The sequence below is a fragment of the Ruditapes philippinarum genome, unplaced genomic scaffold (genome assembly GCF_026571515.1).
Source record: "Ruditapes philippinarum isolate M1 unplaced genomic scaffold, ASM2657151v2 ctg1735_1_1_1_1, whole genome shotgun sequence".
Taxonomy (NCBI): domain Eukaryota; kingdom Metazoa; phylum Mollusca; class Bivalvia; order Venerida; family Veneridae; genus Ruditapes; species Ruditapes philippinarum.
The window spans coordinates 83,815-324,677 of record NW_026857406.1 but is presented as its reverse complement, the minus strand read 5'-3'; the positions used below and the strand labels follow the sequence as shown (position 1 = coordinate 324,677).

Below are 240,863 nucleotides of genomic sequence, written 5' to 3'. Positions count from 1 at the left end.
GTGTACATAACCCTTAAAATTTCCAAACCGTTATCATCGTGTAATTTTAAACAAAATATCCCCTAGCTACATACCAGGGTGGCGGTTGTTTGAAAAACCTTCTTTTGAATATGTGACGCAACAAAGGTGTCACGACAAGAACCTGATAATCTTGCAATATCATTATACTATTTTTGCACTTACTTCTTTCTTATCAGGTGTATTTAGTGCTTGAGTAATCTAATCTTATCTATTAATTAAAGAAAAGACCAATTAATTATATAACATGACATTATAGAGCCAACACCTTGCTTTTATACATATTTTTTTGTCATTTCGTTTTCTTACAAGTGCAAAATGTATTTCAAGAAGTCATGCTTGTTGTAATCTGATAGCATGAGATAATGAAATATCATTATATCTATGATATATATTATTAGTGAAATGATTAATGTAGTGATCATAGCACACTTACCTAGGTTAATTTGATATCAACTATCAGCGTTCATTTTTTGGCGTACATTTATAAAGAATAATAATTATATCGAAACATGTTATTTACTGCTGCTCTTAAGGCATTTCAACTATTTCATTGTAAGGATCGTTTTTTAAGAGAAAAAAATGAAGAAAAAGAACCAACCATGATTATATGGACTTTAAAGATATATTATGCCCAGATTTAAAATTTGAAAATACTTATAATTTCTTTACAATTTCTTTATAAATGTCAAATAAACAGCCTTTGAACACGCACACAGAAGATATGTTATATTTTGAATACCGGGTACTACACAATATAGGAAAACCCAGTATAAATACATTGTGTCATTACAAAAACTGGCAGTTGTTATTAAAAAAGACCCAATTAAATTGACCAGTTATAGGTAATGCAGCTTTCCAAAACATAGTTTGTGCATTCACTTATTTAAATTAGTCATATAGTAAGATTTTCCTACACTTAAATAAATTTCTATAATGAAAGTATTTTACATGCAAATGTGCATAGAATAGTTTAGAGAAAGTTATAGACAAAGACAAAGCCTGGTTGAGAAAAGGGCACGTGTATATATGCCTTCTCACTGACAGGACTCAAATCGGCATGGCCTACTACTGGCAAACATCTGTTTTAAAGAAGTGTCCAATGGTTTCTTCATTTCTGACGTAGGAAAAGAAAGGAAAGAAAATATAAACCAGTGAACAGAACTTTTCACTATTGAAGAGAATCATTAGATTTAATTCAATTGGAACATTTTAAAGAAAGCCACAATCATACTTCCCTCAAAAAAATTTTTTGCTTGCTAAAGGCCATTTATATGAGCCGATACCTTAAGCCTGTGGCACGCAACACTTAATTTAAATTCAAATTTGTGTTTACTATTTTTTATTGGCATGATATATTTGCTCATGTTATATGCAACAAATTTTATTCTATAATTGTTAATGCGAAATGATAGACATTTTCTTCCAGTTAAACCAATGATCCTGTTATTGCTGTCAATTTACTCATGGGCGCATAGCAATCTTTTTCTTTTCATATTTTTTTTTCCTTTATGATTCTCTTTAATCATGCAAAGTTGTAAAAAAAAGTATGTTCGCTAGTTTAAATTTCTCCTTCTGTATCTTACTTGGTGGTTTGATTGTGTCAGTGATAAAAAGTACTGGATGGTTCCAGGAACGGATTCGAGAGTGTTTCAATTACCTTATTGCTTCCAACACAATCGAACTAAAATAATTTCGTACTTAGATAAACCCAATCTTACGAGAAACGTCCCATTTCCAGCATTTGGATTATGACATTAATTCATACTTATTCTTTATAAATCAATAAAAAAAGTAATGTATCGAATGTAGTTTCACAACATAAGATTAGAATAAAATATTGAAGTCCTGAGTTCGTACTTTTCAGCAAGTTAAACACGAACACAGATAATTTAAAAATCATTTTGTGTCTACTAATTTTGCATAATTCCGATGACAACAAACATAAACTTGATCAAACATTGTAGGTTCAACACCCCCGTGCATTTGAACAGATGGACTGAAGTTGAGAAGTCCATAATGGATAAAGGTACATATGAGCTGACCACGCCCGAGCTTACGTATGGTGCCAAAACTGCCTGGAGAAATGCAGCAAGATGTATTGGCCGAATTCAGTGGTCAAAATTACAGGTATTATAGTATAAAACAAATAAAAAGAATGTCCGCATTCAATTTATATAATCATTTAGAAAATCTAATATTATTGATGAAAGTAATATTGTCCTGTGTTAGAGACGCCCTTTCTTTCTTGATCTTGTTAATAATATTTTGTGAAGGAAGCATATAAAAAATCAACGCAAAATAGTGATTTTTGGCAATTTTGAGATGTCCCCTCGTTGCCATGGTAACAGGAAATTTAAGTTTGAGCATGTTGTTGCCAAGGCAATGGTCCAGTCAACATTTGTGCCAAGTTTTATAAGTATTGAAGCAGTTTTTATAGCTTTATAGCAAGGGAGACTTTTCAATGAAAACAGTCATTTTTCACAAAATGCTCATAAGGGAAAGGGTTAATGAGATCGATGTAAAATGACATATTGTTATAATATTTATTTTGAATTATTTAGGTGTTCGATGCGAGACATATTACAACGGCAAGAGGGATGTTTGAGGCAATATGTAATCATATCAAATACGGAACAAACAAAGGCAATATCAGGTATGTAAATTAAATCACAATATGAATGATTGGTTACAACAAACATATCCATTTGCTGAAGGCGTATCGTTGTGAAAAATTGATGCATAGATACACTTTACATCTTTTAGGTCAATTCCATTTGTATCAATGAATAATGATTTTCATCATTGTTTAATATTTTTTCATCATTATGGCATGTGTTTTATCATTATTAGTTTTATTCATAATTGTATTTAATTACTTGTACAGAATGTTCGAAATAAAATATGTTTAAACAAAACAACCTCCTGAACTTGTGTAATGGATTTGCCATTTGAATTGAGAAGAGTGAATTACATTTTTAAGGTATTCAATATAAAATTACAATAATGGCTATTTACCGTATGAACCCTGAAAGCTAGTCGGATATGTATCATAAACTGGCTCTTTACTGTTAGCACAGGCGAATCCCTTGCGGTCACGTATGGTCAAGACTTTAAAAAGTATCTAAATTGCCATACTATAATATACTTTTGATGGCCATTGTTTTATATTTTCTGTTTTGATTATAAAATATTATATGATAAAACATGTTTTATGTCGTTAATTTAAAAGCATTTTGTCAAGATATTATAAATAATTTTGTTTGTAAAGATCGGCAATTACGGTGTTTCCTGCACGTACTGACGGGAAACATGATTTCCGAGTGTGGAACCAGCAGTTTATCAGATATGCCGGGTACAAGCAAGAAGATGGTTCCATCGTCGGAGATCCATCAAATGTAGAGCTCACCGAGGTAAGCAACAACAAAATTAACATGGTTAATCATTATACATGTATTATTATTTAAATTGATCGATGCTATAATTGTAATAGTTCAGATGTCATTAAAATAGAAATGAGAAACTTAGATTAATAATAAAAACCGTGTTCGATCGATTAAGTTATTTTACCAATTGAAAATTAAATTAATAATATAAGCATGAAAGATCTAACAACTTTGATTATTGCTTAATCGGATAACGAAAGAATACAACGTTTCTTAATACTTATTTGTCTTTTTTCCCTTTTTATTACAATGGATGACGACAACGCTTGTACATTAGATGATAAAACAGAATATAAAACGGTGATTTTAACTTCTCTTATTGTTTCTTTTATCATATGATTAATCATCACTTTTCGCTCGAGCAGGTATGTCAGAAACTGGGCTGGAAAGGTAAAGGTACAAGGTTCGATGTATTGCCCCTGATACTACAGGCAAACGGCCATGACCCAGAAATGTTTGAGATACCAGCTGACCTTATCCTAGAGGTCAATATTAAACATCCAAAGTAGGTGAATTCTTTTTAGTTTTGCGTTGATTCTAAATACATTTATAAGTCATCAAAGTCATGTTGATATTGTTGTATGGCCCAATAATTGTACTATTACATGCCTCAAAATATATAATGTATGTTACAAATCATCTATAGCAACGTCAGAATCCGCCTGCTGTCGTCGGAATCGCTTCTATATCATTGTTGGCAATAAAGAAGTAAGTATGGTCCGCTCAGCATTGGCACTTTAAACCATACACAATACATCAGCAAATAATTATACACAGTGTTTGTTAATATACATATAATTATTCTAATTTGTATTTTAACTACTACATAGGTTTCCGTGGTTTGTTGAAATGGGTTTGAAATGGTATGCCCTCCCAGCTGTCTCTAACATGGTGTTTGACTGTGGTGGGCTTCAATTCGTGGCCGCACCCTTTAATGGATGGTTTATGGGGACAGAGATAGGTGCCAGGGATTTGTGCGATCCCTTCAGATACAACTTGTTAGAGGTAACAAATACCAATATTATGTGTAAATCACAAGCACAATTTTTCTTTGGATGTTAGGCTCGGCAGAGCCTCGTTTCCAACTTAAGGGGGCAGGGGACCTAAAAATGAACAATTTTGTATTTCAGTGTGTCCAGAAACACAATTCCAAATATTTCAAAATCTGTTTCACAGGCAGATAACCAGTTGCACATCATTATTCAATGATATATGACATACATTGAAGAAAATAATAGTTTGCATGCATTGCTCCTTCAAAAAATGACTGACAGCAATTTATATTTACCCCCACCCAGCCAAAATCACACCTAAATATACCAATATGGGCAATCTTCATGAAGGTGCAGGATACTCCAGAATCCGCCCGATTCCTTTAAAAATATCAGTAACACGCAGTGCAAGCTATGGCATTTTAAATAACCAATTAAGTGTCTGTCATACGTTTAGATTTTTCACAAAATTTATCTGAAATTTCTTACTTGTTTGGCGCCAACTGTCAAAGCTTGATTTTTAACTTTTTCACCTCCATTCGGAGAGTCAGAAATACATACAAAGCTACCAAAATGCTTAGTTTCGGGTAAAACCCAAAAATACTTCTCATTTCCTACACACAAACAAGAAAGAATTACAATGACAGAGAAATATCAGAAGTTATCAGTACCTTCAAAACACCATGTCTGAGTTATTAAAAAATTTGACGGGGCCATCTTTCGAATATGTCCCCTGCCTAATTAAACATTTACTCTCGAACTTATCGCCTCTTAGCGGAAGTATACGGGAAGAGCCGATGTTTTGATAAGGTATTCCGCATGTACCGGAAGCTAGTGTAATGTTTACAAACAATCGCAACTTTTCGGCCCTTTCCGACAGTCTGCGGATGAATGCTAGCCGAGGACGTTCTGATTTGTAAATGACTAAATAAACAATTGTAAAGTAAATCAAAGAAATAAAAAAGTAGTACAATATGTTATACTACAAATTCATTTTAATAGCTTTTGACATTACTTTTAAATATCAAAATTGAAGAAATTAACTAGATGAGTTGGTTTGACATTTTGTTCTTTTGATTCCGCCTCAAATGTGCACTCTCCCATGTGAATATGTATTTTCCACGTTAAGATAATTATGCAAATTTCATGTTTTATAGCATATTTAATGTGAATTAAGCTGATAATGTCTTCTTTTAAATTTAAATTAAATTATGTTTTGCTAGTTCATTGTACGATTCTGACATCTACTAAATTTCTATTACTCATACTTGTTCGAATTTTAAGAGTCAATTATAAACTACCTGAATCCTTTTCGATGTTCATTATTCACAAAACAAAAAAACTGATTTTATTTACAGGACATTGCAAAAAGAATGGGTTTTGATACTCGCAAGAGCTCCTCCTTGTGGAAAGACCGCACTCTGGTGGAAATTAATATAGCAGTTTTATACAGCTATCAGGTCTAAATCAACTTTTTATTTCTCACTGTCCTTCTCTCAATGTACAAGTATTATATTTAAAGTAATTATTATAGTTCGGTAATGATCAAAACTGGAAGCTATTTTGAGCCACCCACTCCTGAGGCCAGTCAGCTTTCTGATTCTAACCAGTTCTGGTATCAAATACGGAGAAATACTCCATTATGAAACACTGATTTTGAACGTGTATTATAATATGCGTATTATTAAACAGATACAACGTCTCTTATAACTCTGTAAAGAGTGACAATGTGCATTTTAATATGTTTAAATATGCTTGTTTTTATCTTCACATTGATGAGACTATAATAAAGAATAAAATAATATACATGTACGTGGAAACGTGGTCGGTTTACCAGTAAGGACGCCGCACCACTACCACTATATTCTACTTACATTATTTCAAAAGTATTAGATATAATTTATTTTTGCATCATAATTACGAACGTTTTATTGCATTTATCTTGATTTCAAGGCAGTTTGGTTAAGAGCACAAAATCGAAATGTAAAGATATTGTAAATATTAATATATTTTGATAATTTCGACTCATGTTTTATATCACAAAAAGTATTATAATTTAATAAGATACACTCTTCTTTCTGTATCAGAAAGCGCTCATTAAATTTGATTTAATGATTCACAATAAAACATAGTGAATTAAAGTGTCACAAGTATTGTAAATGTAAGTGACACTTAAAACCGCAGATAAATACAAATATTTACATTATCATTGACGTTTATGATAATTCATATAAAGAGTTGGACGACATTTTAATTTAAGTAACAACTTTATATGTTATATTATATAATCCACGCGTAGACTAAAAAAACAGTATGAAATGATATTTATGATACAACTGTATATCATTTATAAAACACACATAGAGTAGTAGTATTTCTGCTCGTAAGAATATCATTTCTTCGCTTTATTTATACTAAAATCCATTTTAAGTTCTAAAATTTCGAACTTCAAGTATTGAGTATTATAACTGATATGCATTACTATGGTAGCTGATTTCTGCCATTTCGTGTCTTCGTGTCTTTGCCTCTCCAAAGTCGAAGGCGAAGACACGAAGACGATAATATGTTCATTTATCGTATTTTCACTAAGCCACGATAGATTTTAGATGAAATATAAATGGTTTAATGGCAAAGACACGAGATCTTCTTCTGTAGAATTATCGTGTTAGCGGGCAGAAATCTTCGTATCGGCGCCTTATATTTGCCGTGTCGTAGTGTGATCGCCTTAAAACGTGAAAGTCGAAGATTATTGGCTAATTTTGAGGGGCGAAGATGCGAAAAAACACGAAATGGCAGAAATCAGCCACCATACATTACCATTTTGCGTTTCTTAGATATTACTTGTAGATGATATATAACTTGTATTTATTAACTTGATTTCAAACCATATTGTTCGGTTATACAGTCGCAAGGTGTCACAATCACCGATCACCACGCAGCTTCGGAATCGTTTATGAAGCATCTTGACAATGAACAGAAGTTGAGAGGTGGTTGTCCAGCAGATTGGGTATGGGTCGTGCCGCCAATGAGTGCCAGCATACTGCCTGTGTTCCACCAGGAAATGTTATGTTACAAGTTGAAACCCTCACTGGAATATCAGGTTTGATATTTATGTGTTGACTGTTGTTACAAACTAGAATATCAGGTTTCGTTTCGGGCACATGCATTCTTTTTTCTTGGGCTAACACGTTATCATGGAATGGCACTTAAGTATCACATTGAACTACACTAACATTTCACACTTAATTTTCAATGCTTACTGCCGTATGAACACATCCGCAGATGTTTCTAAATTTAAAATGTCACCAAATATCTGTTTAATTCTTAAATTTTGGTTAAGCCGGTGCTAGGGGGACGTAGACGGCAAATTGCGCTTACCGCTATCGTCCATAAACAGGCACAATAAAACCGAGCCTTTTTCGGCGTCATATGACCTAAATTGTGTAAGTGCACCGTGAAACAAACAAAAAAAAAACAAAAAAAACAACAACAACAAAAAAAAGAGAAAAAAAGGAAAACGAAAAAACAGGGGAAAAAATCCTCTTTTTATATAAGATGGTGTTGAAACTGAGATCAAGGTTTTATCTCAGGCTATCGTGACCACTGTCCATCCATCTAGCGTCATTCTCTTGTCTGTCATTGAACAGATCACGTGGTTCGCTGCATTTGTCTTTGGTATTTCCTTCTGAAAAGACAACTTTTAAAACACAATAAAGACACTACTTTTAATGAATACTAATGTGAATTTTGTTTGTTCCCGTAGTCTTGTTAGTATACGTAAATTATTGTCGGAAATTTTATCGTTACCGTTCAGTTGTAAAACAAATGCCAACTTGATAATAAAGCATGCGTGCGATGATTTCAAACTGTTACGTCAAGCATAAAGTATTTATTTTGACGTGGAATATGTACCACATACAGTTTCAAACATTTAGAAATGTGATTTGCGTTCTAAATAATTAGTCTGCGAGTACTAAGAAGGCGTAATTAGTACTAATTGTAATAATTAACGCTCGGAAAGAAATTACGTATATCATAAATATTCCATTGTTCTTGTTCTATAGACGGATGCGTGGAAGACCCATGTCTGGAAGAAAGACAAAGAAAGGACAAGGTCAACGTCTGACAGACCGAGAAGAAAGATTGGGTTTAGGGAACTTGCAAGGTAAGCAGTTCAACCATAAAGAGCTTTAGGTTCTAAGTCATTTATTTTCCTCGTCTTTAGATTGATGTAGGTCGGGGAAGACTTCCTAATAATACCATAAAGAACGTGCAATAATGATAGTGGCTAATTTAAGCCTTGTATTTTTCGATCCGCTGGGCGACAGACGATAACAAGAATCAACGACAAAGTAACCACTTATTCGTATTTTCGTGTTTTCGTCCGGTGCCACGCGGAGCGACAGTAAGGCATGGCACAAACCAGCCACCATAAAAAGTTCAAATACAGTGTTTGGAATGATTAAGATAAGTCATTTGCTAAATATTTCATTAGATTCATGTGCGTCAAAATATTGTGTTAACATGGTATTTCTCCAGACACTATCCCAGTGATTGATGTGGAATGTCTATTACAGAATATTTAACTTATTGTTGCTATTTTTGGAAACAATTTTGTCCGTCCTATATCATAGAAAAATCGGATCTATGTCTGCCTATAAAAGAGTAAAAAATTAATCGAAGTTTACCTAAATATGAATCTATGATAATGTCTGACTCTAATATACTGTAGTAGAAAAAGTAAGTTTAGAATAAAATATAAGAAAAACAGTTGAAGACTTTTTTATAATCTATTTTTATTATTATACTTATAAACGTAGTTTTGCTCATGGCTACATTATTGTATTGAATTGTTTTATCTTCAGGGCCGTAAAGTTTTCTGCTAAATTGATGGGAAAAGCTTTGGCAAGAAGGGTGAAGTGTGTGATTTTGTACGCGACAGAAACAGGCAAATCAGAGGGATTTGCAAAAACATTGTGTCAGCTGTTCAGACATGCCTTTGATGCAAAGGTACTTTTTAAAACTATACATTTTACACAAAAAGTCATGACACCTCATTGTCTTCTAGTTATATAGTATGAAATACATGGTAGAATTAAGGATAAAGAAAAATAGAAATCATGAATATTTTGAAAAGATAAGAAATATGTATGATATGACAGTAAAGAAATGATTTAAAAGACTCCACTCAGATTTTCTGAAATGAAAGAAATTGGAATTTATGTCCAAAACTTGTGTGCCATTTGTAGTAGGTCTAGACTTATAACTTGTGTGCACATTTTCAGATCTTTCCCTGACTCCATTTTCACAGAATAACTATTTTCATTGTGCGAAATGGCCAAACATATAAAGCCTTACAACGCTTTGCATTCAAAAAAGTGGCTAAAAATCGTGCAAAAAAAACCTAAAAAAAGGATTTTCGCATGTTTTTGCAGATATTTCCATTTTACATGCATCACTTAATCTATGCACATATTTGAAACTTTATGTGATTAGGCTTTTTGACGGATGCTCTCAAATACTTAACATTTGGAGCTTTAAAACACTTATGTACTGGTACATAATTTTGCATCATAAGATTGATTTACAAAGAGAAATGTACAAATTTTATTCTCTTTTCTACTGAATTTCAGGTAATGTGCATGACAGAATATGATGTTAGTGAACTTGAACATGAAGCTCTAGTCCTCATTGTAACAAGTACATTTGGAAACGGTGATCCACCTGAAAATGGCGAGGTAAAATGAACAATAAAAATTAAACTAAGATGATATCATTACTGGCCCAACAAAATGTCCGAAATTGCATGCTTAATATCTTTCAATTTAGAGTCAATTATTCAAAAAACTATAACCAACACCACCGTCACCAAATTACGAACTCAATTTTCATATGAAAAATGTGAAATTGATGAATAAATTCAATTTAGAGTCAGAACCACTGCCAATAACTATTTGAGCAACTGCGACATATACAATTATGAAATTTCTTTTGTTAACGAACTTTGTACTAGTATAGCAAAAACTCATTTTAGTAAAGAGTCTTACAAACATTTATATAATCCCTACAAGTGTATACTAAACCAAAAACAAAAAACAAAAAACAAAAAAACAACAAAGCAGTCAACTATACAATACGTAAACAAATTTGATTATAATTATGCATTTATGTTAACATGTCCGATTTTTATACAAATTTTATGACTTACAGACCTTTGCTAAACACCTGTTTGAAGCCAAACATCCTGACGTAAAAGACAAGTAAGTAACATTTAATGATGATGAGGACGATGATGATGATGAGATCTTTAATGGTTTCATTTAATTAGAAATCTAAGAAACATGTATATGTATAAATATTCTCAATGAGAATACAATGTCTTCATTGCTGTAATCTGTAAAATGATCTTTGCCAAGATTAAACATATATGAGCCGCGTCACGACAAAACCAACATAATGGGTTTGCGGCCAGCATGGATCCAGACCAGCCTGCGCCTCCGCGCAGTCTGACCAGGATCCATGCTGTTCGCTTACAAACCCTATTACAAGTAGAGAAACTGATAGCGAACAGCATGGATCCTGATCACACTGCGCGGCTACGCAGGCTGGTCTGGATCCATGCTGGTCGCAAACCCACTATGTTGGTTTTGTCATGGCGCGGCTCATATATGTTTATACATTTCAACACCCTATAAGGGTATTTTCGAATAGGGTACCAAAGCCTGAATAACATAACAATCAGAGTGAAATATATACGCATGACCAAAAAAATAAGAAGTATATGCCTATCAAATACGAAGATTTTTAAAGATTAATCAATGTGTTTAAGCAAACTGACATTATGTTATGATACAGGTTAAACAAGCAGACGTCTTACCTACGTATGAGCGGTGTTTCCTATGACGAAGATGACAGCATGTCCAGTGATAAAGATAATTCAACATCTGACACTTCAGTATCAGAAGACAATCTTACAATGGAAACTGGGCCCCTTAGTAACGTGAGGTATGTAACTGTCGGAAGCAATAACATATGCGTATATACATTAAAAAAATCTGAATTTTTTTTTATCAGAACCGAACAAAATCGGTATTTTACAATGGTTTAATTGAAACGTTTCTTAGACATTGCCCATTTATGCCCGCAAGACTCAATCGGGGTATAGCATTAGATAAGTTATTCAGTGGTCACTGGTTCCATCCTCTGGTAAGCCGTAATTTCTCTTCGGGCATTTAGTCAAATGGTCATTTGTCTCTCACTACAGATTAAAAAAAATATGTTGGATTAGTAGTAAGACACTTGCTAAGGAAGAAGTAAAAGTAAAATAATGGTCGGTTATCCAATAAAGTCGATAAGGTAGGTCGACGTCGAGACCGGTTCGAGCGCGAGACTTGTAATTTCGACATTTTGGGTTCGATTCCCGGGCTGACCAACTAAAATAACAAATCAGTCTCTCGGATGAGACTTTAAATCAAGGCCCTTGAATTGGGGCATCTCTCTGTATCTGTATCTTGCACTATCCTCCAAAATGTAAAAAAAAATGTGTAAAAATTTGGCGTATAAGAAACAAACAAACCATTGAAAAAGAACAGTGATAGAAAGGGGTTATATTTTTTGCAGATATTCCGTGTTTGGCCTTGGTTCAAGTGCTTATCCGAACTTTTGTGCCTTTGCACATTACGTGGACAATATTTTAAATGATCTTGGTGCAGAAAAGATTTACAAGACAATGGAAGGAGATGAATTGTGCGGACAAGAGGAATCGTTCAAAAACTGGGCTAAAGACGTGTTTCAGGTATACAAACAAATATAACAATACAAATAAAAAATACTGTTATATAGAAGTGCGTTTTGATTAAACGCGTTTAAATTAGTTTTAACATTTTCTTGCCCTCTTTAAGGAATTGAGACAAAAATAAAATAAATTCAGTTTTAACTGTTTTAAAACTTACATAAGTTCTAAACATATCAATAAGCCACTTTTCTTTAGTTTCAAAAAGCTTTGCAAAAGATCTATTAAACAGTAATGCCTTTCCTACCAAATTTATATGTAAGCAATCATATTCCTGAGTAACAAAATGTATAGTTATTTCATTCATGTTTTCTTAATCATCTAGGCGGCTTGTGAGACATTTTGCACAGGAGATGACCGCGCGATGCAGGACGCTGCCGGAACGTTGACCACAACTGACCATTCATGGAAACCTGACACGTTCCGCGTGACACCAGCTGCTGCCGAGAAGAAATTCAATGTCATTTCAGGTAATGATTATCTCAGAAGTGAATTAAGTTTACTGCCCATATTATACTTAATGATGACGTCTGTATCATTTATATATCATTAAGTGATCAAATGACTTGATGATAAATAATGATAAATGATCAAAACAAATGAAAAAGCAACATGATAATATGTAAATAGTTATAATAATAATAAAAAAGATTTTATACATAGTTTCTGATATTAAAAGGGTTTTAGCTGAATAAATAATTGTATTTGACAAACTTTGGCGATGCCCGGTAGCATTAAACGTATATTACATGTTAAGTCGTTATATACTTATAGACACACATTTATACATTGGACCATTGCCTATTACTTTAAATTAATATATACAGGACAAAATTATTGTTAGATTAAAGATATACTATGCTCATCTTTGAGAAAAATACTTAAATTTCAGAAATTTACTGAACAAAGACTAGAAATTTCTAAATAATTATATGAATAAGAGAATGCACAAACAATGTTTCGTTATAATGGTCATTTAAATTTGGTACTTTCTTTAACAGACTAATATAGTGTGCAGTTTAAAACGTAACATATCTTTGCCAAAAATATTCATTTTAAATTTAAAGAGAGTCTGTATAGCAATTGCATGTATATTCAAATATCAAGTTTGAGCATAATATATCCTTAAAGACATGGGTTTATGATTTCTTATAAAGCCTACATGTACTTTAAATATACATATTACATTACAGCATTGTCAGCAGTACATAACAAGAATGTAATCCCATGTAAATTTCTGGAACGGACACAATTACAATCAACAGAATCGGAGTAAGTTAAATTGACCAATTTACAAAAACATTAACACTTATACCGATAATTATAGTATAATTGTAAGTATAATTGCAAGAATCAATCATTTTGCGAAAACGCTGTTTTAAAAGTGCTTTCTCACAAAGGCACCTGTTATTTACCGTAAGGTAGCTGTAATATTTAGAGCTTTTTCCCTTCTAAAGCAAGAGCGGAATACCTTTAGATTAAGTATATTTTCAGCCGGTATTATTGATTCAAGTACGTCCTTGACCAAGGGGTTATGGTCGAGGATTTCGAACAACTAGCTCCTCCCCTCGCGTATGTTGGTTCGAATCTGAAGATAGACTTTGGATTCTTTCGTGTGAGGATGTTGTAAAAAGCTCTTAAGCTAGCTTACGGAACGTCGATGTTTCTTCTACCCGGGTATCCGTTCGTGCTTGAAATTATGTACGAAGGGGCACCGGAGGTGTTCCTCCACCAGGAAATCTTTTGAAGTCGACATTCGACATTTACAGCGTTGGAGCGACGCAGAACCAACTCAACCAGTGCTTTTAAATTGACGATGAAAAAATGTTTTCTTGGATATCCATGGCTCCTTTTCCCCACATTTTTTGTTAAAAAATGAAACATTCTTTAATTGTTTTCAACGGCATCCGAGAATAAAAACTTTATGTTTTTGTCTTACAGTCGGCAAACCATGCTTATCAAAATTGACACAACCAATGGCTCTGGAGAAATGCTCTACCAGCCAGGTGACCATGCTGCGATATACCCACAAAACTCCGAGAAGTTGGTAGATGCTATTCTAATCCGGCTTCATAACGCCCCACCTCCTGACCAATTTATAAAGATTGAAGTATTAACTGAACGATCTACACCATTAGGTAATACTTTTATATAAGGTTTTCAATTACATGTATTTATGTACAGCTATTAAATAAAATGAGTTGAGTTATCAAATAATGTTTAGACGATCTAGACCTGAAAGATGCCCATGAGAAATAGAAGTTGAAAAAGCCACGAGAGGTAAAAATACAAAGTGATTTTTAAATAAAGGTACATGTATATCGTATATAGATCTAAATAAAATATTTGAAAATATTTGTAGTAATAACTTAAAGCAGCATAAATCTAGATCCATGCTAAATTACATGAAAAATTTGAAAATGTATTTAAAAGTAAAATATTGTGAAGTGAACAAAGAAAGAAATTTACATATTGCAAACGGCACTTACAATCTTCTAAAATCACCAAGATGTATAGTATGCAAAAATAACCCTTACTGCGTTAGTCACGCAGTAGAAATATGCAAATAAATACTGTAAAATCAGTAATCAATCGCACCTAACATGTAAATTATTACTTAAATCAAAGGTCTGTTTACTTTTCTTAAAATCTTAGTGTATTTTTCTCATGTTTGATTTTCTTGAAATATTTTGACTTATCTTGAGGCATGCGGCTTTAAGTTTACTGTCTAGATAATAAAAATAACACATCTGGTGCGTAATGTATTCAGTGTCATTTACTTTATTTAGGTTCGATGAAATCTTGGGATCCTTTTACAAAGCTTCCATCATGTACACTTAGGACTGCTTTTTCAAGATTCCTTGACATCACGACGCCTCCAACACAGACGCTGTTAAAGATATTCGCCACACAGGCAACCAAAGAGTGTGATCGAGAAAGTCTAGAAAATTTAGCAAATGTAAGGAACACAGTCTAGTTACTTTGTTTTCATCTTTTACTTTATAGCTTTAAAAAAACTAGTGTCAAGTATATAATCTGTTAAAGATGTATATGTATGCCGTTTTTGAACCTGTCAAATGCAACAAAATCTGCACTTTTTTCATGTTTTTACTCATTGCTTTTACAGTTTTGATAATTACAATAACTTTTAGATTTTTAAGAGTTTCTTTATTCTAAATTGATTGAAAATACATTAAAAGCGCTTGGAAACGTTTTACAGCGCCTTTGACTATTTCCCGCCACATTTGTAAAATCTCGGCCGATTTCGGAAAACGACCGTAAAACTTACTCGCATTGATTTATTTCATTTTTAAAATCAAGTTAATTTAATACAAAAATATCGCCGACATTTTTTATTAAACCAAATGATATACCTATAGAGTGGAATATATACGAGTGGGAGAGTATAACCGCTCACACATTCCTAGTGTATGGAATGTCACGTGATTTCCTCCTAATATGACATCGCCAGTGATTTATTGCACGCCATACAGTATCACAAATAGAAAACATATAACCAATATATCTCTTTTTTCAGGATTCCCACATGTATGAGGAATGGAAATATGAATCTTACCCGAACATTGTACAAGTGTTGGACCAGTTTCCTTCCCTCAGAATTCCACCATCACTTTTGTTGACACAACTCCCCTTGTTGACTGCAAGGTTCTACAGTATCAGTTCATCATTGAAGCTATATCCAGGAGAAATACATGCAACTGTTGCTGTCGTCAAGTACAGAACCCAAGGTATAAATTTAGCAGTACTCGCAATACTATAGATGCTTGGCAGAAATCATGATCTCAAGTAGAAAAATATCGCTTTTTTTCGGCGATTCTTACATTTCCATTCATCATCGTATATAAATCGGTGTGAGAACATGAATTAGCCTAGCCGTCTTAAAGTGCTTTTCGGCGGGTGAAAAGGCGAGGTTTTAGCAATTAATCATTCAAGCGCCATGTCCGGTACATACTGGAATACGGTGATGCACCAACACATTTTTTAGTCTCGCTCATATAATTATACCAATTGGTAGCCAACATTGTAGATACGGCAACACTTTGAAACCTTTTCTTGAAACTAAACATGTTATTTCGCGAAACTTTTCATGAACAATCAAAAACAAATATCTTGCAAATTTGATTTGTACTTTAAACTGGCTTATCAAACCATCTAAGTTTTATGAAAGTAGGCACTTTTTGTACGCGACAATTTTCATTTACGTATTAAGTTAACTACTAGTAGTTTCTTAAAAAATTCTTAACTGGCATCAAAGAAATATATAATTTTCATAAAACTTTTTATTCAAAACTAACCATAAAAATCTGACAGGGGTTGTAATGAAGGCGAGTATATGCTTCCATATTTTTTAATTACTATTATTTTATTTCGTTTGTTCATCTATTGTTCGCAATTAAGTATTTTTATTAAGTTCTTTTAAGATTTTTGTATAACATGTTGACCAAATGCAATCATAAGTTTTGTAAGATTTATTGCATTAATTTCTTCAATGTTAATGGAATGCAAACATCATAGCATATATCATGTTTTCCTTTGGCGCAATAGAGATACAAAATCACCAGCGTCTGGATAAATTGTTACTCATAAAACTTTTAGATGCACCAAAAAGTATGTTATACAGCATCACAAAAGAACTGTATTATATTTTTATATTAATTGTTAGACCTTCATAATGGTTAGGCGAAATTAATAATAATTCCCTAGTAAATGCGCCAAAGACTCGTCAAGTTCTATATTTTGTGTCGTAGCAAAATCGCATTAATTTCAGATAAATATGTAGTTATTAAATAACAAATTTTTCATTTATGTACAGGTAACAATGGTCCATTACACGAAGGTGTATGTTCAAATTGGCTAAATAGACTGGAAGTTGGGGATACAATTCCATGCATTGTTCGACAGTAAGTGATTTTACTAATTCGTTTGCAATATTTAATCTAATCTAATAGTCTAATCAGTAAACTACCAAAGTTTATTACCAAATACTCGTCTATTATCATTTAATTTTAGTTTGATACTTTAAACTATAATTTCCATTGTGGTTGGTATCTATTCATAGTGATATATTATCATATATGTAACAAATCTCCAGAAACATAAGAATTGATTGAAATGTTACAGTAATATATGTTCACATTTAACTTCACTACATCGAGTTTAAATTTGGTTTACTCAACTCAACTCAAATACATGTTATTTTATTGGCATAACACGTTTAAACAAAAAATTGCGCATTGCTCTTATAACGCTGATCTTCAAAAAATTCTTTGTAATATAAAAAAGGTCCTTATTTCTATTGGCTTAATATTAACCTTTTGTTACCATTAAAGCGCTCCAGCGTTCCACATGCCGGATGATCCGACAGTACCGATTATTCTGGTCGGACCTGGAACAGGCATAGCTCCTTTTAGGAGTTTTTGGCAACAAAGGAAAATCGACATGGAAATGCTTCCTGTCCCCATACGTAAGCAATGTTTTCTTAGCAAATATATATTCATACGTTTCATGTTTATTTATGATGTATTTATGATGTATTTCAAATTTATGTTTACGTTGATAACAACAAAGAGATTCTAATATACATGGACACATTGTATTGCATATTATTTATTTTACAATTATTATTTATTGTTACATATTATTTTCTTACATATTATTTTGCTTATTCTCATTATGATAATTCTGCGAGTAATTAAAATATCAACAACAAACAATAAAAAAAACAACAAACGCGGAACTGATAGTAAAAATGTATGCTTAATAATGAACACGTAGAATAATAAGATGTTGCTACTTTTACAGGAGGTACAAGAAAGGGTTGGGGTAAGATATACCTTTATTTTGGATGTCGTAATTCTGATATGGACGATATCTACAAGAACGAGTTGAAGCAGATGAAGAATGAAGGTGTTTTAACAGAGGTTAACACTGCTTTATCAAGAGAGCCAGATACACCAAAGGTAAAATATTCACTAGACGTCTTTCTTAATCTGACTATGCCATTATGTTTAGTGTTGAGGATTGAATAATGCTTAAACCGGTGCCAGGGAGCATGTTAGATGATGCACTTTTCATTATCTCTCAAGAACAGATTCGATTAAAACGATTCTGTAATTTTATCATTTTGTCTTTGTTTTCAGTGCTCCCCAGGGATCATCACTTTTCCAAATTTTTACATGGCATCTAACATTAAATATCTAGCGTACATAAATATATATAAATCAATTTAAAGATCATAATTTTTGAAAGAATTATACACAAAACTTAATTAAAGTAATCATATGTATTTTGTCTAAAACTAAATTATTGAGGCATATGTAAAAATGTAATGATTAGGCCTTAAGACGTTTTATCCATTGACAATATATTAGTGAAGACATTGTCACTTCAATTTTAAGTATTGGTAGTAGATAACAGCTCAAAATCTGTAAACGCCTATTTTTGTTAAATTGACTTTTTATGTAATACAAAAAATACAATACAATACAATACAATATATTACAATATAATGAAATGCAATGCAATGTTATAGGCATGTAATTCTTTCATCTGAACCATTAAATAAAACTCATCCGGACAATGGAGATATTGACTGTGCTGGGTTTACCATCACAACATTTGTTTGCACCCACTCTGAACGACTTTACAATTTTCCCTTTTATGCTTCTATTTACTTCATTTGATTTGTCTTAAGTAATTCTATACTTAATCTTTTATATGTCTGTTGGCAAAAAAAATGTTATGTTCACTTTAACTGAATCGCCATATTTCGTAATATGTGCATCAAAACCAGTGTTTTCTGCTTATCCTGTGTTAAACTTCTACAAAAACAAATATTTCATTACAGACATACGTGCAGACGATCCTTAAACAAAACACTGTTGAAGTGTTTAACTGTATAGTGAAGGAAGGAGGACATTTTTATGTGTGCGGAGATGTTAAAATGGCATCAGATGTGACAGCTACTCTAGAGAAGATACTGTCAACACAAGGGGATATGACCATGCAAGATGCCAAAAATTTCATTATGAAATTAAGGGTATGCCTTTATTTTTAACCTTCATATTTTCTGCTTTACGAAATACAATACATATTGCATTTTCTCGGAGATATTTTGACTATTTTTAATATCAATACAAATTTTCATTCAGCCCTATTCATTATAGTTTAAGGCCCAATTATGTCCCAGAAATGCATTACTTTCTTATTTTTCTTAAGCTTTTTATTTTTGATGTCCTGCTTTAGTTTCTAAAAGGAACCATCTTTTGCCTGTGTTGCCTTTTTTCAGATAGTACAAGTACAGTGATTAAGTATTTTGTATGAAAGTCAAAATACTACTTTGTTTATGTTTTGCTACTTTCATGACAAATAATTTTACAGTCAGGGCGTTTTCTTTCAGTTGATAACCATCTAACATGCTCATAATTAATTATTTAAACGCTATAAAACTAATGTGTGCCCTTTCTAAAGATGGTAGTAAGGTATTCATTTCCGAGGTATAAAGTGTCTCTAATCATTTTTTAAAAAAAGATACCATCTATACTTTGTAGGATAGCAACCGATTCCACGAGGACATATTTGGAGTAACACTGAGAAGTTCTGAAGTGACCGACAGGGCACGTGACCAAGCTAAAAAAGCGTGGAATTACATCAACTCGGCTGGTAAAACACGGATGAGCATTGAAAAGGAAACAGTAGCACCTATTCCGTCTGGCGTAAGTTGTTCATTTTTATCCATAATCTGCTGGAACCGAAAGTGATTAGCTTTTTGTCACCAGTGCAGTCAGGCTAGGCTGCACGTGCACGCAGTGGCCATTATTAACTCGATGTTTGTATTTTATACTAAAATTCCTTAAACTTTTAACAAACTGTTCCGAATTCAAAGCTAAGGAAAGATCATTTATACCAGTTTAGGAGGTTAATAGTTCCCAAAAATAAAACAAACAAAAACTGAATTCTAGCGACGGCGATTATTGCAATAACAACGAATATTTAACATATTTGCATAATTCAAAGAATTTCTCAGAAACTTACCTTACACAATGTTTGAGACATATATACTATATAAGTCCTTGTATGTTATTCTGTTCTCGTACTAGTCAAGGTATACAAAGATAATAAGCATTTTGTACTTTAACTAAGGTATATATATTTAGTTTCATTTATTTTTCAGGAAACAAAAGCACCAAAGGGAAAGCCCAAGGCCCCTAGAAAAACTATGTATAATCAAGATTCGTAGACAAAAGGCACTATTACCTTTATGCCTTAATTTCTAATACATATAAAACAAAGCTTTAAAAATAATTTTAACACCCTTTAAGATAGAGAAAGTATGTAAGAAGATGTTGATAATACCATATTAGACAATCATGATATTTACTTATAAAAAGTATGAACTAATATATGTAAAAGCTTACTTACAGAAACGCTTTATTCGTTTGAAAAAATACATGTCATGCTTACTTGATTATGTTGTGAAGGGGAAGCTTTTAAATAAGTAATCAAATAAAATATGTGCACTGTTTATATGTAATAGCATATTTTGCTTTTATTAAACGTTTATAAATTGATATACATTAAACATTTATTGTACTGTCTTTCACCAGTGAAGGACAATTATTTTGTATACTATTCTAGATGTACTTATACAATTGTTTAATTTCCTTTTGCAATATTTTAAATACAATTTCTGTGTCGGTTTTTACAATGAAAGCATCATTGTACGGGCACGTTCCATTAGCTTACCCTTTTACGTTTATCTGCACCAAAAGGACAATTAAAATGTGTTGTTTGAATGTAATTGTAATTTTAGATAATGTAGCATTTTCCTCTCACGTAATTGTAATTGTTTCCTCTTATGTAAGGTATAATACCTTACACTTGTCAAAGGTCAAAGACAAACACCTTCTATCACTGTACATAACGTAGTGACCACATGTTTTATTTTATAATATCTATATATTGACTGCAACTGTAACGTTTTGTCCGAAAATACGGCACGCACAATCGATCTAAATCAATCAATTGTTTAACCTTGACCTTGATTAATGGACTTTACCTTGCTTGGAGTTTGGCACAGTCTATCATTAAGGCGGGGAATGCAGATATAAGTGATATTTAAGATTAATAACCAATGGTTTAAGGGTCTGATCACACTTTGTTCTAATTCCAATTAATGTCATATCTACTGTAGAGACAGAGATTAAATAAATAGCATTACAACCGTTATACGTGTATGTGGTAATAAAATATTAACTTTAAATTTGCATTACGAATAACGAGAACGAGTTTTTTTATGGCAGATTCAAATGCATTTTGAATTATTATTTATTTATTCATGCTTTATAAATATCATTTAGTATTTTTCAATGGTAAACAAATTTTTAGTATTATAAATCATTATTCATAGAGCATTGACGTTTGATTTTTTATTCTATAAAAGCAATAACCCTAAAGCAATATAGACATTTTTTACAACCGTATCAACATTTTCATTTCTATTCTACAGTCCTTTTGGATAAATTATTTTTCATATTTGTCATATAATACATCTAAGGTTCGTTTTTTGACTAACATATTTCAAATAATGTTAATGCACTTTGAAATGTGTTTTACATGTACTCTATTCAAATAGTGTTAATATACCGTATAAAACTTTGCAAAGCAACACCCTTTTTAGGGTCAATTAAGGAGTTTGGTTGTTTTTGAGAGGTGTTGTTTTTGAGAGGTGTTGTTTTTGAGAGGTTGAATTCAGTTACACATATTGTTGCTTGTGATTTGTGATTAATCTTTCCGATATTTTTTTTTCAATCGCCCACAACACATGTATAGAATTTTGTTGAGGATCCTCAGGTGTCCTTATAACATTATTTCAGAAATGAAAGGGAAACCTGAGTAGAACGAACCGACGTTCGTAAGCGATGCTGGATAGCTTCCTCACATGTAAGAATCTAAAAAAAGTCCCTGTCGGTATTCGAGCCTACAGCGTTGAGGGGAATGAAAGAAATTCAATCATGTTCTTTCTATGTTATGCCTCTCAAATACGATACAATTTTGAAATTGTGAATCTGTTTGGATTTTATTAAAAGTAGTTCGTTAACACATTTTTTTAATACATGAGTACTTTTTCTTTTGTTTACCTGTTCCATACGTTCTGTAAGAATGAATAGTTATACTTTGATTATATACATGTGTAAGTGTTTACAAAATTTTGTTATTTATTTCATAGCATTTAATAAATTTGAATGAACTTTGTCGATTATCAGCGTTTATGTATTTTGTGCATATCAATTAATATTGAACAATGTTTTGTTTTTCCTTAAACATTTACATCTGAGATCTAAAAAGTATTTGCATTCTCATCTGTGTATATGTATATTTTGTACTTTATTCTCATACAGTCGTGGAACATATCTGTTTACATATTCCTGACACTTTGCATACTGGGATCAGCCGCAATACTAGCCAAGACGAGACATGGGGGGGGGGGTACATAAGTGTCTTGTCCGCTAGATCAAGCTGTTTGACAGCCATTCTTTACTGTTTCTTTCAATTCGGATAAATTGGAAATCAAAAAATTAAGCAGACGGCATTTAAAGCAGACGACAATTTTCCCAGCATGCAAAGCAGACGACAATTTTCCCAACATGCAAATGGCTATTTTTGCACTCTTGAATTTCATATCTAGATGTGTTAAGAATAACTTCGACGTACTTTGTCTGAAAAGATCAGATCTGAATAGATTTTATATATCATATCAAATATAATCTCATTATAATCATAATATTATTGTCTATAAATAGATCTGTCATTTATTTGATGTACTCTCCCATCATAAAGTGTTATTAAATCTGTCTCGTGTGCTGTTAAAGTTTTTTTTGAAGAATGTTTATTTAGATTAATTATATTTTACGGTTTGTTTATTTTGTATTTTACAAATATTTTAAATAATTGTCAAACGTGATAAGATCTTACATCCTATTTAAAAGAATTTTAGATTGATAATATTAAGTACCCTGTTAACAATCGCATCTCCTCGGCCCTTTCCGTCAAACTTCGGATAAGTTATTATTGATATTAGCCGAGATGTTCAGGTTGACCAACTAATACACACAAAAATCTGTATCTTACTGCACAATTGTCAATTAATCATGTTTGAATTGTTCCAGTCCTTGTGATCATTGATTCCAACTGTCTTAGTATTGAGTATTGAATATCGTTGAGACGGTGCTAGGGGGCGTAAGAGATGTTGCATTTTTACATAATCCCTCATGAACAGACTCATTCAAACCAAGTCAGCGATTTTCTTTGCATTTGTTTTTGATTGTTTTTGCCAATCATCATTCCAGAATTTTACACCATAGTAAGTTTAGCTATAAGACTTTATTAATTATATGCATTATTAAGAAAATTTCATCAACATTAATTGTAAATGATCGGGAAAAGATTGCCTAGTATGATTATTGGTAACATATTATCATTTAATTCACAAAATGACCTTTCATACAGCAATAAATCAGGCAAGTGTATGCATTTACACGAAGATCCAAGTCATTGTGAGTTGGAAATAAAGTTAAATGCACATTAAGCCTTAGAAATAAATACATGTACATTTTCTTTCTGTAGAATGGGCAGACTTGTGTTTTATAATGTTGTAAGACTCACTTAAAACATTTAAGATGTTTATCACCTTCAGGAAATATCTCAGAATGTGAAATAATTTGCAATAAAGGTAGCAAAATGTAAATAAATTGGAATTTTAACTTTTATACAAAATAATAAGTCACTATAAATACATTTTTGTATACTAATTGCCAAAACGCAAATGAAGCAAAAGATTGCTCAATTGCTACCTATTTTGCTAATGAGTAACTTTGAAGAAGCTGTAACAGGACACAAAATTAAGCTTTTTTTAAAAAAAAATGAAATTTTAACATTTTTAAGGCTTAATGGACCTTAAAAATTTCACTTGTTTTTTTGTAATACATGTATAATTATTATATGGTTATATTTATAAATGTTGTAGTGTTGTTAAGTTTGTACAAAGTCTACGTATTTCATTAAGTTTATATCTAACTGTGTAAGTATATATTCATCTTGTATCATTTTTGGTTACGAAAGAACCATATTTTTCACACTGTCAGTCAATACATTGCTTCTTTTATACATTGTTTCATTTATTATTTCATTACTTTTATAATTATTTATCAAGATACTAGTCTTATTTTATATAGTTTCCAAGTTCCAAGTTTATTAGCATCTTTAACAAATCAATTGCCTTTGGCCATTTACAAAGAAAACACATGAAATATGGCAAAGACATACAATACAAAATAGTAATTGCAAAAAACTTGACATTAAAAAACAACACGTTTTTTTTCAAAAACGTTACTTTTTAGGTGAAGTATATCTTCAGTAACAATACTTTTCTTATATTTTTTCTGCTTAAAGCATCATGAGTCACGTGGTTGAATTGGACCCACCCGGTCGTTTTAGTCTTTTAAAATACCTTACCTTTACAATCAAAATCAAAATAAAAGATTATATGTAATATTATAGGATCAAAAATACATAGAATGATAAGCCGTCATCATTGCAAACATTGCTATAAAGTTTTTGAAATGTTTCACCTATATATTTTGTTATATGTTCTTTGCATGTGTTCACAGCGCTTACTGCCTGTCCAAATTCATTGATAAATTGGATTTTGATTAATTTTTTTTATTGCAATCGTTTCATTTCTCCTTATACCTGAATCTTACTGTGGGCATCTTTCAATTAGGTAATGTACGTTCAGTTTATATTGACTCGACCATTTTATATTGTGTAATATTTTACATTCTGGTTTCATTGTTTTGTATTTACAATGGTAGATCTATCATGTTTTAGCTGTCAAATGACTCCTGTTTGCTTTGTCTCTAATATTATATGTATTACTGCAATAAACAGACGCTTCTATTCTTGGTTTTACATCTTGTTTGTTAGTACATAATATCATCTTAAGTAGATCTGTGAATGCAGGTCTTAGCATCCAATCCCCCCCCCCCGCCAAAAGTGTTTTTCAGAGAGCTCGTCCCTGGCCCCGATATTTTGATATATATACGTAAATGTATCAAATAGTCAATTGACACTAAACATTTACAATATTGCTGGCAGAACTGTAAATTGTCACGCGTACATTCTTTGTGTACGAGCATATCTGTGGATGTTCTAAAGTCAAAATTTCACCATTTTTTAGCTTCAGTATTAAATTCCGATTAAGCCGGTGCTAGGGGGCATGGACAGTAGCTTGTACTTACCACTGCCATGAAGAGGCTCAACCCAAGTCTGCAACATTTTCCATTTTCCTTTTTGTGATTTCTTAAGGGATTCCACATTTTTCATTGACCAACAAACAAAAGGTATTGCATAAAAGTTTTCTTTTATGGCTTCTCACCACCAACCAACCCATTGCAATGGTCAGCTTCTGCCGAGACCATTGCACCACAAGTCCGTCAGGCTTTACGTCACGAATTGACAATGTAAGTCACATTGTGACTTTCCAGGTTTAGTAGTGGATGGAGACCTTAGACGCCCCTCGTTAATCATGTCCGAAACGAGCCAGGGCCACCTGGAAAAACTTAATACCACCGTTCAAGCGGTGACGGACAAATGATTCGAAGTCCGTTTCAGCCAAAGGCTCCAAAAGAACAGGACTGCTTTTATCCTAATGTCTTTATATAATAAAAAATTATACTCGACTACATTATGTTCTTTGACACATGGCATACTAGTAGGTTAAATTTTAAGAAATAAAAGCACTTAATTACTTTTGAAAATTGCCCTTTAGTGCATTACACAATGAAAGTACATGTAGCATTTTTGTGTCATATAGGGATCACTTCTCCGTCGTCTGTCTGTCCGTCACAAAACTTGTCCGGACTACTCCTCATAAACAACTGGTGCAATTTCATCCAAACTTTACAGGAATGATCAGTACCAAGTCTAGTTGTGCATATTGTCAGCATTTTCCGGTTCAATGATTTTGTCAGAGTTATGGCCCTTTAATAATTTTTATTTTTAAAGTTTGTCCGGACTACTTCAATTTCAATGAAACTTTACAGGATTGATTTGTAGCTCAAGTCCTTGCGCATATTGCACGGGTTTTTCGGTTGAATGATTTTTGGCCGAGTTATGGCCCTTTGTTTAAAAAGTGGGTTTTTTCTGTGTGTTGCCAGATACACAAAAGCTTGTCCGGACTACTCCTCATAAACTACTTGTGCAATTTTATCAAAACTTTACAGGAATGATCAGTACCAAGTCTAGTTGTGCACTGTCCATCTGTCTGTCCGTCTGTCACAAAACTTGTCTCAACATGAAATTGGCCATCATGATCACTGATCGCTCTTGTTTAAATTTGATAATCATTAGATGTTTTATCAACCTCAAGAAAGCAAGTACTATGAAAGAACTAATAAACAATCATCAATTTGACATTTTAAATGTTCGTAAGATGCAATGGAGGGAATGACAAGTCTAGGACAATGTATTTTGCACTCTTCTTGAAAAAACAACAACAAATGTTTATCTAAAAGTTTTGCACTAAACTCTGGAATTAATTGTTAAAGACACAACGATCATTCTTGGTAAAAGAAAAGAATAAATAAACATAATGTATTTTATCTTTTTTATTGTAATATAATAAAATTGTCATGTGATATTAAAAGGGAAGAGCAAAAGCAATTTTGTTATAATGTGCATATCTAAACATGGTAGTTGTAATTGGTTCGTTTTATAGTTACCAAATTACAAATTTGGACAGATTTCAATCTTGAATGACATGACTGAAAAAATATGAGAAAGAAAATAAGTGTCAAGCTAAGAGAAAAAAAGTGAAAGGAATATATAAGGACCAAAACATTTGACTTTATCTATAAGTTATATTTACATTTGGTTTCATCTAATAAAGTTATAACGAAGTCAGTCAAATACACTGTGTTTTGACAGTTTGAATATCTTCTGTAGCTCTTTTAGACTAAGAGAAAAAAAGGTTGTGTGATGAATAAAAATTAACTTGATAAAATCTTGACGAAAATGGTTTTTGCAATAACAAAACCATCATATCTATGTATATCATGATACATGTGTTTCAAAATCATGAATATTTTAGGTTGTTGCAGAGGGAATAACTGTACTTCCAATTTCTTGTTAAGTACATATATTGTTTGGAAAATTAAGATTGAATTCACTCACAGTTTAAACCTTTGCAGCAAAAACAACTTTTAGTTACTGGATCATAAAATGCATATTTGGCACATTTTTGTAGTTTATCTTAACAATATAACAAGATTTCAAGCTAGCAACCTGTTTTTTTTGTAGAAAGAATACATGTAATTAATATATTAGAGAATAACAAGAAACATGTGTAAGAAAACAAACAAATTACACAAGTATTATACCCGATACACAAACAACATTTGTAAGAAATATATAAAATATTTATAAAAGTTATATAACACAAACAAAACAAGAGCTGTCCGTAAGACAGCGCGCTCGACTTTTTTATTGCTTGCCAATAAAAAAAGTTTTTGCAGTAAAAGGCAATACAAGAATCTCTGTATTTTTAAAGTGAACAATGGCCATGAGCATTAAGATATTTAGTGAAGAATTATTTTACTGAATTGTGTGATACCCTTGAACACTGCAGCAAAGTTTGAAATGTTTAAGTCAAAAGAGGGCTGGTAAAAGGCCTTAATTTTTAAAACAAATCCTTGACAGAGTTACCTTCTCTTGCGTACAGATGGGGGTAATGATGTGAAATAGCATTAAAAGTTTCAAAGCAATATCTCAAAGGGTTAAGGCAATAAGTGGATTTTACCCATATTCAATGTATTTTCTAAGTCAAAAAGGGGCATAATTCTGTCAAAAACCTTGACAGAGTTATGTCCTCTTGTCTGTTGATGAAGGTCGTGATGGTAAACAAGTATGGTCAGTTTCAAAGCAATACCTCCAATGGTTTTGAAATAAAGTGAGGTGGTACAAAAAACTTAACCAAGCTCAATACACTTTCTAAGTCAAAAAAGGGCCATAATTCTGTCAAAAACCTTGACAGAGTTATGTACTCTTGTCTGTAGATGGAGGTTATGATGGTGAACAAGTATGGTAAGTTTCAAAGCCATACTTGTAATACTTCTGAAATAAAGTGGGGTGGTACGAAAAACTTAACCAAGGTGTGACGCCAACGCCGACGCCGGGGCGAGTAGGATAGCTCCCCTTTTCATAGAAAAGTCGAGCTAAAAACGAAACATTTTAAAAGAAAGTCTGACATAATTTGACTATCACAGATGCCAATTATAATAACATAACATTTATATGATAACATAACATTTTAATTTAGGGACAAAAAGAAATATAACTGACAACTATAAGAACAGATTTTAACCTTGATTTGAATTCATACAGATTATCATTTTCTAACAAATAAAAATCTTTGTATAAAAAAAGTTTTCAACAAATGCAAGGTAACCATATTGTTTGAAAAAATGAAAAGGTATAAAAAATTTGAATTTGATCTCTTTACAAGCTTCAAGCATAAAACATGTGTGTGTATAATATAAAAATACAAGATATTTTTACTGTACATTTGTTAGATATATAACAAAGAATGTTTTGCTCATTTATGTCCATGATAATTCTACTTTTAAATCATATGCAAAATTGTTTAAATTCTTTTCAGTAAGGCCGAAACTTGAATCTGAAAACTGTGTCTTTTACTTTAAAAAAATGATACCACTTTTAGTAACACACACACTCTCTGTAAGATAAAATGGAATAATAAAACTGTGATATGTGACATTAATAGGGCAAAAATGTCTACTCAACAATTCATATTATATTATAACTCACTTTACAATATACCTTTGCTCCATGCATTAATTTTGTAGAAAAAATAACAACAATAAAAATTCATATGGAAGTGTTTTCTAAATGTATCTATAATAAATACTATGTCAACAATATTTTCTTTTATTCATAACAAGTGATTTACGCAGCAGACGGCAACAGAATTACATTGTTTATATGGAGTTATCCAGTGCGCTGTTTATTCCATGATTCAAGCTGTTCCAGGAATGCTGTATTTGGCTGTACACTGTTACAACATTTCTTAACATGTTCAAATGCTTCCTGAAATATGCAAATCAAATGAAAAATATCAAAACATACTAAGAAACAAGCAAATCAAACTTGTACAAATAAACTTCAACACAGTTGTCCCCTTTGCTTTGCTACACAATCAAATCACTGTGAGGTGTTTGGTAATAAAATGTTTGAGCATTTCTGGCACTAGAAAGCCCTTATTTCTTAAACAAAATAAGATTGTTTCAAAAAGATTTCTGAGGACGAACCATTATCCCTATATTAAAGCCAAATGTTATACATGTATAGAGAATGAAACTTGTTTTCTAATATTGTGGATTTTGCTACTGGCAACAATTGAACATCCATGGAACTGCTTGGCCTCTTGAAGCTTCCAATCTCCACAACAGCTGATAACGAACCCAAGATCAAGGTACCAATACTCTTAAAATGGCTTCCAATATATATATATACCTCAATGTATATAGCATAAAAGAAGACCAGGCAAATGGTCATACCTTTTTAGACTTATAAGAAACACATTATATTTTTTTGCTATTGTCCAGTCATTCATCCTTAATTCAATTGTTAATACAAACAATATATGTTGCAAGGTATACGCACAGCAATATAATAAAAGAACACATCTTTTTATTTCTACCAATATTTCAAATTTGTAACAGAAACTGATGTAAAGGCATGAGAAAAAAATCCTGCTCCATGCCAGGGAGTCAAACTCATAACTATCAATTTTTAATCGAAATAGCACAACATTTTGGACCACTAGCTAAGCCAAAGAATCAAATTATTGATGCATAGTAACAAAGGTAGGTATTCTCTTATATGTACCATATATTTGATTATTTGCACAATTAGGGTTCGATATACATGTAGATGTAAATGTACAGTGAGGATTTGGAAATTGTTTTCACAATTATTGATATAAATGTACAGTGTGTGATGCAGATTATATCCCACTGATACAAGTGTACAATATAAAATAAAGGTCATACTTTATCTGAGCAATTTTTGTAGTACATCATGTAGGCTATTACAATAGCTGCACTTCTGCTAATTCCTAGGTTGGAGAACACTAAAACTGGCTCTTTTTTCTCTCTTTTATTTTCTGAAAAATGAAATAAACAGTCCATTTCATTTACCCTGTTAGAACCAAAAGTGATTAGACTTTGCCACCATTATAGAGCCTCTGAAAAGTCAGTCTTCACTTCCCTGAAGTCTTTCTAAGCACTTTGCTGATGTTAGGTCAATTTTTTGTTTAATGTTGAAATCCCTTAACTTTTCAATGGACTGCTCCAAAATTCAATGTTGGGCAAATCCATTTTGACAAAATTAGCAGGTTAGTTGTTAAATTAAATGAAAATAGATAACCATTTAGCTAGAATAATTTATATGTGAAACATGAACAAGAAATATTGTTTTTCAACTTAAAGAGTTTGTGTAACTAGAAAAAGGAATAATGTTTTAGGCCTAAATGATTAGTTTTAAGGGCACATAGATATAAGTTTTGGCCTGCCAATCTTCATCTTCAAACAAGGAATAGAAATGCCATTTTTAGCTGGTATTTTTAGTTTTAAAGTAAAAAAATAACAGAAATATGTTTGGTTTTTTTTTTGGTTTTGTTTTTTTCATGAATAATTAAATTTGTTTTAAAGCAGAAAATTAGTTACTGATAATTTTGGCCTTGATAATTTGGTTAGCAAATAAAGGTCAAGAAAAACAGTGATACATTTCAGACCAGCATATTTCTACTTACCTATAAATTTACAAGCCAGTTCAAACTTCCCCAGTACTTCTGCCTCATTTGAGTCTTCCACCTGAATATGTAACAACTGAGGCCCTGCCTCTGGAAAACTAAAATAAGTATATATTGCATATTATTAATTTTGAGATTGGTGATTGGCAATTCATAGATATAACAATATTTTTTCAAATTGTGCCATTATAATATATGTTAAGCGTTACCATGATGACGGGCAAAATTTTAAAACTCCACTGTTGGCATACATGTACATCATGTAAAAAGATATATTTTTGGACAAACAAAATGTACACATAAAATGTCTTCATTTGATATTTAAAAAAAATACATATATATCAAAAAAAAATTCCAAAGCTTGCCAAAATGGAATTCAACTTTATACAGCATGATTCAAGGAAATTATTTAACAGCACTTAGCTGCAACAGAGATTCCAAGTCTAAAAAATAAGTCTGAAAACTAAGGTTTATAATAGGAATAAAATATGAAAAGGCATATAATGTTGTATAACTTACAATGTTTCAGCCTCCACGCAACAATTGATATGTGCTTTAATCTTCACGTCTTTCTGTATGTATGGTGCGTTGCCTTGACGCCAGTTGCCTAGATACAGAAATCCTGGAATAATCTCTGCGGGATATGGCTTAATTTCATCTAACTCCTGAAAATCACAAAACCATCTACATTTAAATTAAATCACAAAACCATCCACATTGAATTTAAATCACAAAACCATCTGCATTTAAGTTACTAAAAAAAATATATAAAGAAAATACAAATTCATTTTTTGGTTTTACAGGTAGATATACAATGTTGTACATCATTAATTATTGAATAGTTAAAACCTTAGGTATGCATAAAATGAAATAAAAATCTATGATCCTGTATCAATATACATGTACATGTATGTTGGAAAAATTTGCAAAATGCATTATAGGAGCCATTTAAATCAGGAGTAATAAGTGAAGAATTAAAAAAAAAAAAAAAACGATATTCATTAATGAGATTGTTAAATAAATAGGAAATACATGTATTTTTTTTTTACAAGTATTTTTACTTTTATGAACATTTGACCCTGAAATAAAATTGTGTAATATTAATACAGCATGTCAGTTTTTTTTTTCTTTACAGAAATAATTTTAGAAATGTCTGTTGCTGCATTAAACAGTCTTTTTAAAGTTCCTTAAACATACCTTTGGCATAAAAATAATTTTCTGTGTTCTAAGGAATGGATACAGTGCCGAGAACTCTTCATAGCCACCTGTCAAAATAATATGTATAAATAATTAGTGTAACATGTATACAAACTACTAGTTATTTACATGTATATACATGTATATACATGCATTACATTATATAGAAATAACAACCTTTAAAGGGTATAAAGCTATATCTTATGAAATATTTAAAAAAAATTTATCAACAGTAAAATTATATTGGTTCCATTATGATATGGTTGATTTCTAAAAAAGTTGTAACATAGAATGTCTCTGTTATTTAAAACACATAAATAATGTAGTCGTTAACAGTATAAAATGTTCCGGAACAAAATATTATTTTGCTATTTTAAGTAGGGTTTTATCCGTTAAGCAATGACTTTGTGCATGCGCCACTCAATTTACTGTAAGGCAATTTATTGCCATTTTTATTTCATATTAGCATTTTGGAAGTATTCTTTTGAAAATCCAAACAATAATTTTTGCATCAGATATACTAGTATAGCTTTATACGCTTTAACCACTAATATCCAGTTTTAAATCTTTCTTTAAAGATTATATGCCATAACTGTTAAATACATATACAGTAAAACCTGTGAACAAAGGCCACCTAAAGGAGAGACAAAATGTGACCTTAATAGACAAGTGGTCACTATTTGGAGGTTCCTATGTTCTATTCAACAAATAAATTGGTTTTGAATAGTGGTCTTTATTAACAGGTCAATTTTTATTCAGAGATGGTCTTTAAACACAGGTTTAACTATATATGTTATCCAGCTGACTGGTATTCTCACATGTAACATATAAAATGACTGTTTTTGCAGTAAAAAAGAGACATCATGCTCATCTTTTTGCAGCTAAGATGATGCTGAACAAGCTATACTGTAACATGCATTTCAAAAGATTGACTATTATAATGGCAATAGACCAATATTTGGTGCCATATACAATGTTTTGAATAAAATGTAAAAAAGACTGCCTCAATCTATTGATCAATTGAACATTACCAATACATTCTGTAAGATATTTATAGAACTCCCTGTGAGTCATGTATGTAAAATATAAATGATACATGTGATTAGTATAATATAAATAGAATTCAAGGTCAAATATGACATAAAAGTCCATTGAAAGTCAAGGTCATGAAACTTGGACATAACATAAAAAAAGTCTAATTGGAATCCTAAAATATATGCCCTTATTAAGTTATATCTTAACTATATCATACCTTTTAAAATATTAACTTTATGTCTACTACCCATTTCCCACAGCAGTGACCCACAGTCAGTTGCATCAGCTGAAAAATCACAAAATATAATAATTATAGAGAATATTGAATAAATGTAGACTTATATAAATTTATTGAACGAGATTTCAAGAGAATCATATCATGCCTAAGCCTCCTGTGAACATAATATATTGTTTTATTCATTGAGTTCAATAAACTAAGTATTAAATCTACACATCTAATATAATATTCTATTTATCACATATATAAATACAGTTAAAGAGTCATTTTCCTTTGTCATGCATCTACAGTGGAATGCTCACAATTAATTAAGTGTGCTTTTAAATACTATGTTTGTACACTCAAATGATTGTCACATCAAAGTGTTATTCCATTAGTGTAAAATAGCTTTTATTACATGGCTTTATTACACTCCTGTGCTGTGGATTATGTGATAAATATGATAACGCAATTTTGGCAATCTGTTTTTTTTTAATTGACATTAGCAATATATGATCTTGGGAAAATGGCCTGAAATATGATGATAATACTTCATTCACTGTACTGACTGTTAAAGTAAATGCTTCAGTGTTAAACGTCACAGAAAAATGTCTGGAGTACTTACTGACTTCATTAAGGTTACTAGAATTACTGTCATAGACTACAACATTCTGTTTGCATTCCAATTCTGCATCAAAAGGTACAAAGAATTGACCATCCTTATTCTGAAATACAACAAATTAGAGCACCATTATGGGTAAATATCTGAATAATCCTGCAAAACAGATCTCAATTAGGTTTAAAAGTTGCCTTAGTATAATACAATTAATAATCTGGCAGAATGTGACAATGACATCAGAAATTTGTTATAACTTTATGTCCAAGGTCATTCATAAGCAAAACAGAATTTATTATTTTTATCTTAACAAGAGTGAACAATAAACTGAAGATTTCAGCACATTTCATGCCAAGAATATTTGTGAATATCTTTGTTTTAATCAACCCAACACAGTTAATAAGGCATATGGTGACTTTCCAGCATTACTTTTGATGGAAGACGTATTAGATGCCCTTCTGTGCATTAATTTCAGGCACAAAAAGTGCACTTGAACAAAACCTGTAACCAACTGGTTTAATTCACATAAGATTAACTTTTGTTAATATTCACAAATATCATTTTAGCCCAAATTTTGTGTATCTTATGTTATATCCAGCAACACATTTACACAAATATAGAAAAAATACAAAAGACAAAAAACCTGCAAATATTAAAAACACAAATTTAAATCATTTAGCAGTATAAATCAATCTGTATCATACATTTTGTTCAAAGATGTATAATATATCTATTTATGTACAACTATTACACTTACTACTGTAGCTTTTTAATTTGCTCCAACAGTTTGATGTAGAACAATTATATTTAAATCTAAAATAATAAATATGAGTATTTTCATTTTTATTTACACTACAAATTAGCAAAAAAAATTTATTTACACTACAAATTAGCAAAAAAAATTTATTTACACTACAAATTAGCACAGACAGATATAAGAATATATATCAACAATTGTCAAATATAAGGACATCAAACAATGTACGTGATGACCTCTGATATTATCTTACCTTTGGTGCTTTTTTTGCAGTGACAACATGGCTTTCATTGTATTCATTCTTGTTTCTTGCATCTGAAATAAGAAATTTAGCTTCACAATTATAAAAATAAATTTTACTTTACAACATTATATCTATTATCTTTACTACATTAAACATTTCTAAGTTATAAAAAAAAAGTATGTATTGTTTTGTATTAATAGTCTTCTCACCATTCAGTACTCAGTACACTTATTAAGAAGTGGCAGGAAAGCTATAAATGGATAGAGCCCCTGAACAATATTCTGTAGAACATGGGTTTGAGTACTGGTCAAGCTTTACATTTTGCTCACCCTGGGATATTTTGCACCTAACTGGGGACCATGATTACATATAGAGTTTAATTCACATTGCTCTGTAAATCAGAGAAATCTGACGCAGGGTTTTTTATTATTAACAGATTGTGATCCATATCATCGGCTATTATTAATGCTGTTAAAATCAGTTGTGCTGCCTTAAATGAAAACCATGCAAGGACAAATTCTAAGAAATCCGAGGGTGAATTAAGCAAGGAAGAATGTCCTGGTATTTAGAGATGTTATCTATTTCGGGCAGAATATATGCAAATGTAGTGATAGCTCAGTCATACATGATACATGTAGTATTAGATCTAGTCCTGGAATGATATTCCAAAACTAAAAGCCTTTTATTTTAGAATTAAACAAATGTTTAAATAAATCACACAAATTATATGACACAATAATGATGCAACAATTACATTAAGTGCTTATAAGTATCAGTATCATGCACCAAGTTGAGTCATAAAAAAATATACCAGGATATTAAAAATATCCACAAATTTTATTTTTCATACTCACCTATCAATAAAAGGTAATTATTGTCACTTAAATTAGAATAAACGGCTGCTTGTTGGAGCATATTATAAAGTTCATTTGGCTCTATTAATGCTAAGCCCTCCATATTGTCTGCAATTTACAAAATAAACCTAATTTAGTATTTGTTATCAACTTTACATTTCTTTCATGTCTTTATTGCCTCAGAACACCTGTTGTAAACAAACTATTGAGCCAAAAAAAGAGTTCCGTTAATAAGATAAGAAAAGAAACGAAAACGGATGAATAAATTACAATTCAAACAATAATTTTTATATTTGTCAAATATCCTAAAATATCAACTAAAATTTAGTAATTTACACAAAACACTTTTGAAAAATTCACCTTGAAATTAGTGCAAGTGTTGTTAAGTGCGGACTAATATTCCTGCATGCGCACAAAGTATTAACGCACTTCCGTTTCCGGTGTTCCTGGTTTTCATACTGTCTACAAACGCCGGTCAAATTAACATTTAATCATGCTTTCACGCATTGCCAGACCAACTTCTTGCTTACTAAGCCGGTCCTTTTCGACAACACAACAGGTAATAATTTTACAATCGTTGTGACAATGATCTTTTCACTAGTTGTTCCATCAATGTGCATGTTCTGCTTCAATCACGTTCGACTGCAAACTTGTCTGATGGGGTGATGCTGAACTTTAGATTATGGAAGAGTTCAGCTTGTTTAAAATCGAAAAGCTTCCTTTATTACATCATTCATAATCATTTCTAGCTTTGCAGCACAAATAACATTGTGAGAAGTATCTAGATGTCAAACATTCAAGTGCATAGATTTGAAGGACATTGCAAAGGGAGACAACTTTATTTTGTAATGTCATGATCAATCATTTCTCATCAAATTTTGTTTAGATTTCACTGAGAAATGAACTTTTACACTTATATCATCAGTAATGTTACTAAATATTTAATCTGGTGTCAAATGAAATGTTTTCAAAGGAAAATAGGTTGTTTATGAAGATGATTCAATGCATCTTGGGATCTTTTGTTCTCTTCATCTATCTTCTATGACATTCTGATTAAAAAAAGAATTGAATGTAAATTTAAGGCTTTCTAATAAGATATTTCATTGAATTATGGTCTGCAAATTGTCCTGTATGGCATTGGGATAAATGACTTGTTGCATCATACTTTTCTTACCAAGGACTGAGGTTATGACCGTTATGTAAATAGTCAGGGCTCTCGTTAGCATTTTGAGACTGGGGCCAGGGTCCATGCAAGGGGGGAATTTTGCATGATTTTCAAATATTTTTCATCCAAAAAACAGAAAACAGTGAATGTAAGATTCAGTTAACAAATAAACCTCGTTAAGCTGCTTTCATGAAATATTTCTGTTATTTTTTGCGGTACTACTTGAAATTGTGCGACATGTTGGAATGCTAAAACCTGTCCTGAACGTTTTATTTATATATACATACTAATTTTCGATTGCCGTTTGCGGAATACTTACTAATTTCCGGTTGCAGTACGCGGAATATCCATTCGCCGATCGGCGTTTTCTATGCCCGTTAAAAATTAATTTCAAGGGATTTCAAGGGGGATTTTTTTCGGTTTACAAAAAACACACTTTTTTGGTGGGGGAATGGGGCCGATATTCGGCCCCAAATTTTACCAAACGAGAGCCCTGAAAGTTAATTGCAATTTCGAACTTCCCACTTGGGAATTTCTTAAAAGTCAAGTGTATCCTTCTAGATTTGTAAAGGGGATATTTAATCTAATTGACAATTTTAAGGCTCAATGGATTTAAGATTTTGAATAAACTATAAAAAATAAAAGTGGGAACACTGATACTACCCCGAATTCAACTTCTGGATTTATTGTACTATAGTATATTTAACTAAATTTTCTTAAAATTTTCACTGCAGTGTAAGAAATTCGGATTTGAATCCACTAGGCCGGTCGGACTACCAGATTGGAATATACACTAGCCCAAAAGACATTTTACTAGCACGATTCATTTGTTCAAAACAGTTGTTTATAGTGCCTCTGAAAATACAGTAGTCTGTTTGGGCTTGTTACTGTGAAAAGTTGGTAGCCCGAGGAGAAATTTAGTAGTCAGGGGCTATCGGACTATTGCTAATTTCGAACACTGTCACTGGCTTGAACAAATTTTCACTGGCCTTGGGCAACCATGCCAGTGCTGAATTCGATGTCATTATATTTATTGTCAATGATGATCTTATCTTACTACTTTTTTCAATGAAAATGCGAAACTGGTGCTAAACATTTTTTTTTTAGATTTTAGTTATATATTATCTGTAAACTTACTTAATGAAAAAAAATAATTGTTTTATCTATATCTGAAGAATTCATTTGCAAGGAGTTATTACCCCACCTGAAAAATATGGTCATAATGTAGCCCAGCATTTGACATTTTTCAAAATAAAACTTGGAACACTTGGTTGTCATAACAAAGTGCAGCTGTTAGACAAGGGGTATAATCCTGAAAGTAATATTTTTGGAGTTGTTGAAGTTTTGGAATTTTTAATTCAGAATTTATGTCAAAATTGGTTATAGTTGTTGCTCTGAGCAGACAAGTGTTGCCATCACATGCAGTGCTCTTGTTTACCTTTGACTTGTAAAAAAAGTATTTCCTCATTTATTGTTGTTTGTATCATCTGCTTTGGAATGTATGATGTACAGACAGATGTTGTCAATATCCAGTGTACCAATTATGTCAGTTCAAAATGACAGGTTATCACTATCAAACATCAGACTCAGAGCAACTCAGTTTAAAAAAGATTTGCTACTGACTCTACTTGGTGATATAGTAAATGCATGCAGCTGTTGAATGTCCTTATACAAGAGAACAGTGTCTGAAAAGAGAAAAAAACCTACCCAATCTTGGAGAGTATGTCACCGTAGTAAGTTAGTAACACAATTTGTTTTCTTAATATTCATAACTTGTTAGTATCTAAAACATTTCTCTTTTTTGTTTATACATGCTGCAAGACAAGCTGGCCAACATTTAAATTTTCAGCCCGTTTAAAGTAGCTGTTTTATGTTTAAACACTTGTTACATATGTTATGTGTTTTCAGAATAACTCAAATGTAGCAGTGCTTGGTGCAAGTGGTGGTATTGGACAACCTTTGTCACTTCTTCTAAAACTCTCACCATTTGTGACCAGATTAAATTTGTATGATATCAACCACACACCAGGTGTTGCAGCGGATCTCAGTCACATATCAACAAAAGCTAAAGTAAAGGGATTCCTAGGACCAGAACAGCTTGATGACTGTCTTCAAGGTGCTGAAGTTGTTCTTATACCTGCTGGTGTGCCAAGAAAACCAGGTAAATCTAATGTTTTCATGATGTATACTTACATTAGATTCTCTCTGACAAAGCATGTCTTAATCATAGAGACAATCCTTATACAATAGTTCTTTGAAAAACCATTGCTAGAGTTTCCGTGTCAGTAATTTTAATCATTTTATCTAACTATGTTTTATTCAGCTCATTGTTTTACTGAAAAATTGTGCTGCATGAGAATTTAAGAATATATGATTGAATGTTTATAGACAAAGAAAATGTATTTGAAATGAAAATTAAATTTCTGAAACTGGAGTATTATGTTTTTTTCTTAGTTTACACGACAGTTGTAAATATTGAAACTTTCTTGGGAAAATCACACTTTTTTATTTCATGCTGTCATATTTTGAATGATTTTTATGCTTACAGGAATGACAAGAGATGACTTGTTCAACACAAATGCATCCATTGTTAGAGATTTAGTACGAGCTGTAGCTAAAAATTGTCCCAAAGCAATGATCTGTGTAATAACAAATCCAGTATGTATATCTTGTAAAATTTATATACAAGCTTTGAACTTTCAGATGTTTATAGCAAATTTATGATAAAATTTAATATTTATTCGAAGAGAAAACAATTTCAATGAAAATTTAAATAGAATATAGATACTAATGCAGTTTTTATATTTTACATGATTAGGTTTCATTTGTTAAAAGCTATGCATAGTTGTGACTAGAATATTATTACATTGTATGTAAGTATCTCACTATAAATTTTAATTTGAAAGGTAAACTCAACTGTTCCTATTGCCTCTGAAGTAATGAAACAAGAAGGTGTCTATGATCCAAAGAGAATATTTGGTGTAACAACTTTGGATGCTGTCAGAGCCAGTACATTTATTGCTGAAGCTAAGGTAATGTAAATATACCATAGTTTATTTTGAGAGAGTAAGAAATTGCAAAGATCAATGAATTAAAGTCAAATGAAGTAGATTGTTTGGAAGGAATGTGGCCTGTATTGGGGTTAAATTAGGAAGACGTTTATCAAGCTTTTATATGGTGGTGTGCATCTAAATTTATCCATCTGTTAAGACCTTTTAAGATATTTTTGTATGGTCTTTAAACATATTTTTGTAAAATGATATCTTTGAACAGTTTATAGCAATGTTTTTACGTATGCTTCACAGGACTTACCGGTGAAATCTGTCAGTTTGCCAATCATTGGAGGTCATAGCGGTGTAACTATAGTTCCATTAATATCCCAGTGTACACCCACTGTCTCTTTTCCACAGGTAAGGACTTTTTCTTTTTTTCAATAATTAAAACTTTTTCAAATCAACACAATATATGTAGTAGATGTAACTGGAGAGAAAATTTACTAATTATTCAAATACAGTCTTGTTACTTGCTATATAGTTACTTGTTTATATGTGTTATTTACATATAAAATAAAGTAAAAGCTAAGGTATATAGGTTTATGGACTGGTAAGGCTTTTACATGGATTCAAGTTTTCAGGCATGTGCCTGAAGTTAAGGTTTTTTATATTTCATTAAAAATTCCTTTTGTTTTATAAAGAAATTAAAAAACGTGTTTTATTAAAAATTAAAGTACATGTTATGCTTAATTCAGCATTTTCAGGTTTTTGAACTTTTGCACCTTTGCTTACAAAATATGAAGACTTTCGCATTATAGTTATCCTATTCCTATTTCATTTGAAGTCTAGTTGCTAGTCAAGATGATTGTCCAGTGTTAAGAATTAAGAAAGTTATTTGCAGAGTGCAAATCAGAACATTGCAGCCATTGAATATGCTAGGATGATGGTCTATAATTGAAAATCTGTCCATTAATGAATGTTTTCTTCTTTAATTATCCAAGTGCACATATTTTTTATGCAAGAATGAAAGTGAAAATCGAGAATAGAAATATTAATTATTCATCTGTTTAGTAAGTTACATAGAGGATATTTGTTTGTTTTGCTTGTTAGATTGAAATGTATTTCACTGAGTGAACACCAGTTGCAATATTTTCACGAGTGGCATAGCCACAAGTGAAAATAGAATAGCTGGTGTTCAACGACTGAAAGATTTTTCAATCTTATATGTAAAACAAATAAATGTACTTTTTATTTCATGCTTTTTAAGTGATTTTAAGTATTTTTTTTACGGATTTTGCCGTGTTACGCTTTGCATTCTCCTTTATGATGTCATCACATATTGATGTCACATCATTAATTTTCAACTATAGTTCTGTTAAGTTTCTCTAATTTTGTAAAAATTTTAACATGATGTATGATGACATCAAATTTCTTTTCCTAAAGAAGCTAATTTACATATGACAGCATTTATTTCTGCCTGTTATTCCATTTAGTTATGATATTCTTTTCATCAGCATTCAGAACTAGTCCGGCTACAGTGAAAATTATATTTTATAAATTTCACTAGTGGTTTATCAGAATATAATCATCTGATATATTACAGTAAAACACTGGAAAGCATGAAATAAAAAAAATATTTTCATAAATCATGCCACTAAAACATGCTACTTGGTTACCCTTGCAGAAACAACGTGAAGAATTATCATACAGAATACAGAATGCTGGAACTGAAGTCGTAGAGGCCAAAGCTGGTGCTGTGAGTACTTGATATCTTTGCCAAATTTATGTTCATAATATTTTTCTTTCTTTTAAGCTCACCTGTCACAAAGTGACATGGTGAGCTTATGCGATCGCTTTTCATCCAGCGTCCATCCGTAAACCTTTACTTTAAATGACATCTCCTCATTAACTGCTAAGCCAATTTCATCCAAACTTCACAGGAATGTTCATTTGGTGGTCACCTTTAAAAATTGTTCAAAGAATTTAGTTCTTTGCAAAACTGGTTGCCATGGCAACCAAAAGAAAAACTTAAAATATCTTCTTTTAAGAAATTCAAAGAGCTAGAGCTTAGATATTTGGCATGAAACATCTGCTTAACCAAGTTTGTGCAAATAAAAGCCCTGGGGTCAAATCAGCCCGTCCCTGGGGTCATTGATTTTCTTTATATGTATATAGTAAAAACTTTAAAAAAATCTTCTTTTAGAAAACCCAAAGAGCTAGAGCTTAGATATTAAGCATGAAACATCTTCTACTGGGTGTCTACCAAGTTTGTTCAAATAAAAGCCCTGGGTTAAAAAAAAATGGCTCGGGGTGGGGGGTCATTGATTTTCCTTATATGCATATAGTAAAAACAAAAAAATCTTCTATTAACAAGTATTTTGACTCAGGTGAGCGATTAAGGGCCATCATGTTATTTTTTTTAATCAGTTGAATTGAGAGCTCTTAAATAAATTTAAGCTTGGGAACTATTGCTAAATTTCATTTTGTATACATTTGAATGTTTCTAAACTTCTAAATCTTGCAAAAATTTAGATTCAGTATAAATAAAATATCTGTGAAACCTTTTTTTGACAGGGTTCAGCTACATTGTCGATGGCCTATGCTGCAGCCAAGTTTGCTGAAAACCTAATGGAGGCAATGGGTGGAGCTATAGGAAAGATTGAATGTGCATATGTTCGTTCAGATGAAACCGATGCTACTTACTTTGCCACACCTGTTGAACTTAATGTAAGTTAATATTCGATACCGTAATCTCTGAAATTATATTTCATATTCTTTCATATGCATCTTGTTTCTTGGCACTTCACCTATAGCAATGGGTTCAAATCTCACTTTGGATTTGTCCATCTTGTGGCTGAGGGGTTGCTTGTAAGAAGTTTAGGCATTATAATTGCAGGCAGCATTTAACCCTTCATGATAATAAAAGGTGACTAAATGGGTTTGAATTACTGGAATCTGTGCATCTCTTAGCGCCTGCAGATAAGGTTGTTTTGATTGCTGATGTTGCTTTAAGTTGTAACACCTGGAGAAACCGAAATCATTTTTCTTGTTATGGCACCATATGACCTGGATTGATGTGCCGTAAACCAATCAAAACAAGCCTTGGATTTGTATGGTCTCTTTTTAATTAATTTGCTGAAGGTGAATGGTCCTTGGTGCCAGCTCATGCTCGAAACAAATCTAAAGAGGGGCATTTTCACATTAAGGACTATGGTGCTAATTATATAAATTCCAGTAAAAAATTGAATGTTTTAAATATATGATACACAATGGTGTTAAAAAATACTCTCAATACCATAAGTTTCGTACATCAAATGTCAAATGAAGAGAGCAATCAAAATTGCTTTTAAGTATCTTTTTCATGACAAATTTTTTGTTCAAGCATAACTCTTTCATAGTTCATAAGGAACATATTGTTAGAAGATGAAAATATTTACCAAACTTTGATTAAAGAAATAATATAAAAATCGTATGTTATGAAAATCTCATGTTTTCACCTGTTATTGCTACACTATTACAGGAAAATGGAATCAAAGCTAACCTAGGAATAGGCACTCTGATTGAATATGAAAAGAAATTATTATCTGATGCCATGGAAGAGCTTAAGGGTAACATCAAGAAAGGTGAAGATTTTGTAAACGCAAACAAGTAAAAGTGCGACACTAAAACTGTTAATCGAGACCATGTAGATTCTACTCAATAGTGAAAGAAAACCTGGACTTACAATTTTTTACAGATGATGAATTTCAACATTAGTGTAAACATTTAAGAACATTTTCTTTTTCTTTATTTCTTGCACGTTATTTATATATATGTCCATATAAGTCCTATGTAAGTGAACAGTTTATAGATAGATATAGTTTGCACCTATTTTGAATGTGTTCACATTCTTAATTGACATTTGTTTCTTTATCGTTACGTGTGTAGGAAACATTAACGCAAGTCGGTCTTGTGTTTGACTGTGTAATCATTTATATTAGGTTTAAATTGCAGTGTTAATTTCTATTTTTCTTTGACATTTGATGTGAATGAGAAAATACTACGGCATTTACGAGGGTTTTTTTTTTTTAAGGAATTTGTGAAGGTACAAAGAAATAAGTAACAATACTAATGAAGGATCTATAATATATACATCCTAGAATGTTAACGTACTTGCAACTGTACTAATAATAGCTTATCATGCTGGAAGTGCCGATGTGCTAAAACTGATTTTACTTTCAACTTTTGGGCTCTTTGTTTTTCTATATGTATATATTAAAAAAAAAAAATAACATCTTGTCTTTAGTTCAAGTCCAGCAGATCTTGATATTAATTGCTGAAAACTAATTTGCTTTCATCAACATTTTTATTAAATGTTTTATCATGTAGAAACTGAATAATTTGGTTAGAGTAAATATTTGATCAAATGCACTAGATTTTTATGGGATTATTTTAACTGATAGAATAGTGGTATTCTTCCAGTTTAAGTGAAATTATATTTACTCATGTCCTATATAAATGTACTGTTGTTAATGATTTCTTATGGTGAAATAAAAAAAAAAAGTAATCTGTTAAATAAATTCTTGTTTTTGTGTGTTTTTGAGTGTGTGTGTGTGTGGGGGGGGGGGGCACATTCCGTTGCTATGGGGATAATTGAGGCACTTACGCAGATGCTGAGGAATTGCACGAGGACATTTATTTCAGGTATTTCTTGTCTTGTTGCAACACATTCAGTAAGACACAGCCTATATTAAAAACTTACATGCTGCACACCTCTTAAAATGGCTTATACAAGCCAAAGTCTCATATTTAATCGAAAAAATTCATAGAGCATTAAAATGGAGAAGATTGAGCAAGTAACATTTATTTCATGAAACATTAATAACATGTTTGTCAACATAAAAATTTCTGAATGACCTTGGGAATTGTGTCTAGTGGTCATTTGTTTCTCACCGCTGATTTAGAAATCAAGTTGTATTAGTAGTTTGTCACTTGGGAAGAAATTGGTAGTAATAGTTTGTAATCCATGAAAGCTGGTTAGGTGAGGTGGACTAACCATCCAGATATGACCAATAATGTGATACAATCTCCATAAAAAACATGAACAAATTAAGTCTAGAAATACGAGTTTTCGTTATTTCAAACAAAAGTCATAAAATTAGGTGATACATAGTCTCACTATCAATCTTTTAAGTTACAGTCATTACTTAGCTGCAATTTTAATTGGTCTTGACCCTATCAGTTTTGTGTTTTTGTTAGTTTTACCCATGCTGAAAATTTCCATGGGTCTTTACAAGGTTTGCTGGGTACTGAACTGCAACACAAAACACTTAATAAACACAGAAATCTACTCAAATCATAACATTACATCATAATTTTGTATTCATGTATATCTTGTTTATTTTTTTTTTTCCATATTCTTAATTTTTTCTTATATTAAACAATACTGTCCAGAAATGGCATTATTTCAAATTGATCACAGATGACTGTTTTCAAGCAGTGATATTTCTATAATAATTTAATGATTCCGTATCCTCTGCTAGTGTTGCATCATCCAGGATAACCTGTGAATACAAGATGAAATTTATTTATACATCTTTAGAAGAAATGTATAATGAGGTAATGACAATCATCGTTGCATTGTTTTAAACTATTATCAGGTGTAATATATTTAATTGACTTGTCCATTTTTCTAACTTGAAAATTTAAATATTATTTTAATAGTAAGATACAAACAATATTATTTTAATAGTTAGGTACAAACATAAATTGTCCATCAACAAAATTCATTGATTCCGTAACCCCAAGTCAGCTTCATCAGAACAGAAATGTATAACCACTGCTTATATAGAAACAGATCTACTTCCAGTTATCTCAAAAATTGATACAAGTTGAATTGTACGAGTTTGCACAGTTAAGGTGATTTGAAACAAAAAACACTACTTGCAATAACATGTACACACTTAATTGTATAAACTAGCAGTAAAAAGTGATTTGGTTTCTATACCATTATTACCCACATGATGTCAAATAAATAGTGTAACGCCATTTGGCGGCATAGGAAAGTGCAACATCAATAATAAGCATATTTATATTTAGTTAAAGTTAAAATGTATAAAAACATGTCATGCTCATTGATATAAAAGTTTCCTATAGATATCAACAAATATTCTACATCTTACAAACAGTCTAATATAGCTTTATACTTATAAAAAGCCATATTCCACAAGAGTGTTACAAATCATGTTTTTTTTTTGTTTTTGTTTTTTTTCAATTATGGAATATATGGAATTGATTTGACAAAAAGAAGGGAACATGCTTATCTACACAAAAAGTATTTTGAATTAACCAGAAAATGATAAAGTACAATACTAGTTTACTAATTTAACTAATATAAAAGGACAAGTATTCACCTTCGTGCAATAATGGGTTAACTCCTATTAAATTATATAAAGAGTTAACCCATTACTGTACTAAGGTGACAAAGTATTTGTGTAATTTCACAAACCTGAATCAGTTCTGAGTCTTTCTTCGAGTTAACAAGTATGTGTAGAAGAGCTTGTCTTGCTATAGAGAGGTCATGACCTTGACTTCCTGTCACATGACAATCTAATATCTTCTGCAGCTGATGTTTTGCTAATCTATAAATCAATACCAGACAACATATCAATAATGATCAAATGAACAATAGGGCAGATATTTTATTAATTTTTTTTAAGTATTTTGAACTACTGTTTTATGCTAAAATAACATGATTTTGAACTCCCTACTGAACAGTCCCAAATCCAAACAGGGACAGTCCCAAATCCAAACAGGGACAGCCCCAAATCCGAACAGGGACAGTCCCAAATCCAAACAGGGACAGTCCCAAATCCAAACGGGCAGATCCATTTTGCAAATTCAGATTTTGGTCCTATCTCGGCAGTCGATCCACCTAACTGGCTTTCATGGATAACTTACCAGGAATTTTCAATTTCTCCGCAAGTGACTGACTACTAATTCCACATAATTTCTGAATCAGCAGTGAGAGAAAAATGACTGTTAAACTCGCTCTCCGAGGTTAATTGTCACAGCAAAAGTATACCTCATCTGTGGATTGAACCAGCACCTCTGGATTACAAATCCAATGCTCTCCCTATTAAGCTCAGGGGGCACTAAAACATAATGAATAGTGGGAAATAATATTTAAATAAAATAACCTTGAGTTAGTGTGTAGATTTAGAACTCCCTGCATTAAGTTAACAGCAATGCATTCTGGATGATCTGCCAATATCTGATCTACTGTTTCCTTGAATACTTCCTTGTAGTGGTCTAAATTTTCTGAACTTGTCTGAAAATATTATAATTAAAATGTCTGAAACATTATCACACTATGATTAATTGTGCTACAAATGAATGTTTATTTCATGGTTCAAATTATCAGCATCTTTATTTAAAGCAAAAAAACAACAATAACAAAACAACTTACATTTGCAAATATAGTCAAGGTACCCAAAGTGAATATAGTCAAGGTACCCAAAGTGAGGGTACGAATGAATAGTCAATGTACCCAAAGTGAGGGTATGATTGAATAGTCAAGGTAGCCAAAGTGAGGGTATGATTGAATAGTTGAAGTAGCCAAAGTGAGGGTGTGATTGAATAGTCAAGGTAGTCAAAGTGAGGATATGACTGAATATTTGAGGTGCCCAAAGTGAGGGTATGATCTAATAGTTGATGTACCCAAAGTGAGAGTATTATTGAATAGTTGAGGTACCCAAAGTGAGGGTATGATTGAATAGTTGAGGTACCCAAAGTGAGGGTATGATTGAATAGTTGAGGTACCCAAAGTGAGGGTATGATTGAATAGTTGAGGTACCCAAAGTGAGGGTATGATTGAATAGTTGAGGTACCCAAAGTGAGGGTATGACTGAATAGTTGAGGTACCCAAAGTGAGGGTATGACTGAATAGTTGAGGTACCCAAAGTGAGAGTATGATTGAATAGTTGATGTAACCTAATTTTATTAAGCTATTCTTGAACTTTATATGTTGGTGATATATCTTATGGTCAAACTACCACAATAATTTGTATTAAAATAATTACCAGAATCTGCTGAAACGCCAAATGTGCCATCTTGAGCAAAAACACTTGATTTGCACTGAAGTAGTAAAAAACAGATGCATTTTTCATTTCACCATTCTATGTGCTATTTTATTAATATAAGAGAAACTACCACTTTAATCATTCAATGTCAACCAACTATACAACATATCAAAAGTGAAAAAAGAAAAACCCATTACATATTTTATATACTTCTCACACTTTATTGACAAGTTTTGCTCGTCTACTATAACAAAACAAAATCACATTATTTATGTCATAATTATAATCTCTATATTCTATATAATATAAAGCTCTACAATAAAACAAGAGCTGTCAGTAGGGCAGCATGCTCTACTATTCTAAGTGCTTGGAAACCAAAACTGTGACCTTCATTAAGAGTGTTAACTTCATTAAGAGTGTTAACAATCTGAATTAGGGGAACTGAAGACCAATTACGGACTGACCACTTTTGAGCATTATTGCTCTCAATTTAGTTGAAAAAAAAGGTTATCAAAATAAGCTGTACCTATTAGCCACTTTGTAATGACACTGTTTCAATGTAGTCTCTACCTCCGTCATCAATCCAGCTTTAATGTACATCTCTACCATAATCTACCAGAAAAATACATCATTAGGTCATTACAAAAACAAACACTCTTTATGACTATTATGTAGTACAGTAGGTAGCATTTTTGTACACAAATGATTATTTGAAATGCAAAAGACTGTATAATTAAGACAATACACTCATACTCTATATGAACAATATTATAAATAATTAAACAGATTTGATAATCAGATAATTGCAAGATTATACTTAAGAGGCCTTTTTGTTGAACAAGGTTTCAGAAAATTCATACATGCTGTTATTTAAAGCTTGGAATTATTGATACAAAAATTAATTTTTCCGATTTGGTGAGAAATTTTAAATAAATTACAATACACCCCTGAAGCAAAAAGGCATTTTGTTCAGATACAAGAAGGAAGTCATTAAATGGTGCATATTTCCAGATGACCAAGTAGAATATAAAGTAATCAAACTTTCAAAGTATGAAATATATCAATAATTACGAAACTATGTAACGCTTTTAAATTTGTCTACATTTGATAAGTTTATCACAATATTTCAAGTCAGCACATAACAGAATAAGGGAAAATTTTAGTAACTTGAAACATTATAGGTAAATTAAATGGATTGCAAGTGTCCCCTGCCATATGCAGGCTTATTTCACTCAACAATATCTTAAATATTCCAAACTTTTATGAAATTTTCATAAGAAATTAGTATGAACCTGGCAGCATGCTGCTTTGACAATATACACACATAAAAATATCACTATTTAATGTTCAATTAACATGAATACCAACCTGCCAAAAATACACGGAGGAGTGTTCATCAAGAGATTTAGCCACGCCCCCTGTATTGTCTTGTAGGACATTACTAAACACATTAAACAGTTGCTTCACTTCTACTTCTCCACCAAAATCTGTCATTAACTAAAATAATTCAAGTAAAGTAGCTGTAAGATTTTTTTTCCTATCATAACATGATCATAATGTATAACACTACTTAAACACAAAGTACATAAAGTGCTTCATTAATACCATCCAGGTCACTCAATAGGTAGAGCATTGGACTGGAAATCAGGAGACCTTAGTTCGATTCCAGGATGGTGCAGGTCATTTTCATTATGATTGATCATGAAATCCTTTCTATGGTCATTCACACTGTACCTCTGCTCTGGCATGTACAGAAATTATCAGTTCTTTGCGAAAGTGAAAGTAACTAGTACTGGTTAACTGCTATGACAGCAAACCAGGAACAGTGTAGTGGTTCAACAGTGCTCTGGTTGAATTCAAAGTGGCTTACTGCCGTGATGCAGTCTAAACTACCAATACAAACCTCCCATGTTGCCTCATAAAAGTTAAAACTTGGCCTTTCTACATTAAAAAAAGTTACATAATACCCAGTACTCACCTCATCTAGACATTCCATCAACTCATTATGCATATTAGCATTCACTGTACACACTATCTGCTGCTTTTCACACCAAAACTTTAATGGTAGTGAGACATCTAAAATATATAGTGGAGAAATAAATATGTGTATTCTAAAAACGAAACAAAAAATTCTGTGCTTCAAGAGCAGATAATGTGATGGTTAAAGAGCAGATATTTTAAAATACATGTATTGTGGTTCAAGAGCAAACAATGTGGTGGTTAAAAGACAGAAAAAATGTCAATTTAAGGGCATACAAAAAAGTGACAATTCATGAACAAATAAATGAGCCGTGTCATGACAAAACCAACATAGTGGGTTTGCGACCAGCATGGATCCAGACCAGCCTGCGCATCCGCGCAGTCTTGCGCATCCACGCAGTCTGATCAGGAACCATACTGTTCCCTATCAGGGTCTCTACTTGTTATAGGGTTTGTAAGCGAACAGCATGGATCCTGATCAGACTGCGCGGATGCGCAGGCTGGTCTGGATCCATGCTGGTCGCAAACCCATTATGTTGGTTTTGTCATGACGCGGCTCAAATGTGATGATTCAAGAGCAAGTAATGGTTATGTTATATACATGTATGTTTCAATAACACATGACAAACATGAACTTAAAACTACGATTTTTTGGTAAATTTACAAGTATTTTCTAAAAATCTTAGTCATGTTTAAATTTTGATTCATGGTATAAATGCTACATTGTATCATGGTATTTTCAGAAGAAAATTCAAAGAAGTACACTTTATTTGATTATAAGTTCGCTAACCTCAGCAAATTTTTTTTTTTTTTTAAAAAGCGAAGTCCTGGGTCAAAGGTTTTGAACAAGTTTCTTAGCTCAAATTCAGATCTCCAGTATTTGATTGGTAAGAAACAAGCTCAGAATGCAGAATGACCTATGAAAATTTTGAGGTTTGAGACTGAACACAAAAAGAAAAGTTTGATAACGAGGTCAGTACAAATATAATACAATGTACTGTATACTTTACCTTCTTTTTTGATATAGCACAGAATTGTGTATTCATGTTTGAACAGGGCAAGTCTTTTCTCCCAACATGATGTTAGTATAGCTTGAGAATGAACAGCAGACGCCAGTGCTGCCCAGTTGTCTACATTCTCTGATAAATAGAAACAATATTGAAGGCTGAGAATTCACTTAATTTTGTGGGCATGAAATATTGAGGCTTTGTAACAAAAGACATTTTTGCGGGTTCTTAAAATTTGTGGATAGTCTATTTGTGTAAAAAGAAAAATGCAAATAATGTAATGCATAATAATCTTACAGCAGACAAAATAAAATTTTGTTGGATCTTAAATTTGTGGATTGACCTCACATGTCCACTCAAAACTATAAAAAAAATTGTGCCCAATGAATAATAATTATTTTACAGAATTTCTGTAACATATTCATAGTGTGTCTCTAATAATATTTGACAACGAAATAAAAGTATATTGTTATCACACAGTCTTTTTTATTACATGTATTAATGGTGGGGAGGTGTCAGTTGGGGAATAGGATTAAAGTCTCACTGAGGTCACATGGCAATTTTCTGGATAGAACCATGAACAGTAAGTCAGCTGGACAGCTTCCTCAAATGAAAGTATTAAGAATTCATAGTCCCTGGCAGGATAGGAAACCATGACAATGATCGGCAAGTTATTTTCTTCAAATAAGGCAAAAATCTATTTCTAAAATTTCTAAAAATTTCTAAAATAACCATCATCATCTAGTTTGAACTTAAATGAAACATAACTGAATTTTAGATACAACATGTCATTTTGACCATTAAAACAAGAAGACAGAACTTAAACAAACCTGGATTATAACGAACAGCTCTCTGTGCTGTAAGGAAAGCATCCGCAGAATTCTGTCCGTTACCATGGCAACCTGCACTCAACTCACTAATTGTTAATAATATAAAGTCAGTCTGAAAAGAAAAAGGAAGGAAAAACAAGGCATTTAGTTTCTTATTCCACAAAGAGCAATTATTTTGTGAAAATCAATGCATAGATTTTCTTATTACATAACAGGTAATGATTTTGTGAAAATCCATGCTAGAGTATGGACAAACTCTACATGATTGTGGAGACAGATCTTGAATGAAAAATCTAAATCAGAAGTTTTCTAAGTTTACTTAACATAGGGTAAATGATTCAGTTAAAATTATTGACAGACATCTTAAATGTCTTGGTTAGCAACACAAAATTACAATCATGTAAATGCTCCCTTTTAAAACACACTAAACTACAGTAGAACTTCAATGCGTCAAACTTCAATGAGTCATTTTTTCTCGATGAGTCAAAGTAAAATAAAAGTCCCAAATTTTCTAAGTTAACTTTCAATATAACACTATTGTGATTGTCCACTGAAAACTACAAACCTGTTTTCCTGGGCTTTCTACAAGCAGAGAGTTTCTAGCGGCTTGTGCTGCACTTTTTCCTAACTTTGGGAAAAACTTCAGAAGTATTCCTGATAATAAACGCCATAGTTTTGGCTGGCAAGGATCTTTGTGTAGTAAATGTTGCAGCTTTCTTTTTACATCAATAAGATTTCCCTGAAATTACACAGTAAGACTTTTATCACATGACTTATGATATAGAACCATTAATGATTTCATTCACCTTATTTAATGTAACAAATTACCTTCTAGCATTTGCACCTGGCAATGTTCAAAAATAACTTATATCTTGCCTTGCTATCATAATTCAATAGTTCCATATCAAATCCATATTGTACTTGAAGTTACTGTTTCTTTAATATCTTACAAAAACACAGTTGACGTTGAGTGTTTTCTTTAATTCTATGTATTCTCCTACAGAATTAGTAAGGTGTGTTATTCATTGAAATTTTAACATTACACTGTGCAGTATTATAATAAGAAAACACATTTCAACAAATTGTTACCTTGATCATGTCTACACCAATTGCAAGCAATGCTACATCATACAGATGACCAGGATTATCTCCCAGACTGGAGAGTTCATGAAGTGCAGCCTCGGCTAGGGTCAGGTCAGACTGTATCAGTCCCAGGGCACACAGGGCCTTTAAACCAGGAATACATGGTTCAGACAACTGTGAGCTAAAAATAGAATCATTTCAGATAAGTTCAGATTATGTGTAAGAGACAGTGATCACAGACGTTCTTAAAACTGTATGTATAGGGTTTTAATCAGCTGGTTCTTTTATTGGCTGGCACTAATGATAATTGTTGATACCGGATTTACTTTTGTGCTGTATGACTAGTATTGTTACAATGTGCTGTTAAACCTAAATTAACAATTAAACACTTTTTCTAAGCGCAATAGCAGTGTCAGTTTGTAATTGATGTATGCAAAACATGTACGTAAGTTATAAGGTATCAAACATCAGGTTGACACAATAGCACATTTGTACATGTACATGATCAAAATGTGACTGGTGAGCTACAAAAAATTAACCTAACAAATTTTCAATTCTCAACATGACTAGCAATATTAATTTTAAATCTCTTGCTGTTATCAGTGGCAAGGTCATCAATTTCTTGGTAATACTAGACACAAAATTGTTGACTTGCCACAATGACAGCGGAGCCATATATGGTGGTCACAAAAACTTCACAATGAATTAACAAGAGCACCGCTAGGCGGAGCATTATATGCCCGAAAGTGATTTTTTTTTTTAGTAAAGATGAAGCATTTGTAAGACATGGGAATTAAATAAAGTATTACCTCCTTCACAAAACAATCCCCCTTTAAAGTTTCAATATTGTGGTCCAAATGGAACTTCAGTTATGCCCCGGAAACTGTTTTCAGTTCTAAGGTAACAGTGACCTTTGACCTTGTGACCCCAAAATCAATAGGGGTCTTCAACCCAATATGGACAATCATACTATAAGTTTAAACACTGTGGGCCAAATGAAACTTAAGTTATGTTCCGACAACTGTTTTCAGTTTTAAGGTAATAGTGACCTTGACCTTTGACCTTGTGACCCCAAAATCAATAGGAGTCTTCTACCTAATATGAACAATCATCCTATGAAGTTTGAATATTGTGGGCCAAATTGAACTTAAGTTATGCTAAAGAAACTGTTTTCAATTTCTAAGTAATAGTGACCTTGACCTTTCACCTTGTGACCCCAAATCAATAGGGGTCTTCAACCCAATATTGACAATCATCCCATGAAGTTTGAACACTGTGGGCCAAATGGAACTAAAGTTATGTCCTGTATACTGTTTCCAGTTTTAAGGTCATAGTGACCTTGACCTTTGACCTTGTGACCCCAAATTCAATAGGGGTCTTCTACCCAATATGGACAATCATCCTATGAAGTTTAAACACTGTGGGCCAAATGGAACTAAAGTTATCCTCCGGAAACTGTTTTCAGTTTTAAGGTCATAGTGACCTTGACCTTTGACCTTGTAACCCCAAATTTAATAGGGGTCTTCTACCCAATATGGACGATCATATTATGAAGTTTGAACACTGTGGGCCAAATGGAACTTAAGTTATGTCCTGTATACTGTTTCCAGTTTTAAGGTCATAGTGACCTTGACCTTTGACCTTGTGACCCCAAATTCAATAGGGGTCTTCTACCCAATATGGACAATCATCCTATGAAGTTTGAACACTGTGGGCCAAATGGAACTTAAGTTATGCTCCGGAAACTGTTTTCAGTTTTAAGGTCATAGTGACCTTGACCTTTGACCTTGTGACCCCAAAATCAATAGGGGTCTTCTACCCAATATGGACAATCATCCTATGAAGTTTGAATACTGTGGGCCAAATGGAACTTAAGTTATGCTCCGGAAACCAAATTGCTAACGGACGGACGGACAGACGGACGGACGGACGGACGGACGGACAGACGGACGGACACCAGGGGGTATAACATAATATGCCCGAAATTCTTTCGGGCATATAAAATGGTCAAGTGATCTAAAGTTAATCTCTTATACATGAATAAGAATTTTAAAGCATTACCTTTGAAACAGATTTGTTTTAGCGTTACCAAGGTCACCAAATTTATATAGCACCATGGCAAGTGCTGTAAGCACAGCTGACTTATCTCCATCTGTCTGTGCCATCTCAGCTGCTTTAGTATACACTAGGGGGAAAAAACAGCACTAATCATTATAATTGAGCCGCGTCATGACAAAACAAACATAATGGGTTTGCGACCAGCATGGATCCAGACCAGCCTGCGCATGGGGATGCGCAGGCTGGTCTGGATCCATGCTGGTCGAAAACCCATTACGTTGGTTTTGTCGTGACGCGGCTCATTATTACTATTGACACTAACTGTATTAAAATACATAAACCTATTTCATTGCATGATTAGTTTACTATAAAGATGTGTATGAAGCTTAATCACAGACATATGTTTGGAAAAAATAAATGTTTTAAATAGTGAAATCTGCATGGAAATCTTCAGTTATATACATGTACATGTATACAGAAAGGTGATACTTTTTTACTCTTATTCCCATGTATGGATTGGAAATCATGAATTCATTTTGAAAAAGTTATCTATTTTATTCTAAGTATGAGACAACAACTTAATCATGGAATTTAAAAAAGAAGCATGTTTCAATCCTTCAGAAGTTGGTATAAATATATCGATATAGTAGATACCTTGAAAGCTCTCTAGTTCTAGATGACCAGTTTTATACAATGCTAGTCCCATATGACACAAGTCTACCAATGTACATACACCTGCTATCTTCTCATATACAGAACAGGCTTGCGAATAGTCTCCTGCTTTACTAAAATAAATCATATTTATAAATACTAGTGTGTGTTGCATGGCCAAGTGGTTAAAAGCCATGTGATAAATGACCACATGGTTGAAAATGGCTGAGTGGATAACAGCCAAGTGGTAAATGGCCAAGTGGTTAACAGCTCAGTGGTAAATGACCAAGTAATTAATGGCCTAGTGGTAAATGGCCAAGTAATTAATGGCCTAGTGGTAAATGGCCAAGTAATTAATGGCCTAGTGGTAAATGACCAAGTAATTAATGGCCTAGTGGTAAATGGCCAAGTAATTAATGACCTAGTGGTAAATGGCCAAGTAATTAATGGCCTAGTGGTAAATGGGTAAGTAATTAATGGCCTAGTGGTAAATGACCAAGTAATTAATGACCAAGTGGTAAATGGCCAAGTAATTAATGACCTAGTGGAAAATGACCAAGTAATTAATGACCAAGTGCTAAATGGCCAAGTAATTAATAGCCTAGTGGTAAATGACCAAGTAATTAATGACCAAGTGGAAAATGACCAAGTAATTTATGACCAAGTGCTAAATGGCCAAGTAATTAATGGCCTAGTGGTAAATGACCAAGTAATTAATGACCTAGTGGTAAATGGCCAAGTTATTAATGCCTAGTGGTAAATGACCAAGTAATTAATGACCAAGTGGAAAATGACCAAGTAATTAATGACCAAGTGCTAAATGGCCAAGTAATTAATGGCCTAGTGGTAAATGACCAAGTAATTAATGACCAAGTGAAAAATGACCAAGTTATTAATGACCAAGTGCTAAATGGCCAAGTAATTAATGGCCTAGTGATAAATGACCAAGTAATTAATGACCTAGTGGTAAATGGCCAAGTAATTAATGGCCTAGTGGTAAATGGGTAAGTCATTAATGGCCTAGTGGTAAATGACCAAGTAATTAATGGCCTAGTGGTAAATGACCAAGTAATTAATGGCCTAGTGGTAAATGACCAAGTAATTAATGACCTAGTGGTAAATGGCCAGTAATTAATGGCCTAGTGGTAAATGGCTGAGTCATTAATGGCCTAGTGGTAAATGACCAACTAGTTAACAGCCTAGTGGTTAATGACCAAGTGGTTAACAGCCTAGTGGTAAATGGTCAAGTGGTTAATGGCAGTGGTTAACACATCAGACAAGTAATGTAAAGATCATAATCCACATGGGTTCAAACTTCCTCAAGGGCAAGCCATTGTTTCCTTGAGCAAGAAACTTTACACTCATTGCTCAGTACTGGTTTGTTAAAAAAATTGACGCAAGAGTGTGTCTATAAGATTATAGTTTTCTTCACAATCAAACTAAAATAAATTGCCATCAGAAAGGAGATAGGCCATTAGTTTAGCTTTTTCATTTAACATTATCTTATGGCATTGTACATTACATTGTACATGTACCTCTCACTGCTCTAGAAATGACTTTTATGTAATTACTTGCACAAGTAGGCACCAGAGTAGAACCAACTACATTTTGTAAGCTAGCTTGATAGCTTACTCACATGAAAGAATCCAAATTCCCTGACAGGATTCAAACCCACAGCAATGAGGGGCAAATGGTTTAAAGCCAGCAACTTAGACCACCCAGCCAGAAGGGCCCCCACAAATCAGCTAGGTTAAATAAATAGCAACACCTATGTAATATTTACTTATATCTGTAACCAATATGACTAATATGTGTTTGATAAAACCTTTTTCTAAACCTTTGAGGTATTAAAGCAATTATAAGTATGTTGAAGTTTTCTTATATTAGTAGTCTCATTCAAATAAATTGTTAATCAGTATCGTTAAACCTATTTCAGAAGCTGCATGATTTAAAAGATGTATGTACTTACTATAAAAGTCTTGCAAAGTTACACATAACCTCTGTCAGATAGGTTTTATCATCTTGTTGTTCAATAAGTAAAACAGCTCTGAAATATTCAGCCATTTGTTACATTAACATAATTCAAAAACTAATTTTATATGATAATAGCATTAGAGAAAAAGACCTTTAATTTGTAAATTTGTTTGTTTTGTTTTTGAGGTTTTTCTTTTATTTGGTTGAAAGTTGAATCACACTAAACTTGTTATGGTGACATAGTGACTTTAATCGTAAAATGTGGTAGATGTCCTCAGGAGAATATCTGTATAATTTTTGGTTGTAGCTGAAACACTGGTAGAACCAGCAGCTATTTATATGCAGGAGCCCAATATCAACTTCCTGACATGGAAGAATCCAAAATCCCTGTTAGGAACCATACATAAGTGGTGATAGGGCTTAAAGGAAGACTAAGATTATAAAGCAATTTTCTGGGCTCCGTCTCAAATCTCAAGACTTTCATTGGTCAAAATATATTCTGTGTCAGCTACTGACCAATCAAATACTTGATTAGGTAAAAAGTGTTAAAGTGTTATACAAAGACTTCAAAAGGCCAAATTAGGCCATGTAGGCCAAGGCCTACAAGTTGGTCAAGAAATTGACATTTTCAAAAGCCCAAAAAGACAATAAAACAGGCGTGGTGCGGTTGGGGATGCAAGCCGTATAGTCGAATCAAATGTGTTTAAGGATTTTGCATGATTTACCGTCATCAGTAAAGTTTGCATTTAATTTAAATTATTGTTTTGATCATTTTCCATGAAAATACTTTGAAACGCGCATTTTGCTCTTTTTAATCTGAACTTGTTATGGGCTTCTAGCAGCTAAGCCCCCAGACCTCCTTCTATGGGCCTATAAGTTTAAAAAAGCTGGCTATGCAGCCTATGCCCCTGATATGTGCCTGTGTATGTGTGCATAAGTATGTGTATGTTATATGTGTAATACAGATTAAAATGATAAATGGGTAAAAAACAATTATTCTAAAATCTTACACTTAACTTTGTAGAAGGAATCAGTGGTATGAAACTGGATTAGTGTAAAATGACGCTTTTTTATTGTATGACTTACTAGGCATGTCATCATTAATCAAATCTTTTTAATGTTTTACACTACGTTTTTAAAGGCCCCTTTCTTACAGTATCACTTTATTGGGCATATCATCACATATTAAAACAATTTAATGCTTTAGGCTGGTTACGTTTTAAAGGCCCATTACTTACTGCTTAAACTGTTGTGCAGCGGTCCTGTATAACTTCTGTCTCTCCAGCAGTAGACCATACATGTTATATGCTACAGCATTTGTCTTTACACGATCTGATATACAAATATAATACTTCACTAAACACTTTAATATTCTAGCTTTACTAAAAGATAAATATCTTAGAATTCTAACTATACTTATTGATATAGATGTTATGTGCCCTGTAATGAATTATATTTTAGACATACGCCTGTATGTGAATAGAAACTTAACTTTTGATAATGTTTCACTTGTAAATGAATCAAATCTTGGGCGAGTGGTTAACATGTGGTTAACATGTGGTTAACAGACTAGTATTCTAAATTTTGGAAACCGCATGGGTTCAAACCCTATAAGGGGCAAGCTGTTGTTTCCTAGTGCAAGAAACTTTACACTCATTGCTTAGTACTTGTTGGTTCCCGGAACAGATTCAAGAGTGCTTCAGTAAGCTTATAGCTACCAACAAAATTGAACTCAAACAAATTTGTATAAACTAAGCAAGTCACTGTTCTTTGTCAGATTTAAACTCAGAACAGTTGGATGTATATGTATCATGAAAAATGAAGTTTCACTTTGAAAACAAGCAATTATCATAGTATTGCAAGCAATCCATAAGTCCCCTACCGGTAAGAGCCCAAGCAACATTCTGAAGGGCCATTGGCCATTCACTTATGTTCCTATTTTAAGTAAATTTGTTGAAAAAGTTCTTTAAAAGTGATCACAGGAAACAGTTTTTATGTACAGACAGACGGACTGAAGGACACTCTAAAGTTATTTTTTAAACATCCCTGTTATCAAAATATAACATTTTTAAAATCCTATCATGATTGAAGAAGTTGGAGTAAAAATTACCAATTTCTCAACAACAAAAAAGTCTAAGTTCAAAAGGGGCATAATTCTGGAAATAGTCTTGCTAGAGTATTGAACACTCACAAAATTTAATGTTGAGTGATAATAAGAAACATTTATATGAAGTTTGAAGTAGATACATTCAGAAAAAGAAGTTATTAAAAAAAACAATGTTTTTTTCATGAAAATTTTAAGTTCAAGGGAGGTAATTCTGATAAATTTTGTGCTAGAGTTGTAAACCTTGTCACATATGAAGTGGTTGATGACAAGCAACTTATATTTAAAGTTTGAAGAAAATACCTTAAGAAATAAAGAACTTATAGTAAAAAAACTTAAAAACTAGAATCAGAAATCTTGAAATTCAGTCTATTTGTTGCCATAGCAACCAGAATTTTCAACAAAGGAAGATAAGAAAAGGATGTGCATAATTTCCATACTGCCATCTACCCATATGTCAAGTTTCATAAACATATTTTCAGTACTTTTTGTGTTATCACTGGATCCAGGTTATGTTAAAATTTGCCATATTTTCAGTCTATTTGTTGCCATAGCAACCAGAATTTTCAACATAGGAAGAAAAGAAAAAGACGTGCATAATCTCCATACTGCCATCTATCCATATATCAAGTTTCATAAAAATATTTTCAGTACTTTTTTCGTTATCGCGGGATCCAGGTTATGTGTAAAATTTGCCATATTTTCAGTCTATTTGTTGCCATAGCAACCAGAATTTTCAACATAGGAAGAAAAGAAAAAGACGTGCATAATCTCCATACTGCCATCTATCCATATATCAAGTTTCATTAAAATATTTTCAGTACTTTTTGCGTTATCGCGGGATCCAGTTTTGTGGACGGACGGACTGACGGACGGACAGACGGACTGACGGACGGACGGACGGACAGACGGACGGACGGACGGAGGGTAAACCTAAAGTCCCCTCCGGTAAACCGGTAGGGGACTAATTATACATTAAATTGATATACAACACAGCAATTTTGCAATCAAAGGATAATAGGTAAAAACATGGACTAAAAGATAGTACCGGTAACTTTTATTTCAAATTTGTTGACACATTAACTGTATTTATCCCTACCTGTATATCTGGCTAAAGCGTCTGAAGCAGACGGCACAGCTCCCATCTGTTCTATAGCATATGTATACATGTACGTGTCACGTTTATCTACATTCTGTAACATTATCGTGCACACCCAGTGACCATATCCTAAAGCACCTTCCACCTGCAAGGTATTTACCATGATATGAGTAGTTGTTGCAGTGATTAATATTTTTTTTCAAGAGTATTTCAGTTATCTTTTAAGTGACAATATTAACCTTGATCAAAGTGATCAAGTTCTTAAATATATAGCCTCATGTAAGCACTCAATTCTTTTGAAAGCTCAATTTCAATACTTTGATCTTGTAATTCCTAAAATTTTCTATACATTTTTCAAAAGCCATACAAGACCATTGCATAAATTCAGGTATGCCCCCTTAGCTCAATATGGAGAGCATGGTATTAGTAATCAAATGGTCCCTGGTTTAATTCTCAGGCTAGGCCGAATTTCTTTGTGACAATTCACCTCTGATATTGAGCCTTATAGTCATTTGTGTATCATTGTTGAATCAGAAATTATCTGCTTTTAATTGTCCGTCATTTGCAAATATATTGGTAATTACTGTCTAAAGTTATCTAGGAAAGCCAGTTGGGTGTATCAACTGCCAAGATATGACCAAAGATGTGTAAAAATCTTGTAAAACCCCGAAAAACAAACAAATGTAAATTCATGCAGATTAGAACTTCAATAACTTTTGTATGATGTCATAAGCTTACATGATTTCCTAGTTCAGTTGTATGTCTGTATAAGTCCATGGCGTCTTCGTGACCTACGACCTCTGCTATGATAGCCTGACCTATCCAACATGAGACATAGGATGGTTCCAAGCTCTGTGCTATCTTAAATGCCTCATGGGCTAGCTGGAATAAATTTTAAATTCAACTTTAATCAACAACTGTAATTACCATGTTTATATGTATATGTATTAAACATAGGTTGCTTTAGTATATATTCAAATGAGGATTTATTATGAATAAATTTATGACCACATTTAAATGCATAACTTTAGTTTAGGAGATACAAACTTGCATGCAAAAACCTATGTGTGACGCCAAAGCCTGGGTGAATACAATAGCTATCCATTTTCCTTGAAAAGTTATACATGTAATAATATAGATGTTAAGATTATCCAAGAAAATTACATTATAAATGTACAGTATTATAAAGATTAAATAATGTCATGACACTGTGTTATAATTGGTGAGAAATAAAAACAACCAACACATACCTTGACATTATCTTTGCTCAGGTATAAAGCTGCCAAATTAGTCCAAGCTATCACATTCTGTAATAAAAAAAAACAACCTAATAAACAATTTTGATTACGATTAAATCATATTATATTTTGCATAAACATATCCCGTCTTTACCTATGTATTTGGAGGACCTTGAAAATACATAATTTCTAAGATAGAGGTAGAAGTCTGACAACGAAAGTACAGTGACCTTTAGAGCACACACTTTATTTTCATTGGTCTGCTAAAATCTAGACATGTGCAACCACTTTGTATATTTAACAAAGCCTATATTTTATGAGTTCCATGGCTTCCAAACAAATTGCATAATAATGAAAGGTTTTTTTTTTCAATTTCCAATAGTTTTTCTTGAAATTGTGTAATAATGAAAATATATTTTCTTCCCCTGATAGAAAAGAATCCCATTCATGTTAAATGACAGCATATTCCATAGACTTTACCATGTAACTTTAGTCTGTTTAATGTTTGTTGGACTGACTGGCTAGTTAGTCCCTACTATGTTAATAGGTAGTCTCCTACAGTGAAACCTTAGCAGACACGCCCTCTCTAGATTACCTCTTTACAACAATAGTATTAAATTTTCCAAAGTAACACTTCATAATAAAGTCAATCTCTCCATAGCAACACCTCATAACAAAATATGTGTTTCCAAAAGGATGTTGCTCTGGTGAGGTTGTACTATATTTGTAACTTAGTGCTTTACTTTTTTAAATTGCCAGCTTTATTGAATTATCTGTAATTGGTAGAATTTCTTTTTTAATTTGGTTTTATGTCACCCCTACACAATATAGGTCATATGGCAACTTTTCAGCTTTACTGGTGGAGGAAGACCTTAGATGCACAGCCCCTCTGTGTGTTATTTCAGGCACAAATGTGCATCTGAGTAGAACCACCGACATTCTGTAAGATAGTTGGATATCTTCCTAACATGAAAGAATCCAAAGACGCTTCATGGCTACAAAAACGCTTCCATGGCTCCAAACTTAAGCAGTAAGAGGGTAGAATATTTAACACAACCAAACTTCAACATTCAGTAAACAGGTTAGAGAAAAACTTACATTGTGTTCAACTTGAATTGACTTGATAAAACAATGCTGTGCTAACTCTGGCTTGTTGTAAACTAAAAGAAACACAAGAATACAAGTCAAAGCTTAATAACATAATTCTGTTTATAATTCAAATTTTAGTTACCAGTGTATTAAAGTTTTAGATATCCTAACTTGTAGGGATAGATAATAAAGGTGCAAAGACTTGTAGTTCAACAGCCTGGTTACAAATCCAGAAAAAACCCTCACCCATTAATTTCTAGGACTTTAAACCAAGGTATTGTATCTATGTTTTTAACCTTGTAAACTTTAAGGCAATGTTCTTCATCAGAAATTGAAGTTGTTGGGTTTGGGTTTTTTCCAAATTTTCCTTCAATGACTTAAGCACAATTATGACAGGGAAGCACATATGACCATTGGTGTTGATATACATGTATATCAAATTGCATTACAGTTAATCTCCAGACAAAACATGAAAAGTATGAAAAATAATAAACTTATGCAAAACTGGTTATCCTGGGTAGCTAACTAGTAATTACCAATTTCACAAGTTAATGACTACTAATATCACGTGATTTTTAATCAGTGGGTGACAGACAAATAATGATTAGGCTCACTTTCTGAGATTAATTTCATGGGAACAAATTTTGCCCTGCCAAAGGATGAAACCAGCAACCACTGGATTAGTACTCCAATGCTCTCCCTATTGAGATAACCAGGCAAAGTTTTGGGAAAAAATTATACCTTTCAAGCAAGCTACATATCGCCCCATTAAAGCAAAAAGGTACCAAGCGACATTTTGGCCAAAAATGACTTTTTTACATTTTTCATTATGTTTTAATGTTATCTTTAATCTGTAGAAATATCTCTATAGTATCATGTTTATTTACAGACATATAAGGTTATGTAAAAAGGTACTATGTCAATATTTTCCCATTTAGTAATGCAAAAAGGTACCATATGCATATCAGTTTGAGCAAAAAGGTACCAAGTGTCACATAGTACCTTTTTGCATTGTATGACTATATATGTTTTGAGCATTTATTTTAATGCAAAAAGGAACCATGTGTCACATGGTCCCTTTCTGCACACAAGAATTTACGACCCTTAAGATTATTTTTTATATTAAATTGTTTGCTTGGTACCTTTTAGCTTTTTAATGAAACTACAATCTAGATGTTGCTAAGGACATCAAAATAATATAACAATTAATCCCAGAGTATTGTTTATGTTTTAAATTGAGGAATGATAACAGTGCGAAGATAATGATAGTGTATAAATGACTTCTTCACAAAAATGTGGACGTAAAAAGAAAAGTAATTGACTGTACTCTTGCCAACAAGATACATGGGTTATATGGAAGGAGAAGCATGACAGGGAAGCCAACATCTGCAAATAAACTAGATTATGATATAGTTAAATTGGTGAAACAGCATAAAGAGTAATTTCCTAAAATCAAATCTCATTATACAAGAAAAAACTGATAGAAACAATACCTATCTCATGACTATGACTTAAACATTAAAAAGACGTGGAAACTGTAAACTATTGAAAGTGAAAAGAAGGAAATAAAACCTGTTAAGCAACATACCTATAGGAAGGCAGTAGACACAATAGATGGCATGATCAAGGAACAATATATTGAACATCAAAAAACAGAAAGAAAATTCACAAAAAGAAAAGATTTTAAATAAAGTTGGAGCAAAATGTGACACATGGGTTTATGTTGCATGTTTTGATCTCAAAGCCGTTGTAACAACCCCTTGCTCATTAGTGAGTGAGCTTTACTATTTAAGAAAAATCTGTTGCTACACAACTTGACAGTATATTCCTTATGAGACAATAATGTTGCAGTCATGTATGGGATAAAACCAACTGCAAAGAGAGGCATGTGAAATAACTTCCTGCTTATTAAAAAACCCTTTTTCTACTTGCCAAACTGGTTATGTCAAATAAGTCAGATTCATACGGGGGACAAAACAGAAATTGATTCATAGCTGCGTCTCTTCTTTTATATTATCATAAGTTCCAAGTTTAAGATTGATCACAAATTTCTTGTATCGGGTCACTCACAGATGGAGTGACAACTTGACTCTTGAAGGGGCAAAGAAAATAATTCCTGTATAATTATGTATCATTCAGTTGTATTCTCTTATATCACTGGCCAGAAAATCACAGCCATACATTGCTGTGCCAATGAAATATAACCATGTTTTTTGATTTCAAATACTTCATTAAAAAACAGTGTCCGAGACTCAAAACATCCATTGACGGACAAAGAGTAAACTGGCTACAGGTGGAATGGATACAGGTACCAAAGGGAAGCCCAAAGTCAGTATTTGTAAATTAGAGCTTTAATGCTGAAGATTTTATGGAAATAGAAGTTCAGAATACAGAATCTAAAATATTAGTGGACAAATGGTGAACAATATATGAAGTTATGATACCAAACCTCCAGTTTCTATTCAAAAGAAAAATGACTTGGTTACTTTGTGTGCAAAGAAAATTATCCAAAAAGAGTTCCATAATTATAATGCCACTTAACCAACATAAAGGAAAGAAAAGGATTATGTCACAATGGAATCGGATGAGAATGATTCTGATTTTTACTAACAATGTAAGAGATTTTGACATAGGCATTGAGATTGGTCACAGAGGATTAAGACTTTCAAAACATGTAGTGTGATAGTTGTATAAGACATTAAGTAAAAAGACAAGAATTTCATATTTATATTTGTATCATTGTAGAATAAAATTGTAGCGAAATGGTGCTTTTTTGTTAATATTGTTGGGACAAAAAGGTGCCAACTGCCATATGGTACCTTTTTTTGATATATTCGACAGCAAATGTTAAAAATCATACGATGCAAAAAGGGGCCAAGCGTTCATATGGTACCTTCTTACATTTGTCAGTCAAAATATTTATTAGTGCAAAAAGGAACCATTTCCTTTAATTGATTAATTATCACTAATTAGTAATATATAAGCTTTCCAACTTTTTGAGCATGTACATTCAAATATTATCTAAATATATGTGAAGTTTCTTTGCCATGTTGTAGAAACCTGATTTGATATGGAACTTCAAATCTTTAAACGCGATTTTCTCGAAAACATGAAAATGTCACTTGGTACCTTTTTGCTTTAATGGGGCGATATCCTAAGGCATTCCAGTGTTTATGATTGGTAGGTTCCAGTTGAATAGCTTTCTTTAAAGCTTGCACAGACTTCTCAGCCAATGATCTGGCAGATTCCCCAGAGCTACATTGTGATTGGTGGATGAAGTTGACCCCAAGGTCATGCCAGAGAGATGAGCATTCTGGGAGACATTTGAGAGCTCTAATATAACACCTGGATAATGAAAGAAATCAAAATACAATGTACCATTATAACTACATGTATTCTACATTAAAACTAATATTCAAATCATAGCAATATAAAGTAATACTTTCTAACGAATATCTTAATATACCCACACAATGATCAGCTTTTTTAACACTTAATGAGCTGAATTTGAGAAATTCAAGAAGTTTTGATGTTGGAACAGAACAAAGTTTAGATGTTTCTATATCAAACTACAACATGTGTGTTGCCAACAGTATAGTGCCTGGTAACACTGCAGAAAATTGCAGTCTGACTTGGCCTTATACAGTTGGTAAAGGCTATTGCATGGCTTTTTACGTTCCAGCAGGTAAATGGTTAAAAATATAAAGGAGGTTTCCATAACTCTGAGGCTCCTCAAAAAATGATTGGCAGCACTTGTCTTCATAATAAAACTATTAATTTAACAATATTTCACCAGCAATTGCATTAATGAGAAGTCACAGAAATCAGAATGTTTAGAATATGAGATATTACTTATTTAGAACCTCCAATATTTCATTGATTATTCTAGAGGAAAAAGATGAGAACAAGATAAGCAAATTTTATTTATACAACAAAAACCTTGATTTCATACCTAGAACCCAGTTCAAGTGTTTCAAGCTTAGTAAGTACTCCTTTATCTGGTTTCTCAAACCTGAAAATCAAGAAACATAATTTTATCAACATTTTTTTCACAACAGTTTTTTTTATTAAAATATCAAAATGATATATTTATATTGTTTTTATTAATATTTTGAAAAGTAATAGAAAATGGGCCTGATGAAGACCAATCCACTTTAACGTAATTACTCTTTTAAAACTTGCATGATTATGGTACATTGGTGATTCTATTCATTGTGCTAACATGTACCTATAATAAATATCCATGGGGCACCTGAGGTCTTCCCCCCACCCAATAAACCTGGAAAATAGCCTTATAATCTTGACAGATCTTGACAGATCTTGGTCAGTGTGACATATAAATGTAAACTAACCAAATATAAAAAGGACATGTTTTCCATAGTAATAGCTTTAATTCACAACAAATAAGCATAGAAGTAAAATTTCAACCAACAGCGCATCTTCATATGTATTATGTGAAATTTTTACCTGAAGTTTTGTGCAGGTAAAACATGAAGAATGGTACAGGCATCACCTATAAGCTTCCATAAACATGACATATCAGGACGTATTGTAGCTGCCCTGAAATATTTTTAAATAGTGAAGCATTATAAATATTCAAATTGTATAACGTGTATGTGGTATGGCTATTATAGCATCTAATATTGATATTTCTGTGCATCAAATAGATTTCCTTTTTTCTTTACCTTTTCTGAGTTATTTCACTTAGTTTAAACATTACTTAATGTAGAAATAAAACATTGTAGCTAATTTGAACCTTCCTAGGATCTGCTTGCCTCCCTGGAACTAACCATAACTGATATCATATAAAGGCACATTGTCGTGACCACAGTGGGGCTTGAACCCATGATTCCTGGGTTTATATGCAAACACTTTAACCACTAAGCTGCTAATCCCCTTTGAACATTATTTTTCTTGATGGAATTACAAATATTTTTTAATGACAATTCATCATTTCATCTCATGGAATTCAATATTTTGATCGATTCTGGGTCATTCAAGAAAATCACAGGTAAAAAGTAGATCAAACATGTCAATTTTCTTACCAAAGTGCAATTTATGAAAAAACGCCAAATATGCCTAGGGTAATATACCTAACACTGATTCCCTAGGCCCTAGTGTGTGTTTTGTAGTCATATGACACAATAGAGTATCATAAATAACATCAACTTTTAAGAAAAGTTGATAAGCCAACCTGTAATTATTACCTGCTGAGATGTAACACAGCTAGCTGGGCAGTATCTCTGGCACGACCATGGAAATACTTCCATAATAAAGACTTGGCAACTAACACATAGCTTTCTCCAACACCTAAAATTTTAAACAATTTTTTTTTAATCCTTAACCAGCTGAATGTAAGTAATGGATTTGCCTTGCTATGAATTTGGAACAGTCCATTCAAAGTTTGAGGTATTTCAATGTCAGAATACAAATATGAAGCTACCACCAGTTTAAAGTTTGGTCAGACTGCACTGATGTAAACATCAAATACCTAATACTGACCATATCCCATCATATCAGATTTGCCATATATATGCATCATTTGTTAAATTGAAATATCACCCTTAACAACATTCCATCTTTACCCTTGCATGTGTCTTACTTAAATAGACTTTTGGAAAATCATAAGTTTGTTCTGACAAACCGATATTTGACTTTGTTTGAAAATCAATCACTTGCAAAATTACTTTAAAGTCATTGGAATTTGTTTTCATACTTTTATTATTATACAAATTGTTACAAAATTAAATTAAACTACAATATAATCCAGTATTCTTTCCTGGAAAGTTACACCAGTACTAGACTTCCTTCCTCCGCGCTTACCTACCAAAGCATCTCCCGGGGATCGAACCAACGCCAGAGAGGTAACTTGATTAGAAGTCATCGACTCTAACCCCTCGACCACGGAGGCGGTTAATGATGAATAAAGAGATCTCTTTGAGTATAATTGTCATGAAAACAGCTACTGAGGCTTAAGCTGAGGTAAACAATAAGTTTCTTTGATTAACAAAATGAACAATAACAATCAGCTAAAGCTTATATTTAAAACATTTTAAACGACATCTTTTAATTTTTTTTTTGAAAAACATAAAAACAAGAGATTGTGGAGCTTGGTGATTATATCAAACCTTTCAAAGCAGGAACATAGTTAGGTGACTTCTCTAATATAATCTTGTATTCCTCGATGGCTTCTGTATATGTGCCCAATGTCTGCTTAATAGAGGCCATTCTACAAATTCAACAAACTCTCAATTTATAATAGCTAACATGTCATGGTTACTATATAGAAAGCCAGTTATATATTTACAATAGATCTTAAATCTATTTCAGAATCTATAAAGTGGAAAAAATATTGAAATAATGTATTAATAACACCCAGCTATTACAATTGAAAGTACAAGGAAGGAATAAATGACAAACAAACATTTTATTCTTTTTGTAGTTTAAATGTTTTTGATATTGCTTACATAGTCTTTATAAAAGTATGCAAACATAAAGTTACTAAAGTAACTGAAAAATTAATGGTTTAAGTAATGCGATGTTGTTACTATAAATACTTTTACATCACATTCAATTGATTGTGCATTAAATAACAGCTCTCCCTGATGTTCAAATTTAATGTAAAACATTACTTACTGAAATAAACAGTACATGGAATCTGGACATAACTCTGATGCTCTGGTGAACGCTTTCAATGATGCTGTAAAACTTCCTCTAGCTAGGTAAGCTTCCCCGAGACATTCCCATACATGACTGCCAATCAAAATGTTTGCAGAAATAATAAAATCAAATCTAGTTTAAACATAATTCAGTAGTAAGAAATAAAGTATTGTGAAAGTTTTTATCAAAACATGGGTTAAATAAATTCTATATAAAAAAAAACAACAGAATTGCATGTACTCCAAAGTCTAAAATGTAAATATCACAATTAAGTGTTGCAGCTTCAAATAGATCTAAACAGTATTTCATTCTCTTATGTTTTAATAACACAAGATAAAAGTATCAGTAATAAGATAAAAATATTAGCATGGAAAAATCTTCATATCAAGAAAGCTTATAAAGCACATGATCTCAAATGAAAATGCAGGATTTGTTAAGCCGATTCATTTCTTCTTTTAGAATTCTGTGTAAAAGAGGTACTTACTTGTCTTTTGGATCAGCTCTCAATGCAGACTGGAAAGATGCAATAGCTATAGAAGGATCCTCATGTTTCACCTGGTACAAACCTAGACGTAACCACGCCCATTTAGCACTGAAAACATTAAAACCTAGAAGTAACTACACCTATCTAGCACTGAAAAACATTTAAACCTTGACATATCCATGCCCATTTAGCACTGAAAAATATTTAAACCTAGATGTAACCACGCCAATTTAGCACTGCAAAACATTAAAACCTTGACATAACCACGCCCATTTAGCACTGAAAAACATTTAAACCTAGACATAACTATGCCCATTTAGCACTGAAAAACATTTCAACAAATATATAGATAGGAGTCTAATATACTGTATATTGATGTAATTGATTTGATAAGTATTTAATTCATATTCTTTAAAGGACTATTAAGCCTCAAAACTGCAAATATCTTATCATAAAAACCTTTTTAATTTTGATGTCCGGTTACAGTTTCCACAAAGTTACTCATGGGTTATAAAGCTGAATTACCTTTTGATTCTTTTTCGTTTTTGCAGATAGTACAGTTAAAATGAATAATATTTTCTATGGAAGGCAAAATATCACTTTGTTTACATTTTGCCATTTTTAATCACAGATTATTTCAAATTCAGTGTCATGTCCTTCAAGTGATAACAATCCGGTATGTTGTTAATCCATTATTACAACATTATAAATCACATGTTTGCCCTTTCTATCAGCGCTTATAAAAATTCACATTCAATGTAGTCAAAAGTAATACTATAATCTCTAGCTATGAAGTGTGGGGCATTTGGGTTCTTAACTTACCAGCCAGCACTAGCTCTTGTTGTTACATTGGTTAGAATTGTATGAGCTTGCTCCTACAATATAGAACAGAAACATAAGATTTACATGTACAGTTCCTGTCACAGTAAATATTGTCACCATATACAAATTGATTACATATTTTTTTGTAATAATTTAGATGTAAGGTCATTGTGAAAGTTAAATGTTTGCTTTTAGGTTTTGTTTGGTTTTATGGTGCACCAACACAATTTAGGTCATATGGCACTGAAACAGAAAAGATAGTTTTGGCTAGCCTCTGGTGTTACCGACCAGAGGTCAAAACCACCTCACTTGCTGGAGCTTAGAGATGCACAGGCACCAGTAATTTGAACCCATTTAGTCACTAGTTACAATCATGCAGGGATAAACAGTGTTTTGCTTTTAGAAATGTTTATCATTGTATGTAAAAATACATATTTATCTAATTTCTGCTTATCATTTATTTACATGTATTTGGTTGGACTTTCACTGACACTGTTAAAGTCATATGGTGACTGTCCCACTTTACCGGCGGAAGACATCAGATTTGCCTTTATGCATTTTTTCAATTACAAAGGGGCAGATGAGAAGAACATTCCCACAAGCTGGCTGGATACCTTCCTTATACAAAAGTAGATTTAGTTCCAAGCATGATTCATACACACAGTCATGAGGGACAAGAGGTTTGAAGCCACCAAAATTAACCACTTGGCAACCGGAGAACGAGGTCTATGCTCATAACCTTTTTATGTGGTTTTTAATCAGAGGTAGTCTTTAAATGCAAGTTTGTCTGTATTTTGTAATGATCTGATACAAGTCAGAATACCTCTTCTCCCTGTTGGTTCAGAATATCACATAGAGCCTCCCCCGCCTCGTCATTGTTAGGGTCAAGGTCAAATGCTTTCTGGTAACATTTACGTGACCTTGAACTGTCGTCTGCTTCCTGACTGTAGTAATGACCTAGATACAGGAATGTCTCACAGTTGTAAGGATCTTGTTTAGCTGCCTAGAAAAATAAACAAACAAACAAAATTTGTCACAAAATTTTTCTTTGAAAAAATTTATGAACTCTAGAGGTTTTTGCATTCTGAGGATCACTTTTCGACAGGAAGAAAATAATTTGTACATATATGTATATTGAGGTTGTTATCAACTCACATTATACTGTAGGACAGATTATTTAATTCAATTCTGAATCTTAAGTAATCAATACAGTTGACATATAAATAGAAAAGGTCATGACCCATTAACCTTGAACTGGGAGGCAACTGTCATTAATACTAGGCTACGGCTTTTATTATAACAGTCTATTTAAAACTAAGAAAGACACTGGTTTCATTACATCAAGTTATTCAAAAGTCTGACAAGTTGTACATAAAGAAATACACCTAACCTTTAATAATATAGTGAAACATTCTTGTTTTCTGTCTTCAGTTTTCCACAAACATTTAGCAAGATTCACCTGGTGACTGACAGTTTCTGGTTCAATTTTTACAGCTTTCTCAAACCTGAACATCATGAAATATATAAACTGTTAAATTTACTTAGTCTTCTTAAATGAATCGAAGCAAATAATACATAGAAGGTGAAATCAACTTTACTGATATTAGACATTAAATGTAGCTGAAATAATATTTCAAATTTATTTAATGTAATAAAAATTTTCAAAACCAAAGAACTATTCCTTTGCACAAACAATCTGATCTGAAAAATACTGTATTACTGGACTTTATTGTGATGTAGTAACAAACACTGGCCTTTATGGCTGAGTGGAAAAGGTGAGTGTTTGCCCACTAACTCTTTAGGCTATAATCCTGAGATGTGGTCTTTCTGACTGTCGGACTGTCTACCATGACTGGTAAAAATTAGAAGGTCAGATAATTATATCTGTATTGGTTGCCGGACGATTGCTAAAAATTCCATGTGTTCCGTGGTTTATGGAATCCCTCATGTCAAACATGTGTGACATAGATATATCATTAATCTCTATGCATAAAATTTCCAAATCTGTGTCAATACAATGTAATGAATTATTCATATCAGCATGTGTAAGACAGGCATTGTGTCATAAGTCAATTTTTGTTGTTTGACTTTAAGTTAATATCTAATATCAAATAAATATCTACATAAAAGGGGACCGATGGCCTAGTGGTTAAGGTGGTTGCCTCTTAACCCAGAGATCATGGGTTTGAGCCCTAATTGGGTCACGACCATGTTTCTTCATATGACACCAGTACTGGTTAGTTCCAGTACAATCTAGGTTAAATTAATATGTTTGAATCTACATATTGCATACTGATTGACCTCAGGTATATCATTACACAAGATAGAAAGTATCAATATATGACATTAACAATGAAAATACTGTTATAGTATACCTGTCTGCGGCCTCAGTGAATCTATGTTCCTGCAGGGCGATCAGACCTTCCAGGACAACTCTCTGAACACTCTCCCCAACTATACATGTCTGTAAGTTTATTTTACTTATATAAATTATATTATTCAAGAAAAACAATAAAAGTGGAACAAACAATCAAAACAGGATAAGTTTTAAGGTTTATTTAATGATGATAACCTTAATAATTATATTATTCTATACTTTATGTCCATATCAACATATACATGTACCAGTACTTATACTTTGTATTTGTAGAAAAAATTAATTTACATTAAAGTGACATTATGCACATTTTTTTATGTCAAGTTGAGTTGAATAAATAATATATTTCAAAAAATTGACTCTTAAAATGGTGAAAGGCCAATTAATTGATAATGAAAATTTATAAAACCATGTATAAACAGCCTTAATTATAAAACGACTACCCCACTTTTTTTAAAAAATTGAACATTTCTAAGAAATATTCATAGGAATTTTCATTGGTCAAGTGGATTATTGATCACTTTTTCATAGTAAAATATACTATACACCAAGAGAAATGAGTTTCTGGTAAAATAAGGGCAAAGTCCCATACTTGCAAACCAGCACAAAATAACTTGCATAACTACATCAGTAGACATGTGTAAACTTTTCATCCTAATCTAGTTGGACCCACATGCATCTTAGATCTACTTACAGCCAGGAAAGCTATGAAGTTAAAATCAAACAAAAAATCAGACAAAAAAAACAACATCAACATACCTTTGCTATGTCTATCTCTCCTTGCTTTAAATGTATATGTCCCTTCAAAAGAGATACAGTTTCTGCACTTATATCAAGTTCCTGTTATAAATTCAAAAATAAAGAAATTTGCTTTAGGAATGTTTTCATTTTCATTAATTGGATAAAAATTGACTCCCAACATAGTAATTTTGTATTAATCTATTATTTACATTTTGGCCACAGTCTTCTTCAGAATAATAATCCTGTTTTATCTTATCAGTAAGAGATCACAAGAAAACAGATGAATTTTCAAATCAAAACTCACAAAACATTAAAGATTGAAATTTACAACAGTTCAAAATCAACATTACTCTTGAAGGCCTGTTTATGCTTATTTATCCATTCTTTTACATAATACATTCATTTTTTAATCATCAACATACACTTTATTTTATACATTAGAAAAATATGCATGGCTTTACATAAAATGTAGTTATTTTTTGATGAGTGTTTTATGGAAGACTTACTGGTAAATGTGGATGTCAATAAGAAAATGTGAAATGTTATACAATAGGGCTTTTTGTTGTTTGTTTTATTAGAAAAGAATGGTTAAAAAATGGTTTTCTGATCTAATCATTGATATTTGATAAGACAAAATCACTTCAAGTCTATGAAAATTTCTGTATTACAAATATCTTACATTCTCTATTGTATCCAAGGCAACAGAAAGTGACAGTTTGTCCCCGACAGCAACAAGGGAAGTCACTCTCAACAGATGAAAGCTTCTAGATATTTCCGTACTAGGCCTGGTCAAAATGCGATTCTTTCTTTGTAGTAATTTAAGCCCTATAAATCCAAGGAGCACAATTTAAACAAGAGCTGTCGGTAGGACAGCAACGCTCGACTATTCTAGTGCTTGATAGTAAAAAATAATGCTTGATACAGTTACCTACTCCTGTTTACAGGTTGGGGTCATGATGGTGAACAAGTGTGCAAAGTTTCAAAGCCATATGTCAATGGACTTTGAAAATATTTGAACTATTACAAAAACTTTAACGTAAATTCTAAGTCGAAAAAGGGGCAAAATTCTGTCAAAATGCTTGATAGAGTTACCTCCTCCTGTCTACAGGTTGGTGTCATGATGGTGAACAAGTGTGCAAAGTTTCAAAGCCATATGTCAATGGACTTTGAAAATATTTGAACTATTACAAAAACTTTAACGTAAATTCTAAGTCGAAAAAGGGGCATAATTCTGTCAAAATGCTTGATACAGTTACCTCCTCCTGTCTACAGGTTGGGGTCATGATGGTGAACAAGTGTGCAAAGTTTCAAAGCCATATGTCAATGGACTTTGAAAATATTTGAACTATTACAAAAACTTTAACATAAATTCTAAGTTGAAAAAGGGGCATAATTCTGTCAAAATGCTTGATAGAGTTACCTCCTCCTGTCTACAGGTTGGGGTCATGATGGTGAACAAGTGTGCAAAGGTTCAAAGCCATATGTCAATGGACTTTGGAAATATTTGAGGTATTACAAAAATTTTAACGTAAATTCTAAGTTGAAAAAAGGCATAATTCTATCAAAATGCTTAATAGAGTTACCTCCTACTGTCTACAGGTTGGGGTCATGATGGTGAACAAGTGTGCAAAGTTTCAAAGCCATATGTCAATGGACTTTGAAAATATTTGAACTATTACAAAAACTTAAACATAAATTTTAAGTTGAAAAAGGGGCATAATTCTGTCAAAATGCTTGATAGAGTTACCTCCTCCTGTCTACAAGTTGGGGTCATGATGGTGAATAAGAGTGCAAAGTTTCAAAGCCCTATGTAAATGGACTTTGAAAATATTTGAACTTTTACAAAAACTTTAACATAAGTGGTTACGCCGACGCCGACGCTCGGGTGACTACAATAGCTCTACTTATTCTTATCGAATAGTCGAGCTAAAAATTTGCAAAAACTGTTAACTAATAAATCTGTACAGGTATATTATAACAATGTCATTTATGAATTTCCATCTCTTTTTTTTAAATATTTTTTTTTACAGTATTTCCTTTTTTGATTCTTGTTTTTAATTAGTGAAAAAATAACTTACCATGTTCACAATGGATCAAAACTTCATCATATCTATGTAAATGCTGGCAGGTCACTGCTTGGAAATATGGTAAACAAACCATCATACAGCTGTCTGGCACTGAAATAAAACAGCATAATTATAAACCCATATACTGCTGAATTCATAGTGGACTTGTCCTGCTTTGAATTTAGAATTGCCCATTTCTTGTTTCTGGGTCTGGGATGTTAATATCAAAACAATTAAGCAGCCAACAGCGTATGTCTTTCTTTTTTTAATTTTTTTATTTATTTGTGTTTCTTGTCGCCACAACACATCTAGGTCAGATGACGACTTTCCAGCTTTACTGGTGGAGGCAAAGCTCAGGTGCCTCTTTGTGCATTATATCATTTACTCTTTATTGTGAACTGTTTCACGCATGGAGTCACACTTGAGTAAAACCAATGACCTTCCATAAGCTCACTGGATAGCCTTAACGCAACTTAAACAAAAGTCCCTACTATAGTAGTATTTAAACCCAAAGTGGTAAGGGCAAAAAGTAAAACAACAACCTTAAGTTAACAAGTTGGTCAAAAAGACCCTAGTGAAATTGTCTAAATATGTGCTCATTGGTGACTAATAATGCATGTAGTCTAAAGAGCTTTTTTAGTCACAACTAAGTTTACACAACTATGTTTACACCACACTGAAGTACATTGTTTATAAAAAATAAATCTGAAACCATTATCAATTTCTTTCTTATTTGAAATAAAATTTGGCCTAAATAATTACCTGTAAAAATTCAAAATTTGGACACATTTACCTTGTTTAAATATATTTCTAGCATTATTGTTTTCCTTCCTACAAAGAGCTACAAAACCTTGTGCAATCAGAGATATGTCTGTGTCACTGTCTCCTGTCTTACTCTGGTATAACTTTAATTTCTCCTCAACTTCCTCACATGTACACAACTTCTCCTCACCTACACAAGTTATAATAAAACAATATCAAGATATATAAAGGTGGAAATGGCTTACCCCTGAAATCTGAAGGGTAAACTACAAACACTCAACCCCTAAGGCAGATGAGTGCTATGTCACAAAAAGAATTTATCTCCATTTGAAAAAACATCAGTTGCTTTAAATTCTAAACAAATTACAATAATGCAAAACAATTCAAATCTTTAAATCTTGTAAATAACTTACGCAAACATAACAAAATTTCTTCAGTATTTCTTTTTGTCTATAACCAGGATTGCATTGATAGTGATTAATGGCTTTATAATTTCAGCAGGACATTTGCATTATTTCATTTTATTACCAAAGAAGGATAAAAATAGTTTATCTAGCACAACAAACTGCTATTTAAGGAATAGATAATCAGTTAACCCACAAAGCACAAGCTAATATTACATAAGTTATATTTGAAAAATTCCAAATTGAAAATTCTTACTTTCTTAGAAAATTGAAAACAAAACCTACCTATAAGTGAATCCAGCAAGATAATGACAGAATACCCTAAAACAGATGATGAGTCTGGGAACTTCTTGTACAGCACTGAGCATATTTTGTTTATTTCTGTAGGGTTTTTCTGGAATGACAAAACAAGAAAATTGAAAAAGTAGATTTAATTCATGTAAATTAAAATAGATTATAATAATCACCTCCTCTGACAAGACAGAGGTAATCAATTTTCTGTATTAAGGTCCTAACCCACACACAGTTGTTTATGATTTTCAAAAAAACAAAACAAAAAAAACTTTCAATAGTAACCTCTATTTTTTTCTTTGGTTGACTTAACTGATGGAAGGAAGACTCCAGGTTCTGTGCATGTTCTTAGGCACATAGAGGCACCTGAGTAGAACCACTGATATTCCATAAGACAGCTGGATAGCTTCCTGACATGAAAGACTCTGAAGTCCAAGATGTGATACGAACCCACAACAGTGAAGGGCATTTGGTTTCAAGTAAACAACCTTGACAACTTGTTTCTAGATAAAAATAAATTATTATAATACACTATATAAAATCGTGATCAAAAGGGGGTAAAGATAAACTGGTTTATCACATAATCTGTTGCGCAGGAGTGTGATAAAGCCATTTAATAAAAAGGATATCACACTAGTGTGATAACACTTTGACGTGACGTCATTTGCGCTATATAGAAACATAGCGTTAAAGCGCGCCAATGTAAGCATTACACCATAAGCGCATTATGAAAAATTACTCATTTTAACAGTTTACTGTTCTTATTTTATATATGTGATAAATAGAATATTATATTCGTGTAGATGCAATACTAAATTTATTGAACTTGTTGAATAAAACAATATTATGCTTGCCAGAGGCTCACATAATATGATTTTATTCAACTCGTTCAATAAATTTAGTATAAACTACACTCATTCAATATCCTCTTTATATATGGGAGTAATTAAAAAATCTCAAAATCACGCTCAGACAATGTTACATTTGCGTCTATAGTCTGTCCCATTAAAAATGGAAATGAACTTTTGCCTGGTATGAATTAATAAAAACACGTTGAATAAAAATTAAAACTTTTTTGTAAACTAAAAAAAAGTCACCCTCGAGATTTTTCAGGATTTTTCTCTAAAGTGTCTAATTTTTTTGTAAAAGCAAAGTTTCATTTCTCTACGGCAAATCTCTGTTGTTTATTTTCCGTAGCCATTGCCGAAGTACTCTTCATTTGAAGATGAACGGGAGAAAGCACGTGTCATGTTTCTAAAATGTACATGATGTTCTCGGGGTTGTTTCATGATTATTTTACAAAGCTGTATCTACAAGATGTAACAGTTTCGTTGCAATGCATGATAGAAAACTTTAAAAAATGAATAACAAGCAACAACTTGAACAAGATCATCGAGTCTGTGGAGTAGATCTAGAAATAGCACTTACTTTTAAGCTGAATAGAATCCCTATGAGTTTCGAAATAGATCTTTATAAACGTCACGACAAATTCGCATTCTGAAGATCACTTCATTGCCAGTTTATATCCAGTTCCGTAGACTTTGAAACTCCTGAATGGCATGACATTTACACTTATGATGATCCAGATTTTTTCATAATCCGTCTCATTATTAAAACATTGTTCCATTTGTGCAGATATCTGGGTTAGCAAATGAAATATGTAAATGAAACACATCATAATCCAGTATGTTCCAAATCCATAATTCAAGAACGGCCCATAAATTTAGTTCGACAGCACAATGTTTATAACTATTAAAAATGGATTCCTGACGAAAAAACATTATTACGTCACCAATAATTTACGAAATATATGACGTAACAAAAATGCCTCGCGCTTTTTATGGATGATTCCAGTTGCGGCATTGGCAGAGGGCGGTTAGGCATATGTAACCTCATAAAGATAATTTTAAGCGAGATAAATTTGTCTTGATGGCATTTAAAATAATTTTTGTATACAGTACCCAGATTTTGCAGTAATTGTTAAAAGTACACCTTCAATTCATATATTAACAATAAAACTTTTGATAACATTTAAATAATTTTAAACACACTTAATGGCATGAATCTATATGACAGAATACAGGTCTTCCATTAATTCACATATAACCTTCGTTTTGACTTTATGTTTTTAAACTATTTTATATTTTTCTCAGAAATAATTTCCCTACAAATTATCACGTTATTCAAGAGTTCTGTAAATCCTACTCTTTTAGCTACAAAATATACCCTATGCGGTGTTATTTTCTCTCGCAAAAAAGTATAGCTATTGTTTTTTCACTGAATATTTTCAAATTTTAGGAAGGCTATAATTATTAAGGACATCACTCTGTGTTTCTCTTTGACTCGATATCCCCTTCATATTAACATAGTATGTAACACTTTGAGTCTACAAAAAAAAACACTTATTGTCCCTGATTAAACGCTCCAATTCAATCTTATTCTTAATAATATCAAACACTGCCGGTATTTCTGGACATTTTGTTAAATTATGAGACGGAAAATTAATCTGTATTTACAAGCTTAAAGTGTATAGGCCAACGTTTGGTTGCTCAAACTAGAAAGCATTTTTATATTCTAATAATTTACATTGTTCCTCGCACGCGAGTTTGTGTTCTCTCATTAGCAAATGAGCTAGTTAAAGTAGACACTGTGCAAAACAATACTAAACATATAGTGAATCAGTTCCTTTTTATATATTTCTTGTCAGATTTGCATGCTAATGTTATATTTGTTGGCGATTTATATACGTCAGGTTTCTGTTGTGAAAGTTAAAACCTACGAAAAGTTTTAACGCACGAACATCGCACCCGAAATAAGAAGGGTAACATATTTTTGTATCCCATCGGACCTGGTTAATTTAATTATTTTTAAATAGACGTGATACATACTAATGGACAGTATTCAGACAACTACAGAATTATGTTAATTAAACATTAGCGAAGAACCATTTTTTCAGTCTTCTAGCTAACTGTTCCCGTTCCCTTACGACGCGTTGCGGTATTCAACATACGCGCTTGATTGAAAAGCTATCAAATCAAATCACTTCATAATATTGCTCTTTTTCTCTTAAAAAGAATATAAAATATGGTAATTATATAATTATGTAAATCTTTGTGTGTTATAATTTATCAAGCGGATCAGTAAGTAAATAAGAATAATCAATTTTTTATAATTACCGAGTACATTTCTCCGAGTACATAATTGTGAGACGAACCCTAAATGACGTCTGTATGGGCGCCGCCATTTTGAAATGGACGTCACGTCAGGTTACAACGTAAGTCAATGGGAAAAAATATAATTTTAACATTTTGACCATATTACTGACTTTATGGAAAAAATGAAAAACATGCCTAGAGATATTGATGTCAGGATTAACAAGACATTAATTTAAATGATTTCACTATTATATTTAATAAAAAATGGAATGTTCAAATTTGGTGGGACAGACTATAGTGCCAACTCAATATTTGGTTAAGAAAGGCTCACCTTGACAACTAGAGAGAGATATAATGAAATAATCTCCTCTAAACTATCATCATAAGTCTCTGTAGCATCTATTACTTCCTTGGCTATTTCTTGTAACTGAAAAATAGTTGAATCACACATTAAATACTACATGTAATAATATACTAGTTTATTACCCTTCCAGATTTTTTCCGCCTTTTTGATTGGATATTGATCACCCGAAAGAAATTGATATAACCGAGCCAGACGGGTAATATACACACTAAATTTCCCCGTTGGGTACCAACATGCGCTGTGGCAATGCGCGTACGGTTTGATTTTACGCGATGTAAATTCCGATTTACAAGCACTTTTTAACTGTTAAAAGATAAATATTTACCAAAATAGAGAAATCATACATATTGTCATAAGTATTAAAAACAAATATGACCTTGTGAAAGCTTGATATTAATTCCAAAAAAGTGCGTTCAACAAACTACTCCTTTTCTCTTGTTTACATTGGTTAGATTCGAAAGAAAATACGTCATGTATTTATGTGACGTCATGTCGTGATGAAGGGGTACCCTAAAGGGAATCTTATTTCGACGTTTCATTTGATGTAGCAATGATTTATTTTAAAATCGTGTTAACTCGGCAGGGAAAGGGTAATAAAATTATTATTTTGGTTTTGGAGTGATATATGTGGATATATTACCTGCCAAGATAAAATATCACCCTCGCCTAAAGGCTCGGGTGATATAAAATCTTAGCAGGTAATATATCCACATATATCACTCCAAAACCAAAATAACATAAAATGTTTATGAGAATGAAGTTACAATGTGTTTAAAGCAACACGCTTCCAGACTGGGCCATATTATTCTACTTCTGCAAACATTGTACTGCTTCGACACTGTAGTGAGTTAAATTCCCTGCTTTTAAGCTGTCTGTAATCTGTAGATTATTTCTGTCTGTTTTCTTTATTTTTTTTATTATCTCCATGTGAATGTCAGAATTATATATTAACTCTTTATTAATGATGCAGGATTTTATTAGTCCATTAATTGGCTATGTTTGCATATATAAAAACCGATCCTTACATGTAAGCAAAGTTCAACAGTATTCAATTAAAATAAAAAAAGACATGCAAAGAATGAAAAAACTGCAACAACAGCCTTTTATTTTTTGCTTGTTTCAGCTAAAAATTTTGTCAATACTTCCTACTCCATTTAAAATACAATGCCATAAAAATTAGAAAACAAAATTTCAACAAACTTCATTGTTCTTGTCTTCTACATTAGTCAACTTCAGTATTGGGATGAAGACTACTTGCAGCTCTGTTTTCTTTTGTACATCTGGCTCTTCTTTTATTGTATCTCTGTATATTACAACAACCTAAAATGACAAAATACAAGTTTTTTTTGTTTTTTTTTATACAGTATAGCCTTTGCAGAGCAACACCTTTTGGGTAGTAAAAAGTTTTGATCATTGCTGAGAGGTGTAGCTCTAGAGAGAAGAGTTTCTATATATATATAGCAAAATATAACTGTAAGTAATGCCTAAAACTGCTGCTGCTATTGTTGTTGCTGTTGAAAGGAAGTAATTGCTCTTAATGCAAAGATAATATATTTGAGTCACAATCATGTTTTTTTCTTTAAACCAGTACTTTTCAGTTACATTAAGAAGAATTTAGAGTCATTGAAATAAGCTACAAATCTCCTTCACAAGTGAGCTCAAATAAATTTATATGTTTAAATTAATTCCCTTCTTGTAATTCTTACCTCTTTTTAGCAAAGTACTTTTTGTGATACTTAAAGATCCTGTAACACAATTTTTTCATGGTTTTATTTCATAAATATAATGCTCAAATTAAGATTTGTCAATATTGTAAATTCCAATAAGCATTCTTTATAAAGATATTACCCCATTTAACATTTCATGTAAATAAAGGGAGGTAATTAGAAATTTATTTTCTATAAATTCTAAGTCAAATTTTCGAATAAGAAATGAATGCATGTAATTTATTGATTAAATATAATGTGCACAAATTTTTGCAGTACACATTTTACATATTCTTTGATGTTTGAAAATTGTTTTATTTGCATTAATATATACATATGTAATTTTTTGCAAGTGTGGTATACACACAAGGGGGCCTCCGTGGCCGAGTGGTTAAAGTCGTTGACTTGAGATCACAGGTCCCTCACCACTGTAGGTTCGATCCTCACTCGGGTCGAAATCTTTCATGTGAGGAAGCCATCCAGCTGGCTTACGGAAGGTCGGTGGTTCTACCCAGGTGCCCGCTCGTGCCTGAAATAATGCCCGGAGGGGCACCTGGGGTCTTCCTCCACCAATAAAGCTGGAAAAAAATCGACGAAAAATCTCGGCGGGACGCTCTAGGATGGCCCGACTTGAGTGTACGGTCGCCCATATGGGCTTTCCGGCGGCCACCTTAAATAAACGCAATTAAAAAAAAAAAAAAATATACACACAGTAACAATATCAATCACGAAACATACATGATTCAACTTGGGACTTAAGGAATAATGTTCTGCAGCCCTAATGACTGACCTACCCTGCCACCTGCTACCCTGCCACTTTTACACATTTTCTCTCCATTTTCAAATGTCACAGAATGACAAAAATTAATAGGCTGACTGGGACTCAAACCCAGGACCATTGCAATTCTGCTCCTCAGCTCTAACGACTGAATTTCTCAACCTCTGACACATTTTCTCTTCAACTAGAGACCAGTTTCTATTATATTACAAAATAATAATTAGATACCTTTTCAAGCTTGGTACTGTTGGTGTTGCTATCCACTAACTTTCCAAGTTTCAACACAATGTCAACTCTCTTGTCCCTATCATTGAAAAATTATACAAAACAGTTCATAAAATAATATTTCTAAAAAAAAAAAAATTCCACATATTTCTCTTAAAAGCTCAAATGATCTTTTTTCTCAGCAAGTTTATTCATATCTGTACCATTTTATGCAAAAATATTGGGATTTTGACTAAGAAATAAAGCTGGAAATTTGTCATTTTTTGTTGCCTAATAACATTTATGCTTAGTTTTATCAACAAGAGGGCCATGATGGCCTTGAAATCACTCACCTATATAAAGCCCCCCGAAAGAAAATCAATGATCCTTGGTGTGGGGCCAATTATAAACCAAGGGCCCTTATTTGAACAAAAATGGTAGATATCCATTAAAAGATGTTTCATGCTAAATATCTTAGCTCAAGCTCTTAGGTTTTTCTAAAAGAAGATTTTTGAAGTTTTTACTATAAACATAAAGGGAAAAACAATGACTTCCTTGAGCAGGGTCAATTTTGACCCTAAGGCTTTTATTTGAACAAACTCGGTAGACACCCACTAGAAGATGTTTCATGCTTAATATCTAAGCTCTAGCTATTTGGGCTTTTTGAAAGAAGATTTTTTTAAGTTTTTACTATATACAATTAGGAAAATCAATGACCCCCCGGGGTCGGGAGGGCATTTATTTGAACAAACTTGGTAGACACTGACTAGATGACGTTTTATGCCAAATATTTTAGCTCTATCTCTTTAGGTTTTCTAAAAGAAGATACAAATGTACTTTAAGTTTTTTTCTTTTGGTTGCCATGGCAACCAGATTTATTCTTGGAATTAAATTCTTTGAACAATTTTTAAAATTGCCTACCAAAGGAACATTCCTGTGAAGTTTAGATAAAATTGGCTAAGCAGTTTATGAGGAGATGTCTTTTATAGTAAAAGTTTACTGACGTCAGACGGATAAAAAATGATCACAAAAACTCACCATGGTGTGCTAAAAAGTTGACGATGGACGCACTGACAGACGATGGATGCCCACAAAAGCTTACCTTGAGCACTTTGTGTATAAATATTAAAATCAGGTATGAAATACTCTTTAAAGCATCATGTGTACAGTTATAAGTTTAATCTTAATAAAATACTGTTTACACTGGATTTATATTAGCCAATAACCTGCTGAACTTCCACCGTATTTAAATACTGTTTGACTGATTTAAAAACGGTCCTTTTAATATCATTTTCATAAATCAGGACTTTATATTCTGAAAAGTTATAATACTGATTGAAAACCACAATTTTTAAATTTTCTCATACACTAACACACTTTATTAACTGAAATAAACAACTGATAACTCAATGGTTTAAACTTGTAAATTTGTTATCTTATCAGTGATGGAAGTTCAAAAATAAAAACGACCAAACTCCACATATCCAATATCAACAGCAAAACATTTCAGTTTAAAAACTGTGAAACAATTTGAGGAATACTTTTTTTCCAAGGTACTTTATTTCAATTTAATTTCTAAATGTCTTCTAAAGGCAACAGCATTATTATCTTATTAATATGCTTTTTTAAAAAAAGGAAGTTAAATATATCTTGATACACAAAAATTTGATAAAACTTCTGGACTTTTTTTTCATGCCTTTTAATTATTTTTATATTTGTAACAAGACTTGTCTGTGGACGGTTAGAGCAATCTACTTTACTCAGTGCTATATAATTCAATAAAATCAACAGAAATATATAGAGTATAATTCTGCAAATGTGATTTAAGCAGATTTACCTGCCCAAGCTTGATAGTCTACTAGAATTTCAAGTTTAAAGTGAATACATTGTTTTGGTTATAAAATAATTTTAGGATTATCTGCCCTTTTGAAAAGTAATATTGAATTTTCATGACAATAAACAAGTAACCAAGTTTGAAGAGAATAATAAGCTATTATATTTTTTGAAAGGTTAACCAATGTCCACATTAATGTAAATGCTTACAAGAGGGTTTCACGTTATAACATTGCATATTTTGTTATTATGTTCATCTGTTTTGCATGGGTGGATACTTTAAAGTGAAATAAAGTATTATTCATTCTTCATATCTAAATATTAAAATTATGTTTGAAATACACTTTTAAGAATCAGATGTACAGTTTTAAGTTAACAAGAGCTGGTTCAACACAGTGATGCCCCCCCCATTGATTTTGGTCACAGAGGAGTAGTTTCTTTTTGATATCTCTTGCAGTTTCAGAGCAATCTAGTGAAAGTCATCTGCAAAATTAGCATTATGATCTAACATTCACCCATAGGCAGTCACCTTCTTGTGGTCTTTCAAACAACCAATCATCAGCCAGCTTTCATTATTTTGAAAGCCATGTGGTTTCTAATTTTAACCCTTGGAGAACCAATACTGAGATGGTAATTTTCACGATTTCAAGAACAAACATGACATTGTCCATATAGCTGACAGGTAAACTGGCAAAACAGTCTTGTCAATTAAAAATTGACTCTATTATTTCAAGTTTATTTATTACTTCAAACATATTTTTCTAACAAAAATCAACAATTTGAATAACTTCGACGGATAACGGTACTTTGATACTTCTTCTAATGCCTATCTGTAAAAACAGGTTTGATTGCATGGCTGAAAATAGCTTTCTCTGGAAATCCAAATTATTAAGAAGGCGAAACATACACAGTCTTCATCAAATCTACATGGAAGAAATAAGTAGATCTGAACTTTAGTCAGATTGAGTTACAGAGTTATGTCCTGGAAAAAGTGTGATTTTTTTTTTTAAAATGGCAATTACTCAAAAATAGGAACAACAGAGTTACAGTTGGGGCCTATGCGTTCTAGAATTATTGGTTGGAAACCATTTTGGCATCAATGTTACCTTGACCTTTTAGATTTTAGACCTTTTAGATTTTGACCCAAAAATCAAAGAGGTCATGAAGTGACCAAGACAACTGCTTCTATGAAGTTTGAGTGCCAAGGGCCCATTGGTTGTCCAGCTATTAGTCGAAAACCATTTTGACAAGAAGTCTACATTGATTTAGGATAAAAAAAAGTAGTTTTCTTTTTAATTTTGTCCTTTTTACCGATATGAAAAGTAAATAAAACTGATTATGTAATGGTATGAAGAGGTGGTTAGTAAGCGTGCATTAAACAAAGAAATATAAACAGAACTATCAACATGGACAATGTTTTAAAATACAAGGTCACAGTTACCTTAACCTTTGACCTCTCAGCCTGAAAATCATAACGAATCAAGACTGATGCACATGTGAAATTTGAGGGCCAAGAGCCTAAAGGTTGTGAAGTTATTAGTCAGAAACCAAGAGCCCCTTTATTGTCAAATTATTAGTCAAAAACTGTTTTGACAGCAGTCGATTTGACCTTAACCTTTAGCCCTGCACCTCGAACATCAAAAGCCGTCAAATTAGAAATTAATTAGACTTTTCCATTGTTTCAAATCATCTATGAATCTCAAGTTTTATGTACTCACTGAAGGACATTTGAAAAACATGCAATATATAGAAATGTTTTTTTCTAAAAATTTTTAGGTAAAACATGGCAGTCTCAGGAAAAAGAGCATCAAAACAATTTTCTTCATCAACAACATCCATGGCATCAGATGAAGATCTTCAAGTTTACTGCCAGCCTTGTGACGAGGAAGGAACTAGACTCCCTGCCCATGGTTACTGCACTGACTGCAAGGAACACCTTTGCAACACATGCTTTACAGCCCATAGGGTAAACAAGTTTACCAAAAAGCATACACTTCTGGATGCAGCAAGTATGCCTAAAGTTTTGCAGCAACCCTCATCATCCCTTCACACAGGTCTGTCGGATGACTTGACCTTGCCATGTTGTAAACATCCAAAAGAAATTATCAAGTTCTACTGCTGTGATCATACAGAATTTCTCTGCAGTGTTTGTGTTACCCTTGAACATCAAGCTTCATCCTGCAAAGTCAACTATATACCAGATATTTCTGGTGATATAATAGACAGCAAAGAATATCAAGTTATCTTGAATGCATTAAATACCACTTCTGACAAATTTCAACAGATATTAAAAGATGTGAAGAACATGACACACAAATCAAACAGCTCTGTCAAAGATGTCATAGGAGACATTAAAAAGTTTCGGCAAGAAATCAACCAAAGACTAGATGAACTTGAGAGACAGGTTGAAGATGCAGCTAAAGTCATAGAACAAGAAAACAACAAACATCTACAAGCAGTAGAAACAGCATGTGAAGATATAACCAAATCTTTGAAGAAATCATCAGACAAAGTCAAACAGCTCAACAGATCAAAACAAGCTGACAAACTCTTCATTGATTTGAAACTTGCGGAGAAAACAATAAAAGATATGGAGGGAAAACTACTAAAACTCTCATCAAATGATATCAAAGAGCACAACTTTCAATCAAATGATGTAATGTTAAATTTGTTTAAAACAGAGAAGTCACTGGGTACACTGACACAGAAAGCTTTAAATACAGAATGTCAACCTGAACAAATAAAGTCTAGACAATCTTCACATGTGGGAAATATCTGTGTGAAGACATTAAAAGATATATGCAGGTGTTGGATAACAGGGATTACTCTGCTGTCTCCTGATCTTCTTGTCATCACTGACTACAATAACAATGCTGTTAAGATGGTGGATACCAGCAGTCAATCTGTGTCTGATCAACTACAACTAGATTCTAGACCATTTGATATCACCAGAGTAACCAGTACTGAACTTGCTGTCACACTTACTGACAAACAAACAATACAGTTTATATCAATCTCATCAAACAAACTCATAAAGAAGCACACTGTGAAGGTTGATGAGGAATGTCATGGTATAAGCTGCTATCAAGGTAAACTTGTTGTGTCATTTCTTAACCCTGCAAAACTTCAGATCTTTGATATGAATGGCACTGTACTGACAACAATTGATGGAAAAAATATTTTCAAATATCCATGGTATATCACATGTAACAGAAGTTCTATCTATGTATCTGACAGGAGCGTGAAGACAGTAACAAGATTAAACTGGCAAGGTGACGTGATAGGTAGTTATAGTGGTATGAGTGATCCTAAAGGAATATCACTGTCAGATGATGGTACTGTCTTTGTGTGTGATAATATGAGAAATGTTATAGAAGAGATATCAGGAGATTGTTCTACAGGAAAGGTGGTGCTGCAGGATCTGAAGAGACCAAGGGCTGTATGTTGGTGTGGAGAAAAAAAGAAGCTGTATTATAGCAGTTATACTGGGGATGCAAAATATGACAACTTCCTTCACATCCATAACCTGTCATAGACTAGAACAGAAACTTAGTTGAATTAAATCAAACAATGTCAGCAGTTTTTCAATATTAAAAAAAAAATTGCGTCATCCATTCTTCTCACTACACATGTTTTAAGTTTTGTCAGAATTTTTTTTTAATGTTAAAATCTTATGTTATGAGTCATTAATGGTTTAAGCAATCCTTTCTTATAAAAGCTTTGGTGAGAAATAAGGAAACCAGTACCAGTCATGCCGGGAATACAAGGAATAACAAGAGCACCTCAAGCATGTTAATGCTTGTTCAAGGCAACAGCTATCAACAAAGGGACATAATTCCTAAAAGGATAATGTCCCTGGTCATACAATTGTGCATTGTGATGATAATCAAGTATTCAAGTTTCATGTTGATATTATTCACAGTTTTGAAATCATTCTACTTAATAAGCAATTTTGACAAAAGTAAAAAAGGGGCATAACTCCAAAAGTATAGCTTTAAGAATAATGCCACTCTAAAAATGCTCGGTGTATCAACTGTGCCTTGATGACAACAACAACAACTACAATTCAGCAATCAAAAAAACCTTGATTTTTTTTCAAAACAGACAAGCTAAAAATGAAAACTTTGTTTGTTTACATTGATAAATTGACTGTAATAGGTTATATCAATAAAACATTTCATCTTTTATTTTACAAGTACATTATGATATGATAAAACTGGTGAGTTTTCTTTTGTAATCATCAAATGCCCTGTTTATATTTTATGTTACAATACCTGCCCTGTTCCCAAGATTTTGTCCTATATATCATTTTATAACACTTATATTTAAACAGATTACATCAATAAATATCATTTTATAGCACTTATATTTAAACAGATTACATCAATAAAATTAAGTATAAGCTGCTTGTTGTTGTTTAATCAATGAGTTAAAATATAAGAATACTACATGTATATGTGTTAAAAGTATCAGTGACTATAGTGGAGATAAATGTAATTGTAAGATAAACAAGAGCGATTAGTGTATTAAATTGCCAGCAATATGCACAACTAGGGAAGGTACTGGTCACTCCTATGAAATTTCATTGACATCCCAAGAGCAGTTTCATCTGAAAAAGTTAGACATGACTTTTCTATTGATAAGGAAAGTGAAGGCAGGGTTCGCGAAGCGGGCCCGAACTTGGCTTGTGCAGCAATAGACCACATGTGTATATTTAAAAGTAAATCAAATAAACCCTGAGATCGCTCACCTGTATATGGGGGGGGGGCAATTTTAACCCAGGGGCTTTTATTTGAACAAACTTGGTTGACACACATTAGAAGATGTTTCATGATAAATATCTAAGCTCTAGCTATTAAGGGGGTTTTACAAGAATTTTTTTAAGATTTTACTATACACATATAGCATGTATAGGGAAAAACAATGACCCCCAACCACAGACGGGGTCAATTTCAACCCAAGGGCTTTTATTTGAACAAACTTGGTAGACACTCACTAGAAGATATTTCATGCTTAGTATCTTAACTCTAGCTCTTTGGGTTTTTTAAGAAGATTTTTTAAGTTTTTACTATACACATATAAGGAAAATCAATGACCCCAGGGCATGGCCAATTTTAACCCCAGGGCCCTTATTTGAACAAACTCGGTTGACACCCATTAGAAGATGTTTCAAGCTTAATATCTAAGCTCTAGCTCTGGGTTTTTTAAAAAAAGATTTTTTAAAGTTTTTATTATATACATATATGGAAAAACAATGACCCCCTGGGGCGAAGCCAGTTTTGACCCCAGGGCTTTTATTTGAACAAACTTGGTAGAGACTCACTAAAATATGTTTCATGCCAAATATCTAAGCTCTAGCTCTTTTGCTTTTTTGAGAAGAAGATACTTTAAGTTTTTTCTTTTGGTTGCCATGGCAACCAGAGTTCTGCATGGAATTAAATTCTTTGAACAATTTGTAAAGGTGACCACCAAAGGAACATTCCTGTGAAGTTTGGATGAAATTGGCTAAGCGGTTTATGAGGAGATGTCATTTAAAGTAAAAGTTTACGGACGACCAGGCGGCCGGACGCCGGACGAAAAGCGATCACAAAAGCTCACCATGTCACTTTGTGACAGGTGAGCTAAAAAGTTGACGATCGACGCACTGACAGACGATGGATGCCCACAAAAGCTTACATTGAGCACTTTGTGTATAAATATTAAAATCAGGTATGAAATACTCTTTAAAGCATCATGTGTACAGTTATAAGTTTAATCTTAATAAAATACTGTTTACACTGGATTTATATTCGCCAATAACCTGCTGAATTTCCACCGTATTTAAATACTGTTTGACTGATTTAAAAACGGTCCTTTTAATATTATTTTCATAAATCAGGACTTTATATTCTGAAAAGTTATAATACTGATTGAAAACCACAACGCTAATATTCTCATTTTAAATTTTCTCATACACTAAGACACTTCATCAACTAAATAAACAACTGATACAACATGTATCTTACTGGTTTAAACTAGTAAATTTGTTATCAGTATAAGAACGATCAAATTCCACATATCCAAAATCAACAGCAACACATTTCCGTTTAAAAACTGTGAAACAATTTGAGGAATACTTTTTTTTTCAAGGTACTTTATTTCTATTTAATTTCTAAATGTCTACAAAAAATGACTGTCTTCTAAAGGCAACACATTATTATCTTATTATTATGCTTTTTAAAAAAAGGAAGTTAAATATATATTGATACACAAAAATTTGATAAACAAATACAAAATTGTGTATGTTATAACATTGTATAATTTGTTATTCTGTTCATCTGTTTTGCATGGGTGGATACTTTAAAGTGAAATAAAGTATTGTTCATTCTTCATATCTAAATATTAACATTATGTTTGAAATACACTTTTAAGCATCAGATGTACAGTTTTAAGTTAACAATAGCCAGTCGAACACAGTGATGCTCCCCTAAATTGGTTTTGGTCACAGAGGAGTAGTTTCTTGTTGGTATCTCTTGCAGTTTCAGAGCAATCAAATTAAAGTCAGCTGCAAAATTACGGTAGCATTATGATCTTACATTCACCCATAGGCAGTCACCTTCTTGTGGTCTTTCAAACAACCAATCATTGGCAAGCTTTCATTTTTTTGAAAACAATGCAATTTCTAATTTTATCTCTTGGAGAACCAAAAAATATGATAAACAAGATCGACAAGGAAAGGCGGCATTCAATGAACGCAGCCCCCATCCGACCCAGCAACAAGCGTCAGCGGCAAGGAGCCCAGGAGGACTCCATAGAAAAACAGGACAGGGCACAAGGCAGAGTACGGGCAGGCAAACCACTACATCAGAATACATAATTAGTAACTTATAAGGAACTAAAACAAAACATATAAATGATTTAATATAAGGCCCATTAAGTCAAAAGGCACAGGGGAAGGGGACATGAGACACGGGGAAGGGGGGGGGGGCGGGAAATAAAATAAATAAAAACTAGGGACAAGGGAAGATACTTACCGTAGACGAGAAACAACAAGAGACACGAGCAAAAGTGTCACCAAATCAGTATAAAACAACATAGACATACATCTAAGGAACACAGAGGGGCGCCGCCTTGGAACGGTCAGCAGCATAATAATGACTACTGGGGAGTTTAAACCGGTTAATGGTGCACCAAACCTCGCTCTTAGCCCCACCATGTTCCTATAAACGAGACAGTGTAAATAAAATGAATCCCCGCCAAGTGAAATTCTAACAGTTGTTATGGTTACAAAAGGTTAAATAAGTAAAACACCAAAATGATCATGTAGAAACATATAAAAGTAAACCCAATGACCATAACAAAAGTACTCGATGTCTTAAAGGAAGACAGAGCAACAAGAAAATCACCTACAAGGGCCCGACGAAGCAAGACAGAAGACAAACATTAAGGCAATTCAGTCCCAAAGGGCTTTAAGAACTGTCCATCATATAGTCTCCCACTTGGCCCGTCAGATGTAATCAAAAGAGGAAAGCGTAGTGTCCAACTGTAAATGGGTTGAACACTAAGCATGCGGTATGTCTTAAGATAGTAGGGTCATAATCCCTTTTAATAAAACGTTTTATAATTTTAGTAAACACAACAGAAAAATTACAATGACCCAAGATCTTACGAAGTTTGTAAACAACATCACCGTAAAAATCAGGCTGGCTAATCCCTTGTCGCAGAAGTGTTTTTAGATCACTATTGAATTTTGAAATTAAATCAAAGTTACGATTGTAAAATTTTGTAAAATATTTACGTAATTTATAATAGCGGTAGCCCTGTTTTAATAGCTTACTGAGATGGTAATTTTCACGATTTTCAAAACAAACATGACATTGTCCATTGGCTGACAGGTAAACGCTAGCATTAAGATCTAACAGTAACCTTCTCGTGGTCTTTCAAACAACCAATCATCGGCGAGCTTTCATAATTTGAAAGCAATGCGGTCCCTTGGAGATCCAATACTGAGATGGTAATTTTCATGATTTTGAGAACAAACATGAAATTGTCCATATAGCTGACAGGTAAACTGGCAAAACAGTCATGCCAATCAAAAATTGACTCTATTATTTCAAGTTAAAATTACTTCAAACATGTTTTTCTAAAAAAATCAATGAAGTGACCAAGACCAATGCTTCTATGAAGTTTGAGTGCCAAGGGCCCATTGGTTGTCAAGTTATTAGTCAAAAACCATTTTGACAAGAAGTCTACATTGATCTAGGATAAAACAAGAATCTGTGTTTGATAAACACAAATGCCTTCGCGCTGACTGTTGTCAATAATTTAACTTTAGAGAGTGAAATAGCTAATTTGTATGGAAGAAAACCAATCATGTGTAGAAATCTGTAATTGGCACCCTTGACCTTGACCAACTGACCCCTACCTCTATCAAAAGGAAGAATATCATGCAAGTTATTTTCCTACCAAATATGAAATAAATCTGTCAAAAAATAAAGGCTGTATGGGCAAAAGTGTACAAATCTATTTTAGCACTGTTGACCTTGACCCAACTGACCCCTAACTCCATCCAAAGGAAGAATACCATGTAAGTTATCTTCCTACCAAAATTTAATAGAAATCTGTCAATAAATAAATGCTGTATGAGCAAATGTGTAAAAATCTATTTTTAGCACTGGTGACCTTGACCCAACTGACCCATATCTCCATCCAAATGAGAATACCTCAATTTTATGTTCCTACAAAATATACAAGACATCTGCCGATAGAATAAGGTTAATACACCTGTAACAGTGTAAAAAATATATTTTTGACATTGGTGACCTTGACCCAAATGGGTGACCCCTTACTAAAGGAAAAGGCAGAGGACCTCCCTTGGTATGACTATTATAAACATGAAAAACATTAACTTAAAAATAAAGGGTTATGAGCAGAAATGTTTAGATTTATTTTTTTTAACAAAAGTGACCATGACCTTGACCTAAAGACACTTAACTCCACAAAAAACTTAGAGGACCATTAAAGGTACCCACCTACCAAATATGAAAGATATCATTAAATAAATTTAGTAATTAGGTCAAATTCTTTTATAAATCCAACCTGTCGGAATAGGTAAACCATACAAGGCCCTTTTTTTCAAAGTGATAAAAAGGGAAATAATACAGGGAAAATGGATGGCACATTTATATATTGGCAATATCATGTACATTGTATTGATAAGTAATATGAAAATTATTAAGCCATTAGTTCAGATAGAACATAAGATATTTCCAACTTGCCGGTTTAGGTTAACCATTATTCATTTTCTAAGTGCTGAATAAGGCCATAACTTGGTGCAAATGGAAGCTTGCCCAGATCATACACTTTGTATGGATTAGTATGTGTGAAAATTATGAAGCTATTGGTACAGGCAGAACTTAAGAAAATCCAACTTGCCGTTCTAGGTTAACCTCGTACAGACAGACGGACTGACAGACAGACGGTTCAATTACTATATTCCCAGGGGCATAAAAAGTAGTTTTCTTTTTAATTTTGTCCTATTTACCGATATGAAAAGTAAATGATTATGTAATGGTATGGTGAAGAAACACCTTAGCAGTGGTGGTTAGTAAGCATGACTTGAACAAAGAAATATAAACAAAACTATCAACATGTACAATGTTTTAAAATACAAGGTCACAGTTACCTTAACCTTTGACCTCTCAGCCTGAAAATCATTAAGAGTCAAGACTGATGCACATGTGAAATTTGAGGGCCAAGAGCCTAAGGGTTGTGAAGTTATTAGTCAGAAACCAAGAGCCCCTTTATTGTCAAGTTATTAGTCAAAAACTGTTTTGACCGCAGTCGATATGACCTTAACCTTTAGCCCTGCGACTCGAAAATCAAAAGCGGTCAAATTAGAAATTAATTAGACTTTTCCATTGTTTCAAATCATCTATGAATCTCAAGTTTTATGTACTCACTGAAGGACATTTGAAAAACATGCAATACATAGAAATGTTTTTATAAAACATTTTAGGTAAAACATGGCAGTCTCAGGAAAGAGAGCATCAAAACAATTTTCTTCATCAACAACATCCATGGCATCAGATGAAGATCTTCAAATTTACTGTCAACCTTGTGACGAGGAAGGAACTAGACTCCCTGCCCATGGTTACTGTACTGACTGCAAGGAACACCTTTGCAACACATGCTTTACAGCCCATAGGATAAACAAGTTTACCAAAAAGCATACACTTCTGGATGCAACAAGTATGCCTAAAGTTTTGCAGCAACCCTCAACATCCCTTCACACAGGTCTGTCGGATGACTTGACCTTGCCATGTGGTAAACATCCAAAAGAAATTATCAAGTTCTACTGCTTTGATCATACAGAATTTCTCTGCAGTGTTTGTGTTACCCTTGAACATCAAGCTTCATCCTGCAAAGTCAACTATATACCAGACATTTCTGGTGATATAATAGACAGCAAAGAATATCAAGTTATCTTGAATGCATTAAATACCACTTCTGACAAATTTCAACAGATATTAAAAGATGTCAAGAACATGACACACAAATCAAACAGCTCTCTCAAAGATGTCATAGGAGACATTAAAAAGTTTCGGCAAGAAATCAACCAAAGACTAGATGAACTTGAGAGACAGGCTGAAGATGCAGCTAAAGTCATAGAACAAGAAAACAACAAACATCTGAAAGCAGTAGAAACAGCATGTGAAGATATAACCAAATCTCTGAAGATATCATCAGACAAAGTCAAACAGCTCAACAGAACAAAACAAGCTGACAAACTCTTCATTGATTTGAAACTTGCAGAGAAAACAATAAAAGATATGGAGGGAAAACTACTAAAACTCTCATCAAATGATATCAAAGAGCACAACTTTCAATCAAATGATGTAATGTTAAATTTGTTTAAAACAGAGAAGTCGCTGGGTACACTGACACAGAAAACTTTAAATACAGAATGTCAACCTGTACAAATAAAGTCTAGACAATCTTCACATGAGGGAAAAATCTGTGTAAATACATCAAAAGATGAAATATGAGTGCTGGATAACAGGGATGACCCTGCTGACTCCTGATCTTCTTATCATCACTGACTGTCAATAACAAAGCTGTAAAGATGGTGGATACCAGCAGTCAATCTGTGTCTGATCAACTACAACTAGATGATCAACCATGGGATATCACCACGGTAACCAGTACTGACCTTGCTGTCACACTTCCTGGCAAACAGACAATACAATTTATATCAATCTCATCAAACAAACTCATAAAGAAGCACACTGTGAAGGTTGATGGGAAATGTCATGGTATAAGCTGTTATCAAGGTAAACTTGTTGTGTCATTCTATCATCCTGCAAAACTTCAGATCTTTGATATGAATGGCACTATACTGACAACAATTGATGGAAAAAATATTTTCCAATATCCATGGTTTATCACATGTAACAGAAGTTCTATCTATGTATCTGACTGGGGCATGAAGACAGTAACAAGATTAAACTGGCAAGGTGATGTGATTCGTAGTTATAGTGGTATGAGTGATCCTAAAGGAATGTCACTGTCAGATGATGGTACTGTCTTTGTGTGTGATGATGACAGAAATGTTATAGAAGAGATATCAGGAGATTGTTCTACAGGAAAGGTGGTGCTGCAGGATCTGAAGAGACCAGGGGCTGTATGTTGGTGTGGAGAAACAAAGAAGCTGTATTACAGCTGTATTGCTTTGAATGAAATATATAGACAACTTCCTTCACATCCATAACCTGTCATAGACTTGAACAACAACTTAGTTGAATTAAATAAAACAATGTCAGCGGTTCTTCAATATTAAAAAAAAACTTGCATCATCCATTCTTCTGAAATATTAGCACTACACATGTTTTAAGTTTTGTCAGAATTTTTTTTAATGTTAAAATCTTATGTTATGAGTGATTAATGATTTAAGCAATCCTTTTGTTGTATTCTTATAATAGGTTTGGTGAGAAACAAGGAAACCAGTACCAGTCATGCTGGGAATACATGGAATAACAAGAGCACCTCAAGCATTTTTAATGCTTGTTCAAGGCAACAGCTATCAATAACAAAGGGACATAATTCCTAAAAGGATAATGTCCCTGGTCATACAATTGTGCATTGTGATGATAATCAAGTATTCAAGTTTCATGTTGATATTATTCACAGTTTTGAAATCATTCTACTTAATAAGCAATTTGACAAAAGTACAAAAGGGGCATAACTCCAAAAGTATAGCTTTAAGAGTGTATCAACTGTGCTTGATGACAACAACAACAAGAGCTGTCTGTAGGACAGCACGCTCGACTATTCTTAGTGCTTGATAGTAAAAGAGCCTTGATAATGTTAATTTTTTTAAGTTCACAAAAGGGCAAATTTTTTTTTATAAATTCATGTTATAGGCCTTACAGAGAATCCAATTATACAGTATTGGCTTGACTATTCGGAAGGTAATGTCACAAGGGTGTTTTATTGAGTATAATAATACTAATTACCTATCAGATTACATAAATTTGACAGACAAGGTACAAAGGCTTGTTATTAAGATGTTTTATCAAGTAAATCACTGTTTATTATTATGAATGCATAAAATTGTCCCAAAAAAGGCACAAAACCTTCAGTAGTTATTGAGATAACAGCTTACAAACAAAACTTTACCATGAATTTCTAAGTTGAAAAAGGGGAGAAAAATCAGCCTAAATGAAAGATAGAATTATGGATCTTTGTCAGTGACCTACAATTATGACCCTAAATGCATATGTGAAGTTTTAAATAAATATCTGTAATAGTTATTGAGATATGTAAAACTTGCATGTAAACATTAACCAAGATACTTAGTAGAAAAGGGGATATGAATCAGCCTTAATGCAAGATAGAGTTATGGAACTTGGTCAGTGACATACAATTATGACCCTCCAATTATGACCCTAAGTGCATGTGTAAAGTTTCAAGTAAATATCTTTTGAAGACCTTTAACCTCAACCAAAATTTCTAAGTTTCAAAGGGGCAAATAATTCTGCAAATATTGCAGGCAGAGTTATGCAATTTTTGCAAACTGATGTACATTGTTACTATAAAAAAAGTATTTACATTTAAATTGAATATCTCAAGCAATAATTGAGATATTTGACTTTACAAAAAAACTTTAACCAAAATTTCTAAGTTCCAAAGGGGCATAATTCTGTCAATATTGTAGGCAGAGTTATCCAACTTGTCAATCTGATGTACCTTGTTACTATAATAAGTATTGTAAGTTTCAATTGAATATCTCAAGCAATAATTGAGATATTTGACTTTACAAAAAACTTTAACCAAAATTTCTAAGTTAAAAAGGGGCATAATTCTGTCAATATTGTAGGCAGAGTTATCCAACTTGTCAATCTGATGTACCTTGTTACTATAAATAAGTATTGTAAGTTTCAATTGAATATCTCAAGTAATAATTGAGATATTTGACTTTACAAAAAACTTTAACCAACGCAGACGCGGACGCCGACGCCGGGGCGACTACAATAGCTCTCATATTCTTCGAATAGTCGAGCTAACAACTACAATTCAGTAATCAAAAAGCCTTGATTTTTTGCAAAACAGACAAGCTAAAAATAAAAACGTTGTTTGTTTACATTGATAAATTGACTGTTATCGGTTATATCAATAAAACATTTCATCTTTTATTTTACAAGTACACTATGATATGATAAAACTGGTGAGTTTTCTTTTGTAATCATCAAATGCACTGTTTATATTTTATGTTACAATACCTGCCCCGTTCCCAAGATTTTGTACTATATATCATTTTATAACACTTATATTTAAACAGATTACATCAATAAATATCATTTTATATCACTTATATTTAAACAGATTACATCAATAAATATCATTTTATATCACTTATATTTAAACAGATTACATCAATAAATATCATTTTATATCACTTATATTTAAACAGATTACATCAATAAAATTAGGTATAAGCTGCTTGTAGTTGTTTATCTGTTTGTTTGTATCATTTTACGCCTTTTCCCAACAGTATTTCAGTCATATAGGCGGGTAGTTTCCTAACCATCGTTTCTGGAGAGTTATACCAGTACTAGACTACCTTCCTCAACGCTAAACTACCAAAGCATCTCTTGGGGATCTAACCCACACCAGAGAGGTAACTGGATTAGAAGTCATTGACTCTAACCCCTCGACCACGGAGGCGGTTCTGTTGTTGTTTAAATCAATGAGTTAAAACATAAGAATACTACATGTATATGGGTTAAAAGTATCAGTGACTATGTAGTTATAGAGGAGATAATGTAATTGTAAGATAAACAAGCGTGATTAGTGTATTAATGCTAGGGAAGGTACTGGTCACTCCTATGAAATTTCATTGACATCCCAACAGGAGTTTCATCTGTGAAAGTTACACATGATTTTTCTATTGATACAGGAAGTCCAAGGCAGGGTTTGCGGAGCAGGCTCGGACCTGGCTTTTGCAGCGATAGACCACACGTGTATATTTAAAAGTAAATCAAATAAACAAGAGAGGCATGATGGCCCTGAGATTGCTCAACTGTATATAGCACAGGGCAGCACCAATTTTAACTCAGGGGCTTTTATTTGAACAAACTTAGTAGACACCCATTAGAAGATGTTTCATGATAAATATCTAAGCTCTAGCTCTTTGGGGGTTTTACAAGAGTTATTAAAATTAAGTTTTTACTATACACATAAAAGGAAAACAATGAACTTCCCCCACCATGGGCGGGCCAATTTTGAACCCAGGGCTTTAATTTGAACATACTTGGTAAACACTCACTAGAAGATATTTTATCCTTAGTAATTTAACTCTGTGGTTTTTTTAAAAGAAGATTTTTTTAAGTTTTTAATATACATATATAAGGAAAATCAATGACCCCGGGGCGAGGCCAATTTTAACTCCAGGGCCCTTATTTGAACAAACTTGGTAAACACTCAATAGAAGATGTTTCATGCTAAATATCTTAGCTCTAGCTATTAGGATTTTTTAAAAGAAGATTTTTTATAAGTTTTTACTATATACATCAAGGGAAAAAAATCATCCCCTATGGCGGGGCCAATTCTGACCTCAGGTCTTTTATTTGAACAAACTTGGTAGACACCCACTAGAATATTTTCATGCTAAATATCTAAGCTCTAGCTATTTTGGTTTTTTAAAAGAAGATTTTTTAAGTTTTACTATATACAAATGACCCCCCCCCCCCCCGGGGCAGGACCAATTTTGACCACAGGGCTTTTTATTTGAACAAACTTGGTAAACACTGACTAGATAATGTTTCATGCCAAATATTTAAGCTCTAGCTCTTTAGGTTTTTTAAATGAAGATTTTTTAAGTTTTGTGCATGGAATTAAAATTCTTTGAACAATTTTTATAGTTGACTACCAAAGGAAAATTCCTGTGAAGTTTGGATGAAATTGGCTTAGCAGTTTATGAGGAGATGTCGTTTAACGTAAAAGTTTACGGACGGACGACTTTAAACATACATGTTAATCAATTTCTTAAATTAGGTAACATATCTTTTTAACCTTTTACCCCATGAGCATATTGCGAAAAATGGCCGTTTTCATTGAAAAGCCTCCTGTAACAAGTTCAAACTGCTATGAAACTGTGAAAAATGCTTCAATACTAATGAAACTTGGCACAAATGTTGACTACACCATAGCCTCTGTAACAGCAGGCTCAATGGTAAATTTCCCGTTACCATGGCAACGGGGGACGTCTCAAAATTGCCAAAAATCACTATTTTGCATTGTTTTTTTCCATCAAAACTGATTTCAAAGTGCTGCAACTTCTCAATGAATTGAGATAGAGTAAAAGGCTTTCAAGCATCGGTTACTAATTACCCTAAGATCGACCTGAGGCCATTTTTAGCCTGTCACATGTCCAAAATTTTCTTGGAGATGAGGGGGACTCCGCCCCCCTTCAAACCTCCAAACAGAAGGGGGCACATCCCCCTTCTGGCAACCCCCTGATGTAATATTTGGATGGGGGACGGCGCCGAAAAAGTGGTCACTTTTTTTAACAACATTTCTCAAACAGAAAACAGTGTTCGGGGCCTAATATAGGGCATCATTCACTGTTTGAGGCCTCAAAAAGGGGGGGGGGGCAAAAAGCCGTCGAAACACGCTTATATAAGGGAAAAGTTTAAGTTTGAATTTTTAACATTTTGGTAAACCATTATAGAAATATTCTTCTTTTTTCAAAAAACTTTCATCATTGAAAATAGAGAAAAACAAATCAATAAAAAACTAGAACTGTGTCCAAAGGACACGGATGCCCCCACTGACAACATATATATGGTATATAGTGAAAAAATCAACAAAGGGCCATAATTCTGTTAAATTTGGTCACAGCAAAAATTCCTTCCTTTACATCCATCTACACATTAAGGTTGTTCATCCCTGGAAGTTTAAGCAAAATCTGCCATCCAGTTTAAGAGGAGTTGCGTTCACAAAATTTCTACATAGTATATTGTGAAAAAATCAACAAAGGGCCATAATTCTGTTCAATTTGGTCGCAGCAAAAATTTCTTCCTTTACTACCATCTACACATTAAGGTTGTTCATCCCTGAAAGTTTAAGCAAAATCTGCCATCCGGTTTAAGAGGAGTTGCGTTCACAAGATTTCGGGACGTACGGACAGAGATAGGACGGACGTACGGACGGACGGACAAGTGTAACCCTATATGCACCCCACTTTGTGGGGACATAATAAGCATTTTCTGATGTACAATGTACCTGGCATGGAATTCTACCATCCTCAAATAGGCATCTATCTGATCTTGAACAAATTCAGCGCTTGCATTCTTTTCATAGAAACTGCACAAACCCTGTAACATATTATAACTGACATGATTTTTATATTATCAAAGATATACATGTATACTATCAGGAGTATTTTAAAAAGATAGAATTTCATATTTTTACAGATGTGTTTTCTATAGTTTTTTATGGGCTTTTATTTTATTTTGTTTTTCCTTATAATTTTTAGTGGGGGGATCCAATAATTTATAAATAGATTCTTAAAGAATTGAATCAAACTTTTTAATAATTAATAAGCTGCTTAGCAACCATCTGTATACAGAATGTATGCATTTAATAATACATGTAAATCAAAAACACGTTTATGTAAAGCTCCAATCATAAATGATCATTAAATGCTATAAATGTTTAAGCTGTCAGTAAAGTTTGACTCCTACATGTAGTTGCCTTATCAACAACTTACAAATCTACTTACATGTACTTGCCAATTAGTTTGGTGTTTGGCACAATGTGCCACATGTTTTCACCTGGGGACAAGTTTCCTTGTGGTGCATATCAATTCTTCTTGCAGTACAAACAATCAACCAGTTAATATAATTAATATACTTGTATTGTTTGACATTTACTCCCTACAGTTTAAACCCATTAATTACAAAACAAGTTATAGGACTTATATTAATCACCTAGAGTCACAATAATAGTGATGTTTGACCTATGACAATGTCAGTACTTGACAATTTTACTTGTAGTGTTTGACCTACCTTGCATTTCAGCTTTTGACAACGTCACTAATATTGTTTGCCTTCCCTTGTAACGTCAGCCTTCTGAAAATGAACTTGTTGTGTTTGACATACATGCACCTGGCATTTTAGTCTTTGACAATCTTACTTATGGTGTATGATCTGCCTGCTTTGCTAGCCTTAGTAATTCCTACTTGTGGTGTTACTTACTGCCAGCCCGCATAGCTCCATTGGTTACAGCGCGAGACTTGTAATCCTGACATTGTAGGTTTGATTCCCGGACTGGCCAAAAAAAAATACTAATCAGTTTTTGGATGAGACTTTAAGTATGAGTGCTTCAACACTTTACATGCCAGAGAACCAGGTAAAGCTTCTGGCATTGTGGCATCTTTCTAAATCTGTATCTTGCATCACCTCCAAAATCTAAAATGACTTATACTCTTCTTGACGACATGCCCATATGAGCAACCGGTGGCTAGTATAATTAAACTCAAACACACACTTACTTACTTGTTGTGTTTGACCTACTTGCCAAGTTAGCCTTTGACAATCTTAGGTGATTTTGTGGTGTTTGACTTGCCTGCCAGGCCAGCCTTTGACAACTTTACTAGTGGTGTTTGACCTACCTAGCATGTTAGGTTATAACAAATTTTCTAGTGATGTTTGATTTACCTGCCAAGCTAACAACTGTGTATCATCAGAATCTATAGCACGCTTGTATGCCTTCAATGCTTGATCATACTGTTCTAAACCTTCTGCAGCAACGGCAATCAGCACTAGGGCCATGTAGTGGTTTCCATCCTCAGATAATATTGCCTATAAAATTATAAATCAAAATGTATTGAACATACAGTACCTCTTTTAGAGAAGAAAAACACTATGCTAAAAGAAATGAATCAAAGTCAAGGTGTAGAACAGATAACATCATTGACTGCTTTTTGGATGAAAATGAGCCGCGTCATGACAAAACCAACATAATGGGTTTGCGACCAGCATGGATCCAGACCAGCCTGTGCATCCGCGCGGTCTGATCAGGATCCATGCTGTTCGCTTACCAACTCTATTACAAGTAGAGAAACTGATAGCGAACAGCATGGATCCTGATCAGACTGCATGGATGCGCAGGCTGGTCTGGATCCATGCTGGTCGCAAACCCATTATGTTGGTTTTGTCATGGCACGGCTCAAATGTGTAAATCCAGAGTGTGGCATGGCTGGTGCAGCTGCAGACTTGTAGAGATTTCCAGGGTCCTGAGTTGAAGTCTTTGTCAGGTTGTATATTTTTCATACCTTGTAACTTGACTACTGCATCAATTATGATTTATACACATGTACACTGTATATGGTACCTTAAATAATTACTGCAACATAGTAGAGTATCAGGTGTGAATAGATCATAGAAAGAAATTACATATAAAGAAGTATTTACTATATATTATACATAAGTGTAGAAACTTTCTTTCAAATCAAAGCTTTTTTCCTGTAAAATTCAATTAGCACTACATGTAAGATTTTTCTTCCTATTTTGAAATCATGTACTGTGTTATTTTTTTTTTCCAAATTTAAGTGAAGGCTTTTCCCTAATTTGTGTGAAAAGCCCTGTTATATAATATCAAGACAAGCTGCTAAAAAATATTTAGTTTCCTTTGCAATACAATTTCAATGCTCGTTATTGATATAATTTGCACATTTTTATAATGATTTTAAACAAATTCATCTTAGTTTGTTTGTGTAGGAAGCTATTAGCTTATAGACACACTCTCAAATCTGTTTCTGAAACCAACCAGTATAAAACAATGAGTATATATATATAACTTAATTACATCAATGCTTCAAAATAAATAACATACCTTGCAATGTTTTAAGGCTTCTTTGAATTCTTTTTTTCTGATTGCCTCTCGAGCATTCTTAAGAAGTGTCTTTATCTCTTTTGCATCCATCTGTTTTTAACTGAAAACAACATGACACCTGTGATTTTAACAAAGACACAAGAAAACAGTGATGCAAATGACTGCAAACTCAAGACAGTGTTAAGTGATTAAAGATAAGCGAGATTATATTCAAGTAAAGAGATTCAAAATGGAAGGGTAAATGGTCGTTGACTTTAAACAACTTGCCCCTCACCGCTGTGGGTTCGAATCCCGACAGGGACTTTGGATTCTTTCATGTGAGGAAGCTATCCAGCTAGCTTACGGAATGTCGGTGGTTCTACTCAGCTGCCCGTTAGTGCTTGAAATAATGCAAGGAAGGGCACCTGAGGTCTTCCTCCACCAATAAAGCTGGAACGTCGCGATATGACGTATACTGTGTCGATGTGACGTAAAACCCAAAACAAACAAACAAAAATCAAAATGGAACTGAAATTGCTGATTCAGTAGCATTTTATTCACTTTGCAAAAATTCATGTAATATTTTCTGCCATATTTTCAACTGCAATAGCATTTTGTTTGCTGTGACACTGACAGAGATGTAGATAACAGAGATAAGCAGCTAGCTCCTATTTACTCCATTGAGATATCACTAATGCCAGTTGAAAAAACCTCAGTGTAGTCCCTTTAAATCTGTTATCTATTGCAGCTTGTTCAAATATTTGTAACTTTCCATGCCTTACACTTAGAAAAAAAATAAAGTAGAACATACCCTCTGAGCCAGTTTTTTCGTCATATGAATAGTTTTGCAACAGAAATTAATATTTTGCTTCTCTTCCAAAACTGATGTATCATTTATTTAAATAGGAACTTTAAATGTTTTAACTGCAGCCATAGACAAATTTATAAGCTTTCAGAAAACGTATTTTTTTAGTGATTTCGATATTTGGTTAATAAGCTTTACTTGCTACAAGTTTTAAGTAAAGCCAACCCGCATGATATTTTAACTGGCTAGAAAGTTGCCTATCTCGAGAACTAGCTGTTACATTGTATCTGCATATATGTCTCTGGCTGTGACAATTTCTATTGAATGTCAAAACATACTGTGTCTCTCTGAAGAGAAAATATAGAGCATGATAATTCTGGAAAAGGAAAGATTTGAAACTAATCCAGTGTCTGTGAACTAGTTAAAATATATTGATGTGCAATAACTAATTATAAGATATTTTTATTTTGGGTCTGAATCTCACGGGGGAGATATTGCCAATACACAAAAAAAGCACAATATTTTGTCACAGGGTGAGAAAAATGTGCAGCCTGACCGGGACTCGAACCCGGGACCCTCAGAATACTGTTCCACGGCTCTACCGACTGAGCTATCTGGCCGCTTACACATTTCTCCCCTAAATAGTGAACAGTTCTGAACCGTGACATACTCCCCTGCTATATTGAAATTCGTCCTCGAATTTCACAGAGTTACAGAGCAATGTGCAGGGCTACAGATAACATTTTGTGTATATTGGGTGATTACCCCTTGTTTTGTGATCTATTGGTTTTTTTTTATTTTCTTAGAGTTATTTCTGTATTTTTTACCCTACCCACTCTAACCAATTTGGGTTTTAAAGCAAATGTTCATGTATTTTACCCAAAATTTCTGACCTTCATTGTAGACTGTTGTAGGTTTTGTATGGTAATAAAAAAGCTACTTACTACTATGCTTTATGGTTTATTGGTCTAGGAGATTTCCAAGCTGCCTCAGGTATGATTTAAAGGTTAAAACAGTCTGAAACAGTATGATCTGCCTGATGTAAAGCATTAAGTATAACTTATGTCTTTACCCACCAGTTCCAATGTAGTTTGCATAAATAAGAATTTATTTACTTTTTCTTACCCTTAGTTATTATTTCTATTGCTTTTTTTGACATTTTAATTGGGTAATTACGCAAATACGCATGTTATCTGCAGCCCTGAATGTGAATTAAACTCTGAGCTGTATTCAGTCACGGTCCCCCGTTGGGCGCCAAATGTCACAGGGTGAGAAAAATATGCAGCCTGACCGGGACTCAAACCCGGGACCCTCGGAATACTGGTCCGAGGCTCTACCGACTGAGCTCTCTGGCCGTTTACACATCTTCTCTCCTAAATAGTGAACAGTTCTGAACCGTGACATTTTATTGTGTAGTTGCACTAGTCCAATATATTAGATCATTATACAGGCTTGTAATATTTTATTGATGGTCAAACTGACTTTGCCAAGAAGTAAAAATATCTCAAGGCAATGTCATACATGTATTTCTAGGACTAAGCGTTCACCTGGACCCAGAGATATTAGTCTGTTTCTCTGCCTGAACCATAACAGAAACTTTTTACCATACACTGACTTTAACAGTTATATGCAAAACATTATAGTAACAAGCTAATGTTGGCAATACTATCAATGAAATTAAAGCAAATTAAAAACGATGGCACGAATAACAGCACCCTATGTCACTGTAGTTGAAATTCCTTGTCCGAATTTCATTACAGTTTACATTTTCATGGTAAATTATTTCAATTGTTTGATGTGTCATGGGCTATACTTGTATATTTATCAACAGAATTAATGATTTTGTAAAACTATCATATTTAGAAATGTTTTGGATCAATCTGAAAATGTGATAAAACGAGTTTGCAAACCAAAAATAAGAGTTGTTGTTGTTGTTGTTGAGGGGCACGGGCTAAAATGCGCACATTGCTTAATATTTCGATGATATTTAAGGATATGTATATATGTCAAACCACATCAAGAATATCTGTGACTGAAATATAATGACATTTATCAGTATCGGTTTTTTTCACCAATAAAGTCTCTGCAATTACATGTTTTGTTATGATTTACAAAATGACTGCTCTAGATATTGTGAAAATGACTTGGTACGCACATTATTAATTAAGTACAATGCAACTTTTATAACATGCTCTTCTCAACAAAGATCTGTTGATAACAGACAAATGATCGAAGAATGTTCAAACATGACACACATTAAAGTTTAGAATTACAGTCCTTGATCTTTTTTCAACAAAAGCCGATTTATTAATAATTATTGCTCTATATTGCTAATATTGTACGAATATTTCTAAAGCGCATTTGAAACACTGCGTCCTAGAAATATCATAGAGCAAAGCTTTAGAAAAAATTTAGAATAAAAGGTTAATGCACCTTTTGCGTTGGCAACAGAATCACGAGGATTTACTTCTAAACGCACGAACTCGCAGGGCAAGTGATTCAGTAACAGTCCAAGGGCTCCTGCACTGCGCTATTCTAGCTAAGCTCGACTTTGTCTGTATCTCGTATAAAGAAACCATTTCCTCACGCTTTCTATTGTTCTAGTGCGATGTCAATTGACTCAATGAGAATCTTTATCCGTTAATACATGTTTCCTTCTCCGTTAATGTAAAAATTGGATTGGAACCTGTAATAACATATAGAGTCATTTTCAAGAAAATAGTAAAATACACTTCAATTTACTGTTTCTCTTTTGTGTTAAAGGGTACACATCATCTTAAATATATTTTCTTCGAAATGAAACTATTTTCTGCTAAAATAATAATTAGAATAATTATAAAAGTATTGTGCAGATATACAATTCGACCGATCTTTTTTGCTCGTGGACATTAATTTGAATGCCTTTATATGTAAAAAATAAAGCAGAAATTACCATGTATTTCATAGGTGAATAAAACTACAACATATTAAAATCTAGTTTATGGTTACATGTATCTACATTGAAATAAAACAACAAAAACATTCACATTTCTACCTATAATTTTGAATATACATTTTTGATATTATTCAAATTCTAGTGCAGTTGTGAAATATTTAATCTACGTGTTACTAGCTGTACATGCTATGGGCACAAGGGTGTTGAAACATCACCTATCTTGTTGAGGGCATTGGAGGGGGGGGGGGCATGTTACCATGGATGAAGACGGGTATTACTTGTCTAGTTGGAACACATTAAGTAATATACAGCCCATGTTAAGTTACCATCTCGTTACATGCTGCGCACTCCTCCCTTACATGATAGCTTATACAAGCTTAAAGACATCTCTTGTTGAAACGAAGAACATTAAAGTGGATTAGAGCAACTTGCATTTATTTCATCCAAAGTTTATAACATGTTTTACAACATAAAGATTTCTATGTGACTATTGACCTTGGGCATTTGTTGAGTGGTCATTTGTTTCTCACCGCTGATTTAGAAATCAAGTGGTATTAGTAGTTTGTCACTTGGGAAGAAATTGGTAAGTAATAGTTTGTAATCCATGAAAGCTGGTGAGGTGGACTGACCATCCAGATATGACCAAAAATTGTGATACAATCGCCTTAAAAAACCCAGATAAACAAAATTAAGTCAAGAAATATACAAGTTTTCTTTATTTCAAACAAAAGTCATAAAATTAGGTGATACATGGTCTCACTATCAATCTGATAAGTTACAGTCATTAATTTCACTTGCATGTGACAGAATAGAGCTGCAATTTTAATTGGTCTTGACACTATCAGTGGTGTCTTTGTTAGTTTTACCCATGCTGAAAATTTCCATGGGTCTTTACAAGGCTTACTGGGTACCCTCAATACAGATATTCCCGTCTGAACTGTAACACATAACAACAAAATATAACAACATTACATCATAATTTTGTATACATGTATATCTTGTTTCAATTTTTTTCCCCAATATTCTGAAAGTTTTCTTATATTTAACAATACTGTTCAGAAATGGTATTATTTCAAATTGATCACAGATGACTGTTTTCAAGCAGTGATATTTATATAATAATTTAATGATTCTGTATCCTCCGCTTGTCTTGCATCGACCAGGATTACCTGTGAATAAAAGATGAAATTTGTTTATACATCTTCACAAGAAATGTATGAGTAAGGTAATGACAATCACTGTTGCAATGTTTTAAACCATTATCAGGTGTAATATATTTAATTGACTTGTCCATTTTTTCTACCTTGAAAATTTCAATATCATTTAAATACATTAGTAAGATTCAAACATAAATTGTCCATCAACAAAATTCATTGATTCCGTAACCCCAAGTTAGCTTCATCAGAACAGAAATGTACATGTATAACCACTGCTGATATAAAAACAGATCTACTTCCAGTTATCGCAAAAATTTCTATACCTTGAATTGTACAAGTTTGCACAGTTAGTAATATGGTGATTGGAAACAAGAAACACTACTTGCAATAAAGTGTACGCATTTAATTGTATAAACTAGCAGTAAAAAGTGATTTGGTTTCTATACCATTATTACTGACACAATGTGAAATAAATAAATTGTAATGTAACGCCATTTGGCAACATGGGAAAGCGCAACATCAATAATATGCATATATTGTTAAAGTAAAAATTTATAAAAACATGGCATTCTCATTGATATGAAAGTTTCCTATACATGCTTATTTACACAAAAAGTATTTTGAATTAACCAGAAAATGATAAAAGTGCAAATAGTTTAATAATAATCTTGACTTATTAATAACAAAAAGGTGGCACGATAGCTAAGTTGGTTAGACCACTGGCTGTCACTCCTGAGGTCCCGGGTTCGATCCTGGGTAACACCCTTGGGCTTTTTCAGAGACACTTTCAGTGTTTCCCACCTAACTAGATGTGTACTGGTAAGAAATCCAGGTAATCCTTGCATGTATCAGTGCTATACACTGGGCATGTAAAAGAACCAAGGTGTCTTTCAATAAGAGCTAGGGACTGGTTCCTGAATTCTCTTGTATCAAAGAGCTTTCTCTGAAGTTACTAGTCTATATAGTCATGTCTACGTCCCCGCGAGGGGTTTGACATTAATGTAAGATAGATAGATAGATAGTCATCACCTTAGTGCAATAATGGGTTCTTTTAAATTATATAAAGAGTTAATCCATTACTGTACTAAGGTGACAAAGTATTTGTCTTAATCCACTAACCTGTATCAGTTCTGAGTCTTTCTTCGAGTTAACAAGTATGTGTAGAAGAGCTTGTCTTGCTATAGAGAGGTCATGACCTTGACTTCCTGTCACATGACAATCTAGTATCTTCTGCAGCTGATGTTTAGCCAATCTATAAATCAATACCAGACAACATATTAATAATGATCAAATGAACAATAGGGCAGATATTTTTTTTTTCAAGATTTTGAACTACTGTTTTATGCTAAAATAACATAATTTTTTCACTGAACTCTCTAAAACTGGCAATGGACAGTTCCAAATCCAAACAGGGACAGTCCCAAATCCAAACCGGGAAATATGCTTTAATCAACATTTTTATAAAATGTTTTATCATGTAGAAACTGAAATTTGGTTAGAGTAAATATTTGATCAAATGCACTAGATTTTTATGGGATTATTTTAACTGATAGAATAGTGGTATTCTTCCAGTTTAAGTGAAATTATATTTACTCTTGTCCTATATAAATGTACTGTTGTTAATGATTTCTTATGGTGAAATAAACAAAAAAGTAATCTGTTAAATAAATATTCTTGTTCTTGTGTGTTTTTGAGTGTGGGTGGGGGAACTCCGTTCCTATGGGCATTAGGGTGCTGAAACATATCACTTGCCTTCTTCAGACACTTGAGGGGGTGGGGTGGGAATGGAGTCGGACAGGTATTTCTTGTTGGAACACATTAAGTTATACACAGGCCATATTAAAAGCTTTACCATCTCATTAATGCTGCACACTTAAAATGATAGCTTATTCAAGCCAAAAGAAGTCTCTTATTCAATTCAATTCTTGGGGGAAAAATGGATTAGTCTCGAGCAACTTGCATTTATTTCATCAAAGTTTATAACATGTTTGTCAACAAAGGTTATATATAACAATTGACCTTTGGCATTATGTCGAGTGGTCATTTGTTTCTCACCGCTGATTTAGAAATCAAGTTGTATTAGTAGTTTGTCACTTGGAAAGAAATTGGTAAGTAATAGTTTGTAATCCATGAAAGCTGGTGAGGTGGACTGACCATCCAGATATGACAAACAAGAGGGCCATGATGGCCCTGAGGTCGCTCACCTGTATATAGCCCCCCCCCCACACACACACACACCCATAAGAAGATGTTTCATGCTAAACATCTAAGCTCTAGCTCATTGGGCTTTTTAAAAGAAGATTTTTAAATTTTTTTACTATACACATATAGTTAAAAACAATGACACCCCTGGGGCGGGGCCAGTTTTGACCCCAGGGCTTTTATTTGAACAAACTTTGTTGACACTTACTAGAAGATGTGTCATGCTTAATATCTAAACTCTAGCTATTTGGGTTTATTCAAAGAAGATTTAAAGTTTTTGCTATACACATATAAGGAAAATCAATGACCTCCGGGGCGGGGCCAATTTTGACCCCAGGGCTTTTATTTGAACAAACTTTGTAGACACTCACTAGAAGATGTTTTATGCTTAATATCTAAACTCTAGCTATTTGGGTTTTTTCAAAGAAGATTTTTTAAGTTTTTGCTATACACATATAAGGAAAATCAATGACCCCCGGGGCGGGGCCAATTTTGACCCCAGGGCTTTTATTTGAACAAACTTGGTAGACACCTATTAGAACATGTTTGATGCTAAATATCTTAGCTCTAGCTCTTTGATTTCTTTAAAAGAAGATTTTTTAAGTTTTTACTATGTACATATATAGGGAAAATCAATGACCCCCTGGGGCAGGGCCAATTTTGACCCCAAGGCTTTTATTTGAACAAACTTGGTAGACACCCATAAGAAGATGTTTCATGCTAATTATCTAAGCTCTAGCTCATTGGGCTTTTTAAAAGAAGATTTTTTTAAAGTTTTTACTATTCACATATAGTTAAAAACAATGACACCCCTGGGGCAGGGCCAGTTTTGACCCCAGGGCTTTTATTTGAACAAAATTGGTAGACACTTACTAGAAGATGTTTCATGCTTAATATCTAAACTCTAGGTATTTGGGTTATTTCAAAGAAGATTTTTAAGTTTTTGCTATACACATATAAGGAAATTCAATGACCTCTGGGGCGGGGCCAATTTTGACCCCAGGTCTTTTATTTGAACAAACTTTGTAGACACTCAATAGAAGATGCTTCATGCTTAATATCTTAACTCTAGCTATTTGGGTTTTTTCAAAGAAGATTTTTTAAGTTTTTGCTATACACATATAAGGAAAATCAATGACCCCTGGGGCTGGGCCAATTTTGACCCCAGGGCTTTTATTTGAACAAACTTGGTAGACACCTATTAGAACATGTTTGATGCTAAATATCTTAGCTCTAGCTCTTTGAGTTCTTTAAAAGAAGATTTTTTAAGTTTTTACTATATGCATAAAGGGAAAATCAATGACCCCCTGGGGCGGGGCCAATTTTGACCCCAGGGCTTTTATTTGAACAAACTTGGTAGACACTCACTAGAACATGTTTCATGCCAAATATCTAAGTTCTAGCTCTTAGGGTTTTTTAAAAGAAGATATTTAAAGTTTTTTCTTTCTGTTGCCATGGCAACCAGAGTTCTGCATGGAATTAAATTCTTTGAACAATTTTTAAAGGTGACCACCAAAGGAACATTCCTGTGAAGTTTGGATGAAATTGGCCTTTAGGTTTATGAGGAGATGTCATTTATAGTAAAAGTTTACGGACGAAGGACGCCAGACGAAAAGCGATCACAAAAGCTCACCCTGTCACTTTGTGACAGGTGAGCTAAAAATGTGATACAATCGCCATAAAAAACCAAGATAAACAAAATTAAGCCTAGAAATATACAAGTATTCTTTATTTCAAACAAAAGTCATAAAATTAGGTGATAACATAGTCTTACTATCAATCTTGTAAGTTACAGTCATTAATTTAATTTCACTTGCAGTTGACAGAATAAAGAGCTGCAATTTTAACTGGTCTTGACACTATCAGATTGGTATTTTTGTTTGTTAGTTTTACCCATGCTGAAAAATTTCCATGAGTGGTTACAAGGCTTGCTGGGTACTGAACTGCAACACATAACACTTAATAAACACAGAAATCTACTACAATTTTCAATCCAAAAATATAACTACATCATAATTTTGTATTCATGTATATCTTGTTTTAAAAATTTTTTTTTCTCCAATATTCTGAAAGTTCTCTAATATTAAACAATACTGTTTTTCAAATGGATCATTTCATGGCTGTCACTCCTGAAGTCCCGGGTTCGATCCTCGGTAACACCCTTGGGCTTTTTATGAGACACTTTCAGTGTTTCCCACCTAACTAGATGTGTACTGGTAAGAAATCCAGGTAATCCTTGCATGTATCAGTGCTATACACTGGCACGCCCGGCAAACTGTCGCTCCACTTCAAAATTGTGGTGTACGGTAAAACGAGCGAACGGCATTTCCGAGATAGAGCGGAAGGCCGATTTAAACGTCTAATTGTAAGTATTGTTTATGTTTTTGTCTTGTTATTTATTTAAGTTGTATTTTTTCGAAAATCAGAAAATGTGGTTCCGTGTAGGATTGATTTAGGCTTCCAATTATCTAAGCTGTTACAAAGAGAAAATTATATTAAGCCCGGGAGAACTTTTCTCCCCGACGAAGCGAACGATGATTTGTAGAATATTGAACTTCCCAACCATAGAAATGCCATACCTTTCGGATTTTTTGAAAAAGTGTATTAGTAGATTATCGACCCTTAATAAGAACTTGTCCTTCGTGCAAAATAAATTACTCCTTAAGGATTTCTTAAATTTGTAAACCGATATTTTTCGAAAGTAGCCTTCCGCTCTATTTGGAAATGCCGCTCGTTTTACCGTACACCACAATTTTGAAGTGGAGCGACAGTTTGCCGGGCGTGACTGGGCATGTAAAAGAACCAAGGTGTCTTTCAATAAGAGCTAGGGACTGGTTCCTGAATTCTCTTGTATCAAAGAGCTTTCTCTGAAGTTACTAGTCTATATAGTCATGTCTACATCCCCGCGAGGGGTTTGACATTTATGTAAGATAGATAGATAGATAGTCATCACCTTAGTGCAATAATGGGTTCTTTTAAATTATATAAAGAGTTAATCCATTACTGTACTAAGGTGACAAAGTATTTGTCTTAATCCACTAACCTGTATCAGTTCTGAGTCTTTCTTTGAGTTAACAAGTATGTGTAGAAGAGCTTGTCTTGCTATAGAGAGGTCATGACCTTGACTTCCTGTCACATGACAATCTAGTATCTTCTGCAGCTGATGTTTAGCCAATCTATAAATCAATACCAGACAACATATTAATAATGATCAAATGAACAATAGGGCAGATATTTTTTTTTTTTCAAGATTTTGAACTACTGTTTTATGCTAAAATAACATAATTTTTTCACTGAACTCCCTAAAACTGGCAATGGACAGTCCCAAATCCAAACAGGGACAGTCCCAAATCCAAACAGGGACAGTCCCAAATCCAAACAGGGACAGTCCCAAATCCAAACAGGGACAGTCCCAAATCCAAACAGGGACAGTCCCAAATCCAAACAGGGCAAATCCATTTTGCAAATTCAGATTTTGGTCAGTCGGTCAACCTAACTGGCTTTCATGGGTAACTTACCAGGAATTTTCAATTTCTCCACAAGTGACCAACTACTAATCCCACATGATTTCTGAATCAGGGGTGAGAGACAAATGACTGTTAGACTCAATCTCCGAGATTGTCACAGCGAAAATATACCTCATCTGACAATTGAATCAGCACCCCTGGATTACAAATCCAATGCTCTCCCTATTAAGCTAAGCAGATAGTGGGAAATAATATATAAATAAAATAACCTTGAGTTTGTGTGTAGATTCAGAACTCCCTGCATTAAGTTAACAGCAATGCATTCTGGGTGATCTGCCAATATCTGATCTACTGTTTCATTGAATACTTCCTTGTAGTGGTCTAAATTTTCTGAACTTGTCTGAAAATATTGAGAAATGTTTGAAACATTATCACACTGTGATTAATTGTGCTACAAATGAATGTTTATTTCATGGTTCAAATTATCAACATCTTTATTTAAAGCAAAAAAACAAAACAACAACAACAAAACAACTTACATTTGCAAATATAGTCAAGGAACCCAAAGTGAGGATATGATTGAATAGTCAATGTACCCAAAGTGAGGGTATGATTGAATAGTCAAGGTAGCCAAAGTGAGGGTATGATTGATTGAATAGTTGAGGTAGCCAAAGTGAGGGTGTGATTGAATAGTTGAGGTACCCAGTAAGGGTATGGTTGAATAGTCAAAGTAGCCAAAGTGAGGGTATGATTGAATAGTTGTGGTACCCATTGAGGGTATGATTGAATAGTCAAGGTAGCCAAAGTGAGAATATGACTGAATATTTGAGGTGCCTAAAGTGAGGGTATGATCTAATAGTTGATGTACCCAAAATGAGAGTATGATTGAATAGTTGAGGTACCCAAAGTGAGAGTATTATTGAATAGTTGAGGTACCCAAAGTGAGGATATGACTGAATAGTTGAGGTACCCAGTGAGGGTATGATTGACTAGTCAAGGTAGCCAAAGTGAGGATATGACTGAATAGTTGAGGTAATCAAAGTGATGGTATGATGGAATAGTTGATGTACCCAAAATGAGGGTATGATGGAATAGTTGAGGTACCCAAAGTGAGGGTATGATTGAATAGTTGAGGTACCCAAATTGGTATGATTGAATAGTTGAGGTACCCAAAGTGAGGGTATGAATGAATAGTTGAGGTACCCAAAGTGAGGGTATGATTGAATAGTTGAGGTACCCAAAGTGGAGGGTATGAATGAATAGTTGAGGTACCCAAATTGAGGGTTTGATTGAATAGTTCAGGTAACCAAATTTTATTAAGCTCTTCTTGAACTTTATTTCTCTTGCATTTATGTTGGTGATATCTCTTATGGTCAAACTACACAATAATTTGTATTAGGGTAAATCCCGGTAAATACGGACAATTCGGTAAATACGGACGCGAGCAACATAAATATCATTATCACCAGCGCTTGACAAACTGTAATGTCTATTAATGACGATGTCGCTTCTTTTAATATTCGTGTTCGAATATATTTAACAGTGATGATGTCATAAGGTATGTATGACGTCATTTCCTTTCTTTTAAACCAACCATCTACGCTTCCAGGCTATTTTTTTCAACATTTAAATCGAAGATATACCAGTCACCTTGGTTTTGAGGTCTCAGTTTTGAATTTATTGTATAGCCTTCTCTTTAAATTTGATAGATTTTTCTTAAATTACATTTATTTTTTTGAAAAATGTACTTGCACAAGACATTTTAAGATTAACTAAATAGATATTTGCAAAAAATAAATCGTCCGTATTTTTCCTACGACTTTTTCTTCAGTACTGAAAATACGGACAACCTGATCGAAGAGCAATTACGAGATTCAAATAAAAAAAATAAAGGCATTTTCTCAACTTTCAATGCATAGAACTGACAATGTTTAATAACAATAAACAACTACTCTTAATCTATCTTATAATCATTGCACACGCGCTGAATTTCAAACCTGATCCTTAATATGGGCTATAATTTACAAGGCCACTTCCTCAAGGCGACTTCATCATGCTAAATTTATACCATTTTAATCTGTTTCTAATTAACCTATTATTCAAACATATCTTAATCAAACCTCTTATATCTTGGTCTGTCAAAAGTACATATTTTTCCCTTTGCTCTTCCCTCTTTGACAATTTTCATTATAAATATAATTATATTATTTCATCATCCCAACCATTCCTTCTTTTTCAGGATGCCTAAAAAGTATACTTATAAAAATAGGGGGAAAACTATGAAATATGAACAAACGTCCCTAGAAAACGCCGTTCGAGCTGTTGAAGCCGGGATGTCGGTACGAAATGCGGCAAAACAGTTTAATGTGCCGAGGTCAACCATCGGTGACCGCAAGTCCGGAAAGCATGGTCTGAACACAAGTCATGGCAGACCACCAGCATTACCTGCTACTATAGAAGCAAAAATTGTAGGTAGCATAAAGGCAGCTGCTAAACTTGGAGTTGGCCTTAGCCGTAAACAAATCTTGAGAAGAACACATGTGTTGTGCGACCGGCTTAAGATTAAGTCCAGTTATAATGACTTCAAAGCTGGAAAAGCATGGTTTGAAGGTTTAAAGCGCCGATTCCCGGACCTTGTATTGAGAAAGCCCGAAAAATTGTCTTCTGTAAGGGCACGCATGTTAAATCCAGAAGTGCTTGGAAAGTACTTTGATACACTAGAGTCAGTTGTTGCTGCAAATAATCTGCTGGATAAGTCGCAATACATCTGGAATTGCGATGAATCCGGCTTTAATATGGAGCATAATCCAGTCAAGATTTACGCTGAAAAAGGAGAGAAATCAGTTGTGAGCAGGACCAGTAACAAGTCATCAAATATTACGTTGATGGCTTGCGTTAACGGTGCAGGTGATCGCATGCCTCCCATGTTTATTACCAAAGGCAAAACCAAACGGTCTTTACTCGGATTCAATACCCTTGGAGCGCCTGATAATTCTGTATGGACGTTTCAACAGAATGGATGGATAACAGATGACATTGCTGAAGAGTGGTTTGACACAGTTTTTCTGAAACACTGTGGTCCTGATCGCCCGCAGCTTCTCATAATGGATGGCCATGGGTCGCACGAGAGTTTGGCTATAATAGAGCGGGCTATTGAAGAGAATATTGTCCTCCTAAGTTTAACACCCCATTGTTCCCATTTTCTACAACCCTTAGACCGCACAGTCTTTGGGCCGTTGAAAAAGGCATACAATGATGCATGTTATTCTTTTTTGCAGGAAATTGTTCTACATGTAGTTGACAAATGGACATTTCCTGCTCTATTCTCACTTGCTTGGGAGAAAGCTGTGTCATCAACGAATGTACAAAATGGTTTTAGAGCCTGTGGTATTGTACCTCTCAATAGACGCGCAGTGCCAACAAGGGCTTTCTGTCCAAGTAAGCTTACTGATCAACCCGTCACTCGACCTGTTTCAGCTTCAGCAAATGTCTCCTCTGAAGACGTTGTAAGTCCGCCCGAGCCTGTATTAGCATCACAAAATATGCCCGTTCAACAAGTTGTTAGTTCGCTTAAGTCTGTTATAGTTTCGGAAAATATCTGTTATGTACCAGTTGTCCCTCCACCAGAGCCTGTTTTAGCACTAGGCAATATTTCCATAGAGGACGTGAGTATGCCGGCTCCGATCAATGAATCCCTCGAAGAAGTCACAATGCCTTTTACAAGTGTCTCATTCGATGGTGACAATCTGTGTCCGTATTTACCAATTTCTACACGGAGCATAAAAATATTAATACCGCAACGTTTTGGTCCAGAAACGTATTGGTTCAAATGAAAATGACCGAGGAATATGTATTTACAAATAGTAACATCAACGAATAACAGATAACGTAACTCTTCTGCCTATCAGAAAGCTTCTAAAGAACGTCATTCAAAATCTGTCCGTATTTACCGGGATTTACCCTAAAATAATTACCAGAATCTGCTGAAACGCCAAATGTGCCATCTTGAGCAAAAACACTTGATTTGCACTGAAGTAGAAAAAAACAGATGCATTTTTTCATTTCACCATTCTCTGTGCTATTGTATTTATATAAGAGAAACTACGAATCTAATTGCCCGTTCGTGCCTGAAATAATGCACGGAAGGGCACCTGAGGTCTTCCTCCACCAGTAAAGCTGGAACGTCGCGATATGACCTATACTGTGTCGATGTGACGTAAAACCCAAAACAAACAAACAAAAAACCAATTTAATCATTCAATGTCAACCAACTATACAACATATCAAAAGTGAAGAAAAAAAAACATTACATATTTTAAATACTTACTTTATTGACAAGTTTTGCTCGTCTACGATAACAAAATAAAATCACATTATTTATGTCATAATTATACTCTCTATACTCTGTATAATATAAAGCTCTACAATAAAACAAGAGCTGTCAGTAGGGCAGGATGCTCTACTATTCTAAGTGCTTGAAAACCAAAACTGTGACCTTCATTAAGAGTGTTAACTTCATTAAAAGTGTTAACAATCTGAATTAGGGGAACTGAAGACCAATTACGGACTGACCACTATTGAGCATTATTGCTCTCAATTAAGTTGAAAAAAATAAAATAAGCTGTACCTATTTGCCACCTTATAATGACACTGTTTCAATGTAGTCTCAACCTCCGTCATCAATCCAGCATTAATGTACATCTCTACCAAAATCTACCAGAAAAATACATCATTAGGTCATTACAAAAACAAACACTCTTTATGACTATTATGTAGTACAGTAGGTAGCATTTTTGTACACAAATGAGTATTTGAAATGCAAAAGACTATATAATAAAGACAATACACTCATACTCTATATGAACAATATTATAAATAATTAAACAGATTTGATAATCAGATAATTGCAAGATTATACTTAAGAGGCCTTTTTGGTGAACAAGGTTTCAGAAAATTCATACATGCTGTTATTTAAAGCTTGGAATTATTGATACAAAAATTAATTTTTCCGATTTGGTGAGAAATTTTAAATAAATTACAATACACCCCTGAAGCAAAAAGGCATTTTGTTCAGATACAAGAAGGAAGTCATTAAATGGTGCATATTTCCAGATGACCAGGTAGAATATAAAGTAATCAAACTTTCAAAGTATGAAATATATCAATAAATTACGAAACTATGTAACGCTTTTAAATTTGTCTACATTTGTTAAGTTTACCACAACATTTCAAACCAGCACATACCAGAATAAGGGAAAATTTTAGTAACTTGAAACATTATAGGTTAATTAAATGGATTGCAAGCGTCCCCTGCCATATGCAGGTTTATTTCACTCAACAATATCATAAATATTTTAAACTTTAATGAAATTTTCATAAGAAATTTGTATGAACCTGGCAGCATGCTGCTTTGACAATATACACATATAAAAATATCACTATTTAATGTTCAATTAACATGAATACCAACCTGCCAAAAATACACGGAGGAGTGTTCATCAAGAGATTTAGCCACGCCCCCTGTATTGTCTTGTAGGACATTACTAAACACATTAAACAGTTGCTTCACTTCTACTTCTCCGCCAAAATCTGTCATTAACTACAATAATTCAAGTAAAGTAGCTGTAAGAATTTTTTCTTATCTTAACATGATCATAAAGTATACCACTACTTAAGCACAAAGTACATCAAGTGCTTCATCTAAAACCATTCAGGTAGCTGAATAGGTAAAGCATTGGACTGTGAATCAGGAGACCTTGGTTTGATACCTGGACAGTGCAGGTCACTTTCATTGTGATTGATCATGAAATGCTTTCTATGGTCATTCACACTGTACCTCTGCTCTGGCATGTACAGAAGTTCTTTGCAAAAGTGAAAGTATCTAGTACTGGTTAACTGCTTGCTATGACAGCAAACTCAGGAACAGTGCAGTGGTTCAACTGTGCTCTGGTAAATTCAAAGTGGCTAACTGCCATGATGCGGAGGGTAAACTACCATCACCCCCCTCCCATGTGGCCTCGCATAGTTAAAACTTGGCCTCTCTATTAGGAAAAGTTACATAATACTAGTACGCAGTTTTCACCTCATCTAGACATTCCATCAATTCATTATGCATATTGGCATGTACTGTACACACTATCTGCTGCTTTGCACACCAAAACTTTAATGGTAGTGGGACATCTAAAATATACAGTGAAGTAATAAATATTACAGAATAAAACACAAATGCTGTGCTTCAAAAGCAGACAATTATGTCATGGTTTAAGAATAGACAAATTGTAATCATTCATGAGCAGAAAAACTGTAATGCTTAACAAGCAAAAGAAATATGTATTGGTCCAAGAGCAGGAAAAAATGTAATGGATAAAGAGAAGACAATTATGTTTAAAGAGCAGAAAAATATGATGGTTCTAAACTCAGATCTCCAGAATTTGACAAGTAAGAAACCAGCTCTGAATGTAGAATGACCTATGAAAATTTTGAGATTCGAGACTGAACACAAAAAGAAAAGTTTCATAACAACAAGGTCAGTACATACATATATAATACTGTATACTTTACCTTCTTTTTTGATATAGCACAGAATTGTGTATTCATGTTTGAACAGGGCAAGTCTTTTCTCCCAACATGTGGTTAGTATAGCTCGAGAATGAACAGCAGACGCCAGCGCTGCCCAGTTGTCTACATTCTCTGATAAATAGAAACAATATTGAAGGCTGTAAATTCACTTAATTTTGAAGGGCATGAACTATAGTTGCTTTGTCACAGGACATTTTCGTGGGTTCTTAAATTTAAGGATTGTCTATTTGTGCTGAGAAATGTACATATAATGCATAATAATATTACAGCAGACAAAAATGAAATTTTGTTGGATCTTAAATTTGTGCATACATGCATCTTGACTTGTTCATGAAGACTATGAAAAATAGTGTCCCGTGTATAATAATGATTTTGCAGTATTTGCAACATATTCATTCATACTTTATTTGTAATAATATCTCAATGCAAATATATGTATATATCTATCACTCACTCTGTCATACATGTAGGGAAGTGATGAGTTGGGGAATAGGATTAGTCACAAATTCACATGGCAACTTACTGGCACAGGGCGTCAAGTGAATTTTGGTCCAAAAAATATAGGACTTACCTCTGAAATATAGGACCATTTTCCAAGAAATATAGGAATATATAGGACAAGAAAAACAAAAAACTTCTGAACTTAAAACCTCCTTCTCCACTCACTACACTCTCCTTATATTTACAACTTACAACATATACTATAACTTTCAATAAAATTATGACAATTAACAAAATGACATACAGTCGAGACTGCCTTAGCGACCCCCTGATTTCAACGACTCCCTGTCTTATCCGACCTTGTTTCAGTCCTCCCAACGTATTTTCCTATATAAATGGTCTGAATTATACGACTCCCTGTCATATGTGACAAGCGACCCTAATTATCTGGTCCCAATGCATTGCTTTGTCTGATTTAAACGACTTTCACACCTTTTAATTGTCCGTTAATCAGATAAATAATACCTGTTTTATCACCCAGAGAGACAAAATAATTAAGTCCAATTAAAATCCAGTAGTCAGTACTCTTCAAACAAACTCTACACACCTCTGATTACATGTATATATGCAGGTGTCAAGTGACGTAGCGTCTGGAGTGTCCGTAGCGTCTGATGCAATCGATGTGTGTTAACAAATTGAGGTCACAGGTGTTATGAACATAATGAACTGAGTAAACTGGATTAAGACTTGTGTTTAAAAAATTATGGAGTGCCAACGGAAGATTTTTTTAGGCAGAATTTTTTATTTTTATTTTACCTTTCTATGGTAATAGGGAAAAATGTTGATACCAGACTAATATGGATATGTTTTTAAAAGTATGATATTTATTTTAAGGATTTGAATGCATCAAATTCAAGTTTATTTTGTACCATAATGATTCAATATTAAACTAATACAAAAAATAAAATAAAATTTTATATGATATAAATACTATTATATTTGCTTTACAGGGATTCTTATTTTATTTACATCAAATATTTAAAGTACCTAATATAAGTATGTGTATTTGCAATTGGTTAGATATTATTCCTTCACACAGTTATACAGTATATATGTTAAGTCACAATGATATATAGACAGATAGATGGTATTGAAATTTTAATTTTCTATGAGACTGTATTAAGAGACTCCCTGTCATATGTGACCTTTTTCTCAAGATCCCTTGGAAAGTCACATATGACAGTCTCGACTGTACTTGGAAAACTAACATAAACCAGTAAATACAGCACTAGGTACTGTTCTGTATGTGTGTCCATTCATATGATAATATATACTTATAATAATCAAAGTAACTGTTAAGCTTATAATCATTTAACCAGGAATACTAACTACATTTGCCTACTGTAACATACATTTGACAACCTGTTTGATTAAGATGTTTGTGTTGCAACCATAAGAGGTCAAGTGCTGCTAAATTAATCACACTTTTACTTCTTGAAATTAATTTTTGAGATGAATGTGGCACACTTCATTCCCCAAATGACTTCGGCATGTAATACTTTTTGATTAGGTAAAGCATAAGTAAGTTTTGGTGAACCAACAGCAGTATCTAAGATTCCTGACCTGACCTTTCACTCTCTGCTGTGTTTGAAGATGCACTAGGCTGTACTTTGAATGTTAGTTTAGTCTGTTTTATAGAAATAATTTTCTCACTTAATTTCTTGTGTTATGACCCTTTTGCATGTTGTAGTATTTGATTGATTACACAGTACACTATTGTCACATTTGATTTCTGTCTTACAAAGGGTACACCTAACAATATGATCTAAACTACCTTTAACACACAATGACTGTAACTGTTTCAATTTGATTTAATTTCAGTTCAGCACTGTTCCTGAAACTTTGTTTTATCCATAGGCATGTTAACCCTTGTAAATGAATTTTAAACATCTACTTTGTGTGAAGTCAAAACATGCTTATTTTATATTTATAAAGAGACTGTGTAGCAATTATAAATATTTTCTAATATCATATTTGTGCATAGAATATATAAACCTGAAACAGAATACTTGTTAAAATGTTAGCTTCACCTGCAAGAATGTTTGACTTCCCTCAAACAAATCCAAAAGGTAAAACTGGACTAGCTGGGCTGGGCAGGGTCGCTACACTTGAAAGAAAGACGGATTAATAAGTAAATGTTGCACATATACAAACAGATGACACAAACTGCAGCTTGTAATATACAGTACTGGTTTTGCTCCATAATCCAATATTTCTTGCTTACCCTTAAATATAGGAATTATAGGAATTTCACAGAAATATAGGAATTTTCAAGGAAATATAGGAATTTATAGGAATTACTCCAAAATATAGAAATATATAGGAAACTTGACGCCCTGCTAGTGGCATTATTGCTGGAGGAAGACCTGAAGTTTCTCTACATGCAATATTTCAGATTAGTCCCTAGCAGAATAGGAAACCGTGACAGTGATGGGAAAGTTTTTTCAAGAAAGGCGTTATTCTATTTTTCTAAAAATTCTAAAAATTTCTAAAATAATCATCATCATCATCTAGTTCGAACTTAAATGAAACATTTCTGAATTTTAGATACAACATGTCATTATGACCATTAAAATACAAAGATTGAGTTTAAACAAACCTGGATTATAACGGACAGCTCTCTGTGCTGTAAGGAAAGCATCCGCAGAATTCTGTCCATTACCATGGCAACCTGCACTCAACTCACTAATTGTTAATAATATAAAGTCAGTCTGAAAAGAAAAAGGAAGGAAAAACATGGCATTAAGTTTCTTATTCCACAAAGAGCAATGACTTTGTGAAAATCAATGCATAGAGTTCGTATTACACAACAAATAATGATTTTGTGAAAATCCATGCTAGATTATGGGAAAACTCTACATGATTGTGGAGAGAGATCTTAAATAAAAATCTAAATCAGAAGTTTTTTAAGTTTGCTTGAACAATGGGAGAATGATTCAGTTATAATTATTGACAGAAATTTTAGATGTCTTGGTTAGGAACAGAAAATTACAATTATTTAAATGCTCCCCTTAAAAACACACTAAACTACAGTAGAACTTCTATGCGTCGGACTTCGATGAGTCGACTTTCTCGATGTGTCAAAGTAAAATGAAAGTCCTGTATTTTTATCGCTTTATATTCCTTATAAAACCTATGCATGTGTCAAAATTTAATGAGTTGAAGTCCCAATGTGTCAAAATTTTCCTTTCAACTTTAACTTACCAAAGTTTTACTGTGTCTAAAAAAACCCATCTAAGTTTACTTTTAAATTAGCACTATTAAGATTATATGCTGAAAGTCACATACCTGTTTTCCTGGGCTTTCTACAAGCAGGGAGTTTCTAGCGGCTTGTGCTGCACTTTTTCCTAACTTCGGGAAAAACTTCAGAAGTATTCCTGATAATAAACGCCATAGTTTTGGCTGGCAAGGATCTTTGTGTAGTAAATGTTGCAGCTTTCTTTTTACATCAATAAGATTTCCCTGAAATTACACAGTAAGACTTTTATCACATGACTTATGATATAGAACCATTAATGATTTCATTTTTATTTCACACCTTATTTAATGTAACAAATTACCTTCTAGCATTTGCACCTGGCAATGTTCAAAAATAACTTATTATTGGGTATAATAATTGCTTTCATTTCCCAAGTTACAGAAAAATCTGTATCAAATGCATATTGTACTTCACCTAGCTCATTTTCATAGTTCAAAAATCTGTATTTCACTCTATCTAGCCCTGCTATCATAATCCAATAGTTTCATATCAAATCCATATTGTACTTGAAGTTACTGTTTCTTTAATATCTTACAAAAACACAGTTGACGTTGAGTGTTTTCTTTAATTCTATATGTTCTCCTACAGAATAAGTAAGGTGTGTTATTCATTGAAATTATAACATTACCCTATGCAGTATTATAATAAAAACACATTTCAACAAATTATTACCTTGATCATGTCTACACCGATTGCCAGCAATGCTACATCATACAGATGACTAGGATTATCTCCCAGACTGGAGAGTTCATGAAGTGCAGCCTCAGCTAGGGTCAGGTCAGACTGTATCAGTCCCAGGGCACACAGGGCCTTTAAACCAGGAATACATGGTTCAGACAACTGTGAGCTAAAAATAGAATCATTTCAGATAAGTTCAGATATGTGTAAGAGAGAGTGATCACAAAACTTAAAACTGTATATATAGGGCTTTAATCACCTGGTTCTTTTATTGGCCGCTACTTTTGACACTTCATGTCATACTGTGCCAAAAGGAAAGTGTTGATACCAGAAAAAACTTTGTTCTCAGTTCTGTATGACTAGTATTGTAACAATGTGCCGTTAAACCTATATCAACAATTAATAATTTTTTTGGTATGTGCAAAACTTGAACACAAGGTGTACGGAACCAAACATCATGTTGACACAAGACTACATTTGTATATAATGATCACTATATGACTGGTAAGCTACAAAATTATTTTAAAAAAAGTAACCTAAAAAATTTTCAATTCTAAACGTTACTACAAATTTATTTTTAAATCACTTGACGACTCTTTAAATTACTGTGAGCTTTTTGTGAACACCATATAGATGGCTGTTATCAGTGGTAGGTCAACAATTTCTTGTTAATACGAGGGGTATTTATAAGTATTAATCAGTGTGAATTTTTACCGTTAATTTGAGCGTAATTGGTACATATTAAACTGTAAATACATGTATGGTCCTCTACAATTATATGCACAAGTACACCATGAAATACCTACGCATGAGCGCATGTTCACTGGAATCGACTACGGTCAGGTACACTGCATTTGAAAATGGCCGAAAAAGAGAACAATTTTCAAGAAAAGCAAAGAGTGTATTGTAAAATTCGCGCATGGCTTGGTGTTGCTGCACCTGATATTAAATCAGACTTAGACAAGGTTTAGGGGATAGTGCCCTATCGTATTCCACAGTTAGAAGATGGGCTCAAATTTTTACCTCCGGTAGAGAGACTTCAAAAGATGAGGCCCGTCCTGGTCGTCCAGTCACAACAATGACTGACGAAAATATTGCTGCTGTTAAAAAAATTGTTGAAGATGATGCTCGCTGTAAAGTGGAGGAGATAGGTGATTTATGTGCCATTAATTCGTCAACTGTTTTTCAAATATTGACTCGCGTTTTAAATTACGCAAGGTTTGCGCCCGGTGGATACCCCACCTTCTCACTGAGGCCCAAAAACGGGAGCGCATGCGAATTGCCTCACAGCTGCTCGATAGGTACAAAAATGCTGACCAAAACCGTATGACTGAAATTGTGACTGGTGATGAAACATGGGTCTTTTTTATGAGCCTGATGGAAAAGGAAAAAATAAGGTGTGGGTCAGTGAAAATGACGAATGGCCCAAAATTGCCCATAGAGCTCGCACCTCAAACCGCATTATGTATGCATTATTTTTTGATTGCCAGGGAATGGTGGCTCGAATTCCTATACCAGAAGGCAGGAGTGTTACCGGAATCTTTCATCGAGATTCAGTTCTTTCTGCTGTTGTCAGTCACTATACTACAGCCCATCCCCGTACCAGCGTACGCGGAATCAAACTCCTGCATGACAATGAACCTGCCCACAAGTCAGTGGTGGTAAAGTTGTATATTAGCGACAATAGCATTGAGACTTTACCACACCCTGCATACAGCCCAGATCTTACTCCATGCGATTTTTGGTTGAATCCTTACATCAAGAACTACATGAGAGGTCGCCCTTCTGAATCTCGGCACGCCGTCGGCAGCGCCTTTTTCCAGTGTCTAAACACTGCACCCAAAGAGGCCTACATATGGTGGTCATAAAACCTCACACTTATTTAAGAGTGGTTAAGAGATCTAAAATTAGAAATTAAAATCTCTTACATTACAATATTATAGCATTACCTTTGGAATAGATTTGTTTTGGCATTACCAAGGTCACCAAATTTGTATAACACCATGGCAAGGGCAGTAAGTACAGCTGACTTATCTCCATCCGTCTGTGCCATCTCTGCTGCTTTAGTATATACTAGGGGGAAAAATAGTACTAATTATTATATGAGCCGTGTCATGACAAAACAAACATAATGGGTTTGCGACCAGCATGGATCCAGACCAGCCTGCGCATCCGCGCAGTCTGATCAGGATCCATGCTGTTCGTTTACAAACCCAAAAACAAGTAGAGAAGCTGATAGCGAAGAGCATGGATCCTGATCAGACTGCGCGGATGCGCAGGCTGGTCTGGATCCATGCTGGTCGCAAACCCATTACGTTGGTTTTGTCGTGACGCGGCTCATTATTACTATTGACACAAACTGTATTAAAATACATAAACCTATTTCAATTGCATGATTAGTTTACTATAAAGATATGTATGAACCTTAATCACAGACATATGCTTGAAAAAAATAAATGTTTAAAATAGTGAAATCTGCATGGAAATTTTCAGTTATATACATGTACACGGAAAGGTGATACTTTTTAACTCTTATTCCCATGTATGGAGCAGAAATCATAGATTTATTAAAAGAAAAGTTATCTATTTAATTCTAAGTATGAGACAACAATATAATCATGGAATGCATTTAGGTGGGTTTTTTTTTCATTTAAAAAAGAAGCATGTTTCAATCCTTCAGAAGTCAGTATAAATATATTGATATAGTAGATACCTTGAAAACTCTCCAGTTCTAGATGACCAGTTTTATACAATACTAGTCCCATATGGCACAAGTCTACCAATGTACATACACCTGCTATCTTCTCATATACAGAACAAGCTTGCGGATAGTCTCCTGATTTACTAAAATAAATCATATCAATAAATACTAGTGTGTGGGCATGGCTGAGTGGTTAACAGCCAAGTGGTAAATGGCTGAGTGGTTAACAGTTAAGTGGTAAATGGCTGAGTGGTTTAGAACTTCGTAGCATGAGTGAGTGGTTAATGACTAAGTGGTTAATGACCTAGTGGTAAATGCTCAAGTGGTAAATGATTAAGTGGTTAATGACCTAGTGGTAAATGCTCAAGTGGTTAATGATTAAGTGGTTAATGACCAAGTGGTTAACAAGTCAGACAAGTAATGTCAAGATCACTATCCACATGGGTTCAAACTTCCTAAGGGGCAAGCTGTTGTTTCCTTGAGCAAGAAACTTTACACTCATTGCACAGTACTGGCTGGTTAGAAAATTGAAGCAAGAGTGTGCCTATATAATTATAGTTTTCTACACAATCAAACTAAAATAAAATGCCACCAGAAAGGAGAAAGGCCAGTAGTTTAGCTTTTTTGTTTAAACATATTTTATGGCATAAGATAAAATGTACATTACATGGTACAAGAATCTGTCACTGCTCTAGAAATGACTTTTATATAATAATTTGCACAAGTAGGCACCAAAGTAGAACCAACTATATTCTGTAAGCTAGCTCGATAGCTTTCTCACATGAAAGAATCTAAATTCTCTGCGTTCAAATATATTGTTAAACAGTATCAATAAACCTATTTCAGAAGCTGCATGATTTTAAAGATGTATGTACTTACTATAAAAGTCTTGCATAGTTACACATAACCTCTGTCAGATAGGTTTTGTCATCTTGTTGTTCAATAAGAAAAACAGCTCTGAAATATACATTTGTTACATTAACATAATTCAAAAACTAATTTTATATAATAATAGCATTGGAGAATAAGAACATTTGTAAATTTGTTGTTTTGTTTTTGTTGGGTTTTTGATTTTGTTGAAAGTTGAGTCATACTAAAATTGTAATAGTAATATGGTGACTTCAAGCTTAAATTTTGGTAGATGTTCTCAGAAGTATCTCCTCGCCTAATTTTTGGGTCTAAGCAGAAACCTGAGTAGAACCAGCGACCATCTGTATGCTAGCCCATTAACTTCCTCGGATCAAAGATTCCAAAATCCCTAGCAGGAACTGTACAGAAGTGGTGATATGGCTTGTGCAGTATCCACACAGGAAGGCCAAGATAATAAAACATTTTTGCTAAGCTCTGTCTCAAATTTCAGGACTTTCATTGGTCAAAATATGTTGTGTCAGCTACTGACCAATCGAATACATCCCTGAGATCAAAATTTGACCCGAGATAATTTCTTTATAATTAACCTCGAACTAAAGTGTTATACAAAGGCTTTCTTAATATGAAGGTTGTATGAGTAACATATGTGTTTGTCATGTGTGTATGTGAGCATGTGTATGTTATACATGTATGTGAAATATCGCTTTACAATGCTAAATAATAGTAAATGGGTGAATCTTGTTTGAATTAATGTAAAGGGCCCAATTGTTCTTGTATAACTTACTGGGCATGTGATCATTAATCAAATCTATTTAGTCTAATGTTTTACACTATGTTTTAAACGCCCATTAAAAGGCCCCTCTCTTTCTTACAGTATCACTTGTTTTATGTCGTCATTAATTAAAAGGATTTAATGTTTTAGGCTGGCTGTGTTTTAAGGCTCATTACTTACTGTTTAAACTGTTGTACAGCAGTCCTTTAAATGTTTTACGCTAACTATTATTTTACTTTAAAGGCCCATTACTTACTGTTTAAACTGTTGTGCAGCAGTCCTGTATAACTTCTGTCTCTCCAGCAGTAGACCATACATGTTATATGCCACAGCATTTGTCTTTACACGATCTGATATACAAACATAATTCTTCATTAAACACTTTAATATTCTAGCTTAAAGAGATAAAGGTCTTAGTATTTTAAATTTACTTACTGATATAAACCCCTATATAGTTACCCTGCGATAAAATTATTTCAGGCATATACCAGTAATCAAATAAAACTTTTGATAGCAAAACTTTTTACTTGTAAAACATGAAGCAATTCATAGCTGAGTGGTTATCATTTCAGACTAGTACTAGTTTTGCTAGCTGCATGGGTATAAACCTCATTGAACGCAAGTAGTTAATTCCATGTGCAAGAAACTTTACACTTATTACTAAGCATTGGTTAGTTCCAGGAATGGACTAAAGAGTGTTTCAATAAACTTACAGCTTCCAACACAGGTGAACTCGAACAACTTCGAAAAAACTAAGCAAGTCACTGTTCCTCGTCAGATTTCAAACTTAGGACAGTTTGTTACCTTAGAACAATAACGAGTTAACTCCTATTAAATTTAGAAGGACTTAACCTGACTTAACTAAGGTGAGGAGTTGGAGATATCATGAAAAATGAATTTTCACTTTGAAATTATATGACAAAGCAATGTTGTTATCAAAGGATTATATGTAAAAACATAGACAGAAAGGTCCAGTAACCCAGAAAGGTCCAGTAACCTTTCTATCAAATTTGTTGACAAATTTACTGTATATATCCCTACCTGTATATCTTGCTAAAGCATCTGAAGCAGACGGCACAGCTCCCATCTGTTCTATAGCATATGTATACATGTACGTGTCACGTTTATCTACATTCTGTAACATTGTACACACCCAATGACCATATCCTAAAGCACCCTCCAGCTGTAACATATATAGTTACCATGGTAACAGTGGTTGTTGTTGTTGTTTAAAAAACATTCAGAAATACAGTGGAACCTGTCTAATACAAACTTGTTCGGACCATAAGAATAGTCTGGATTAGAAAGGTTTCCGGATTAGAAAGTTTTTTACATGTTTGTAGATGTGAAGAGCAGAACAGTTTAAGGAAATATTTTGATATTGTAATTCCTGAAACTTTCTTTACATTTTCCAAAAGCCAGACAAGACCATTGCATAAATTCAGGTATGCCTCCTTAGCTCATTAAAAAGAGCATGGGACTACTTATCATAGGGTCCCTGGTTTTATCCTCAGACTAGGCAGAATTTCTTTGTGACAATTGACCTCAGATATTGAGCCTGATAGTCATTTGTCTATCATTGATGAATCAGGAATTATCTGGTTATAATTGTCGGTCATTTGCAAAGATATTGGTAATTACTGGTTAAAGTTATCTAGGAAAGCCAGTTGGGTGTATCAACTGCCAAGATATGACCAAAGATGTGTAAAAATCTTGTAAAACCCCGAAAAACAAACAAATGTAAATTCATGCAGATTAGAACTTCAAAAACTTTTGTATGATGTCATAAGCTTACATGATTTCCTAGTTCAGTTGTATGTCTGTATAAGTCCATGGCATCTTCGTGACCTACGACCTCTGCTATTATAGCCTGACCTATCCAACATGAGACATAGGAGGGTTCCAAGCTCTGTGCTATCTTAAATGCCTCATGGGCTAGCTGGAAAAAAAAATTTAACTTTTTTCCAACAAGTGTAATTACCATATATGGCATATTTATAAATACATATATTATACAGATGTTGGTTTAAAATGATTTCATATGAAGAGTAATCTGGATTAATTCTCAGCAATATTTAAATGCACAATGAGAGCTGCGGACACCTACGCCTGGGTGAGTACAAAAGCTCTCTATATTCTTTGAGTAGTCAAGCTAAAAATGGCAAAATTTCTATTTGACACATCATTTCAAACTGACATTGCTATCGAGTTCATAAAATTAATTTAAAAGATTATTTTTGACATGTTATATGGCACAGTATAAACATTTGTAAAGTTATATAACCCAATCTGCTATAACCATATTAAGTCAAAAGAAATTTATAATACTGTATAATCCCTTTCTTTGAGGAAAATAAAAATACAATCATTTTATTTACAGCAACCACATATATAGATGGTATTATGATAATATGAATGACATGATTATCCAGTAAAAACTGATATAATAAATATTCAGTACACTTAATTTTTATAACCTCTTACTTCAACATCAGACCATCCTCTTAGCTCAATAAAGAAAGCACGATTTGTAATCAAGGGGTCACTGAATCAATCCCTGACTAGGCATGATATTTCTGCAATAACTGGTTTAGACATTAAGCCCAATGGGCATTTGTTTCTCGCCGCTGATTCAGAAATCATGTGACATTAGCAGTTGGTCACTCACGAGGAAATTGATAATTACTGGTTAGTTATCCAGAAAAGCCAGTAAGGTGGATCAACAAGGATACAACCAAAATTGTGCTAAAATTGGACAATACCCAAAACATACCTTAACATTATCCTTGCTCAGGTATAGAGCTGCCAAATTAGTCCAAGCTATCACATTCTGTAATAAAACAAACATATTCCATGTATTTAATGATTTTTATTAAGATTGAATCATGTTATATTTTATATAAATGTATCCCTTCTTTACCTGTGTATTTGTCGGAGGGCTTAAAAAATCATAATTTCTAAGATGAAGGTGGAAGTCTGACAACAGAACAGCAGTGACCATTGGGTCACATTAAATAAGTGACTCTTTATTTTCATTAGTCCGCTAAAATCTAGACATGTGCAACCACTTTTTAAATTTTACCAAGCCCACAGTTTATGAGTTTCATGGCTGCCAAACAAATTGCATACCACTGAAAGGTTGTTTTTTTTCAATTTTCAATAGATTTTTTTGAAATGTTGTGATTTAAAAGAAATATATTTTCTTCCAAGATAGAAACCCTTTCCAATCATGTTGAGTGACAGCAAAGTCCCTGAACAATAAACAAACAGAGTTTTTCATCTGACTTCAGTTTGTTTATTGTTTGTTGGATTCACTGACTGGTCAGTCCCTTTAATGGTAGGAGAAACAAAGCAGTGTCTCCTACAGTGAAACCACAGCAGACCAGCCCTCTCTAGATCACCTCTTTACAACGCCAGTATTAATTCTTTCCAACGTAACACTTCACAATAAAGTCAATCTCTCTATAGCAATTACACCTCATAGCAAATAACAAAATAAATTTGTCTCAAAATGATGTTGCTCTGTGGAAGAAGTACTGTATTTCTAAATTAGTGCTTTACTTTCTTAAATTGCCTTAAAGAGTATTAAATTTATTTAATAATCTGTAATTGGAAGAATATTATTATTTTTTTTATTATAATTGGGTTCCATTGCACAAACACAGTACATATGGCAACTTTCCAGCTTTACTGATGGAGGAATACCTCACGCGTCCCTGTGTGTTATTTCAGGCACAAATGTGCACCAGAGTACAACCACCAATGTTCTGTAAGCCAGCTGGATAGCTTTCTCACATGAAAGAATCCAAAGATGTTTCCATGGCCCCAAACTTCACCAGTAAGAGGGTTAAATATTTAACATAGCCAAACTTCAACATTCAGTAAACAGGTTAGAGAAAAACTTACATTATGTTCAACTTGAATTGACTTGATAAAACAATGCTGTGCTAACTCTGGCTTTTTGTAAACTAAAAGAAACACAAAAATACAGGTCAATGCTAAAAATTACATAATTCTGGTAATAACATAAAATTTAGTGTATAAAGGTTTTAGATAGTTCTGCTCTGGACAAAAATTTAAGCATAACAAGAGGGCCATGATGGCCCTGAAGTCGCTCACCTGTATATAGGCCCCCGGACCGGGGCCAGTTTAAACCCCAGGGCTTTTATTTGAACAAACTTGGTAGACACCTATTATAAGATGTTTCATGCTAAACATCTAAGGTCCAGCTGGTCAAGTTTTTTCTTTACACATATAGTTAAAAACAATGACACACCTGGGGCAGGGCCAGTTTTGACCTAAGGGCTTTTATTTGAACAATCTTTGTAGACACTCACTAGAAGATGTTTAATGTTTAGTATCTAAACTCTAGCTATTTGGTTTTTTTTCAAAGAAGATTTTTTAAGTTTTTGCTATACACATATAAGAAAAATCAATGTCCCCCGGGGCGGGGCCAATTTTGATCCCAGGGCTTTGGTTTAAACATATTTTATTTAGAATATTTGTACATATGTAAATAACAACATAACAATAATTATAGATTTTGGCCGAAAGCAGAAGCTTATAGAAGCCATTATCTAAAAGCCATTATCTTTACACATATAGTTAAAAACAATGACACACCTGGGGCAGGGCCATTTTGACCAAAGGGCTTTTATTTGAACAAACTTTGTAGACACTCACTAGAAGATGCTTCGTGTTTAATATCTAAACTCTAGCTATTTGAGTTTTTTCAAAGAAGATTTTTTTAAGTTTTTGTTATACACATATAAGGAAAATGAATGACCCCCGGGGCGGGGCCAATTTTGACCCCAGGGCTTTTATTACAACAAACTTGGTAGACACTCACTAGAAGATGTTTCATGCTTAGTATCTAAACTCTAGCTATTTGTTGTTTTTCAAAGAAGATTTTTTAAGTTTTTGTTATACACATATAAGGAAATTCAATGAACCCCGAGGCGGGCCAATTTTGACCCCCGGGCTCTTATTTGAACAAACTTGGTAGACATCTATTAGAACATGTTTCATGCTAAATATCTTAGCTCTAGCTCTTTGGGTTCTTTAAAAGAAGATTTTTTAAGTTTTTACTATATGCATATAGGGAAAATCAATGACCCCCTGGGGCGGGGCCAATTTTGAACCCAGGGCTTTTATTTGAACAAACTTGGTAGACACCCATTAGAGGATGTTTCATGCTAAATATCTTAGCTCTAGCTCTTTGGGTTATTTAAAAGAAGATTTTTTAAGTTTTTACTATACATGTATGCATATAGGGAAAATCAATGACCCCCTGGGGCGGGTCCAATTTTTACCCCAGGGCTTTTATTTGAACAAACTTGGTAGACACCCATTAGAGGATGTTTCATGCTAAATATCTTAGCTCTAGCTTATTGGGTTCTTTAAAAGAAGATTTTTTAAGTTTTTACTATATGCATATAGGGAAAATCAATGACCCCCAGGGGCGGGGCCAATTTTGACCCCAGGGCTTTCATTTGAACAAACTTGGTAGACACTCACTAGAAGATGTTTCATGCCAAATATCTAAGCTCTAGCTCTTTGGGTTTTTTAGAAGAAGATATTTAAAGTTTTTTCTTTTGGTTGCCATGGCAACCAGAGTTCTGCATGGAATTAAATTCTTTGAACAATTTTCAAAGGTGACCACCAAAGGAACATTCCTGTGAAGTTTGGATGAAATTGGCTTAGTGGTTTATGAGGAGATGTCATTTAAAGTAAAAGTTTACGGACGGACGGACGCCGGACGAAAAGCGATCACAAAAGCTCACCCTGTCACTTTGTGACAGATGAGCTAAAAAATTATAAACTTATGCAAAACTGGCCTCTCTGGGTAACTAACCAAAATTACCAATTTCACAAGTGACTAATACGACACAAAATTCAAATCAGCATGAACATTAGGCTCAATGTCCGAAATCAATTTTCACAAAAGTTTTTTGCCCCGCCCAAGGAACAAGCAACCCATGGTTACTTTAGCGATGCTCTCTCTACTGAGTTAACCAGGCAAAGTTTTGGAGTTATGCTGCAAGAAAAACAACAACCATACCTTTCAAGCAAGCTACATATCCTAAAGCATTCCAGTGTTTATGATTGGCAGGTTCAAGTTGAATAGCTTTCTTTAAAGCTTGCACAGACTTCTCAGCCAATGATCTGGCAGATTCCCCATCACTACACTGTGATTGGTGGATGAAGTTGACCCCAAGGTCATGCCAGAGAGATGAGCATTCTGGGAGAACTTTAAGAGCTCTAATATAACATCTAGATAAAGAAAGAAATTGAAATGTACCCGTACCATTATAACTTTTCTTAATTAAAACTCATATTTACTTATTTTGATTCAACAAGGCATGCTATTTTTTTTTTTTTTAAATTTTTTTTTTTTGGCCTTTTTTGTCATCTTTTGTCATGTCCATATGTCAGTAAGTAAAAAGAAATATGAAAAATCTCAAGTTAGGTGTTTTGATGATTAGTATATGATTATCATGTATAAGTTTTGTGACAAATAATCTAAGTTCTTCTGCATTTTGTAAGTATTGTTCACTTTGGAGGAAAAGAGTATGTTGTTGATTTCAATGACCATTTCAAATAGTTTATAACAAATATCTCAATATCCCAGACAGGCCAATTCCAAATATAAAAAAAAACACCTTTAGTGCATACCTAGAGCCTAATTCAAGTGTTTCATGTTTAGTAAGTACTCCTTTATCTGGTTTCTCGAACCTGTAATCAATAAATCAAATTATAAGAATACCTAAATGACATATTTCTATTGTTTTTTTTGTGTAATATTTGAAATACGAACAGGAAATAGGCCACTCATCAGTGATTCTACTCGTTGTGATAAATTGTATCTGAAATAAGGATCCATGGGGCACAGGCGTTCTTCCTTCACCAATAAACTTGGATAATTGTCTTATGATCTTAACAGATCTCAGTCAGTGTGACATATTTATGTAAACTAACCAAATATAAAAAGGGCTTGTTTTCCATAGTAATAGCTTTAATTCACAAACAAGAGGGCCATGATGGCCCTGAGGTCGCTCACCTGTATATAGGCCCCCCCACCCCCAGGCCAATTTTTACCCAAGGGCTTTTATTTGTTTATTTGAACAGACTTGGTAGACACCCATAAGAAGATGTTTCATGCTAAACATCTAAGTTCTAGCTCATTGGGTTTTTTAAAAGAAGATTTTTAAAGTTTTTACTATACACATATAGTTAAAAACAATGACACCCTGGGGCAGGGCCAGTTTTTGACCCCCGGGCTTTTATTTGAACAAACTTTGTAGATATTTACTTAAAGATGTTTCATGCTTAATATCTAAACTCTAGCTATTTGGGTTTTTTCAAAGAAGATTTTTATGTTTTAGCTATACAAATATAAGGAATATCAATGATCCCCCCCCCCCCCCGCGGGCCAGTTTTGACCCCAGGGCTTTTATTTGAACATACTTGGTAGACACCTATTAGAACATGTTTCATGCTAAATATCTTAGCTCTAGCTCTTTGAGTTCTTTAAAAGAAGATTCTTTAAGTTTTTGGGGCGGGGCCAGTTTTGACCCCAGGGCTTTTATTTTAACAAACTTGGAAGACACTCATTAGAAGATGTTTCATGCTAAATATCTTAGCTCTAGCTTATTGGGTTCTTTAAATGAAGATTTTTTAAGTTTTTACTATATGCATATAGGGAAAATCTATGACCCCTGGGGTGGGGTCAATTTTGACCCCAGGGCTTTTATTTGAATAAACTTGGTAGACATTCACTAGAAGACGTTTCATGCCAAATATCTAAGCTCTAGCTCTTATGGTTTTTTAAAAGAAGATTTTTTAAGTTTTTACTATATGCATATAGGGAAAATCAATGACCCCCCGGGGCGGGGCCAATTTTGACCCCAGGGCTTTAATTTGAACAAACTTGGTAGACACTCACTAGAAGATGTTTCATGCTTAATATCTTAGCTCTAGCTCTTTGGGTTCTTTAAAAGAAATTTTTTTAAGTTTTTACTATATGCATATAGGGAAAATCAATGACCCCCTGGGGCGGGGCCAATTTTGACCCCAGGGCTTTTATTTGAACAAACTTGGTAGACATTCAAAAGAAGATGTTTCATGCCAAATATCTAAGCTCTAACTCTTACGGTTCTTTAAAAGAAGATTTTTTAAGTTTTTACTATATGCATATAGGGAATATCAATGACCCCCGGGGCGGGGCCAATTTTGACCCCAGGGCTTTTATTTGAACAAACTTGGTAGACACTCACTAGAAGATGTTTCATGCCAAATATCTTAGCTCTAGCTCTTTGGGTTCTTTAAAAGAAGATTTTTTAGTTTTTACTATATGCATATAGGGAAAATCAATGACCCCCTGGGGCGGGGCCAATTTTGACCCCAGGGCTTTTATTTGAACAATCTTGGTAGACACTCACTAGAAGATGTTTCATGCCAAATATCTAAGCTCTAGCTCTTAGGGTTGTTTAAAAGAAGATATTTAAAGATTTTTCTTTCGGTTGCCATGGCAACCAGAGTTCTGCATGGAATTAAATTCTTTGAACAATTTTTAAAGGTGACCACCAAAGGAACATTCCTGTGAAGTTTGGATGAAGTTGGCTCAGTGGTTTATGAGGAGATGTCATTTAAAGCAAAAGTTTACGGATGGACGGACGAACGAAAAGCGATCACAAAAGCTCACCCTGTCACTTTGTGACAGGTGAGCTAAAAATAAGCATAAAAGTAATATTTCAACCAACATCGCATCTTATGTATAATGTGAAAGTATTACCTGAAGTTTTGTGCAGGTAAAACATGAAGAATAGTACAGGCATCACCTATAAGCTTCCACAAACATGACATATCTGGACGTATTGTAGCTGCCCTGAAATAGTTATAAATAGACAAGTATTTAAATATTCCACTTGTATAACTTGTATATGGTATTGAAATTATAGCATCTAATATTGATATTTCTATACATCAAATATATTTCCTTTTTTCTTTATTTTTGAATATTTCTTTACATCAAATACATTTCCTTTTTTATTTTTGAGTTATTTTACTTAGTTCAAACACTACATAATTGAAGCTCAATTGTAGAAATAAAAACTTGTAGCTTATTCGAACCACCTTAGAGTCTGCTTGCCTTCCTGGAACTAACCAGTACTGATATCATATGAGGGCACATTGTTGTGACCACAGTGTGGCTTGAACCCATAATCCCTGGGTTTAGAGGCAAACACTTTAACCACTAAGCTGCTAATCCACTTTAATCATCATTTTTCTTGTTGGATAAACAAATATTATCTTTAATGACCTTCAACATTCTATCTCATGGGATCCTACATTTCAATAGCTTCTGAGTCATTCAAGAACATAACAGGTAAAAAGTAGAAAAAACATGTCAATTTCCTTAACAAAGTGCAATTTATGAAAAAACACCAAATATGCCTAGGGATAATATACCCAACACTGATTCCCTAGGCCCTAGTGTGTGTTTTGTAGTCATATGACACAATAGAGTATCATAAATAACATCAACTTTTAACAAGAGCTGTCCGTAAGACAGCGCGCTCGACTTTTTTAGTGCTTGCCTATAATACAAAACATTGACAGTTAAGGGCCATAATTCAAATAAAATCTTTGACAGAATTACCTTCTCCTGGACATGTTTGGGAATCATGATTGTAAACAAGTATTCCAACTTTCAAATTAATATCTCAAACAGTTCAGTCAAAAAGTGGACTGGTACTAAAAACTTAACCAAGATTCTAAGTCGATAAAAGGCCTTAATTTTTAAAACAAATCCTTGACAGAGTTACCTTCTCTTGCGTACAGATGGGGGTAATGATGTGAAATAGCATTAAAAGTTCCAAAGCAATATCTCAAAGGGTTAAGGCAATAAGTGGATTTTACCCATATTCAATGTATTTTCTAAGTCAAAAAGGGGCATAATTCTGTCAAAAACCTTGACAGAGTTATGTCCTCTTGTCTGTTGATGAAGGTCGTGATGGTAAACAAGTATGGTCAGTTTCAAAGCAATACCTCCAATGGTTTTGAAATAAAGTGAGGTGGTACAAAAAACTTAACCAAGCTCAATACACTTTCTAAGTCAACAAGAGCTGTCAGAAGGACAGCGCGCTCGACTTTTTTAGTGCTTGCCTATAAAACAAAACTTTGACAGTTAAGGGCACACAAGACTTTAACTTGGAATTTTTTAGTACAAATCAAGAAACATTTTCACAGAGTTATCTTCTCTTGCTTACAGAAAGGTCTCATGATGGCACATAAGAACTCCAACTTCCAAAGTAATATCTCAAATGGTTAAGTCAACAAGTGGACAAGAATGAAAATCTTAACTGAGTTTCTAAGTCAAAAAGGGCCATAATTCAAATAAAATCCTTAACAGAATTACCTTCTCCTGCCCATGTTTTGGGACCATGATGGTAAACAAGTATTCCAACTTTCAAATTAATATCTCAAACAGTTCAGTCAAAAAGTGGACTGGTACTAAAAACTTAACCAAGATTCTAAGTCGATAAAAGGCCTTAATTTTTAAAACAAATCCTTGACAGAGTTACCTTCTCTTGCGTACAGATGGGGGTAATGATGTGAAATAGCATTAAAAGTTTCAAAGCAATATCTCAAAGGGTTAAGGCAATAAGTGGATTTTACCCATATTCAATGTATTTTCTAAGTCAAAAAGGGGCATAATTCTGTCAAAAACCTTGACAGAGTTATGTCCTCTTGTCTGTTGATGAAGGTCGTGATGGTAAACAAGTATGGTCAGTTTCAAAGCAATACCTCCAATGGTTTTGAAATAAAGTGAGGTGGTACAAAAAACTTAACCAAGCTCAATACACTTTCTAAGTCAAAAAAGGGCCATAATTCTGTCAAAAACCTTGACAGAGTTATGTACTCTTGTCTGTAGATGGAGGTTATGATGGTGAACAAGTATGGTAAGTTTCAAAGCCATACTTGTAATACTTCTGAAATAAAGTGGGGTGGTACGAAAAACTTAACCAAGGTGTGACGCCAACGCTAACGCCGACGCCGACGCCGACGCCGGGGCGAGTAGGATAGCTCCCCTTTTCATAGAAAAGTCGAGCTAAAAAAGGGCCATAATTCTGTCAAAAACCTTGACAGAGTTATGTACTCTTGTCTGTAGATGGAGGTTATGATGGTGAACAAGTATGGTAAGTTTCAAAGCCATACTTGTAATACTTCTGAAATAAAGTGGGGTGGTACGAAAAACTTAACCAAGGTGTGACGCCGACGCCGACGCCGGGGCGAGTAGGATAGCTCCCCTTTTCATAGAAAAGTCGAGCTAAAAAAAGCCAACCTGTAATTATTACCTGCTGAGATGTAACACGGCCAGCTGGGCAGTATCTCTGGCACGTCCATGGAAGAACTTCCATAATAAAGACTTGGCAACTAATACATAGCTTTCTCCAACACCTTAAGTGAAAACAAACAAAATTTCCTTAACTCTTGTAATTTCTTTGTACAGTGGATTTGCCTTGCTTCGAATCTTAAGCAGTTACTCAAATTTTGAAGTGTTTCAATATCAAAATACAAATATGAAGATGTCAACACTTTAATGCTTAGTCAGAAAGCAGAAGTCATAAAGTAATGACTTCATGTATAATCATTAGCAAAAGCTTATATTTACATAATACATATATAATTTTGAACATAATAAAAGCAGATTAACATTCATTCAACTTTTTCGCATAGAGGTTGTGGAGAATATATTGAGGGTGATTATACCAAACCTTTTAAAGCAGGAACATAGTTAGGTGACTTCTCTAATATAATCTTGTATTCTTCTATAGCTTCTGTATATGTACCCAATGTCTGCTTTATAGATGCCATTCTACAAAATTCAACAAACTCTTAATTTATAAAAGGTAACATGTTATGGTTACAAAATATAAAGCCAGTATAAAATTTACAATAAATCTTAATCTATTGCAGAATTTATAATGTGGAAAAACGCAGGAATCTATAAACCCAGCTATTACAAGTGAAAGTACAAGAAAGGAATAAATGACAAACATATTATCATACATGTGACATCCCGGCGGGATTTAAAAAAATCCCGATATTTCAACACTGATCCCGATTCCCGATATTACAGCTTGAATTCCCGATATTTAAAAAAAAATCAACATAAAAAAATCAAACACAGCACCTGTATCTAAAATGTAAACCGTGCCTCCGGGCATTGATTGTTATCTGTCCATATCCTAAATTATAGCGGATTAAATGTTGAGTCGCTAATTGACAGCAAGGTGACGTAATAAACAGTTCCAATACCCAAAGTTATTCTCACATGTTTAACTTATCACGTGTCGTGTGTCAGTCAATTGACCTCTTTTGTAATTTGGCAGTAGGTATTACACGCTACGTCATCAAAACTACCCTGTAAATTTACATGTATGAATTCGGCTCAACCTTTGATTTTCTTTGATTAGTGCCGCACTGATAAAGATAAAAGGTGAGCAGAATCATTTAAAGTGGATCATTCAAAACCTGTTTCAGATGTCTAATTAACCTATTTTTAGTGAGTGGGTAATTTTTTGTTTTGTTTAGGAATTACACAATCATCGAGGCAAAAATGTGGATTTAATTAACGGAACGATTCTTGCATTTATATTGAGTCTTTTACTTATGTTACGTTATTTAACTGTCATAGTCTTATGTTCATGAATAGTTGTTGCACGTTTTCAAATAGCTTGTGTTTAATTATTGAATGACTGAAAAGACATTATAATTCTTCAAACTGAAAATAATGAAATGTGAAAGTGTGACTGTTTTAGAAATAGCCAGTATGACTACACTTATTTATTTATCTATTTATTTATTTATTTTTTTGGTGAAATAAATTAATATTGATAAACAAAAAAATCATAAAAAGTATTATCATTTAATGATTTTGAGGGTAATATAGATTCTTTGAACCAAATGCGCCAAACACGCACTGAAATTCGAGTCGATAAAAAAATCCAGTTTTGAGCCTCAAAATCCAGCTGAAAATCCAGATTTGGCCCATTTCATTGGTCACATGTATGTATTATTATTTTTGTGGTTTCAATGGTTTTTGAAGACATGATATTGCTTACATAGTCTTTATCGGAGATGAAAATATGCAAATACAATGTATAAAGTTAATAAAGTAACTGAAAAAGCAATGGTTTTAGTAATGTGATGTTGTTACTATAAAACTTTTACATCACAATAGTTTTAAAATTCAATTCACTGATCAATAAATAACAGCTCTCCCTGCTGTTACAGACATGCTCAATTTAATGTAAAACATTACTTACTGAAATAAACAGTACATGGAATCTGGACATAACTCTGATGCTCTGGTGAAAGCTTTCAACGATGCTGTAAAACTTCCTCTAGCTAGGTAAGCTTCCCCGAGACATTCCCATACATGACTGCAAATTTAAAAGTAAATAAGATTATAGAAATGAACTCCAGTTTTAATTCAAACTATATCATTTTTATTGAATTATACTCATATACAGTCTAAACCAAAATCCAATTGAAGTTAAAACAAAATTCAGTATTAAGAAAGCTTTTATCAAAACATGGGTTTAATCGTCATCATGCTGAATATATTTTAAACAGAAGTGTCCATCTTTTAGTCTGGACCAAACCATTTATCATTTTGGGGGGAAATTTCAAAATATATACTTATTGAATAGGAGCCAGTGCAGACCATAATATGCATGGAATAATCTACATATCAAGAAAACTTATCAATTAAAAGCACATGCTCTCAAATGAAAAAATGCAGGGTTGGTAAAGCAGATTCATTCTTTAAAGGCCAATTATGCCTCAGATAGGCAGGCTTTTATTTTCATTTCTCTTATTTTTGGTATACTTTTATAGTTCCAAAAAGTTACTCATTACATAAACCTTTTTTTTTCATCTGCTGCTTTTTGGCAGTAGAAACATTTATAGTGATTGAGTATTTTTTATATTTGAGGCCAAATTACTACTTGGTTTACATTTTGCTTCTTTTATGACACATTTCACATTTATTGCTACTTCAGGTTACAAGCATCGAACTTGCTAAAAAATCTTTATTTAAATGTTATAAAATTCATGTTTGTCCTTTCTCAAGAAGTAAAAATTTTGGTTTCTTAGGCATGATGTGCCTTTAAGAATACTCTGTAAAAGAGGTACTTACTTGTCTTTTGGGTCAGCTCTCAATGCAGACTGGAAAGATGCAATAGCTATAGAGGGATCCTCGTGTTTCACCTGGTATAAACCTAGACGTAACCACGCCCATTTAGCACTGAAAAACATTTCAACAAATATACAAGTAAAGATAGGAGTCTTATAAACTTTATACAATTACATGTATTGATGTAATTGATTAAATAATTATTCAATTTATATTCTTTAAAGGCCCATTAAGCCTCAAAAATGCAAACATTCTTATCATCAAATGCTTTTTAATTTTGATGTCCTGTTACAGTTTCCAAAAAGTTACTCATTTGCCATAAAGCTTACTTACCTTTTGATTCTTTTTGTTTTGTTTATAGAACAGTCATAGTGATTAACTATTTGGTATGGAAGGCAAAATGTCACTTTGTTTACATTTTGCCATTTTTAATCACAAAGTATTTCACATTCAGCACCATTTCATTCAAGAGATAACAAACTTACATGTTCTAAATCCATTATTACAACATTATAAAGCACATGTTTGCTCTTTGTTTGCTTATAAAAATTCAGATTCAATGTAATCAATAGTAATACTATAATCTCTAGCTATGAAGTATGGGGCATTTGGGTTCTTAACTTACCAGCCAGCACTAGCTCTTGTTGTTAAATTGGTCAGAATTGTATGAGCTTGCTCCTACAATATAAAACATAATTTGATGTCTACATGTACAGTTCCTGTCACAATAAATATTGTTGCCATGTACAATATACTACATATTTTTTGTAATAATTTAGATGTAAGGTCACTGTGAAAGTTAAATGTTCGCTTTTAGGTTTTGTTTGATTTTATGGTGCACCAACACAATTTAGGTCATATGGCACTGAAACAGAAAAGATGATTTTGGCTAACCTTAGGTGTTACAGACCAGAGGTCAAAACCACCTCACCTGCTGGAGCTTAGTTATGCATAGACTCCAATAATTCAAACCCATTTAGTCACTATTTATAATCACACAGGGATAAACAGTGTTTTACTTTAAGAAATATTTATCGCCTGTAAAATAAATATTCATATAATTTCTGCTTATAATTTATTTCTTTTGTCAAACTTTAACTGACATTGTTTAGCTCATATGGTGACTGTCCCACTTTACTGGTGGAAGACCTCAGATTTGCCTGTATGCATTTTTTCAAGTGCAAATGGGCACAGGAGAACAACATTCCCACAAGCTAGCTAAATAGCGTTCTCATATAAAAGAAGTTTCAGTTCCAAGCATGATTCATACACACGGTGATGAGGGACAAGTGGTTTGAAGTCACCGAAATTAACTAGATCAACTTGGTCACTGGAGAACAAGGTTTATGCTCAGATTTTTTTTGTGTGGTTTTTAATCAGAGGTAGTCTTTAAATGCAGGTTTGTCTGTTTTTTGTAATGATCTGATACAAGTCAGAATACCTCTTCTCCCTGTTGGTTCAGAATATCACACAGTGCCTCCCCCGCTTCGTCACTGTTAGGGTCAAGGTCAAATGCTTTCTGGTAACATTTACGTGACCTTGAACTGTCATCTGCTTGCTGACTGTAGTAATGACCTAGATACAGAAATGTCTCACAGTTGTAAGGATCTTGTTTAGCTGCCTAGAAAAATATACAAACAAACATAAATTTTGTCACAAAAAAGTTTTTTTCCTTGAGAAAAAAAAAATCAAACTTGAAGAAACGTTTTTGTATTTTGAGGATCACTTTTCGACAGGAAAGAAAATAATTTGTATATACATAATGTATATGTATATTTTTGTTATCAACTTACATTATACTGTAGTACAGATTATCTTATTCATTTTTTAATCCCAATAAGTCAATACAGTTTTAGTGTAAAGAGAAAAAGGTCATGATCCATTAATCTTGAACTAGGAGGCATTGCCATTAATACTAGGCTACGGCTTCTATTATGACACTGAATTTAAAACTAAAAAAGGCGCTGGTTCCATTACATAAAGTTATATGAAAGTCTGATGTCTTACAATTTAAGAAATAATTCTAACCTTTAATAAGATAGTGAAACATTCTTGTTTTCTGTCCTCTGTTTTCCACAAACATTTAGCAAGATTCACCTGGTGACTGACAGTTTCTGGTTCAATTTTTAAAGCTTTCTCAAACCTGAAATAACATGATAAAATGTAGACTATCAATTTTAATTAAATTGAAGAAAATAATTTTCAGAATGTGGAATAACCTTCACTAACATTAGACATTGAAAATGGCTGAAGTAAAATCTCAAGTTTGTTTAAACCAATAGATATTTAAAAAGAAATTAATTTTCACCTGGCACAAACACCCTGACCTGGAAAACACTGTATTACTGGACTTAACTGCAAACATAGGTCTTATACATGTTAATGGCTGAGAGGATAAGATCAGTGCTTGCCCACCACCTACCTTTGGGTTAGAATCCTGCATGGGATGCAATCTTTCTGAAAGATTGTCAGTCTGTCAGCCCTGACTGGTAAAAATTAGAAGGTCAGATGATTATATCTGTATTGGTTGTCGGACGATCTGGTAAAAATTCCATTTGTTCCGTGGTTTATGGAATCCTTAATGTCAAAAATGTGTGCCATAGATCTTTCATTCATCTCTATGCATAAAATGTCCAAATCTATGTCAATACATGAATGATATTGGCTTGTGTAAGGCAGGCATTGTGTCATCAGTCAACTTTAGTTGTGTGATTTTAAGTTAATATCTAATATCAAATAAATATCTACATGTACATGAAAGAGGAGCCATGGCCTAGTGGTTAAAGTGTCTGCCTCTCAACCCACGGATCATGGGTTTGAGTCCTTATTGGGTCACAACCATGTTTCTTCATATGACACCAGTACTGGTTGGTTCCAGGAAATGGACTCGAAAGTGATTAATATAAGTCGCAAGAATTTGTTGCGCAATCCAGCTTAAATAAATATGTTTAAATCTACATATTGCATACTGATTTACCTCAGGTATATCATTACACAAGATAGAAAGTATCAATATATGACATAATGAAAAGACTGTTATAGTATACCTGTCCGCAGCCTCGGTGAATCTGTGTTCATGTAATGCGATCAGACCTTCAAGGACAACTCTCTGAACACTCTCCCCAACTATACATGTCTGTAAGTTTATTTACTTATATTATTCTATATTTTATGTCTGTACCAACATATACCAGTATTTATGTACTTATACTTTGTATTTGTAGAAAATTAATTTACATTGACGTTATGCTCATTTTTTATGTCAAGTTGAGTTGAATAAGTGATATACAAAAGAGTGACTCTTATTATGGTGAAATGCCAATAACTGATAATGAAAATGTTAATAAAACCATGTAAAAACAGCCTAAATTATACAACGACTGCCCCACTCTTTTTAAAAATTGAACATTACTGAGAAATATTCATAGGAATTTCCATTGGTCAAGTGGATTATTGATTATGTTTTCATAGTAAATATACTATACACCAAGAGAAATGAGTTTCTGCTAAAATAAGGGCAAAGTTCCATACTTGGAAACTAGCACAAAATAACTTACATTACTACATCAGTAGACATGTTTAAACTTTTCATCCTAATCTAGTTGGACCCACAGGCATCTTAGATCTACTTACAGTCAGGAAAGCTATAAAGGTGTGACATCAAAATCAAACAAAAATCAGACCAAACTAGAAATGTGTCCATAGGACACAGGTGCCCCCACCGTGCCACTGTTCTGTCAATCTTATGACTCTAGGTCAAATATTTTTTGAAAACTAAAACTTTTTCTCTAAGTTAAGGGCAAGAACTTTACAAATACTGAATAAATCCACAAGCAAACCACAATTGTACATTATATAATAATCAATATTCATAGGAATTTCCATTGGTCAAGTGGATTATTGATCCCTTTTTCATAGTAAAACATACTATACACGAAGAGAAACGCGTTTCTGGTAAAATAAGGGCAAAGTCCCATACTTGGAAACCAGCACAAAATAACTTACACAACTACATCAGTAGACATGTTTAAACTTTTCATCCTAATCTAGTTGGACCCACATGCATCTTAGGTCTCCCTACAGCAAGAAAAGCTATAAAGGTGTGACATTCAAATCAAACAAAAATCAGACAAAAAAACAACATCAAAATACCTTTGCTATGTCTATCTCTCCTTGCTTTAAGTGTATATGTCCCTTCAAAAGAGATACAGTTTCTGCACCTATATCAAGTTCCTGTAATAAATACAAGAAGATCCATTTGCTTTAGGAATGTTTTTATCTCAGAATTGGATAAAAATCGACACAAAAGTATTAAACTATCATTTATGTTTTGGCCACAGTCTTTATCAGAATAATGATTTTTTTATCTTCATCAGTAAGAGATTTTTTTCTCTTAAGACACAAGTAAATCTATATTCACAAAAAAAAAAAGATTGAAATTATTTTTATTTTTTTAATTTACAACAGTTCAAAATCAACATTAAAATAACTCAAGTATTACTGTTTTGCTTTTTTTAAACCACATTTAATGCCTACATGTTTATTTATCCATTCTTTTACATAATACATGTACATTTGTTTTTTTTAAATTAAAGTAAAGAAATGCTTTTTTATCTAATTATTGATAACAGATGAGATCAAATCTATCATAATTTCCAAAATTTCTATATTACAAATATCTTACATTCTCTATTGTATCCAAGGCAACAGAAAGTGACAGTTTGTCCCCGACAGCAACAAGGGAAGTCACTCTCAACAGGTGAAAGCTTCTCGATATTTCTGTACTAGGCCTGGTCAAAATGCGATCTTTTCTCTGGAGTAATTTTAGCCCTATAAATAAAAAAAACAATCATTCAAATAATTTGAAGTAACTACTTTACTGATAAATCTGTACAAATGTATTTCAACAAAGTAAAATACATGAATTTCCTTATCTTTTTTTCAAAAAAAAGAAAAATAAATAAATAAAAATAATGATTTTACAGTATTTCCTTTTTTGATGCTGATTTTTAGTTAGTGAAAAAAAAACTTACCATGTTCACAATGGATCAAAACTTCATCATATCTATGTAAATGTTGGCAGGTCACTGCTTGGAAATATGGTAAACAAACCATCATACAGCTGTCTGGCACTGAAATAAAACAGCATAATTATAAACCCATACCCTGCTGAATTCATAGTGGACTTGTCCTGCTTTGAATTTGGAATTGCCCATTTCTTGTCTCAAGGTTTTGGATTTTAATATCAAAATACTAAAGCAGCTATCAGTGTTGCATGTCATTTTATTTTATTTTTGTTATTTTATTAAATTTTGTTGTTGGGTTTTTACATCGCAACAACACAGTATAGGTCATATAGCGACTTAACTGGTGGATGAAGACATCAGGTGCCTCTTTGTGCATCATATTATTTACTCTTTATTGTGAACTGTTTCACGCATGGAGTCCATAAGCTCACTGGATAGCCTTAACGCAACTTAAACAAAAGTCCCTAGTAGTATTCAAACCCAAAGTGGTAAGGGCAAATAGTTAAACAGCAACCTTAACAACTTGGTCAAAGAGACCCTAGTGATATGTCTAAATATATGCTCAATAGTGACTAATAAAACACATATTCTAAAAGCTTCAGTCACAACTAAGTTTAAACAAATATGTTAAGACCAAGCTAAACTTATATAATAATAGATCTAAAACCATTATCATTTTTTTACTTATTTAGAATAAAAATATTTTTTTTTATAATTTGACCTAATAAATTAGCTGAAATAATTGAAAATTTGAACCATTTACCTTGTTTAAATATATTTCTAGCATTATTGTATTCCTTCCTACAAAGAGCTACAAAACCTTGTGCAATCAGAGATATGTCGGTGTCACTGTCTCCTGTCTTACTCTGGTATAACTTCTCCTCAACTTCCCCACATGTACACATCTTCTCCTCACCTATACAAGTTATAATTAAACAATATCAAGATATGTAAAGGTGAAAATGGCTCACCCCTGAAATCTGAAGGGTAAACTACAAACACCCAACCCCTAAGGCAGATGAGTGCTATGTCACAAAAAGAATTTATCTCCCTTTGAAAAAACATCAGTTGCTTTAAATTCTAAACAAATCACAATAATGCAAAACAATTCAAATCTTTAAATCTTGTAAAGTACTTATCCAAACATTACAAAATTTCTTTTCTATTTCTTTTTTTTTCTCTATAATCAGGATTGAATTGATAGTGATTAATGGCGTGTTTCAACTTAACATTTGCATTATTTCATTTTTTTTACCAAAGAAGGAAAAAATAGTTTATCTAGCACAATGAACTGCTAATAATGGAAAATAATCAGTTACTCCACTAAAGCACAAGCTAATATTACATGGGTTTATATTTTTTGGAAAATTCCATGATTTAAAAAAATTCTTATTTTGGGGGGAAAGTTGAAAACAAACCTACCTATATGTAAAACCCCAGCAATATAAATGAAAAAAAACGGAAATCCCCCCAAAAACAAAATGAAAAATTCTTTGGGAACTTCTTGTTCAGAAAAATTTTGGGGGCTTTTAACCCTTGTTCTTTTCCCCTAAGGGTTTTTATTCTGGGAATGAAAAAAAGGAAAATTTGGAAAAAATTTGAAAAAAGATTAATTAAAAAAAGGAAAACATTTGAAAAAGGATTTTTAATAAAAAACCTCCATTTCCCAAGAAAAAAACCCCAAGAAAAAATAAAAAAATTTTCCCAAAACAAAAAAGGGGTTTTTTAAAGGGATTTTTCGGGGAAAAAAGGGGAAGAAAAGAAAAAAAAAACCCAACCTCTAAATAAACGGGTTGGGGCCTTTTTTGTTTTTTTCCTTTTTGGGTTTTGCTTTACAGATGGACAAAGACCTCAGGTGCCCTTCTGTGCATGATATGAAGCATGAACGGGCACCTGAGTAAACTGACGTTCCCATAAGATAGCTGGATAACTTTTTCACATGAAATAATCTGAAGTCCCTAATATGAAACCAACACCGGTGAAGGGCAAGTGGTTTCAAGTAAAGAACCATAACCAATTTGCCATGTACAAAAATAAATTATATAATACTCTATAACTGGTATATCTGGGGAGTTTTTTGGGTTTTTTTAAATAACAAAACATCCCCACAGACAATGTTACATTTGCGTCTAGTGCCAACTCAATATTTGGTTAAGAAAGGCTCACCTTGACAACTAGAGAGAGATATAATGAAATAATCTCCTCTAAACTATCATCATAAGTCTCTGTAGCATCTAGTACTTCCTTGGCTATTTCTAGTAACTGAAAAATAATTGAAACACATAAAATAATGCATGTAATTATATACTGGTATGTTTGTAAGATTAAAGCTACAATGTGTTTAAAGCTGTTGAGCCTTCAGGCAAGCCAAAACATTTCAAGAAAGTCAAACTTGAGAAAATAAAGATTTTTTAAAAAAGTAAAAAAAAAATTCAGTTAAAATTTACATGTAATGTGTGATTAATAACTGATTTTGCAGTATTTTTCACTGTATTAGTATACTTCTGCATTACTACCATATTTCTACTGCCATAATGAATGAAAAATGTACAAATCTGTGAAAAAAGCGATATTTTACTACTTTGTGATGATTTCTGCAAGCGTCTAGAGGTACAGCTCCAACACTTTAGTGAGTTAAATCCCTGCTTTAAGATATGGCTTTGTTATCTGTAGATTATTTCTTTTTGTTTTCTTGATTTTTTATTATCTCCATTTGAATGTCAGAATTATGTTTAGATATTTATTAATGGTGTAGCTATGCAGGATCTTACCAGAACGTTCATGGTTATGTTTTCATATTCAAAAACAGAATCTTATATGTAAGCCAAGTTCAATAGTATTATTTTTAAATTAAAAAGACATGGAATAAATATTTCAACTTTTTGGTAGTTTCACCTAAAAATTTTGTCAATACATTTCTACTTTATTTAAAATACAATGCCATAAAATTTAGAAAACAAAATTTCAACAAACTTCATTGTTCTTGTCTTCTACATTGGTCAACTTCAGTATATGGATGAAGACTACTTGCATCTCGGTTTTCTTTTGTACATCTTGCTCTTCTTTTATTGTATCTCTGTATATTCCAACAACCTAAAATAACAAAATACAAGTTTTTCAAGATACAGTACTACCTAAGCAGAGTAACACCCTTTGGGTGGTAAACTTTAGGTTGTTGCCGAAGGGTGTGGCTCTAGAGAAGTGTTTCTCTAAAAAAGTTAAATATATAGGGGAATATTACTTTGGGTAATGAGTAAAACTGTTGTTGTTGTTGTTGTTGTTGTAAGAAGGTAATTGCTCTTTATGCAAGGATAATGTGTTTGAGTCACAATTTAATCATGTTTTTTTTTTCTTTACACAAGTACTTTTCAGTTACATTAAGAAGAATTTAGAGTCATTAAAATAAGCTGCAATCTTCCTTCACAAGTGAGCTTAAATATATAATGTTTAAATCAATTCACTTCTTGTCATTCTTGACTTTTTCAAGTGAATTACTGTTTATGTCTAAAATACTTAACCAGGAATCAAGCTCAGGACATAAGGTATTCTGTCCTGCAGCGCTGATAACTGACCTCTTGCTACCCTGTCAGTTTTACACATTTTCTCCTCATTATGTGAACATTGGTTACTGTGATATACTCCCCTATGAATCGAAATTTGGTCTCCACTCAAATTTCTAATGGGTACAGGGATTATAATTGAATCAGAGTTTTATGCCATCACAGAGGCATTTAAGGCTTCAAATGTCACAGGATGAGAAAAATGTATAGGCTGACGGGGACTCAAACCCAGGACCATTGCAATCCTGCTCCTCAGCTCTAACGACTGAACTTCTCAACCTCTGATACAGTTTATCTTCACTACATGTATTATATTACAAAATAATAATTAGATACCTTTTCAAGCTTGGTACTGTTGGTATTGTTATCCACCAACTTTCCAAGTTTTAGTACAGTCTCAACTCTCTTGTCCCTATCACTGAAAAATTATACAAAACACTTTATAAAATAATATTTCTAAAAAACAAATATCCACATATTTTCTCAGCAAGTTTATTCATATCTGTACCATTTTATGCAATAATATTGGGATTTTGACTAAGAAATAAAGCTGGAACTTTGTCATTTTTTGTTGCCTAATCACATTTATGCTTAGTTTTATCAACAAGATGTCCATGATGGCCCTGAAATCGCTCACCTGTATAAAGCCCCCCCTCCCTCAGGAACAATTTAAGCCCAGGGGCTTTTATTTGAACAAACTTGGAAGACACCCATTTGAAGTTGTTTCATGAAAATATCTGACCTCTTGCTGTAAGATTTTTGAAGTTTGACCCGAGGGCTTTTATTTGAACCAATCTGGTAGACACCCACTAGAAAATGTTTCATGCTTAATATCTAAGCTCTAGCTATTTTGACTTTTTAAAAGAAGATTTTTAAGTTTTTACTATATACATATAAGGAAAATCAATGATCCTCGGGGAGGGGCCAATTTTAACCCAAGGGCCCTTATTTGAACAAAAATGGTAGACACCCATTAAAAGATGTTTCATGCTAAATATCTTAGCTAAAGCTCTTAGGTTTTTTTAAAAGAAGATTTTTGAAGTTTTTACTATATACATAAAGGGAAAAACAATGACCCCCTTGGGCGGGGTCAATTTTGACCCTAGGGCTTTTATTTGAACTCTAAACTTTAGCTATTTGAGCTTTTTGAAAGAAGATTTTTTAAGCTTTTACTATATACAATTAGGAAAATCAATGACCCCCCGTGGTGGGGAGGGCATTTATTTGAACAAACTTGGTAGACACTGACTAGATGATGTTTTATGCCAAATATTTAAGCTCTAGCTCTTTAGGTTTTCTAAAAGAAAGAGGAGATTTTGTTTATAGTAAAAGTTCACGGACGCCAGACGGATAAAAATGATCACAAAAGCTCACCATGGTGAGCTTAAAAGGTTTTGACGAAAGGACGCCCCGACAAACATGGGTTCCCACAAAATTTCTTTTCACTTTCCCGTATAAAAATTAAAAACAACATATTTAAAAAACTCTTTTAAAACATTTATGTGTACCCCGTTATAAGTTTTAAACTTAATAAAAAAAATGTTTTCACTGGGTTTAATTATGCCAATAACCTGCTGAACTTCCACCCTATTTAAATACTGTTTGACTGATTTAAAAACGGTCCTTTTAATATCATTTTCATAAATCAGGACTTTATATTCTGAAAAGTTAAAATACTGATTGAAAACCACAATGCTAAATTTCTCATTTTAAATTTTCTCATACACTTAGACACTTTATTAACTAAATAAACAACTGATATCTTTAAATGGTTTAAACTTGTAAATTTATTATCTTATCAGTGATGGAAGTTCAAAAATAAAAACGACCAAACTCCACATATCCAATATCAAAAGCAAAATATTTCTGTTTAAAAACTGTGAAACAATTTGAGGAATACTTTTTTTCCAAGGTACTTTATTTCTACTTAATTTCTAAATGTCTACAAAAAATGAATGTCTTCTAAAGGCAACAGCATTATTATCTTATTAAGGTATGAGCCCCCTAATGGGCACTATAAGGAACTATAAAATTGACAACATAGGTCAGTTATATACCTTAAAAGACACAAGAATGCAAAATTTAAACAAAGTTTACTGTATGGTTTACGAGCTATGGAGATTTTTCTAAAGTAAAACTTGGCTATAAGAAGGGCTCTTTTTCAGCAATGGGAAACTCTTATTATTCTATTTTATAATCATTATGAACTAATGTTTTCCTATAGAAATTTTTTAAGAAACAAATAATAGCATTCAGCTAACAAATGACCCAGCAAAATTATTGTTTCTACTCAAAATGTTTGAAATATATATATAAATGTTACCCAACCACCACCCATTTTAAGTAGTTGTTAGATCATTTTTCTACTTGGAGGGTCTTATTTAAAATATCCCTAAAATTTACTCAAATCAGGGGCTGTTTTCAAAGTTTGCATAAATTTTCTTAAAGGTATATTGGTTGCACTTGTCAAATATAAAATACTTTAACCGTCTAGTTTTTATTTTATTAGACTTTGAAAATACAAGGTACCATTTTTGATAATAAATTTGGCACAATTTAACCAATAAATACCAATAATAATTTTGTAATTAAAATGAAACACTTTTTTCTTATCAAGAGTGATCTGAGAGACACAAATAATGTACAAAGAAAAAAAAACGAAAGAAAAAAAGTTGCCTCTTCTGGGGCTTGAACCCGTGCCCCTCAGTTTCAATGCCCAGCCGATTTTAGTACTCTTCAAAGTGGAGGAAATGCATTAGGTGGGTCATACCTTAATATGCTTTTTTAAGGAAGTTTAATATATCTTGATACACAAAAATTTGATAAAACTTATGGACTTTTTTTCATGCCTTTTAATTATTTTTTTTTTATTTTTTTATTTGTAACAAGACTTGTCTGTGGACGGTTAGAGCAATCTACTTTACTCAGTGCTATATAATTCAATAAAATCAACAGAAATATATAGGGTATAATTCTGCAAATGTGATTAAAGCAGACTTACCTGCCCTTATGATAGTCTACTAGAATTTCAAGTTTAAAATGAATACACTGTTTGGTTATAAAATAATATTAGGATTATCTGCCCTTTTGAAAAGTAATATTGACTTTGCATGACAATAAACAAGTACACCAAGTTTGAAGTGAATAATAAGCTATCATATTTTTTTACACAAAGGTTAACCAATGTCCACATTATTGTTAATGCTTACAAGAGGGTCATGACAATAACTCCCCCTTTTTTCTTTGAAATGAGGAGCTAAAAATTGTGTATGTTATAACATTGTATAATTTGTTATTCTGTTCATCTGTTTTGCATGGGTGGATACTTTAAAGTGAAATAAAGTATTATTCATTCTTTATATCTAAATATTAAAATTATGTTTGAAATACACTTTTAAGCATCAGATGTACAGTTTTAAGTTAACAAGAGCCAGTCCAACACAGTAATGCCCCCCCCCCCCCCCCCCAATTGGTTTTGGTCACAGAGGAGTAGTTTCTTGTTGATATCTCTTGCAGTTTCAGAGCAATCTAGTGAAAGTCAGCTGCAAAATTATGCTAGCATTAAGATCTAACATTCACCCATCTTGTAGTCTTTCAAACAACCAATCATCAGCGAGCTTTCAGTATTTTGAAAGCCATGTGGTTTTCAGGATTTCAAGAACAAACATGACATTGTCCATATAGCTGACAAGTAACCTGGCAAAACAGTCTTGTCAATTAAAAATTGACTATTATTTCAAGTTTATTTATTACTTCAAACATATTTGTCTAACAAAAATCAACAATTTGAATAACCTGCGACGGATAACGGTATTTTGAAACTTCTTCTAATGCCTATCTGTAAAAACAGGTTTGATTGCATGGCTAAAAATAGCTTTCTCTCAAAAACCAAATTATTAAAAAGGCGAAACATACACAGTCTTCATCAAATCAACATGGAAGAAATAAGAAGATCTGAACTTTAGTCAGATTGAGTTACAGAGTTATGTACTGGACAAAGTGTGAATTCTTTTTTAAAAATGACAATTACTCAAACATTAGGCACAGCAAAGTTACAGTTGGGGCCTATGGGTTCTAGAATTATTGGTTGGAAAATATTTTGGCATCAATGTTACCTTGACCTTCAATATTTAAGACCTTTTAGATTTTGACCCAAAAATCAAAGAGGTCATGAAGTGACCAAGACAAATGCTTCTATGAAGTTTGAGTGCCAAGGGCCCATTGGTTGTCCAGTTATTAGTCAAAAACCATTTTGACAAGAAGTCTACATTGATTTAGGATAAAAAAGTAGTTTTCTTTTTAATTTTATCCTTTTTACCGATATGAAAAGTAAATAAAACTGATTATGTAATGGTATGAAGAGGTGGTTAGTAAGCCTGCATTGAACAAAGAAATATAAACAGAACTATCAACATGGACAATGTTTTAAAATACAAGATCACAGTTACCTTAACCTTTGACCTCTCAGCCTGAAAATCATAATGAGTCAAGACTGATGCACATGTGAAATTTGAGGGCCAAGAGCCTAAAGGTTGTGAAGTTATTAGTCAGAAACCAAGAGCCCCTTTATTGTCAAATTATTAGTCAAAAACTGTTTTGACAGCAGTCGATATGACATTCACCTTAAGCCCTGCACCTCGAAAATCAAAAGCGGTCAAATAAGAAATTAATAAGACTTTTCCATTGATTCAAATCATCTATGAATCTCAAGTTTTATGTACTCACTGAAGGACATTTGAAAAACATGCAATACATACGTCAAATGTTTTTTTTTTCTAAAACATTTTAGGTAAAACATGGCAGTCTCAGGAAAGAGAGCATCAAAACAATTTTCTTCATCAACAACATCCATGGCATCAGATGAAGATCTTCAAATTTACTGTCAACCTTGTGACGAGGAAGGAACTAGATGCCCTGCCGATGGTTACTGCGCTGACTGCAAGGAACACCTTTGCAACACATGCTTTAGAGCTCATAGGATAAACAAGTTTACCAAAAAGCATACACTTCTGGATGCAACAAGTATGCCTAAAGTTTTGCAGCAACCCTCAACATCCCTCCACACAGGCCTGTCGGATGACTTGACCTTGCCATGTGGTAAACATCCAAAAGAAATTATCAAGTTCTACTGCAATGATCATACAGAATTTCTCTGCAGTGTTTGTGTTACCCTTGATCATCAAGCTTCATCCTGCAAAGTCAACTATATACCAGACATTTCTGGTGATATAATAGACAGCAAAGAATATCAATTTATCTTGAATGCATTAAATACCACTTCTGACAAATTTCAACAGATATTAAAAGATGTCAAGAACATGACACACAAATCAAACAGCTCTCTCAAAGATGTCATAGGAGAAATTAAAAAGTTTCGGCAAGAAATCAACCAAAGACTAGATGAACTTGAAAGACAGGCTGAAAATGAAGCTAAAGTCATAGAACAAGAAAACAACAAACATCTACAAGCAGTAGAAACAGCATGTGAAGATATAACCAAATCTTTGAAGAAATCATCAGACAAAGTCAAACAGCTCAACAGATCAAAACAAGCTGACAAACTCTTCATTGATTTGAAACTTGCGGAGAAAACATAAAAGATATGGAGGGAAAACTACTAAAACTCTCATCGAATGATATCAAAGAGCACAACTTTCAATCAAATGATGTAATGTTAAATTTGTTTAAAACAGAGAAGTCACTGGGTACACTGACACAGATAACTTTAAATACAGAATGTCAACCTGAACAAATAAAGTGTAGACAATCTTCACATGAGGGAAATATCTGTGCGAAGACATCAAAAGATAAATGCAGTAGCTGGATAACAGGGATTACTCTGCTGACTCCCGATCTTCTTGTCATCACTGACTACTATAACCATGCTGTTAAGATGGTGGATACCAGCAGTCAATCTGTGTCTGATCAACTACAACTAGATGATAAACCATGGGATATCACCACAGTAACCAGTACTAAACTTGCTGTCACACTTCCTGACATAGATACAATACAATTTATATCAATCTCATCAAACAAACTCATAAAGAAGCACACTGTGAAGGTTGATGGAGACTGTCGTGGTATAAGCTGTTACCAAGGTAAACTTGTTGTGTCATTTCTTAACCCCGCAAAACTTCAGATCTCTGATATGAATGGCACTGTACTGACAACAATTGATGAAAAAAATATTTTCCAATATCCATGGTATATCACATGTAACAGAAGTTCAATCTATGTATCTGACTGTATCATGAAGACAGTAACAAGATTAAACTGGCAAGGTGATGTGATAGGTTGTTATAGTGGTATGAGTAATCCTAGAGGAATGTCACTGTCAGATGATGGTACTGTCTTTGTGTGTGATAATGAGAGACATGTTATAGAAGGGATATCAGGAAATTGTTCTACAGGAAAGGTGGTGCTGCAGGATCTGAAGAATCCAGTGGCTGTATGTTGGTGTGGAGAAACAAAGAAGCTGTATTATAGCTGTAATGCTTGCAATCGAAAAAATGACAACTTCCTTCACATCCATGACCTATCATAGACTTGAACAGAAACTTAGTTGAATTAAATCAAACAATGTCAGCGGTTCTTCAATATTAAAAAACTTGCATCATCCATTCTTCTGAAATATTAGCACTACACATGTTTTAAGTTTTGTCAGATTTTTTTTAATGTTAAAATCTTATATTATGAGTGATTAATGATTTAAGCAATCCTTTTGTTGTATTCTAATAATAGGTTTAGTGAGAAATAAGGAAACCAGTACCAGTCATGCTGGGAATACATGGAACAACAGGAGCACCTCAAGCATCTTTAATGCTTGTTCAAGGCAACAGCTATCAATAACAAAGGAACATAATTCCTAAAAGGATAATGTCCCTGGTCATACAATTGTGCATTGTGATGATAATCAAGTATTCAAGTTTCATGTTGATATTATTGACAGTTTTGAAATCATTCTACTTTATAAGAAAGTTTGATAAAAGTAAAAAAGGGGCATAACTCCAAAAGTATAGCTTAAAGAATAATGTCATTGTGTATCAACTGTGCTTTGATGACAACAACAACAACTACAAAGCCTTGAATTCTTTCAAAACAGACAAGCTAAAAATGAAAACTTTGTTTGTTTACATTGATAAATTGACTGTTATCGGTTATATCAATAAAACATTTCATCTTTTATTTTACAAGTACACTATGATATGATAAAACTGGTGAGTTTTCTTTTGTAATCATCAAATGCCCTGTTTATATTTTATGTTACAATACCTGCCCTGTTCCCAAGATTTTGTACTATCTATCATTTTATAACACTTATATTTAAACAGATTACATCAATAAATATCATTTTATATCACTTATATTTAAACAGATTACATCAATAAATATCATTTTATATCACTTATATTTAAACAGATTACATCAATAAATATCATTTTATATCACTTATATTTAAACAGATTACATCAATAAATATCATTTTATATCACTTATATTTAAACAGATTACATCAATAAATATCATTTTATATCACTTATATTTAAACAGATTACATCAATAAAATTAAGTATAAGCTGCTTGTTGTTGTTTTAATCATTGAGTTAAAATATAAGAATACTACATGTATATGTGTTATAAGTATCAGTGACTATGATTGTAGTTATAGTGGAGATAAATGTAATTTCAAGATAAACAAGACCGAATAGTGTATTAATGCCAGCAATATGCACAACTAGAAAAGGTACTGGTCACTCCTATGAAATTTCATAGACATCCAAAAAAGCAGATTCACCTGAGAAAGTCAGACATGATTTTTCTATTGATACGGGAAGTCCAAGTCTGGGTCCCCGAAGCTGGCCCAGACTTGGCTTGTGCGGCAATAGGCCACATGTGTATATTTAAAAGTAAATGAAATAAACAAGAGGGCCAAGATGGCCCTGAGATTGCTCACCTGTATATAGGCCCCTTGGGCAGCGCCAATTTTAACCCAGGGGCTTTAATTTGAACAAACTTGATAGACTCCCATTAGAAGATGTAACATGATAAATATCTAAGCTCTAGCTATTTAGTGTTTTTACAATAATTTTTTTAAAGTTTTTACTATACACATATAGGGAAAAACAATGACCCCAAATTTTGACCCCAGTGCTTTTATTTGAACAAACTTGGTAGACACTCACTAGAAGATATTTCATGCTTAGTATCTTAACTCTAGCTCTTTGGGTTTTTTTTAAAAAGAAGATTTTTTAAGTTTTTACTATACACATATAAGGAAAATCAATGACCCCGAGGCCGGGCCAATTTTAACCTCAGGGCCCTTATTTGAACAAACTTGGTAAACACTCAATAGAAGATGTTTCATGCTAAATATCTTAGCTCTAGCTTTAAGGGTTTTTTAAAGAACATTTTTTAAGTTTTTACTATATACATCAAGGGAAAAACAAAGACCCCCTGGGGCCGGGCCAATTCTAACCCCAGGCCTTTTATTTGAACAAACTTGGTAGATACCCACTAGAAGATGTTTCATGCTTAATATCTAAGCTCTAGCTATTTTGGTTTTTTAAAAGGAGATTTTTTAAGTTTTTACTATACAGTAAACTCCGCTTATAACAAACTTATCGTTATGAAAGTGTAATTTTCTGTACTTTTAACTAAAATGGGACTAAGAAATGAGTTCCTTATAAGGGATAATTCCTTGTATCCGTGTTCGCTATAACCGTATATTTTTATATTAAATGAAGAAGGGCAAAATTTGGGCCAAAAACAATTGTTCCTTATAACAGGAAGTTCCCTATAACAGTGTTCGCTATGAGTGAAGTTTACTGTATTCAAATAAGGAAAATCAATGACCCCCTGGGGCGGGGCCAATTTTTACCCAAGGGTTTTTATTTGAACAAAATTGGTAGACACCCACCAGAAGATGTTTCATGCTTAATATCTAAGCTCTAGCTATTTTGGTTTTTCAAAAGAAGATTTTTTAAGTTTTTACTATATACAAATACTATATACAAATAAGGAAAATCAATGACCCCCCCCCCCCTTGGGCGGGTCCAATTGCTTTTACAAACTTGGTAGACACTGACTAGACGATGTCAAATATTTAAGCTCTAGCTCTTTCGGTTTCTTAAAAGAAATTTTTTAATTTTTTTCTTTTGGTTGCCATGGCAACCAGATTTCTGCATGGAATTAAATTCTTTGAACAATTTTTAAAGTTGACTACCAAAGGAAAATTCCTGTGAAGTTTGCATGAAATTTGCTTAGCGGTTTATGAGGAGATGTTGTTTTAAAGTTAAAGTTTACGGCTGGACGCCGGACGAAAAGCTCACCATGTCACTTTGTGACAGGTGAGCTAAAAAGTGAATTCAGTCATCTCTAGTATAAAATCATGCAAAATATCAATTACAGTATTGAGCTATAAACATACATGTAAATCAATTTCTTAAATCGGCTAACATATCTTTTTTAGTTTGAATTTTTTACATTTTGGTAAACCATTATAGAAATATTCTTCTTTTTTCAAAAAACCTTCATCATTGAAAATAGAGAAAAACAAATAAATAAAAAAATAAGCATTTTCTGAAGTACCTGGCATGGAACTCTACCATCCTCAAATAGGCATCTATCTGATCTTGAACAAATTCAGCGCTTGCATTCTTTTCATAGAAACTGCACAAACCCTGTAACATATTATAACTTAGATTCCTATAAACATTCAATCATACTAGTCTGCATAGCTAAATCTGTTAGAGCGCGATACTTGTGACCTTGACATTGTGGGTTTGATTCCCAGGCTGGCCTACTAAAAATTTACTAATCAGTCTTTCGCAAGAGACTTTAAATCGAGGTCCCCTGATGAGTGCTTCAACACTTGGCAAGCTAGAGAACCAGGAGAAGCTTCTGGAATTGGGGCATCTTTCTAAATCTGTATCTTGCACTATCCTCCAAAATCTAAAATGACTTATACTCTTCTGGAGGACACGCCCATATGGGCAACCGGTGGCGAGTATAATTAAACTCAAACACACAATTACTTACTTGTTGTGTTTGACCTACTTGCTATGTTAGCCTTTGACAATCATAAGTCATTTTGTGGTGCTTGACTTGCCTGCCAGGCCAGCCTTTGACAACTTTACTTGTGGTGTTCGACCTACCTAGCATGTTTGGTTATAACAAATTTTCTAGTGATATTTGATTTACCTGCCAAGCTAACAACTGTGTATCATCAGAATCTATAGCACGCTTGTATGCCTTCAATGCTTGATCATACTGTTCTAAACCTTCGGCAGCAACGGCAATCAGCACTAGGGCCATGTAGTGATTTCCATCTTCAGATAATATTGTCTATAAAATTATAAATCAAAGTGTATTGAACATACAGTACCTCTTTTAGAGAAGCAAAACAATATGCTAAAAGAAATTAATCAAAGTCAAGGTGTAGAACAGATAACATCATTGACTGCTTTTTGGATGAAAAAGAGCCGCGTCATGACAAAACCAACATAATGGGTTTGCGACCAGCATGGATCCATACCAGCCTGTGCATCCGCGCGGTCTGATCAGGATCCATGCTGTTTGCTCACCAACTCTATTACAAGTAGAGAAACTGATAGCAAACAGCATGGATCCTGATCAGTCTGCATGGATGCGCACGCTGGGTTGGATCCATGCCGGTCGCAAACCCATTATGTTGGTTTTGTAATGGCACGGCTCAAATGTGTAAATCTAGAGCATGGCATGGTTGGTGCAGCTGCAGATTTGTAGAGATTTCCAGGGTCCTGAGTTGAAGTCTTTGTCAGGTTGTATATTTTTCATACCTTGTAACTTGACTACTGCATCAATTATGATTTATATACATGTACACTGTATATGGTACCTTAAATAATTACTGCAACATAGTAGAGTATCAGGTGTGAATAGATCATTGAAAGAAATAACATATAAAGAAGTATTTACTACATATTGTACATATGTGTAGAAACTTTCTTTCAAATCAAAGCTTTTTTTCCTGCAAAATTCAATTAGTACTACATGTAAGATTTTTCTTCCTATTTTGAAATTGTACTGTGTTATTTTTTTCTCCAAATTTAAGGGAAGGCCCTTCCCTAATCTGTGTGAAAAGCCCTGCTATATAATATCAAGACAAGCTGCTAAAAAATATTTAGTTTCCTTTGCAATACAATTTCAATGCTCGTTATTGATATAATTTTCACATTTTTATAATGATTTTAAACAGAATTCATTTTAGTTTAAGCTATAAGCTTATAAGCACACTGTTGAATCCATTATTGGAACCAACCAGTACTGAGCATAGAGTGTGAAATTTCTTGCTCAAGGAAACAGAGGCTTGGCCGTGATTGGGTTTAAACCCACGCGGCTATTGATCCTTAGATTTCAAGTCTGAAGCATTAAACATTTATAGTATGATTAGTAGCACTTTTACAGATTTTGTCAGGAAAAAGTCATACACATCTACACACTACTATCCAAATACAGGAGAAATACAGGTAATAAAATGGACGGTCAAATGACAACAAAGTAGAAGCAGTTACTGGATGTAAACAATGGGCATAGAATAATTACTTATAAATAAACATAATTACATCAATGCTTCTAAATAAATAACATACCTTGCAATGTTTTAAGGCTTCTTTGAATTCTTTTTTTCTGATGGCCTCTCGAGCATTCTTAAGAAGTGTCTTTATCTCTTTTGCATCCATCTGTATTTAACTGAAAACAACATAACACCAGTGGTTTTAACAAAGACATAAGAAAACAGTGACGCAAATGAATGTAAACAGACTTCAAACTCAAGACAGTGTTATGTGATTAAAGATAAGCAAGATTATATTCAAGTAAAGAGATTCAAAATGGAACTAAAATTGCTGATTCAGTAGCATTTTATTCATTTTGCCAAAATTCATATAACATTTTCTGCCATGTTTTCAACTGCAATAGCATTTTGTTGGCTGTGACAGAGATGTAGATAACAGAGATAAGCAGCTCCTATTTACTTCATTGAGATATCACTCATGCCTATCAAAAAGTGAAAATTTAGGCATTTTGTAGCAATTAAAACTTCAAAGAAAACACCATTTGAAAGTTAAAGTAACTACACTGAGATTCAAAAGCCTATAATCATAAAATTTGAATTTTTACATTGACATGCAAAAAATAATTAAGAAATATACTCCGAAATGAATTGAAAAGCTTTTCAATGTTGGGTCATTTTTCACACTTTGAATAATTATCCTGGATAAACCGCAAGAGCGAATGATCTAAAATTTTGCACACAGGTTACTGATCTAGACCTACATCAAACTGACCATTAATCTGGAACAATTATTTTCAGTCTCGTCATGTTAAAAAACCTCAGTGGAGTCCCTTTAAATCTGTTATCTATTGCAGCTTGTTAAAATATTTGTAACTTTCCATGCCTTACACTTAGAAAAAACATAGCAGATCATACCCTCTGAGCCAGTTTTTTCTTCATATGAATAGTTTTGTAACAGAAATTAATATTTAGTTCTCTTTAAAAATTGATGTATCATTTATTTAAATGGGAACTTTAAATGTTTTAACTGCAGCCATAGACAAATGAATAAGCTTTCAGAAAATGTATTATTTTACTGATTTCCATGTTTGGTTAATAAGCTTTACTTGCTACAAGTTTTAAGTTAAGCCAACACGTATGATATTTTAACTGGCTAGAAAGTTGCTTATCTCGAGAACTGTTATCTGCATGTATGTCTCTGGCTGTGACAATTTTTATTGAATGTCAAAACAACCTGTGTCTCTCTGAAGGGAAAATATAGAGCTTGATAATTCTGAAAAAGGAAAGATTTGAAACTTATCCTGTCTGTGGACTAGTCAAAATATATTGATATGCAAAAGCTAGATTACAAGATATTTTTATTTTGGGTCTGAATCTCACGAGGGAGATATTGCCCATACACAAAATAGCACATTATCTTATTGTGTAGTTGCACTAGACTGTGGCTGTAAATATTTTAGTCATGTTTTGACGTCACATGTACTGTCTTAAGAAAAAAAGTTTTACAACGTTTACAAGTTTTAAACGGATATTTACAACTGCCAAAAAGTATTTGGAGTTCTCCAATGATCAGCAAAAATTTAGTCACTTGATTTTTTAACAACTACCTTCAATTGTGAGATTTATGCATGTCATGTGAAATGAAAATATAAACAATTGAGAATTTGAAATAAATGTACATAATTTCGGATATACAAAATTTTGGTTATGGGTAATAATTGTATGGACTAAACAAAATACCAGTGATTGTAATGGCTGTTATATTGCTACCTAAAGTGATTAGTTTGTGTAATACTAAGTGAAACAGCTGTTCATTAATATCATTATGACTAAAATGTTCTTACAAACAAAAACATGTTTAAACTTATGTGTACCCCCAGATTTGAAATGTACCCCCAATTTTCAATGACAGGGGGTACATGTACCCCTACATTTGAAATTGAGTGGGCATGCTGGAATGAAAGGATTTTTTTAACGACTTCCCCGTTCATAGGCTTTACCTAATTTTATATTATTTTATTGATGGTCAAACTGACTTTGCCAAGAAGCAAAAATATCTCAAAGCAGTGTCATACATGTATTTATAGGACAAGGCGTTCACCTGGACCCATAGTCCAAATATTTAGACGTAAACCGCGGAATTGAAGCTATTTTTTACATTTGTCAAATCCGCTTTAACGTCTAAAATATCTATTTAACAGTCTATAGCAAAATGAAAAACAATAAACATGCACAATCATTCCAACTTCCCATGTAAAATGTTACAAATAATCATAATCCTACCACAAATGTGTATTTTCCTTATCAAAATCAACTTATTCAAATTTTAAACAATTTAAATCAAATCCCATTTTAAAATTGTGTAAACAGCCTCCATATTGTGTGTACTACGCAATGCGGTGATTACTGGAACCATATTTTTTTAGACGAAATTTTTATTGCGCGCACCTGTCAGCTTCTTAAATCACAACAGAAATTTTTTTCGTGCAGACTAATTTGGTACTATAGTTTTTTGAGTGATGTCACAGCAAGACCGGGAATTTCCAATATGGGGGTCACCGCAAACTGTCTTTCACGTGTTTTCTTAAATATATGGATAAATAAACTACTTATCGTGAGTAATTATTGCATATTTTTACAGTTTTTGGGAAAATATGCTTCCGTCTTTTATGCAATCAATTTCTTTTTGTGATAAAAAACATTTAAGTTGTGATTTACCAGTAAATTCAAATCGACTCGAGAAGCGTGTCGATTTGTGCTATGGGAAATTAGCCAGTTATGGAAAGACTTCGCATTTTCCGATAAAAGTCAAACTGTAAAAAAAAGAAAATGCGATGTCTTTCAATGAAGGACTAAATATCTTATTGTGTAGTTCCACTAGTCTGTAGGTGTTCAATAGTTCAATATATTAGATCATACAGGCTTGTAATATTTTATTGATAGTCAAACTGACTTTGCCAAGAAGCAAAAATATCTCAAAGCAGTGTCATACATGTATTTCTAGGACTAAGCGTTCACCTGGACCCAGAGACATAAGTCTGTTTCTCTGCCTGAACCATAACAGAAACTTTTTACCATACACTGACTTAATGCAAAACATTATAGTAACAAGCTTATGTTGGCAATACTATCAATAAAATCAGCACCTTATGTCACTGTAGTTGAAATTCCTTGTCCGAATTTCATTACAGTTTATATTTTCATGGTAAATTATTTCAATTATTTGATGTGTCATGGGCTATACTTGTCTATTTATCAACAGAATTAATGATATTGTAGAAACTATCATATTTTGAAATGTTTTGGATCAATCTTAAAATGTGATAAAATGAGTTTGCAAACCAAAAATAAGAGTTGTTGTTGTTGTTGTTGTTGTTGTTGAGGGGCACGGGCTAAAATGCGTACATTGCTTAATATTTCGATGATATTTAAGGATATAAATTGGCACAGGCTAAAACGCTGACGCTTATGCAGACAATAAATAAATCAGGATATATAGTAAAACGCAGACAATATAGATATAGAGTGTTTGTTTTTACAAAACGCAGACAATATAGAACAAGAAGGGGTAAATTACACCCTTCAAAGCTGTTTAGATTTGTAGTTTAAGATCAAAATTTTCAGATTTTAGAGATTTATAGGTATTGATATTAAAATAATGAATTAGAATTTTAAAGAATACTGTAGAAATATATTTTATGATTTTTTGGTAAGAAATAATAAATACTGATATAAAAAGGTGTGTTTTTTTTTTCGTTTTTTTTTGACATTGTATGCTTAATTTGAATAAACTTTTATTATTTTAAGATAAATGTCTGATATAAGTTTTGTAAACTTTAATGGGGAGAATTTTAATTGGGACAATAAAGTAAGTTTCAAAATAAATTTAAAGAACAGAAGATATTTGATTTGATTTTTATACTTTGTCCATCTACAAAGTAATCACTAAATAGTTTTAAAAAAAAAACAATGTTATCAAGCATTTATAATTATTACACACAAAAAAACACAAATAAACAATGTGATGTAAAAATATAAATATCATTAAAAAAAACACGTGTTTATCATATCAAATCAATACATATATCTATGTTGTCTGCTTTTCTTTGCAAGTACTATATACTCTATATTGTCTGCATTTTACTACATGTTCTATACTGTTAATAAAAGAAATACATGTCTGCAAAATAAATTTTCACTATATATCTATATTGTCTGCGTTTCTTTGCAATTACTATATAATCTATATCGGCTGATAAGCTGGGTTTTTTAATGATAATCATATTTATATTTTTACATGACAATGTGTTTTTTTTACTAATTATAAATGCTTTATAACATTGTTTTATTAACTATTTAATGATTACTTTGTAGATGGACTAAGTATACAAATCAAATAAAAAATATGGTCCATAAAAAAATATACATGTAAGTTATATTTGTTGCGTTCTTTTTATATGTATAAAAATATTATCCGTGAAGAACAGAAGATACCGAATATGGCTTATATTTTATAAAGTAAGTGGTTTTTTTTGTGTGTGTTTTTGTTGTTCTTTTTGTTTGATGTGATAATTGATTATAATGAAATGACAATTATGCAATTTATTTCACTTTATATTTGTTAAGAACAATCATAAATTATTTCAGGGTTTTTGTCTGATCTTATGCATATTTCTTAAAGTTTTAACACTGTTTGCTCTATTTATGACCTGTGAAATACTAAATGCCAAATTCGTAACAAACAACAAGCGACCAAATTGACACTGAGTGAGAAGTGTCAATTTTTATCATGTATATATGAAACATTGTAGCGTAATAAAACATTGTACATTTACAATTCAGAATGTCTAAATACGCAATTTTCGGAGATAGTTTCATTACTAGACTTCAATCTTTTACAAATGGCAAATTAGATTTTGACCGACCTCACAGATTTTTTGGTGTTTCAGAAATGTCGACACAGAGCAAATTCACAAGCAAGTTCAGAGAAATGTTAGAGTACCAACCGAGGCAAGTAAACAATAATAAAAAAGATCATTGTTTAAAAACTCGCTCCAACATAACATGTAATGCATTACTTAAGTCCTGATTTATTTAATCATATTACAAAGTCATACTACACGAAATTGAGAGATGGAGATATTAAGCTTAATTTGTATACAAAAGCAGAGTCAAGTTACTTACAATTTGTTTAATGATAATATTAATGTTGATTATTTTTATTTTACAGATATGTATTTATTAACTTAGGAGGGAACGACATCACGGCAGCTTGTGATATCCAATCTATATATATCAACCTGATCAATATAGCAGAGGAACTTTATAATTCGGGTGTGGAACGCGTGTTCGTGGCAAGCATTATTGAAAGAGGAAACTTTGAACAGAGGACAGGTCTAAACAGCATGATGTTCAATAAAATCAGAAGGTCACTCAACAATAAATTGAAAAAGTACTTTGGTCACGATTTTGTGCAAGTGGGAAAAAGACTACGATATCCTAGACACTATGATATGGATTTAGTACATCCAGGGTGCTCCGAAAAAGGCATGACAGTATTTAAACATGAGGTGTTAAAGTGTTTTAGGAGAACTATACGCTAGATGGAGAATATGTATTGAACTATGTAGTACATGTTTATCTACTTAATAATCATATTATTATATTAAAAATAAAGAAATAAACAAATGATTCATGTTTCCCGTCTTTTTTTATTGTTATTTGAAATACACATCACCACATCTTTAGAAAGCAGACATTTCCTTGGGATAAACCGCTTTTATTTATTTAAAAAAAAGTATTTTAGGACATTATTTGTTCGACAGATATAGAAATACAGAGATGATATAATCATTATATACCTTTTTAGCTAAGATGAATGTTTTATTTTTTGTAAATGATCCAAGATAAAATCTATATAACCAATAACATAAATATTAACAAATTTTAGCATGATTTCCGGTTCCGGTTATGTCGGTCGTGTATTTTTGTCATGTGAAAAAAAAAATTAAAAAAATGGAATATTACTAGATTAAACAGATATTAGCTTGATATGAATAAGGATAACTTGCAGCTAAGTGATATTTGATCTTGTTATTTGAAGTAAATTGTCGGGCAAGAAACTATTTGAAGCCCATACAGACTATGAAAATATTATCCTTTGTCTGCAGAAAAATACATTCAAACATCGCAGGTAGAGGGGTCATGATAAAAAATGTCAACAATATCCCGAGGGCATAACGGCTATTTCTGAACCTTTAACGGAAAAGTGATGGCAACTGGATACGCTGGTGTACGGACATAATCCCCTTCGGACAAAATCCCCTTCATGTATTTTTGTATATCCGGACATAATCCCCTTCATGGGTGGACATAATCCCCTTCATGTGTGAAATTTTGAAGTGGACAAAATCCCCTTCATAAAATTGCTACCTAGGACAAAATCCCCCTCAGAGGAATTTTCGTTTTTTTAAGTGGGTATGAGAGCCACATACTGCATTATGCTGTGTAGTAAATATCTTAATATATAAATGAGGAGAAAATATTTCAGCAGAGAAGCACATTCAATTAGCAACATTTAAATCACATTAAAATTGCTTTGATAAAGCATTCATAACAATCAATCAAGTAGTGCAGTGATCTTGGTTTGATTAAATTATCACTCTTTCATCAATAGAAATTGTAACAATGGATAGTATCTATCAATTAGAATTATCAACTTATACAATCAATGAAACAATTATTGGCTAATAAAATGTTTTTCATACTAATCAATTTAAAACTATTAAAGAAATTGCCTAATCAAATATGTGTTATGCAGTTGATAATTTACCATAATTTTAATGAAAACTTCTAAACTAAATAAAGGTAACTATTGATACATAATTATAAATAAAAAAACAAAAGTTCATTATTCATCAATTTTTAGGGAGTATAATAATACATTATTCATCAATTTTTATGGAGCATAATAATACATTAGAAACCTATGAAACAAGGGGATTTTGTCCGGGTAGTGAAGGGGATTTTGTCCAGCCTTGCAAAAAAATGAAGGGGATTATGTCCACCCATGAAGGGGATTTTGTCCGGGTAGGTGAAGGGGATTTTGTCCGAAGGGGATTATGTCTGACATTCGGATACGCTACAGATCCTCCATTAAGCGGGAATATTAGACAATTAACACACTCTGTTGATCTGTCAATGCCGGCGGCCCCGACGGCCACACACGTGTTTGATTGCGATATAAATGATCCTTTCAATAACAGCTCAAATGATTTACATACACTGACAGCAGTTAAGCTACAGGAAAACAGCTTGCAGTGCGATTATCAACTAGACGATACTCAATATTTAAATGAATCGTTAGATATATTAGATAGCCAGCCAATTTGCAATCAAGAATTCTTTAGTGTCTTAGATGAGATTCTTTTTAATAAGCCAAAGGATGAATATATTGAGAAACTGATAAAAACTGTAAAAATGATGACGATATTTGTATGTATAGAAGCATTCTATTGAAAAGAGCACGCGACTTTGAACACTGTCCGAAAGGTCCTTTGGTTCAACAAAGGACAACAATCGCGAAAGAAAGCTGTGAAAGATACGCTAGCGATTGCTATGCATTACAAGACTTCATTAATAACAAAGACCCTCGTGTATTAAACAATGTTTTTATTAAGCGAAGAGCACAAACAAAATCCGAAAAGAAAGATGAATATGATCTACAACCTATGCAATGTAGCAAAACGGTTCAGCAGGAGTTAGCCGAATTGAGATCATGTATCCAGTTAATACAGCAAGACATGAACACTGTGAAAAACGAAAATTCTGTTTTGAAGCAAACACTTAAGTCTTTGAACTTAGAAATCGCTTCTCTGAAAAAGCAATCAACAGATTCTACGGTTGAAAATCGGAGACTAAGGGAATCAACAAATGACAGAAATTCATCACTTTCAAAACAATCAGACGATGTGTCTCATGCAGAACGTCGCCAACAACAACAACCGACGCTACAACAACAACCTCACATAAGGGCATCCTACGCTGAGATAGCTTCTGGCACAAACAAGCAACACCAGTCAAAGGAAAACAATACCGAAGATAGAAATACGACTCTAACTGACTCAGATATAACTTCGCTTTTCGCATCACTTGCTGCAAAGAAATCAGAGAACAACAAAAGCTCAAAAAACCGAAACGATACATCGACGTCATTGGGTAAAGAACCACGAAAACAAACTACCAATAATTCTGGTCGTTTAATACCAGTAATGATTTCAAAACGACAAAGCAATGATTATTCTTCACCGCCAGATCATATATAACCGCAACGAAAGACAGGACACAAACTCAAATTTCGAAAACTTTCAAAACGCGCAGCACAATACAGATGACCATGACAAACATGAACCTATATTCGAAAGTGTTCACTCAAGGCGCACGCGTAGATACTATGTCGGTGGTATAGCTACATATTCGAACAAGGAAGGGATAATTGAATATCTCAAAAGTAAAAATGTTACACCAGCCGCTGTAAAGCTTTTAATACAAAACGCGGATCCCTTGCGGCTAAACTTACAATATACCAATCTGATTGCCGTGTTGTTGAAAATAGAGACTTCTGGCCGCGTAAAGTCTATTGCCGTCGCTGGTACTCGGAAGCAAAATGGGAGTCCAAATTTACACGAACTACAACAACAAAGAGCAAAACTATGAAGAAAACTATGTTGAGTAAAATATATGTATTACTACTGTTATCCACAGCATTACACTATCTCACAATAGTTTCTACAAACAAAACGTTTTCTTGTAATATTCTTACATGGAATGTTCGCGGTGCAATGTCGTCTGCGGGCTCTATAAGCTACCTACTAGACAAACATGACATTGATTTTGCATGTTTAGTAGAACATAAACTCAAACCCAACTGTAAACACTTTTTAGAAACAATCCACTCAGATTATCGTGCACACACTATTTGTGAAACTGTTGACTCAAACATGAAATGTGGTAAAGGTGGTGTAAGCATCTTACATAAAAAAAATCGTTAAATTTTAATGTCGATTATCTTACCGAACGCGAATTTTAAGTCGCATTTTAGGCATTAAAATATCACAAGAAAACTCTATTCCAACATTTTTGTTCTGTATATACATGCCATCTGTTAATTATACATTTGAAGATTATGTACAACATTTAGATGCTTTACAAGGATTACATGATTTATACTCTGCTGAAGGAAATGTCATTTATTGTGGGTGATATGAATGTTGATATAGACAATGAAATACAGACACATCGCAACAGAGTGCAAAGCTATAAACAATTTCTAAGCATAAATAATCTAAAACTTTGTAAAACTAGTGGAGAAAAGTATACTTTTCGCCCTACTCAAAAAACTTTAGACTATATTATAGTTAGTAAGTCACAGTATGATATTGTTAAATCTTGCCATGTGTTTGATGATGCATGTTGTTCTGTTTCAGACCATTTACCGATACTTACTAAATGTGTTTTACCACTGACTCATATATTATGTCTCTCATACTCCATATGTAGCATGGAGCAAGTGTAAACCTGATAATCTCTTAGCATATGCCCAATTTACTCAATACGATGTTATCAGAATTAGACATCTCAAATTTTGAGCTATACAATAGAAAATATTGAGCATTTATATAGACATGTTGTTGCATGCATAAAACATTGTTCTGATATGTTACTTCCTATAAGTAAATTTAACAATCATGTTAAACCGTACTGGAACACAGATGTTAAGGCTGCATATAAACGACAAAAGACTGAGCGCTTGAAATGGCTTCAACAAGACAAACCACGAGGAAGAGAAAATGTGTTTTTTACAAACTACAAAGCGGCAAAACGCATATTCATAAATGCTCAGAAAAACGCTATTTCGGATGTTAATAAAAAATATTATGATGACCTAAATGAAACTGCTGAATGTGATATGAGGCTCTTTTGGAGTTTAATTAAACGCAGAAAAGGTAAACGATCTAATCAGTTAATGAGATCTCTCGTGGAGACCATCTTACTCGAGAACCTGCTGAAATTGCGCAAACTTTCAGAGACTATTACGCCAATGTATTCACCCCGAAAAATAATGAACGCTTTGACAATATTTTTTTGAATAATCTCGATGAAAGTGTTAGAATGTTCGAAGAAAGCGATGACTATTCAGAAGATGACATTTTGACAAATGAAATTACCATGAACGAGCTGAAAGACTGTTTTCGTGATATGAAATGTAGAAAAGCACCCGGTCTTGACTCTATTACAACCGAGCACATCATACATGGAGGTGAAACATTAGCTTCATACTTGTTAAAACTTTTCAACATAATGCTCGAATGTAATTATATTCCTGGAGCATGCAAATCTGGAGTAATAATTCCAATACATAAGGAGGGGAAACTTAGAACAGAACCAAAAAGTTATCGACCAATAACCCTTCTGCCAGTTATTTATAAACTATTTGAACGAGTGCTTCATCATCGTCTAACAACATGGACAGCCTCAAAGCAGCTAAAATTTCCGAGCGCACAACAAAATGCGTATCAAAAACATTTAGGACCAGTAACCGCATCTTTCAATCTACAAGAAGCTGTACTGTCATACACAGAAAGTAACTCTAGTGTGTATGCCGCTTTCCTAGATACTGCAGGTGCATTTGACAATGTGAGACACAGTGCCATTATCATGAAAATGCATAATTTAGGAATCAAAGGTAAATTTCTGCGACTCATAATTTAACAGTTATAAAGATATATTTGGCTGCGTCACCGTTAATGGCGTTACGTCAGATATATTCCCAGTTTTGCAGGGCATTCGACAGGGCGGGATAATGTCTACTTGGAGCTACCTACTTTTTATTGATGAGCTTTTACAAAATCTTGAAATTTGCAAACATGGAATTATAAACCGGTAATATTGCATGTGGCAATCCAACACTTGCCGATGATTTGACACTATTAAGTCCATCGTTAACATCACTAGAGAATCAGCTTGCTATTGTTAACACATACGCAAATACATGGGGATATGAATTTAACTATAGCAAATGTTGTGTATTGAAGTTTGGCGGAAAAATTTCTGACAATATATTTCAAGCAAACTTTGGTCATTCTGAAATATCATCATGTGATACCGTTGTGCATGTTGGAATTAAACTTAATAAGACATTAAGTGTAACAGATACAATCGATCAACGTATACATAAAGGACAATCGTCACTTTTTTCAATATTATCCCTAGAAAACAATGTTGGTGATATAAATCCACTGACCCTAGCATCATTAGTAAAAAAAGTATCATTTTCAACCTTTCTCTATGGGGCTGAACTATGGCATAACATTTCAAATACTGACATTGTAAAGATCCAACGATTTGAACGATTGGCAGCGAAACAAATACAACATCTCCCACAGTCAACTAGAACGGACATGGCTCTGAGCACACTGGGATGGTTTACTATTGAAGCTGACATAGACCAGAGAAAGCTTACTTTCCTACAAAAACTGTGTACTATACCAACACACTATCTGTCAAGAAAAACTATTTAATTACAGACTTAACTTATTTGTTATGAAAGGTTATTGTAACCAACGCGGCTTTGTTCCCGAAATATGCAGACTATTGTACAAATACGGATTATTCCATTTCATTTCTGACTACATGAAACATGCACATTTTCCATGCAAATACTCGTGGAAAAATACTATTAAAAAGGCAATTACACATACACAAAAAACAACATGTGGCAACAAAGAAAATTAAAGTGATAGATATTTTGACAGATTTATAGCAGTTTCATCAATCAGTAACGCCTTTACATTTATGGCTGTTTTTCAAATACAAAACAGTGAGATTAAAACATGCTATAAGTTGCAACGAAAATACTTCTATATCGACAGTTTTATACAAGTTATTCCTGTACAAAATGTCTACAAGAAACTAGTGATATAAACAGACATATCTTAGTTGAATGTGATACATATACACGTGAACGGACACGCCTTTACAGATTCAATTGATCAGAAATTTAGCTCTGAAGTTTTGCAGCTCTTTTCTTAGAATTAACTCGGAAGCATTCTTGCGAGGACTCTTTGATTCCAATTTATTGGCTGTCTTTTGGTATTAATCCAGAACTCCAAAAAGGCTTCACCAACCTATGTTGTAAATACGTTCACGACCTAACGATGGAATATAAAAAGTAATCTCTAGAACATTCTAATAAACATTCTCCATGAGAGAATGTTTATCTTAGACTTCTAAGGTTAAATGCAATATAATAAATCCCATACTAAATGTTCCTTTTACATGACACTTATATTTCGTGTTTTCGATAAGTTATAAATGTAATCGGGAAAATATTTAGTAAAAGTGCATAAAAAAGAAAATACTCAGTAAATACCATTATGTCGAACATTGACACTATAACATGTGCTTATTAATAAGCTAACATTGTGTATGCAGGTTGTTATAATTCTATATAATGTATCTCTATATTTAATGTATAACATTGTGTATGACATGCTTTTCGTGTATATAATCAGTAATCGTATGATATTATGTTATGTTCTCATGGAAATGTGTTAATTAATTGTTATATCAGTCACTGAAAAGTGGAATAAAAGATTATATATAATCTTTGGAATACAAAAAGCCTCATTCAAATGGTTATATATTATCTTTAAAAAAGCTTTGTATTATGCAGGATTTTTCTGTCTTCCTTATCAAATATAAATTGTAAAATATGTTATATTATATTTCATAATGATAGAGGTATGCGAATAAAAAAGCTCAAGTATATATAACTAATATATATAAATGAACTGAAAAAAATCACATACATTTTAATCCAGCAATATATACAGCAGACTGAGTAAATGATATATAGTAAAAATCGTGTATATATACTAAAACAGTCATTGATAATTAACTACATGTACATCAATAAAATCTGTGATTGTATCATAATGACTTTCATCGATATCGTTTTTCCCTCCGTAATAAAATGTTATGTTCTGATTAACAAAAATGATTGCTTTTGGTATTGTTTGAAACCATCCTGAAAATAACTTGATATGTATATGTACATTATTAATTGAGTACAATACAAAGTGTATAACATGCGTGCTTGTCAACAAAGATCTATCGTTTAAACATTACCTTACTGCTTGTATATTATACAGTACAGTAATTATATTTTTTACAGAATTTTTACATGTATCAATTGATCCAATAGCCAAAGTATTAATAGCCAACAATAATAAAAAAGATAACGAACTTCATTGTTTAAAAACACGCTCCAACATAATATGTAATGCAATACTTAAAACCTGATTTATTTAATCATATTACAAAGTTATATTACACGAAATTGAGAGGTGCATGATTATAAAGCTTTATAATAATGCTTTGTAAATATAAAAAAAACAGGGTACAAGTTACTTACAATTTGTTTAATGATAATATTAATGTTGATTATTTTTATTTTACAGATATGTATTTATTAACTTAGGAGGGAACGACATCACGGCAGCTTGTGATATCCAATCTATATATATCAACCTGATCAATATAGCAGAGGAACTTTATAATTCGGGTGTGGAACGCGTGTTCGTGGCAAGCATTATTGAAAGAGGAAACTTTGAACAGCGGACAGGTCTAAACAGCAGGATGTTCAATAAAATCAGAAGGTCACTCAACAATAAATTGAAAAAGTACTTTGGTCACGATTTTGTGCAAGTTGGAAAAAGACTACAATATCCTAGACACTATGATAGAGATTTAGTACATCCAGGGTGCTCCGAAAAAGGCATGACAATATTTAAACATGAGGTGTTAAAGTGCTTTAGGAGAACTATACGCTAGATGGAGAATATGTATTGAACTATGTAGTACATGTTTATTTACTTAATAATCATATTATTATATTAAAAATAAAGAAATAAACAAATGATTCATGTTTCCCGTCTTTTTTATTGTAATTTGAAATACACATCACCACATCTTTAGAAAGCAGACATTTCCTTGGGATAAACCGCTTTTATTTAAAAAGCATGTTTTTAGGACATTATTTGTTCGACAGATATAGAAATGAGAGATGATATAATCATTATATACCTTTTTAGCTAAGATGAATGTTTTATTTTTTGTAAATGATCCAAGATAAAATCTACATAACCAATAACATAAATATTAACAAATTTAAGTTATTTAGCATATCAGTCTTTTTTATTTACAAGGTTTTTAGATCAAAACGAGAAAAATGGCCATTCAATATTATTATAATAGAAGCGACTTATTATACCAAAAGTACGGAAACGTATAGCGACAACCCCTACATTTGTCAGAAAGTAGTGTATCTTGCATTATAGGATAAAAACGTACGATAGATAAAGAAAAAACACATCATACATGATTTACAACACAACTTGATTTAATTGCTTCCATTATTACTGAAGCATATAGCGACTTCCCTGATATGATATATATCAAATGACTTTTTCTTATTGTATGTTTGCTATATGTAAAATAAGATAAAAAAAACGTACGATAGGTAACAAAAAATACGAATATATGAGCCGCGTCACGACAAATCCAACATAATGGGTTTGCGACCAGCATCCGCGCAGTCTGATCAGGATCCATGCTGTTCGCTTAAAAAGCTTAAAAACCCTTTAACAAGTAGAGACACCGATAGCGAAAGGGGAAGGAACTCCAGACTTTCTTTGCGTAGCGAAAGGGGAAGGAACTCCAGACTTTCTTTGCGTAGCGAAAGGGGAAGGAACTCCAGACTAGTCTGACTCGGTCATATCAATTTCTTTCGATCAAAAAGGCGGAAAAAAATCCGGAAGGGTAATAAATATATATATGCTGAAACAGCGTGTATATACGTAACCAGGGTGAATATGCTAAAACAGCATGTACTCGTTTATACTAAAACAGCGTCTATATATGCCAAAACGGCGTGTAAATACTCAAACAACATGTATATAAACAAAGGTCTCTGTTGACGACTGCATAACGAAATGCTTACATAAAAATATAACGTTTTGTCATTAATATTTAACCACATCTAGAATATCTGTGACTGTAATATAATGACTTTTATCAGTATCGGTTTTTTTTTCAATAAAGTCTCTCCAATTACATGTTTTGTTATGATTTACAAAATGACTGCTCTCGTTATTGTTTGAAACCATTCTGAAAATGACTTGATGTACGCACATTACTAATTAAGTACAATACAAACTTCATAACATGCTCTTGACAACAAAGATCTATTGATAACAGACAAATGCTCGAAGAATGTTCAAACATGACACACATTAAAGTTTAGAATTACAGTCCTTGATCTTTTTTCAACAAAAGCCGATTTATTAATAATTATTGCTCCATATTGCTAATATTGTACGAATATTTCTAAAGCGCATTTGAATGTAAACTTTCAAACGCTGCGTCCTAGAAATATCATAGAGCCAAGCTTTAGAAATATCATAGAATAAAAGGTTAATGCACCTTCTTTTGCGTTGACAACAGAAGCTCGAGAATGCAATAAAAGTACGAACTAGCAGGGTATGTGATTCAGTAAAAGTCCGAGGGCTTTTTCTGCAGATGCTATACACGGAAAAGAAGATGCATTAGCGTTATTTTTGTTAAATTGATTAATACCTCTAATCTTTATCTGTATCTTGTATAAAGAAACCAATTTGTCACTTTTCCATTGTGCTTTAGTGCGTTGTCAATTGACGTGCAACAAAGGCACGAGGTAATGTGAATCTTTATCCGTTAATACATGTTTCCTTCTTCGTTAATGTGAAGCTTGCAGAGTTTTTTGTGCAAAAGAGAAGAGTCAAAACTGGACTTGAATCTGTTGCACATTTTACATGCAGAGTCATTTTCAAGAAAATAGTAAAATACATATTCATTGTTTCTCTTTTGTGTTAAAAGGGTACACATCATTTCAAATATATATTCTTCGAAATAAAACATTTTTTTCTGCTGAAATAAATCTTTAGAATAATTATGAAAGTATTGTGCAGATAACAATTCGACCGATCTTTTTGTTCGTGCGCATAAATTTGAATGTCTTTATATGAAAAAAAATATAGCAGAAATTACCATTTATTATTTACTTACAAATGAAATATTGACATATATTGATGAAATAAAATGCTTATTTTCATTTTCCGTATTTTCACTTTAAAATTTTTCACTGCAGTGAAACATATGTTCCGTATTTCCACTGGTGTCTTGCTGGACTACTTTCTTTTAAATTCTGCCAGTATACAAAAATTTAAGAGAAAGTCTGTCAAATTGTAATGTCAAGAAGAGAGAAATGTATATAATAAACAGAAAATTCAAGTTTTTTCTATAAATACATGATTTATTTTCATCTTGTGGCATGAAAATTTTCATATTTCATACAACTCGATGAAAATAAATCATGTATTTAAAGAAAAAAAAACTTGAATATCCTCTATGTATTTCATAGGTGAATAAAACTTCAACAAAATCTAGTTTATGGTTACATGTATCGACGTTAAAATAAAACAACAAAAACATTCACTTTTCTACCTATAATTTCGAATATACATTTTCGATCTTATTCAAAATTAATTCAAGCGCAGTTGTGAACTGTCCAATCTACGTGTTGTTATGTTAGGATAGGAATTATTTACATCGGTTCACTGCTGATGAGACAGGATTGTACTGAGAGATTGGTCTTTGTTTATTAATAACAAATTGATTGATGATGTTGATCATTTAGAATTCAGATCTTATCATGATAAATGACAAGGACGAACTATTAAATAATTGAATAGGGCGATGATGTGTATAGTGTTTGCTGACATGTGTCATATTGCCTCGTATTGACAATGCTTTTACATTCAAATAGTTTCCTTTTGATTTTGCTATCACCTTATTAAGGTCAAATCAGAAGCCATTTCTGTAAAAAGATTATGCTCGCCCATATGGTCTCTTTCCGGTGGCGAGGGTAAACAAACGCAAACACACACAATAAAAAGATCATTATTAACACTTCATCATTCATTTGATTTAATATTATTTGAACATATATTTATCTTTTTATTTAATGTAATGGCATTGTCTTACATGTTCCTAAGTTCATGCTAGTTTTTTTTCTTCACAATTTAGCCGGCGACTGTTATATGATGTAAGTATTGTTTACTTTTTTAAACTCTTAAGCTAAACGTTGATCGCACAAATAGGTCAATTTTTCCGATGGCGAGGGTGTAAACAAATACGCACACATTTAAGCTCTTTCAGTTCCAGCAGGGTACAGGTTAATGACCTTAACTTTACTCTTTTCACAAATAATGAATTTTATTTGGCTTGTTTGCAACATTGAGGATCACTGGATCACAAAACATTCACAATGTTTTTAATATTATATTATAAATTTGTAGAAAAAGACATTTCTTTGACTGATGATATACAGTGTAACGCTATTGCTTATTCACATAATGTGAAACGAATTGAAAATATATTTTGCATGTATTTTATAAATTTGGTCTCACTTTCCATGTGCAGGTTGTTTATTTATTTAAACGAAATATGAGATTTTTCAATGTTTTCATCATATTGATTCGAGTTTACTTTCAATATTGTCATTTGACAGAAATTCAATACTCAGTCATGATTGGCCAGTCATTAGCTTTTTATAAAATGCGTTGTTTCAAACTAGCGGATAGAAGATCAATTCCTTTTACAAATGCAATTGTAATGGTTCATAGAATAATCAAATGTTTTATTAAGTACTAATAAAAAAAAATGTTCACGGAAAAACATTCGCTTTTCTCAAGTCACTGTAATGACTGTGAAACAAAAAAATGTTGTTTTTTTTTTTGTAAAGTAGTTTGAACCATGTAAAGTACACAGTTTGGTGTTAACTTATATAAAAAGACATTAAAATGGTGGATATGAAAAAATTGCCTGTTTATTTACACATCTTTATAGGTTTGTGTCATTATATTGGGATGGAGCAGCAATTTAGGGCAAGTGTCCGTTTTAATCATAACTTAGCCTCCGGATATTGTTTAAAGAATCATACAAAGACAAGTTATTCAGAGTGTCTTGCACATTTTGAAAAGGGCAATACCAGTTTCAATGCCATGGTGTACAGGAGATCATTTTTACTTTGTAGTTTGTGCTACGTTCCTACGAGTCTGAGTGTAAGAAAAGAGCCAGGATTTATGATGGCTCATACCCATATTACAGGTAACAACTTCATCATATAATATCTCACATTTAATATATTCTTATATTTAATTGTTAGTAATAATTATACGTGTAAATCGAAAACAGGGGAGATTCCTCGGTGTCTGTTCATAGGGGATAATGAAAAATTACAACACCCCTTATGCCCTCTAGTACCGGTTTAAGCGGCACTCAATCTTCAATACTTCATATGCTAGGATGAATTATCCTGAAGGACCAGAATAATAAACTGAAGTGAAGTACGGGGAAAACTTTTACACATGACTTGAAAACTACTTTTGTGAGGTTAAAAAGATCTGAGTGATCCCACATATAGATTAAGCAGACCTTCACTAGAAAACTTTAGAGGTCACATGCTTTCTTTTACTTGGCGACCTTACGCCGCTTTTCATTGAATGGCACGAAAGTGTCACATTGGAGGTTCCATGATGACCGCCGGTTGAATGATGACCGCCGTATGAACACATCTGCGGATGTTTCTTAATTAAAATACTTCACCAATTTCATATTTAAATGTTGAATTCTGCTAAAGCCGGTACTAGGGGCTTGGACGGTAGTTTGCACTTGACAGTACTGTCCATGAACAGGCTCAACCAAATCGGGCCTGCAATACTCAATTTTGCCTTTTTGACTTTCTTTAGGGATTCCTATTTACTCATTTTTTCACTATATAGCTACTTTCGACAAAACCATTTTCGCTATTTTTATTTTTCCCATAGGAATATAGATTTTAAAATAAACTTAATACAGTATTGGTACAATGTCTTGTGTCAGGAATATAGATATTTGTATAAGTGAAATTATATTCTATGTTTGGTAATTTGATACATTGATAATTACATTGTTGCCTTTGTTAGTTATAAGGTATCTTTGGTAAGTCTTGTAATAGAAATGCCTACTTGAAATAAACACCAATTTTGATCTTTAATGTTTATAAATATATACACTACAAGTTTGGTTTATTTTATTATTATTATTTTTCCCAAAATTTTCTGCTTTCATTAATTTTATGTACCTTCAAAATGTAATGTTATTTTCGTCTACCATTGTATGGTTTACACTTCTTAGGCAATGGCTTTCCCTTTCTTCTACAAAGTTTGAACTATTCCTTCTGGATCATTGATTCCAATGGCAATATATATTGTTTTGACAATTTAATATTACTAATATCGATCGGTGTTGTGGTTAGTGGTTTGGGGCAGGGGTGATAAGCTGGATGGAGTGTGTTCATGATATTACGTTTTTATAATTTCGTCAATATCGCTTCCAAAAGATTAGGGGTCTACAAATTTCAGATTTGTAAAATACTGACAAAATAGGAAAAGTCACAAGACAATACACACAGAAAATAAGCGTTCCTGCTCGTAAACGATCATTCGGTTCCTTTTTAACGTCTGTGTGGTAATCTGAGTGAAATCGACAACCTTCCGTTTTAAATGCCTGGATAGCTCTTTTTCTGAAATGAAAGAAAAGAAAAATGTCCGACTGCTTAAGAGAAGGACCCACATCAATTAGAGATATATAGGGATGAAAATATTTAAAAACCCGACAGAAGATAATGAAAAAATCATTTTGATTGTGAAAGAATATTGCATGACACATTTTAATTAATTAATAGATATTAATTAAGATGTGCATCATATCTAAAGATAATGATTTTTACATTTGCAAAGCCTCTACTGTCTTTCAGACGGTGATATTAGTAAAGACATTTGAGCCGCGTCACGACAAAACCTACGAAATGCGTTTTCGACCAGCATGGATCCAGACCAGCCTGCGCATCCGTGCAGTCTGATCAGGATCCATGCTGTTCGCTTATCAACTCTTTTACAAGTAGAGAAACTGATAGCGAACAGCATGGATCCTGATTAGACTGCGCGGATGCGCAGGCTGGTCTGGATCCATGCTGGTCGCAAACCCATTATGTTGGTTTTGTCGTGACACAGCTCATTTTCACTTCTGTTGCTTCATGTATTACTATGTAAAGAATCATGTTCGACGGTGAATTAAACTGTCAATAAATTTAAAGATATACTATCCTCAAATTTGATATTGGAAAATATTTATAATGGCTACATAGTCTTTTTGTAAAATATAAAATAAACATGTTATGACTTCACACAAAGTAGAGATATATGGTAAGCTGTAAATTCTACACACTAAAAGCGGACACTTTGTTCATTAAAAAATTAACTGTCATTTAAAAAAAAGAAAAGAAGATTTTCTTGACCCATAATAATGAAAACAGATTCCTATGCATAATTTGTACGTTCTTTTATTCAAATAAGATATATTCAGTAAGAATTTTATAGTTTCAATAATTTTTTACAAATAAATACAAGATAAAAGACCCCCTCAAACATGAGTATAGTTTTTCTTAAAAAATACCCCCCACCCAAACAAAATAAATAAAATGAAAAATAAATAATTAATATAAGATGACTTTTTGATACACTATAAAGATTGAGCCTAATTCATGCCTGACATATTTTACTTAAAAGTATACATGTATAATTAATCATATTAAAATGTACAGACTTGATATAATAAATTAAGTTGTAACAACTACCCTGTTCTAAGTTTAAATATGATATAACTTCTTTTTTATAGACACATCAACGGAGAATTTGGCGCTAAATAAACCAACAAACCAAAGTGCAACATTTTTTACATCTGCATATGGTAACGCCTCATCCACTCTTGCTGTTGATGGAAACAGGCAGACTGCAATGGTACAAGGTAATCGGTACGTATGTGCTCAAATAGACTCCGATTCTTCTGGCGAGTATTGGTGGATCGTGGATTTGGGACACATTTATTCCGTTTCAAAGGTGGTGATTTATAACCGGAACGACTGTTGTGGTGGGTATAAAAAATGCTATTCAATTTGTGATTGTTTACAGTAGTTTAACGTGATGGAGTAAATGTTGAAAGTTTAGGTGTAAGTCGAAATGAGTTTACCTTTTGCCATGTTTGTTACCAATTTAATATTCTACTTTTTATTAATACTCAATTACCCATGTGGCACATCCATAAATATCCTTCCTTTAAGATGTACGCTCAGATGATAAAACGAGTGAATTTTTAAGTGGTTTTATATTTATCTTAAACATGTCATAGTATCAATTATTTGTCAATCCCCATTAAAATAGACAATCTTATGAAATATATATCTAGTTCAACTGATCTTGATAACAACAACAACAACATGAGCGTAACACCACTTTAAATGATATAGAACTTCTAGTGTTTATGTTAAAAATGTTGATACCGCGTGATGCATATTTTAAGTATTATATGTTACTATTTTTTATCATTTTATCGTCCACATTTCAAGCATACCTTTTATAAACTGCTATAATCTAATACTCAATGTATATCATAATTTATAAATATGCACCGTACGGTGTAAGAGTGCATTTAATTTTAACAATATATTTATTCTGTATAATCGTTATAACAGATAGGTAAGCTGCATTACAATACGAAAATGTTTGTTTAGTTAAAGATATACATGTACTATGCTCATCCTTAGGAAAAATATTTTTATCACAGAAATTTATTGAAAGCTATGTAATTCTTACCAAATATGTCCAATTTGAATATGTATTGAAAGTTCGTAAAATTGGTCTTTCCTTAAAAACAACCGCAAGTTTTTTAAATGACACTTTATATTCACATTGAAACCACCTATAGACTATAGTGTGTAGGATTTTAAACACAACTGTGTGTGAAGTCAAATTATGATTATTTCATATCTACAAAGAGACTTTGTAGCAATTTTAAATATTTTCAAATATGAAATTTGAGCATAGTATATCTTTAAACGAAGCATATCATTACAATAACATCAATTAGTTAAATTGTTGCATCTAAAGCATACAGCATGGGTTGCAGTCGTCCCTTGACAACGTTTTTGGCCAGTTGTATGCATGAAATTAAGTTACAAGTAAAATACTTTGCAATCATCATCATCATCATCGAAATCCTCATGTCTCTTAAGATATACAGCTTTTCGTGTTCACTGCTGTATATATTGTCTTTACATGAACATCATATTTAATAAAACCCGAACGAATTTCAGTTCGTTGTTCTAAAATATATCCAATTTATTCGAAAGAAAAATAAATTTTTGTAGACTGGATCTTGAAATTGATAGTATCTCAACCACTTTTCCAATAATTTATTAAATTATCCTTTTTAAAAAAAATGGAAATATTTGACAAATCTAATTTCTTCAAGAGACCGGAACACAATTGGAACGATAGTCCGTAAGGATTAAAATGTTTTTGTTTTTTTCAAACGTCGGAAAGCATCGTAAGATAAGTAAAGTTATAAAAGGTAAAAAAAATCTGGCAAAAAGGGAGATTCTTTAGAGACAATTGAAGCAACAAATTTACATGAAAACTACAGATTCGGTTTGATTGTGAGTATTCATGAAGGATAATGTAAAAGTGCTACAAAACAATGACTTTGAGGTAAAAAAATTTTAATGATTGCAATATAAGAACATATTATTCATTTCGTTTCAGGCCATTGGCTCAAAGAACTTGATATAAAAGTTGGAGAAAGCTTAAGCGAGAAGAGTATGCATTTGTGTGAACATTACAAAGGACCCCCCGCGACGGGGTATATTGTGACAATTATTTGTCAGCAGCCGTTGTTAGGAAAATTTGTACAAATTAAAAAAACAATCAATGAAGGAATGGTATTGTGCGAAGTGGAAGTGTATCATTAGTTTATATAAGCATGTAAAAAGTATAACATAAGAAAATAATTCGGGTTTTTGCCAATTTGACTGTATGACAAACGTCTTATAAGAGCGTGCTAAATCTTAAAACACAATATGTTAGTATTTCCTAACATCTACATATTTCCTATTTACATTTAAAAATGCTTGATGTATTAAGTCATTTTTATGTTTTTAAAGAGAAGTTTTCATCAGTGTTAAATAAACACCGGTACCGTTGGCCTAGTGGTTAAGGCGTCCACCTTCGGATCAGTAGGTCGAGGATTCGAGCCCCACTGGAAGCGTTAATGTAAGGATGAATGTTTCTCGTGGGACTCGTTCCGAAATAGCCGCTTCATGAGCTGCGATGTAATTAAAATGAATGTTTACCGATGTCTATCCACCTGGCGCCTGGCAGGGTGGTAGGATTTGGGAGGACATGGTATGCAAGCAAAAGGTGTGTCATAAGTCAGAAATGGCTGGCCCTTTCAGTAGGGGTGACACTATAATAAACAAGACCTTTACCCTTACCTTTTTTTAATACAGTCATATGTATATATATAATTGTGTATATCATGATTGTGCATTCTTTGCCTATCGTGATTAAATTTTGCATTCTGAAAACAACAACAACAGCAAAAACAACAACATCTTTATGAATGAAATGAGAAATGAAATAAAATAAATTATGAACATTTTATAATTCCTAATTAGTTATTTGTTTTAAATGGTAGCTTTTCCAAAAGAATGATAGATCGAGAGCAAGTTCATCTTATACTATCAATATATGTTTTATTCATCGCCTCATAACGAAGAAGAGCATCATAAATATTTACTTAAATATATTTTATGCTCAAATTTGATATTTCTTAATACTGATAACTGCTATAAAGAGTCTTTTTTAATGTTAAATAATCATATTTTGAGTACACTCAGAGGCGATATGTTACGTTCAAAACTCTAGACACTATAGCTTAACTCAGTTTAAATATATTGTTTATATAAAAAAAATAAAGCATTATTTTTCCAGAAAAGTACCAGGTTAACATGAACAGTTTAAAGGAAATGTAGCCTCCAAGACATAGTTTATACATTCTCTTATACAAATTAGATATATTCAATATATATGTATCAAATGAGGAAGGGGAATAAAGCGAAACATGTTTTGATACTTAAATTTGTGTTGGTTTTTGATCCAATTGTCGCAATATCAATAACAATTTCCTTGATTTCATTAAATTTCTTCAATGAAAGTATTTTACCCAAAGACGAGCACAGTATACATAAAAAATACACAAAAAACTACACAAATAATCTTTAAATAATAAATAATCACCAAATAGCAAAAATTAACAAATTTTTAACTCACAAAGGTAATAAGTCCAACGAAGCAGCATTATTTTCAAGGGTTAGACTTCTCAATTAATAAGCTTCTGTTAAAAACTTTGCATTTTTTACAATACTAGTTCTACGTTTTGATGACATAATATTAATGAACTTTTGTACTGAAGGCCAAGCATTATTTGTAAATATATAAACAAGAATCTCATTTGCAACAACTGAATTTCACATTAGCTATTTTTTGGTCACTAATTACTTTTTTAGATTATGTGTAGTTAATTAATAAAATTGTCAATAATTAAGTGTTTCCATAACAGCCTTGTTGTTAGGATTGAGACTGTCATATTAGCCGTCTGCCTTTGGTCTCAGGCTAACATGACAGTCTTCAGCCCAATAACAAGGTCATAAGGAAAACACAATTAATTATTAACATTATAATATTATTGTAACAAGAACGTAAATTATAAAATGGTACTCATTTTCAACAACCATAAACGTAATTATATTAACGAAAAGTAATTTATGTTAATTTTACAAGTATTATTGTAATAAGAACATACAATTATAAAACGGTACCACAGAATGTAATTAAATTATACGAAAAGTAAGGTATGTTAATTTTACTTTATTGTAACAAAGGACATACAGGAATTCAATGGTTCTCATCTTCAACAACCACAACCAGTATACATTTATAATACAATAGGAGAACAATCTGCATCTCATTTGGATGTTATCATGTAAAACTCAAAATAGTCAAGCAAATAAGCATATTCAAGTGTAAGTGACTGTGCTTTCTTGAGAAATTAATGTAAATGTGCTGACAACAGTTTTAGCATATCGAAAATCACGAAAGTTTCCCTCTTTGCCAATGTTTATTTTACACAACATACAGCTCAATTAAATTTAAAGCTAATTAATTATATAATAAGCCTTGTCTGTGTCACTTCGAGTTAAATAGTAAATATTTTTTTTACCCCTGAACAATTTTGTAATCAACCAAACCCCTTCTTTTGAAAATCAGGCATTATTAACGATTGATTGATTTTCAATCATTTAAAAGCGACATCGGATTCTGTTTTGTTGATTGTCTCCATTGTTTATAACAAATGTGAAGTGAGGACTGAAACCGGCATTGATACAAATCAAATACTATAGTATCATATTCCGCGTGTATAACTTTTCCGAACAATGTTTGCAGGCAATTTGTAAGCACTAAATGATGTTTAAAATGAAAATTTGTTTACAAAAGAAATTTTATATATTTAAAGAGTGTTGATTTACTTTTTTTATATTGAATGAATAAACAAAGCTAGAAATGATTTATATATTTTCCAATAATTAAAGCAAGAAATCTTAGTCGTTCGATTGACGTGAGACATTCATAGACTTTATCAAACCGTTAGATGTAATCATTTAACTTTATGTAGCATTATCAATTATGAGTTTCAATGACTTTTTTCAGTTTTGTAAGCAAACATCAAAATAGTCAAATAAATAAATAAATATGCACGCAACCAAACGAACACGCAAATCATTCACTCAATCAATCAATACAATATAATTAATATTAATAAATATTTGATTTGATAGCAATAAATTATACGCTAAGTAAAAAGTTATTTTTGACTCTGTTTTGTGATCATAAATCGCAAGTTTTGCTAATGGAATAGTAATTGAATATGTAAATAAGCTATAAACATTAATGAGAAGCCTAATTAAGAGTAAAGGCGAGAGATATAAATATCGGGTTACAAATCAAACATGGTGAGCGATGGGATTTGCATTAGGGTCATCACAATATTTCTTCAGATGAAAACGTTACTGGGTAATTTTAGAAAGCTTTCTCACCAGAAAATAGATTGTATAATGCACAAGGCTTGAATTTTAAATTCAGAGATAAAACCACATAGAATATACCTAAGCATGGCTATACTGTGTTTTACAAAAAGTCATAATGATAATGTGTCATTGACAATAAAATTAGCTTACCTATTCAAAAAGGTATACGTACTTTTTCATGCTCGAGTGGTCAAATTGATTGTAAATGTAACAATTCTGTGGCTATTCACCGGCACAGTCTGTCCAATCTTATACTTATACAGACTGGCCTAATAAGCCAAAGGTGTTTTGCGCGTTGTTTGGTCACTTCGCCCAACCACAATAATATCCAAAACCTTTCTCAAAATAAATCAACTGCAGTGCCTCTTTTCATGTAAAGTGCGTTTAGATATTATACATAATATTGTGATAACATTATTTCAGAGAGAGAGAAACGTTTATGAGCTAATATCAAATTTCGCCTGAATTAGGGTTCTGATTTTATTCAAATATGAATACCTTATTGAGCTGCAAAGTTTTATCTCATCTAGTAAGCATATGAATTTGAAAGCTAGTTTTACAAAGTGCAACATAAACTCGTCCATTTTATATCGTTTATGATTGTCAGAAGGTCAATATTGACCATTGTTTGTCTTTGCAGTAACGATAACGTTTTCTACATTTTTGATAAATTAATAATATCTAAACAACAAAGCAAAACAAACAACACAACTTTATATAAATTTCAGTTTAAGTCTGAAATGGGATTTTTTTATAGATGTATTTTTTTCTCTACAAAAGACTTTTTTTCGTCTTCAACTGTAAACAAAACAGGAAATTGAGTAAAACAATGTCAGTATGTTTCGCACGCACATAAGAATATCATTTTTTCTTGTTCTATTTTTATGAACAGAGTAAGTTTTATCAATCTGAATGCAAAATTAAACTTTTACTATATTGCTATATTGCAGAACTAGAAATCAATATGTGTTACACCAAGGACATGCTTGTTACTGCAAGGACTAATGAATGTTACTGAAAGGACTTATAACTGTTAATTTACGTTTATTTTGTATCATTGAACTAACAATTAAATGTTTACAACATACAGAAATGAAAATAAGCTTTGAATTATTCTTAAATAGATCTTGAATTTGAATAGCAAAAGTAAGGGAAGCTCTCTTTTAAAGTTACAGGACGGACATATTTGTTACTGAAATGACAAAAAAAATTTTGGGGGAAAAGTTACAAGTCTTTAAGGTAACCAAGCAATGTTGTGAGTTCGCATAATTCAGTCTAAACTCGTCCCAGTCAATTTTATAAACAAGTTCACAGAGAATACCATTAGAAATTTTGAAGATTGTTATTACATGCTATATTTTTAATCAGGAGTTTTCTAAGTTAAATAATTAAAATTAAATGCAAAGTTCTTGACCTTTTAGAATGCATAATTTTAATCTTCCTGAATGACTGTAAATAAATTTCCAGAGATTCTTTCTTGTGACAAAGCCATCATTTAGCTAACAAATTGTCAGTGGCCCTTCTGTGTCTGAAATAACCTGGTGTCTTTTTCAACCATTCAAGCTTGAAATTTGCCAACTGACCTTAAGAGTTTTGGTGCAGCATTTTAAGCAAACACAACAAAATAGAAACTAACTGTGTTCACAAAGTACGATAATGCCAGGAATTTTACATGAGGCCAAAATAGGACTCGGAAAGTAAACAAACAGTCATGACATGATGTTCTAAGTTTCACGGGACTACTTTTTAATGACTAATTTTAGTAGTTTTGAAGACAACAATTTTCTTTTGTAAAAATGCCTTAAAGGCTTGCTTTTGAATGATATTAGTTAGGTTTGATTTCTATTTTGCAAAGTAAACTGTAATTCTATGCAAAAAATAAGTCTCTGTAGAGATAAGTACTATGAACTTTCCTTCAATATACTGGTACTGCCTTATTACTTTTATTTCTAAAATCGCTACAGTTATTTTGTGAAATGACATGCATGTCAATAGCAACAAGATGTATCCTTACAGTAACTTAATGTTGAGGATTCTAAAGGGTGCAAGATTATTCAGATTTTCCTAAATTTTACAAAAGCATGTACTGTAAAAGCAAAAAATAACCCAATTGAATATATATATTGAAACAAAAATGAAACTTTATCCAAGTTTGAATGTAGATATGTTAGTACAGTACATTGAGTTTGAATTAAAAAGTCCTTTCAATAACACAGGTTGTCCTTCGAATAACAAAATAACATAAAGCACAAGTTTTAAATGCATAAATGTCTAATTATAGAATAAATATATTAATGATAAATATATTATGCCAACAAGAAAATGTTTATCGTATCTTTATCCATAATTATATGTTAAAGAAGAATTGTGTTGTATTTTGTACTTTCAGTAACAGATTTTGTACTTGCAGTAACGTTATTGTAAGGACAGTTACTGCAAGGACTTATTCGGGTTATTTTACAGCCTGTTTACACAGATAAGATAAGGGAGACAATTTTGATCATTTAATTCTTGACTGAAACATATTTGCTTATAGCAGCAATACAAAAGGGAATCTTTCTCATAAGTTATATAATAAGAATGTCGTTACTTAAAGGACACTGTTCGGAATCATGGTTCCAACCTTTAATCAATGTCTTTCAATTTTCTAAATCCTATTTAAAATGTCCATATGTTTTGTTGCTGTAGCCATGTATTACACCTATCACCTTCTTTTGAAGAACACGCTGCAACAATTTACTTAAACTAAAATAATCTACTTATAGTACTGTTACTTGAAGGACATTTTTGTCAAAAAAGTTGGGGACAAAATTATAACTTGCATTTTGCAAATTGAAATACTTAACTGAGGCTTTTACTATATAAAAACATTATATAAAAGGTTATATTTTGCGTTAGTTAACAAAAATATGTATTTTAGTAATACAAATTTACAGGATAAACAGCTGAAATTAGGATTTTGACCTAAGGACGAGGGATAATCAGTTTTAATTTAGGTTTATGACACTACCTGAAAAAAATATGTTGAATATCTTATCCTGTAAATGTCTTAGTTAACAATATTTTATGTACTTACACGCATGCAAATTTATTTTTTATAAAATGATCATGCATTTTGTGAAAATTTGAAAAGGACTAGATTACAGGCGAAATCTGATATTGGCTCTTATACGAGTAAATTCAGTAAAGGTGTATGACTTAGTGCTCATTTTTCAGCAGTCGTTCAAATGTGAAATTCATAACTTCAACATTTTTTTCGCCATATTTTAAAATCTTGGTATTAAATGTTAGGGAATTTATTATTCATAAAGGAAATAAATCTGTCATTTCAATGATTTCAAGTAATAAGTAGATGTTTAATCACAGAATCGACGAAAGTGGGGAACAACAGAGATGTGACCTTTGGTTTTTTGTAAGAATCACTCGATCGGCAGTTAAATCGAAATTAATGAATACTTTTTTGGCCAATGCGCTTTTAAAGGATAAACAACCCATACTTATTAAATTACTAGTATATTCATTAAATGGCACAGTGCTTTCGTTTCTACATAGCGAGCTTCTATAAACAAAATTTTCTTTCAGTAAAATTATCTCGTAAAAATCACGGGTGCGGGTTTATTTTGATCGTAGGCTTCATAATACTCAAAATATAAAGAAATTCATAATTGTAAATAAATTGTAAGCCATTAGATATTTTACGTCATTTCAATATGAGCCAAATGAAAAAATAATCAAACAGGATTGGCCAAATTGAATGTCCCAATATGTTATGTCAAATTATAAAAATCTAACGTCATAGAGTGAACCATATAAATCGTCGGTATTATCGGTATTTTTTAATGGTTTATGTGGAACAATGCCACAAAAATACCAAAGGAAAAAAACACCGAATCCATAATGTAGGTACGTCATTCAATTAAAAGACTAAGATTTCTTGCTTCAATTATTGGCAAATTTCATTAATCATTTATTTATTGTACAAAACTTTCATCCGTCAAATATTGCATTTGTTTTCAGGAAACAGAAATCGATTCTACATGATTTATTTATTTATTATTCAAAAAGTAATTTAACACTTCCGAAATATATGGAATTTCTTTGTAAACAAGTTAGATTTTTTTCTCATCATTTATGTGCTTTTACATGCATACTGGGATTGTTCGAAAGACACCTGAAATCTGTCACCTCACCATTATGATTGTTATAAAGGCAGTTTTTGTTCCCTTTTTACACCCGTTAATTAACAATGAGGTAAATTAACAAGACAGAATCTAAATGTCACTTAAATGCTGGTTAAATCAATTAATAATTAAAGTAGTTTGATTAACAATGGGCTGATATTTTTTCATGAATATTTCAGATACTGTTAAAACAATAGAAATAAATAATTTGGATATCATTATAAACTATTTCTTGAAACAATATTCATAGAATTCTACGTGATTTGGTATGAACATTAATATGATGAATAATATTTTTTTTTGTTCTAGAAATATATAGATATGAAATATCGGATCATATATTTCACACTCAGCCATACGACATTTTTTATGTGGATGATTGTCATTTTAAATAATAAAAACATTTTGTACAACTTAACATTATTATTTATAATCTTACAGACCTCTCATTATGTACCAATACGCTTAAAAGATTTCTTGAAAAGCAAAAATGGTAGAAATAACAAAGGTATTCAAAAGAATTTACAATTGTTTAATGGATAATCATTAAGTAATGTTAAGGAAACTGACTGTATCTCGCTCAAATGTTGACAAAAGACTTGCCTTTTTCTTGGTGAATAAGATAAAATTGCGTTTGATTGTAAGTAATATACAACGCAGATGGTTTGTGAGCTATTATAAACAAAATATTTCATGACCTGAATAAAGCGCTGGTATTTACATATTGGACCAGTGAATGCAATAGAAAAATGTTTTTATGATGTTTTTTTTCTCGTAGTGGTTATTATATTTTAAGATACACCAGGGAAGTCTTGTAATAATTTATATGGCTTATGAAATGTAGCCAATGAGGAAGTTCAAGACCCATCATGCCCGAGGAATGCATTTTTTAAAAAAGTTTTCTATAAAGTGTCATGTTCACGTTTGGAAAAAGTTGCTTACTGGTCAATTACATGAATTATTACTTGAATTATTCATTTATGATGATTTCTGGTAATGCGATAAAGTTTTATTTTATTTTTTTTGGAATTCAACTTATTACTTAGTTAACATGGTACTAATTTTATGACAAACAATTTCATATTTAGTGTATCTTTATTCAGATGATAAGCATCAAAGATACTCTAAAACATTATTTACACTTTACAAAACTGATATTTTTCAGAGCAGAGGCATATTACGCCCTTGAGCTGCACTTGTTGTATATACATTAATTCTAGAACTTGCAAGAGATTAATCTACAGTTTCAAAGGATGACATCCCTAGATTTATTGCCAAAGAAATAAAATCAAGCCCAGTACATAGAACATAATCTAGAATATGACACTGCAATATTTACTCATTCACTGGGCATAAAACACAATTGGAGGTCATCGTGTATATCTTGAGTAATCAAGATATACCGATAATATCTCAATCTACATAAAATACAGTGAAATATTTTCTTACACAATGCACGTTAATCTGATTAAGAAACGGCAAAAAAAAAATTAAAAAGAATACGAAATCATCAGTAGAGTTTTTGAAAATATACTTCATCATTGATAGCTTAAGTTACAGTACACCCGGTTTCACTTGTGTCCCATCAACGAAGTATTGATAACATTAGTATTTTTTATGCTGTTTTCAAAATGCGCAAACTATAGTAATATTTCACTTTGATAAACAAGCGTTTTAACAGTGAATTTAATAAATTTGTCCATACATCAAGCACTCAAAAGAGTGAGAAATGTTTCGCATGTTCAGAAAGACGTTTTATGCAGGGAGATTTTGACGAAAATTATGAAAATAAAAAAGCAACATTTGTCTAACTTCATGCATATAAATGTAAACTAATGATAAACTTCCACTTCGCAAAATGCCATTCCTTCATCGATTGTTTTAGAAATTTGTACAAATTTTCCTAACAACGGCTGCTGACACATTATTGTCACACTAGGCTCCGTCTCTCCAGGGGGTCCCGGGTAATGATTACACAAATGCATACTCTTCTCGCTTTCTCCAACTGTTATATAAAGTTCTTTGAGCCAATGGTCTAAAAAGAAAGAAATACTTTTAAAGCAATGACATGCGGCAAATCAAAATGTGAACGAGTAGGAATAGTAACTACATGTTTAATCAAATATACTTCAAAAAGCGCAGACGGACTGACCATTGAACCTACAACATAACATAAAGTCATTAAGACTTTTCTAAAATCAATATAATGCTATCAGTCTGATTATTAAAGGTAGTTTATACAATGCACCGCCTAAAGAAAACAAAGGGATTGTAATTAAAAAAATGTGACAAAAACAGGGATATTCACACGTTGTAGTATAAATAATAATATTCCTGGTTTGATAGTTTAAATGTGTGTAATTATAAGGTTTTTAAAAAATAAAAACTAATGTTCATGCATAATATTCTTATTGCAATCTAGATATAAAGTATAATCAAAGAATTTGTTTGGATAAAGAATCATTTTACTGTAATAAAGAATTACGTCTGCATATGTTCTAAAGGGTAGAATAGTGATGGGTATAGGGAATAAGACAGTTGACATTTTGATAATTATTTGTACATTTTGGTGCGTTTTTCCGAAAAAATAATACATTTTTGTAATACCTTAATGACAAGACTGACACCGTAACATAAAGTACTACACCAACAAGTAATTAGGAAGACATTTAAACCACATTTAGACTGGGAAACAAAACTGCTACAAATATTGTCACTCCAGTACTACAACGTTACTTCACAACAGGTTTCTACTTGACCCTCCCGACGCCTTTACGCTTTATACGGTGAAGTTGGCACCCTTCTTGACACCGTTCTTGACAGCCATTTGAACTTCCATAAAAGTATTTTATTTGAAATTACTCCAGTTTTATTAAAAATCCCATTAATTTATTTATTAATTAATTAATTATTTAAGTTATTAATTAATTAATTTATTTATTTATTTATTTGTTTATCAAAGAAACGCACGTTATTCAATATCTGGAATTTGCTGTTATGACTTTAAAATCATGTAACTGGCAAAATAACAGCTGTGGACCATCAACGACAAAACATGGACTCATGATTAGATTTTTATTATTCTGAAGTTAACATGAGAAACCACCTACAATTAATCAGGTTGTGTATGACAAGAGTCAGCTGAATATATTGATGACAAAGTGAAAGACCTACACAAATATACCTATGTTGATGGTAAACAAGATCAAATGAAAAAGAAGAAAAACGTTAAAAGAGAACAGAACATACGTTTTATTTTAGACTTGTACAATATGATACTTAGAATATATAATAGAAAGTACAAAAAGAATGTTACAATTTTGTATTTTGTTTTAAGATTGGTTGTCATTGTCTTTAATTCACGCAAACTATATACGTCGTCAAACATGGCTGTTGTTCATGCGTAAGTTGTGTTAACTACAAACTTTGCAAACGAAAGTTGCTGTTACGTCATTAAATGTTTTACTTTAGAAGACAGATGAAGAACACTAAAGTTACTACTGATCAATATCCTTCTTAATTCTTGTCTGTTAACCCATTACTGCATAAGCATTTTGTGAAATTGTGAAAAATGGCTGTTTTCATTGAAAAGTCTCCCGTTACAAGTTCAAATTGCTTATAAAACTATAAAAAAAACTGTTTCAAACCTAATCAAACTTGGCACAAATGTTGACTGGACCATTGCCTTTGTAACAACATACCCAGGCTTTAATTTCCTGTTACCATGGCAACGAGGAGACATCTCAAAATTGCCAAAAACAACTATTTTGCGTTGATTTTTTCCATCAAAATTAATGTCAAAGTGCTGCAACTTCTCAACAGATTGAGATAGTGTGGAATGCTTTTCAGCGTTGGTTACAAGTTACCTTAAGCTTATGATCGATCTGGGGTCATTTTTAGCCTCTCACAACTCCAAACTTTTCTTGGCGATGAGGGGGACAGCCGCCCCCTTCAAAACCGCGAACAAAAGGGGGCACTTCCCGCTTCTGGCAACCTCCTGATGTATCTTTTTGTTAGGGGCCGTGCCGAAAAAGGGGTCACTTTTTTAAACAAAAACAAAGTGTTGGGGGCCTAAATAGGGCATTTTTCACCAGCAACAAAAAAGGGGGAGGGAAAGGCGTTAAAATGCGTGTATATCGGGTAATGGGTGAAATGAAAACACAACGTGTATATGTATAATTATATGGAAATCACGGTTTGTATGAAGCTGTTTAAAACTTATAAACTTTCAATTATATTAACTTATGTAAGCAATTTAAAATAGATAACATTTTTTACACTCACCACAACAGGCGTCGTTCCGGTTATAAATCACAACCTTTGAAACGGAATAAATTTCTCCCAAATCCACGATCCACCACTGATCCCCAGAAGTCTGACCGACTGTTTGGGCACATGCGTACCCATTAGGTTGTATCATTGCAGTCTGCCTCTTTCCGTCAACAGCAAGAAAGGAGGAGGCGTTACCATATTCAGATGTGTAATATGTTGAACTTTGATTTGTTGGTTTATTTAGCGCCAAATTCTCCGCCGATGTGTCTGAAACAGAAAGAAAATAAGTCACTTAAAGCAACCTACAACTTTGTGATATCTATACATAATTATATCATGTTGGCACCAATCAATGCGGGTGTTACAGATACCCCTTACAATGTATTAAATATCTCTCAGTTTCACATGTATCATATACTGGTAGTCTAATAGTTAATCAATGTTTAATTGAAATCAATTCAACTTGGTATTTTATTGAGCGATTGATCCACCTAACATGACGGCTTAGTTTTATTTAAAACAGCTGAAGAAGTTGTTGTGCAAGCCCAACCAATCGAATATATTAAACCTTTTCTTTTGCTAGAGCTTAAATTAAAATGTTCTTTTGATAAATGATGCCATTAAATGCTTTAAAGCATCATAAAAAGGAAAGCAGTTCTATGTGTTAAATCACTTGTCCATTACGACTTCGATTTCGAATTTATCCTTATTATTTTGAAGAAGGAAAGAATTCCCTTTTAGTTTACCGACAAGTAGTGTTTCTAAGCCGTTATACGCCTAAATGTAAATAATCGGCAAAAAGACCATAAACATTTACTATCAGTAGAAAAACTAATTGCAGAGCTCTTAATAATTATCTTTAATACATATTTTTAGTAAGTCTTAATTTATTTATTGTAGTCGAATTCAAACTCCTTATTATATATATTTTTGTGTTTTTGTTACTTCTACTTTTAAACGCTTCTATTTGGTCTTATTAGAAAAGTATCAGTATATTAACCCATGTTTTAACCATTGAGTACAGTCGAAAAAATTCTTCCAACTTATTCCTGATTAATATTTCTAACTTTCTAACTTTTTTTCTTTTTATCCTTTATGTTATTACTTAAATTATAATGTTAAATTTATATTTATATTTAAATATTGGAGAAAAAATAACAACAACAACATTTTTATCTGTTTGTGAATCTAAGAGAATACCATGGAAAATCAAACTCTAAAATATATATATCAAGGGACTCTTTTGCTTTTAGTTTTTCATATACATGTATTCACAAATTGTGTAAATGAAAATATAATTTTGATTAATATGACTGTCTCAAAAATAATATTATTAAATTTCTAATACAAAAAAATAAATTATAAAATATAAAAAAGTAAATAAATAAAAAAAAATAAAGCTGAACTTAAATCAATGACAACTGCATGAATAATATATGTAAAACACTCGCCTAAAGGCTCACTCAATCCGACTTTGGAAATTTTCAATATTTTGTATTATGTTACTATTACTCGTCAGGGATCAGCCTCTCTTCTGAATAATTCAATATCATACCATTTTTCAATTCAATAATTGTCTTTTACAAATGTCTGTTAAATTTCAATTTTATAAAATACATAATCGTAGGATACGGCTTTCTTAATGTTGATTAAAACAATATCTCAATTGTGACTAAAGATAATAAAGTTGTTACCTGAAATAGGGGTATGAACTAAAACAAATCCGGGCTCTTTCCTTACACTAAAATTCGAAGACACATAGCACAAACTGCAAAGTAAAAACGACCTCCTGTAAACCATTGCATTGAAACTAACATTTCCACTTTCAAAATGTGCATAACACTCCGAATAACTTGTCTTTATCAGGTGTTTCAAACAATATCCGGAGGCTAAGTTATGATTCAAAAGGACATTTGCCCCAAATTGCTGCTCCATCCGAATGTGGTGATAAAAGCTAAAACATATGGTTAGATATAAAGAAAAAGTTTTCATATCCACTATTTAACGTTTTTAACACAAGTATATCAACGAATTTAGTAATTTACATTATTTGAGCTTGGTCCTGCCTTACACAAAATCGCATTATTTTGCAAAACAAGTTGAATTATTTTTCAATGACATCATTATTTTAGTGATTTGATAAAATCGAATGCTTTGCGTGTTGACTATTTCTTTATGACTACTAAATAGAACATTTGTTTTTTCCAATGAACCATTTCAATTACTTTTGTAATAGGAATTGATTCCTTTAGACGCCAACTTGAAACAAGGCTTTGATAAAACTCCTGATTGGACGGCTAGGAATATGTATTGAATTCCTGTCAAATAACAATATTTAAAGTTAACTCAAATCAATATGATGATATTACTTAAAAGCTCATGTTACTTGTTTATACAAATAAACAACAAGAAAACTGGCCTAGCAAGTGAAACTTGAACATATATTTCAAGTTCATTTAAAGTTCATTTAAAATTATGTCATCTTTTTTTAAAAAGGGTATTTTATGATACAGGATTTGAGAAAAAACATAATTTGTCTATTTCGATCGTCAGTTTTGCACACACGACACCGAAAGTGATTTACGCATTGAGTATAAAATTACCAATAGAAAGAAAACTTCCATAAAGTGCATGCAAAGAAGAATAAGTTTGAAGTAATGTCAATGTTTGTTAAAACATAAGGACAAGTTCAATAACGAAGATTTTATTGATTATACTACATTTCTCCAAACATACGAACAGGGAATGCGGGCTTATGATAAAAAGAAACGTTTTGGTATGGATTTACAATAAATTTTACAGGAAATTGTCTGATTGAATATATTTTGAATTCGTTCTGTGTCTCGATGCTTGAAATAATTCTGAAATAAATGTCAAGAATTGAGGACAAATTATCAATATTTAAATTTTGCTGTTTTCATAAAAATGAAAAATATATAAATATCAAAACAAAAAATAAATGACAAAATTTCAATATTTTAATTTTGCTGTTTTATAAAAATATACAAAATATATCAATATCAAAACAAAATTTAACAAAATTTCAATATTTTAATTTTGCTGTTTCATAGAATCAAAAAAAATTTAAGATTATCAAAAAAATAAACAATGGACAAATATTCGATATTTTAATTTTGCTGTTTCATAGAATTATATTATAAAAAACATATTAATAAAAAATGATAATGATTTGTTTAATAAGAACATTAGAAACCGGGCTTTAAACCCTGAAGTTCTAGTTGTAATTAATACCTTTGTCCTGAATGATTGAGTTCGTATGTGACCTTAATAAAGTAATCGCATATCAAATGGAAGAATTATTTCAATGTAAATGCATTGCTTCGACAGACCGTATCAGACACTGTAGACATTATCTTCCTATTCAATTATCTAATAGTGTGTCCTAGTCATTTATCTTGAAAAGATCTGAATTTTAGATGCTCAACCTCATCAATCAATTTGCCATTGAAAACCAAGCTCAACATATTCCCATTACCAGTGAACTATCTTATCATAACATAAATTTAATGTAACTATTAAGAAGAAAATGACAAATGTTATAAATAACTTATGTTTTGTATTACCGTACTAGAGGACTTTATATGATAACACTGAAATCCAATCCTTTTTTTTTGTAACTGCTGTGTTTTCAATTTCATTCAAGACCTTGCATGTTAGGGAAATTTCCAGCTACTTAACGAAGATCTGTAGTTGTGCTCAGTAGCTGCTCGTGTCTGAAATAATGTTTTGTTTGTTTGTTTGTTTCATTTTACGCCTTTTTTCCAACAGTATTTCAGTCATATAGGCGGGTAGTTTCCTAACCATCGTTCCTGGAGAGTTACACCAGTACTAGACTACCTTACTCCTCACTAAACTACTAAAGCATCTCCCGGGGATCGAATCCGCGCCAGAGAGGTAATTGGATTAGCAGTCATCGACTGTAACCCCTCGACGACGGAGGTGTTTCCCCTACCCATCGTTAAATCTTAAAAGTCACCATTTGACTTTGACAGAGTTGGCATGATAAAATACCAAACGAATGTATACTTGTACTAAAAACTTATATACCAAACTTGAGACACATATAAGAAACATATAAAAACACAGACTCTTTCTGGCAAATATATTTCCCGATTATCAAAACTGGGTCTTTAAAATATTACTGTTCTATTGATGTCCTTTTTTAAAGATTCGTTATTTGGTTTCATTAACGCTGATTTTAACACATTTTGATCATATCTCGACGGTTGGTCAATCTAACTGACTATCCTCGCCTTTCTTGTCAATAATTACCAAATTCTCTGCAAGTGAGCTACTACATTTCCTACGTGATAACTGACTCAGCGATGTGAGACAAATGACCATAAGATTAAATCCATATCGTATATAGTTAACTATTTCTAATAACTGACGAAAGCAACACATTCTAAAATATATATTGTATTGCAAAAATATGCCTCGTGGCTAAATGAGTTTTAGTTTTGCAAAGAAGAATACAAAATTGAACAATAAGTATGACAAAATTGAACAGTTATTCTGATTTTCACCATTTACAATTGTATTGGCACGATGTCGCTTTAAACATAAAGCTCTAATTAAGGCTAACTTAAAATACTATTTCTCTTTAGAAAGCAATGCAGGTTTTATTTATTACAATTCATTAATTTGTCGACCTTGCTGTATAAGGCTCAGACTCCGGTTCAAACGTTATATATGAATTCTTAGGAACACTCAAACACAACTTCAGTAGAAGTATTTGCATTAGCAAGTGCCAGTTATAAACTGTAGGTTAGTTAGTAGAATTGTTTTCGAGAAAAATCTTGATAGTATTTTAGATGTAAGCACTAACTAAACTAAAATCATCATCGAAATATTGTCAAGAAGAAGCTTTTTTGTGTTATGAAACGGATTTCAATTCTTAGTTAAATAATAGCATTTCGTTTTTAAAACACTCGTACTGGGAGTGCAGCAGTAATTAAAATGAATAAATCAACTTTTACCACAAAAGAAAAAAAACCGTGTAATTGTAAACCTTAAATGCTTACAAACCTGTAATGCTTGTCATGTTTGATCATTCTCTTTGAGCATCTGCCTGTTATCAAAAGATCTATGTTGACAAAGTACTTAATAGTGTGTGTACTTCAGTCATTTTAAGAATGGTTACATTCCGTGTGGATAAAACAATTTTAAAAAGTTCCCTTTGTTTATCAGTACAAAACATTTCATTGCAGAGACTTTATGTAATAAGACGACCGTATTGAAACAATTGTATGACGGTGACAGTGATTTGTTTGATGTATTATAATTTTACTGGCAAATAAAATAGTTCGGTTTCAAAACCTTTGACAACTGTTTGAGAATATACAAATCAAAATTGATTTCACAGAACACTTTCTACATTAATCAAGAAAAAAGATCTGAATTCTCGCTGACCTAAAATTAATGTTTTTTTTTTTTTATCACAAATCAATTTGTAAGGGAGTGCAAATATCAATTTCTAGATTTTAAGATCAATACATCAATTTCAATCTATTCCCAAGAACAACTAAATGTCTGAAATTAGATTATTGTACCAGCATTGCAATTTCTCTCTAAAATGATTCTTGTTGTTTTGTTTTATTTGACAAGCAATAAAAAGCTAGAATTCTGATTGAGAGCAATGAAATAAAAAGTTACAGACTCGGTTTTATGAGCCTGGTCATTAAGAAAAGAGGAAAATGCAACATATGCATAAGCGAAATTCAATCCGAAATACTTAAACACTTTGAGTAAATGAATGCAGTTGGAAAGAAAAAGAAAAAAATACTTATGTAAATGAAATTCTATCTTAGTACAAACCTTTGAACAAACATACCATTAAAGAAACCATAATTTTCTTGCCGAAATTTTCTACAAAAAAAAATGATGATAAAGAAGACGATTGCATAATTATTGCACTGGTACGTTTAATTTATGATTATTATTATATTCTAGTTACATATCTATATTTTTCTTAGACTATAATCTGGACATAACATTTAAGTAGATACTAGTATAAATAATGCAAAAGAGAGAAACGTAATCCCTAAAGAACGTCCAAAACGACAATAATGAAAATGTTGCAGGCTCGGTTTGAGTGAGTCTTTTCATGGATTCCAAAAATTCATTGGTTATTGATATAAATAAACGATTGGTTAATTACAAATTAATGAATATTGTATTCATTTGAGGGTATATGTAAATCCATGTACACATTTGTATAGAAAATGTTGGTCAATGCACTTATTTGTTGAAAACACTTTCCATATATATATGTATACATGTATTCTGTTGTTATTTTAACGTGACTTACGCTTGTTTGTTGTGCCGTTATTATGATTGTTCTATTTCTGTCAGCCGAAAAGAAGATTTTCTGAAACACAAATGTGAATGCAGGATATAGAGTCATCTTTGTTAGTCAAAACTGATGTATTAGAACAAAGCATTATAACAATAAGAAGAGAACGTTTCAAAATACCATAGAAACTTAATCATTTAGGTAATATATCATACAATAGCAGTCTTGTGAAGCATTGATGATTTAATGGTTATGAGCACATTCATCGTGAATAACAAACATTTGCGCTTTTTGTAACTATAAAAAGCTTATTGCTTTTGAATATATGTTACCCTTTAAACGTAAACAAAACGTATATGCAGACACTGTCAGTTTCCATGATTCATATTATAAACACACTTATTTGTTTACAAATTTGATATTTTCATTATACAATATGAATTAATGTCAATTAGTAGCATAATAAATAAAATTTAGAAAAGATTGCGTACATCAATGTATCGTTTACGGGTCAATTTTCATTCGTTTACATTGAGCAAACATATTTTAGGGTATTTATGTGTAACTGTTGATGTTTTTTTCATGTCAACAGGATGTTGTTTTGATTTATGGATATGTTAAGAAAAAATTTAATGCATTTGAAATAATAAAACCACAAGTCTATTACCCACATATAAATAAATGCATTTTATTGCACCGAATTATGTTTGAGACAATATATTTAACAAATAATATTTTATTTTTCCAGCAAGTGTATTAAAAAGAAGTAACATATTCCAATTCAACCACAGATTCATTCCAATGCAGCGTGTATTGCTTATTTGAAATGGAGGAACGAGTTTTGTAAAGTTTCCATTGATTGTTGATTGTATACGCTATCTTTGGTAATATCATATTAATTTCATTCAACCAAGAGAAGATCGAAATAACTTTGAATTATTAACTGTATTCCCAGTGGTATAAATTAATCACCGTTCATAATAACGAATATAAAAGCAAATTTTATGTTTAAAATCCGTTCCAAAACGGAAAACATTTAGCTTTGTAAACTAAATGATGGAATTCCAAAATAATATTACATACTCAATACAAAATTTGCTTTCCATTACAAAAATATAAATTCATGATTTAATTATTTGCAAATAAATTGGGCAACACGTCTTCTATTTGAATTAACTTGCATTGCATTGAAGGAAGCCTGCTTGTATCTGGAATTCTTGAAATTATATTTAAAGGTATATTAAAATGACATTATATATATGACATTTATAGAGAGTGATAAAAGTCAAAATAAGTTTATATTTTACCATAATTCCTTTAGATTTTATAATTCATTTCGCATGAACGATAAATAACTCATGTGGCCCAAGGAAGATTTTGTTGTTCATTGTTATTAACGTGGATACGTTCAATTTAAATTAATAGTTGGGCATTTTTTTCTATTTTACTCAGATTTATATTTTATCCTAAACGTTTTCCAGTAATAATTGTTGGTCAATCACCATTATCACAGTCAATCTTTTTGAAAAATAAAGTCAATTCAGCTCAGCTTGACAATAATAAAATGAGCATAATATTACTTTAAGCCTAAAATACATATATTTCTGGGATTTTTTTTGTTTGTTTGTTTTGTTTTTTGTTCTTGTTTTTTTGCCTCTTACCTGGTGTTTTGTGTCAAATTTTACTTGTTTTTAATCCATTATTAACTATTGAATATTAACATATAAAAAGCAATATTTAGACTGATTACAGAAAGAAAATAATATTGATTTCAACAAAAAAAAATATCCTAATAAAATTTATCTCAAAACACAATGGCCTCTTCTATGTCGGCATGTTTCTGCCAAAAATTAAACATTTTACTATCACATTATTGTTCTGACTTACTAGGTGATTTTTGTGTTAACACATTAAATAAAAATCAGATTATCTAGACACACTTTTTGATACAAATAACTATTCATATATTTTCAGAAGCGAGGCTTAGCATAAGCTTCTAGCTTTCTACCATATTCTAATAGATAACTTGTAAAGTATACTGTCTTATACACTTATGCATGCATTGTTGTTTTGTTTTAATTTTGAATCTTTCTATAAATATGTGTTTGTACTTTATATGATATAACGTTATTATGTTAGCAATTTATTGAAAATAAATATTGCTTAAACCACTTATAACTATTTATCTTTTCAAAACACGAAAACTGCCAATATTTCCGGATAATATATTAACGGTTATCTGGAAATGTTTTTTGTTAGATTTCAACGAAATATTTATTATCTACATTTATTTGTGTTACCTAGTAAGTTACCATTGTTGTCCATAAAAAAGATATATTCAACTGGTTTTAAAGTGTTAATTTCTTTAATATTTTTTATACCTGCTACAGTTATGAACATTTATCGCTAACAAATAACAGATATCAATCTGACAAAATATTTTCAGCAAAAAGCTGTGATCTACTGTTGTAATTGATATTTTCGCTAACATTAAATTGCTTGTTGTGGTTATCTCCAAAAATATATTTGAAGCCGACCTCATTAACCTGTAATAAAATATTAAAATATAATGCTATACATGTACGTTCAATTACAAAATCAATTAAATATAATTTATGAGCCATTTCCTTTGACAATTTATATTTAGATTTACTTTCATTTAAAAAGGCACGTAGCAATGGTGCGACTTGTATTAAACAGAACCTGAATAAAGAGAAGAAATTTCTGCCTGATATGTAAGAAAAACACGTTACTTACCAGTTATATCATCAGGCGACACACGTGATCACTGATCTCTCTTGTATACGCAACGTATACAAAGAGTTTAAGCAATTTAAATTCGAGAAATTCATTTGCATTATTATAAAGATTATATGCATCATTCACGATTATCCAATGAAAAGCGACGTTACAAACGTATAGTGTTGTTTATATTCACAATCAGAAAATGTCTTCAAATAAAATTGAATAATAAATTATGCATTAACTGAACAAAATAATGATATAAGCTTAAAGTTAAAAGTACTTGAACAGACGAAAGCACCAATGACAAACGTCAAATGTTTTTTTCCGTTTTTACGTTATGTATCTGGTCAATTATCTAAAAACCTTTTTTTAAAGTACTAGTACATTTAATATAAAAAAGCACCGTTCTATTCTTCTGAATATTTACCGAAGGCATAAAGTAGGACAACTGTAAAAAGGAGATTCTGAAATATTTATAACTATGCAATTAAAAACATATTAAACATTTAAAATTGTAGGTTATTGATCGGGTGCCATTAAACAATACAAAGCATATGACATTTGAAAAACGTAGCAACATAAACTCAAATAATTAACCTGTCGTACGTTTTTGTCAATTTATTCAATATAATTGATTTTCCTGTCAGATGCCTTACCCTTTTGAACTATCCGATATAAAAACAAGCAAAAATGATACATTTACATGGAACATCAGTTATTTTTTATAGAGGTGTAAACATGATTGCTGAAGCAAACACGGAACCTTTTCTTCAGATTAAAAATATTTGAAACAAAACAACATGCATATAATGATTATATCAGCCATGTTGCAGTTCAGAGGTAAATATCCGTCTCGATGGTACCCGCCCGTTGGGTGGTAACGGACGAGTGTTGCCGAGATAATTTGTTCTGAACTGTAAACATATGCCATATATTTTTTTCTTGCATATTCTATCAAATTCTATCACATTTAAAATGGTTTACTCCAAATTAAATATTTTTTCATCGGAAATGATATTATTTTATCCTTATCGCGTGGACGCAGGTTCATTCTAAAATGTGTCTGTTTCTATTGACAGTGCTTGTTTATATTTACTGAACCAAAATATTGGCATATTTGATACCAAAATTTGCAGATACGTAATGATTACATGGTGGCTTACATTAACTAAGCATTTTAAATAACTTTAAAGAAAATTATTAAAAAACACAAAATCATCAGCACATAACAGGAGTGCCTTAAATAATTTTGATTGGACGTGATAATAAAGAAACAATGGTAATAACTTTAGTTATTTTCCTAATTTTCTTTACATTTTTCTTCAGAGAATAACTTCAACAGGATAATTTCCAGTGTATACCGGACGCAAAGCCAGTGTCTGCTCTATCCAGATACAATCCATTTAGATTCGCGAGATGACATTCACCGTACCACCATGCTTCGCATTTAATGTAACCCCCGATTGTCAAGCGGTATTTATCGCTCTTTGAAAGTGGAATATTCAGCATAAGCGGAAAATGGGTCAAGATTGTCTTCTTCAAACGTTTCGAAGTATATGTTAATGAAGTGCTATTGATTGCCATGTAGTAAATCTTTTCAAGTCCGAGCCAATTTTCGCCAATTCTTTTCCCAAATCCATTCTTGTAGTCATCCAAATTTCTGTAGAAATCTTCCAATCCGTCTTGTCGGCGTTGTATAACCGTCCATCCACCATTGGTCATATCACACCAGACATCAGTAACAGTACCTCCAGTCGGTTTGATCACGTACACACCGTCTTCAGTATAGCCTTGTTGATAACACGCAAGACAATCAACTTGCTCTCTTGCTGTTCTTGTATTCATTTGATTATCATCATGCCATCTTTTTAAAGCACTTATTTTAACAATACAAAAATTATGATAAACAAGAATCACCCGGAAAGCTGATAGTAGATAATAAGCATAACGTCACTAAAATATTTACATCTCAATAGATACATAACATTTTAATGTTTGTAGATTGGAAATTTGCGCCGAATATGAAAACACACTTGAAAAAAACACTAGAAATATCGTAACAAGAAGGTTATTAAAACATGAGTTTTGGTCACATAAAACAAAGACTTAAAATATGTTATTCCATCAAATCTTTCCTTTTTGTTTGTTTGTTAAGGAATTACCTATCCAAACTTAAATTCAACACAAAATGTAACATTTGTATCGATTATAACTATCGATGTATGAAAATAAAATTGAAAATGTTTCAAAATTGTCACATAAACAATAACATCACATGCATACCTTAAAATTTGCTTGGCACATACTACAGTTGTAAAATGTAATTTAAATGTATGATGAAGTGCAGCTTAAAACGCATCACATTACCGAGCATTTTAAAGAACAAATCATTTTAAATGGATGCCTTTATCATTAAAATAAAATTCCATTTACCATCAGTATGATCAACATTGTTGCCATCTTTGTTGTTATTATAAACAGTACTAGGAATTACGCAGTACTGTCATAAATCATGCGTCCAGAAAAAGCGGGTGCAGGAAATATTTGGATATATTTGGATATGGTCACATTGAAATATACCTGAATATACAGCTTGTGCAACTATTGCAATATATAACTTTGCTAATTATTAGTTTTAAACGTATGAAATGTTGTGAATACATAATGGTCACAATGCAAGTTGTAAAAATAAAATTGTTATTAGAATATACGATCGTCCTTGTTTCAACGTAAACAATGGAAAGTGGAAATCCCTGAAGATAGATAAAATCATCATCAACAAGCGTACAATTGCCGGATCAAATTTTTTAATCAGTTAAAAAGCCGTTCCTAGCACAGGCTTTGAATATTGACATTTCAGACCTTTAAGAAAATGACAAGAAAATAATAAAAAAATCAAACAACTGTGCTGAGGTTTGACCTTCTACAATAAAAAAAAACTGATGGCTAACATATACATAGTTCTATTTTTTACTACTATTTAGCAGTAAACAGATGTCATCTAGAAGTGTTTTTTTTTCAAACAACTTACCCAATTTCTATACCCTGTCAAACAATCTTGCACTGCCAGATTTTACAACGAGCTTATGATAAAGTTTTTAGAATTCATTAGTTTACACCAAAAGTATATCATTTCACAATACATGTATCTTGAAGTATAAAGAGGGTAATGTTCAAGTTCTCCATACATAATTTATAGGTACTTTTAATATACGTTTGCAAAACTTTAAGTGCAACCTTCTAATACCTTAAATTTGCTAATGTCACATAATTTAAAATTGAACCTAGAAAAATGCATCGAATAACTGACAAAGGACTTAATGGAACCTTTTTGCAATTATCAAAAAAAAATCTTGTCCAACGTTTTACGTGCTTTTCCAGATAAATATTCATTATACGAAACAAAGTTATCATTAAAAGAAATCAAAGTGCCTAAATAATTGAAACTATCTACTACATCTTCTACATCTATACCATTATAAGTATATTTTTTCTTCCCGTTTCAAACTTGCCCTTTTTCTAAAAACCACAATTTTAGTTTTAGTGCATTAACTTTGATTCCCCAGATTGTGTCGAAAGTCGTTCTAGCGCTCTGCCTAAAATTGCCATGCCTTCATCATAAAGCAATAAGATAAAATAACAATATAATCTATGAGTAATCCACCTTTAACCGCCTCCGTGGTTGAGGGGTTAGAGTCGATTACTTCTAATCCAGTTACAACTCTGGCGTGGGTTCGATCCCTGGGAGATGCTTTGGTAGTTTAGCACGGAGGAAGGTAGTCTAGTACTGTTGTAACTCTCCAGGAACGATGGTTAGGAAACTACCCGCCTATATGACTGTAAGAACAAGTCTATGTATTCTAAGAAGAATGAAATCAAAACCGGTGTCTTTATCTTCTCTTGTCTTAGATCTGTCACATATATAGTTTAAAAAAAATAGGAAAAGAATTACAATGCCTAACACAGGTCTTTACCACGTCATACATGTTTCTGAAATTTTCATAACTTTCCGTTGCACACATAAGCTATAAAGTTTAAACTAAAATATATTCCTGTACAACGAAATCATCGATAAACCTTACATATAAACGTTTATTATGGTTTAGATAGTGCTCAACTAAATTATTTATAGCAAAAAGATAGCATCTATTGTTGAACTACCCTTTTTAAAGCCAAGTTGTGAATCAGATATAGCCTGGGTCCTTTCGCAAAAAATTACAATTACTTTATTTAAAACTGAAGTGAAAATCTTAAATAAACAACACCTAAATAATTATTGACATCATTATTATCTCGCTTTTCATGGAAATGTATTATAATTCCTTCTTCGTCTAAAATATCTGTAAAAATACCACAAACAAATGGATGGTAATAAATCTGTAGTTTCCACAAAGTACTCATTTAACAAACAATCCTTTCTGTATGTTTTATTACATTTCAAATCTTTAACAGCTTTTAATATCTTCTCGGGACTTATCGGGCGATCTAATTCTTCGTGCACAGAGCCACTATCAAAATTATGAGTTTCACAGAAATTTTCAGATGCAGCATTATAACATGTAAAGATACTCTCTCAATATTAGAAAAATGTTGAAAATAAAATCATCAAAAATAATTAAATTTTCCGTCGTAGTGTTTGTGTTGTATTTTTAAGCTTTTGGCTGACAGTTTCTAAGCCTTTCCAATTTTTAAAAAAAATCGATTCTTATAAGCGTTTTCTTCCGTTTGATAATAATTTTGCACAACAAATTATTTAAGTCTAAAACAATAGCAGTCATCCAAATATGTTTGCCACTTGGTCCTTGTCGTAGTTGGAAAATGCATCACCTGCCTTTGCTCTATTGTTTTTAAGCAATTTATGAAAGTGGGCAATAAAATGTCTAATCTTAGACTTTATCGTGATGTTCCGGCACGAAGGTTGTTGGTGTTTCAGAGGCGGTTTTGGCTGCAGCGCAAGACCATGGGGCTGGAGTCTGATTTTTGTACAGCCATAATCGATCGGAACAAAAAACCAGAAACGGTGTTCTCGTATACAGTTCTAGCTGCAGAGCAGGTAAATGATTGTTTATAAGCAGGTAGACTGGCAAAATTTGTAAAAGAATGGGAAAAATAACTATTGACACACACATTCTTGACAAAGTGAATAATTATTTCAATAATCTTCAAATGAATTTGATAAAACTGGTACATTTTTTTCTAACTTTAAGTATTAACCAAGTACATTTGAATGTCAACATATTGATCGTAAAATTAACAAACTACTAAAATGAAAATATTAGTTCCTACTGAGCAAGAAAAAGGTCAAAGTTTATCAGCAATGTTATATGGGCAAAAAATTGAAAATATCGATTGATTTTTAATCTGAAAAGTAATATTACCAGAATGTTCGTGTTGTCATGGGAGTCAGGTACAAAAACCTTTATAACCCATAGATCCCTAGGTGGTTTCTTTCCTTATTTGAAGGGAAGGAGATTTCTCCAACTTTGTTAAAGATCCTGTATGTTTTGTGACTGATATTGTTACTGTATGAGTACCACACTTGGAAAATATTATATAGTATATAATTATGCACATTAAACAATTTTCGAACATCGAAGAATATGTAAAATGTGTACTGCAAATATTTGTGCACATTATATTGAATCAATTAATTACATGCATTCTTTTCTTATTGGAAAATTTGACCTAGAATTTATAGAAAATAAATTTCTAATTACCTCCCTTTATTTACATGAAATGTTAAATTGGGTAATAGCTTTATAAATAATGCTTATTGGAACTTACAATATTGACAAATCTTAATTTGAGCATCATATTTATGAAATAAAACCATGAAAAAATTGTGTTACAGGATCTTTAAACAAAAACAACTGATACAAATGTATTTCATATTATAAAGTTTCGAGTCAAATAAATATATATCGGATGAGTAAAATAAGCGAAGGATAAAAATTTATCTTTTCATTCCGATTTTAAACAAATAAAGCAGATGAAATTTTTTAATCATTGTGCTCAAATAAGTGTACAGAATTCCCTTCATATATGAAACATACACAAAGAGTCTGTAGAAATTCTCTGTACACTCATTTTTTACAGTCGAAATTTTCTGAGATAATGCGAGCTGTTTGATCTCTGTCTTCGTTAAGAATGTTTTCAGTTTTCACTGCAGTTCACGATCGCTTGACTACGGGCATCCCACCTTTGCCTTTTCTTCCGTAATCTGTTACTTATTTCTCATGACACTTGTATATCAACGATGCATATCATTCTGGATCTTTCCCACGGTTTTTAACTTTTTCAAAATTTAAGAATTAAGGTGAACATAAAACCATTAAAAGATTGCTGAATTTGAAATGGTCCCCACAGTCCGTCCTGCCCTTATATTTCGATATGTCCATGTGCATGTCTGTTTGAGAAAAAATTGCTAAAATTAAATTGACAAAGTGTCGGGGTAATCTTATTGTCGGAGTGATATCTCCTACGATACCCCTAAACTACAATACACCGATTCCTAATACGATAAACATAGAAGAATATTAGATATTTCGTCTAACTTTCATCTCAGTTTTCTTCAGAGAATAAGTATGTCCCCAGCAGAAGTTCCAGTTTATACCGCCACCGAACTTTGTGCCTGCTCCATCAAGATACAATCCATTTAGATTCGCATTATGACATGCATTGTACCACCAAGCTCCGGTAAACCTCACTGCACAGTTATAATTGACATAATCGTTATCATCGTCTTTTGTTGTAAACTTACTTCCGTTTTGATACGACATCGAGTCACCACATGAACCGCTGTACCCGGAAACTGTTAATCGGTATTTGTCGGTCTCATCATTAATTGTAAAGGTGGAATATTCGGCAAAGGCATTGAATGGGTCCACATTATCTTTTTCAAACGTTTCTAGGTATATATAAAGTGAACTGTCGGTAATCGTCAAATGGTAAATCTTTTCAAGTCCGAGCCAATACTCTCCAACTCTTTTCCCAAATCCATTCTTGTAGTCTACCCAATTTTTGTAGAAATCTTCAGATCCATCTTGCCGGCGTTGTATAACCGTCCATCCACCATTGGTCATATCACACCATACATCAGATGTAATACTTCCGGTTGGTTTAATCACATAAACACCGTCTGCAGTATAGCCTTGTTGATACAGTGCAAGACAATCAACTGGCTCGGGTTGTTCTTGTATTCTTTTGAACATTATGCCATCTTCCTGTGACAAAATAGAGATAACTGTATAATCAGATTAGCTTGTAAGCAAACCTTTTTATGAATATCAATATATAGATGTAGTTAAATTTTCTAAGGATATGAATGTTTATAACAATTTAAACTGTCTAAGTTTAAAGTGCTTTTTTATACACGGTCCAATTAAAATAACATATATGATTGTCGTATTATAATATTCATGTTAAGAATATGAAAAGATAAATCGTATCAAAATTTAAAAAATGACTTAACTAATCTGTATCAAAATTTTAAAAAAATGACTTTACTAATCTGTACTTTTTAATGTAATACGTGCACGAATTTTATTTGCCTTTATTCTGTTTGTCACGTTTTAATAACTTAAGTTGAAACTTAGAAATGCAACAACAAAAAGTCATTTTCGACTATTCAATAATTGCGTAAAATAAACATTTGTTTATATTTCCTTTTTTCTCTTAACAATAACACTTATTTGCGCACTTAACAAAGAATTATGTAGTTTCATAGCTTCATATACACAATTTGAGTCAATAGTGTATTTTTGAGTGAAAAATGGAATATTGATAAACATATTTTGTGTTTTAATATTGAAATCGTTCCCGTCGTCGTTGTTGTTGTTGTCGCTGTTGTATTTAACGTTATACCCTTTAATGTCTGAAGTTTGAAAACCAAAATTGATCAACATTTAAAAGAGAGTTAAAAGATGATGCAGAAGTTCCAGGATGGTGGGAGTGTAGACAACTTACTTGTAAGAATGAAGTGACAACCTTTGCTGTTCGGACCCCATACTGAAGCGTGGAATCCTCGGTTTCATGTCCATGTATGTTATCATCTTTGCTTGAACTGCACAAACATGCTTCACTTGTTTTGATATAGTAAAATGAAATAAATCCAAAATTATTGCAATAAAAAGTACATGACATTAGACTGCCCTGATGGCTCGTTGGTGATGTAACAACGTTTTGTGCAATGTTTATTATTCTCCACAGTTTGTACGTACTTAACATATTTTCATTTAGTAATATTTGGTCCATGCTGCACAAATAGATTGCCGACAAAAGCAAAAAAGAACCTCTTAGAAAGTAACGCATAGTTCCTTCACTTTAAATATTTTTTCTATCAATTTATTACATACTGAATAAACATTTTACTAAAAAAAAAAATAAATAAATTGCATGTTGTTTAGACATTAGTTTCATCTAAGAGATGTGCGACACTGGTGGAAAATCTTACATTTTCAGGCCTATTAAGTAGGAAAGGAGCCATTAACAAATGTAACATTATTCACGAAACATGACTTCCTTTATTGCAAAGATTATCTGACATCACTTTTTTCTGGTGTTTGACACGCTTAAAAATGATAGCTATTGATACGATATAGAAACACTTTAGAGCACTTATTTTAACAATATGAAGATTATAATAATCAAGAATAGCTCGGAAAGCTGTAAGTAGATAATAAGCATAAAATCAGAAAATACTTACTACTAAATAGATAATAAAACTTTAATGTTTGGAGATTGGAAATTAACAAAAAAATATGGTAAACACGCTTTAAAAACTGAAGAAGAAAAAAATAATTCGTAACAAGGTTAATAGTAAATAATAATTGAGTTTCGGTCACATGAAATAAACACTTAAAAGCTGTTGTTCCATCACATATTTCCATTTTGTTTGTTCTGTCAATTGTATGCCGTTAAGGAATTACCTGTTCAAACATAGATTTAACACGAAATGTAAACTTGGGCGGATAATCATTATCACAATATGGAAATAAAATCAAAAATGTTCCAAAATTGGCACATTACAATGCAAACATTAACAAAACATGCATGGCTTAAAATTTGCTTTTAGTTCATTCTACAGTTGTAAACGGTAACTTGAATGTATCATGATATAGACGTAGTTAATGTGCATATAGAAATGCATCGCATTGCCGAGCATTTTAAAGAACAAATCATTTTAAGTTAAACATATTACAGGAAGCCTGTATCATTAAAATAAATTTTCATTAACCACACAACATGATCAACATTTTTGATGTCTTTAATGTTATCATAAACAGTACTAGGTATTACGCATTTTTTTATTTCTTTTCCCAGTACTGCCATAAATTATATGTCAAGAAAAGGGGATGCATGCGATATTTGGATATATTTGGATATGGTTACATTGAAATAGACTTTAATACATGTATACAGCTTGTGCATCTATTGCAATATATCACTTTTCGAATCATTAGTTTAAAACGGAATACATAATGGCAGCATTACAAGCTGAAAAAATAAATATTGTTATTAAAATATACGATCGCACTTGTTTCAGCGTAAAAAAATTGAAACGTGGAAATCCCTGAAGACAGATCATCTTAAGCATCATCAACAAGCGTTCAATTGCCGGATCAGATTTTATTTATCAGTTAAAAAGCCGTTCCTAGCACAGGCTTTGAATATTGACATTTCATACCTTTAAGAACATGACAAGAAAATGTGTAAAAAAATCAAACAACTGTCCAGAGGTTTTACCTTCTAAAATGGCTAACATATACATAGATCTATTTTATTACTTCTATTTATCAATAAACAGTTGTCATCTAGAAGTTTTTTTTGTGTTTTTTGTTTGTTTTCAAACAAATTACCCCATTTCTATACCCTATCAAACAATCTTGCACTGCCAGTTTTTATAACGAGCTTATGATAAAGTTTTTAGAATTCACTAGTTCACACCAAAATTGTATCATTTTACTATACATGTATATTGAAACAAAAAGAAGATAACGTTTAAGTTCTCCATACATAATTTAAAGATACTTTCAAAACTTTAAGTTCAACCTTCTAATACCTAAGATTTGCTAATGTCACATTATTTAAAATTGAACTTACAAAAATGCCTCGAATAACTGACAAAGAACTTAATGGAACCTTTTTTGCAGTTATCAAAAAAATATCTTGTCCAACGTTTTAAGTGCTTTTCAAGATAAATATTCATTATACGAAACAAAGTTATCATTAAAAAAAAAATTGAAGTGCCTAAATAATTAAAACTATCTACATCTTCTACATTTATACCATTATAAGTCTATTTTTTCTTCCCGTATCAAATTTCCCCTTTTTCTAAAAACCACGAATTTGGTTTAAGTGCATTAACTTTGATTCCCCGTTGACAACAATAATTATGCATGCAAAAGATTAAGATTGTGTTGAAATTGGTTCTGGTGTCATTCCGAAAATGACCATGCCATCAGCAAAAAGCAATAGGCAAAAAGATCATCTATGGGTAATTCAACAGTTATATTATCTTGTAAGAACAATTTTATGAACAATAAAAACAAAAACCGATGCCTTTGTTTCCTCATGTCTTAGACCTATGGCATATAAGTTAAAAATCTAAAAAAAAGGATTACAATGCTTAACACAGGTTTTTACAACGTCGTACATGTTTCTGAAATTTCCATAACTTTTATTTGCACACATGAGCTATAAAGTTCAAACTTAAATGTTTTCCTGTAAAAAGAAATCAAAAATAAACCTTACATATAAACGTTTACTATGGTTAAGATAGTGCTCAACTAAATTATTTATAGCAAAATTAGCATCGATTGTTGAACTACCCTTTTTAAAGCCAAATTGTGAATCAGATATACCCTGGTGCCTTTCGTAAAAAAAATCTATTCAAAACTGACGTGAAAACCTTAAATAAACAACACCTCAATAATCATTTATATCTCCCTTTTCACGGAAATGTATTATAATTCCTTCTTTCCTTTGCTCGGAAAATACACCAGAGTCTAAAATATCTTTAAATATATCACAAACAAATGGATGGTAAATAAATCTGTAGTTTCCTTAACAAACAAGCCTTTCCATATGTTTTATTACATTTCAAAATTTTAATAGCTTTTAATATCTTCTCGGGACTTTTCGAGCGATCTAATTCTATATGCACAGAGCCACTATAAAAAAAATGAGTTTCGCAAAAAAATTTCAGATGCAGCACTATAACATGTAAAGATACACTCTCAATATTAGAAAAATGTTGAAAAATAAGATTATCAAAAATAATTGAATTTTCGTCGAACGTTGCGTTTGTGTTACTTTATTAAGCTTTTGGCTGACAGTTTCTAAGCCTTTCCATTTTAAAAAAAAAAGATTCGATTCTGATAAGCGTTTTTTTCCGTTTGATAATTCTTGTGTAGAACAATTTATTTAAGCCTAAATCAATAGCAGTCATCCAAATATGTTTGCCCATTGGTCCCTTACGTAGTTAGAAAATGCATCACCTACCTTTATTCTATTTTTTTCAAGCAATTTATTAACGTAGGCAATAAAATGTTTTATCGTAGACTTTATCGTGATGGTCCGGCACGAAGATTGTTGGAGAGAGGATTTAGTTCAGAGGCTGTTATGGCTGCAGCGCACGTACAGCTACAATTGATTAGAAAAACCCTACCAGAAACGGGGGTCCTGTATACGGTTCTAGCAGCAGAGCAGGTAAATGATTGTTTATAAGCAGGTAGACTGGCAAAAATGGAAAAGAATGGAAAGAATAACTATTGAAACACACGTTCTTGACAAAGTGAATAATTGTTTCAATAATCTTCAATCTAATTTTGATAATACTGGTACATTTTTGTCTAACTTTCAGTATTAATCAAGTACAGTTGAATGACAATATATTGATCGTAAAATTAACAAACTACTAAAATGAAAATATTAGTTCCTACTGAGCCAGAAAAGGGTCATAGCTTATCAACAATGTTTTATGGCCAAAAAATTGAAAATATCGATTGATTTTTAATCTGAAAAAGTAATATTACCAGAACGTTCGTGTTGTCATGGGAGTCAGGTACAAAAACCTTTATAACCCATAGATCCCTAGTTGGTTTCCCTCTTTATATGAAGGGAAGGAGATTACTCCAAATTTGTTAAACAAATACAACCGATACAAATGTATTTTATATTATAAAGTTTCGAGACAAATAAATATATTTTTTTATATTGGATGAGCAAAATAAGCGAAGAACAAAACTTTATCCTCTTCATTCCAATTTTAATCAAATAAAACAGATGCATTTTTTAATCATTGTGCTCAAATTTATAAGTATATAGAATTCCCTTTATATATGAAACATACACAAGTGTCTGTAGAAATTCTCAGTAAACTCGTTTTTTTACAGTCTAAAATTTCTGAGATAATGCGAGCTTTTTGTCTTCGTTAAGAATGTTTTCATTTCTTTCCACAGTCCATGATCGCTTGACAACGGGCATTCCACCTTTGCCTTTTCTTCAGTAACCTGTTACTTATTTCTCATGACACTTGTATACCAACGATGCAAATCATTCTGGAACTTTCCCACGGTTATTAACTTTTTCAAAGTTTAAGAATTAAGGTAAACATAAAAACATTAAAAGCTTGCTGAATTTGAAGTGGTCCCGACAGTCCGTTCTGTCCTTATTAAGTTATATTTCGATATGTCCATGTGCATGTCTGTTTGAGAAAAATTGCTAAAATTAAATTGACAAAGTGTCGATTGACAAAAAGTCGGGGTTATCTTATTGTCGGAGTGATATCTCCTACGATACCCCTAAACTACAATACACCGATTCCTAATACGATCAACATAGAAGAATACAAGGTTAGCTTTTAAAAAAGCTAGTAGCGACTCGCTTCGTAATTTTTTTCAAGGGGTGTGTTTAAATGTAAAAATGACAGTTCTGTTAGCTGAAGAGACTTCAGCGAACATCAAAATAAAAGTGAAGTCAACACTGGCCCGGTGCCCGATGGCCAGTGTATATAAGTTCAGGCAAGTGTAAATTTAAGAAAAGTTTGTTAATTATTTAGTAGAATAAATTCAAAACTGGAATTCGGGCCAGTAAATTCAAAATCTTAAACTCATTGACTGAAAGTGACATATAAAGTTCTCTCAGTTTAACCAAGATGAGTATAAGTATATATGAAAGTGCATGTAAACAGATAGAATGAAGAACCTATATGTCTATGCACATTTACTATATGGCCTGTTGACCTTGACCACAAAATGTTAGATAGGTAGATTTCATAAAGATGTCTCTTTATACAAAATTAAGTTGTAATACATGTATGTTATTTAGTATTGGAATGAGAGGCACAAGTCCTAAAGTAAACACAAGTTGTCAATCAATTCAGCCAGAAAAGCCGGGATCCTATTAAAAAATACATGGATCCCGGAAATTGACCAGTCTAAGAAGATGTTTTTCAGACAAGCCGGGATCCTATTTAAACATATAGGGATCCCGGGAATTGACCAGTTCAAGAATATAGTTTTCAAAAAGCCGGGATCGTATTAAAATGTAAATAGATATCACGGATTGGCCAGTTCAAGTATATAGTTTTCAGAAAAGCTGGGATCGTTTTAAAACATTTAGGGATCCCGGGATTTGACCAATTCAAGAAAATAGTCTTTGATTTTTCCAATTAATTAGGCATATAATTATAAGTATTGTGATTTCCGCATTTTAAGTTTGTTAATAAATAGCTCTAAATATATCTATATTCTAAGTTAAATTAATTTAACGTTCGTATACAATAAAAAAATAACGTTTAATGGCCTTTCATTACGACAACAATCAAGTTGAACACAAATATGGTTCATTAGGTTTTTCCTCCATATCCTATACGATCCCGGATCCCGGCCAGTAAATACATACACTAAATACCGGAAAGGATAAAATGACCGGAAAAAATAAAAAATAAAAAATGCACAGAACCAGATGTACACTTATGTCAATTAACCAAACGAAAACTTACTACAGAGAAAACAGGTGAAATCGCTAAATCAGAAGTTAGTGTAAATATGATTTATTGAAAAGAATTCATAAAGACAAACATTTTAATCATCATTATATCTTTGCGCTCAAAACAATACTTGCTGATTTTTAAAAATGGCGTGAAAATTGAAGGTTTTTTGACGCTATGTAAGATTAAATTTGATTGGCTTATAAATAATTTTGGATCCTAGCCCTGATAAATTTTGTAAAAAGCTGGAAGCCAAGCTTCGATTAAATTTTTGGATGGTTTCGGAGTTTTAGGTTGTTTCTCAGTAAAATCCTACCGTAAAACCGGCTCGCCGTGGCGAGCCGGCATTAGATATTTCTTCTAACTTTCATTTCAGTTTTCTTTAGAGAATAAGTATGTCCCCAGCATTTGTACCAGTTTATACCGCCACCGTCTTTTGTGCCTGCTCCATCAAGATACATTCCATTTAGATTCGCAAAATGACATGAATTGTACCACCAAGCACCGGTATAAGTTACTGCACAGTTATATCTGAAGTTGGAATCGTTATCATCATCTTTTGTTGTAAACTTACTTCCGTTATGATAAGACATCGAGTCACCACAAGAACCGTTGTACCCGGCTACTGTTAATCGGTATTTGTCGCTCTCATCATTAATTTTAAAGGTGGAATATTCGGCAAAGGCGTTGAATGGGTCAACACTATCTTTCTGAAACGTTTCTAGGTATATATAGATTGAACTGTCGATAATCGTCAAATAGTAAATCTCTTCAAGTCCGAGCCAATACTCTCCAACTCTTTTCCCAAATCCATTCTTGTAGTCTTCCCAATTTCTGTAGAAATCTTCCGATCCATCTTGTCGGCGTTGTATAACCGACCATCCACCATTGGTCATATCACACCACACATCAGTAGCTGTACTTCCAGTTGGTTTGATCACGTACACACCGTCCTCGGTATAGCCTTGTCGATAAAACGCAAGACAGTCAACTGGCTCGGGTTGCTTGTGAATTCTTTTAAAAGTTTTCCTATCTTCCTGTAAAAAAAAGATTGTTTTGTATAGCTAGCATAACATCTATTCAACTTCTTTCACAAACTTTTATAAAAACAACTTATTTAGTAAAACTTTTCTGGTAAGATCGGATCTGCTCAATAATATTTACTTCATGTATAAACAGCCGTTATAGTAATTTTTGGGTGTTTTAGGCTTTTTCCATCATGCGTTTATGCATTTTTAAAAATTTCTTCCTTTCTTTACTTAAAACAACTCACATTTGCACAAAAAAGCTAAAACGTAACAACTTTGAAAAAGCCGACGTCAAGTAACGCCACTAACGTCAACGTTAATAACATCATCTCAAAACGTCGAAACGACTATGTCTTACTTTCACCAAAACTTTTTCCTCATGTTAAATGCTTTGAAATTTTACCATTTGACCCGTTATTGTCTGATGTACATTGTGCAGTGTCTTTTGCACTAGAATCTGATATAAATCAGACTGTGTCTTGTACATTGGATAGTGATCAGTCATGTGATACTTTAAATGATGTAGTTAAACTATTTTGGAATCAAAAAAGTCTAATAATCAGTGGTTTGACTTAGAATGTAGGGATAGTCAGAAGGAGTATTATCTCTCTAAGCGTAAATACAGATCTTTTCGCACGCAAGATAACTTATTAAATCTGAAAACTTGTAGTAAGAAGTACAAGAAATTATTAAATACTAAACTAAGGAATTACCAAGAAAGTATTGTTAAAAAATTAAAAAGTCTAAGATGTACAAAACCAAAGGAGTACTGGTGTCTTCTCAGTAAATATTCGGGAGAACAGAAAGAGGTAATGAACAAGGTTTCGTTAGAAGCATTTTATGATCAATTTCGTAATATTAATAGTGATGATGATTCTGAAGATTTATTTTCAGCATTTGATATTGAATCAGTTTCAGAATTAAATAATATATTAAATCGCCCATTTACTACTTTAGAAATTGACAAAGTTATTAAAACTTTAAAAAATAACAAAGCATGTTCACCTAAAGATAATATACTGAATGAGTATATAAAATACTCAAAAGATTTGTTATTACCATTGTATTGCAGCTTATTTAATCTTGTACTTGAAACAGGAATTGTTCCAGATACATGGTGTACGGGTATAATTTTACCTATTTATAAAAACAAAGGGGACGAAAATAATGCTGATAATTATAGAGGTATAACCATTTTAAGTTGTCTTGGTAAATTGTTCACATCAGTTTTAAATTCTAGAATAAATATTTTTTTGGGAAGAGTCTGGCCTATTAATTGAGGAACAAGCAGGGTTTCGTAATGGTTATGGAACTACGGATCATATTTTTTCCTTAAAAATGTTGATTGATATTTACTTATCGAAGAAAAAGAGATTGTATTGCTCTTTTATTGATTACAAGAAAGCATTTGATAGTATAAACCGTACTGCTCTCTGGAGGAAATTGTTAGCACATAATATTGATGGGAAAATACTTAAAGTTATTCATAATATCTATGACAAAGCTAAGTCTTGCGTTAAAGTGAATAATGCATTGTCAGATACATTTGTAAGCTGTTTAGGTGTGCGTCAGGGAGAAAATCTTTCCCCAATTTTGTTTTCAATTTTCCTTAATGATTTGGATATGTCTACGCATTGTGAAGGTTTGCAGTTTTTATCAGACCAGATAAATGAACAGTTAAGTATTGATGAAGTTGATGTATTCTTGAAGTTGTACTTATTACTCTATGCTGATGATACAGTTGTTTTCGCGGAAAGTCAAACTGGCCTTCAAACAGCACTAAACTGCATGCTTGATTATTGTAAATTATGGCATTTGACTGTTAATACCGATAAGACAAAAGTTGTTGTATTTTCTCGTGGTAAATTAAGAAATAAGCCTGTATTTTATTTCAATAATGTACCTCTAGAAGCTGTAGATGATTTTAATTATTTAGGTGTGATATTCAACTTAAATGGTAAATTTAATAAAACAAAAAAGCACTTGACAGATCAAGCGAGGAAGGCTATGTTTAGTATTTTAACTAAAATTAAGAAATTGTGTTTGCCAATTGATATTCAGGTACAGTTGTTTGATAATATGGTTAAGCCAATATTATTGTATGGGTCGGAGGTGTGGGGATCTGAAAATAATTCTATTATTTCTCAGTTTCAATTGAAATTTTATAAATATATACTTAAACTTAAGATGTCAACTCCTTCGGTTATGGTCTTGGGAGAAATAGGTGCATTTCCTATTGAAAATGATATTACTTGCAGAATGTTAAATTTTTGGAGTAAATTGGTTAATGGTAAAAATGATAAAATATGTGCCTCTTTGTAACGCACTATGTATAATCTTCATGAAAAGGGTATTTTACATTGTCAGTGGATCGAAAAAGTAAAATCTACATTGAATAATATCGGTTGTTCTGATTTTTGGATTACTCAGAATGTTGCAAATTTTAATAATTTTAAATATGTAATAAAATCACGATTACGTGATCAGTTTTTACAAGTATGAAATAGTGATGTTTTTGATTCTGCTAAGTGTTTAAACTATAGAATATATAAAACTCAATTTAAATTAGAACATTATTTACTATGTTTACCAAGAAATTTAGCAATTGTTCTCTGTAAATTTAGATGTCTCAATTCTAATGTTCCTATAGAGAAAGGTCGCTATTTTGGTATTGAAAGGGAAAATAGAACATGCTCACTTTGTTATCAGCAAGAAATAGGTGATGAATTTCATTATAGTTTTAAATGTACTTATTTTAATCATGAAATACACAGGTAACTATTATTCAAGGTTTCCTAGTACTTTAAATTTCCAGGCTCTAATGTGTAGCGACAACAGAAATACTTTATTTAATCTAGCCATTTTTGTCAAAGCTTTAATGCTGAAATTTCAATAAGTCATCTTCCTAATTTACTTATTTACTTCATGCCATGTTTGTATTATTATTTTTTTGTTTTGTTGATTGTTCACTCTTATGCCCTTAAGGGCCATGAGTTTTGTTTATAAATAAATAAGAGTTTTGTTTATGAATAAATAAATAAATAAGACGTTAGAAATAAAATTTATTTACTTACGCAAAGCGACAGTATCATGTAATACGTATAATTTAATTTCTGTAAATATTTAATATAACATTATTTAAAAAGAACATTAAAATGTTACATAAATGCTAAATGCTAATAGGTAACAAAAACCAGTAACTACGACAATCGTGTGATCGTAGAAGCACAACAGTTAATGCTCAAAACACCACTGTACACAGAGTAACAAGTTATTCTTGCGATACATCAGCTTAAATATATCCTTGACTCTTGACCATTTAAGAACTATTGTACCGAAATGTGTATAAATAATCACTGCCCATCGCTTGACGGGCGATGATCAGATCATTTGTCTATTCCGTTTTTCCAAAAAAATTCAGATCATTTGCTTATTCCTTTTTTTTCAAAAAATTCAGATCATTTGCTTATTCCGTTTTTCCAAAAAAAATAAGATCATTTGCTTATTCCGTTTTTCCAAAAAATTAAGATCATTTGCTTATTCCGTTTTTCAAAAAAAAAAATCAGATTATTTGCTTATTCCGTTTTTCCAAAAAAATCAGATCATTTGCTTTTTCCGTTTTTTCCAAAAAAATCAGATTATTTGCTTATTCCGTTTTTCCAGAAAATTCAGATCATTTGCTTATTCCGTTTTTCCAAACAATTCAGACCATTTGCTGATTCCGTTTTTCCAAAATCATTCTAATTGAGAAAACTGATCGAAAATGGAAAAGAGTTGCAACGCTTTTCACTCAAATCGGGCCAAGAAAAGCGCTAGTACGATGGTTTATTTATTTCTGATTATATTTCTTTATTTTTCTTGACATATTTTTCTGTTTTTAATGCCTCAGCTGATCTATGTTGTAAATAAATTCATTGTATTTTATGTTTTTAGACTTTTAAACCTCAGTGGAGTTCCTTTAATAAAATCAAGATGCAAATTTGAAGCTAGTAAGTTACAATGAATCAAACAATAATCACATTTTTTTGTACCAGATAAAGGGTTAAGATGATTTGTACCGTGAGACTGATTTCATAAAAAAAAACTAAAATCGATTAAAACCAAAATTGGCAGTTGATACAAAATAACAAAGTGTAGAAAGGATGAAAATTTTACTTGCAGAGACGAAAAGAGAACCCTCGTTTTTCGGATGCCGTAGAGAATCCTAGTATCCTCAGTTTCGTGCCCATCTATGTTGATATCTTCATTCAAACTGCATAGACATTCAGTACTTGTTTTAATATAGTAAAATGAAATAAATCCAAGTTTATCACATTGAAAACTACATGGCACAAGACCGTCCTGTTGGCTCGTTGATGCTGTAACAACGTTTTGTGAAATGTTTATTATTCTCCACAGTTTGTACATAGATGAAACGTTGTCGTTGAACAATGTTTGTACATTGTCGCACCAATATGTGGCAAGAAAGAAGAAAATGGTAGCCTGTGTAAAGCAACGCATTATTCCTTCACTGGTACAGAATTTTATAGTTTGAAGACAATCTCGAAACTGTAATACGCATTCCATCAATACTAACAGTGTATAATTACACCTTTAATATAAATATGATTTCTAAAATGTCATGGTTTACCAATTATGTTGTAATAAAATACATTAGTAATGCAAAGTGCTACAATAAAAAGCTTTTGAAGTATATATACCCTATCAGAGTATGAAGAAAAAAAAGAAAAGTCATTACTTCTAATAGACATCGTCACTTCAAGAGACCAATAATGCGGTTATGCATTTATAACGATTGAAACGTTCGTGCTTAAAGGATAAGATAAGAGTTCGACTTCAGAGAATCGCCAGTTACCCTGAAAGTCATTAATACTAGAAACAATAGCATTTTTACTTAAATATTTATGACTTAATCAAAATGCAGCACGGTGTCATATGCATTAAGTTACGGAAATTTAAGAACCTATACATGCCATAACAGTTGAATATAAAGTACGAGTATATTTTTGTTGTTCAATTCAAACAAGCATTTCCAGACATTTCTATGCTCTAATGGAAAAGGCAATACATGTAACTGGAAATCTGATGTCAATTTCTTGAGTAACCAAAATACAAAAGTGATAAGAGCAGGAAATATATGTAGCGAAAATGGAAAAGTTACTTCCCCTTATTTAGTATACCTCAAAACAAATTGTTCCAGACGAAAATTCTTAATACTTTGATCTGTAAGTTGGTATCAAATATGTTTGATGAAGTTACTTGATTTAATTACCTTTTACTTTTCAATTTAGAGTCCTTGGCTGTTGTATTATTCAATGTAGAAAAGGTAAGAATATATTCATTTTGGCGATGGTTCCCGAGTCATCTAAATACATTCAATAGTAACACATATTGAAAAGGTAAGTAGTAGTTGTTTTCAATCAAGCGTTTGCAAGATATGGAAGACACTAGAGGCTACAAGCAGTCCCGAGTCAATATATAGAGCCTCATATATAAGGCAGTTGAATGTAAGAAATTAGGAGGCCTCCGTGACCGAGTGGTTAAGGTCGCTGACTTGAGATCACAGGTCCCGCTGTAGGTCCGACCCTCACTCGGGTCGAAATCTTTCATGTGAGGAAGCCATCCAGCTGGTTTACGGAAGGTCGGTGGTTCTACCCAGGTGCCCGCTCGTGCCTGAAATAATGCCGGAAGGGCACCTGGGGTCTTCCTCCACCAATAAAAAAAATCGACGAAAAAATCTCGGCGGGACGTACGCTCTAGGATGGTCCGACTTGAGGGTACGGTCGCCCATATGGGCTTTCCGGCGGCGACCTTAAATAAACGCATTAAAAAAAATAGGAGTTGGCATTTTGGCAGCGTGTTGAACAGTCGACAATCCTAAATGCTATACCAACTTTTTATATTCTTAGTTGCATAGCGCTGTGATAAGGCTGAGAAATATCAAGTAGAAAGAGGGCAAGGATTAAATATTAATAAAGGAAGAATTATTGTATAAATTAGTAGTCTTAGAAAACGAGAAAGAGGGAACGTGTATACATAAATAGGATTTCATGGGATATAAATTTCATAAATTGTTTAATAGGTATAGAAATCATTATTTGCTTTTCAATTAAAAGACAAGGTAGTCTCGAGGAAAATTATATCTATATATATTTAATTCAATTTGGTGATTCATGCACATTTATTAAGCAATATAAATAATTGGTCTTCAATCAAATAATCATAAGTCAAAGAAGCCAGAGGAAAATTTAGTACATATAGGTATAAGCTCGGTGCACGTTACATATATAAAGTAAAGTTTTTAAAGTAAAATTACAAGTTCAAAGAGGAAGTAACTCTTGAAATAAAGATGCTATGAGTTATGAACCTTGCCATGCATGATGTGAGTAATGACAAAGAACAATTATCGTAAGTCTTAAGTAGATAACAAAGATCTATCTATATTTGTATCTATCTTTGTTATAATAAATAGTATCTACTTTAGACTTAAAATAAGAGTTTTTGTAGTTCCTCGCACAATGTATGACAAGGTTTATAATGATAGCATCTTTATTTCAAGATTTATTTCTTCTTTGACCTTAAACAATAAATAAAAGATTTCAAATAAATTCAATGTTCAAAAATTAAATTGAGATAATTCTGGAAATACAGGACTTATCACATGATATGATAAATGTGTTGATAACAAACATACTTTTGATGCCAGAAACAAATCCCTGAAAAAAATAAAAAGGTTACAGAAAAAGAAGGAAACTCCTAAGTTTAAGGGGAAGATAATTCTTAAAATTACGATGCTAGAGTTTTGAACCTTGTCATTTTATTATGATATGGAGTTTATATGAAGTTTAGATTTAACGTTTAGAGTGAATCCTTTAAAGAAAATAATGTTACAATTTTTAGAAAAAAGTTTTGTACGTTCAAGGGGGAAATAGTTCTAAAACTAGTCATGCTAGAGTTAAGAACCTTGTCACTGAAGATGTGGTTGATGATTAGGAATAGACATTTGAAATTTGAAGTTGATACCTTAAGAAAAAAAAGTAATTACAATAGTAAAAATATTTTCCTGCAAAATCTTTAATCTGAAACCTGGATGTGCATGCCGATGCCGAGGTGAGTAGAACAGCTCTTCATACATTTCGTATAGTCGAGTTTAAAAAAAACAACTACTTCAGATGTTTTTAGAAGGCTTATGTCTGCCCTGTGTTGAGAAATAAGGACTACATGTATTTTCTTGTGTTATAAAGGATGCACGAACACATTGTCGTTGATTCGTGCTTGTGGTAGCACTGTCAAAGTCACTCTTTTTATTGTCATTTTCTTTGTAAAATTACAGCCTCAGCATTGATTACTCTATTAATAGTGCTCAATGTACACCTGCCATTCTGTTTTATTCACCTCCGTGTCCCTATTTTTTGAACTACAAAAGAATCAATTTCATTGATTTGAACAATACAAGTGCAATTTGACGTCGGGATGAAGCAATTCCTCTTGTCCTTAGAAGTGCATGTTTATTGAACTCAGTCAAAATCAAGAAATTAAAGTTAAGGTCATAGTGACCTTGACCTTATAAATATATAAAAGCCATGACAAAAACCCAATATCTGATCATTGTATGGAAAATCGTTCACGTGTTTTTTGATCTGATAAACTATTTTGAGTCAATATCACTGTGTGTGACTACTATGACTGAATTATGGTCGTCTGACCTTAAATTCAATATGGGTCATCAAAAGGTCATTAATTACCTCACCGCTATACCCTTTTGTCTACAAAGGCATTCTCTTGTTATTTGGTCAGACGAACATTTTGTGATTTTGGTTAGTGACCTTGAACTTTGACAACCTGATATCAAAGTTGATAGGGTCATTTGAAATACATATCTACCTAACAACAAAATCTATAAACCTTTCAGACAAATTTGAGGGCTGTAGGCCAGTGTTTTGTAGTCTGGTCTACATACAAATGGATGGCTAAGTTCTTCATATGTTTCTTCACACCTTCAAAGGCAAATTCCTCAAAGTGATTTCATTGGCTACGCTCAAATTAATGTAGTTAAGCAAAGGGGGGTCACAGCATAGAGGAACATCATTGTACTCCATAAATATCCAAATATGAGTCTGAATTTTAACTTATGAATTAAACCTTTACAATTAAAGGGATAATTATGCAAAAGTTAAAATAAGAAATAAATAACAACCACGTAATGAGCAATTATTTATTTCAGTAACAACAAGCGTGTACTGTTTTATGTCAATAATGATACATGAATATCACAAGTTAAATTTTAACAAAAACTGAAGAATCAATACCTCAAAGTTATCAACATAAATTATATCAATGTTAGATATCACTCTGGAAACAATTTATATATAACTGTCTATATCAACCTGCAACATTTTGAGGGGTTAAACCCCTCTTTATCAAGGAGTTTGCTGTTTATTTTATAAATCATATTTATCCTCTTTTTTTCTTACATTATCGAATTTTGAATACATAATATACTTATATTACAAGTTGGCTCTGTAATATAAAAATATACTTATATTAACTTAGTGTAAGAAAAGAGGACGAATATGTGAATCATTTAATAAACAGCAAGCCACTTGATAAAAAGTGGTTTAACCCCTCAAAATGTTGGCGGTAAATAAACTTTGTGAAATAGACAGTTATTTATCAATGTTAAATGTAAACTTCAAGTCTTAAGATAATGCTAATGTAGTACTTAGATTACAAGTCTAAATATTTATCTTTCATACTAATTTTTGAAATCCAAGCCAAAATATAATAGTTACTTGCATATTACATGTGGAATCCAAGTCTTATGCTAAGTGTAAAATAGATCTACATGTTTGAAGTCCAAGTTTAAATACAAACAGTATACTAATATTACAAGTTGGCTCTGGAATATAAAAATATACTAATATTAAATTAGATGTATAATTCATGTGTTATCTTATATAAGTATATATTGAAGACTCCAAATTAAAAATATACTGTTTACATTCATACTAATATTGAATATAAACCCAAAGTCTAAATTTATACTAATATCATCAATTTATCAGCAGGCTTAAAGCAGAAATATTTTATTGCTTTTATCACAAGCTTAAGTTTAAGGCAATGAATAAATTGAAATAAATTTATACTGAATAAAATCAGATCTATGGAAGGGTTTACTGTTTCAAACATTTTTATATTCTAAAGATTTTATTTTCAAAATATCAAAGACAGAAAAATGGTCCCTGATGAATATAAATGTAAGGTAATGAATATGAGGCAAAAAGTAACCATGAACAAAACTAAACTATATACACACACATTTGCATAGGCCAATTTTCATTGAAAAAAAAAGAAAACAAAAGCAAATATACAAGAAGCATTTAAAAACCTGAACAAAAATCAGAAGTGACACTGAAAATAGAAAGGTAAAAAAACTGTATCATGATTTCCAGGGTTATTGGTGAAAGAAAATCAGATGTTACCCTCAATGCCTCATTTCAGTCATGCTGGGGGGAACTAAAAAGGAATAGAACCACTGATTTTATGTGACATGCATGTATATGTGGCCGATATGAAAAAATCAAAAGTACTATAGTTTTGTTAATCTTCTGTAAAAGACCATAATACAAATAACACCCGAATGCCTTAAGTGTAAAAAAAATGTGTATATAGACACTGTATTGCAGTGAACATTTTTTAGAAATCATTTTATTCTTATATATTCATTGCTGTTAAAACTCTCTCATCATATGACCATAAAATTCAAAAAAATAAAACGTGATTGTGTAGTAAATCATGAAATTTCTATAGTGAATTTCGCCAAAAACAACTTGCCTTTAACACTAGATAATTTTATTCATGAATTTTCAGAGGACTGATGCAATATCCCTTACAAGCAAAATATACAAGATATTTGACATGAATTGGCGGCATTACTTACATGGATGTATGATGATAGTTACCAGTGTACCAAAACCAAACTATGACCAAGGCATGTACTGGATATGAAAAGTCTGAAAATCTATTATTAGCCTCAATGACCTTGACTTTGATATAAATGACCTGAAACCCCAACGCAATGGAAGACGTTCCTGTATGGTACTGACAAAACAAATACATTTCAGATGTCAGTCAATTCCACAAAGTAGCTATGGCTATAATTAGGATCTGTATGCTGGTTAGGGAACGGATGGACGGAAGAAAAACAGAAGAACGATTAACAGGAAGTAAGTAAGGCAAACAAACCAGCAATTTATATTGGATCATTCTCTATAAAAAGAATTGAAAAAGCATAAAAATTAACTGTCCAAATAAACAATTTACATTCATAGCAGTACGAACTTGTAATTAAAGAAAACACATCTTATTTAACTTATCATTACATAATATAATAGCGAACAATTTTTATATTACATTAATGATATTATATCTAAACAAAGGATTTCATCACATGCAACAACCCTGAACCCTATATTACACGATATAAAATCTACACATACACAAAAATATAATAAATATATAGCCTATACTTTGGTGCTAGATAATATATAAAAGTGCAAAAAATGTCATATTTTATTATTTCAGTAACTGTTTCTAGCAAGCATTTGACACACTTCATAACCACCCTCGGGACCCTAAAAAAAAAACCCAAAACCATCTGACACATTAACCCCCCCCCCCCCCCCCAAAAAAAAAACAAACAACAACAACATTTGACACATTTCATAACCCGTCTCCCACCCACCCTCCAAAAAAAAACCACACCATCTGACACATTACCTCTTCCCTACTAAAAGAAAACACAAAAAAACATTTGACACATTTCATAATAATAATACTACTAACAAATGCTGTCGGTAGGACAGCAACGCTCGACTATTCTTAGTGCTTTATAGTAAAAAAAATGCTTGATAGAGTTACCTCCTCCTGTTTACAGGTTGGGGTCATGATGGTGAACAAGTGTGCAAAGTTTCAAAGCCATATGTCAATGGACTTTGAAAATATTTGAACTATTACAAAAACTTTAACGTAAATTCTAAGTCGAAAAAGGGGCATAATTCTGTCAAAATGCTTGATAGAGTTACCTCCTCCTGTTTACAGGTTGGGGTCATGATGGTGAACAAGTGTGCAAAGTTTCAAAGCCATATGTCAATGGACTTTGAAAAATATTTGAACTATTACAAAAACTTTAACGTAAATTCTAAGTCGAAAAAGGGGCATAATTCTGTGAAAATGCTTGATAGGGTTACCTCCTCCTGTCTACAGGTTGGGGTCATGATGGTGAACAAGTGTGCAAAGTTTCAAAGCCATATGTCTATGGACTTTGAAAATATTTGAACTATTACAAAAACTTTAACATAAGTGGTTACGTCGACGCCGACGCTCGGGTGACTGCAATAGCTCTACTTATTCTTATCGAATAGTCGAGCTAATAAACAGAAATGAAATGTGCTTGAAGCACTTTGGCAAATAAAACTGTTTATTTAATTATTATTGCTATCTAAAAAATAATATTTTACAACTGTATGCACATATCCATATCAGTTACCAAACAATTTTCATTTGAAAATATATATTTATATCTTTTCATTACCAGAGACATTTGCAAAGAAGTTGACACTTTGCTATGGAATATGAAAGCTGGCCGATGATTGGTTGTTTGAAAGATCACTACTAACATGAGTTACATCCCCCTACTCAAGTCACACAAATACTGAAAATATTGTATGGTAATTTTCCTGCTTTTATTAGTGAAGGAGAAGCTCCAGGCTTTGAGGTTATAAAACTTTTATCTGAGTTCTGTCTCGAATCTCAAGATTCCAATAACAAGCTGAATACTTTCCTTGCAGGACAGGACTTATAGACCCTGGGCGTTAGGACAGCAGTAAGGGGCAAAAGAGTTGAACTCTGAGTAATGATAACCATTTAGCCACTGTAGCAGAACGTGAAATAACTAGAACTATCACTAAATGTGATTAATACCCCCACAAGACTGCTTCGGAAATGAGGATGTTACTAGAAACAGAATATCTTGTAAAAGAATTGAAATATAGAGTTATGGTTGTGGGCAATTAAAGATAGTTGTGGTTCTTGTATATTGCATTTCCTTTCAATGTGGTTGGCCATTGATGAAGTTTAATTGAATTACTCTGTAATAAGTCCAGAAAGACAAAGAAAAGGAACAAAGGGCAATAACTCTATAAATACTGAAGATGGAGTTATAGTTCTTGTGCACTGCACTTCCTCTTTTTGTGCTTGACCATTGTATGAAGTTGTTTTGAATTTCAACCAGTACGTTTTAAGTTATGCTCCAGACAAGGAAAAGTATCAAAGGGCAATAACTCTGTATTTTGTCAAAATGGAGTTATGGCTCTTATGCACTGCACTTCCTTTTAATGTCCTTGACAACTGTATGAAGTTGTATTGAATTCCAAACAGTAGTTTTCAAGTTATGCTCTGGACAAGGAAAAGTAACAAATGGCAATAACTCTGTAATTTGTCAAAATGGAGTTATGCTTCTTGTGCACTGCACTTCCTCTCAATGTGCTTGACCATTGTATGAAGTTATATTGAATTCCAACCATTAGTCTTCAAGTTATGCCCCGGACAAAAAAAAGCAATGGAAAAGTAACAAAGGTCAGTAACTCTGTAATTAGTCAAGATGGAGTTATGGTTCTTGTGCACTGCACTTCCTCTCAATGTGCTTGACCATTGTATGAAGTTATAATGAATTCCAACAATTAGTTTTCAAGTTATACTCCGGACAAAAGAAAGCAATGGAAAAGTAACAAAGGGCAATAACTCTGTAATTACTTTAGATAGAGTTATGGTTCTTATGCACTGCACTTCCCCTTACTGTGTTTGACAATTGTATGAAGTTGTTTTGAATTCCAACCAGTAATTTTCAAGTTATGCCCCGGACAAGGAAAAGTAACAAAGGGCAATAACTCTGTAATTAGTCAAGATAGAGTTATGGTTCTTGTGCACTGCACTTCCTCTCAATGTGCTTGACCATTGTATGTAGTTATATTGAATTCCAACCATTAGTCTTCAAGTTATGGTCCGGACAAAAGAAAGCAATGGAAAAGTAACAAAGGGCAATAACTCTGTAATTACTTTAGATAGAGTTATGGTTCTTGTGCACTGCACTTCCCCTTATTGTGTTTGACAATTGTATGAAGTTGTTTTGAATTCCAACCAGTAGTGTTCAAGTTATGCCCCGGACAAGGAAAAGTAACAAAGGGCAGTAACTCTGTAGTTAGTCAAGATAGAGTTATGGTTCTTGTGCACTGCACTTCCTCTCAATGTGCTTGACCATTGTACGTAGTTATATTGAATTCCAACCATTAGTCTTCAAGTTATGGTCCGGACAAAAGAAAGCAATGGAAAAGTAACAAAGGGCAATAACTCTGTAATTACTTTAGATAGAGTTATGGTTCTTGTGCACTGCACTTCCCCTTATTGTGTTTGACAATTGTATGAAGTTGTTTTGAATTCCAACCAGTAGTTTTCAAGTTATGCCCCGGACAAGGAAAAGTAACAAAGGGCAATAACTCTGTAATTAGTCAAGATGGAGTTATGGTTCTTGTGCACTGCACTTCCTCTCAATGTGCTTGACCATTGTATGAAGTTATATTGAATTCCAACCATTAGTCTTCAAGTTATGGTCCGGACAAAAGAAAGCAATGGAAAAGTAACAAAGGGCAATAACTCTGTAATTACTTTAGATAGAGTTATGGTTCTTGTGCACTGCACTTCCCCTTATTGTGTTTGACAATTGTATGAAGTTGTTTTGAATTCCAACCAGTAGTGTTCAAGTTATGCCCCGGACAAGGAAAAGTAACAAAGGGCAGTAACTCTGTAATTAGTCAAGATAGAGTTATGGTTCTTGTGCACTGCACTTCCTCTCAATGTGCTTGACCATTGTATGTAGTTATATTGAATTCCAACCATTAGTCTTCAAGTTATGGTCCGGACAAAAGAAAGCAATGGAAAAGTAACAAAGGGCAATAACTCTGTAATTACTTTAGATAGAGTTATGGTTCTTGTGCACTGCACTTCCCCTTATTGTGTTTGACAATTGTATGAAGTTGTTTTGAATTCCAACCAGTAGTTTTCAAGTTATGCCCCGGACAAGGAAAAGTAACAAAGGGCAATAACTCTGTAATTAGTCAAGATAGAGTTATGGTTCTTGTGCACTGCACTTCCTCTCAATGTGCTTGACCATTGTATGTAGTTATATTGAATTCCAACCATTAGTCTTCAAGTTATGGTCCGGACAAAAGAAAGCAATGGAAAAGTAACAAAGGGCAATAACTCTGTAATTACTTTAGATAGAGTTATGGTTCTTGTGCACTGCACTTCCCCTTATTGTGTTTGACAATTGTATGAAGTTGTTTTGAATTCCAACCAGTAGTTTTCAAGTTATGCCCCGGACAAGGAAAAGTAACAAAGGGCAATAACTCTGTAATTAGTCAAGATAGAGTTATGGTTCTTGTGCACTGCACTTCCTCTCAATGTGCTTGACCATTGTATGTAGTTATATTGAATTCCAACCATTAGTCTTCAAGTTATGGTCCGGACAAGGAAAATGCAACGGACGTCTGGACCGACCGACCGACCGACCGCCCGACCGACCAACCGACCACCGGGTGACTCCTATATACCCCCCCAAACTTCGTTTTTGGGGGTATAATAAGTCATGTTCTCTCAGCAATTTTTCATTATGGAAGACTATCTAGAGGCTATTTGATTGATATACCATAAAATAAATGATATGATTTCTACTTATATGAGCAATAAATTGTTTCATTCAACAATTTTAGTGAAATTATATTATTATTGAATTATCCATATTATTATTATAATGTTGATAATTGACAGTTCCAAGAAACAAGAAATGGTAGCTGAACATTCTAGTAATCCAGCAGGTACAGTACAGGGCTAAAATCTGACAACCAGGTGTATAGAGCTTTGCCATACAGCACACACAGCACTGCCTGGCTGGCCTGGCTCTATATTGGTGGTAAAGGTAAATCATAAGAGTAGCTAGAACTGTACAAATTAATCTGTCTATATCTTAAACAATGATACAACAACAGCATTTTAATCACACATACCTCTTCAACAAATCATTCTAATTAATAATACATGTATTTACAATAAGATTTCTTTATACAAACTCAGCTGATTTTCTGCCATCAAAAAATGAATAAACTTATAGAAAACAAAACAACTTAACAAAACTTGATACATAAATATACACAAAATTCTTTTTTCTCTGCGAGGCAAAAAGCAAAAAGCAACAGCATACACACAAATACACAACTTAATACACTTATATACACACAATGTTTCTCCTCCCAAAAAATGACAATAATATGTCCTATTATCCTTCACCATTTCAGAAATAGTGTGCAGGAAATTTTCTAAGTTGAAAAATAGAAAATTTGTTTGTTTGTTTGTTTAGATTTTTCAAGGTACGTCAACACATAACTGACCATATTGTGCCGAATGCTATAATAGGCTTAAAAATGCAATGAATTGCAAAAAAGTATATACATATGTATATAATGAGCAAATATTACTTGGGTCAAGATCATAATTCCTAATATAACACAACTTAGTTTCTGGGAGCAGACTTGAGTCAAATATAAAATGTATCAATTCATTTCTCTCTCTCTCTTGGATAAATAAAAATATTTTGCTTCTTTTTTTCTGGTTTAATGGCATTATTTATTTTTCATTCCGGACAAAAGCATTCATCAACTTTTGGGGAATTTTTTGTGAACCTACAGGGTAGACCATGATCAGCATGGAAACCTGGCCTGCTCAAGGTCACATGGGTAGAAGCAGTTACTGCAAGCATGCTAATGATGAAATACAGTTCCTATAGCAACCATGGAACATTATCAGATAACACCATATTTCAATTATAAAATATAATAAATATAATGTTATTAAACCATGCTTATGCTTGCTTTCACATAGATTTCTTTTAAATCTGTCTTTTTTTTAATTTCCTTTGCTTAATTTTAACTAATGTTATTAGACCGGGTTTTGCCAGTAGAGTTGTCAAAATTTTACAAGGCACTTGAAGCATAGTAACAATAAATGTGATAAATGCGATAATAATGAGATCAAATACATACATATATATTCATTTACAGATCAGTCGCATCATAAAAACTCTGATACTGGATAAAAGACCAATCAAGAATATTATCACTATTATCGATAAAAACAGGAATCCAACCAGGGACCCTCAGAATACCGTTCTGCGGCTCTACTGACTCAGCTATTCGACCCCATACACATTCTCTGCCCTAAATTGTGAACATTTCTAAACTGTGACAATAATTATGCTTTAAACCAAAATCAATGAACATATTATCTAATGAACATACATATATGATAAGATCAATACAGTTATACCAAAATCAAAAGTTCTTTGTAAAGCAA

General features: G+C 32.6%; 15 protein-coding genes across 17 annotated transcripts; 7 read left to right on the top strand and 8 right to left on the bottom strand.

Annotated features, from left to right (window-relative positions):
* The first annotated feature begins 1,950 nt into the window (after positions 1-1,950).
* LOC132749626 (nitric oxide synthase 1-like) lies at positions 1,951-20,508 on the top strand. The gene is made up of 24 exons (XM_060739468.1): positions 1,951-2,148; positions 2,583-2,674; positions 3,290-3,431; positions 3,830-3,969; positions 4,295-4,469; positions 5,815-5,916; positions 7,362-7,556; positions 8,521-8,621; positions 9,322-9,466; positions 10,090-10,194; positions 10,667-10,716; positions 11,312-11,461; positions 12,077-12,251; positions 12,574-12,718; positions 13,442-13,520; positions 14,190-14,386; positions 15,038-15,207; positions 15,787-15,997; positions 17,083-17,170; positions 17,600-17,733; positions 18,072-18,229; positions 19,117-19,308; positions 19,820-19,984; positions 20,443-20,508. Exons 1-24 carry the CDS (start codon positions 1,951-1,953, stop codon positions 20,506-20,508), a joined length of 3,375 nt encoding a protein of 1,124 aa, XP_060595451.1.
* Positions 20,509-29,216: 8,708 nt separating this feature from the next.
* On the bottom strand, positions 29,217-36,281 carry LOC132749639 (serine/threonine/tyrosine-interacting-like protein 1). The gene is made up of 9 exons (XM_060739484.1): positions 36,079-36,281; positions 35,234-35,295; positions 34,233-34,332; positions 33,608-33,676; positions 32,356-32,423; positions 31,678-31,823; positions 31,159-31,256; positions 30,398-30,510; positions 29,217-29,432 (listed from the first exon to the last, which is right to left on the bottom strand). The coding sequence occupies exons 1-9, from the start codon at positions 36,179-36,181 to the stop codon at positions 29,334-29,336; spliced, it is 858 nt and encodes a 285-aa protein (XP_060595467.1). The 5' UTR covers positions 36,182-36,281; the 3' UTR covers positions 29,217-29,333.
* Positions 36,282-36,477: 196 nt separating this feature from the next.
* Positions 36,478-44,300, top strand: LOC132749638 (malate dehydrogenase, mitochondrial-like). Its single transcript, XM_060739483.1, has 8 exons — positions 36,478-36,637; positions 39,152-39,404; positions 39,792-39,901; positions 40,150-40,275; positions 40,549-40,653; positions 41,921-41,992; positions 42,811-42,963; positions 43,757-44,300. The coding sequence occupies exons 1-8, from the start codon at positions 36,572-36,574 to the stop codon at positions 43,886-43,888; spliced, it is 1,017 nt and encodes a 338-aa protein (XP_060595466.1). The 5' UTR covers positions 36,478-36,571; the 3' UTR covers positions 43,889-44,300.
* Positions 44,301-45,329: 1,029 nt separating this feature from the next.
* On the bottom strand, positions 45,330-169,077 carry LOC132749631 (tetratricopeptide repeat protein 37-like). 2 transcript variants are annotated; one of them, XM_060739476.1, is made up of 43 exons: positions 169,031-169,077; positions 165,765-165,864; positions 164,335-164,478; positions 163,723-163,814; positions 154,468-154,549; positions 82,736-82,855; positions 81,503-81,598; positions 78,011-78,119; positions 77,353-77,511; positions 76,572-76,670; positions 75,173-75,318; positions 74,512-74,592; positions 73,751-73,839; positions 72,766-72,880; positions 72,199-72,378; positions 71,376-71,428; positions 70,554-70,661; positions 70,046-70,162; positions 69,538-69,638; positions 68,617-68,719; positions 67,877-67,969; positions 67,362-67,421; positions 66,564-66,754; positions 64,151-64,171; positions 63,419-63,480; positions 62,333-62,389; positions 61,821-61,964; positions 61,083-61,227; positions 59,118-59,211; positions 57,875-57,952; positions 55,909-56,039; positions 55,258-55,381; positions 53,203-53,377; positions 52,679-52,852; positions 52,114-52,225; positions 51,287-51,415; positions 50,275-50,372; positions 49,665-49,793; positions 48,823-48,908; positions 48,297-48,351; positions 47,415-47,545; positions 46,724-46,856; positions 45,330-45,779 (listed from the first exon to the last, which is right to left on the bottom strand). In XM_060739476.1, the coding sequence occupies exons 2-43, from the start codon at positions 165,852-165,854 to the stop codon at positions 45,708-45,710; spliced, it is 4,578 nt and encodes a 1,525-aa protein (XP_060595459.1). In that variant the 5' UTR covers positions 165,855-165,864; positions 169,031-169,077; the 3' UTR covers positions 45,330-45,707. The 2 variants fall into 2 exon arrangements, with proteins under 2 accessions (XP_060595459.1, XP_060595457.1); XM_060739474.1 differs by having other exon boundaries at positions 168,835-169,060.
* LOC132749633 (uncharacterized) lies at positions 85,292-90,157 on the top strand. Its single transcript, XM_060739478.1, has 2 exons — positions 85,292-85,776; positions 87,833-90,157. Exon 2 carries the CDS (start codon positions 87,840-87,842, stop codon positions 89,589-89,591), a length of 1,752 nt encoding a protein of 583 aa, XP_060595461.1. The 5' UTR covers positions 85,292-85,776; positions 87,833-87,839; the 3' UTR covers positions 89,592-90,157.
* Positions 92,077-97,996, top strand: LOC132749634 (E3 ubiquitin-protein ligase TRIM33-like). Its single transcript, XM_060739479.1, has 2 exons — positions 92,077-92,185; positions 96,054-97,996. Exon 2 carries the CDS (start codon positions 96,061-96,063, stop codon positions 97,081-97,083), a length of 1,023 nt encoding a protein of 340 aa, XP_060595462.1. The 5' UTR covers positions 92,077-92,185; positions 96,054-96,060; the 3' UTR covers positions 97,084-97,996.
* LOC132749636 (superkiller complex protein 3-like) lies at positions 102,631-108,174 on the bottom strand. Of its 2 annotated transcripts, none has more exons than XM_060739481.1 (4): positions 108,128-108,174; positions 105,434-105,533; positions 104,257-104,400; positions 102,631-102,912 (listed from the first exon to the last, which is right to left on the bottom strand). In XM_060739481.1, exons 2-4 carry the CDS (start codon positions 105,521-105,523, stop codon positions 102,646-102,648), a joined length of 501 nt encoding a protein of 166 aa, XP_060595464.1. In that variant the 5' UTR covers positions 105,524-105,533; positions 108,128-108,174; the 3' UTR covers positions 102,631-102,645. The 2 variants fall into 2 exon arrangements, with proteins under 2 accessions (XP_060595464.1, XP_060595465.1); XM_060739482.1 differs by lacking the exon at positions 108,128-108,174 and adding an exon at positions 107,933-108,116.
* On the bottom strand, positions 110,171-151,486 carry LOC132749632 (tetratricopeptide repeat protein 37-like). Its single transcript, XM_060739477.1, has 34 exons — positions 151,335-151,486; positions 150,578-150,676; positions 150,229-150,374; positions 149,697-149,777; positions 148,592-148,680; positions 147,573-147,687; positions 146,986-147,165; positions 146,170-146,222; positions 145,548-145,655; positions 144,673-144,789; positions 143,119-143,219; positions 142,699-142,801; positions 140,133-140,225; positions 138,014-138,073; positions 137,400-137,611; positions 135,245-135,306; positions 134,112-134,168; positions 133,134-133,277; positions 132,380-132,521; positions 131,595-131,688; positions 130,576-130,653; positions 129,709-129,839; positions 128,945-129,068; positions 126,990-127,164; positions 126,347-126,520; positions 125,658-125,769; positions 122,540-122,668; positions 122,061-122,158; positions 121,449-121,577; positions 120,606-120,691; positions 119,953-120,007; positions 116,248-116,378; positions 115,555-115,687; positions 110,171-110,321 (listed from the first exon to the last, which is right to left on the bottom strand). Exons 1-34 carry the CDS (start codon positions 151,474-151,476, stop codon positions 110,250-110,252), a joined length of 3,825 nt encoding a protein of 1,274 aa, XP_060595460.1. The 5' UTR covers positions 151,477-151,486; the 3' UTR covers positions 110,171-110,249.
* Positions 155,929-160,218, top strand: LOC132749635 (E3 ubiquitin-protein ligase TRIM33-like). The gene is made up of 2 exons (XM_060739480.1): positions 155,929-156,043; positions 158,921-160,218. The coding sequence occupies exon 2, from the start codon at positions 158,928-158,930 to the stop codon at positions 159,726-159,728; it is 801 nt and encodes a 266-aa protein (XP_060595463.1). The 5' UTR covers positions 155,929-156,043; positions 158,921-158,927; the 3' UTR covers positions 159,729-160,218.
* A 1,187-nt stretch (positions 169,078-170,264) lies between the features above and the next one.
* Positions 170,265-171,387, top strand: LOC132749623 (uncharacterized). The gene is made up of 2 exons (XM_060739465.1): positions 170,265-170,698; positions 170,919-171,387. Exons 1-2 carry the CDS (start codon positions 170,532-170,534, stop codon positions 171,289-171,291), a joined length of 540 nt encoding a protein of 179 aa, XP_060595448.1. The 5' UTR covers positions 170,265-170,531; the 3' UTR covers positions 171,292-171,387.
* Positions 171,388-183,397: 12,010 nt separating this feature from the next.
* Positions 183,398-189,940, top strand: LOC132749622 (fucolectin-like). Its single transcript, XM_060739464.1, has 3 exons — positions 183,398-183,955; positions 186,566-186,817; positions 188,488-189,940. Exons 1-3 carry the CDS (start codon positions 183,649-183,651, stop codon positions 188,691-188,693), a joined length of 765 nt encoding a protein of 254 aa, XP_060595447.1. The 5' UTR covers positions 183,398-183,648; the 3' UTR covers positions 188,694-189,940.
* A 7,243-nt stretch (positions 189,941-197,183) lies between these two features.
* LOC132749621 (fucolectin-like) lies at positions 197,184-202,562 on the bottom strand. The gene is made up of 3 exons (XM_060739462.1): positions 202,015-202,562; positions 200,333-200,587; positions 197,184-198,083 (listed from the first exon to the last, which is right to left on the bottom strand). Exons 1-3 carry the CDS (start codon positions 202,310-202,312, stop codon positions 197,881-197,883), a joined length of 756 nt encoding a protein of 251 aa, XP_060595445.1. The 5' UTR covers positions 202,313-202,562; the 3' UTR covers positions 197,184-197,880.
* An 8,154-nt stretch (positions 202,563-210,716) lies between these two features.
* On the bottom strand, positions 210,717-211,226 carry LOC132749625 (microfibril-associated glycoprotein 4-like). The gene has a single exon (XM_060739467.1). The coding sequence runs from the start codon at positions 211,224-211,226 to the stop codon at positions 210,717-210,719; it is 510 nt and encodes a 169-aa protein (XP_060595450.1).
* Positions 211,227-215,917: 4,691 nt separating this feature from the next.
* Positions 215,918-216,592, bottom strand: LOC132749624 (microfibril-associated glycoprotein 4-like). The gene has a single exon (XM_060739466.1). It carries the CDS (start codon positions 216,590-216,592, stop codon positions 215,918-215,920), a length of 675 nt encoding a protein of 224 aa, XP_060595449.1.
* A 7,090-nt stretch (positions 216,593-223,682) lies between these two features.
* LOC132749640 (microfibril-associated glycoprotein 4-like) lies at positions 223,683-224,907 on the bottom strand. Its single transcript, XM_060739485.1, has 2 exons — positions 224,806-224,907; positions 223,683-224,411 (listed from the first exon to the last, which is right to left on the bottom strand). Exons 1-2 carry the CDS (start codon positions 224,905-224,907, stop codon positions 223,722-223,724), a joined length of 792 nt encoding a protein of 263 aa, XP_060595468.1. The 3' UTR covers positions 223,683-223,721.
* Between the last annotated feature and the right edge of the window lie 15,956 nt (positions 224,908-240,863).

Bases quoted from the DNA above. Each gene is read 5' to 3' on its own strand.
- LOC132749639 (XM_060739484.1), bottom strand. From the start codon at position 36,181: ATGGAGGGCTTAGCATTAATAGAGCCAAATGAACTTTATAATATGCTC. The intron at 34,333-35,233 runs GTAAGATAATAT...GTTGTATTTCAG, and splicing joins CTGCAAAAAAAGCACCAAAG to AATAAGGATGGTCAATTCTT. The intron at 29,433-30,397 runs GTATGACCTTTA...TGCATATTTCAG, and splicing joins ACAAAAATTGCTCAGATAAA to GAAGCATTTGAACATGTTAA.
- LOC132749631 (XM_060739476.1), bottom strand. From the start codon at position 165,854: ATGGATGCAAAAGAGATAAAGACACTTCTTAAGAATGCTCGAGAGGCC. The intron at 154,550-163,722 runs GTACTTCAGAAA...ATAATTTTTCAG, and splicing joins ATGGTAGAGTTCCATGCCAG to TGATAGGGACAAGAGAGTTG. The intron at 49,794-50,274 runs GTGAGTACTGGG...GAATTATTTTAG, and splicing joins TGATGGAATGTCTAGATGAG to TTAATGACAGATTTTGGTGG.
- LOC132749626 (XM_060739468.1), top strand. From the start codon at position 1,951: ATGACAACAAACATAAACTTGATCAAACATTGTAGGTTCAACACCCCC. The intron at 4,470-5,814 runs GTAACAAATACC...TTTTATTTACAG, and splicing joins TCAGATACAACTTGTTAGAG to GACATTGCAAAAAGAATGGG. The intron at 13,521-14,189 runs GTAAGTTAAATT...TTTGTCTTACAG, and splicing joins TTACAATCAACAGAATCGGA to TCGGCAAACCATGCTTATCA.
- LOC132749634 (XM_060739479.1), top strand. From the start codon at position 96,061: ATGGCAGTCTCAGGAAAGAGAGCATCAAAACAATTTTCTTCATCAACA.
- LOC132749623 (XM_060739465.1), top strand. From the start codon at position 170,532: ATGTCTAAATACGCAATTTTCGGAGATAGTTTCATTACTAGACTTCAA. The intron at 170,699-170,918 runs GCAAGTAAACAA...TTTATTTTACAG, and splicing joins ATGTTAGAGTACCAACCGAG to ATATGTATTTATTAACTTAG.
- LOC132749635 (XM_060739480.1), top strand. From the start codon at position 158,928: ATGGCAGTCTCAGGAAAGAGAGCATCAAAACAATTTTCTTCATCAACA.
- LOC132749633 (XM_060739478.1), top strand. From the start codon at position 87,840: ATGGCAGTCTCAGGAAAAAGAGCATCAAAACAATTTTCTTCATCAACA.
- LOC132749638 (XM_060739483.1), top strand. From the start codon at position 36,572: ATGCTTTCACGCATTGCCAGACCAACTTCTTGCTTACTAAGCCGGTCC. The intron at 40,654-41,920 runs GTAAGGACTTTT...TTACCCTTGCAG, and splicing joins CCACTGTCTCTTTTCCACAG to AAACAACGTGAAGAATTATC. The intron at 41,993-42,810 runs GTGAGTACTTGA...TTTTTTTGACAG, and splicing joins TAGAGGCCAAAGCTGGTGCT to GGTTCAGCTACATTGTCGAT.
- LOC132749624 (XM_060739466.1), bottom strand. From the start codon at position 216,592: ATGTTCAAAAGAATACAAGAACAACCCGAGCCAGTTGATTGTCTTGCA.
- LOC132749621 (XM_060739462.1), bottom strand. From the start codon at position 202,312: ATGAAAACTTTTTCTTTATATCTAACCATATGTTTTAGCTTTTATCAC. The intron at 200,588-202,014 runs GTAACAACTTTA...TTTCTGTTTCAG, and splicing joins AGTTCATACCCCTATTTCAG to ACACATCGGCGGAGAATTTG. The intron at 198,084-200,332 runs GTGAGTGTAAAA...CTTTCTTTTTAG, and splicing joins CCGGAACGACGCCTGTTGTG to ACCATTGGCTCAAAGAACTT.
- LOC132749640 (XM_060739485.1), bottom strand. From the start codon at position 224,907: ATGACTGATCACTATCCAATGTACAAGACACAGTCTGATTTATATCAG. The intron at 224,412-224,805 runs GTAAAATTTCAA...TTTTTTTTACAG, and splicing joins AGACAATAACGGGTCAAATG to GAAGATAGGAAAACTTTTAA.
- LOC132749632 (XM_060739477.1), bottom strand. From the start codon at position 151,476: ATGTGTACATGTGGGGAAGTTGAGGAGAAGTTATACCAGAGTAAGACA. The intron at 146,223-146,985 runs GTATTCTGACTT...TTTATATTGTAG, and splicing joins TGAACCAACAGGGAGAAGAG to GAGCAAGCTCATACAATTCT. The intron at 132,522-133,133 runs GTAAGCTTATGA...TATATGTTACAG, and splicing joins CAACTGAACTAGGAAATCAT to CTGGAGGGTGCTTTAGGATA.
- LOC132749625 (XM_060739467.1), bottom strand. From the start codon at position 211,226: ATGAATACAAGAACAGCAAGAGAGCAAGTTGATTGTCTTGCGTGTTAT.
- LOC132749636 (XM_060739481.1), bottom strand. From the start codon at position 105,523: ATGGATGCAAAAGAGATAAAGACACTTCTTAAGAATGCTCGAGAGGCA. The intron at 104,401-105,433 runs GTATGTTATTTA...ATAATTTTATAG, and splicing joins AAGCCTTAAAACATTGCAAG to GCAATATTATCTGAGGATGG. The intron at 102,913-104,256 runs GTAAATCAAACA...AATATGTTACAG, and splicing joins CACAGTTGTTAGCTTGGCAG to GGTTTGTGCAGTTTCTATGA.
- LOC132749622 (XM_060739464.1), top strand. From the start codon at position 183,649: ATGGTGGATATGAAAAAATTGCCTGTTTATTTACACATCTTTATAGGT. The intron at 183,956-186,565 runs GTAACAACTTCA...TCTTTTTTATAG, and splicing joins GGCTCATACCCATATTACAG to ACACATCAACGGAGAATTTG. The intron at 186,818-188,487 runs GTGGGTATAAAA...ATTTCGTTTCAG, and splicing joins TAACCGGAACGACTGTTGTG to GCCATTGGCTCAAAGAACTT.